Source organism: Cucumis sativus, chromosome 3, assembly GCF_000004075.3.
Source record: "Cucumis sativus cultivar 9930 chromosome 3, Cucumber_9930_V3, whole genome shotgun sequence".
NCBI lineage: Eukaryota > Viridiplantae > Streptophyta > Magnoliopsida > Cucurbitales > Cucurbitaceae > Cucumis > Cucumis sativus.
The window spans coordinates 31,774,999-32,018,488 of NC_026657.2; the positions used below are offsets into that span (position 1 = coordinate 31,774,999).

General features: G+C 32.0%; 32 protein-coding genes and 3 long non-coding RNA genes across 58 annotated transcripts in view; 15 read left to right on the plus strand and 20 right to left on the minus strand.

Moving 5' to 3' along the window:
* Positions 1-495, plus strand: part of LOC116402937 (60S ribosomal protein L21-1) — a 1,000-nt gene extending 505 nt beyond the window's left edge. Inside the window, exon 2 of the mRNA XM_031883443.1 lies at positions 37-495. Coding sequence (XP_031739303.1) covers positions 37-294 — 258 coding nt within the window. The 3' untranslated portion in view covers positions 295-495. The remainder of the gene's footprint in view (positions 1-36) is intronic.
* A 2,248-nt stretch (positions 496-2,743) lies between these two features.
* LOC101220824 lies at positions 2,744-7,795 on the plus strand. The gene is made up of 6 exons (XM_011653774.2): positions 2,744-2,982; positions 3,080-3,130; positions 3,962-4,013; positions 4,085-4,143; positions 4,304-4,349; positions 7,330-7,795. Exons 1-6 carry the CDS (start codon positions 2,857-2,859, stop codon positions 7,452-7,454), a joined length of 459 nt encoding a protein of 152 aa, XP_011652076.1. The 5' UTR covers positions 2,744-2,856; the 3' UTR covers positions 7,455-7,795.
* Positions 7,796-15,860: 8,065 nt separating this feature from the next.
* On the minus strand, positions 15,861-17,091 carry LOC101222540 (zinc finger protein 8). The gene has a single exon (XM_004136680.3). The coding sequence runs from the start codon at positions 16,876-16,878 to the stop codon at positions 16,045-16,047; it is 834 nt and encodes a 277-aa protein (XP_004136728.3). The 5' UTR covers positions 16,879-17,091; the 3' UTR covers positions 15,861-16,044.
* A 24,811-nt stretch (positions 17,092-41,902) lies between these two features.
* LOC101218836 (hypothetical protein) lies at positions 41,903-50,640 on the minus strand. Of its 4 annotated transcripts, none has more exons than XM_011653779.2 (15): positions 50,429-50,640; positions 50,116-50,185; positions 49,489-49,590; positions 48,936-49,045; positions 48,586-48,848; positions 48,236-48,495; positions 46,944-47,097; positions 46,089-46,198; positions 45,888-45,975; positions 44,621-44,950; positions 44,460-44,534; positions 43,593-44,134; positions 43,058-43,166; positions 42,799-42,978; positions 41,903-42,449 (listed from the first exon to the last, which is right to left on the minus strand). In XM_011653779.2, exons 5-15 carry the CDS (start codon positions 48,751-48,753, stop codon positions 42,273-42,275), a joined length of 2,193 nt encoding a protein of 730 aa, XP_011652081.1. In that variant the 5' UTR covers positions 48,754-48,848; positions 48,936-49,045; positions 49,489-49,590; positions 50,116-50,185; positions 50,429-50,640; the 3' UTR covers positions 41,903-42,272. The 4 variants fall into 4 exon arrangements, with proteins under 4 accessions (XP_011652081.1, XP_004136556.1, XP_011652078.1 ...); XM_004136508.3 differs by having other exon boundaries at positions 48,933-49,045; positions 50,429-50,639; XM_011653776.2 differs by having other exon boundaries at positions 48,933-49,045; positions 50,293-50,639.
* A 2,231-nt stretch (positions 50,641-52,871) lies between these two features.
* LOC101219066 (calcium load-activated calcium channel) lies at positions 52,872-53,909 on the minus strand. Its single transcript, XM_004136509.3, has one exon. The coding sequence runs from the start codon at positions 53,777-53,779 to the stop codon at positions 53,204-53,206; it is 576 nt and encodes a 191-aa protein (XP_004136557.1). The 5' UTR covers positions 53,780-53,909; the 3' UTR covers positions 52,872-53,203.
* A 3,014-nt stretch (positions 53,910-56,923) lies between these two features.
* Positions 56,924-58,487, plus strand: LOC101219545. Its single transcript, XM_004136511.3, has 2 exons — positions 56,924-57,585; positions 58,133-58,487. Exons 1-2 carry the CDS (start codon positions 56,979-56,981, stop codon positions 58,336-58,338), a joined length of 813 nt encoding a protein of 270 aa, XP_004136559.1. The 5' UTR covers positions 56,924-56,978; the 3' UTR covers positions 58,339-58,487.
* On the minus strand, positions 58,400-62,139 carry LOC101219305 (probable protein kinase At2g41970). Its single transcript, XM_004136510.3, has 8 exons — positions 61,877-62,139; positions 61,582-61,702; positions 61,146-61,402; positions 60,918-61,044; positions 60,564-60,837; positions 59,991-60,123; positions 59,824-59,910; positions 58,400-58,808 (listed from the first exon to the last, which is right to left on the minus strand). Exons 2-8 carry the CDS (start codon positions 61,667-61,669, stop codon positions 58,674-58,676), a joined length of 1,101 nt encoding a protein of 366 aa, XP_004136558.1. The 5' UTR covers positions 61,670-61,702; positions 61,877-62,139; the 3' UTR covers positions 58,400-58,673.
* A 1,354-nt stretch (positions 62,140-63,493) lies between these two features.
* LOC101219786 (DNA-3-methyladenine glycosylase) lies at positions 63,494-67,213 on the minus strand. 2 transcript variants are annotated; one of them, XM_004136512.3, is made up of 6 exons: positions 66,188-67,191; positions 65,794-65,865; positions 65,145-65,268; positions 64,196-64,266; positions 63,883-63,940; positions 63,494-63,805 (listed from the first exon to the last, which is right to left on the minus strand). In XM_004136512.3, exons 1-6 carry the CDS (start codon positions 66,542-66,544, stop codon positions 63,642-63,644), a joined length of 846 nt encoding a protein of 281 aa, XP_004136560.1. In that variant the 5' UTR covers positions 66,545-67,191; the 3' UTR covers positions 63,494-63,641. The 2 variants fall into 2 exon arrangements, with proteins under 2 accessions (XP_004136560.1, XP_031737514.1); XM_031881654.1 differs by lacking the exon at positions 65,794-65,865 and having other exon boundaries at positions 66,188-67,213.
* Positions 67,214-68,305: 1,092 nt separating this feature from the next.
* LOC101220266 (activator of 90 kDa heat shock protein ATPase homolog 1) lies at positions 68,306-70,388 on the plus strand. The gene is made up of 3 exons (XM_004136514.3): positions 68,306-69,402; positions 69,836-69,915; positions 70,012-70,388. The coding sequence occupies exons 1-3, from the start codon at positions 68,518-68,520 to the stop codon at positions 70,103-70,105; spliced, it is 1,059 nt and encodes a 352-aa protein (XP_004136562.1). The 5' UTR covers positions 68,306-68,517; the 3' UTR covers positions 70,106-70,388.
* A 5,263-nt stretch (positions 70,389-75,651) lies between these two features.
* LOC101220024 (protein trichome birefringence) lies at positions 75,652-78,718 on the plus strand. The gene is made up of 5 exons (XM_004136513.3): positions 75,652-76,767; positions 77,150-77,342; positions 77,434-77,627; positions 77,718-77,876; positions 77,989-78,718. Exons 1-5 carry the CDS (start codon positions 75,815-75,817, stop codon positions 78,329-78,331), a joined length of 1,842 nt encoding a protein of 613 aa, XP_004136561.1. The 5' UTR covers positions 75,652-75,814; the 3' UTR covers positions 78,332-78,718.
* Positions 78,719-84,685: 5,967 nt separating this feature from the next.
* On the minus strand, positions 84,686-87,271 carry LOC101222778 (homeobox-leucine zipper protein HOX11). The gene is made up of 4 exons (XM_004136681.3): positions 86,675-87,271; positions 86,115-86,506; positions 85,455-85,534; positions 84,686-85,320 (listed from the first exon to the last, which is right to left on the minus strand). The coding sequence occupies exons 1-4, from the start codon at positions 87,060-87,062 to the stop codon at positions 85,020-85,022; spliced, it is 1,161 nt and encodes a 386-aa protein (XP_004136729.2). The 5' UTR covers positions 87,063-87,271; the 3' UTR covers positions 84,686-85,019.
* Positions 87,272-101,420: 14,149 nt separating this feature from the next.
* On the minus strand, positions 101,421-104,146 carry LOC101220497. Its single transcript, XM_031883030.1, has 2 exons — positions 103,790-104,146; positions 101,421-103,684 (listed from the first exon to the last, which is right to left on the minus strand). Exon 2 carries the CDS (start codon positions 103,002-103,004, stop codon positions 101,730-101,732), a length of 1,275 nt encoding a protein of 424 aa, XP_031738890.1. The 5' UTR covers positions 103,005-103,684; positions 103,790-104,146; the 3' UTR covers positions 101,421-101,729.
* Positions 104,147-105,219: 1,073 nt separating this feature from the next.
* Positions 105,220-107,393, plus strand: LOC101223014. 2 transcript variants are annotated; one of them, XM_004136682.3, is made up of 4 exons: positions 105,220-105,528; positions 105,708-105,751; positions 106,152-106,225; positions 106,512-107,393. In XM_004136682.3, the coding sequence occupies exons 1-4, from the start codon at positions 105,424-105,426 to the stop codon at positions 107,159-107,161; spliced, it is 873 nt and encodes a 290-aa protein (XP_004136730.1). In that variant the 5' UTR covers positions 105,220-105,423; the 3' UTR covers positions 107,162-107,393. The 2 variants fall into 2 exon arrangements, with proteins under 2 accessions (XP_004136730.1, XP_011652086.1); XM_011653784.2 differs by having other exon boundaries at positions 105,223-105,528; positions 106,515-107,393.
* A 4,760-nt stretch (positions 107,394-112,153) lies between these two features.
* On the plus strand, positions 112,154-113,239 carry LOC101202742. The gene has a single exon (XM_004136683.3). It carries the CDS (start codon positions 112,231-112,233, stop codon positions 112,990-112,992), a length of 762 nt encoding a protein of 253 aa, XP_004136731.1. The 5' UTR covers positions 112,154-112,230; the 3' UTR covers positions 112,993-113,239.
* Positions 113,240-116,483: 3,244 nt separating this feature from the next.
* LOC101202982 (probable L-type lectin-domain containing receptor kinase S.5) lies at positions 116,484-119,002 on the plus strand. Its single transcript, XM_004136684.3, has one exon. The coding sequence runs from the start codon at positions 116,736-116,738 to the stop codon at positions 118,737-118,739; it is 2,004 nt and encodes a 667-aa protein (XP_004136732.3). The 5' UTR covers positions 116,484-116,735; the 3' UTR covers positions 118,740-119,002.
* A 1,538-nt stretch (positions 119,003-120,540) lies between these two features.
* LOC101203216 (probable L-type lectin-domain containing receptor kinase S.5) lies at positions 120,541-122,812 on the plus strand. Its single transcript, XM_004136685.3, has one exon. The coding sequence runs from the start codon at positions 120,634-120,636 to the stop codon at positions 122,608-122,610; it is 1,977 nt and encodes a 658-aa protein (XP_004136733.1). The 5' UTR covers positions 120,541-120,633; the 3' UTR covers positions 122,611-122,812.
* Positions 122,813-123,292: 480 nt separating this feature from the next.
* On the minus strand, positions 123,293-129,277 carry LOC101220736 (metal tolerance protein C2). The gene is made up of 10 exons (XM_004136516.3): positions 128,500-129,277; positions 128,302-128,410; positions 127,556-127,595; positions 126,926-127,002; positions 126,224-126,312; positions 125,426-125,495; positions 125,239-125,277; positions 124,995-125,145; positions 123,875-123,964; positions 123,293-123,736 (listed from the first exon to the last, which is right to left on the minus strand). The coding sequence occupies exons 1-10, from the start codon at positions 128,933-128,935 to the stop codon at positions 123,635-123,637; spliced, it is 1,203 nt and encodes a 400-aa protein (XP_004136564.1). The 5' UTR covers positions 128,936-129,277; the 3' UTR covers positions 123,293-123,634.
* Positions 129,278-130,064: 787 nt separating this feature from the next.
* On the minus strand, positions 130,065-135,773 carry LOC101220971 (nudix hydrolase 23, chloroplastic). 3 transcript variants are annotated; one of them, XM_031882651.1, is made up of 8 exons: positions 135,195-135,773; positions 134,642-134,773; positions 133,931-134,007; positions 133,563-133,698; positions 133,338-133,478; positions 132,193-132,251; positions 131,347-131,411; positions 130,065-130,469 (listed from the first exon to the last, which is right to left on the minus strand). In XM_031882651.1, the coding sequence occupies exons 1-7, from the start codon at positions 135,492-135,494 to the stop codon at positions 131,351-131,353; spliced, it is 906 nt and encodes a 301-aa protein (XP_031738511.1). In that variant the 5' UTR covers positions 135,495-135,773; the 3' UTR covers positions 130,065-130,469; positions 131,347-131,350. The 3 variants fall into 3 exon arrangements, 2 of the variants coding, with proteins under 2 accessions (XP_031738511.1, XP_011652088.1); XM_011653786.2 differs by having other exon boundaries at positions 135,180-135,771; XR_004215272.1 differs by lacking the exon at positions 130,065-130,469 and adding an exon at positions 132,373-132,536 and having other exon boundaries at positions 131,351-131,411; positions 135,180-135,773.
* A 1,514-nt stretch (positions 135,774-137,287) lies between these two features.
* Positions 137,288-142,032, minus strand: LOC101221203. Of its 2 annotated transcripts, XM_004136518.3 has the most exons (6): positions 141,727-142,029; positions 140,308-140,400; positions 139,665-139,791; positions 138,477-138,804; positions 138,260-138,314; positions 137,288-137,707 (listed from the first exon to the last, which is right to left on the minus strand). In XM_004136518.3, the coding sequence occupies exons 1-6, from the start codon at positions 141,850-141,852 to the stop codon at positions 137,633-137,635; spliced, it is 804 nt and encodes a 267-aa protein (XP_004136566.1). In that variant the 5' UTR covers positions 141,853-142,029; the 3' UTR covers positions 137,288-137,632. The 2 variants fall into 2 exon arrangements, with proteins under 2 accessions (XP_004136566.1, XP_031738512.1); XM_031882652.1 differs by lacking the exon at positions 140,308-140,400 and having other exon boundaries at positions 141,727-142,032.
* Positions 142,033-142,939: 907 nt separating this feature from the next.
* On the minus strand, positions 142,940-144,271 carry LOC116402673. The gene is made up of 2 exons (XR_004215164.1): positions 143,814-144,271; positions 142,940-143,722 (listed from the first exon to the last, which is right to left on the minus strand). It is a non-coding gene; the product is annotated as an uncharacterized LOC116402673 (long non-coding RNA).
* Positions 144,272-144,665: 394 nt separating this feature from the next.
* LOC101221679 (actin) lies at positions 144,666-148,715 on the plus strand. 2 transcript variants are annotated; one of them, XM_031882345.1, is made up of 5 exons: positions 144,666-144,889; positions 146,036-146,105; positions 146,235-146,628; positions 147,032-147,645; positions 148,396-148,715. In XM_031882345.1, exons 2-5 carry the CDS (start codon positions 146,046-146,048, stop codon positions 148,459-148,461), a joined length of 1,134 nt encoding a protein of 377 aa, XP_031738205.1. In that variant the 5' UTR covers positions 144,666-144,889; positions 146,036-146,045; the 3' UTR covers positions 148,462-148,715. The 2 variants fall into 2 exon arrangements, with proteins under 2 accessions (XP_031738205.1, XP_004136568.1); XM_004136520.3 differs by lacking the exon at positions 144,666-144,889 and adding an exon at positions 144,927-145,050.
* Positions 148,716-149,758: 1,043 nt separating this feature from the next.
* On the minus strand, positions 149,759-153,396 carry LOC101222146 (probable protein phosphatase 2C 68). The gene is made up of 5 exons (XM_004136522.3): positions 153,224-153,396; positions 152,627-153,026; positions 151,222-151,586; positions 150,430-150,666; positions 149,759-150,339 (listed from the first exon to the last, which is right to left on the minus strand). Exons 2-5 carry the CDS (start codon positions 152,925-152,927, stop codon positions 150,070-150,072), a joined length of 1,173 nt encoding a protein of 390 aa, XP_004136570.2. The 5' UTR covers positions 152,928-153,026; positions 153,224-153,396; the 3' UTR covers positions 149,759-150,069.
* A 2,572-nt stretch (positions 153,397-155,968) lies between these two features.
* Positions 155,969-157,719, minus strand: LOC101222384. Its single transcript, XM_004136523.3, has 2 exons — positions 157,320-157,719; positions 155,969-156,289 (listed from the first exon to the last, which is right to left on the minus strand). The coding sequence occupies exons 1-2, from the start codon at positions 157,641-157,643 to the stop codon at positions 156,200-156,202; spliced, it is 414 nt and encodes a 137-aa protein (XP_004136571.1). The 5' UTR covers positions 157,644-157,719; the 3' UTR covers positions 155,969-156,199.
* A 1,065-nt stretch (positions 157,720-158,784) lies between these two features.
* LOC101221438 (DNA polymerase delta small subunit) lies at positions 158,785-165,603 on the minus strand. Its single transcript, XM_004136519.3, has 14 exons — positions 165,397-165,603; positions 165,000-165,129; positions 164,525-164,631; positions 164,301-164,427; positions 163,668-163,775; positions 162,439-162,554; positions 162,280-162,363; positions 161,237-161,305; positions 161,063-161,134; positions 160,895-160,986; positions 160,676-160,803; positions 160,388-160,489; positions 160,206-160,273; positions 158,785-159,359 (listed from the first exon to the last, which is right to left on the minus strand). The coding sequence occupies exons 1-14, from the start codon at positions 165,451-165,453 to the stop codon at positions 159,303-159,305; spliced, it is 1,317 nt and encodes a 438-aa protein (XP_004136567.1). The 5' UTR covers positions 165,454-165,603; the 3' UTR covers positions 158,785-159,302.
* LOC116402940 lies at positions 161,544-162,272 on the minus strand. The gene is made up of 2 exons (XR_004215639.1): positions 161,731-162,272; positions 161,544-161,668 (listed from the first exon to the last, which is right to left on the minus strand). It is a non-coding gene; the product is annotated as an uncharacterized LOC116402940 (long non-coding RNA).
* A 3,523-nt stretch (positions 165,604-169,126) lies between the features above and the next one.
* On the plus strand, positions 169,127-171,134 carry LOC101203454 (protein MOTHER of FT and TFL1). The gene is made up of 4 exons (XM_004136686.3): positions 169,127-169,615; positions 169,860-169,921; positions 170,115-170,155; positions 170,684-171,134. The coding sequence occupies exons 1-4, from the start codon at positions 169,421-169,423 to the stop codon at positions 170,914-170,916; spliced, it is 531 nt and encodes a 176-aa protein (XP_004136734.1). The 5' UTR covers positions 169,127-169,420; the 3' UTR covers positions 170,917-171,134.
* Positions 171,135-171,630: 496 nt separating this feature from the next.
* Positions 171,631-178,984, plus strand: LOC101221906 (probable plastid-lipid-associated protein 13, chloroplastic). Of its 2 annotated transcripts, none has more exons than XM_011653790.2 (7): positions 171,631-172,044; positions 173,690-173,811; positions 173,899-173,979; positions 174,094-174,190; positions 176,308-176,524; positions 177,640-177,692; positions 178,659-178,984. In XM_011653790.2, the coding sequence occupies exons 1-7, from the start codon at positions 171,799-171,801 to the stop codon at positions 178,752-178,754; spliced, it is 912 nt and encodes a 303-aa protein (XP_011652092.1). In that variant the 5' UTR covers positions 171,631-171,798; the 3' UTR covers positions 178,755-178,984. The 2 variants fall into 2 exon arrangements, with proteins under 2 accessions (XP_011652092.1, XP_011652094.1); XM_011653792.2 differs by lacking the exon at positions 178,659-178,984 and adding an exon at positions 177,987-178,507.
* Positions 178,985-181,784: 2,800 nt separating this feature from the next.
* On the minus strand, positions 181,785-182,696 carry LOC101203704 (VQ motif-containing protein 25). Its single transcript, XM_004136687.2, has one exon. It carries the CDS (start codon positions 182,628-182,630, stop codon positions 182,112-182,114), a length of 519 nt encoding a protein of 172 aa, XP_004136735.2. The 5' UTR covers positions 182,631-182,696; the 3' UTR covers positions 181,785-182,111.
* Positions 182,697-189,960: 7,264 nt separating this feature from the next.
* LOC101222623 (delta(12)-fatty-acid desaturase FAD2) lies at positions 189,961-193,441 on the minus strand. Its single transcript, XM_004136524.3, has 2 exons — positions 193,231-193,441; positions 189,961-191,530 (listed from the first exon to the last, which is right to left on the minus strand). The coding sequence occupies exon 2, from the start codon at positions 191,510-191,512 to the stop codon at positions 190,364-190,366; it is 1,149 nt and encodes a 382-aa protein (XP_004136572.1). The 5' UTR covers positions 191,513-191,530; positions 193,231-193,441; the 3' UTR covers positions 189,961-190,363.
* A 3,989-nt stretch (positions 193,442-197,430) lies between these two features.
* On the plus strand, positions 197,431-198,446 carry LOC116402594 (11 kDa late embryogenesis abundant protein-like). The gene is made up of 2 exons (XM_031882104.1): positions 197,431-197,615; positions 198,053-198,446. The coding sequence occupies exons 1-2, from the start codon at positions 197,508-197,510 to the stop codon at positions 198,254-198,256; spliced, it is 312 nt and encodes a 103-aa protein (XP_031737964.1). The 5' UTR covers positions 197,431-197,507; the 3' UTR covers positions 198,257-198,446.
* Positions 198,447-200,086: 1,640 nt separating this feature from the next.
* Positions 200,087-203,204, minus strand: LOC101222865 (zinc finger CCCH domain-containing protein 14). The gene is made up of 3 exons (XM_004136525.3): positions 202,922-203,204; positions 202,129-202,189; positions 200,087-201,048 (listed from the first exon to the last, which is right to left on the minus strand). The coding sequence occupies exons 1-3, from the start codon at positions 202,992-202,994 to the stop codon at positions 200,292-200,294; spliced, it is 891 nt and encodes a 296-aa protein (XP_004136573.1). The 5' UTR covers positions 202,995-203,204; the 3' UTR covers positions 200,087-200,291.
* A 1,399-nt stretch (positions 203,205-204,603) lies between these two features.
* LOC101203948 (protein PHOTOPERIOD-INDEPENDENT EARLY FLOWERING 1) lies at positions 204,604-219,705 on the minus strand. Of its 5 annotated transcripts, none has more exons than XM_031883244.1 (22): positions 219,382-219,705; positions 219,218-219,286; positions 218,477-218,582; positions 218,172-218,252; positions 217,883-217,990; positions 217,437-217,517; positions 217,238-217,326; positions 216,956-217,092; positions 216,808-216,869; positions 215,780-215,915; positions 215,081-215,146; positions 214,969-215,000; positions 214,713-214,844; positions 213,232-213,270; positions 211,965-212,033; positions 211,752-211,814; positions 208,329-211,653; positions 207,907-207,971; positions 207,666-207,736; positions 206,571-207,348; positions 205,841-206,361; positions 204,604-205,346 (listed from the first exon to the last, which is right to left on the minus strand). In XM_031883244.1, the coding sequence occupies exons 3-22, from the start codon at positions 218,534-218,536 to the stop codon at positions 204,941-204,943; spliced, it is 6,321 nt and encodes a 2,106-aa protein (XP_031739104.1). In that variant the 5' UTR covers positions 218,537-218,582; positions 219,218-219,286; positions 219,382-219,705; the 3' UTR covers positions 204,604-204,940. The 5 variants fall into 5 exon arrangements, with proteins under 5 accessions (XP_031739104.1, XP_011652097.2, XP_011652096.2 ...); XM_011653795.2 differs by having other exon boundaries at positions 214,927-215,000; XM_011653794.2 differs by having other exon boundaries at positions 214,927-215,000; positions 219,218-219,292.
* A 2,429-nt stretch (positions 219,706-222,134) lies between these two features.
* On the plus strand, positions 222,135-224,968 carry LOC105434986. 4 transcript variants are annotated; one of them, XR_004215258.1, is made up of 4 exons: positions 222,135-222,554; positions 223,151-223,514; positions 223,630-224,334; positions 224,596-224,886. It is a non-coding gene; the product is annotated as an uncharacterized LOC105434986 (long non-coding RNA). The 4 variants fall into 4 exon arrangements; XR_969109.2 differs by lacking the exon at positions 223,151-223,514 and having other exon boundaries at positions 222,147-222,554; positions 224,213-224,334; XR_004215256.1 differs by lacking the exon at positions 223,151-223,514 and having other exon boundaries at positions 222,150-222,554; positions 224,239-224,334; positions 224,596-224,968.
* LOC101202829 (protein EMSY-LIKE 1) lies at positions 224,660-229,308 on the minus strand. 7 transcript variants are annotated; one of them, XM_011653797.2, is made up of 11 exons: positions 229,154-229,294; positions 228,875-228,918; positions 227,874-228,073; positions 227,663-227,772; positions 227,438-227,558; positions 227,078-227,302; positions 226,757-226,825; positions 225,785-226,021; positions 225,642-225,710; positions 225,482-225,545; positions 224,660-224,982 (listed from the first exon to the last, which is right to left on the minus strand). In XM_011653797.2, exons 2-11 carry the CDS (start codon positions 228,900-228,902, stop codon positions 224,927-224,929), a joined length of 1,179 nt encoding a protein of 392 aa, XP_011652099.1. In that variant the 5' UTR covers positions 228,903-228,918; positions 229,154-229,294; the 3' UTR covers positions 224,660-224,926. The 7 variants fall into 7 exon arrangements, with proteins under 7 accessions (XP_011652099.1, XP_011652102.1, XP_011652101.1 ...); XM_011653800.2 differs by having other exon boundaries at positions 227,874-228,036; positions 229,154-229,268; XM_011653799.2 differs by lacking the exon at positions 228,875-228,918 and having other exon boundaries at positions 229,154-229,308.
* Positions 229,309-238,197: 8,889 nt separating this feature from the next.
* On the plus strand, positions 238,198-238,984 carry LOC116402823. Its single transcript, XM_031883197.1, has one exon. It carries the CDS (start codon positions 238,213-238,215, stop codon positions 238,762-238,764), a length of 552 nt encoding a protein of 183 aa, XP_031739057.1. The 5' UTR covers positions 238,198-238,212; the 3' UTR covers positions 238,765-238,984.
* The last annotated feature ends 4,506 nt before the right edge of the window (positions 238,985-243,490 follow it).

Genomic DNA, 243,490 nt, shown 5'->3' on the forward strand with positions numbered 1-243,490 from the left:
ATTAAACTTGTGATTTTGGGAATGAATTTTTTGTAGGTCGGGAACAGAATTATTAAGAAAAGAATTCATGTGAGAGTGGAGCACGTGCAGCCTTCTCGATGCACGGAGGAATTTCGCTTGAGGAAGGTGAAGAATGATGAGCTGAAGGCTGAAGCCAAGGCCAAAGGCGCAGTCATCTGCACCAAGAGGCAACCGGAAGGCCCCAAACCAGGGTTCATGGTTGAAGGAGCTCTGATGGAGACTGTGACTCCCATTCCATACGATGTGGTTAATGATCTCAAAGGTGGCTATTAGAATTTTCATCTCTTTGAACTTTTGCCTTGTTTTGTGAGTCTTATTTTTGTTTGATCTTTGCAACTGCTCTAATGGTACAATTTTCTCAGATTATGCTTCTAAATTTTGGAAACAGAACTTATAGAATTGAATTGTTTCTTAGTTTCTAGTTTTCGTCACCCTGTAGTTTTAGTTTATTCAAAGATGTTCTTGTTTCGATTATTTCCATTGAACCCATATTTCTTAAACTAACTAATCTTTCTATTCTTAATCACCATCCAATTTTGATAACAAAAAGAGTTTTTAAAACTAATTTGAGTTTCAAACATTCTTACTTTTTTGATATTACTAATGACAGAATGTTTATCACTGAAATTTATTTGATATGTCAATCAATTGTGTTTTGGTTGCTTATTGTTTGGTTTATGTTCCCAAATATTGTTATCGGTGAATAAAACTACGAGGAGTTCGCTTGAGTATATGATAGTAAACTAATGATTTTTAGTGAAAAAGTGGAGTATTAAGGTTGGTAACTCTCGAACATCCTTTGACCATTATAAAAGTTCATTGTTGTAGATTTTATCCAATTGTAATATGTTACACCATTTATAATTGTATGGAACAGATGTTCTTGATTGATTATATTTGAGAGAACCTTAATATGTATGTGGAATTTTTAATTGTTTTATTTATGTTTTATAAATAAGGTTCATTTCGTAATCAACTATCAAATAATTTGGAATTTTAAAACCTACCCTTTTGAAAGTGTTATTTTATTTTTGTGTCAAATTTAATAACATTTTCGTTATTGAGATAGAGATTTGAATTCTAACTAGTTCTTGTAGTTTTATTTGCCATAAATTGCCGACACATGTGGTGGTGACTGTAATATCACAAAATTCATAACCATTCAGGCCATTGGCATGTAGAAAATTGATTGTCCTGTAAGTTATGTGATTTTTAAATGATGATGTGATTTCTCCATTTAAGTTAGTAGCACAAAAATTTGGGAATTTTCAATCTATAATTATGATCGGCTCGAGTTATTGACTCTCTTTTGAATATGTTGGCTAGTTTCAAAATGATGGAACGGCCTTTGTATGTCTCATATTCCAAAGATCAAACATTTGATATGATAAAATTGGCTAGAAATAGTGAAGGGTTTTTTGATTTTCAAGTGTATTCATTGGAGTTTTGTCATTGTAATATTTAGCTTCGAAAAAACTCAATCAAGTGGTTAAAAAATGTGATTGGACATTTGCGATTTTGCATATGAGAGTTTGAAAGAAAATGTCGGTGCAGACTAATTAGTGATGTATGGTGTGCCTTGGTTTCTACCTAATATGAAGTTTGGAAGTTGGGTGATTAAAATATGATAAAAATATTGTGATGTTGATGAAGATTTAATAATATATCACATAGCTCCTTTTGAAATTCAAGAAGTAAACAAACACGAGACGTGAATTAAAATTAGGATATGCGTTTTTATCAATTTTTTGAAATAATAAATAAAATGCTACTTTTTCCAGCTACTCCATGGTAACATTTAAAAACAATTTTATGTTTTAATTTTCATAATTATGAAAGGCATCAAAGAAATAATTTATTTATCCTTCTTCCATTGTATATTAACCAATTTAGTAGATTTAGATGTAAATTATACATAGGTAGGATGCTGTATGTTTCAAATTCTGAGTCTTTTACTCAATTATTTATTAAGAGCAATACATTAATACATTAACGATGAATTGAAATGATAAATTTAGAAACATTTTTTTTTAAATACAAATTGGATCGAAGACTTAGAACACAGAATTTATTGATCTTCAATCCACATATTGCAATTGAGTTAAGCTCTTCAAAATTTAAAAATCATATATTTTTTAAACCTCTCTTGAGTAATTCACACTAAAAAAAACAAACAAGGAGACTTGGAGGGATTCCAATAGTTTATAACAAACTTTTATACAAATTTGAAGCAAGGGAGACTTGGAGGATTCCGATAGTTTATAACAAACTTTTAATAATATAAAGTTAAGATTTGAATTAAAAATGGCAGTAGACTCGAAAAATCTTAAATAACTTTTGAAGATCTATAAGATTAAAAATGAAGAGTATCGATTTGGTTTTTAAAAATTAAGTTTATAAATACTACTTTTATTCGTAAATTTATTTATTTTATCCAACTCAAATTTAGGTAAGATTGTGTTTTTTTAAAAATTTATTTTTGTTTAAAAATTTTGATTAAGAATATGAGAACTTTTCTAAAAATGTAAAAAGTATACTCTATGATTAATTTTTTCAGAAATAGAAACTAAAATAAAAAGTAATTTATTTTAGAAAAATAAAAACAAATTCTTTGAAAAACAAATATTTTTCTGAGGTCAATGGATCAAAATTTGTGATTAAATCTTTTTTTTAGGTTAAAAACCCTTTGAAAATGAATGGTCAATTATACCCCCGGATCTTCGTCGTCGTTGGGTTTAACTCAATTTCCCGTTTCTCGTCAGAACTGCAAACTGAAGACGGAACCCGCGAATTCGTTGCCGAACAAAGATCTTCAGTGCGAGCTTCAGTCTAGACATGGGTACTAGAGAAGTTTACGAACAGAAGCTAAGAAGAGGCAATCTCTACCATGAACCCACTATGAATCCAGGGCTCGGATCGCCTCGTTGCCCTCGCTGTTTTTCTCTTCTTAAACCCGACCCTGTATTTGTCTCTTCTTCTTCTTCTATTAAGCACCTTCTACTACTTAAGTTTTTTAGTTTTGGGATTCATGTTTGAGTTTTACTGTGTTTTGATTCAGGATAAAAGTGAATGGGCCATCAATCCTGTTCTCCACGGTGTTACTGCTGTGGTGAGTTGCCATCGTTCCGATCTTCGATTTTATTTGCTTTGAGAACACATAATTTAATGGGTGCTTCTAGGTTTTTTGATCGTGTAGAGTTATAATTGAACTCTATGTTGTGTTTGTTTAATTGGTTCGGTCTTGAGTAGTTCATGAACGTTTGTTGATCGATGATTTAGGAGTTTAATTCAATTCAGTTCTTGCTATTAGCAATTGGAGTATTCTATCTAACTCAATTCATGGTTTTCAAGGGACGTAAAAAATTGTAGGAATGAAGTTCGTGGTTTTCTTTTGGAAAAATCTTTATTTGTTCGCTAATTCAATCTGTTTTATTTGGTACTATTTGATAACCCTTTGGTTTTTTATTTTTGATTTTTTGAAAGTTAAGCTTATGCGGTTGTTATCTACTTCTTAGAAGTGTTTTCAAAACCATGACAAGTTTTGAAAACTAAAAAAAAGAGTTGTTTTAGTTGTTGGTAGGCTAAGAATTTAAATGTTTAAATGCGAAAAATGAAAACAATGGAAAGGAAGTTGTAAGAAAACCAGCTTAATTTTCAAAACCCAAAAATCAAATAGTTACAAAACGGGGGCTCAGTTTCAAACTCCAAAGTAGTTTCATGATTTTTTTACTTTTACTTTCGAGTTTATCCCAATGAGGAGTTCCTTGAAATTGCAAGTAATGTATGATTCTGAGGAATTCTTCTTCGGTTTATTCCTTGAGCTGTGAGGTTCTTCTTTTTACAATTTATTACCTTTCAAAATTTAACGTTCGGATGTTTTTGTCATAATTATTTTGGTTTCCATGTCCCTTAATCATTCTTATATTGCCTTGTAAAACAGGCAGGATCCGGCCTTGGTGGGTTACTGAGTGCAGTTCATGCCTATAATACGGGTAATCCTATTAAACTTTCAATAATATTTCTTTTAGTTTACACAATTACTCATCATTTTCTCTGATTACAGGGATCCCACACCTCCAAAGTCATGTGAAGGGACCAAAGTGGCTTCCTTTTGTAATTGGGGTATGCTTTAATTGTGATCTTTCTTTGTTTTGTGCTGATATTAAATTATGCAATCCATTTAGTATTGTTGCAAATGTCAATGGAGTTGCTTACTTGATTCTTCTGAGTATTGTTCCATCTACCATTTATGTGACTTCCACACTTATCTCTTTGTTGACAGGTGCCCGCCCTATTATTGTGCTCAAGTGCTGGAGCTACATTTGGAGGTATGCTAGGAAATAGTTTTTGCTTGTTCTCTGTTTTAAAAAAAGGTTGATGTTATGTTGGTATGTGGTTTTTGTATTTATTTTATAACATAATTTGGATTACTGTATTGAAATACATATACAGATGAAGGGAAGGATTAGAACTAAAACCTGTGTACAAACATGGAAAGATTACCAAAAAATTTTTCAGTGAGCGATTAGCAAATTAATAGGAAAGATCGATAAATCCTTCGAATTAAAGTGGGAAAGAGCTACATTCCTCCATTTTTATCCTGGCTCACATATCTTCTATAAAAGTCTTGTTATTTATCTCATTTTCTATTACTGAATGCTAGTGTCTAAGTTGTTATAGCAGTGAACTTCTTAAATTTTTTTAAAAAGAAAGTAAAATAACAACATGCATCTCCACTTGAAAGCTAGAAGAGAATCTTGGGATTCCATCACTCTAATATTATTGGACCTTGGCTTCATAATGCTTTTCTGGAATGGATTTCCTTCTCTTCTCCTTGCGTCAGAGCTTGCTGATTGACTTTCTGCTCAAAGGTGTCAAGTGTCTTTTATTTAGCTCCCTCTTCATGGAGTTGTACAAAGAATTTTGGCACTGTAGTTTCTCAAGAAAAGTATCTCTTCCTTTTGGAGCTCAGTACGAGAGTGTGAATACCCATGCTATCATGCATTAAGGAACTCTTGCTTGTCCTTTTTTCCTTGTTGTGATGTGTACCTTAGATGGAAAACTTGAAGATTTGAGCTGCACTTTTCTCTGCACTTTTCTCTGCTGCCATTCTCCAACAGATTTTGTGATACTCTCGTACACTGGCCGTCGGCTTCTCTATAGAGCCTTAAAGTTTCTTGGATTTATTTAGGCTTGGACTTCTTTCACCCAGTAGGGTGGGTTTACTGTAAAAGCTTTTGAGGTTGTTTCATGCTTGCATTCTGTCGGAAGTTAGAATTTTGTTTGTTTGTTTGGTTCTATTGAGTTCTTGCATCCCTTGGTCTGTGGCAAAAGGAGTCCAGGATCCTTTTCTTAGTTGAGGACTAAGAAGCTTTCTCAAGACGTGGATAAAACATAAAATGTTTGTGTACATGATGGTCAGTTTCCGAAAAAGTAGGAACTAGACAAATTGGGGATACATATTTCTATAAGAATGTGAATGTATTATTTACTTTGTATAGAAGCTAGGGTTTCATTGAGAAAACGAATGAATATACAAGGTCATAAGGAAAAGAAAAGCCAACAAAAAGAGCCTCAAAGAGGTTCAAAGAACTACAAAAAATGATTAAAATCCTTAAGAATAAAGCCTCGCTGGTAATTTCAAAAGACCTTACCACCGAGGTCCAACCAATATGAAACCCAATCTCTTTCTTTCAACTTGTCCGCCGACCTCTACTCCTAAAAATTCTACTGACTCTACTCTGTCCGAACCCTCAAATAACTTTAAAAAGAAAAATCCCTTCTCCCTAAAAGGGACAAACACAAAATCTCCTATATATTTTTTTTTATGTTTCTGAAATGTTAAAGCCGGGTAGATAAGCTGTCCAAGGATAAAAGCGAAATCTTCTAGCAACAACGTTCCAACTCTACTAATGCTCATCCCAAAGATAAAAAACCAGTCTTGACTCCACCAAGTCATAGAGATATGGAAATTTAATTGTAAATGGTTCAGAGTCTAGCTAAGCCTTTTATGTTCTCATGTAATTTTTTCACAATATCACCTTGGAATATTTAACAAAAAGTTTCTATTTCCTTGTGAAAATAAGTGGCGAATCCAAACAAGCATCCTCACAAAAAATTTTCATCTTTCCATTGCTAAGCTTTAACCATGAATAATAAGATTACATCAAGCCCTTTTAACTTTGCAATATTCCAAGGGCTCTTAGGGCTTCCCTTTTTTTTGTCAGTGACAAACCTCTCATCCTCCTCCAATGTATGCTAGAAAGCATTTTCCTAGAACTTCTCTTTTGTAATAGATGCATTCTACTTTCAACTTCAATTGAATGCCTCCCTACATGTGGTGCTTTGGGATACACATTCTAAATTATTTCACAATGTATGCATATAAAATAATAATAACTATTATTGTTATAAAATTATATTTCCCTCGATTGCTTATTGGACTTCTGTTGGTTTTGGTTTTGGTTTTCAGCTTATGTGCTATCTAGTTTTGGTTTCGTTTTTGGAGCTAGTTTGTTAGGTTTTATGTGTTTCCTTTGGTGTTTTATCCACTTTGTACCTCAATAGTTTTTCATCTCCTATTTTTTCACAACTTATCTGTCCCCTGGAATGTTATGGATTAGTCTCTTTTCATTTTTATCAATGAATAATTATATTTCCTTTTCTCCAAAAAAAAAAAAAGAAAAAGAAAAAAGAAAAATTATATAATATCTCTGTGAACTATTGTCAGCTATCCTTGTATATAATTAAATCTTTATGTATGGTTGTCAATGCTGCATAAACACCTTTTAGGAAGTGGGAGATCTATATCCTTTTCTGGAATATCTAGATATTCTTGCTAGTTGCTTAGGCAGTGTGTATGATTTGGCACTGTGCTCTGTTAGAGTATGACGATTGAAGATATGGCATAATCGAGCCTCCTTTCTATAACAATTTCTTTTTAGTTTTCTATTTTCTAAAGTTATGCATGCTTTCTCAACTGTTCCTTTAGTATCTCTTTCAAATCTCTTGATATCACACATTTGATTTTATTAAAAAAATTCGGAATAAAACAAGCTGTTAATAACGGCTTTTTAAATTTTAAAATTTGGCACAGAGTTAAAAACTATTTCGGACAAGTATATAACGAAAGAAAGAAACACATCAATTATAAACCTAATATTAAAAAGCAGATAAAAAAATGGTAAAAAAAGGGGTTAATTTTAGATATTCATTATTCAAAATTAATTTGCATATCAGCATCCACTAACCATAGGTCTTAGTGTTGCTGAAGGTGAATATAATTGTCTGTTGACATACAATCTGCAGGTTTTGCTCTTCCAAGATTTACTCAACTCACTGTAACATCCTACTATGCCACCTCAAGTGCTTCCCATTATGGAGTTTCACTTCTCACTCGAAGAATTGAAGACAATCACACATCCCGAACTTAGTAAGCAAGCACTCAGTGATTTCACAGGTCGCATAATTTCAAGCAAGGAATCATCTTCTCTTTTCCTATTCTTTTTTTTTTCCTCATGGAAATTTTGGAAAGTCATATTTGGCTGTAGATTTAGTCATTTAGAATGTCTAATTTATTTTTGCTTTTGTGGAGACACCTACCAATGTATGTAAATTGCAGAGTCTCTGTTTCGCAGTATAATATGCAAATAATAACGCTATTACGGTTGTGTGACTTTCAACTAACAAGGAATATTGTTGAGAATTTTGTATAACTTTGCTGATAACAATGAAAACTTCACAGCAGTAATGTGATATTTGTAGTGTAGTAGTTTATTGAAGGCAATCCCTGCCCTTCTTGATGTTTATAGAAAACAAACACTTCCCCCATTAGTTTTTAGGATTTGTACTGAAATAAGCAAGAGTAACTGGTAATTTGGTTAATGGTAATCAATGAATTGCCATAAGGTGGTTTCTCATTTTTGCCCAAAAAAGGTTCTTACATCCAACGTAGGACGTCTGCTCATGCAAGTAGCTATTGAATTGCATCAAGAAGGAACTACATGAAGAATGCCTTAAGATTACATATAAGAACAAGGGACTGCCCAAATTCTTCTCTGATTCTAGATGGAGAATTATGATTGTAATTTTATAAAAGTTTGAATTTCCCCTTTGCTGATTGGCTTTTAGCAACACAAGCTAGCAGGAAAGAAACCTTAGGACTTTTGAAGACAAGTCCCCTCCTTCTGCTTCTTGGTAGTGCTCTATCCACAAAACATGTTTGTGTAATCACAATATTTATTTTATGATCATTCCACTTTCATTTTCTAGGTTTTCGGCAGGGTTCACTCTACTCTGGCCTTTAAGCTATTCTTTTACATATTTGAGTGGAATTATTTCTGGCTTTCTTTTTCAAAAGAAGATTGTAATTTCAGAATTTTACCTGTTGGTTTTAGTACCCTTTGAGCTAGCTTGCCTAGACTCTAGATAAGATAGTGCTATAATTGTTGTTAAACCCGGAACATGATGTTATCTGTCTCTCTTCTAGAATTAAATTCCATTGAGAATCTGCGGTTCAGGATTCAAAGCCTAATCTCCTCTTTCCATATTTGCTGTGAAGGAAGGAAGGGCCTGGCTGGTTGGTTGTCTCCTTTCCAGCAATCGAGGTACCTTAAAATTCACAAAGTGCCACAGTATCCACTCGTAAATTAAGCCATATCTTGTCTTGTATCCCTGGGCAGACAGTTTCCCACTTCACTTTTGGTACATTTTATTTGAGCTAGGGGGGGTCACCAATGGGCACAGCAAGAAAAAGGGGAGGGCTATCTATGCTTTCGAGTACAGCCAGTAAGTGGTGGTGGCAGTGACTCAGATTGGTTTCAATTAGTTTCTTGACTTTGCTTTCTTTCATTTGCAGGGCTCATTTCAATCTTGTCTTTTGGCAATAACTACGAGGTTCTTATACTTGTAGGACAATACATTGATCCATAAGTCATTATTGGTTTGATTGACTAGGTGCACTGAATACCTGAAATTGGATTGAGTATACGAGTGAATGAGTTCACGCTATCTCGTTTGGTAATCATTTGCTTTTAGTTTTTTAGTTTTAAACTTAAGCTCATAATAATTGTGTTCGCTCGTAAGTTTCTGTGTCACTATCTGATACTTTCTATTTGAAAGATAAATTACTTGTCAAAAGTTTAACATGAAGTTCCATCTCAAAATCTATTGACAGTGAGAGGAGCAACCCGATATCTTATAAATATTGTGAAGTCCATCTCTAAATTGGGATCTTCAACATACCTTTTGAAGATACATATGTTGGTTCACCAGATTTTAATTTTTTCTTTTAAGCTGAATGCTTGTTTTTGGTTCAATGAACTTGGATACTGTATTAAATAAGATGAGTTTCATCGTGAAACTAATTGACAATATAAAAAGTAAGTTAACTATATGTTATATGTATTGGAACGTTAATTTTTTTTTATGTGGGATCTTATATCTTAAGATGATACATTTTTGGGTTCACCATTCTTGAATCAAATTCCAAATTTTTTATAATGAAAAGAGTTGTTCATCTAAGATGTAATAATTTTGTTTGTGAACTCAACATTTCTTGGACTTGATCGAAGAGATGAATATCTGGTTGATTAATGAAAGAGTTCATAAGCATCTTAACCAAAAAAAGTTACACAAATTGATAATTTTGAGAGTTAAGAAACAAATGTTCATTCATATTTTTAACACAAAAAAAGAGGAAGTCTTGAGAAGTACTTCTGCTCCATTTCCCTTCCCTTTTTACCCTCTTTTTCAAGAACTGTTTGACCCTCTTTGAGAGGAATAATATTGACTAGCTGAAAGACAAAGAGGATGTACGTTTGTTGTTGAGCGTTTATACATTTTTTCTTTTGACATCATTTATACTTTCTTTTCAGTTCGAAACTCATTCAATTTTTATCCTTTTACTAACTTTGTTTTTTCCGTGAGGTACGTAGATTTGAACTTTTTTGACCATTGGTGAAATGTACATTCAAATATCGTTATATGGTTATGCTATGCTTACCTTATGGCTTACAAATTTTATGTTATGAGTTTAGTATATTGGAAGAGTTCAAATTACATAAGAGCAAGTGTTATACATAGAGCTTATGTGAGAGCAATAATGGTTTTGAAAAATGGCTTACATGTATACTTAGTCCCAAAATTTGTGAATAACCAAAGATGAACATGATCCATTTACCAATAATTTGTGAGGGAATTGGCCCAAGCCCAATTGTAGCCTTAAGCATGGATAGAAAACAATTGGAAATTAGCTAATTTTAGTTCTCTAGAAGTGATTGCCCTTCATCAAATGTTTGGTGAGAGAATTCAAACCTAATAAGACTCTTCTAGTTTTGATTTGATTTATATGTAAAACATTTCAAAAAAATGGTGAATGGTTCATTCTTAACACAACAACGTTGAAGGTGGAGGCATATGCACAATCACTTTTTTATATTTTAATTTTAGTTTAACAAGTACAAGGGAATGAATATTTGGTTATACGATAATCACTTTTAATTCTTAAACTTCTACGAGAATAATATGTTACATGAACTTTAGTTTTTACTTGTACTTTGAAACATGATACAAGAAACTTTGCATGAGGGCTTTTACCGTTCTTCCACTTTGATCCACTCTTCTAGTTCGAAGATACGGTTGGAGATGACATGCTCAAGAGTACTTACATTATGTTGAGTGCACTTTGATGTCCAAGTTAATATATGAAATATTTAAGTCGATTAAGCACATAGAAATTTATTTATCTCGTAAAATGTTATTGATATTAGGTTATTCATAAGACCATTCCTCTAACTTCCTTTTAGAGATATGTGTAACATCAAACTTAACTTTTCGCATTTGTAGATTAATTAACTTCACGTTAAAAAGTCATTGGTTCAAATAAATAGTCTTTTTCGTTATAACCTTGCGATATGCAACTTATGTGTATGGTTTTCATTTAAATTCTACTTTATAAAATTTGCTTTGACATGTTGACATTTTTCACTTATGTCTTTCTTTTATTTTTTTTCATCTTCATCAACATTTTATCATATTTTTAATGATATTTTTGTATATTTATGTCTGCAACGTAGAATTTATTCCCTCACGTTATTTTCGTTTAACAAAAGTCAAATTCAAGATGAATAATAAAGATTAATTGATCATATCTTCTTTATCTTCTGTTTTTCAGTGGAACAGTGAGTAGCAAACATCAACTCGAAATTATTGGATTATTTTTTTTCATTTCATTGATCAAATGAAATGACAGAGTCAGAGGTTTAAGAAAAAAAAAAAAAAAGAGACGAAAGTAAAAAAAAGAAAGAAAAGAAAAGTGAAGTATGGTTTGGTCTGTGCAATATGAAAGTGGAAAAAGGGCTTCATTGAAAGTTATACTGTGCATTTGTTATCACCACAGACACTTGTCCTCAAAAAGTAAGCAATCATCAATGTTTTTGTATATATACATTGCTTTATTCTTATCACTCTCCTTTTCGAGTAATTTCTTCCATTATTACTACTCACCTAAAATTAAATGCACAATTCTTTTTACCACTGGTGAATTTTTTAAGAGTTTAATGATACTGCATTGATAGTTTATGTTTATATACTAACGAGTTTCTTTTTTCAATTTTTCTTAGTTTTTCATTTTTAAAATGTTTGAAAGATAAATTGATATTGATATAAACAAAAAAAAAAAAAAAATTGAAAGTTTAAAGATATTGCTAAACATGTTTGAATAGTAACTATTACCATATTGCTAAGCTAGACTTCAGATTGAATATTTTCATTAGCATTTTGTTATGTTTATTGAAATTAAAATACTGAAAGATATTGTTTACATTTTTTTGAAAATTCATCATCTTTATACACATTTTTTGAGTACTTATTCATAGACATTTAGCTCATGTGCATAATGTAAAATTAAATACCAATATATACGATGATTGCAGTCAATATTTGAAGAAAATTAATGAGTTGATGGACCAATTATTTTTATGATTTTTTTTAAAAGAAATATTTATGTGATTTAAAGTTGCATATCAAATGCACTATGGTGTATGATGATCTCTAGTTTTGGTCCATAGGTAATTAATGTTATTGTCAATATATAGCTTACAAGAAATCTATTAAAGTATTTTTGGTATATAATTGCAAAAAAAAAAAAACCTTCCAATTTAAAATGATAGAAGAAACATCGTAATTAGAAAAAGAACTTGAATAATGTACACCCATGAAGCAACATGACAATGTATCTTAAAAAACAATTACTAATTTTTAGTTGCTCGAATTTCCTTTACCTATATATTGTACTAAAAAATTTATTTATTTGAACGAGTGTTTGTTAAATGCAATTATATAAAATATCTCTTTGAAAATTGTCCAGATATATCAATTATAGTCCTGCATTTTATAATTTATGGAGGTAATTAAATTAAAGTATTATTGCCCCTCCTAAAATGTAGACTAACTTAGATTTTATAAGAAGAGTATGAGCATTATAAATGATTTAATTGAATAGGGTTAGGGTTTGTTTGTTGGGTGGGTTTAATAAGTACAATGGGACACACATTAGGGTTTGATTGATTAAGTTTGTTGAAAAAAATGAAGATATGAGAATTTAAACCATGGCCCTCCATGCTACCTCCAAAGATAAAACTCATGTTTTGGTACATAGTACCATTCTCTCTCTCTCTCTCTCTCTATTTCTTTTAAAAATTGCCTCCTTTTTCCCTACCATCTATAGTTCTCATTTAGATAAGAATCTTCATTTCACCCTTCAGTTTTTTCTAACTCTTCCCCACTTAATCCCACTTCATCAATAATGTTGCATAATTCAACCAACGTAATGTTTGTTTTAATTTGTACCGTCAACTTTAGGTAATTCAATTTTTTCTCCTAAAAGAAAATCTCTATCTTTAACTCAATCGATGTAGTGCTAGCTCGTACTTTCAACTTCAAAACTAGAGGTTCGATCACCTTTCCGTATGTTGTTAGAGGGGAGAGAGAGGGAGAGGGAGAGGGAGAGGGAGAGGGAGGAGAGAAAGAGAGAGAGAGAGCTGAGAGCCTCTTCTCTCTCGACACAAAAGCAGCAGTACAAAAGATGGAAAAACAAAGATGGCAGAACCTAACTACCATACACGTTCACATGTTGTTTCAAAAAGAGACCTCGTAGAGGCCAAATTCAGGACACTCTTTTACCTTTTCCCCCCTCCCTTTTTTCCTTTCTCTTTCATATTCAACCTTGTTTTTGCCATTTTTAAGCCCTTAACTTCTTCCTTCTATTCCTTTTAATTATTTTTTTTTAAAAAAAAACAATCAAGAAATGAAGTAGAAATACTTATCATCATACATGTTTTTTTGTTTATATTTTATAAGAATAAACACATAAATATACCATAGACAGTAAAACAGAATCTTAGACCAAATTATAGCCCACTACATCACTAGATCTCTCTTGAAAAGAAAAAGTAAAGGTAGGCAACGTTTCGAGTCGTATCGTTATAGCTAGATTCGTGTTCGCTACTACTTAAAAAGTCCTTGTTGACAAATAGGTGTGTTTTTAAGAAACATGTACACTTAGAAGTGACCCATGCCAGCTTCTCAATTGTATAGAATCCTTTCCATCATCCAACTTACCATTCAACTTTTTTTTCTTTCTTTTTAAACAATAATATATACTTACGTGCGTGTTTAAAACTACACCTATCTTTTTCGAGCATCGCTCCAACTACACAACATAAGTACTACATTCTTTTTTTTTTTGAAGAAAAAATGAATTTAAACTATAGTTAAACAATTGAGTGAGTTGAAAATAAAAATGTATGCATCTAAATATTTATCGTTTTATAGAACTTGAATTCATTCCTATTCCCTCTACCTCAAAATTTCCAATCTAACATCACAAACCCATATATTCCAATATCTTTGCTAAGCTATCAGCTTGACTATGGTCCCCCCTCTTTAGCAGTCCAAAAACCCCACATGATCTACATATCCAAATGTACCATTCACTTCAAAGCTTATGCCTCTTCTCCCTTCTTCCATTCAAACACATTCATGTAGATTCCTTTCTTTCCTTTTCTTTTCTTTTTTTCTTGCCCCCCCTCCCCTCCCCTCTTCCTTTTTTCTCAGTCCCGACTTCGAAAACTAGTGGCTTTCAGTTGGCCACACTGTTCTCTACAAATGACGCAGTTTGTCAAGTAAGTGGCCCCGTGTTAGGAAATAACATCCATGTGTGCAGGAGCCAATTCATTAATTTTCTTAAGAGCCCACAAACACAAACACAAACACTTTACCTTCTAAACATTTATATTTTACTTACACAACTTTTTTTCTTTGTCACTAAAAGAGTTTGCATTTAGATAAATTAAAACTTAGGTGTTGACCAGCATGATTAGCACATATTATACCAAGTTTATTAGGTTTTCAATGTTCAAGAGAAAAAAACCCAGTGAGATTATTGAAAGAAGTAAGAAAGTTTGTGGACAAGTCAACTTTTGTTATTATTATTGTTTTATTTAATTTTGGAGAGGGACAATGATAATAAGTTTATATCAGGTCTTTGTGGGCTCAAAAGATATTGGATGAAACCTCTCAAATATTAAAGAAATAAAAGAGGGTTGGCCACAATAATTTATTGTTCTATCTGACCTAAGAGAGAGGAAATTAAATTGAAGACACCTACAATCCTTATTTTTTCAACTGTTCAACTTTCACTTTGATTGGGCTACTTCGACATGTACATAGGTTCTTTTTTTTTTTTTTTTAAGACCCAAAATTTTCTTTTTACAATTCTTTTAAATTAGAATTTAAAACTAATTATTTAATGAATTTCCCTATTTTGATATGGTGAAGTTTTCAAGTTTTTTTTATTTGTGTTAGCTCAATTGGATAGTTCAATATATTTGCTTCGGGTTAAAAATGAAAAAAGAAAAAGTTTGAACATTTTTTTTTTTTAATTTTTAAGGTACTACTTTTTTTTGTTTAGGTATAGTTAAATAAATTCAATTACATTTAGTTTGAGGGGAAAAAATAGACCAATGTGCTAAATTAGAATTCACTAGCCATGTGAGGTTTTCGATCCAATTCGTACTACTAACATTTTTCAACTAATAAAAAACAATCTACTTGCTTGAATGTTGGTACGATCCTTCTTTCTTGTAATATTTGGTTGAACTAAAAAAAATATAATGTAGGTGATGCTTTTATTTTCTTTTTCAATTTAAAGTACTTTTTTATTTCTTCCTCAATGTGAGAAAGAGATGTAGAACATGAAGGAAATTAGAGGAAAGGAACCAAAAAAAAAAAAGAAAAAAGAGAGAGAGGCACATTGTACTTTGAATGGCCATGTCTTAATTAATAATTATAATCAAAGTAAGAAGTTATTATTTTTAATAAAAATGATTTATTTAAAACTTTTAATTTAGGAAAATACTCTTTTATAGATCTGTATTGATTTTCTTTTATTTGATTCCCACATAGGAATCCAACAAATTTTCAACAGATTCCAACTCTCTATGCTTAATTTTTATGTAATTAAACTCAAAAGAAACACAAAATTGCTTTAAACCAAAAAACTCATTAAAGAAATTGTATGCTAATTATTACTCTCCAACTTCTTGAGAATTAATGAAGTAGCACATTATATGGCCATAATTTAAAACAAGAACTCCAAGAAACCTCAAACAATTTTATTTTCAAAACAATATTTAATGTCATTTTTTCTTTTTCTTTTTTTGAATTTTTTTTGGTTGGCTGCAATTCAAAGAGAGATCAGAAAGATATGGATAAGAGAAAAATAAATAAATAAATAATAATAAAAAAAACAAAATTTAAATTTTACAAGAAGAGAGAAATTAAGGAAACAAATATTTGATCGATTAGTGTTTTATTAAATCCGTCTCCAGCGGCCGGAATCTTGTCTCTCTCTCTCTCTCTTTTTTTTTTTTTGCAAATGCATATAAAGGAAGATGAAAAAATTTCCATCATCTCTATGGGAAAATTCATGTCAATTTAGAAATTTGTCAATTAATTAAATTATTACAGATGAAGATCCAAACTCACTTGGTCCGCTGTTTTTGCCTCGTAAACAAACCGGCCGGTCTGATGAGACCCGCCGGACCCACCGCCACTAACGGCGGTGCCACCACCACCACCGGCGCCTTTCATCATATCATCTCCGGAAAACAACGGCAACGGGTGTATGGACGAGCGCTCCCGACCGCCAAACGAAGACGGTAAATTACTATTTTGAACGGCCGAGATTCTCCACATCGCCAACGGGCTCCCGTTTATAGGCGTCGCGGTTGCTGCCGACGAATACTGCCCACCAGAGCTACCGTAAAATCTTGTAGCAGCAGCAGCCGCAGCCGTTGCTGCTGGCGAATTTCGATTCCAAGAAGGGTAATTATTAATGTGAGTGGCGCCTAGGCGTTGGTAGTTCATGAGGCCGTAGACATGAGCCGCATCTGAAAAGGGTCCAATTCCATGAACCATAGCGGCTGCATTAGACTGAAGGTGAGCCCTTTTTGCATGTTGGCGCTCTCTTTTGTGAGCATTTTGGTGTCCTCCTAAGGCTTGAGAAGTAGGGAAATTTCTACAACAGTAATGACATTCAAATCTCCGGCTACTTTCTCCACCGTTGTTGTTGTCGTTGTTGTTTTCTTTCGCATCTTCGCATGCAATAATAGTTTCGCCCGATTCGGATTCCTCAATGGAAGAAGCAGAGACGGTAGCAGCGTTTCGACTTCCAAATTCTATCCCGAAAAGCCTAATGCCCTTTTCTTTCGGTGCAGGACGGATGAAGGGAAGTTGAGAGAAAGACTCGACGTTCATGAAATCATGAGTCTCTCGTTCACTGGTACTCTTGTCCATGAAAGTGGAATATGGTGGTGTTGGGGCCGTGGGGTTTTTGAAAAACCTATGCCGCCCACCGAGGAGAGAATTAATAACAATCGGTTAATCACGGCAGAGGAGGAAGAAGAAGAAATTAGAAAAGGAAGAGAATATAGTGATAAAGAATGAAGTTGAGTCTGAGTCGAGTTTTGTAATGGGAGAAGAGGGAAGGTGGGGGAGAAATGTGTGTGGGGTCTATAAAGGGTGTGAGTGTGTATTGGGGGATGACCCATCTGAGAGTGAACCCTGACAAGCCCACAAGTTATGATCACAGAGGCTTTGGCTTCTCAAAGTACCATCTTGGCTTCCTTATTTTTTTTGTTTGATGTGGAAACTTTTTTTTTTCCTTCTCTCTCTCACCCACAACCCTTCTCTCCTCTTATTTACTCTCTTCTTTAATTAGCAAAAAAAAAACTTTACTTGAACTGTCATTTTTTTAGGGTTATACTTTTAGGGTTTCTGACTCACAAGTTTTTTTTTTTTTTTGACCATTCCCAACTTAAGTTTGATATTGGAAATTTGTTTATCTTAGATTTAAGTTTTATTTATTTATTTGTATATTTTTCATGCTTTTTTTTTTTTTAAAAATACACATATATTTAACAAAATTCTAATTCATGATATAATCCTAGTCTTTTTATGATAAAAAATAATTCAAATTTCATTTAATTTGTGACTTTATTTTTTCTAGCTTCAAATGTGAAAAAAAAAGTTTAATTTCAACTTTATTGATCCTATTCTTAGGACTTTTTTTTGGGTAAGAGTTTAAATTCCAACTAGATATTGTTATTGTCTCAAATAAGGTGATCTTTATTTATGTTAACAAATGCATGGTCTCAAAGTGAAATAACTATGTTGTAGTTTACTTATATTATACGTATGATTTTTTATTTTTTATTTGAGTTGAAGGCTCAAATATTTATACACCCAATATAACTTTATGGTAGTAAAAAAAAAATGTAGTCTATATAAGTATGATGGACCCTATGATTTGATCCATTAAATGAGGAAGGGTCAAGAAAACAAATTAATTCTTTTAGCCTAAATATATTAGAAAGATTAATATAATTGAATTATCTACTTTTTTCTTTTTTTTACCCAAAAAGATGATCAGGTGGGTATATCATAATGATTTAAATCCAACAAAATTATTACCATAAAAGGGTGAAAATTATGATCTTACTTTCTTTGGTTAAAAAACAAATCCTATGTTGAAGCTTATGAACCTAAAAGAAGGAGCTTTAATATATATCTTCTGACAATTACTATTTTTGGAGAAGAAATATATATCATATCATAAAAACAAAAACAAAATATTTTGACATCCCATCATTCAAAGCAAATAGAATATTATTTAACAACTATATATTGATTACACTAACTAATTAAGCCTTTAATATAAAAATTAGTTAACCACACCTTGAGAATAATTTAATTAATTAAAATTTTATTCATCTAAATTTTAGATTATCCACTCCACTATACTGAATTAAGAAAAAAAGAAAAACATGGGTACTATTATTTTCAATTTTTACCTTTGAACTTTCAATTTCATCCCACTAGAGATTTTGTTGAATGTTATGATTTGTATACCTTCTATTCTTTGTTGAATGTTACTATTGGTATATCCTTCTATTTAATCTTTACTAATTTATCAACTAATTAATTTTAGCTGGAAAGCAATGTAAAATTCTTCTAATTTTTTTTTTCCAATTATATCATCTTGTAAACCATTGGAATATAGTGTGAGTAATCTATAAATTAACCATTTAAATAGAGCTTTGTAAAAACCCGTGGAATTTAACAAATATTTAGCTCTAATGTTTATTTAATCTTACCGACTGTGTTCGTGACAATTAATACGATTTTAAAAAAAACATTAGAGCTAAATATTTGTTTAAATTGTATAAATTTTTACACAGTGCTATTTAATGGTTAATTATTTGAACATTATTACTCACATTTCCAATGGTTTTACAAATTGATAGAATTGAAATTAGTTCTCAAAATATAATTGCCTCTGCAAGTTAAAAGAAAATCTATCAAAGTTGTGCTAAGATTCAATGACATAATGTAATGTCACCCATAATTAATCAACACTAATTAATTAACTCATTGTCTTTAATTAATTATTTGATAGTGAAAGGCAGCTTCTTATAATTAACATAAAAGCTGGATAATGCTTGTGTGATTAACCACCCAATGTGTCTGATTAAGGAAGATCACCTTAATTAATTTGATCATACTGAACTTGGTAGAAAAATCAACTATTGATTATCTCAATGTAAATTCGAAAATAATAACGATTAATGTTAACAATTTCTATTGGTTTAAGATATTAATTAAGACTTCTTCAAATTGTCTAAATTAAAATTTCTATCTTGTCCGAACCAAAAAAAAAAAAAAAAAAAGAAGAAGATTAAATTAATTGTCTAAATCTTTGTTTAAAAGAGAAAACAACAACACATAAGTGAATAAAAAAAAACTCGTAAGAGGGATGTGTTTGATATTTGTTTATATATTTTTATTCTTAAAAAAAATCATTCATACATCGGTGTGATCCTACCCGCACTAATATATCAAACTCCATCAAAATTTTGCAGTTAAATTTATTGGAACAGAAATTATTAAGTTGGGTGATCATCGAAAAAGTTGTAGATATTTTAATCATTTTTTTAAAAAGAATTCATAAATAATTTCTCTATGTTTTTGGAGTATTCAAGCTAAATTCTAATAATGAGAAAAGTAAATATGTATATATATATATTTTTTCTAAATCAAGAATTTATGAAATAAAGATAATATTTCAAAAGTAATTGAAAAAGACCAATAACTATACCATAAATTAAACAACAGCCTTATTTTCTAAAGAGAAAAAGAAGAACTAAAGTAAAAGAAAGAGTCCATTCAATTGTACGATAACATGAACTCAATTGACACCTATATGTATTTGAGAATAAGAGATCTCAGTTCAAATTGTCCACTCCAAGTTGATATTATTACAATACTTTTTTTAAAATTCAACCAAAATAGGAGTAAAATTAATATTTTTTACAACCTAGTATTTGGGTTAGTTTTGAGTTGCTTTGATATTTTTAAGTAAATGACTAATCATATCCCAAAGTTAAAAGCTAATAATTTAAAATAAACTTAAACACACAAACAAAACAAAAAATTATGGAGGTTTGAACAATACACAAAAGCATATGCTTCATACGTACACTGTATATTAAATCACTAATTAAATTTTAAAAAATGGATGAAATTATGATAAATTTGATTAATTCGTCAAAATTAAAGTAATTTTATGATCATCACATCAAACATTAACTATATTGCTTTATTAATTTCTTTTAGTCCAACAATCATGACAAGATAGTTATAAGTGATCGAACCATAAATTTTTTAAAAATAACAATTAATAAATTATGTCTTATCGACTAAACTATATATACTCGAAGTTAGGTACTAAAATTAATTTGAACTAAGTTTATATGTTTTAATTGTGTAAAAGATTCAAAATAATCATTATCAAACAAAACATAAGGATAAGACAACGACTTTGAACGCGTAGATGTCATTGGTGTACATATACTCACATATATGTATATATATTAATTAGAGATGCATGTAGTGTGTCCATCAGTCACTAGACACATTTAATATGAAAATGTGGTTGTAATTAATTTATTAAGAAAATGTAAAAGGGGCAAGGTGATTGATACTGAAAGAAATGAGCATTATGAAAACATATCTAAGTTTGGTTGGTAATTCCTAAATTTCTTTTTGTGTGTGTGTCTAGAACTGTCTTTTTTTGTGTGTAAAAATATATATAGTTTTTGAAGTTTGAATTCTCTCTCAAGGACCAGCATACTGGTAGTTGGTGTTGGCTCTTTATAGCTTTGTTGGGTGTTTTATATCAGCTTGCACAGATCTGAATAAAAACTGTGGTCCTCTCTCTTCCAAAAACAATATATACTTATAATGCATGTATAAACCCTACACGAATGGCCAAAAAAACCCACATCCCTATCCTTTTTACATATATAATAATTTTATGGACACCCAACGGTTTAATGTGTGACCGTCACAATGTGATTCACTACTCACCTTTCACACTTATCATTCTTCTCTTCTCACTGTGTTGGCTTTTGGTAAAGTGCTACAACAGTGGTTGTAAGGATGAGAACATCCAATTTTCCATCTCTGGGATGATGCGTGGAAAGGTCATGCGGTTGAACTAAACTTACTTAGCAAAACACTTTAACTAAAACCAGTACAAAATTGTTATTCACATTGTTTTTGTCTACCTATATCAAATAATTTAACTTTTAATTTTCTTCTCTCACTCATGAGTCTCTCTCTTGTCATAAACTCTCTCTCTTTCTCTCTCTCTCTCTATGTGAGAGAGGTAACAAAGTACAAGTGATGCAATGTCTCTTTCATCCTTTACTTTGGTTGAGACATTATAATTACCCTTCAAGCTCCCTTTGCTTTCCTTCTCCTACCTTTACATATCTATCTGAATCTTTCTCTCTATCCCATTTTACTGTCAACTTTCTCTCTTCTCTTCTCTTCTCAAAATTTACCGTTTACCGTTAATGGCATTTTCCACTCTTTTTTTATTTTTATTTTTACTTTTATTTTAACTAAGGTTAAGTTTTTTACTCTACGAACTACACAAATTCTCATTCTTTGTTCAAAACCATACTGTGTATTACTTTTTCTTATAGCAAATGAAATCCCTATATATATATATATATAATTTCAATATCTAACTTTACTCTCTTTTAGATAAAGTCTAAGATATACATTAATTCACACTCCTTTAAGATTTTAGTTAGAAATTCGATGAAAATTTTACTCATTTTAAGGGGTGTTCTTGAAAACACATAAAAACTCCTAGAATCAAGTTCAAATTGTAGGATCTCTCTTCTGTTTGTACTATAGATTTGATACATATGTTGACTAGTTAAGTTATGTTGAAATAATAACAAGGCATGCATATTTATTTATATTTAATGTATTTGAGCTAAATCTTCCAATCATATATTTGAAGAGAGTATCTATTTTATTTTAAAAGTATCAAATGAGAAAAAAGAGGGCATCTAAGTTAGAAAAATGAAAAAGACATCCACAATAATATTAATCAAGATGTTATGAGTACTTCTAAAGTACAGATCTAAAATCAATAAATCCATAATCTTCAACTTAAAAAAAGAAAACCCCCCAAAAAGTAAAAAGATTGTAAATATATATATCTATATATATATATATACACACACACACACTTGGAGAGAACAAAAACTTTTGAATTGAAAGGAACATATAATAAGCATCATTTTCAATGACAACAATAAACAAATGTACATTTTAAAAGTTAGCATTTGCCTCTTTATGAAGAGGAAGAACAAATTGAAGAAATGTTTTTTTTTTTGCCCCAAGTGGGAAGAAGAAAGAAAGAAAGCCAAAAATCAATTGTACATAGAGAGTATTTAATTAAAAGTAGAGTTGTAACCTAAAGCAATAGAATATTGAAAGCAACACACACATGAAATGGAAATCCTTTTTGCTTTGGAGGGGGGCTCACACTATACGTTTCAATTTTATTTATTTAATTTTTCCTTTTCACTTCTATATATATATATATATATAGGGAAAATCTTCTTTAGATTTCTACCACTCATATGGATTATTCTTAACCTAATAAAGTTATTATTTAGATTCTTCTTCTTCTTCTTCTTCTTCCCAATAATATTTCTGTATAGAAAAGAAAAAGGAAAGGGAAAAAGAGAAAAAGGGTAATTTGACATTTCTTAAGAGGTGGATTTGAGAGTGTAAAGAGGTGTCAACCTGAATTAGTGTATTTGGTCAGAAATGGCAACTTTAAAGATATTTTTGGGGAGTATTTCTGCAAACCAGTCTGGCTTTGACACTCGTTTTGCAATTATTCTTCCTCAACTGCTTCTTCATAATTCTACCTTTCTTTGCAACCCCAAGACATGTCCTTTTCCCTTCTATCTCTCTTTCTCCCTCTCTCTTATGCATGATTTCTTGGGCCTTAGCTTTCTCATCAATTTATGACAACTTCTTCTTATCTTATACTCCATTATCTTTACTCTTTAAATTAAAACACATATTTATACATATATACCATGGTGATGATTGTTAAATATTATTCCTTACTGTATAATGATAAACAACTTTAATTAGTATATAAACTTCCATGCATAAAACATCCATTACCATGGTAAAGATTAATGATTTATGACTTTCTTACTATACACTTTATTAAAATTAAAAAAATATTAAGATCTATAGTAGGTTTTGGAATGTCTTAAATATGTTATCTAACGTTTCAAATAAACAAATATGGAGTCTCACTTAATTGTTTTCGTTTTTATGTTATATATGATTTTGACTTTAGAATTTAATTAGAAGGGCTATGGAAACTCTCTCCTAACTCTTTTGCAATATGTAATCTCATATTTTCTCTCTAGTTATCTTTCATTTTCGATTTTACAACGATAGGAATGGAGAGAGATGGGGCTAAGGCTGGGGCTGTCTGGTTGGAAAAAGTTGTCATTTGTACCTCATATATGTGTATACCACAATTTTCATTGTTCTTGTGGATTTACTCCTCTACTTGAGGACTGTTTTCTTTTTCTCTCCATATAAATCTACCCTACATGATTCTATAATTTCTTTAGTAAAAGTTGTTCAACAAGAGAAGTCTTATCTGTTCATTTACTCTTTGTTGGGAGACACATTTTTCTAATATATTTTTCACAATGAAGTATAATGTATAAGTATGTTTTCAAAATTTAGAGTGAAAATGTGAATATAATTACACTTGCACATTTCTATTAAACATATATTAAGAACGTAACCATTTTTATTTGTACTAGTTTGCAGTATCTTTGGTTGAAACGCAAACATCATAATTACTTTTCGAAAAGTCTTCCTTTTATCAAACACATATATTATTTCACTTAATTGGAATGTTTTACTAGTCTAATTAACATCTTCTCTTGTTTGTATCTACTTTTAACTTCAAAATTCGTGGTATGATAAGAGTGTTGTATAAATATGTTAATTAAGTGAGCAAGATATTTTGATGCATCCACTAATGTTTATCTTAAAAGAAAAAGATTTTTTTGTTAATTCTCCTTGGGTAGATAGATATTTATGAAAGAGGTGAAGATAGGTTTGTTTATCATATATTTATGAGTGTTTAATTTAGCAATCAAATTATCACAAGAAACTCATTATAGAAAGATGGGCAAAATAGAGATTTTGGCAGTGATATCTCTCACAAAGTGGACCATGGCAACAAGCCAACATGCTCACTCAAAAATCCACATCCCATCTCTCTCCCATGGCTGACCCAAAATAAACACAAAACAAAACAAAGACAAGAAGAGAGAGAGAGAGAGAGAGAGAGAGAGAGAGAGAGATAGGCCATTGATCGATCTTAGCTTTGCAGCCTCTTTCAATCCATGAAACCCCTCTTCTTTGCCATTAAAGTCACACTCACAAGACTATGGGGACCATATTTTTTAATTTTTCTTTCTTTCGATGCAACTGCACCACTTATGTAATTATTATATATCTATTTTCTCCCCTTTCTTAAAGCCTTATCTTTGATGATGATGTGAAGCTCCTAGCTCTCTTTCATTATAAACTTTAATTCATGTGTGCCACCCCGCCTTCTTATGTGACGTTTCCTAGCTAACTACTCTCTCTTCTTTACTTTCTTTTACTATGAGTGTGTGGTCAAAATCTTTGTTATTTGATAACCATTTTCATTCACACATCCTTACTCTTTTTAGCTTAAGTTAACGTTAGGGACAGTGACCTTTCAAATATCTTTAACAAGGTAGGTTGGTTCATACCAAATAATTGTAAATAGTAATTTATTTTTGATCACTTATATACTAGCGGTCTTTCTTTTTACTTAATGTGAAACTTTGGTTGCATTTCCAACAATTAATGTCTAGTTTGAAAGTTTTACTCAATCTGACGTTGTGAATATGTGAACCTAAAATATTTTGCTCTAATATCGTATGAAAGTCACTTATTAACAAACTAAAAAAATTTGAAAATTTTGTAGAAAACCAAATAAGTGAGAAAATCGATATTTTTTAAAGAGTAAATGATGAAGATTAATTATATCATCCATCAATTTTGATGTCCTAAATAAAAAAGGAAATGATCACATATTTACTAAGTTCAAACCTAGAATTTTTTACTATGACTTCTTTGTGTTAACTACCAATCAACCCTAAAACTTAATTAAACTGTTGAAATAACTACATGGTTTTGATAGGATTGAATGCTTTAGTGCTAGATATGATGGCATCCAATCACTAGTTGGATTTTGGCCTAGTTTCCAAGTCCATGGCTGTGTGTGGCATGTGAGTAAGTTCTTTTTTTTTAAAAAAAGAATTTGTGAATTCTATGGTCTTAAGCTATATAATAACCTCATGTATATATAGAGTCAAACCTTCTAGAAAACATATCTCAAATTATAAAATAAAACTTCAATAACTTTCACGAACTTATAAATCAAACATATATAAGCTACATAATGACAAGTTCTTATGACACTCATTATTATTCCTTCAATTACAATTTGTATAACCTGAACTTTAGCTGTCTAGGCTTCCCAAATCTTGGGGACTAAGGTCGTTGTTGCCCGGAAGGTTAATGAATATTTATGACCTAATTAATCTATAGCCGATAAAAGCATGATATGTCCACATAACAAGGGTAGGAAGTTGGTATCTCAACTACTAGATTGACACATCTTTAAGTACACTTATCACATTTCATGTAAAAAAAAACAGTAATGCATATATATTAAAGAGTGATACCAAGAGCTTGAAGGAGTAGAGTTCATCCATCCAACTTTGTTTGGAAAATATCCACAAATTTAAACATTTTACCATTTGATTATGAATTTTAAACCAAAACATCTAATTATTCGTCATATCACACAATACGTAATTTTAATGAGAAATTTAAGCGCCTATCTACTTTTATCTCAAACAACGTATCTAATAATAACCCTTCCTACTTCTCCAAATGAGTATAGTAGGTTGGCATCCCCATCACTATATGTTCCAAAACAAAAAGTTTTGTATTGTTCATCTTTTAACAGTCTAAACTTCACTCTAATAAAAAAACTTAAAACAAAATAAAACAAAATCGTTATCCATTCTACAGAATATCATATTGTATTATACTTTTTATAAAAATCGAGAAACTATAAACTGTAAAAATCAACAAAGAAGGATTTACATGGATCACTAACAGGGGTATATTAGCTATGTTCATGACTAGAAAGATAATCTTTTTTATTAATTAACAAAGAAGAACATCAAATAATACAATTGTTCTAAGTTGCCTCTAGATTAAAGAGTTTATATACAATGTACTCCTCTAAATCTTAGGACCAAATATCGAGACTTGATCCGTACTTAATAATTTGAAATTCCGCCAGAAATAACCATCATGACGGTATATCATATAGGTAGTCACAAGTGTGTCTCTCTTATTGTGCTTCGTTCTTTCTCTCTATTATAGAGAGGCATTTAAGGAGTTATAGGAAAGGGTTTGGATTGATATTGTCTTTTGTGGCACTGGAGAGAAAGGTCACTATCCTCTTGTTCCTTATCTTTCTCTTTGGCAATAAGGCAATGGGCAATGAGGTGGCTTGAGAGTGACTTTGCCTTAGAGAAAAACTCCTGTCCAAAGCCCTACTAATATATCATGACCCCTTTTAATATATATATATATATATGTGTGTGTAATATTAAAATTTGAGCAAATATTATAATATTATTACATATCATTTTCTTCTCTCTTAGCCAACAACATGTGTGTTTCTCTTTGGTGGACCATATAAATGAATAGAGATTTTGATTCATCATAAATTATTATTACACTCTCTCTTCTCTTCCCTCCTCGTCATGTCCCTTTTATTAACCCCTTCTTTTTGATGCGACATTCTCTTATTCTTTGTCTTTCTCTCTTTTCTTTCTTTGTTTTTTTTCTTCCAGCAACCTTTCACACATTCTTATTTAACTAATCTTACGTTATTTCTTTTAAACACACACGCATATATATTATATAAACTTTTATCATTCCATCCTAATGATTTCCTAATCGGCTTGACATGGCTTTTCTAATTATGTTTTTGTTACCTTCTTAATAATATAATAATCAACTTTCTTTTTTAAAAAAAAAAAGCAAATTGGAAATTAAATTACTTGATTTGGGTTTTCAAGTGGATACAACAAAACATGTATACAAACTCATGGCTTTGATTCAACAAAAAACAGTGTTTATAGGTTTAATTAGTTTTTTTAAAACAACATGAAATAATTATTAAAGGAAGCAAATTGTAAAATTGCAAGTTTGTGGCAAAAAAAAAAAAAATTCTTGAAAGCAACAAAATTAAGTGCATTAGAGAGGAGAATTTGAAGTTTGAAAAGAGCTTCTCATAAAGGTCAACCATAGAGTTCAACTTACGGCCCCCATTATAAGTATCTAACATACTATTGGTTGGAAGTGAACAATCATAAAAAAATAAACAAATAAACTTCAAATTTAAAATTTTACCCTCCTAATTAAAACTTTCAATCTAATTTACTTTGTGGTATATTCCATCTATACGGATCAAAAGAAATCTCTTTTAGCGTTGTATTCAATAGATCAAAATATGATGAGAATGCTACGAACGTGTCAATTTAGCGTTAGAGATATACCTTTTTGTTTGATAATTTCACTTTCTTGTATTTTATTAAAAAAATCTTAAATTTTAAACATTATATTCAATGGGTCTTTAGATCTGTATGTTAATATGTTTTTATATGTATATATATCCATCAGATGTATGCTATTAAATGTTTATATGTTTTCATCATTTGTTCCAAATTTTCCCAACCACCTTTGATTGGATTTTTCGAAATTAAAACGTAATTAATTACTCTTTCTTTAAATGTATATTTTTCCTAAAAAGGAAAAAGAAAGAAAGAAAAAACTATCTGCCGTTTTTGTTATATCATTCCTTTTTATCACAGATTTTCAGAAATTCTATCTCCGGAAATTTTGTCTTCTCCTACTTTTATTAATTATGTTCTTAGCATTATATTTTTTATTACATAATTTTAAATGCTTTCTCTTTTGTATTTTTTTTTCTTAAATCTTACTTTTTATTAACCATGGATTTTGTTTTCTTAGGAAAAGAATTCTACAAATATATATCTACTCATTTTTGTTTCACATTAACTTTTTAAAGAAGTTTTTTAATGAAAAATATATGTCTTAACAAGAAAAAATTATACTTAAATGGCTCATCTGAGTGAACTAACATTTTCTTAACTTATGTACTTATAAACTGTGACATAAGAAGTCATCCTTCACTAAATTGATTTAACATAATCTTTAAATTTGTTATCTTGAAAGGAAATAATTCTTAACATTAACCATTCGATGATTATAAATGGTAAATTTATTGAAAATATTTATAAAAATATAGCAAAATTTCATATTTCAAGTTCAAAATTTTATTCTAAAATTTAACTAACTAATATAGTTCATCCCAACAAAAGAAACCCACGAAACAACTAGTAAAATCCAAAAATATACATTTTTTTTTGGGTACTTTTTATACTAAGTACAAATCTCACTAACTAAATGATTGGAAAGTGTTTAAATTTACTCTAGGTTTAAAATTATTTTAAAATATAATATTTATTACTTAGTATGAAAACCACTTTAGAAGTATTAAATTGAACATTCAATTAGTTTGTAACCATTTATATATATATATATATATATATATATATATATAGAAAAATGTTGTTTTGGTAGAATTAAGAAATGGATGGAGAAATGTGTATATATATATACATATGGTAGAATTTGAATAGTAGAAGAAAAAGAAATGTAATAGTTACTACATAAAGTATGTGGACAGAAAATGTAATGGAAAATCTAATTGGTTGTTACCTTAATAGGGAAAAATTGTAATCTTTAGGTTGTGAAATATTTAAGAGAAATAAAAAACATGTCACGTGTGTGGGTGATTCACATATAAAATTTAGTACAAAGTTCATTAAATACTATACTAAAAAATTTAATTAATTTTTATACTTATGGTGACAGGAGAATGGAAATGTTTCATGGTCCTCTTTCCCCTTTTGTAGCCTTCACTGTCTTCTGACCATCCTACTAAATATATACACATATATATATATCAATATCAATATCTAAACCTTCTAATCTTTTTTTCTTAGGTAAAATAAATTTGGTTAATGAGATGTTAAAATTATTAAATTTCAACTAAGTGCTGTATTTTTAGATTTACATTCAATTTTTTATAACAATTATTTTTTATTATCAAATAATTAATTTAGGTTATGCAGAATTAGTTGGAAGTGAAATCAATTTATAAACAAAATATCTAATTAACTTGTTGTAACTTAAACTTAAAATTTATTCAATACTATTTTACTTCTCTTCATCACTACATTGATCTCCAAAAGCAAAGAGTTGACAATAATTATATTTTGAAAGTTACACAAATCACAAACTAAACCTTAGTTATTCCAAGTTAATTTTAATTAAAATTGACGAAAGGAAGAATATCCTTTTTCTCCTAACAAAATATAATAGGTGAAATGCTTTTTTAAAACTTCTAAATAAAAAAATATTTACATTATCTTATTTTATTTTTAAAATAAATATATTTAGAATACATTTTCATTTAGTAAGTGAACAATTAAAATAGATATTTAAATATATTTTAAACAACTTTCACCAACAAAAATATAAAATAATTTTTTTGAATTTTTTTTTATTAAATCAATCCAAACCCCAAATAATTCTATTGTGGTTGTTTTCCAAGAATTTATTTGCATTATTATTTTTAAAACGAGGAAACATTTTTAATAATCTTTAATCATTTGTCCAATTTCAAAATTAAGTTAAAATGAAAGAAAATGTTTATTTAAAAATATTTTCTTATACTATATTTGGTTAATAGTTCCATTTTTTTCATTATTTTTGTTTTAAAATTTTGGTTAGAATTTAAAAAGAATTATTCAAGAAGAGAATTGAGGGGAAAAAGTTATCATATACACATTGCTTTTTTTTTTTTCAGCAGCAATTAATAAACTAAAATTAATTTTTTTTCACAATTAGAATTCCGAAAAGAAAAAAAAAAACTTAAAAAGGTTTAGATGATCTCAAATTTATTGTATTAATTTTTATGTTACCTTTAAAAATCACTATCTATATATATATATATATATAAAAGCTTCAAACATACTTGGATATCTTTTTTAAGATTAGTTGAAAATAAAAAGACTAATATTTAAAAATTAAATTGAACAAGTCAACCGAGCTAAAACTCTGTTTTCACCAAATATATATTTTTTCTCAAGAAAAAGAAAAGAAAATAGGAGTTTATTTTTCTCTATTTAAAAATAGTTTTTCACGCTGATTTATTTGGCAGTGATGTGACTAAAATATGGATAACAAACAATGATGTAAAATGATTCCATATTATTATAAGCATGGTTATTTTTTTCAATAGTAATTCAAGTGGACATGGAAGATTCTTCAAAGTATTGAATAAATTAAATAGTCATAAATTAGGATAAATTTAGTTTAAAAGTAATGTAGTAAAATTGATATATATATATAATAAGAATGTTTTGTTGTTTTGTTTTGTTTAGATATATATATATATATATGTATATATTTGTATTATAAAAGGAAAGAAAAAAGATTAATGAATAGAAATGGGTAGTAGGTTTAGGAAATTGATAGGTTATATATTGGTAGTGAGACATGATTATTATTGTCCAAAAGTATAGTGAAGCAATTTTAGGACCACAAGAACCCATCAGCATCTTTTCAGATGATGCACTAACAATGTGCCTGTGGGGACTTACTCTCTTAATTATCTCACACCATTTGGTCCCTTCTCCATTTTTTCTTTTTCTTTTCTAATACTCTATTTTCTTTCCTCTATTCTTTTAACTTTCAACACCATTTTCTATAAAATTAAAATTTTTAATTCTAATACCAACATTAATCTATTACAATCTATCCAAACTTAGTACTTAACTGTGTTTACATCACTTAACACCTACTTTTCATCCCTTTTAATATATTCTTATATCCAATAAGTATAATTATATATATATTTTTAAAAAAATTAATGGTAGAAATTGAGTACTTCAAATTATATAATTGTTATCCAATTGAGCCTCCAAGAATTTATCTCCATGCGAGAAAGAAATTAAATGTATATATGTGTAAAGTGAGTTCATAAATCTTAATTGATTTCTCAAAACTATGTTATTGGAAAAGTTAAATATCTCAAACTATATATATATATTTTTTTTTGTTCCTTTTCAATAATGAATGGTTGAAGTTTCTAGGTTCTCAATGATGACAATGATTAATTTTATTTTTATATGGTTTCATTCAATCTATATTATTAAAGAAAAAAAGCATTACAAAGCAGCACGTTCCACCAAAATTCTCTATCTATCGCAACCATCTATTTTTTCACTTTTAGTTTCAAATATGATAACTAATTAAGTGAATTTTATTTTTTAACATATACATCTTGCTATTTGTATAGAGTTAGATGTTCAATTTTAATAAATCATTACAATATGTATAGTAACCAATAAGCGTAGACTTAATCTAATATCACATACTACTCGCATGCATGCACTATATAAAATCGAAACTAGATAAATCCTCTGAAAGCAATTAACAAAATATTATTCTACACATATTTTAATTAAACAAAATATAAATGCTCTTTTATCTATCTTCAAGAATGTATTTTCTTTCTAAAACAAATTAGAATGTTCCTTAAAATAGTTTTAAAATATATTTTAATCATTATTTTTTAAATTAAATAAAAGTAATTTTAAAAAAATACGTTTGGTTCATAAGTCAATTAAAATATGGTTGGAATTTGAGATTTTCAAAACTTTTTTCCTATATTTTGAATTTTAAAAACAACTCTGCTAGTAATAAAAAAAAAAAATCAAAAGTCAAATAGTTACTTTACTATAATTACTTTCCTCAATTTTAGTTTTTTAAAAAATTAGCTTAAATTCATATAAAAGTAAGAGAATTGAAAATTACTTTACTATAATTACTTTCCTCAATTTAATCATTAGGCTAAAAATATTAAAATTTAAAAACTACTCTAAGAGTATGACTATATTTTTTTTTAATTTATAAGTTTATATCAAACTTTGATATTATTTAAAATTAAAATTTCAATTAATTAAAGAAAGAGTAAACAATAACTCTTAATGAAGTAGTAAAATAAAATTATAGAAAAAACAAAAGAAAATCATTGATAGAATAAAAACATTATGTTCTCCATCCAAAAGATACATCACAATCAATGGTTTGGAATGATCAAGATGTGTGGGAATTATTAACAACTCAAATTTGGATGTTGAAATGTTTACAACTTTAATTTAATTTATCAGCCACATCTATTGAGATTTTTATATTTTTCAAAATATGGTTGGAATGATCAACCAAAGTCATTTTCGAATCTAATATAAGAATCAATATGAACAGTGACTAATCATTAATACATGAAACATGATATAAATGAAATTATTTACATAGCTAAATTACAAATTCATTTTTCTTTTGTTTCTTCTGAGTTTTTTTTCTAATAATATATAATCTCCACGTTATCAAAACCCTCTTTTTAGATTTTAGAATCTCTTTCTTGTAGATTATCATTTAATATTACATGTGTTCAATAAATTTTTATATATGGTTGGAAAATTACTTTTCTTTTTTATTCTAACATTTTAGATCTCGGTTTTATTTGGTGCATTTAATTTCTATATCTTGGGTTTGATTTTTTTATTTCAGTTTGGTGCTTTAATATACTTTTAGTCTATCCATTAATTTTAAATAAACTATCAATGAACTTAATCCCTAACAAATTATGAAAAACGGTGAAACATTCTTTATTTAGTTAAAAAAAAATTTAATTAGTCTTTTTAAAAAATCAGAAAATGTATATAACAAAACAAACAAAAATGAATACGTTGAAGTGTGTCACAATAAGCATAATTCAATCGATAAAGTGGTTCCACTCGTGCTATCAATTTCAAAGTAAGAGATTCAATTTTTTCCACTTCACATGTTGGCAGAAAAAATGATCAAGCTGAATTATTGTTTATAAGCTTAATCATCGACAACCATTTAATTTTGAAAAACTAAACTTATGAAGTTTCTTTTTTTATATATATATTTTCTAATATTACTTTTAAAATATGTGGAGAGGATCCAAAGACATCACAATTTTCATAGTTTACCCTCAAAATATCAGTTAAATTTTAGATCAAAGTCCATGTTAAATTTGATAATTCATATTAGTTTAGGAAACAACAAAAATTGTTCTACATTTTATTTAAAAGAAAAATTGATTAAAATTACAACATTTTCTTAGATTAGAAAAACAAAAAAACATTGAAATTAAAGTATTTTTTTAATTAATATGAAAATACATCATTACTAAAAACAGCTCAATCCTAAAAACTCCTAAAGAAAACAGAATGACTCAAAATATGAATGAAAATTTAATCCGTACCTCTTGAGAAAAGGATGAGACTAATATTAGGGACTCACTGTCTATTTAACTTATCACAATTGACATGAGTATATTTGCCTATAAAGTATAATAGTTAAAATTGTCAAACTAACTCATAATAATGTATTATTTTTCTGAATGTCGACCCATTGGTAATCTTTCTTTCTTCTTTGAAGCTAGTGTAAGCTAGTGCAAAGATAGTTCATTATTCTAATAATCAGATCTAACCTATCCTTTATCATTTACAGTACAGTCTCTACTTCTTCCGATCCGATACGGTCTCGCTCAATTAATCTTCGCCTTACTTGAAAAGCGTGATAACAAGGTTCGCTTTCAAAGAGATAGACTTGGATTACTTGCTCAGTTCCTCAATCAAATTTCTCATTTGACTTCTTCTCCGTCCTACGTCCGCAGTCTGGAGTCCGCAGTCCGCAGTGCCAAAGAAAGGTCCAGGTGATTTATCCGTAGGACCATCCATATGGAAGGAAGGAGTCCGGAGTCCGGAGTCCGCAGGATTTATCCGTAGGACCATCAAAGAAAGGTCCAAGGTCCGGAGTCCGCAGTTATCTGAGTAAATATAGTAGAACTTTTAATTTAATTCGGATTATATATTTTGAAAATTATTTAAACACTTATCATTTTTTTATAGGACAATGAGGTTGCACATGTATCATCCATTCCCTTTGTATAACATTGAAAACTTGTCACCTATTTTTAAATTAACTTACGAATTAGTTTTACCCTAATATATATGTCTATCTAATCAATATGAGATTTTGGTCGCATCTTCAACAATATTCAACATCACAAACTCGTGTTACACTAAAATTACAAACATACCATATGAACCTATTTTTATAAAAACAAATAAGTAATTAATGTATAAGGTATATGATGCAAATATTGAATTATTGTACGACCAAAATACTCATGATTGTGACTCATTATTCTTTTAACATGAAAATTGCAATAATGTGACACATTATTGAATATTATAAAAAATTGTTTATGATCCACGCAAGTGTTGTTTGAACGAGATAAAAATAGTCAACCGTAATTGTTAGTAAGTAAAAGATAATTTAGGAAGAATTAGGGGTGTGTAAATTCATGCAAAAGTGTGGTTGTGTGTTGATGACATACAATGTATAATAATGAAAAGGTTGAAAAAGGAAAAGAGAGAAGCAGAGAATCATTCACACAAATCCATGTCCTTTTTATATATTTGGACAGTAAAGTGAGAGCTGAGACGAAGAGCCAATATTTTTATGTGAATTTGGTAGTTGTTAAGTTTGCAATAACCCTTCACATGAATAATAATGTTCCCTCCATTTACTTCATTTGCTGCAATATTTGGTCCACATCTTTAAATAAAGATGTTGACTTGACAACTCTATTTTATTTTAATTTTTTATTTTCTTTACTTTTAAATTATAATCTTCTTTCTTTTTTTTTTTTACTCGAGTCGGTTTGTTTTTCATAAGTTTTTCTTGAAATTTCACACAAATATTTAATATCCGTTTCATTTCACTTTTTAATATTCGATGTAATTATCAGCAAAAAAAAAATCAAAACTATATTACAATTGAGTTCTGTTTGAATATTGAAATATAATATAAGAAGGTCTTCGTGATGATCGGGGCACCCCAAATCAATTACACCTTTTTTATAAAAAATAATCAATACAACCGGTATTATTAACTACTAATATTCTAATTAATATATATTTCTTTAATTGCCTTTAGTAATTAAATTAATGTTTAATATAAAATATTCTTTTATTTTAAGCGATTAAATAATTAACTAATATATCAATGTATCGCAAGAATACTAAACTTATTATATAATCTCTCATTTTGATCTACCTCCTATATAGGTATGTAATGTACGTATGTACGTAGAAATGTACGTATGTACATACATACATATACATGTGTATAACTTTAAAAGTAAGCATTATTGAAGTTTATTTAAAACTAACGTTGTGAAGTACGATTGAGTTGATTATTTTAACCAACTCAATCCAGCTCAAGTTGATAGATGAAACCATAGAGAAAAACATTTTCTATCGCACGAATAAGCAAAAAAAAAGAAGAAAAAGAGCATAAAATTAAAAGAAAAAAAAAAAACTAGGAACACAAAAAATTATTCACATGAAAAAACTCCAAATTGAAGAAAAAACAAACTAAATCTATGTGAAAAAATATTATAAAAAGACTATTTAAAAGCATCATATCGCTCACACAACCGAGTTAATATATCAAACTTAAAATGTTTCAAATTAAAATAATTTAAAATAGATGAAATAAACGTGCTTGGAGTTCATGAACAACAAACTAGAAAACACGAATGAGTCAACTTCTTTTAAAGTGTTTGAAGTTCTTCTTCGATAATTTTCTTAAATTTTCAAAGGTGAGATAACCACTCTTTTCATATTTAACCGAAACTCAACAAAACACCAACAAAGGAAAGTTTAGAAACTTGAATCCCATGTCTTGTTTCAAGGAGAAGAGTACGATCATGTAAATTAGTGTTGAGTTAAAACATGCAACTGAACCAAAGCATCTAGTACATTTATATATTTAAGATGAGATTTTTACCGAGAGGGGAAATACTATTTTTGAGAGATACTTTGAAGAGGGAATATAACGTGAAGAAAGAAGATACTCCTAATTTGTATTATATAACAAATGGCCAGTGAAAGAGTACTTGAAGTAGTTGAGATATTTATAGTTTCAATAAATTAGAAAAGCTTATAACAAAAAGTATCATACACTCACTTATGTTATAAATTTATGAATGAGTTCTTTTAATCATAAACTAAAAAGAGCATATTTGTTACTTAATGCATGAATTGATTGATTTGATTATAGAATCACTTTTAAAGAAAGAGAGAGAAAAATAATTGTTTCAAGAAAAAACTTTCTTTACATAAAAAATAAAAAATTAGGACAAATTTAGCAATTATATTAAATAGAAAAAAAATAACATTAAAATATACTACTTAAACCATATTAAAAAAATATATATTAAATAGAAAAAAATAACATTAAAATTCCGTCCCAACGTTTTTTCAACCATGTTGTTTGTAATTAATAATATAATAAAATGTGTCAGAATAACTTAGTTCAACCGACACGTTTTTATATACTTTTGAATTCGATTCATCATTTTGGCTTTTGTAGTTTCAATTTTGGTTCGTTTTGATCTTTGAACTTGAATAAAAAATACACATTATTGTCCTATGAAAATAAAATGCAAAAATGATTATTTTTAAAAGTACAAAATAAAATAAAGATAGAGTGAACCTAGAGAAAAGTATAGAGATCAAAATAAACAAAAATAGATAATGAGAACGAAAATAATATTTAAAACCGTACCATAAAACTCACTTACTTTCTCTCTATATTTGATGATAGGGTGCAGTAAATTTTCAACCTTATATTAAAAGAAGAAGAAGATAGTTATGGAAGTTGGGTATTTACTTTGAATTTAAATTCCTTGGCAGAGAAAACATGAGCCCTCTTTTTGACATTTCTTACAAGTTGATCTGAGTTTCTCTGTGGTACTTCACTGATCATAGCCCTAAAGACAGAGAGATTAAAAAAAAGAGTTTGCTTTTTATGGATTAAATTGATGAACTTCTAAGCCTTACACTCTGCCATTCTACCATTCTAAAAGTGGTCCTAAACTAAAACTCCAACAGTACTTATTAATGTCTTCTTTTTCTTTTTTTAAATCTATGGATCTTTTTAGCACTGCTCAATTCCTCCGAACACAGCTTGAGAGGGGAAAAAATTGTACTTGGGAGACTTTTTCTTTGTGTACTGTATAGGGCCCTCTTTTGAGGTGATGCAAAGGAAATCAAAAGAGCTTTGGAAACCCATAAAAAGATGAGCACAAACATATACATAAACAATCTAATGAAAATATTATATATTATATCTACCAAAGTACAACTGCCTTAACTAGTAATGTTTGTTCAAAACCAACTCAAAATTACAAAACTTTTCTTGCTAAAACAGTAGTGACCAACTTTTACTTTTTTTTTTTTTCCATTTGTAGGTTTTGGATTTCTCATTTTACTTCTCTTTGGTTTGGTTTCTTTTTTTAGAAATTTTAGGATACTTCATATATATATATGTTAGAGCAATGGAAGAAGAAAACGTAAGTTTTGATCGGATAGATCGAATGGTTTGTTAAGAATATGCTTTTTGTGTTTGAGTTTTGAATGCATTTCATTATTATTTTGGGTTTAAGACGAGTGATGAAGATGCTACAAATGTGTTAATTTAGTTGAGATATCTCAATGCATTATTTCTCCTATTCCGTCTCCATTAGTATCTTTTATTTTGATCCAAAATTTGGGTACGAAATATTTTAAATGTGTGGTTTCTAAATATTCTCGAGATTTAAAAGATTCCCAATAGATATGAGCTGTTGGGGTAGTTTAACTCCTGGGTACTTTTAATGAGGTACGTTTATCTTTTTCTTTTCTTTTTTTTTAATATCGTCTTTTGTTTTATAATTTTTTTAAAAAATGAGAAGGTATCAGTGGAGTCTTATATACGTTTTCTAGTCCCACTTAATTAAATTGTTTTTCCTATTTTTCACTTCAATAGATATATACATTGTAGAAATGTAAAACTTTCCCCTATTAATTACTCGAGGATGTTATTATGATTTAGATTGACTTAGATTGACGGTAGAAAAACACTCTTTTATTTTCTTTTCTTATTAGTCAAACGATCTTAACATCATGGTATTTTGATTGTATTACTTAGAGCGTTTTTTTTAAGCATATTGGTTAATCTTGTATTGTGTGAAGAACGGTTGCTTATGTTTCTTCTGCTGTGTGTGTTACATTGCTCACACTTGAAGAGATTACTTTACTGATCATCTGACGATCTTGTGAGACAGTTTATGTTTGACAAGTTGAACGATGTTGTATGAGAAGAGAAGTTCAGTGGTTAGGAGGAGGCTACAACACTATAGTGTTGGAGTGAATAATTTCTGATTCTATTAATTAAGGAGAGCCAATCAAGCAAATCAACTATTTAGAGAGTAGCATAAGTGATTAGTCTAATCTTGTTGTCTAAATTAGATCAACTTGTAATCCTTTCATATACTCTTAGTGAACGTTCATCTTATTCGGGCATAGCCCCTAGACGTAAATGTTGTCCACCGAACTAGGTTACCGAGTCGTCGTCTCTTGTGTTATTTCTCCTTTATCTTTGCTACTACTTGGATTTACTTCGTTGATTAGCCGGTCATAACTTTTGAACCCAATGTTGTATATCTCTAGTTCATACATGTTGTTTTCTTAGAAGATATATAAATGTCTAAACTAATGTACATGAATTGTTTAAAAGAAAAATATAAACTTGTGATCATTAGAGATCTATTGATCAATCTAAAGAGAGAACCCCCATTGGAAAAGTTTAAACAAAATTCATCCAAATATACACAGCCCCACACAACAATAACTATTAGGCTGCAACTCTTCTGAACTCTACACAGAAACTAAATTTAATTTAATTAGATTAAAAGCTAAAAGCTAGAACAAATTATTCAAGATAATTTTTTTTTTTAAAAAGTGGGGGAAATATATAAATTAAATGTGTGTATTATTAGTGAGAAAAAACTTGAAAGTGGGAACTGGGAGGTGGAGAGATGTAAGGGAGTTTATGGGTATAAGATTTATTGAGAAATTAAAAGCAAATCAGAAGCTCTCTTCTATGGATTCTACAATTATTGAATCTCTGATTCCTTTTACACATTTTTGTGAACCAATCATTTATTGATGAAAACCCTTTCTTTTATTCTTCTTTTTCTTTTCTTTTCTTTTTGGAAAATGACATCTGTCTCTCTTTGCTTTATTTCTCTTATGTGTTTGTGTATAGTTATAGTTATAGTGATTGGTCAACTAACTATTATTATATATTCTTCTTCTTCAATTGTGCATGTAACTTAGGAGAGATTTTCCTATAATTTATTAAAAGAAGATTGGATGAAGTCTCTACATCCAATCAAAGTAATATCTCATATATATATATATACTTACATTGTTCATCTAGTTGAAACTCTTATATCAAAGTAATTTATCTCAATCATAAATTTGTATGACTTTTGTTGTTCAAGCATCATTCTACTATGAAATTTTTTTAATTATGATACATCTTTTAGTTTTCTCTCATTTGGAAGGTTAATTAAAAGTTGGTAAAACCTTAACTTAGGGTTAGGGTTAGGGTAATGAATGGAATGATATATTAAATTGCAATAATAATTCTTAATTAAATGATTGATAGCAATTGCAACCATATTCTTCTGCTATGTTGAAAGGGTATATAATTCATATTACCAAATTTGAAAGGTACACCACAATATGTATAACCTAATTTTTATAATTAATTATATGAACATGTTGGGTTCAATTTATTTATCATTTTTGTTTTGGCATTTTGAAGTTATTACTTCCCTGAACATACTGCCTACTACCCCTTCATTGTAATGAGTGAGAGGAAGAAAAAATAAAAGAAAACCTTTTAGAATGGTCCCTTGCAATACACTTTAGAGACCCCATTGATCCCTCTTTGTCTCGTCTTTCTGAATTTCTTTTTTATCTAAGAATTTTCAAACGGATTATCCCTCTTAATTTTGAGATAGAACTCTGCATATCATATTCGTCTAAGATAGACATTCAGTTCAAAAACTAGAAATTGAGATTTGATTCGAAAAACGATGGATTTAGAAAAGCACAATCTTGAAGTGGTAGATATAAAGGACTTACACTCTAAAACACTCTTTGAAGCAATAGGACACGCCATGACATTCAACAAGAAAATATGCATTGCTTCCAAACTTGGTTCACAATATATTAGATATAAACACAAGGTTCTATCTCAAAACCAATTAGTAGCGACAAGAGTAACTTTGATAAAAATTTTGAGATCTCTTCGTTATCTTTCCAATTTAAGATCCTCAACACGTATATTTGTCACTTCAAGAATATGGTTTTTTTGGGTACTTTAGGGTCTCTTCGTTATCTTTATAATATGAGATCCTTAATATGTATCTTCAAGAATATATTAAGGTATAACACTTTCGGTATATACCACTTTTAAACTAAATATATATTCATTTGAAGTACTTTATGAACTTCGATATCGTATTGAAAAAAAATGTGGAGTTTTATCTCAAAGTTAATTAGTTTTTAATGATGAAGCTCTATGTTTATCTAATAACGATACACTAGAGAGATAGAGCCAACTACAAACTTAACTAAGTCGAAAACTTTATATGATTGAAAACATTTAGTTTGATGTTTCTTTAGAAGATGTTTAATTCTTTATGCTGTGGTCCGATAGCTGACCATGAGAAAGAATACAACACATTTTCATTACTTGGGAAATGAATGCTGTGGGGTTTGTTCTTTGGCAATTTGGCATCATTTGAAACATCCTCTCTTTTCCACCTTTCATTATCCTAAGCGATTTTTCATTGAGTTGATAGTTATTATAGTAATGAAACACCCGTTTAATTAATTAATGACCCTAAGTCAAACTTTGGGGTAAATTTTAATTATTGACCTAAGATTTAAGTTTTTATTTTAACAGTTGTTATTTGAAATTTGTTTCGAAAATACTATTTGATATTCTTTATTTTGTTCAATTAAAATGACAATTGAGGCAATGACTGAAAAGCATACATGATATCATTTCCAACATCATTATATTGACAATAGACACAAAAATGGTTTGAAGTTTATCCAAAGGAAGAATAGAATGTTAGACGTAAAGTTAATGTTTTCAAATGCCGTTCTTAATTCAAGTGAGCATCTTCATCACTACATCACTCCATGTTAAATTTTCTATGTAAAGGATTTCAATTTCAAAACAAAAGAACCTATGAAATGTAGGGTTTTAAGAAAATTAATTGTATAGTTGTAACATTTTTTTTTATAAATTAGCTAAGTTTATAGGATGGTCCATTTGGAATTAATAAATAGACCAAGTAACTTTATTCATAAATAATGTTCGCTTTGCACTTATTGGAGTTTTTTTTCGTTTTTTTTACTCAGTGGTCCATCAATAGCCACTTGAAATCAGTACATACTTTTTCAAAAAAGTTTGAGTTTGCTATTTGTGGTTCATAAATATTGTAGGCTCAAGAAAGCGGAACTTGAATTAGTAATGCTCAATAAAGTTTCTTTTTTCCACAAATTGACCCATAACTCAATTTTACCTTTTATCTTTTCTTTGTAATTACTTTAACATTCTCTAGTTAAAAAGTAGAATTTATAGTGGAAAGTCTCTAGAATCACCTACTATGACAATAAACAAGTTGTAGCTCAAGTGATGGTGTTGATTTAGCATCTACCTGATTTGTTGATCCTTTGAATGAACAAGTTATTTCATTTCTCACATGAGAAGATTCAGAATTATTTCAGTAAATCAATAATCAATTTGTGGTATCCAAATATTTGCTAGAGTGAAGTGTAGCTTATTTATCTTCTTCCCCTTTTCTTTTTCTAGGGAGGGGATGCCATTTAATATCTGTATAGTCTCCTTTTGCACCACCTTCACTACTTCACCTATTTTCTTCTCTTGTTTCTAGGGAGGGTGTGGCCATCTATATCTCAGGATCATGTTGATAGAAACATCAGACATTTCTATCTTAAAAAGGCCAAGCAATGAACTTGATTTTGGAAATCTCAAGCAGAAGCACAAGAGTTCATTTCAGTGAGAATCTGATGGTACCTAATGTAATCTGAGGTATGTTTTATTCCAGGAGTTAAATCTGACAGGAATCTCAAAACTGCTGACAAAAGTTGTGGATCGTTGGTTGCAAAAGCAGCTTGAAGAAACAAGGCCGGCCGGACTGTGTCAACCTACATCATGTTTTTGGAAAGTCATTCTCAGTTTTGTGAATCAGAAAGGTTACTATTAAATGAAACACAACAGAGATTCAGAGACGTTCAAAATATATGAATCAAATCGACAACACAGCAAGAAAATTTTTCCAAATTCAATATATTTGGGAAAGGTGAGGAGCAATAATTAAAATATTATCCACTGATATTCTTCTTAATCATGAAAGGTTAAAATATCATTTCAATTAATACTTGAACTTTTTCACTTTCAAAATAAGTTGTATATCTTCTTTTAACCCCAAAAAAAATTCGTTCAAGAAGTGAAGCCCTTGACATGGATATTCATACGAGATATCAAAAAAATTACCTTAAACTTCCTTGTGTAGCGCAATGCTTCGAGGTAATATCCATCTTGCACGAGCAGCGACACATAATCATGATGTAGAGAAAGCTGCCGGAGCATATCCAGTCCCAGTTTCCTTGTGGGGAAATTATGGCGACCAGACTCCAATAATTGCAAGGCAACCTCTTTTGAAGGTTCTAGAATCTGTCAGAAGAGAAAAGACGTGCATTCATTTGTGTCACTCTCACACTTCTGAGAAGACCTTGTAAGAAAAGATTAATACCTTTTGGTGCACGAATAATCCAATTTCTGTGTATCGTTCATTGCGAGCTAATATTTGGACTGTCAAGACATAGATGTTTGGGTTTACTTTGATCTTTTCCATATTAACCCTACAAAAAAAAACGGAAAAGGAGGGAAATACCAAATGAACATACAGAAAAATGTACAAACTACGCTTATGGTTATGGTTGATGCCAGGCCATTAAACCAATATGCAACTTCGAAAACTTAAATCAACAGCCATTTATTATAAAATTGTACGGCAGTAGATTAAATTTCTTGAAACCCTATACTTGGAACTTATCCATAGTTTTTATTTCTCTATCACATCAAGTATCAACAAGAAGTAAATCACATAATGATCAAGCCGCTAGCATTGTATAAAAGAGAGTATAGAATGATGATTGTGAAATCATAACCATTTCACGTTGAACACATGGGTAAAGAATTGGCATGCTGCAATCAGAACAAGACCCTGTTTGGCTGTTTCTACTAGAGAATTCAAAACACTTTGAAATTGAAAGAATATCGAATACCTGCGGAGGAACTCGATAATTATAGCCAGCAAGTAAGAAGGGTCTCCAACTATCTCTTCCTCGATGGGAGCAAACACAAAGCTGTACATCTCATCTGGTGAGATAGATGGTGACGAAATCATAGATCCCTCATCAGAGACATCGTCATTCAACCGAATACATCCGGGGCCAAGATGTTGATACTGTGAAGATGATGCCTGAGCTTCAACTATAGACTGATGGTTGCCTGGAACTGTATTTAGTTGTTTAATGTCAGCATTCTCCTCAGAATCTGAAGATGGAAATATTGAAGTTCTGTGAAGGGCTTCACTTTCCACTCCAGCAGCTGAATCACGGTTATTAGAACCAGGTACAGGGCCAGAGCCACTATCTTGAGGCACAACCGACTGCGATCTGTCGGTTTTTGATTCCTTGTTATTAGGACCTACTTTGGTCGTGCGAATATATGATGAGATTAGAACTTCTATAGCCTTAGCAACACTAGCCACTGGCCTGTGCTCCAGAATTGTAGTTCTCGTCAAGGTCAAGCACAACTGTTTAGCCTGAACATCAGCAGGAATTATTTAATATCAAGGAAAGAAATACTTTTGACATTCGCCCAAAAAATAACTTGGGAACCACAACATAATTATAGCCAATACACCTACGAAACCTATGTTAAAGGCAAAAACAGTAAAGGGAAGGCAGTATCAGCTCAGGGGATGGGTGGTTAAAATGGTTTGTGTTAGTCTTGTCCCTAAGTGGTAGTTGGTTAGTTATGAATATAAGTATTTAATAACCAAAAAAGAAGCACAGACACTGACACTACATGAATTCTTGTATTTGAAGCACAAATCCTCGTACCAATCAGTGAAACTAAAGCTCTACCTTGCTAACTTCTAATTTACGTCGCTGCAAGAATTCTAGAAGTGATGGCACTTCAGAGCTACTTGAAGCAATTGCCTGCCATTAAAAAAGAACTTAAGATCCTAAAATTTTGCATGATAAGAAAGAAAAAAATATTAATATCAAATTACAACAATAATAACCTCCAAGTCTATATGTATCTTCCATACTAATTTGTTGACATGATCACAAATCAGGTCTGGGACAAGAAACTTCCAACCATCCCCGTAAACAATTGCTTCATCAGGTACTGCATCATCTTCTAAAGTAGCATTATCTTGCTTACTACTTCGGACATCAATATTGGGTCCAGGAAAACCTCTCGACAACAAAGGAAGTGGAGCAGATATGGGTGCCCTTGAATCAGTAAAAATATCATAAAGAATAACTACTTTTGCATCGACTTGATGAACAAGCAACACGTTGTCAACCACGCTCACAGCAATCGAGCTCGAGTAGATTGGCAAAGAACCCTGCAGAAAACAATGACTGCAAAGTAAGCATAACATCCCTCTAGTCTATATTTGATGTCAAAGAGTTAACTTAGAAATCTAGAACAGATACAAAGCCTGATTAATGTATGCAGCACCCTCAGCAAAGTTTGATCCCCTATGAACCATAACACGAAGAGAAATAGAATTTAATTGAAACCTGACTAACGATATAATCGGACTTTTGACAGACAACTGCATGGTAAAGCTTATTGATGGAGCAATCCATGCATAACCCATTCAACAAGGGTGTATTAACTTTTCTCCGGTTAGGAATGAAATAAAAATATGAATGAGATTTTGGTTTTAAATCCTGCTGTTTATTCTTACTCACTTCTTAACAATTTCATTCTACATTAATTGCAAATGTAGAACAATAAATATTAGAAAACTTCATTGACAATATGATAAAACATGAAATACAATTTAAGCAACCAAAGAAATAATTATCCAGATAGAAAAGTACAAGATTAGGCGCTTGTTTCATAGCTATCTTTAGCATAGAAATTACGTTCTATACCAGACAAAAGCCATTTCATTTATGAACTTTTTTCACTACAAGATCCCACAAGGAGTTACTTGGGAATAACATCCCAAAGAAGGGTAGAGTATGAGAACAGACGTGAATACCACCTACTGAGACCACCTCCTAAATTTTGAGGAACCACAGTAACTCCACCACATAACCTATCACCATTGGCCCATTACAATGACACTTGTAATGATCTTGTCAAATTAAAATTTGCAAAAAGAAATCTCCATGCTAATGTATAAACGTTCTTTTCTTATTTGGAATAAACTCGAGTGAGAGAAGTAGGAACCAACAATTTAGCCCATTTTAAATCTCAACATATTCAAAAGAAACACACAAAAAACAAACAGACCCTATCTACATGGATAATTTTTTCGAAACATATACCTGCTGCACAACTGCATCACGATAGAACCTGTAAGTATGAAGTAGCATTGCAAGTCTATCCACTTGCAAGCAATATATTCTTCCATAGCTGACAGAGGTTAAGAAAATATACATATATGAGCTTTCTTTTGATTAGAAACAATAACAAATTGCTCAAAGGATGTAGAAAAAGAAAATGGGCAAACTGACAGAAAACCCTACACAGTGATAATAAAGACGTCCTCTATAGCTAGGACAGGCTTGCTGTTAGCATCAGATTTTGCCATCGTCATTTCAAACTTTGGCAAGCGAACAATCCCTGCTGCTGAAAGCTAAACATGAAAAAAAAATAGCTTCCAAATGAGACAGCTAATATATAATCATGGGATAATTGGAAATCTAACATAATTTAGATCATATAAGAACAAAACAGTTAATTTGGTTAGGTTGTTTTGAGGCAGCCAGTTGCATCTTCTTGAAAGTTTTTAGTTTAAATTTAGTTCTTTATGAGAGGAATTTCTTCGAATATGGTTTTGTTTATCTTGATCTCATCTATTTGGAATTTGTTTTGTAGCTTTTGTTGTAGAGGTAGAGCGAATTTTCTCTTTTCTCTTGCTCTTAGTAAAATACTCTTGTACTTTGCTCTTTTATAAATAATTGTCTCCGTTTAAAAAGAACAAAAACATGCATATATAAATTGTTACATTTAATTTAATCAATATGTAAGTTAATAAGTGAAAAGCGATTACATTAATTATAAACTAGGACACTCTTTATTGATTGAAATTCATCTATGCCATAATAAATTAGTGACAGTAATCGATTAAATTTTACCATTTTCTTCGTGAAATTGGAGGAAAATGCTTCAGAAAAATATATTTATACTAAAATTGTGGGCATACTGATAACAATAGTATGTAGTGCTATTTATCATAATGTCCCAGAAGTAGAAACCGTATTTTAACGGTTTTTGCCAAGCAATGTTGCCAGGAACGCAGAAAAATTAAAGTAAACTGTATATAAATAAATTGCGGAAGTTCAAATAAACTCAGCACGTCATGGTAGTAAAACTTGTACCTGAAATCCATGAAAAGTTTTGCACTGCAGTCCAGAAGCCATAAGCACCAATCGACTTTCATGCGTGTAGGCATAACAGCTCACATTCAGTTTCTTTGATTCCACCAAATGTAAGGACTTTGAATCAGAACTATAAGCAAACAAGTCCAGCCCACTGCAAGAAAACTTCACCTTAGCCAAATATAAATATATAAATGCACAAAACCATACACTATAGGCGAACCATGTGGAACTATTTCTTTCAAGAGTTTGATCTTGAGTTAGCTTGCCATAGTGATGGTTGGTAGATGATAGAGGAGTCCCCCACCCCAATCCACCTTTCAAAGAGAAAGACCACTTTCTATAAAACTTCACCTTAGCCAAATATAAATATATAAATGCACAAAACCATACACTATAGCAAACCATGTGGAACTATTTCTTTCAAGAGTTTGATCTTGAGTTAGCTTGCTATAGTGATGGTTGGTAGATGATAGAGGAGTCCCCCACCCCAATCCACCTTTCAAAGAGAAAGACCACTTTCTATGGTTTACAGGGCATGTGCTTTATTGAAGAATATTTGGGGTAGAAGTTTGTTAGAGTGAAGAGAAATTCTGATGATCTGTGGTCTTTGGTGAGGTTCTATGTTTCTCTTGAGCTTCAATTTTGGAGACTTTTTGTTATTATTCTCTGTTTACTATCTAACTTAATTGGAAACTATTTCATAGAGAGGTTGTGTGGTCTTGGTTTTTTGCATGTCCTTATATTCTTTCATTTTTTCCCTCAATGGCTTAATGAAAGCAGTTGTTTCTATATAGATAAATTATAATATTTGTGGACTTCAAAAAAACTATGGGCATCCAACCTTTAACATCGAAAATTAGATCAGACAAATTCCTTCAGGCCCAAATTGTATGCCATATTTAGTTCAAACACCAATATTTATTTACAAGGAACATCTAGATTGAATAGAAAAGGGGTAAAATAGAAGTGATTGACGATAGAGATTCAACAAAAACCTCAAAAATTGAAGAGATTACATAACTGGGTCACCATTAGCCATGACTTAAAATATGGATAAAAGTCTTTGATGGGAAAACCAAAGAGAACAATCAAATTATATTTTCTCCCACACCACTCCTATCCCATTGTCTGTTCCTCCAAAAACAGATTGATCTATACATTTTCAAAACCTCCCACACAATCACAAAGATAAAGTTTGTCAGAAAGACATTAGGTTTCCCCAGCAAATTACGAATGGAAATGGTTCCTATTCATTCATAAATTTGAAAGGCCTTGTATTATGCTCTTACCTGGTCTTCACAAATACAATATTGCATAAGGGACAATCCGTCCAAAAAAATCCCAGAATGCTCTCCGACTCTTGTCTACATTTCTGACTAAAAGTTTGACCTGTTTCTCTAATCAAAAACTGTATTTCATGACTTGATCTTTGTATTGCAATAATCTTCAAGTCTAAAGAATATCGAACAGATAAGATGGGCCCTTCTGTAATTGTATCAGAGGTATAAGCCACAGCAGGATTAAAGGGAACAGTTTTCCATGAGAAGATCTATTCAAAAGACAAAAGAAACACCATCAAAACAGGTTCTCCAATATGCACTTTAAATACAACTGCATAAAGCAGCTCAAGATCTATTACCTGATCCAAAATTGGGCAGATCAATAACTTATTTCCATCATCAAAAAATAATCCCCTTGATCCAGGAATTCTACATCGTAATGGTGGATATTGTATATAAACATGGGAGAGAGCACTGGATTTGCTTAGACCAGCACCAGGTTGTAATCTTGATGGTCTTCCAGACATTTTATCAAGTCACCTCTTAACCTCAGAGAAATGTTTCTGAAAATGGAACCAAGCAATTTATGCAATCCAAGTTAAGCTTGTTCACTCAAACCTCACTGCAAAAAGGAAAAAAAGTGAATGACATTAGGAAAGCAGAAGACACCTAAAGTTCATGTAGATTTTTACAAGACAGTTAATACCACATTCGCTTCAATGTCGTGAATGTAGAAATTTTCTTCTACTGCTCCAAGCTTTACAACTGATATTGATAGTTTCTTCAATAAAGCAATGATGCTTATTATTTCCCCCGAAGCTATCCAACAACCATTTGATTAGTTGAGAGCAAATATTTAAATGAGATAAAGCCAAGTATCATTTTTAAGCAGTTTTTTTTAGGTTTTCGTTTTTAAAAATTAAGCTCGTTAAAATTTAGTATAACAGTTTTTTTCTTCTTAATTTTGTTTTTCACTTGTATATTAAAACTTTAGCAATCTTGACCAAATTTTTCCTAGTTTTAGATTTGGCCATGATCTCAAAAAGACAAAATTTTGAAAGTAGATTGGGAAACAAATAAAATGAATAAATAAATAAATAAGCACAAATTTTAGAAAACAGAAAACAGAAAACCAAAATCAAAATCATTGTTAATCGGACTCTACAGTTATTTGTTTCCTCATATATGTTTCTATTTTCTCCTTTAAAAAACATCATTTCCTCAAATATCTTAAAAAAGAAATTGTAGTTATCGATAGATACCGTATTTTGCATGCAAGACTTTAGTGCAATAAATTCTTTCAAACACATATCACGTTCAACTTTTGGAACCTTCGCCGCAACACAACCTCCATATTGTTTTGCCTACACAAACAATTGATTGATTGATTGATTTTAAAAATTATACTCTAGACACACACACACACACACACACACACACATGTATATAAATGGTTGTTGAAAACCAACCACGATGAATATATATACATATAATGAGGAGGTTTGATCGATCCTAGTGAGGTTTGAAGTGTCTCTTTGAGATTCAGCTGTAAAAGAGATTTGTGACTATTTTTTTCAGTATAACTAGTCATTGAAGCACCCTTTCTCAAGCTGTTTAACTTATTTTATTTTTTGTATGGCCTTCTTTCTCTCATTTTCTTTCATGTTTCTCAATGAACGTGTAGTTTCTTATTGATAAAAAAAATTGATGCAACTACAAAAGTATGTGCCTAAAGAACTTCACCCGATCCTCAACCAAGGTTATGATTCTAACAAAAAAAAAGACAATCCAATGACCATATCTCATTGAATTTATAGAATTGCACTTAAAAGAAGAACACATTCCAGTATTCCAGTATCCATGTTTCACTTTCAATCACATTCACATACCTGAGACGCACAAGAAACTAAAACACGCTTGAGCAAGGAAGCTGTTGCTCTATCCTTCCGGTCCATAGCACTGCGAAAATTCATGTACAACATACATAGAAAGCAATCACTTATAATCAATAAAGCTTCGTATCACAGAATAACAAACCAGAATTCCACTAAGTGATAACAACCCACATTTCAAATTGTGCCCTAGAATCTCACTCCTCAAGATTTCCGACTTCTTGGGGATGTATTTTAGAAATTGATGGGAGAATTGACCCCAGTTTTTATAAAAATAAGAAAACGATGGAAAAAAAACCATGTGATTTACCAAATCAGGCAGCACCCATAAGAAAGAAATCGCAGATAAGCTCGCGATTATGTGAGAAGATATTGATAGATGGATGAAGAGAGAGTATGAGTGTGAAATTATAGTTGAGAGAGACGGAGAAAGATGAAGTTTTTCTTATGGATTTACTTCAGGCGGCAGCATTCTTCTGAGTTCGGAGACAGATGGCGCCGGCGGGTTCCGCGATTTAATAGTTGTTTTTGGGTAACTCTTACGAAACCTTATTCTAATTATTTTTTACTACCTCTCGTTCAAATCTTAAACTAATAATTATCCACTCAAACTAATATTAATTACTCTAAACTATTACAATTGAACGATTTATATCTTCAACTTTTATAAATATATAAATTAAATTTTTTGTTATATTTTATTTAAATATAATTACCAAGTTGAAGGTTTAAATTAATGTATATATAAAAATTTAACATTAAAATGAATACAAATATTAGTTTAGAGTTTAAATTGATATAATCCCTAAATTTAAAGGTAATAAATTGATATCTAACTATTAACATTTAATAGATTTTTTAAATATGTAGATTTATAAAATAATTTAGGGTCGAATTTGAGTTTGACTTAGTCGACTTCACGGGTACAATATAGTTAATTTTATGTGTACTATGAATTTGTCACAATCAGGCGAAAAATTGGAATAGCGATCACCTCAATAACGGTATCCAACCTTTCAACACCAAAGCTTGAGTCTTAACACATATTGGAAACAAACGTGACTTACTATATTCATACAGAATTGCCTTGACCACTTTTAGAATATGTGTCATGTATAAAAGGATTAACAAAAATCATGTCAACAAATTAGCAAGTTGATTGTTAAATCATATTTTCACTCGTCAACTAAAAAAATTTAGAACTGGTTTTAAAAATTAGACCATAGACTAAATTGTCATTTTATTTTCAGCAACATATAAAGTGTATTTTTTTCTTTATTGTACTTAACGAGTTAAACACAGGGTGGCATCATGGATTTAAATTCACATATAATATTTTAGTATAATCGAAGCTTCCACCTTTAAAATAATAAGAAGCAAGCTCACTTTGACCACAACATATGAAATCAAATGTTAGCATAATTGGTTTCAATATATTCAATTTGTTTTAGTAATCAATTTATTGGCGTACTTTACTGGAACCATAAATTATGGTTATCGAAAAGAAAAACTTATTTGTAGTACAGTATGATTATTAGATCAAGATTAATTCCTGTAACATTAATATGATGCAACAAAAAAAGTAGAAAAAGACAGCAAACAATTGGATTATAAAGTAGACACTATGAAATGAGGTTGATAAGCATCAAAGTGAATCTATGGCAATCTGCTACCATTTTCTAACTTTGCTAAAAAACTGCTTTCAAAATAGGTCTCTACTCCTTTTACATTTAGTTTGTTTCTAGTAGGTTATTTATACAAATGGTCCATTTCTTATAACTAAAATATTTGTGACTCAACTATAAGCTTGTGATAACGTTTTAAGTGCAAAATAAGCACAACCAATCATACATTTCAAAACGTATTTAAGGGAAAAAAGAAAGTGGTAATTTCAAGACCCCTCTTCCAAACAAAACCTATGATTCTTGATTCTAGTGATCTGTAGTACTCGTGAATTACAATCAGAGCATATCAACCACACATAACTCAATCAGCTAAGAGATTATATAGTTAACCATAAAAGTCAGAAATTCAGATCTCAAGTCCACATGTCAATAAACTAAACAGAAAAAAGGGAATCCCTGTTGAACAATCCAAAGACCATATTTTGATCAATGCTCAACCATATCTACTGTACTAAGTTACTTTTTTAGTTCAACAGTGAGGAGATTCAGCCTTTTCATGCATATATCTTAGCCAGTTAAATATGTTCAAATTAGTGATTGTCTGTCATGCTAAGCAAAGTCAGCATTATCATCCATGAATTTTTAAAAAAAAACATATTTTGATTAACCCTTCGAAACTTAATCAATCAAATGCACTTAGAAGTTAGAAGTAGAACAGTTATAGTGCACTACTCACCATTCTCAAATTTTTCTAAGTTCAACAACATGTGAGATGAAAAGATTAGAACCACTAACTTCTTGGTTGAGGGCATATGACTCGTCTGTCATTAGTTCACAACAGTAACTACTATAGTTGGCACTACATAATAACACATTGAAACACTCGACATTTCTTACGAGAATAACGAACAATGCAAGAATAATGTTCTATGGGCGTTCAAGAGGAGGAATTACATGCTAAGTTAAGAAACCTAACACCAACCTAGTTTATGGAATAGAAAAATGTTTAGTAAGATAAGAATCTGAAGCAGAAAAATAATTGCCATAACATACCAAACAAGCAGTGAAGTGAAGGCTTCACTTGGACTAGCTCAAAACATTTTGATCAACAGCCAGCAGAACTCACAGTTCAATTTCACAACCATAACCAATGCAATAGAATCATTGAACATAATCAAAGTTTTCAAAGATCAAAAGCTTATATTGATCCCAAAAAAGATAGTATTATTTCCAAATCTAATCAAGAATGCAAGTAGAGATTAGAACCAGAATGACCCTCTCAATTTTGTGGAACCCATAGCTATACTAAGTCCGATGAACTCACTATAAAATGAACATATAGAACCCTAATAAAAGTAAGCCTAATCAGCCCAAACCAAGTTTTCATCAGTACGAAAAATTCATTCATAATGAAGGTGGGGGGGAAAGGGAGTATTAATTTGATCCAAGCCTGACCTAAATCAGTTCGTCTTAGGATCTGGCATCGGGAACAACCCAGCTCCGGCGCCTCTTGGCGGAGAGAATCCCAAGAACTTCTGCAGATTGGTCCTAATGCTGATAGAACAGAGGAAGTACAAGAACGCCATAGCACAATCGGTAGGATCGTCACCCTGTAACCCTCGGTGACTCATCTTCATCACAAGCCCAAAAGGCTTAAACGGCAATTTGGCAACAACCTTGCCTTCGAAGAGCGAATTGAGCAATCCAAAGACGACGAACAGAACAAGGGCAACAACGGCGCCGGATTTAAACTTGAAGAGCGAGAGATCACGGCTGGATTCCTTGAGACTGGTCTCGATGCGATCGATCTTCTTGGTTTTGGATTTCTTGACAGTGATTTTGGAGCTGTCAGTCTTCATGGTCTCGAGCTTTTTGGCGGCCTTGTCGATGGAGGATCGAAGGGTTTTGTAGGAGTTGGTGCGGTAGATTAGAACCCATGAGATGGCTTCGCAGATGACCGCGGTGCAGACGGAGATTCCGACGACGGAGAGACTGTCGGAGTATCGGAAGGAGGAGAAGAGGGGGATTGTGGCCATCGCCGGAATCGGAAGAGAAAATGGGTTAATCCGAGGGAAAGTGGGAGAATTTTTGTGGAGTTGGATTTGGATCTAAGTGATGTGTTTTCAAATAATAATACAAAAATATATATAAACATATATATATTTCAACTTTCATCAATTATTATCAAATTGTTGTGTAAAACAACCAAAATTACTATCAAAATTTGATAGTTCCTCGATTCTTGAAATTGGAAAAGATAAAGTTTCCAGTTCTGAGGGTGGTAAAAAAAAACTTGATAATCCAACAAAAACCGGATAACTATACTTTTTAAACTGAACAACACGAATTTAGAACAACATTTTGGTCATGTATAGTATATACTCATATTAGCAACATATTGGTGATGCATAAGTTGCTTTTACATAATTATAGTTTAGAAGTACATAAGTTTATTTTATGCATTTAAGGTGTACTAGCATTATAGTTACAAAAATAGATTGTTCGTTCATAGTCGCTACCCTAAAATGGATATCCAAAACATTCCCACTATACTAGTTGTCTTCACATCCACCCATAATAAGTTAGTACTGCTATTGGATGCACTAATGAATGACAATAAGCGGGTGACTCATACACTTTCATACTTATGTATGATACATGTCTCCGACTTCGATTGTCGTCAAAGTACCAGAATGGACAGACGAACTTTTTCCATTCTATGTCACTTACTGAGGACGATTGCTGGTCTGACATCGACCGAAATCGTGGATGTCGAGGAAATGGAGAGACTGTTTCCCGTCACTTTAATCTCGTATTGTTGGCTGTGTTGCAATTGCATACGATGAGTCGCAACCAGTGACTAACACATGAACTGATTCACGATGGAGTTGCTTCGAGGTCCGCATATTACTATATTCTGTTACTTATCAATCACCAAGTCGAACTACTTAACTGCACGATATTTCATTATGTAGGACTGCCTTAGGGCATTGGATGGCGCGTACATCAAGGTGAACGTGTCGCAAACCGATAGGCCTAGGTATAGAACACATAAGGGAAGAAGTTGCCACAAGGTATAGAACACATAAGGAAGAAGTTGCCACAAGGTATAGAACACATAAGGAAGAAGTTGCCACAAACGTCCTCGGTGTGTGTGATACGAAAGGCGACTTCGTCTTCGTATTGGATGGCTGGGATGGGTCCGCAACAGATTCGTGCATTCTTCGAGATGTTATTGCACAACCAAATGGATTGCATGTTCCTCAGGGTAATCAAACATATACTCACACATTCATAACAGGTTATTACTATCTATGCGGGATATCCCAATGCAGATGGATTTCTAGCTCCCTATAGAGGACAAAGATACCACTTGCAAGAGTGGCAAGGAGCGGGAAATGTCTCTGCCACCGCGAAAGAGTATTTCATGTTGTACTTCAACATGAAACATTCTGTCGCTATAAATGTTATTGAACGAGCGTTCAGTTTGTTGAAGGGTCGATGGGCAATCCTTCGAGACAAGTCCTACTATCCCGTGCAAATTCAATGTCGAACAATTCTAGCACATCAACCGCGAGATGAAGAATGTCGATTTTGTTGACGAGGGAGACTCCACGTACGCGACGATTGGAGGTGATGACATTCAATTAAATGGACGCAGTGGAGGGATGAAATGTTTAATCAATGGCAGTTGCAAAACGAATAGACTATGTGTGTCGATTTAGTATTCCTGCATTTGCATTTAGTTAGTATTGGGTGGATGGAAGTCGGACAATGGCACATTCAGACCTGGGTATCTGGCACAACTTCTACAAATGATGGCGTTGAAACCTGGGTATCTGGCACAACTTCTACGAATGATGGTTGAAACCTGGGTATCTGGCACAACTTCTACGAATGATGGCGTTGAAGTTGCCGGGATGCAATGTCCATGCGAAGTCATTGACCGCAGTTTAAAGACGTTGAAGCATACCAAGCAATCACAGAAATGCTGCCCGTCATAAAGTGCATCGTTGTTGCTAAATAAGCCTTTCCCATATTACGACGAGTTGGCGTATGTATTCGAGATCGAAAAGATCTGGCTACGTTAAATAAGCCTTTCCCATATTAGGACGAGTGCATCGTTGTTGCTAAATAAGCCTTTCCCATATTACGACGAGTTGGCGTATGTATTCGAGATCGAAAAGATCTGGCTACGTTAAATAAGCCTTTCCCATATTAGGACGAGTTGGCGTATGTATTCGAGAAAAGATCGTGCAACGGGAGCCCATGCGGAGACCTTTGCCGACATCGAACATTCCTCCTAGGTTTGAGGAATTTGCACAAGTGGATCTCAATGATATGGAAATTCTTTCCATGTCCAGCCATATGTTTAACATGTCCCCTGTCCAGCCATATGTTTAACATGTCCCCCGACGACATCATACAACCAGGTCGAGGAAGCGATAGTAGGACGACGCGATAGTAGGACGACTTCGAGCGGACTTCGGAAACAACTGATGTCATGGCTCTTCAAACTGACTAGGTGAGGCTCATTACAGAGTGGTCGGGGTTGGCACTGGAGGATGAAAAATTGACCAACCATCTTCACTATCTACTTTTGCGATGTTAGTCGGCAATTGGATCTTATGGAGCTGAACGATACCTTCTTGACAGAGAAAGTCGTGGGCAACGACGTTCCGATGAGGAAGGTTGAGCCAAAGAGAGACATAGCAAGCTAGGCCAAAACCTCCAGTCCCCCTAAATATTGTGTGGTAGATGTCGAGTTTTTTGGCCACATTGGTAGTCCAACCAAGAAAGATATCGAAGATGATACAGAGTGGGAGACGACCATGATAGCAAGCTGTGAGAGCTTAAATGACTTCTTTGAAAGAGGATTTGATTTTGAGAGAGGAAGAAGCTTGAAAAAGGCAAAAGATGAGGTGATAAGGAACGATATAGTTTTCAAAAGCCGGTGAGAGGCCATGGGATGAGCTTGAGAAAGGGATTTCAAGAAAACGAATTAAAGAATGGAAAAGGAAGGGAAAATGGAATACACAAGGGAGGGATGAGAGAAAAATGAAATATTTTTGGAAAGTGGGAAAACAGAGGGAGAAAGGATTGATGAATTGATTTTTAGGGTTTTTTTAACTTGGGGGTAGTATAGACTTTTTCCAATTAATTTGTTCTTTTTTAAAATCCATCTCAAAACTCTTTACATCCTTTGAAATTATCCTATTTTTTGATAATTTTCCAATGAATTCTCTCTTCTTACATTCTTCTCTTGTTCCATCAGTTACTTGCAAACCTCGGTCGTTTCCTCTCAGGAGGCCTATACGTATATGTGCCCTACGTGGTTCTCATCATAATACTCGGATATTTGCTCCTTTGATATCCTTTCCAGCCTTACATATTAGTAACTCAATTGCCTGTTCTTCAACTCCTTCAAATGAAGGTGTAGTATCTGTAGTCAATTTTGAAGATTTAGTTGAGAAGGACTTTTCGTTTCTCGATTCAGATGATTTTAGTTCCATAGAAGAGCATGGTCAAAAAATTAGACGGATTATTTCTGCTGGAGAGATTGTAGAAAGTTCTCAGGTTATGGTTTCCATTTCTTCAGAAGGATTTGTTGATCAGTTGTTTCAATTAGCTCCCTCCCGAAGTTTGCTTGTTGTTCATGACTCTATTCTAACGTTAGCTTGTATTAAAGAAAAATATGACAAAGTTAAGTGTTGGCAAGGAGAAGTTATATATGTTCCAGAAAAATGGGGACCTTTCGATGCTGTATTTCTCTATTATCTTCCCGCCATGCCATTCGAACTTGACGCAATTTTTGGAGCACTTTCAGAACGTTGTGTTGCAGGTAAATTTCTTGTTTCGTTCTGTTAATTTTTAAGTTTTTGTTGATTACATTGGCTACCCCAATTGCTGAGTATATTGCCAATTTATTCTAAGTTCTTCTACAGTTTGGTCTTTGAAGGGGAAAGTTGCCTAAGTTTCAATCACCTTCGACTTTAGTTTTCCTTGGCGTATTGAACTGTATTAGATTTAATGTAGTTCAATATACACTGAGAATTATGGGCATGTGTGCGGGAATTATAGGAACAATTTATTTTGTAGCGATGTTTACACTTCTTTTTGGCAAATAACCACATATAATTGTTTAGTGTACATTACTTCTTACCATCTTTGTTAAATCTCTGTATCATATGTTATGACTTTAGCAAATTGGTACTTGCGTTGCCTTCTAGACATAGAATCAGTACTTCGTTGCTCAATGGGCGTATTGCGATATAATCTATGTAATTTTTGTTAGGAACTAAAATCATATGGAAATGAAGTTCTTGCTTGTTTTATACAGTCATCATACCACAACCATAAGATAATCTATTTCATTTGTTGCCTAATAGGTGCAAGACTAGTTATTAGCCATCCTAACGGAAGGAAAGCATTAGAGCAAGAACAACAACAGTTCCCAGATGTCGTAGTTTCAGATTTACCTGATAGGATGACTTTGCAAAAAGCGGCTGCAGATCACTCGTTTGACTTGACTGAATTTATAGATGAGCATGGATTTTATCTAGCAATTTTAAAGTTCAACAAGGACATAAGTTAAGTCTTAATATTTCAATAAATTTTAGCAGTTCATGTCTAATTCTTGCTGCAAACTTTGGTGATTTGGATAAACAAAATTTTGCCATTTTTATCATTTATAATTGGTACAATACATACTATTTTATGAAATCCTGAAGCAGGTCAAGTTCCTATGTTGGGTTTAGGTGAAAAATGATAATAACTAAATGAGCAAGATTTGGGCATCTTGACATTTTCTTTCCAACGATGCTTTTAACTGAAGAATAATGGAATAAGATTACAAATTACAGAAGAGATGACTGTGCACGTGCTACGGTTGTGCCTTGAACCTGTATGTTAATCAAAATGTGAATATTCTCATGGGTGTGGTTGAGATTCAGGTCCTGGTGGTTTCGAGGAATTGAGAAGTGGCTGGAGAGCCTTAACCACAATGGTCATGTTTGGCCTGAAGTCAGCCTCGTACTGAACACATAAGGCTGCAACTGCTGCCAACTGTGAGAGATTCACATTAAATAATATTGGAACAAGAATCTAACTTGAAACAACTCTACAAAGATGAAAACTAATATGGTATGTAAACTTCGTCCAAGTCTGTCGTTTTTACACAATTCTCTTAGTTCAGGTTAGCTAGTTTTGTGTGATTAGAGGATAACTAGAGTCATTTCATTCCAATTCTGATTACTGAAGGTAATGTATGGGGGGGAATGTTTATGACCTTCCTACCTCAGGCTGATAGATGATTATTGTGATTTCTTAAGACTAAATTACTAATTACTTGTGTTCTCATAACAATAACACAAAACCACTTGATTTCGCCCTAAAAAATAATAATGATAAATATTTTTAAAAAATACCACTAAAGGGTATAGAGCCAAATAACAGTAACACTTGTTTCTAAGCAAGAATCAAAGTTCATGATGCTAAAGTACAAAAGCATTATTAAAAACACATTTTAAGGCAAGGTTGAAACGTCTCAATTCCACTTTGAAATCTGCAGATCTACCCTTTAACCACTTGTAAACTTTCATTTAATTGGTCTAACACAAGGAGGCAGGGTCCAAATCATAGTTGAGGTTTTCTACTATTTGCTAAAAGGTTGTTTATTTGTACTTCAGTGAAATTGAAAATTCATCATTGTAGCAGAATATTTCACCAATCATTCCAATTCTGAGGGATTCGAACTGGAATGTATGGGAGTGTTTATGACCTCCCGACCTTGTTTTCTAGTAAAGAAAAATGATCCCCAAGAAAGGGAAAAAAAAACTATTTGAAACCTTTTGCCTACATAGTTTATTAAATGACAAAAAGTACCTCACGAGCTACTTTTTAAATTTTTTAGGTGCAATAGAGGGTAAGAGATTAAAATGTTAGCAACACATTCCATACATGGGTTGAACTTTGCTCACCATGGCATCACACATCCGTTTGTAAACCATGCCTTACTATTTGGTTTAATTATAAATACATTTTCTTTGATTTCGAAATGAATGTGATTACGTAGTAGTACCTTTGCTATTGCCTTTGGCGGGTAATCGTTGTTTAGCTTGGGATCTACACACTGTTTCACCTTGTCTTCACTTAATCTTGGTGTTGCCTGCAGAATAATAGGAATGGCTAATTAAGTCTGCGGATTAGACTGCAGGAACTTAGAAAAATGCAGTAAGGGAAACTTACCCAAGTAACAAGACTCTGTTGTCCTTTAGGCATTGTGTGATCTACTGGCTTTCGTCCTGTCAAAAGTTCGAGAAGAACTACACCGAAACTATACACGTCACTCTTTTGAGTAATCTGTCCTGTCATAGCATACCTAAAAAGCGGAACAGTGAACATAGGCAGCATACCAAGATATATGCTAAGAAGTTATAAGTTGATATCTTGTTTGTCTTTGAATTAGGATCACTCCACTCTAGTCTTAAATCCTCAAGACATCCGTTTAAGTCAAAACCCATTCCATTTTGGTCTCCTATTTCAAAATTTCAATGGTAGTCACCAAACTTTTACAAAATAATCGTTTTAGTTTTTGGAGTAAGTGTATTAACGTGCTGACCTTAATATTTTAGCTAGCTAAATTTGCTAAGGACCAAAGTATGATTACTTTTTTATAGTTTGAAAGTCAAAATGAGACGTACTTAAACTTTTGGGAACAAAAATGGAATTTAAACGCGAGTTTTGTAGCCACTTTGGGCTTGAATTCATTTTCAAGACCAAGAAAATATAGAAGTAGGTAAGACACACAAAAGGGCTTACTCTGGAGCATGGTATCCAAACGTTCCTAAGACCCTAGTTGAATGAAGTCGTGCTGCTGTGTCAGATGACTGATTAGTCAGGTTGAAATCAGCGATCTTTGCTAGGAAGTCGTCAAAGAGAAGGACATTGCTCGACCTGATATCGCGATGAACTATTGAAGGCTGAACCTTCTCATGTAAATATTCAAGGCCTTTTGCTGCACCATAAGCAATTTTAACTCTCTGATTCCAAGCAAGAACTGGACCAGGCTCAGCCCCTTGTACTCCTTTTCTTCCTGCACCAGAAAATGATCAAAACAACAAAAAAATTGGCAACAAAAACAAGAAACACTCAAACTTAGCCTGACGTACGTACCATGTAGTATATCGTGCAAAGAACCCATTTTGGCAAACTGATATACCAAAATCCGATTATTTGCCTCCAGACAATACCCAATTAACTCCAAAAAGTTCTCTTGCTTAAGTCTAGAAACAGAGGATAGCTGCAACACCATGAGAAACACAGAAACACAATTCTATTAGAATGAAGAATACTGACGTCTTCGTCTTTATCACCAACACTCAGACTTATTCAATAACAAACCTGAGCGGCAAAATCAGTGTCAGGCTCTGGTGAAGAACTAGTATCTAGTTTCTTGATTGCAGCAGCCTGACCGCTCTTTAACGTTGCGTAATAAACCCGGCCATAAGAACCTTCACCAATAAAAGATTTCGTACCAAAATTACCCGTCAACCTATTTAACTCATCCAGTGGAATGACTGGAGTTTCAATAGGCAAAACTTGCTGGGGAGCTCCACTTCTGACAACATTGGAAGTCCTGGGCTCTCCTCTCTCGCTGCCTACAACACACAAATTCACAATCCGTGATCTCAACAAAAGAAATCCCACATTTGAATTCACAAACCAACCATTCCAATATGTCTAACAACAAAATTCCTCAAGCATTATTTCAACAAACAACTAACGTACAAGAATAAAACCAAACAAATTTAGAAGAAAGTAGGGAAGAAGCATTTACCACCGTATGTATTTCCCCTAGGTGGGGCTGTATATTGACTTGAAGGCGCACCAAAATTTTCCTCCTCCACACCTCCACAGCAAAACATCGCTTCTCGTCAACTCGTAGTAGCCTCAAAAACCTACAAATGAAAGGAACCCCATCAAATAGGAAAACAGGGGAAACGAAATCTAAAATGGGTATCATAGAAATCAAACATATAAGCATGGATTTGAAAACCCATCTGAGTTTTGTGGAGACCCATGTGGGTATGAGGAAGATGATAGAAATGAAAGAAGAAGAAGAGAGAACTGACCTGGGATTGTGAATAAAAAATGGAAAGTTAGGGACAGCAAGCAGAAAGAGATTGAAAGGGAATGGAGGTGGAAGGAGGGAGGAGGAGGAAGGAGGAAGGAGGAGGGAGTGAGGAGACTCCCTGTGCGAAGGGAATGATGGGATTGGTTCCTGAAATGGCGATGAGAGGGGAAGCTACATTTCGTTCTATTTAGCGGGAAATTCGGGTGGCGATTTCTTTAACCGCTAAAACCAAACCTCCTTCATACTGCCTCCCACGTCGCACGTTCTTCCTACTTATATCCCTCCTCTCTTCTCTTTCTTTTTTACTCCCTTCCCTTTTTTCTATTTACAAATTCCTCTCATCATTTTAAACTTCAAATTTAGTCCATAATCTCACCATTCTTTATTTATTTTATCATTAAAATATAATCATTCTTAATCATTTTTCAGACCACAATTATTAAAAATAGCAAAACTCTTAAAAACATATTTACAAAATATACCAAAATATCATATTCTATCAATGTCTATTAAATACATCCGTAGACTACGTTGATAGAAGTCTATTGATTATAAATATGAAATTTTGTTATATTTTGTAAATATTTTAGTTTATTACATTATATTTAAAAATATATTTTTTTAAATATAGCATTTACTAAATATAGCAAAATTTTATATTTTATCAGACAAATTGAAATGATAAGTTTATCTGTGTCTTACGTTAATATAACTTTATAAATATTTGTATCACTTTTGTTATTTAACATGGTTCTCATTTCTTAAATCTAACTTTTTTTCATAATATAGGAACAATTTTGAAATTTTATCATATAAATATAATTATGAGAAACTTTTTAAAATATTTATAGATATTTAAATATCACGGTTCTATCATATTTTGATTTTTTTTTTTAATAAATGTTTTAGTATACAATTTTTCATATTATAGAAATCATTGAAAAATTAGCCACAATTTTTTTAGCATAGAGCTGTAAGTATTTGAGGTTAGAATTTTTGTTTTATTTTTAGTATTTCAAAAGTTTATTCTATTTTGGTGTTTGCCAAATTTTAAAATTTGCCCATTTCATGTATTTTTAAATTTTGTTTCTTTCTCTTAATTGTCTCAGTTTAATCTGTTTGTTTCCTATTTTTTTCAAAATTAATTATTGAAATATTATTAAAATTTAAAAACAAAAACACACCTCTCATAGTTACATTTGTAGCCTTCAAAAACAATGAACAAATTGGAGTGTCAAATTAAGAAAAACAAAGAAACAAAGGTCACCTTTGTTGAGAAATCAATGTTAAACTATGTAACAATAATAATAAATAGAATGTTAGAAACAACAACTCAATCCCTATACTTAACTAAACGTTTCATTTCATTTTAATCCCTACGCTTTATTTATTGATAATTAGACGTTATCATTTAATCAAAAATAACTTTGAAATAATAAATGTAAGATTTCTCGAAAACACAAAAGTAAAATTAGATAACTTAAGATTCCATCTTAAAATGTTCCTAAGATGGTGTTTCTTTTGAATTAATCATTCTTCTATCAAATTCCAATTTTTTTTAATCCATCCCGTACTCATTTCAACTTTGTGGTTAAAAAGGAATTGAGAATGAGAATAGTTCCAAGCACAACAAATCCATTAAAAGATTTGAGTTTTTTTTTCTGTTTACATTGTACTAATATACAACATTTACAACCTTCTCAAATCCAATTTCAGTGATACAAAATAGTTCCAAGCACAACAAATCGCTTCATCTCCTCCCATCAGGATGCCCTGAGAGTGTTCTTGGGAGCACTTATCCATGGAGTTCCTGCAATGGCAAACCTCCATAAAGCATTAACATGCTCTGGTAAGGCATACTCGATACCAACACGAGGACCTACAAGTATGCTCTCTGGCTTGGGAGCGTCAAGGAGTTCCAAACCACCTGAAACACATTCATGCATAAATCTCGGCCGAGTTCTTTAATAGGCTTACAGGTAGAAGTAGTACAATGAAGGTTACCGGGAGTGTAAAATGGATGGTTAGACCACTCTGTTGATAATCCAAGCGCTTGGCCAACCTTTGAAAAAAGTAACACATGAGTCTGGTAAATAGTGATTTCAAGTCTAAAATAACTTTGACTACACAGCCATATCAATCAGTTTCAACCACAATAGATTCTTTTTCTTTTTTTTTTTTCAATATTTCACTGCCAAGAAGAGAAACAAACAAAATCTTATATGAAATCTACAATAATATGATACCCCTTGGAATTTTTAAGATTGATCAGAGTTAGATTTCTAGAAGCAAGGTTTAGTAGAGATCATATCGTTACCTTCCCGGGACCAGTAAGAAGAACAGGCTTGTCTGTGATCAGACCTCTCCGCTTCTGAATCGTCTCCAACCCTGTTAATTGTCTACATTATTCTAACAATGCAAATATGAAAGCCTAAAGTGAGGAGTTTCTTCCTTCAGAGAATTGCAATGAATATGACCATCCAGTTGAATCTCAATCAAGATCAATGCATTCACAAATAGAAAGAAATGGCCAAGACATTAAAACAAGTCTTTGTCATTTGAGTAAGATTATTTGGTAACTAAGCATCAAGAAAGCCACGAACACTATGCATTAACATATAAAATAGTGAACGTTAAGATTTCCAATTTGTCAAGTACAATTACAAAACCTGCAATTATAAAACTAAAAAATATATCCAAGAGAAGATCTTAGGCCACATTTGATGACTATTTTTTGTTGTTTTAGACTTTAAATTTAAGTTTATATATACTACTTCCACCTATGAATTCCTTTGTTTTGTTGTCGAAGATTTAGGAATATTTACAAAACCCAAACCTTCTGAGAACTAAAAAACAAAAGAAAAAAGCAACTTGTTTTTAGAGTTTGGCTATGACAAAACAATAGGCCTCCAGACCACCAGGGAAAACATCCAGTAGAGGTTCAACTCATGGGTCAGTTTGTGTAATCTTGAATTAAGAAACTGACCTCTATTTGATAGGTGGTTTAGTTTATTCCAAGCTCCGATTTTCTAATCTCACAGGTTCCATAGAGCCCACTTGATAGAAAATCACTACTAAACTTACTTTTGTACAAATTTTACAAAATGATAAATCCACAACCTAAAGATAAAAGATAAATTACACGGGTTTGTATAAACTATTCTTTAATACAATTCAAACACAAATTATACAAATCTAGGCATTAAAAAACTATGTCAAAGATAAGCTCAGAAGAATTAAGGTACAGTCAAGGCAAGAAAGTTTACCACTGACAGGAGCACAAGCTCTGACTAACACAGCAGCACCAAGTCCAACCTCATCCGCAACAACATTCAGCATCATATGGAGACCATAGCAAAGATAAATATACGCATGCCCCCCAGGTCCAAACTACAAAGTCCATACAACTTGTTAATGAAAGCATCTACAATAATTGGATTTAGATATCCATCATTCTTCAGTTTCCCATGTCTGATATTTTTAATTTGTTAATTTTTATTATTAACTTTCTATCTTTTAACCGGTCTATCCACCCTCCTATCAAATAAGAAGTGGAATAGACCTCTTTCAGATCCTATTGTCTTGATATCAAGGTCATTTTATTGTAGAGAACTTCAGAGAGTCCTAGAGAAGAGACCTCTTTCAGATCTTATTGTCTCTCTCCATCACTTTCCCTGGAAACTAGAAGTTTTTCAGAGCTGTTGTATTTTTGGAGTGGAGTGTCGTATAACTCAAGGCAGTGGAGCACATCTTCTCTATGGACATCGTTTATTAGCATGTCTCAATCCATAAATGAGTTCTAATCTCGTATTTTGTTATTGTTTTGATTTATGATGAATTTTGTGGGTATATTTTAGAAATGTAGTTTCATTTCCAACATCCCATCAGCGATCAGTTGAGTTAAAAAGTACTTACAACTGGAGCTGTTCTTGCTGTGACACCAAACCGACCATGACAAGCAGAATCATTTGGTCTGTAAGCTTCTACCTGTCAAAATCCTTTTGTTTAATGGTCGAATCTCAGAAAGCCATTAACTACCTTTTTCACAAATCCAAAATATCATCGCAATATCACCATAAAAAAACCCAACTCCCACTTCTAAATTGTAGAAACATAGACGTTAATGACTTGGTATTCAAACAGACAAACAAACAACCAGATTGTGGGCATTTCTCTCATTGACTTGACATGCAAACAAACGAACAAACAAACATAACCCCATTCACAATAAGCTCGTTACAGCCAAAATTAAACGAAAAATCGATACGCCCAGAAGTTACAAATACAAGAAAGAACGAGCAACGAGTACCTCGGTAATCCGAAGAACGACATCGTCTCTCCTGATGAGCTTTCCAAGCAAGCGTGGGGCGAGGTCCAAAGCATCAACGAGGAAGAACTCTTTGGGGAGGATGGTGAATCCATCGGAAGAGGAAGAGGATGATAATTGAGCGATTTGGGTTGGTGGGTCGGTCGCGGGCTTGGATTTGGGGCAATACCTTGTTTTTTTCTTCTTCTTCCTCGCTTGAGGTTCACTGCGGAGATCGGTTGAAGAAATGGGGTTTTTGGGGTTGGCAAGTTTCTTGAATCGATGAGTTCTGATCATTCCGTAGGAGAAGGAGGAAGCGAAAATATGAAATGGGGATTGAGGAATGAAGAGAAAGAGCATGTGGAGCTGGTCAGAACTGGAACCATTCGCCAAAACTCTGACCTTGCGCGGCGTTTACTTTCTCGAACTGTCAATGGGGTTGTACGTGGGTCCAACGATACCAATTTGGGAAAAAAAATTGGAATGTATCATATTGTCGTCCTCTACTTACTCTCTCCTCGCTCTTTGTTCTCTCGTCGACAACATCCAATCTCCTTTCGTCTCTGCAATGCTTACATATCAACTTTCTCCATCTTTTCTCTGGTTTTCTCACTTTTCAATGATCCCACGCACTTGACATTTAATTTCTCAAGATCGTAGAAGAACTGAAAATGACTCGTCTTGGGCCACGCCCGGTCCCCTTACCTCGTAAAGCATGGGAAGACCTTCCACTCGGCCCAACTTTGTGATAGCTTGACTCAACCGAAGAGAAATAGCAGCTTCCAGGCGGTCAAGACTTCCGAAAGAAATTCCAGCCCCTATGTAGACCCTTGTTTTTCTTCCACTCCTTCGATCAGTGATCGTATTCAAGGCGGATGTCAACGGGATGGGGTATCTCTCCTCTCTCTGATTTTGGGTATCGCTTCCGAAATACCGGGATTCTCCCATTTGGACGACCCCTACTACAATGTTTAGCAAATGGAGAATGACCCATGCAAACGAGGAAACGAAAATCAAAAGGTACCCTTGTATAAATTGGCTAACAAAGGACGTAAGCATGTGGATGAATTTCTTATTTGAAGTGGGAGAAAAACTAATTTGTAATTTGGGTACTTTCACATCCTTGTGTGTGTGAGTGCCATATCATTTTTTTTCTTTAATCAAATTTGGTGCATGTGAGTTACAACATTGCTCTTGCTTCTTTGGTTTGAGGTTTTCTTTTTGTATAAAGATAGGGTTTTTAATTGACATTCTGGTATTCTTTTCTAAAATTTGTGGTTTTTAATTGTCTGATATTTGTGCGTCCGAGTTAGAATATCACTATCACTCCTTTGGTTCGAGGTTTTTTTAGCTTCTCGTTTCCTATTAAATAAAAGAAATGCAAGATTATCAATAGTCAATAGTATGAATTGAATGGAAAGATGTACAATAATAAAAGTGAGTGGAGAGCCCAACACAATTGCACGATCAAATTCTTTAGATAAACTTCAATGCAAAAGTACATGATAAAAAAATAAATAAGTAAACAAATCATCTTGAGTGGGTCTAATAGCAAAGAGGAAGACATTGTAGAACAAAGTAGTCTGAATTTAGGTTGAGGTAATTCTAAATAATTAGTTTCAAATATAGAAAAGTAGTCTATAAATTCATTACAAATATTGGTCTACCACTGATAAGACTTTGTAATTTTTGTAAAATGGGGTGAAAAACTTCATTATTATTCCTATAAATATCACTTATTACAATTACCTTAAAACTTATTTTGTTATTTTTAAAATCACTTTCAAACATCTTTTTAATTTTTTATTATCACAATCAATTTGGATGATTTGAGAATTACATCTATCTAAACTCCTCGGAAGTAAATCTTGAATTAATCTCAAATGATTAAACTTGGCAACAATTTAGCCGAACCAACATAGAAAAAAGAATATAAAATTGAGGGTTACCAACTTTTACTATTTTATTCTCAAACTTTATAATTAAAACTGAAAGAATATTTCCAAAGTAAAGTGAGTAATTAGCTTAAATGGTACATGAAAGGACCAAATTGTTATTTTATAAAAAGTTAGGGACCAACAAATTTGTTGAAGTGAATTAATAATTTGTAGTGAATAAAACCCTATTGTTTTGGTCCGAGCGACGATGTGCCGCCATAGTTCTAGAGACTTCGACGCCGAGAACCTTCCGGACTCCACAATTTCTTTTTCCCTTTCCCTTTTATTCCTTCTTCTTCCATTTCTCCATTTCTCCATTTCCCAATCTTCTGGATCTCTCAACATTCTCTCCATTCCATTTTTCCCACCTAATTTTCCTTCTCTCAACCTCCGGTGATGGCCAAGTTCGGCGAGGGTGACAAGCGGTGGATCGTCGAAGAACGTCCCGACGGCACCAATGTTCACAACTGGCACTGGGCTGAGACCGATTGCCTCGAATGGTCTCGTAATTTCCTCTCTAAGCTTCTCTCTAATCTCCCTCTTCTTGACGGCGAGGGCGGCCTGTTCATCAAGACCAAGAAGGTCGACAAGGTTGATGGTGAGGCCTATGTTAATATTCGGAAGGGGAAGATAATTCCTGGTTATGAACTTAGTGTTACTCTCTCTTGGGAAGGAGAGGCTAAGGATTCCGCCGGCGAAGCTCTGCAGAAGGTTGATGGGCTGGTTGAGATTCCGTATATTTCTGATGAGAATGCCGATGAGGATCCTGAGGTTAGGGTTTCTGTTAAGGATGAAGGGCCGTTTGGGAAGAGAATGAAGGATGCTATGTTGGCTAAAGGGAAGCCGATTGTGTTGGAGAAGGTGAGGTTGTATGTGCAGAGTATGGCGAAGGGTGGGCCTGCTAAAGATGATTTGGAGGCTAAAAAGGTGGAGCCGAAGAGTAATCAATCGGCTCCTGCTGCGGCGCCGGCTGCGGCAACTGCTCCTGCGGCATCAAAGCCAGCAGTGGTTGCAGAGAAGAAGAAAGTTAAGAAAGGGTTCAAGACAATAACTCTGACTGAGAAGTTTAGTTGTAGGGCTAACATCCTGTTTGAAATTCTCATGGATGACAATAGATGGAAAGGATTCACTCAGAGCAATGCTAAGATAAGCAAGGAAGTCGGTGGAGAGATCAGTATATTTGATGGGTCTGTCACCGGGAAGAACTTGGAGTTGGAAGAGGGGAAGTTGATTGTGCAACAATGGAGATTTGGAAGCTGGCCTGATGGCATTCATTCCACGGTGAACTTTTAATTTTGTTCTATTCTTTACTTATCTCCTTCCCATTGCTCTGATATGTAGCATACCTTAGGCAACATTTACCGATAAATTTTGATGCTCTTTCCATTCGAAGGACTGATTAGTTGGACTGTAACAGTATGTGGATACAACCTATAATCATTTCATTTCTATAACTCGACTCTCCTAGGCTTGGAAACTGTCACAATCTTACTTAGTAAAATGTAGTTTGTCAGGGATTGAACCAAATCTTTGAAATTGTTGTAGTGAAATTTTATTACTAATGAAACCATATCAGTAACGATGTCTACAATTCGGTGGTAGTTTGTGCCAGTATGGATTCGTTTAATAAGTTCTGGTGATTGATCCTTCACATCACATCATCGAATAGCCGAATGAGTGATCAAGGTAAATTGATTGTGAAAATATTGTACAGGTGAAATTGACATTCGATGAGCCTGAGCCTGGGGTAACCATTGTGAAGTTGGTGCATACCGACGTGCCTGAGGAGGACAGGTTGGTGTTTCTGATCATTGTGCTGATGGTTGATATCTGTTTACCACTGTGAAGTTGGTGTTTTCTGATCATATCTCATCTTTTGGTTTGAATTAGATATGGGAACGCAACTGTGGTGGAGAACACGGAGAGAGGCTGGCGGGATCTTATATTCCACAAGATCAGAGCAGTTTTTGGCTTTGGAATATGATTGGGTACTTACTGTCTTACAAATAGAGTCCAGTCCTTTGGCTTCTGAAGAAGCTTCTCATTTGCATATCATGTTCATGAGTGATAATGATTTGAAATTCTTCAATTTACATTATCAGATGATGTAGTTCTCGTAGTGTATTGTCTTCCATCCATATTTGAGAATCAAAATTCATTGTTGGATTATGAGCTTTTGACATATAATGAGATACGATTGTCACCCTTTTTTTATCACATTCTGTCTTGTTATCTGTAACTCATGAACCATATGTTAGTCTCATCCACTCTCTTTTAGCCAAACGACTACATTTCTCTCTTGTTAATAGCTTTAGTCGATATATGGTTAATACTAGAAGCGTTTGTTTTTCCTTGAAGCTTCAAAGTAGAGACCCAAGTCTACTAAGAAGAGGTCTTAGGCCTCACATGATAGGTTTATATATTAAACATGCAAAACCCTCACGGATGGAGGATGTTTCGTCTCTTGTTAGAATCCATCTTTTATATATGTAAAAGCGTTTTGGTTCTTATTTTACACCGTACTTGAAGATAGACTATTTTTATAGGTTGTACAACTGTATCTTTGATTTCTTAGGAGGTTCTATGTAGGTTCTCTCGTATGAGCATCACTTATTTTTCCTATTTCTCCGACAGAGGACGAGTTATTTTAAGTCGTATATAATGTTTGTATTCGGAACAACTGCATAATTATGTCCTCCAAGAAATGAATCAATTTTTGTCAGAACACAAGCTTTCGTGCTTCATCCATACATTTTCACGGAACAAAGCTTTGTTAAAGCTTTTGTTTTTGCTACCTCCATTCTAGATCATTGAGACCCATTACTTTGTTCCATGATTTAGAGCGAGGGAAATGGACAAATTTACTTGGTGTAGTATTTGAAATTGCTCTAATTTATGTTTTTAGTCAATTGAATCAAATTCAGGTTTTATGTAGCATTTTTGAAATTATCTTCATGCTTTTTAGTGTGATTTGGACTATGAGAAGAAAATTTTATCTCAATAATTTCAAAATTGCGTAGAAAATGTCCTTGACATTATTCTAAATGGTGATTATGAATATTGTTACAATTTAGTGTGATCCAAACTTTATATAGCTAAAGTTCATTGATAATATTCCTAGAAGATGAAAATGGTTTCGTCCTATGCGTTTTATTGTAACATCCAAATAGTCGAGTTGTTGGATCCAAAGTCAATTTGGTTTCAAGTCCCTTCAAATTCAAGGGAAGTGCATCCAAACTTTTCATATATGGACTTCACATGAATCCATGTTTCATAGATAACTATCAAGTATATAACACTATATTTGAATCTTAAAGCTATTCAAATATATATTTGTTAACTTAAATAATTAATTATATTTATACCTCTCTTAACCATTTTATGATCAATTTATCCAAGCTGCCGCCGGGGAAGAACTCTAAACAAGTAAAACATCCCTTTTCTTGTAACACCATCCTATTAGTTTTACGATATTTTTGTGATGGAAACCACCAATTATTGCAATTTCTGTAATGAATTCTTGTTTCCCTTGACCTGAATCCTCTCAGATTCTCTTCGCGGTGGCCTTCATGTTTTTCAAATTTCCTCTGTGAAAAACAGTTCCAAATTTGCCTTTCCCCAAACTGTTCTTCGGGTTGAAACTATCCGTTACTTTCTTTAGTTCTTTGAATCCCATCTTTGGAACTCGTGGGGCTATGGAGAAATCTTGAAGCTCATATTCTATAACATCGTCAGATGCTTCTTCCGAATCCTTTTTACGTTTCTTCCACGACCCAAAAGCGGAAGAGTTCAACCCCAAATAACAGAGCAAGTCCACCGATTACGCCAGCCGTATCATACACCTGTCGACGATGGTTATCGGATTCATTGTCGTCGTTGTTGTCGACGTCTCTCCCGTTGAATTGCCATGATTTTATCCAATTCAGCTGTGTATTTAAATCGAATTTCGAAGCGGAGAGGCCAACATAACCCTCTTCGAGAAGAAAAGAGAGATTCAGGGGATGAAAAATCACTCCGTTTTTCAACTGGTCTTCTAATCTGGACGATAAAGAAATGAACACCGGAACATCTTTGCCAACGTAAACATCCGCAGTAGCCGAGAGCGAAAGATTAAGTCCGAATTCCGAGCATGGCTTCTGCAAAAGAGAGTAAACTCCATTCAGATCCGACCCGACATGGTTTCCATCAAAATCCTCCTGAGTTCGATACTCCCTTCATCTGCATCATCCCCTCTCACAGCCAGCCTTTGAAATGAAATACTCATTCCCATTGATTGGCGAAAGAAATTTAAATTCATTATTGGAATTGGGCTTAGTTTGGTCCATTTTGAAGCTTTCTGCAGAGGCCCATTAAGTTTCTCTTCATTTGTGTATGATTTTACGATTTTATTTACACTTTCATTTTGCATTTTGTTGGTGCCAAGGAACAATCTTTGCACATATTCAATATAAGTTTTTAAAAACACATCTTTAATCTGATTTTATAATAACACACCTATTTGCTCTCCACCTGAAAAGGTATCTTACAACATTTTAAATTAGAAAAATAACATTTAAAATTCACATTTTATTTATTTTTTAAAATTATTTTTTTAAGATTATCTAAAAGATTTTTTTAAGTCACGACTCAAAACTAAAACGTCATATTTTGAATATTTAAAATTAAGTGAGTCTAAACCTAGAGACTAAAAATGTTTAAACTTATATAAACGTAAATATTTATCAAAACTTAGAGATTCTTTAGGTGTATCAATGGCGAGATATGTGATACTTTATTTAGGTATGTTTGAAATAACTAGCTTGAAAAATAAATATCTATCACGAAAAATCTATAAATATACTTCTTCAAAATTGTCATAATCTCTATCCAATATACAATACTGGGAAAGTTTTTATCTTCATGTGATGTTATTGGTGTCATATATCATTTAAAAGCTATAAACTGTTTTTTCTTTAAAAAAGTTGTCAATTTTACTTCTCAAACTTTATTCTTTTCTTGATTTATATAACGATAAAAAAAAAAAAAAAACCAGAACAAGAAAATAAAAGATCATTTAAATTTAATTAAAACTACAAATACATATTTAATTTTGTCATTTCTCCATAATCTACAAAGAGTCATTGCATCTAAATAAGTCTTAAATGTGTTTGAAAGGTAGGTTTTAGCTACTTTTGAAAAGTCTAAATTAATTCATAAGAAACTATTTCAGCTACAAGTTTTAAGAGTAGTTTGATTTTTCTTTTATACATATCAGCATTTTGAATCATTTAAATTTTATTTTATTCCTTCTTTACTTCTTTTCTTTTTTCCTCTTTCATTTGACATGATTTTTCATTCAATAAGTACTTTCTTTCATTGAATCACACATTTTTCAAATTATATGTAATTAATATGGTTAGGAAAATAATTTTTGTAGGACAAAATAGTAAAAAATCATAATAAAAACAATTTTTTAAAATTTAAATAAATGAATTAAAATCATTGAATTCATGCCTTGCTTATTTAAAATAATCCCACCTAAATCCTAACGTGTATATATATATAAAACACCGACTAAAGAGAGAAATATATATATATATAAGAACAATAAATGCGAGGAATCCAATAATAGTATGTATTTTTGTGGGAAACGCGTAAACTGCTTTTCCCCTAATTTCCATCGCCTCTGTACGGATCTTCTTTTTTCTTTTTCTTTTTCTTTGTCTCCACCCACCCTCTTAACCTCAATCTTATAATCATCCCTCAAATTTATCGACCATATTTTAAAAAAATTCTCACTAAATAGGCAATTTAAAACCCAAATATATGCATCAAAGTTTGAATTAATAACTACATGCATATCTGGACTCTTCTTCCTCCGATATTCCCAATTCCAAAGACAAGAAATCCGACTCTTCTTCCTGTAACCTACTGTCACGCAGCATCGTGTGACCGTCCAATCCTAACACGTCAACATGCTTGGACTTAGACGGCAAAGCGACCGCGATGGATCAAGTCAATCTCAACCCTCAATTACCCAGAAGCACAACAGTCAAATCCAGTACGTACGCGTGGACATCATACATAATACGTACGGAGCGAAATTAGATGACTAACTTTTAATTAATTAATTAATGATTGAGCTTAAAGAAAGGAAAGGAAAAGAAAAGAAAAGAAAAGAAAGAAAGTTAAGCAAGTAAGTAAAAGAGTAATAAATGAAATGTGATTTTAGTTATTTAATGTGTCCCTAAACGGGCATCCGTTAAGAAACGGGAAAAGTACATGGATTTCCATTTCGGATTCTCTTCAAATTCCAAGGGCTTTTTTGAAATTTTAGTCATTAATTACGCTTTCCGCCACTCCCTTACTTTCTCCCTTTATAATATATACACATATGGAATTTCTTTTTAATTTCCACCAAAGTTTTGAGTAATTTTACACATTTTGCCACTTCTCTCTCTAATAAATATTTTTGTTTTTTTCTTTCGAATATTTCCAGCTGGATTTATAAAAGTCATTAATATGTCCCTTCCATTTAATCTTACATATATATATACACACACACACACCCCCAAACGAATACAGACTTTATTTCATTTGATGTATGCTTATTTATACCCAAAAAGAAAAATTAAATTAAATACAATTTAAGATAATATAAGATAAGAGAGAGAGAGAGAGAGAGAGAGAGAGGTCTTGATTAGTTTCTTGTTAGGCTTTTCACTTAATCCGAATTTAATCATTATGTATTTGACTAAACTATATATTTTTATTTAAGTTTTTATCCAAGTTAATGCTATTAAAGACAAATAAATTTTGAAGATGGGTTCATACCTTATAATTTATTAATCTAAGTGGTCCCACAGCTCATAATACTTTCAAATATATTGAAATTCAAATTAAGGCTTTAACTTTCTTTAAAAATAATAAAAGAAAACAAAGAAAAATGAAGGCAAGAAAGCTACATTTTATCCGTATTAAAATTGAATCCACTTCAATTAAGTTAAAGACTCTATTACGTTTAAGAAACAAATATATTCGAAAACTATTCTAATTTTTGGTTCTCAAAATTTAAGGAAGGTTTCTAATAATTGGAAAAAGTATGCTATATAAAGGAAGTATACTAAAGTTGATATTGAGATATTTGTAATGTAATGAGTAATTGATATTTGAAAGATGGTTAACCGAAATTGGCGGTGGGGGAATACGTAGAATTATGGGATAATTTAGGGGTTGGTTTTAGTTTTAGAATTAAATATATTTTTCCTTTCAAAGAAAAGTCTTAAGAGAAGGACACGTGTCTTTGCAGATTTCGTGTACAACAAGACTGGATCACTTCACAAATATTCCTCAACGGTGTAACCAATTTGACGGTAGTGGCAAATGTAGTAATTTAACACCATATTATGGGGGAAATGTTAACAAATATATTTATTTAAGTGAAAATAATAATAATAATAACAATAATGAATTAATTGAATTAATTGAATATTGAGGAATTTCCCTTTCTCAAATCCGTATGAAACAAACGTCCTCCTCCACTCGATAGACTCAAAAGACTGTTTTTTCAATCGCAGATTTTCACTCTCTCACTCTACAACCCACTTCGTCATCATCCTCTCTCTCTCTCTCTCTAAATACACACTTATTTGGTGGTGGTGGTGTGGTGGTGTTGGTGGTGGTGGTTCTGTTTCTGTTTCCTCTCTGATCCGCCATGGCTGAAGTTACCAAGTACCAGCCCATCAATGGCGGAAATCTGGTATCAGATGTCAAGAGTCTTTTCTCCATTCTCAAAACCAAGAGAACTATGGCTTTTGCTTATGGCTTTATGTTTGCTTTCGTTGTTTTCACTGCTTTTTTGGCTTTTAACCCTTCTTCTTCTTCATTTTCTCCCTACTTCTCTAATATTTTCACTGGGAGTAACTTCGTTGGCTCTAATTCTTCTAATGGGGGTTCTGGATCTCAATACCCTTCTTTTATTTCTTACTTTTTTCCCAATAGTTCGCTTCAGCAGAGTAGTTCAGTGATCCCTCCACCGGTGCCGGAGTTTAGTTCGTCTAGATCTAGTAATGTCACGACTCAGCCCCAGCCCCAGCCGCCAACTGTTGAGAAAGAGCCGCCGCGTGTGAAGAACCGTACGGAAGAATCGGTACCGGAAAACAAACCAACGGCCGGAAATCAGACACGGGATTCTGATGTTTCGCCTCCGATTGAAACTCAACCGCCGGTGGAAACTTTGAAGAATGATACTCAAACTACACCGGTTACTGAAGTTACGCGCTCGAATCAAACTGAATCGCGAAATGCTCCTCCGGTGGTGGATGATCAGGTTAAGAGTTCGGGGATGAAACCGATGCCGTTGAATAATGGAAGTTCTAGGGCAGTGGAGAAAAATGTACCGACGAATTTCACGGCTCCGTTGGCGAGTAAGCAAAAGGGTGAGACGAATTCAGATTCCGGTGAATCGGTGAACCAGAAGGATTGGGTTGAGTCTTTGAAGAATTGTGATTTTTTCGATGGAGAGTGGGTACTGGATGATTCTTATCCACTCTATAAACCTGGTTCTTGTTTGCTAATTGACGAACAGTTCAATTGCCATTTGAATGGCAGGCCTGATAAGAATTATGAGAAATTTAGATGGAAGCCCAAGAAATGCGATCTTCCAAGGTATGATCAGAAATTTTTGCATGATCTATTGATGGATGGAAATTTTCTGACTTAATTTGGTTTTTTTCATTTCAAGTTTTGCGTAACTTTTACTGAATTGTAGAATTGTGCTACCTGCAATTTCTTGCCCCTTTTTCTCTTTTGACCTTTCTCTTTTTCGTCAAAAGTCGAAAAAGGAAAATAAAAAGGCTAAACTTGTTCTGAATTTGATGAATTGGTAGTAACTCACCTGAATTGTAGGCTTTTAGATTTTGTTCTTTAAGCCAATTCTTCCAACCAATTTAATCAATCAGAATTGCGTTAAAAGATTGTTTGCCGTTCATTGTTAAGTGGCCAATAGTACTCTCTTGAACTAATGTTCTGTTTCCTATTCCCTCATTAGGTTGGATGGAGGTCGAATGTTGGATCTTCTGAAAGGGAAAAGATTAGTTTTTGTGGGTGATTCGCTGAATCGAAACATGTGGGAATCGCTTGTTTGTATACTAAGAAACTCTGTTAAAGATCAACGTAATGTGTTTGAAGCTCATGGAAAACAGGTTTTTAGAGGGGAAGCAGCTTACTCTTTCATATTCAAGGTTGGTTTTGCGTTCTACTTGTTCCTTCATAGGCTTGTTCTGTGTGAATGTTAATGATTTGATGGTTTCTTTTATGTCTTCGGTTTGATAGGACTATAACTTCACCGTAGAGTTCTTTGTGTCTCCTTTCCTAGTCCGAGAATGGGAGATGCCAGACAAGAATGGTAAAAAGAAAGAAACTCTGCGTCTCGATTTGGTTGGGAAGTCGTCTGATCAGTATAAAGAAGCTGATGTAATCGTCTTCAACACTGGTCACTGGTGGACTCATGAAAAAACTTCATTAGGGTGAGTTTTGACTTGTGACTGTGTTTATGCATGATAGCCATTTGATGTGTGACGATGTTTGACGAGTTTTGCTATGTCGAATGAATGCAGGAAAGACTATTACCAAGAAGGGAGTCATGTTTATGAAGAATTGAATGTTCTTGAGGCGTTCCGAAAGGCTATAACGACATGGGCGAGATGGGTAGATAAGAACATAAATCCAATGAAGTCCATTGTTTTCTTTAGGGGATACTCTGCATCCCATTTCAGGTAAAAGAAACAAGCAAAAAAACAAGAGACTGAATTAGAATCTACTTGCACATATTTAAACAACCAAACTTTTAGCTCATTGCTGAATGATAAATCAATTGATGTTTAACAGCGGAGGACAATGGAACTCCGGTGGGCAATGTGATAGCGAGAATCAACCAATCAAGAATGAGACATACCTAAGACACTACCCACCAAAGATGGTTGTTTTAGAGAAGATATTGAAAGGAATGAAAACTCATGTCACGTATCTAAACATAACGAAGATGACAGATTTTCGAAAGGACGGGCACCCTTCGATCTACCGGAAACAAAAGCTAACAGAAGAAGAGAGGAAATCGCCATTGAGATTCCAGGACTGCAGCCATTGGTGTCTTCCTGGTGTCCCTGATGCTTGGAATGAGATTTTATATGCAGAACTGTTAATGAAGCAACAACAGCAAAAGAGAACATAGAGAGGTACAAAGAAAAAGAAAGTACATATTTATTTGGTTGAATTCATATGAAGATTTAGAAGATTAGTATTTTTTTTCTTTTTCTTTTTCTTTTTCGGAATCGTATAGAGTAGATCAAACAAAACAAAGATGAATTCAAAGAATTGATATGAGTATTTTTTTCTTCTACAATAATTTATGAGAGTAGGAAATAGAAAGAAGTTTGTGTTCTTGATCTTAAGAAGATCTTGTTTGTGCTGTGAAGAAATTATGTTCATATAAGATATAGTAGAGGGAAGAAGGATATTATAAGAGACTATGAATATCTTCTATGGTGGTTACCAATTGTAAATTTTTAAATTTATCTCTTTTTTTTTGTTGAAATAATATATTATTCCCTTATTATAAGTAGTTGTTCTTGTGAGCTATGATGGGTGTTAATTAATAATAGTAAACTAGATCCCAGGGACCGATAAATAAATGTTAAAAATAGAATTTAGGGACTGAAAGAAAAGGGGTTTATTTTAAACATTTTGTCCCTTATGGAGTTGAACATGAGTCTCAAGTCTTTATTACTAATTATGAAACAGTCTTAAATCCTAAGTGTGACATTGTCAGTCATATTCCAAATTAGTATGACAATGACTAAGAACTACATGTGAAGATTAATTTAAATAATTAACTATAATGGTTATCTTAATTATCATTTTGACCTTTCCTTACAACTGGGCCCTTCTCTCAAGCAATATAAGTCCATAATTCATAAATATATTTATTATTTTTCTTTTCAGAGATAACAATTATTTTGTCTATATTTGGAGAATACAGCCTAGAAAAGGAATGGCCTTATCATTTGCAAATTTAAATGAACTACAATTCAATTGCTATTATGTCTATCTATTGTCTATGATCATATGTTAGTAATTAATTTGCTAATCACTCTCTTCATCTATATGTAACTAATGAACTTGTGTTTTGTTGGAAATATATAACGTAGAATGGTGAGAAATTAAAGTAGTCTCTAATAGGAAGTAAAAAGATGTAAACTAAAAGAATAAGTTGAACTACTCAAACAGAAAGGTTAAAGGATGGTTAGTTGAAGCATATGAAAATAGGGGGGGTTGATGTATTAATGAATGAGAAAAAGAAGGGTGGGGTTAGGGTTAAGAATGGAGGGGAGGCATTAAAGGAATTAAAAATGGTGAGTGGGAAAGTGGTTATGTTGAATGCAATGAAAGAAAAAGGATATAAAGTAATGGAGCAATAATGAATGGTATACGATAATTGCCTAGAAAAATGTGTATCTAAACATCGTTACATTTTGTTGTAATTTGAAGAGGACGCCGCTGTCGGCGACCCCTTTTATAATTTTGGACACATAACACATCACAGATCACACACATTTCTTTTCCCCTTATGCCTCTCTCCCTCTCTCACACCTGTTTTCTCTTTTATTTTATTTTTTTGTCGGTGATTGCACCTTTAATTATTCCTATCTTATTATTAAATTTATTCATATTCATCCATCACTCCCATTTTACCTTCTACTTTAACATTGGATTCAATTGACTTAAATTACAAATTTCATAAGAAATTTTTTGCAATTAAGGAAAAATTCACAATCACATAAAGAAAAAAGAGGAAGAAGAAAGAAGTCAGTCTTTTTTTTTTTTTTTTTTTGGAGAAGAAGAAAAGTTAGTCAATATTAAAATTAATGTATAAGACATATTAAGATTTGACAAAATTATTTATGAAATTGATATAAACTAATTAAGGACAAAGTAGTAGCTTTACAATTTTCTTGATCATGTGGCTTTTATGGACTTTTCCTTTTATGTTCACACTTTTATATTTTTATTATAATAAAAAAATATAATAATGAGTTTGTTCATGAACTTATTGAGATGTGATTGTTTGTTGTCCCATTGGCTTTTCAAACTACCATCAGTTGTTTAATGAAAAGTTGGAAACTTTTTAATATAGCAAAATAAACAAAAATATTTATAAAAAAATATCAATACTTAATCATCCATACAACTTTCTTATTTACAATAATCTATCTTTTAATGTCACATTTGTAGATAAATAATAAATAAACAAATAGCGTTTCATGTAATACCTACGCGGATAGATTATAAAATATAATCTAATGTATAGAAAGATTGAACTAAATCTTAGAGAGGAGACCAACCTATGAGATGATTCAAATAATATAAATTATAACATTCTTTCTCAATCTTACCATCCTAATCATAAGGATTTTAAAACAAATGAAAACTTGTAATTACTTTTTTTTTTTTTAAATTATTCCTCTAGAAGTTAAGGATGATGTGTTGTATGAATTGATGTGAGTTAATTGATACCAATAATAATGTTAAATACTCATGTTAACATTTATGACCAATAATGCTAATGCACATAGTATTATAAAATTTTAAATTCAATACACATATTTAACCTTTTATTATCTTTTAAAATAGTACTAAATGAGATAGGTATGTTTGTATGTATAATGCAATCAATTTATTTGTATCAGTATAAAAAATTGATATACGATTTTGAATAAATTTTAAAAATAATGTTTTCTTTAAAAAGAATTCTAAAAAATAGGGTTCACATAGACACTATTGTGTTAATGTTGGTTTTTTAAAAAATAATATTATTGCAAAACAAAAATAATGAAGTTTATAAATTAGAAATAAAATAAAAATAAGAACGGTAAGTTGATCCTTATTCTATAATTTTAATTTGCAATTTGCAATTTAAATTAGATGAAAATATTTTGTTTGAGAATGCAAATTTAAATTAGGTGAATGTATATATATTTAAAAATATATATATAAATTTTTTTATCCACAACTGTCTTAGTTTAGAAAGACTTAGAGATTGACCAATGTGCTTCAACAATAACTCAAACTCATAATCGACTAAATTATCATTGGAAAAAGAGGCCAAATAAATTCATATAATCACATCAATATACTCTAATAGGTTTGGAAATTTTTCTGCTTGCCGTGGCCGTGGGTGTTGTGTTTAATAATATCTAGAAAATTAGATGTTTTCAGGATACAATTTTTTTAATCAATTTTCAATTAATACATATTTTAAAACACTAAATACAATTATGTTTTTTTTTTTATTATTATTATTGAATTCTTTATTTTCAAAATTGAAAAAAACTAAAAGAGTTTTATTCTTTTTAGAAGCTTCCAAAACAATTTTAATCTAAGATTAAAAGTGCATTTTCTCCAAACTAATATTGAAAACATTCTCCAAATTTAGAATGGAAGATGGGCCATTGGAATGAAGTACTATTGGAGTTGGGCCTTCCCTTATCTTAATGGGCTTTTCAACTACTATAGCCCATTCAACAAATAAGGCTATATTGAGTTTAATTTCTCAGTTCTTTTTTTCTTAACCTTTTTAAGTTTTAAAACATATTTAATGAAAAATATTAAATTAGTTATCAATCTCAAAATTATATGTATATTAATAATACCATATTCGTATTAAGTATATTTTATAATTTTTTCCTTTGGTGAATTTTAGCTGATTAATTTTGTATTTTTGCTTAACTTTCGCAATGAGTTTGATGAAAAATAAAATTATGAACTGTTAATTATCTAAGGTAATTTTTTTAAAATCTAGTGATTAACTTCACATTTCAAACTCACTTAGGGTAATTTGACATTTATCAAATCACCTTAAGATGTATTGCATCCAAACAAACTTATCTTAAAATCATTGTTAATAAAATATAAACCATTTTTTTTATTAACAAATATGCCAATAACCTTTTTTTTCTTAAATTATATATTTTTTTAAACAAATCTTATATTTGGAGATTAAATTTTGAAATTTCACATAGCGTCTTAAGTTTAATGTTTTAAAATAAGAACCCAAATATTTATCTTTAGCAAAAGGCCTAAATAATCCCCATGAACCCTAGCTAATGTTACCATATAGTTTAATTCTCGAGAATGCTCACAATATCAAAATTAAAAATTCACACTTTGTTAAGATCATATATACTTTAATAACAATAAATCAAAAGAAAACCAAATTAAATATTTTATACTTGAATTTAGATACTATAAATTCAACTATATGACAACATTTTAAATATGATTCAAAGAGTCATCCATCCCAACTCATTAATACTATATGATGTTAGGAAGAACTCGAAAGGATAAAAAAGAAAAGTAATAATAACTCTACTAGAAAATGAGAGATAGTATTCAAACTCTTGATTTAAGCCACTGGATTTTTTACATGAAACTTTAGGTAGATAAAATCTAGTATATTATAATGGAAATAATAATAATAACACAACTATAGTTGACTTTTTTTTTTCCTTTTCATCTTTTTTTCCTAATGGATTGAAACAAATTGAGAGGTTTGTATAAAGTGTTAGGAGAAAGGGCATGAGTTGACATGATTGTATAGAATGGTTTATAAGAACTCATAATCAAATCAAAGTTCTCAACTTAAAAAAAAGGTGATCATCTTTTATCCACTAATTCCATCTTCCCACTTATTAGTACATATCATGACTGCCCAAATTCTAATAACATTTATGGAGGAATATTGTTAGGCAAATTTCCAATTCAATTTAGATTATGTGTGAAAGTGAATGGTTTAAAAGTGAATTAAGTAGGGAGAGGTATAAAAGTAGGTAAAGAATCTCATTTAGACAAATTTTTTTTTTAATCTTAATTAACTTATAATCTAGTTTTCATCTTGATAAAACAAAAAGTTTTGACCATGTGGCCCGCAAAGTCAAGTAGTGATAGGAAAGCTTATTAAAGGAAAGAATGGTTGATAAATGTGTATTTTATAGAAAAGTTATAGCAAAAGAAAATTGATGAAAATCATATGAACACAAAAGAAAATCAATGGAAGCTATATCTATCTATATATATATATATATATCCAGATAATCATATAAAGGGTTTTTGACTTTGAAGTAGTAGTTAGATGGTTAGTGATATATATTTGATAATATGATCTTATTGGATTTGTAATGAATCATTTTCATTATATTATATAATATGTAATCCAATATTGACTTGGTTAATAATTTTCAAAGTGGAATGATTGAAGGAGGAAAAAAGTCAATACTTAGGAGTCAACCCAATAGATCACAAAGGTCACACCAAATTCAACCAATGTCACTATGAACTTTTTCTTTTTTTTTTTTTGATCTAACTAATTAGATTATATTATTGGTTTATCTTTGATCTTAATTTAAAATTTAGGCAGGTTGTTAACCATTTGAATTTTTTAAAAATTAAGTGTGTCCATATTATTTCCTTGATTTGTTGGTTTATATATTGTAGTGATCTTGATTTTAAGAGTACTTTTTCAAAATATGTTTTGAAAATTATAAAAAGTAGCTTTTTGTTTTTTCAAAATATGGTTAAACATACCTATGTACGACTTATGCAACACATAATCGAAACTTTTTTTTTTAGCTTTGATCCATCTATCATTGTTTTAAATATAATAGTAGTTTTCTAAAATATTTGTTATATATCTTATAACATACTTACTAATTTTTGCATTAAGTACTTGTTTTCTATTTCCAAAAATGAGAAAATATGGAAATTATTATAATATCAAACACCTTGGGTTCTAAGAAAACAAATATATAAATCTAAATGAAAATCAAAGAAGGTCTTAATTTTTGTGTCCTTTTGATTGCTTCATCTTCAAGTTATTTTCACCCCAAAGATGTAAATGATGGGGGTAGTGATCATACGTTGTTGCAGGCCATCAATGGAAAGGCCTTGAGATTGGGTTTGAAAATTCGGGTTAGGGTTTTATTTATTATGTCCATTGGCAGCCATGGCTATTAGCTGCACCTCTATTGCTTGGCTTGCAAGATCTCCTTGTTTCTCAATCATCAAATTCTTAATCATAATTATTATTATTATCACTAATCTCCAAGCATTACTAGATCCTCCCACATGATCATTAACATTAATCATATTCCAAATATTTAAGCTTATCCCATCCAACTCATTTTACCCATGTGTTTTCATAAATATTTTTCATTTTTCGAGCTACGTGCCATTCAATAATAAAATTAGACCACTAATGACAGATCAATGCTATTATTAATCTTTTAATTTCTATAGGTTGAAAATAAATCTAATCGCCAACATTAGCACGAAAAGGTTCTTAATCTAATCAGTAAAAATCAACAATATTGTAATTAAACAATTGTTGACCTAAATATAACTTAAATTTGGTTAGTTAAAACATATATAAGCTTAACAATTTGAAATCTCCCCAGCACCAGAAGTTTAATGGATCAATTATATAGGATTGGACTAAATAATAAGAAAGGCAATTAAAAGAAATAAAATTTCCTTTCATTTGATCTTGTTTTCTTTTTAAAGAACTAAACAAAAGAAAAAACAAGAATACATCATAAATATATAATCTCTCCCTATACTCTTTTAAATTACTTTGTAGTATATCCCAAAAGAAAAAACCTAAAAATAACCATGCATGCAAGAGCAAAAGAACTGATAAAAGAACAACTAGGGAGAGATCCATATATATCTCAAAGCTACAGACGACCAAAAAAAAAAAGAAAAAATCCCCACAAAGCTCCAACCCCATCAAAAGGAAAAATATGTACAAAAATTATCTCATAGCAGCTAGAACTTTTTTGTATTTCATGATGTGATCAATAGTATGCTCATGAAGCAGCCTGATGCAAGTGAGGAAATGGCAAGATCTTGGGTTTGTTAGCGAGACAAAGAGCGGAGGACGGGGCGGGGGTGGTGGGTGCGGGGGTGGTGGTGGTGGTGGTAGCGACACGCTCACACGAGGGGCACATGGTGAGGGTAGTGGCTGGAAGTTGCATATAAAAAGGCTGAGAAGTTTTTAAAGCTCTTAATTCTTGAAGTTCTTTTTGTAATCTTCTGTTCTCTTCTGTCAATGTCTCACAGCATCTTCTTAAATACTCACAATCTACTTCTGTCTGCTTCAACTTCGTCCTAAACAAAAACACATACACATACAATTAAATACACAGATAAATTACATCTCTATTCTTTTCTCTTTTTTGGTTTTGTTTATTAATTACGATAAGATAATAAAAAACAAAAAGAAATTTATTAGATTTATGTACCTTGCTCTTCTGTTTTGAAACCATACTTCCACTTGCCTAGGTCGGAGGTTTAGCTGCTTTGCTAGTGCTAGCTTCTGCTTCTGAAAATTAATTTAAAGAATTAAAATTATATTATTCAGCCATACCCAAAAATTTAAAATTTATATGTTTTTTTTTTCTTTCCATTTATATATAAACACTCAGTACAAAATATATGAATATTTTATTTCATAGACTTTATATCATTCTTAAAACCACCACCGCCAATTAAGACTATTTTGTTTTTTTGGCTTTTTTTAGAGACAAAGTAATCTTATAAATATTACTAAAAAATCATGTTAAATTTTGATTTTTTTTTTTAGAATTTGACAAAAGAATTCAAATATGAAATCATAATTGAGAAACTAAGAAAAAGAATGAAATAGAAAAATAGAAAACTGAAAACAAAATGAGTATTAACCAAAACCTAGTGAGAAAGGAATCATAAGCTGAAGGGAAATTAGATGTTAACACAAAATAATCCGAACTGATTAAGAAATAAAATTGAATTAGTTTTTGATTCTGAAGTCTGTTTTTGAGACAAGTGAAAAAGTAAAATAAAGAAATTAGGAGGAAGAGACGATGGAATATGGGTTTAAGGTATGGTTTGGATTAAGTTTTGTGGAAGTGTTTTAGACTTACAGGATTAAGAGTGGTGTGTTCTTTGAAGCTTTCTTCAAGAAAAGCGGATTGTAGTTTAGAAAGTCGAAGCTTTTTACGAGCAGCAGCAGAAGCAGAAGCATTGTTATCTTCATCATCACTCATTATTCTTGAACAACCTCCTCCTCCTCCTCCTCTTTCTGTTTCCATTTCCATATGATCCCATGATCTCTTCCTTCTAATCCCTCCTCCTCCTCCTCCTCCTCCTCCTCCAAATTCCATTTCAAAACATGACACCGTACTGTTCGGAGACGACAACGCCGCCACTGCCACCGCCGCCACCCTATCTTCTCTCTCCTCCACCACCACCCTCTTCACATCCACTGTCTCTACCCTTTCTCCTCCCTCTGAACTCCCCCCCACTTCCCCCATCACTACAAAATAACATTCATATATCCTCAATTCATCAAAATGATCTAAAACTTAGATATTTATTTGAATTTAGGAAAGAAAAATAAAATGATCCAGTTCCCAAGTTGTAATTTTTACCAACACCCAAAAAATAAATAAACAAAGAATAATAAATAAAGGAATTTACATACAGTGATGAGAAAGCCATGGAAAAGGAAGGAGGGGAGAAGAAGAAGAAGAAGAACGTGGAACAGGAGCCAAGGGAAGAAGATCAAGCTGAACCGGTGGATCCAAACCGGAAGTTGAACCAGCAAGAACGACCGTTTTCCGATCATCATCATCATCCTCATCATCTTGTTCTTCATCTTCTTCATCATCTTGAACCGAAGCAGAAGCAGAAGCAGAAGCAGAATGACGTCCGATTAAACCAACACAAAACCCCAAAGCCATAAGAGAGGAAGAAGAATTAGAAGAAGAAGAAATTGGTTTAGACAGAAAATTAGAAAATGGCTTCTTCTTATTATTACTATTGGAATTGGAAGATGGATGATCACCAAGGCTCAAACCCAACTCCACCATTATTAATCCTAGAAACCAACTTCACAGAAGAATCTCTCTCTTTTCTTTTCAAGATTGAAGAAGAAAAGGGGTTTTAGAGGAAATTAGAAAGGGGGAAGGTCCCCTTTTTAAATACCAAACACAAAAACAAAAAAGAAAGAAAGAAAGAAAGAAGAAAAGAATTGAATTTAAAAATAGAGTGAGATTGACCGACAAAAGCAGATTGACAAGTGCACGTGAAAATATTTAATTATACAACGGTTCATACACGAGACTTTAGACACACTACCAAATTACAATATAACAAAAAATCTATAGTCTCAAGTGGGGTATTAAAACATATATATAGCTGACATTCTTGAACCTTTATCTTTTCTATTCAATATCATCTTCTCTCACTCTTCTTCATTATCTTTTTAATCATTTTTCACATTACTTTCCTCCTATACATAACTCTTGTATTTCAAACTCTAAGCTTCAATGTTACATTGTTTTTCACTTATTAAAAACTTAATTTAGAGTTCCTTTACATCTAACTAAATCAATTTTAACCATTTTTAAATCACTCTTAAATACGTGTTACTAAATTTAGATGTGTTTATCTTTTTTAATTAGTGTTTCTTATTAGTTTAATCACTAAAAGGTTGTGATCTAGAGTTTAGATGAACTAAATAATTGTTACCTTTACATAACTTTAGGACTACAAAATGTTTTCTCAACTACTTTTCTCTTGCTTCAAATTGATTTTGAACGTTGATGTGCATGATCAAATTTGAACTTGAATTGGATTTTCTTTAATACAAATGATAAATCAAAATTATACTACATAATGTTTATATAATTTTATATATTTAGCCATTTGAACTAATTGACTCATATACAGCACCATGCAAAATATATATATATTAATAATGGACTAAATTGATTTCTCAAAGATATATAAATGTAAATGAAAAAAAAAAAAAAGGTTTTTCTTTTTCTTTTCCTTAAATTATTCATTCCTATCTCGTGGTCCACAAAAATAATTTATCAAAAAGCAATTATTTTTAGTTAGGCTCGCTTGGTTCCCAAGCTATTAAATTTATATTATGATATTATTCTATGTGAAGAAATCAATGTATAGGATTTTTTAAAAACATTACTAACATTATTATTTCATCATTTATTTCAAGCCGTTATTCAGTTTAATGGATTAAAATTTTGAAAAAAAATAGTTAAAACCAACCAACCCCTCAATCATATTTATTAACTTATAAACTCATTTTATTATTTTATAACTATCGAATATGAAAGTTATATTAGTAAAATGAACCATGTTCCCACAAAGTTGTCACAAAAATCAACAAATAATTGAAAACTATATTTTATCACATATCTATATATCTCACTCTGACATTAATTACTTAAATTATTAGTTAACCCCATAAACAAATTCAATATATATAGATATAGATATAGATATTTTTAAAAAATATTAAAGTGATTTAATAAAACATCATGAGAATGTATTTATGAGAGTCAGAAACAGGCCTTGACAGAAACATAACCATCTTTGACTTGGAACATTTTTCAATGGAAATGATTAACTAATTGATATATAATTTCTCTTTTTTTAGGAAAAAAAGCAATCAAATTAAAATTAATTATTCCTAATAATATTTGATTATTAAAACGGTGTTAATAATTTTGATTAATTGAGTTTCTCTCACCAACCCAACCCAGCCACCCAAAATCATTACATAAATATTTATTTTATTGTTTTATTTCACATCCAACGGCTGCGATTTTCTCTTGTTTATTTATTGCTTATTTTCACATATCAAACTCATTATGACGTCGAGAAAAATCCCATTAATTGCTCCCTTACCAAACACACCATATATTATAAATTTATCTTATTATTATTATTATTATTATTATTTGGGGACTATTTAATTAAATGGCTTATGTAATATGAAAAAGTTGTCGTTTTCATTATTCACCGATGACATTTTAAAACATCTATTTAATAATTTTGATGTTTTAGAATTCTCCAGTTTCCAAGAAAATACATAGACATAGGATTATATTATTGAGTTTTTTTTCTCTTCTTTATTAAAGGAGATCTAACAATTATTTGCTTGTATCATTAATATATCACATCAATTTTTGATGTGGTTAATATTTATTGGATCAATTTGTAGAGCTTATCTACCAAAATAAAATATTTTATTTATCACGACTTACCATTTCAATAAGCTTGGTTAATTATTGAAATATTATTAACAAATTTTATTGAATAGAATTGAATAATTTTGAGCTATTATATTCATAGATCACCAAAATGGAAACGTAAATATACGAGTTCCTTTAAATAATTTTCTTTTTCATCTTTCTTACAAACTAAGTTTTAAAACATTATTTATTTTTCGTATTAATCTTTTGTTTTATTTTTTCAATAAAACTTATAGATCTATCTCTATTTATCAAATTAATGTTAACATTATCACATTATTCACGTCACAATTTTATAAGATTTTCTAGAAAATGAATCCCATGTCATAATTATTGATTCTTCATCTATATAGTTTATAATTTTATTGAATTAATATAATTAATTGAACCAATTCTATATGTTAAATTTGTTCACCTAATTGAAATTTAAAATGAAAAAAGAAAAGAAGAAGTATTGATAGGGTGGCTTTAAAAGCAGGCTTTTGAAGACATCAGCTTCCAGATGTTGGGGTTAGAGTGGGCATATAAAAAAAGAAAAAAAGAATAAAGTGTTGGAAAAAATAGTTTTTCCTTTTTGAAAATGATTTTTTTTTTTAAAAAAATGATTTTAGGGAGAAGAATTCCAAATTAAAAATAAAAAGGAAAATAGAGAAAGAAAGAAAGAAAGAAAAGATTAGCACGAGATTTGACCAAATAATAAGATGTTTGACTTGGGGTAGACAAGGCGACCATGTCTTTACATTCTCCAACCAAACTGTTTTTTCCTTTTCTAATTAATATTATCATTTATAATACTTCTTTTTTAATTTCTCACAAGGCTATAATTGTCTTTCTACTTAACCAATTCCATCTTTTTCAGTATAGTGTACCCTTCCCCTTCCCCTTCCCCACTACCCCCCAATTTCTACTTCCCCAATCGCCACTCTCCTCTCTCTCTCTCTCTCTCTCTATATATATATATATATATATTCAAATTATTGCTTTCTCTCCCCCTCAATTATTATTTATTCTTCCCTTTTCAAGTTTAATAATTCTCATAGTTATCATCATCCTCAAAAATCTCAAACCATACCCATTATCATTTACCTCATTAAATTATGGTTTTGAGTATTTTTTTTCAATAAAACTTGTATACTTTTTAAAAAAGTGTTATTATTCGATAAAATTCAAATATAATGTATGAGGTTAGTAAATGATGATATGATATGAACAAGGTAGATGGTTTCTTGATTAAGAACAAACAAAGGAGGAGTAGATTGAGTTAATAGAAAGTGTTAATGGTTGATAAAAAGGTTGAATAGGTAAAGAATGAGAGTGATTAAGGGTATGAATAGAGGAAGGGAATGTAGTAGTAGATGAGAGTGAAATGAAGGAGAGAAGAGGAGGGGGATTAGGTGGGTAAATAATGAAAAGAGAGAGAGAGTGGATCCAGGGGATATGAGGAGGACAGATATGTCATGCTTTTGGGATCATTGCAATTATTGAACTCATGCACCCTTTCATCATAACCATAAATATACAATCTTTTTCTAATTAATGAATTAAAATATGATATAATATAATAAAAATGAAGGATGTTTGAATTATTGGGTAGGTCCTTCTCCCACAAAATTTGTAGGATAGAGTGTCCTAAGTCCCAACTAATGGAAGTTAAGGGCACCTCACAATCCCTAATCAAACCTTTCCACAAAATTAAATCAATCATAACCTTACGCCTTTCCCCATCCCCATCCCCAACTACTCCTCTTTCCCTTTCTTTTTTTCCTTTTTCTTATCTATCCTCATTTTTTTTTACCAAAATATATAATTACATCCATAAATATCATTTTTCTTCTTTACTTATAATTTTTTTTAGTGAATTTCTTTCCACTATTTAAACATATATTCTTTTTATAGAAACATATACTCTTTTTACAGAGTTATCTTTAAATATAAACAAAAATTCACTAAAATATTATATTTTATAGGTTTGTAAATCTTTTCAATATTTTTATCATTTAAACTAAATTCTTTTAGAAAATAAAAAATTATTAATTAATTTCAACGTTAGCGTATAAATTTTATGTCTCATTGAACGGTACGGATCCTTTTAAATTATATTTAGAATGAAATATATTTTAAAATTTTCATTAAATTATTTCATTTATTGCATTCTATTCGTCAAAAAAGATGTTCGAAACTAAAATCCAACGTGATATATTAAACAAAGAGGAAAAAAACATTAGGATAAAAACAATTACATAACTATCATCTAGAATGAGAAAATCAAAACTTTAGGTTAGAGATGGATGGCCAAATTAAACCTAAGTAAATTCCAATATACACATATTTATTAATGGTTGGTCAATTCAACATAGAAAGCATTTATTCTTCCTTTTTTTTTTCTTTCAAGTTACTAAGTCATGTTTGGTGGCTTTTATTTCCATTTATACCAAAAAATAAAAAGCAGCCTATCATTTTCTTAAGAAAGTCAAGCCCTAAAATACCTTAATTATATATTTGTACTGGGAATTTAAAGAGGAAATTAAAAAAGAACCCCAGAAAAAAGGAATTTGCCATTATTTTTCATTGGCTTGATGACTTCAATGGTGGCTTTTCTCCTTTTTTCAAGCCCATCTTTTGGAAATGTCAATATAAATTATAATTTCAAACTAATCTTTTAGGATAAGATTACAATAAAAAAAAAAAAAATCATTAGACTAGGAATTTATTTATTTTAGAATAACAAACCTTGTTTACTAATAATTGATTATATGTAAAGATCGTCACTAATGTGGTTTAATAATTGAAATTTGGCTAAAATTTGAAACTGCTTCCCCAAAATTGGAAAATCAAGGAAACAAAATATTTGTTGAACAGCCTCCTCTTTTGTACAACTGAATATATATATATATATATATATATATATATTATGTATGTATTTGGAATAAGGGTGTTACATAAATTCAATGGTTAAAATTTGACCAAAAGAACAATCAATTATGGTTAATTAAAATGTTTAGAAGTTGATTTAAATCTCAAATAGTCATTCATGTATACAATATCTGTAACACTCTTATTACTTGGTAGATGTATACCATATATATATATATATATATAATATGAAATATGAATTGAATATAATAGACTAAAGTTATAGAGAAAATGGAGGAGAGAAAGTATGGTTAATTAGTAGAGAAAGGGGTAATTGTGAGTTATAATGATTAAGAAAAGTGAAGGAAATATAATGAGATGGAAGAAGTGGAAGGAATTGAGGAGTTATAGAAGGTGATTATTATTTAAGGGAAATTAATAATGATGGAGCCAGATGGTTAAAACTAGTTTAGGGTTAGGGTTAGGGTTAGATGGGGAGGAGGGCGGAGGGCGGAGGGCGGAGGAGTCAAAAATAAGAAAGTAAAGTAGTAATGGTTGATAGAAACATTAAATTGAGAAATGAAATCACGTGAGGAAGCAATGATGAAACGAAGGGATTTGTGTTTCTGAACAAAAACTGACAACACAAAAACAAAAAACAGAAAGAACATACAACACGACGACGTAGAACCTCCATCATCATTCATCATTCATCATTCATTATCCATTTCTTCATTATATTATATCAACCCTAAGCTTTTATTTTCTTAATTCTTTCATTTCTGCTATAAAACTACTTTCCAAAATACATACAACGTCCTTCTGCCCTTTTTTCTTTCAAACAATAAGTTAAAAAGGTGGTGAAATTATAACATACAGCTTAACCGGGCAAATATAAAATCTTCTATACATAATGTTTAAGTTAACCTACGTCAATTCATCATGCACTTTTGTATATTATTCTTTTAATTTTTTTGATTGGTTTCTAATTGTTTTTTAGTATACTTATGAAGCTATTGGGTGAATAATATGTTTTTATTTTTATTTTTTTCAATTTATTTCTTTATATAAAAACATCTAAAATTTTGAATCATTGTGTATAATTTATTTTTTTTTTGTTAACTCCATAAATAGAATTCTATAGGACAAGTTCATAAATAACCATACCAACCATTTTGTCTCATTACGCAAACTACTTATAATTTTAAAATTATGTACTTTTGTTTTTAAATTTCTTATCATTTTTATTCATTAATAAAATGAAAATAAAACAATTAACTTAATTTTAGGAGAGAAAAAAAAAAAACTCAAGTAGTAAACATAATTATAGTTATTCTGAAATTTAGATGTGTGAACCTCTCCTTCTATGTTGAATTAAAATAATAATAGTAATAATAACAATAATTAAATAAATGTATATATGATGTAAAAAACAATAATATGATAAAAACATTTATTATGAATGCAACATGAGGCAAAAGGGAGTGGGAAGTTTTCCATTTATAAGAGAAAAGAAAGGAAAATGTGACAATGATGATCATCATTTTATGGAGCATTTATAAGAAAGCTATGAAATAAATTGGAGTGGTAAAAATGGGATCCTATATTTATTGTAATCAATAATGGGCATAATGAATGACACAGATCATCATGGTTGCTATAATGCTAAAAATTACTCAATAATGGATTAGAGCATTATATATATATATATGTATACATCATCATTTCTTTTAATCATATAATATATTTATAATATATGATGTCAACACGACACAATCTTATCTAAAAATATAATTTTGTCCAATTCCTATAAAGTTAAAAAGATGGGACGATAGTTAACTAAGTTTATATAAATTGTTGAAGTATTTCATGAATTCAAGTTCTAAATTATGACATTTCACTAATACAGTTGTTTGATTATAATTTTTTTGGAATAAAAGATTAATTAATAACTAAATTAAACCGAATATTTTCCTACTTATTTATTGATTATGGAGTGGTATTAAAAACATGATTTTCACAACCATATAAAGGATTTTAATTAAAGTGGTCTTAAAACAACTTGTTATCGTTATTATTATTATTATTATTATTATTATTAAATAGAAATTAATAATGAATTTGTTCTCTATTAAACTATATTTAATTATGTTTGACTCTAAGAATGAAGGTGGTAGATTTAGATGTTTAATGAGATAATTAAGTAATGAATGAGGTGATAATAACAAAAGGGGAATAATGTTATGAATGATAATTTAAAGTTGGGTGGGTGTTTTTGAGAAAAACAAGGGTTTGACCTTAAAAGATACATTGGGAAGAACAGAGAGAAAGGAAGCCACTGACTCATGTTTCCAAGTTAATCAATTGAATGTATGTTTATTGAATACATATATGTATTGATTCCTAAATTTTGTATATAGTTTATACCAATAAATATATTTGGATACACCATTTTTCTATAAAGTGTATAAGTACCTCAAAATTTTCTTATTAACACAGAGGACATTATGATATGATTGATAATTTTTGGGTTAAAATTATTTTCTTTTATCCTTTTTAATTTGGGTCAGCATCTTACCCACTGCACTTCAAATTGTGTAATAATTTTTGCTCCATTTTTTTCATCCTTTTGATGCTATTTGTCATTGCCACCCTCCACTACACTTCTCTCACCTACCTTTCATCTTTACTTCTATCCATTCTTTTCTCTCTTTTTTCTCTAAAGTGAATAGTTATAGAGAATTTTTGACTCACTTTTTGATGGTTTATCAACATTTGAACCTTTGAATATTTGTGTAATTTGTATTTGAATTATAAGTGTCAGGATTATATAATATATACATATAGGGTTTTAGATGTCAAAAGTGATCTTGTCCTAAAAACATTTAGGGTTTCACAAGTTCAATATAGGGAACATCTAGCCTAGCTTAACTTAATTTTTTAGCTCCAAGTTATACCAAGTAGTCTATCTCATGAATGCTACACACACTCTTCATCAGTTTATAGCTAGGGTTTTGATTAATGGGGGCTATTTGACAAATCATAATGAGATGCATGAGAATAAAAGACTTGAAGAGAATATAATTGCAGGTCTAGATTAATTATCATTTAAATTTTTAAGCAAGAGTTCTATATGAGTTTGGAATTATATATGCTCGATAAATATACTGAGAAATTTACGAAACTAATTCTCATCTAATTAACTCATATCTAATAACTCATGTTTGTATATGAAAGCATTAAAAAATAACTTGCACAAACAAGAAAATTGGAATTTCATAATCTCGAATAATAAGGTATTATTGTATGTCTGAATTGAACGTGGTTAATACAATACACACAATTATAATCACAAATACCTAACAGTGATGAGAGCAAATTTAAATTTGTGTCTTAATGGAGAGCCACTCTTGGATCGGTTTATTTAATCAATGAATGATATATAAAATAGATTAAACTTGAATATATAGGGGTGGCGTGGAGCAATAATGATAAAAGGGAGGTCTAAAAAGGAAATTAATTAAGCTAATTAGATTACAAAAACAGTGCCCTAAACATAGGCCGAAAAGCAAAGACCACTTTGTAGAAAAAGTGAATGATTGTCCTTGATTACAATTTTTTTGTTAATTTAGACCCCAAAAAAAGAAAAGAAAAGAGGAAAGGAAGAAGGAATTTAGAGGAGAAAAAAAAGGAAAAATGTAGGAATTGTAAAAGACAAAAAAGCATGCAACTGAGGAAATGGAAGGATCTTTGTCCCCTCTTAACCTATCAGTATCATTTCTATTCACTTCTCCATGTTTTCTTATAATATTTATCATCTTAATAATAATAATAACAATCATATACATTATTGTTATCATTATATATAAATATATATATATTCTCATATATCATAATTGAATTTCATCTCCATTTTTCATACTTATGTTTCCACACTTTGAGACACTGCCTCCTTATTTTATTCTATACCCCATATATATATTATCTCTTTTCCATCCTCTCTCTTTTCCTCCATTCTTTTTGTAACCAAATCTTTTGTTTTTACACTTGTAATGTTCCCTTAATCATCAATTCCTCACATGCTACTAATTGCTACATGTGCTAATGATTCAATCTCCACTTTGTCCTTTACATACTTTTTTATAAAAAGAAAACTTAAGAAATACATGAGAAACATACGATGAAGCTACAAAAAGAGCAGATATATGTTAACAGTAGAAGGGTTGTGATTTATAAAAGACTTTGATATAAGAAAGACCAAAGACCAGTCAGGTTTTGAACACAAACCGATTAAAATCGATTTTCTAGGGTTTTGCGATGACTGTGTTGTTGGAGATAGTGATGATACATGTTAGATGTATAAGGTAAAAAGATAATATGATGAAGGCAAGAGAGCTTTTTTTTTTGAAGGAAGAAGTACAAAAAGTAGAAGAGAAGCATGTGAAATGGAATTAGAAAATATGGGAGGAAGAGGGGGGGTTTTAGATGTTATAAACAAAAAAAAAGAAAGAAAAAAATGATGATTGCTATATAGTTAATTTCCATTGACAAGAGGTTACTTTTCTCTCTTTATTCAAAGCCCATGTTTCTAGGGGTTTCCTTTTAAGAAAACATTTGAAAGTTTCTTCCAACAGCAAACAAAATGGGAAAATTTTCAAAACCCTAGAAAAAAGAAGGCATGAAAAGAAAGAGCAGTTGGTAGACCCAAGAAGAAGAAGGAATAAGAAGAGAAGAAAGAAAAATAAAAGATGAATGGTTAGTTGTTGTGTGTAAGAGAGATCAGTACTATTTTGTAGTTTTCTTTTTAGTGGGAATTAGAGAGGTTTGGATATTGACCAACCAATCGGCTATGCATTCTTTGGGGCCCTACCCTTAGCTTAGTTTAATCTAAATACGTTTTCAAATAATACGTGTCTACTCTTTAATCTTTTTAATTCTTTAGTTTTAAGATTATAAGTTCTTAAAATAAATTTAAAATATCTAAGCAGTATTTTCTTATATTAAAATTTTCAATTAGAAATTAATTTTATAAAATTACTACGAACTCTATTTCAATTTTTTTTTTAATTCAATATAACATATAATCATATAAAATGATAATAATAAAAAATTTCAAACACCAAAATGGTACATTTTGAAAACTTAAGTTTATCAATTCTAAAAAGTTTTGCAACTAAGTATATACATGTTTTCAATACTTAGGAATTAAACTTTAAATATACATGTTTTCAAAACTTAGGAAGCAAATTGGTAGATATAATTTTAGAGGTTTATAAATAGATATATTTTGAAAATGGTGTAAATTGGTAATAAAGACTTAGGAAAGTTTGTTTAAATTAATACAATTAATTGTTCGTGATTTTAATTGATACAAGAAAGTAAAATTTATAGTTTTTCCTAATATTTCATAATTATGACTAGAATTTAATTATCATTCCATTCAACTCAATATTCTCACTCAATACTTTTTTAGTTGTCTCTTATTATTTAATTTTGTAGCTATAAATATATGAGAATGGATTTGGGTACATAATTACGTGGATTGATTGTGAAGGTGTTGGGGTTGGAATTTGTATGGTTTATTTTGTTAATTCTTTTAAACCTTTTTCTAAAAAATATTTAGTGGGGTATATATATATATATCCATTAGGTTTATAAGGATTCACGTGTTTAAAATTTTGATTTTAAAAATACTGTTTGCACGAGATTTTCGGAGAAATTTGATTCGTGGAGTTGAACTTGAGTTGATATTGTATTTTTATTGATTTAATGGGATGTGATTCGGTTTCTAAAATTTGATCATCTGATTTTCTTTCGATTGGATGCTGATATGAGGGAAGCGAAGCACACGATATTCTTGGAATTGGAGTATGAGAAGAAAAACTTGTATCTTCAAAGGAGTTTCAATCTTTAAAGGTGATTGACTTCAGTAGTTAGCTCTTGGGAGAATTCACTTCAGACCTTCTTGAGTAAAAAATTTCTAACTTTTACAAATTGAACTCCTCTATAAAATAGAGTTCTCTGGTGAGATTTATGAGCTTGAACCTAGTTGGTCCATGAACCAGATTCATGGGCTCAATCACGTGGATTTTGGTCATATTTATCATTTGGACTCAATTAAACTTATTTTTTTCTCAATTAAACGCGCAAATAAATAATATTTGATTGAACCAAAATATTTCATCGTTAATTTAGTAAAAGATGTGGCAATTTGTGATTAGTCTAAAAAATTTCTATTCAAATAACACTTCTAAACTTCTAAACTTCTAAAACGTAGATAACAAAACATGCAAACCAATTAATTGAGGTCGATATATTTATCGGTTAAAAAACAAAATCTCAAACGGTTACTAAGAGGAGCTTTGATTGTTTGTTAATTTGTTCTTTTTTTTCTTTTTTGAAAACTAAGCTCTACAAATAAACAATACTTTTGTTGTCATCTTCAAAATCAAACCCAAATTTTTTTTTTTTAAAAAAAAAAACTTGTGTTTTACTCTTAAAAATTGGTAAAATTAATTTAGATGTGAATATTGAAAGCATGAATAATAAGTTCTAAACAAACCAAGTATAATTTTTCATTTTTTTTTAAAAAAAACTCAATAATTTAGTTGAAATTTCTACTAAATTCACTACCAAAAGTTTAGAGGAAAAGAAAAAAAAAGAAAGAAAATTGAAGTTGAAGTACAAAATAAAAATGAGTATTTATGTTTAAAAGTATAAAAAGAAAGACACAATGAATATGAAATCTATTATTATTATCATTATTATCATTATTATTATTTGAGACTAAATAATGAAAGAACACATAATTATTTTAGGGAGTATGAGTATGTGGAAGATGGCTTAATATATACTCTCCATATATAATGTTTTTTCATTCATCATATCAATAATTGATTCCTTTGTCCAATATATCTTTTTTATCAAACTATATGTTTTTTCTTTAATCATTGATTTCCTCATGACAAATAATACTAACATAAACACCCTTCATCATTCTCTTATTGACTTATCATATCATTCTCATCCTTCCCATCTTCATTTCTCTTCCAATTATTTAGAAATCCTATATTGTTTTTCTTTTTTCCACTACTTTATATTCTTAGTCCTAAATCTAACATAATTGCTATCACATACAAAAATATTGAGTTGCAAATCGACAGTATTTTGTTAAGCTGAATATATTTTAGAATCCTCGAAAATGTCTACGTCATATGATTTCAATGTGTCACGATTAAAATTAGGTATGGATGTTTTCATACAATGTGGGAGTTTATTCTTTATGATAGTTTTTGGAAGAAAAAAAAAGTTGGGTAATTTAATTTAAAATTAGTTTAAGATCACTTCAATTTAACATTTAATTGAATATCAAACCAAGTTATTAATAAAATCTATTCACGTGGTGAGCAAGAAAGACTTAAATGTTAGAAATATAATTTTGCTTATAATTTATTAAGCTTAAATTAGAAATCTGAATAGATTTGGACAATCTCGTAGTATTAAATGCTTATAGATATCTATACAGTTTTTGAAAGGAATATAACTCAATTGGAGAGTGTTTCGACCTTGAAAGTTAGAACATATTGTAGTATAATGGATTTAACATTTATTTATACATTTTCTCAGAATGTGAAATTGGTTTAGGGAAAAAAAATAAAGGATTTAGGTTGAGGAAGACTGTAATAGAAAAAGAGTTGAAAAAGGAGGTAATGAGAAGAAAATTCACAAATTCAAAATGTGAACAGAAACTACTATTATTCAAAAACAAAGGTTTTTGTGTAGAGACATATAACAATTGCAAGTCTTTCACTAAAAAAAGACAAGGAATAGCTTTACATCAGCTGATGCAACATTGCACACAACTATTCCTTCATTAAGAGAGTAAAATGTTTTTGGTTTTCTACTCACCTGAATATTCAAAGGATATAACAACAGCAGCATCAGAAAGAGAAACATCCATCATTTCATTTTGATGCAATCAATAACCTCCACTTGATTTATTATCATGATTCATTATGTTTGCAGTATTAAAAAAGATGAGGGAGGGAAACTCAAGCTCTACATAGTTAATATTAGTGTTAATCATGACTTTTTTAGCTTTGAAACAATGAAGATGCTTAAACCTTACTCAATGGGTTGACAAATGGAAATGGGATAGAAATTACGATAGTCATTGATTATAATGAAAAGCATGGGTATTATAATGGAGATATAAATGGCAATTTGAGGATGAAAAAGATTAGGTGTGTGAGATTAGTTAAGCTGTGTGTACGTTGACGGGAATGTTTTATGTTTTATGGTACAAAAGGAAAAAGCATGGAGCCAAACAGGAAAATTGGGCAGAATCCATGAGAATAAAAGTAAATGATCATGATGACCTCTCCTAAAGTCAGCAGGCACCATAGTAGAATAGAACTATATGTGTTTCTTGATGTGAAAAGCGTGAAGAAAGATGTTCTAATCATTGCATTATTTGTCTCAGTGATCTAATAATAATCAACAAACTATTTTTGAACTTCAGGCTTTTACTCCACAAGGTATTGTGATTTTCATATAGTAGCAGTGTGTGCAGTGGAAGACGATCAAGGTATCCGTAACCTTCAAGGTTTTGAACTGATTTTCATGTATAAAAATAGTTGAAGGAGATGAAAGAGAAAGCTGATGTTAAGCAGATATGAATAGAACAGAGAAATTGGTACAAAGTTTCATGAAAGCTTTACTGTTCTTTGTCTTCAAGTGATGGATTGCCTAATTAGCTTTTAGATTATACTGAAAGAACCAGCAGATGAGGCAAGGAAATCAAATAAGATAAATGGAGAATAAATCAAGGCCAAAAGGTGAAAGATCTGCCGGCTGATATGTTTGCTTTTATCATTATTGTAATGATCAGTTCAAATAACTAAGTCAAAATACAGTAACTTAAACTAACAAGAATTTCAAACTATTTCAAATTTAATTGATTTGAGGATAGTCAAATCCCATGTCTGTTTAATGGACAATAATAAAAGAGAAGCAGAAAAAGCTCAAACTGTGGAAGAACTTATGAATGCACTCTCATTATGCTGAGCTAATCTGAACAGAAAAATTAAAAAGGTACATGAAATCCTGCTTTAAGATCACTAAAGAGAAACAATTATAGTATTGACCATTTTTATACTTCCTGAATGTGAATATGGTCAATGATAAACACATTTTGTACGGGAAAGTATAAAAAAGACGCGGTTAAGGGGTACACAGGTCAAGAAGAAGACATATGGATTTGTAAGAAAACGTTGAACGAAGGTTTTGATGCATAAAAGGTTACAAAAGAGGGAGAAAAAAAGGGAATTAATCTACTTGATTTACTTATTTGCTTCTCAATATGTTCAAGAAGTATGCCAACATTTCAATTCACGTACAATAAGCAGTAAAATGAAGATCGTTGAATATGGACCATGTAATAGTCCATCATCGAAGCAAGAGTTAAAATTCTTTTTGCTGAGTGAAAAAGTAAATAGAAGATCCAAGTAGCACTTACATAGGTGTTGAAATATTATAGCCCTGATTCATTTATCGATCTTAGGACCCAGATAATAGAGGTCTTTTCAAGCTAATCTTAGGACCCAGATAATAGAGGTCTTTTCAAGCTAATCTTCTCCGTCTGGGTGCTCGAGAGTTTCCACTGTCTACATCCGAAACTTGTAAAGCATCATTTCTCCTTCTGGAGGATGATGTTGAAATGGAAACCATGGAATCAATTTCTACAGCAGTGTCCATTTGACTCTCAGAATTGATGACAGCAGCAATACTAGAGAAAGAATCTCTATCCTCAACAGGTGGAGGAGGCTGCTCTTGGCTTCTAGGGATGAGCGGATCAGTATACAAAAAACCATCTGGTAGCCTATCAGCAGAATTAAACGCAGAAGTAAGAGAAGAAACTCGCGTTCGGTGTAGTAATGATCGAAGCACTGGGAGAGATTGAAGACGTGTTTCCCCTGCCTCAATGCTAGACACATCAGTGTGTGCTAAATCTCCTACATCATCATGAGGCAATGAAATTCGTTCTCTACGAATACCCCTGGATGTTAAAATCCTATTCAACAATGTTGGAGATCTACCAAATGTTTCATTTGAGCTATCTGGCTCTGGTGGTTGGTCTAGATCACGATTAAAATCGAATCTGTTTCCTAATCGCCGAATCATATCCTCCACTGGGAAACTAAATGGAGTCCTCTGGATGGTTTGCCTCAAACTTTCAACCTTTCGAGCATGGGGCCTTGGAGGAATCTTAAGTGTAGCATCCTCCTCTGTCACAGGTGTATTGCTGCCACGCCCATAAATTGGAGTCACGTTTTTTGTAGTAACCTCTCCTTTACATACAGGACATTCCTTGGCATCTGAATGTAGATGTAACCATCGATAAAGGCATGGCCAGCAGTATAGATGACCGCAACAAGTTACAACAGGGTCTCTAGACAAATCCAGACATATATTGCAATCAAAGAAACTCCCATCAGAGTCACTGCCCTTTTCAACATCACTCTTATTCTCTGTTTTTCCATCTTCCAAAGCTTCATTGTTAATTTCACAAGTTTTCCCTGTCTCATTTTTCCTTTCCTCAGCAGTAATACTACCCTCACCAGGTTGTAATGGCTGTAATGAATTCCCATTGCCTGAATTCACTATGATTTCACTCAATTCCATAGTGATATTCTGAGTCTCAGGAGGGATTTGGACTTGACGCCTTCTCCACCGTTGTCTCGTCCTAAACCTGATAGTTTCCCCAAATCTATGAACGGATTCCTCAGTCAAATCAGCCAAATTGACATCTTCATTTGGAACCGAATTTGAAAGCGGCTCTGGAATAGGACCCAGATTCAAGTCAAGGTTCATTGCATCAAAGATTTCATCACCCATTACAAATTTATCAAGAAAACGAAAAAAAGGAAAAAGAAAACCCCCAAATTTAACCCGAAACTTAGCGGCCTCAGGTTAGAAGAAACCCCAATGCCACCATAAAATTCAAATAGCCTCAAAGCACGAGAGATCAACTCTGTCCCAGATGAACAAGCCCAGAAAGACCAATCCACCCTTTTCCAACAGCAAATCCCTCACAACACATCCTTTAATTCATCAAAGGCTAAAAAGCACTGCCAGAGAAGAATCCGTAGAGAAAACCCCAATTCTCTCAAACCAAATAAACCCAGTCGAAAAACAATAAACCCTCGATTGATTTCGCTATACGGTCAGTGACAAAAATTCACGAAATTTCATCAAGCTTAGCCTTAACCCCATCAATCCCAGTTCATCAAACGATAAAAGAAAACCAGTTTTTTCCTTTTTTCTTTTAATATATATATATAGATATATATATATATATATATATAATCCCAATTCTAAACTGGGAAAGACAATTAGGGTTTATGGCAACAGCACCCAAACAACAAAATTCTCAAACCGATTCTGAAAAAGAATTAAGAAAACTGAACACCTGACTCAAGACGACTGCTCTTGATTCCATATCATTCAAATAAACCCCAAATTGTGTACCACTCAAAGCCAGGTGCGTTGAAGCAGATTCAGCATCGATCAGCGATCTGGTCCACAAAGAAGCAAAGAAAATTATAAAAAAGAAGTGAGAGAGAGAAAAAGAAAATGGAGATTATATTGGAAATAGAAATAGAAAGGAACAAAAATCATACGACGATGATGAAACGATGGATGGGATGAATTGAAAAATGAGGATTAAAGGGATCGAGCGGCTGAGATACGAAGAAGAAGATGTATGTGGCGGCGTCGGATTGGCAGCACTAACTTAAATTTCTTCCTCCTCTTCTTCTTCTTTCTTGTTGTTGAGTGAACAGTGAATTGAGTGATGAATGGTACAAACTACAACGAAAGAGATTTAAAAACACTTCTTTCTTTTGGCAATTCTTTTTACGTATCTTTCAGGATTGGATTTTTAGCAAAACTAACCTTATGTTTCTAAATTTATGCTAACATCTTCATCACACCTTCTTTCTTTCTTTCTTTCTTTCTTTTCATTCTTCCAACCCTAAATTATTATTATTTTCTTAATTCTGGATTTGTTTTCATTTTGTTCCATAAATATTCTATATTAGTTTCTGAACTATCATACACCTCTCTTAGCACAAATATATACTTTTACTAATTAGAATTTACCATTTTTTACATATGATATTGTTTTTTTTTTTAAAAAAAAATTCCAAATTCCACACCACCCAAGTCAGCAGCATGTTCGTAAAAAAAAAAAAAAGGAATAATGACTATAAACTAAAATACTAAATTCATTAAGAGGTTTTTTTCCCCCTAGAAAAATAGTTATTAACAAACGAAAAGAAGAACATTAAAATTGAATATGGGCTTTGAGTGATCCATTGTCGTAGCACATCTATATGGGCCAGGCTGGGCTTTGAGTGATCCATAGGTCGCACCACATTTATTTTAGGTAATTATACCTAATACTAATTTTTATAAATATAACAAAGTTTATGGATAATATTTATAAGATTATCAATAATGATGGACTGTTATTAGTAAAAATGAAGTTTACCAAAGGAAAGGAGAGGGAGTGAGTGAATAAGAGATAAAGGAGTGGATGGAGGATTGTGAGTTTAGAAAAGAAAAGAAAGGAATGAAGGAGTGGTGTTTTATCCAGCAGTCAAAAACTGAGAGAGAAGAACACACAACAAAATCACTGACAACACAAACAATCTGATTCTGACCCATAAAAGTTATTCAACCAATTACTCCAATTCTAAAATTTAACTAAATTCTCTGTTTCTTCCAATTTTGATTTTTTTTTTCTTTTCTAAAATTAATTCCTACTCCTTTAGCTATGTTTTAAACCCCATTCCAACTATTTTTTCATCATTTCACTCATATTTATTTTCATTAGATGGAGATTTATATATTTTTCATCCACCTCAAGAATTCGAACTTTTGCTTATAATTGTGGAGTGAGGGAGAAAATAGAGAAAAAAAGAAAAGGAAAAGAGATGAGTGGGTCCCCATCAAATGGGAGCGTAGGCCTCGTCTTAATTAAATAAATATAAAAAGAAAAGGAAACGATAAAACTACCCACTTGCATCACCCTCTCCTCTCCCTCCGTACTCTCCACTCTGCTCCTCCGATTCCCCATTCCCCCTTTACCTGCTACCTTCTCTTCCGGTTTCCCCCCCCGGTGCAACTCACAATTAAAACCATACACACACACACACACACTCCCTCACAAAAATCCCATTCCCCAAATTCTCCCCCAAGATAAGACCATCCCCCTCTAGTTACTTCTTCCTTTCCGATCACTTCCCCCGATATGCGAATCAGAAAACGCCAGCTCCCATTACCCACCTTCTCTTCTCTCTCAGATCCCCCGGTGCAACTCCCTCTCCCCTCCTCCGATCCTCCCATTAATCCCTTGGTTAGTATATTCATTTCCATCTACCTCCGATTTCTCTCTTCTCTTTTTCTTTTTCTTCAATTGCACCCCACGATTTCTTTACACTACTAACACACCGCCCACCCTCTTCTCAATTTTTTTTACATCTATCACTCATCATTCATTCATGGGGGTTATTCTCCCATTTTTCTCTACTGTAGGACAATAATCAGAAGCAGAAGCTGCTCCAACAATATGATTCCAGGTACCCATTAACTCAAATCTCCCCCCCCTCCCTATTTCTTTCTTCCTCCAACAATTAGTAAAAAAGTTTTCTTTTTTCTTTTTTCTTTTTTATTGGTATCCAATCAGAATAGAGGGGAAAAGAAAGGGGGGCAAGTGGAAATACTGTTGGGATATTTTTTTTTATATACATATATTTCATTAGTCTATTGTGCGCTCATGGGCTCTGCATGTTCTTCTTCACTATAAATGGTCCACACCCTCCCCTTTCCTCTGATCACTTACCAGTAATTAATTGTACACTTTACATATTCTTTTTGTTTTCCTTACGATTAATTGTTTTTTTTTTTTTTTTTTTTTGCATTACATGAGTACCTCAGCTATGGGTTGTGATCACTTTTTCTTTTCTCTTTGGTTTTTAGGGAAACTATTTTGATTGGTGCAGAAACAATTAATAATGCCCTTCTTCCACATTCTTCCTCTTCTTCCTCTCAAGGTTAATACCTTTCTTGTCCCTTTTAATTTAACTTACTCTTTCGCTATTTGGCTACCTACTGCACTGCACCCATTTTTCATTTTTCATTTATATTATATTCTCATTTATTCAATTATACTTTTTCTGTTGTGAGATTTTGTATGTTTAATTCATATGGAAGGTCTTGTTTTGGGCTCTTTTTCTTTTTGAACTTTGTGATTGATGGTGGGAATTATATTCTTGTTTAATTTGTTTATATATATATGTGTGTGTGTTCTTGTATTAGTTGTGCTTATGTTTGATGTAGTAGGTGGTGGGAGATGGTGCGAGAAGGAGAAGGCGTTTCCATTAAAGAAGAGAAGAGGGAGCTTTGAGAGGTCAAGTGACGAGGATAATGACGATCACAGCAAAGATAGTGATCATCAAGTTGCCACCAAGCTGCAGGATGAGAAGAAGATGATGAAGACGAAGATGAACAAGAAATGTACATTGTCACAGAAGCAATCTAAAGTGGGTCTAGACGCTGTTGTCGGGAAAAAGAGGTCAAGAGGTGGTGCGTTAATGGAGGGATCTCGGTGTAGTCGTGTCAATGGACGAGGATGGCGATGCTGCCAACAAACTCTTGTTGGTTATTCTCTCTGTGAACATCACTTGGGTAAAGGTCGTCTTCGTAGCATGAACAACGTTCGCAACCGCTCGTTGGTTGCTGCTACACCCAAGAACATCGTCGTTGTTGAGAAAGACGAGAAGAAGCCATCTCCATCTCCACCTCCATCTCCATTCCCATCATCACCACCACCTCCTTCATCATTCTCGTTGACTAGTAAGAAGAGAATGAAACTGGGTGTGGTGAAAGCAAGGTCAATGAGTAGCTTGCTCGGCCAACCCGAAGCCATGGCCGTGGCAACACCGCTGTCTCCGCCATCCACGTTGCATGATGACAACATTGACAAGTAAACTACTACATCTGTTACATAGATAACAGCTTCCTGATCTTTCCCTAAATTTTCAGTTTCTGTTCTTTCGATGGTATTTGGAAAAGTTTCTATTTAGATTGTTTTTTTTGTAAAGAGTGTTAATAGGAAAAGTTGATATTATATATCATAATTGTATTGTTTTATGTATTTGGACAATTGAACATATATATTATATATATTAATGTGTATACTACGTTTGTTTATATAGCAAATACTATGTGTGTGGATGAAGAAAATCAATTAAATTAAGCAATATTAGAAAGAGCAAAACATCCCATTTTTCTTTTTCGTTTAGAAGAATTTTCATATATATGATTAGATACGATATTATACACATGAATTAATAATGTTGATATGATATGATATGATATGTTTGTTAATAGGAAGATTAAGATGGTTAATGGAAAATTTTGTTTGTTTGTTGAGAGTTGAGAGGAATAATAATGGGATTCCGTTTTGGAGAGGAAATTGATAATTCCCAAATTTCCAAAAAAGAAAAAAAAGAATAGAGGGGTTAGTTTTAATTAATACGTCTTTCGTTTTTCCTAAATGCAAAAACCTAATCCTTGCGTGTGCTACAATGCAATATTGGAAGTGGATGTGATGAAAAGAAGAATACGTCTCAAAATTAGAAACAAAAATTAGTAAAACTGAAAAGATAGTTTGTATTTTTTAATTGTTTTCTTTTTATGATATTCACCTTTTTATGCGATTTTTTAAATAATATATATACACTATAACTTATATAATTCAACATGTTAAAAATATAAAGTTAACTTTTCTTTTTTATACAACGAATTATTTGTCCATAATATATCAAGTAAATGAAGAAGATATTCAGTCTCTCTTATATAATTAAATGAAAACAATTTGGTAGTATATTGACTTAATTTATTGTTTTTTTTTAAAAAAATATTTTTCAAATTTTTATCATTTACAATCGTTTTATGGTTAAAAATGAGGATGAGAGAGTAGGTGGAAAAGTCCAAGAATCAAAATAGGGGCTTCAATCATTATCCAAATTGAATGATGGGAATTGTTTTACACAATACCTTTTTTTCAAGGAAAAGAAAAAAAAATTAGATATTTTGTTAGAATGAAAGAAGGTTGATGAGAAATATTATATTAGAAGCTTTAATTATTATTATTATTATTATTATTTAGTTAAACTTAATGAAAATGGTCATAAATCCATGTCGGGGGGTAGTAGGGCTTTGAATTTGCCCTATAAACTTCATATCTTTCGAATACCTAATTAACCATACCATATTAGTTTAATATCATGTTTTTAATTAAGACATTAGGTTTCAGATTCTTCCTTTTTAATTTGCACATGCTTATGAAATTTATTTTCATTGAAAAATGACCAAATTGTGGGTCATTTGAAATTAAATTCACATTCATATGGGAGTAGGTTAATATATTGGAAATTATTCCTAAAAATTCAAACTTCAATGCAAAATCATTATATTCTATTTACACACCTACCAGGGGCAATGTATTAATTATAATATAGTCGACTATTTAATAAAATATGATTTGATGTTCAAGATGGATGAAGGTGAAAAAGTGATTACATAACACAGTACATAAAATGAAATGACATGTTGAACAACAAATAATAGAATTGTGAGGTTAAAGAAGGTTGACCCGAGTTCATGTTGTGCTTGGCTCAAGATGTGACCAAGGTGAAGCCAATAGAAAGATGTCTCTCTTGCATGCCGTATTCCGATAATTCTAGTTTAGTTCAAAAACAATATTCCTAGACAGTTCTACTTCTATGAATACAATGCATTATAGTATTATAAAAGATAGTTGCATACTCCATTCTCAAATTCTTAACTTGCCACCCTTATTTACTTTCTAACTTAAAAGTATCAAAGCTTGTATGAAAACCTTCTAAAAGCATGTCACGCTCTTCTTCTTTGATATCAACCTGTGGCTTGTTGTTGCAACCCTCTTTTCCCTTTTTCCCCCTCCTACTCCATTACTTTATTTACTTCACAAGTGAAAAAAGAAAGGGTAAAAATGTTCGTAAAAAGTTATAATTAATTTAGATCCGGCCCTACGAATTGAATTGGTCCAAAATTTAAATGTACGTATAATACGTATATTCTCTCCCCATATTAAACTTTATATTATATATATGTATACACTTTATATTCCATTAAGAAAAAGGGATAAACAAAAATGAGAAAAGGAAAAGGGGGTTTTGTTTTAGAGAGAATAAAGAAGGAAGAAACAACAAGTGGTGGTGGGAATGCGAGTCTTGTAAACGACACTCTAAAATGTCACACTCTCTCGTGGTAGGACCCTCCGATTAAACCCCCACCCCCTCCTCATTAACAACCCTAATTAATTATCTATAACACTACATATAATTCAACTTACATTACGTTAATTTTCCTCTCATTTTATTATAACTTTCTATATATTCTTGTGTATTGTTATAAATCAATCAATAATTATATATATAAAAAAATCATTTTTACTTAATTTAATTAATTAACTTATAACTCTCAACCTAACCTAAGTGAGAAGTGTGGAGTAAAAGCCAAGAAAATTATTTGTCCTATATATATATATATATTGTTTAACACTGTTCCTCCAGGAATCACTTTTTTTTTCCTCCCTAACTCCACCTAATTTAACCCTTAATTCCTACTCTAAATTTGCCATTAATTAAGATTATTATATTTTCTAAAAACGAAGTATGAGATGTTATTTTTATGAGATACAAATACTGTAGGCTCTCAACATTTTTTACATATATAATGATGATTTGTTGGAGTGTGATAGAGACAACTTACCTTCAACTATATTCTTTTAGTTGTTACTTAACTTTTTCAAAAAATAATCTCAAAATAACTTGAATCATCTAATATTTGATGCTAGTATGCATTGAGTTTGTTGCTCGATCAACCACGTCAAATTAGATTTCTAGGGGATGTGTGCTTGTGGAGGTTCAGGGAAAACATATAACACTTTGAACGATAAGGTTAGAAATAAAATGGTATTTGATATATGTGTTTTGAAAATTCTCTCTAGTAAAAGAATTTTTTTTTTATTTGTGAAAATAATTAATACATGATTAGTGAACTCTTTATAGTTTTACCGTTTCATGTTTTCTTTATTTGCCGATTTCGTAACAATTTATATATATATAAATAAATAAAAGATGAACAAATTTTTTTCTCCATAGAAACATTTTTTTAAGAAAAGATTAAATTTAAGAAATAAAACTAATCATCTAATAAAAAAATAAATTGGAGACTATTATTAATATTTGTAAATATTTTGAAAAGTTTTTTTGGTTTAAAACTAATTAATTTTTTTTCACAAGGGAAGGTGAGGAGGTTTAAAATCCAAATGTTAATTATAAATTGGTTTAGTGAAATTGAAAGGGTCCAAATGTGAGCTCTCCTCCACTAATTTTGACCCAACTTTTCCATTTATTCAATTTCATCAATGACTTTAATATTCCCAATGTGTGTATTATTTTTTTATATGGTTTACTTTTAACACTTTTGTCATTCCATCATCAACATTTTATTTAATTTAGTATATCCATTTTTCAACCCTATGCTTTTTCATTTTTCTACTATATATTTATATGATCTAGGAGACTTGGTAAGACATTCAATTTTAACTCCTACAAAAAATCTATTTTGGAGTTCACGAAATTAAATCTTACAAATATTTTATATTTCAATTTGGTCTGACGTTTAAAATTATTTTCGTTTTTTAATTTTTATAGATATATCAATATTTTTATATTTTTATGAGTTTGATATCGATAGAAGATGTGAATTGATATTTTTATTGTATTTTTTTAAAAAAATATTGAATCACAAAAAATAAACATAAAAATGATACTCATATAAATATAACCCTAATCAACAAGCATGTTTACTTATTCGAAAATAATAAATTAAATTTATTTTTTAACTTTTTAAAATACCTTTTTAGAAATATCCATCAAAATATATAGAATTTTTTTTTGTAAAATCAAGACCTTGATATATTCATCAACATTGTTATTTTAAACCTTGGTTAAAACATAAAAGTCTACAAAATTTCACAAAGTTACAAAATAAAATTTTCTCTTTAAAACATACTGAAATAGTAATTAACCTAACAAAAAAAATGTCACACTATTAAATTTATCACTCAGTTAATAGTGATCCATTGCATTTTTTATTTAACAATTGACTGTAAATTAATTACAAAAATGATTATAGAAATTAGTTGTATTTGTAATATATCATTATGTGTTAATAGTCAAATAAATTTAAGACTTAAGACTATGATTTTAACTTAAATTTTAAGTTTTTTTTTATTATTTTGGTAATGATTAGAAAGTTGGTGTAACTTTTGAATAAATAAGAGTATTTTTTGATTTTTTTAATCTTACAAGGGTATTTATGAAACTTTTTCAATAGTTTCGAGATATTTTTGAAACAAAACTTTAATTGTTTCTATCCAAAACTTATAACGGCAAGAGTATTATTGAATCCGTTTGTAGAAGTGCTTTAAAAAACATTTTTCAAAATTTTGGAAGTTTGAAAGTATTTCTTACACAAACTACAAACCAATATATATAAAATTTTGGGTTATTTAACCTAAATTTAATATAAAATATTAATAATTGAAATAATATATTTCTTTACAAGTTATAGTTAGTTGATTGAATTTTGTTTACAAACTAAAAGTGTATGGTGAACTCAAAATGAATATTCATATCATCACGAACTTAGTTTAGTTGATTAAGATATATATATATATCCTTCGTCTACACGTTTCATCAGTATTTACTTTACTTTGATAGTCTAAACTTAAAAATAAAATTGTAAAGAAGTTAATCAAGCAATTTCCAAGAACCTTCCTGTAAGTTATTAAACCCCCTCTACAAGAAATATATACATATAAATATATATAGACATGTTCAATCCCTTCATCACTTGCATTTTGGACCCAGTCCATATTTCAATAACTCACAATATTAACTCCAAATTCAAACACAAAGAAGCAACACCAAAACAGAAAAAAATGGATGAATACAAACATTTCAGCCATCTCCATGACTTGAAACTTTACCAAATCCAAGAAGATCAAACCAACCAACAATTCCGCTGCTCCGGTTGCTATTCACTTTGCCATGGCCTCGTTTACGGTTGTCAGAGCTGCGAGTTCTTCCTACATGAGGCTTGCGCCACCGCACCCCGCTCACTCCAACACCCATCCCACCCTTCTCACCACCTCACTCTCCTCCCTTCTCCGACTTACCCCGATGGCTCCTTCCTCTGCAACGCCTGCGGTGCCACTGGCTCCTCCTTTTGCTTCTCCTGCATCCCCTGCGACATAGACCTTCATGTCGATTGTGGCCTCTTACCCCAACAACTCGACCTCGAATCTCATCGTCATACTCTCTCTTTACTCTTTTCTCCTCCCTCTAGTATATGTAACTTGTGTCGCCGCGCAATCGACTCTAGATATTGGAGTTACAGTTGCTCCACTTGTAACTTTGACATACATACTTACTGCGCCACGACCCCGACTGCACCCCCGGTTGGAGGCATGCGAAATGATCGACACCTGCAGTTTCCAGCAGTTGACCAGGAGGATTACGACAGTGTTTCTCCTGTAGACCGGTATGGTGGAGCGACAACGGTGAATCCGCGAGATGGGGTGGTGGTGGATCCATTTCTGCAGGCACAGGCAGAGCTACACGAGCTTCAAATGCAAATGCAGATTGTGAATGAGATGGCCAAGATGATGGCGTCTGTTAACTTGAGCTCTCTTGCACCATGAATAATATACACAAACACATGATTTTTATATATGTATTGATCATTTGAGTATATATATATATATATATATATATTTATATATGCGTTATTGGATTTTAATTAATAAGCTGAAATATTAATCACTATTTTTAAGTTGTGGGTATGTTTGGATTAAGAGAAAATTTCAAATTTGAACTCCATAAAACTTCGTTAGATCTTATTGAAAACTGTATAATTTTGTGATTGCATAAAGTTGGTTTGTTTATGGATATGCAAATTTTGTTCATAGAGTTTGAACATAAGTTTATTCCAAGACGTCATTAACTTTTTGTTTACATGAAAATAAATTTATATATTTTACTTCTATCAAAATTTAGGAATATGTAATGAATAAATGAAAAATATCAGTAGGGTTTTACAGATAAACTAGAAACCTTGAAACTAAAAGAAGATAGTTTTGATTGAAAATGGTGTAGCATAGCATTTGGTTGGTCTACTTTATGGTATATTTTTAGAGGATTATCAGATATTGAATTATTTAGAGTCACTTAGGAGGCTAATTAAATTAATTAAGCTTAAAGAGAGACTAAAATCAAATATATATATTATCGTAATTATCTAACCCCACTTGTTAACATGTTATTAACTATATAAAGCCCAAAACATAATGTCTTTCTCAATTGGGCTGTTTGTTTCTCTTCATAATAATTTCGTCTCATTTGTATAATACTCTCTTAAAATCTTTTCATTTACAACCTTTTTTTGGCAAATCTTTCTTGCCTTTTGTTGTCTTCCATTTTACAAAAAATATATTACAATTTTTAATTAATTACTATTCAACTATTATTATTGTTGTTATATTATTATTATTGCTGCTGCTGTGGTTAATTACTATTTAACATGCATTATACTAAAAGCCACCAATTAACCAAATGTTTATATTTCTAACCATAATGAAAACATAAAATAGATTTGAAACTAGAACTTCCTTCTAGAAAAGATGATCTCAACTAGGGGATGAATGTTCTTTTATTTGATCATTTTGACTTGATCTCCAAACTTGCTTCATACACGTGTAATCAATTGAAGAAATAGCTCGATTAAAATCTTGACTTCCACATTTGATAAACTAAAAAAATGTAAAAATTCTTTGATTAAGAGATTAGATGTTTGAATTTTTCACTTAAAACTAAACAATCAAACTAAACCAACGAACCTCTCTTTTTATTTATTTAAATAGTGGTGTGATGAATTTCTTTTATACAAAATTATATATATTAAAGTTGATTTGATCTTCCATTATTAAAAAATAATGAAGGATATGATATGATATGATGTTGAAACGTTTGTAAATTAAAATTGATATCTTGGGAATTACACAAAAACATGTAGTTTAGTGGTTGAAATGTTCAATTAGCACATCCAAATTGGTGTTTAATTATCATGGTCAATTATGATGATGTGGTAACAAATTAGATTCAAAATATAATATAAAGTCCTACTCATACTGCTTCATGTAAGATAAACCCTAATGAATGAACTTGACAATTTTTGAAGAAGGATATATTTTTTAGAAAAAAGAAATCAAATATGACCCAACACCTTGTGGAATAAAATTTTGTTGTGCTTCCTTTTCTCTCAACTTGGAATAAAATAGTTGTAAGAAATTGATTGAAAAATGCACATTTGGACATTTATACATCCATCCACGTTAAACAAATCCATGCCTTTGAATGAAAACAAAATTGAGTAAAATTTCATATTTAAAATTTTTAGTTGCATTTGATTAGTTATGTTTTCAAACTAATATCCAATTTCATTGAAGACACACAAAAGTTCTTAATTAATTTTGAAATACAACTCTACTATACTTTTATGGAATATATATAGAGATTAATTTCAAATATGTGGTAATTTGTTGTTTTAATTAATTGAAATTTTTTATGTGAATTAAAATCCAATTCGGGTTGTTTATCTTTATGGAATCAAATTCATTAGGTGTTTCTATTACTTCAACTATGTTGATTTCTATGAAATTTCCTATTTTGTTCATTTTTGTATAATTAATTGGAATTTTTCTACATGAAACAAAAAAATTCCCTATCACAATAACATTTATTTAGGATAAGGATGTTTTATTATTCCTATCCTTATAATTTCTAATTAGGATAAGTTACTCCTAGTCCTTAGACTATAGAGGTAGATATGAAAATTATATACCAAACTTTTTTCTTTTTGGTTATTGAAAATACTGTAATTTTATATGTTGGAAGCACCGAATGCCCCAATTAATTTTTGCCTAAATTGAGTTGAATTGTAAAAGAAAAGTTGTGCCAATTTGAGAGGTTAATGTTAATTATATCCAATAATTACAATTCAATAGTATATCTTAATGCATTGCCAACATTACACACAAAATTCTTGGCGTCTATTAAAATTTTAATTAAAAATATACATCATGTCAATTTCTTGAGATAAGCATGGATATGATATATATAATGTAAAACTCCAATATATAATTGTCAAAGGAAAAGACTTTAATATAAAAACCATATGTTTCCAAAAAGACCAAGCTTGGCTGCAGATTATTACATATTTATTAATGAATTTCTACAAATAATTTTCCACATATATTCATTGTCTTTGAAGAAATGCCCTAAAGAAAGACTTTCCTAAGACCTTAGAAACAGCAATAATGGGTAGAAAATATATAATTAGAGAAAATAATAGATTTGATAACATCAATGAGTTTATATTTAAAGGCAAATTAAGATGACAGCCACTAAAGATTGATTGATTTATAATTTAAATCATTTTAGATTTGTTAATTTCTAACTTTGTTTAAACATGTCATGTGTAGATTATGATTTTCAAATTTATTTGTAAATAATTAATTATATTGGCCGGACAAAGTAATTTGTGTCAATTTCATTTTATACATATATTCATACACTTTGGTATTTTTTATTTCTTTTGAAAATTAAGCATGTAAACGTCTTTTTTTTCTTTTTCATCTCTAAATTTATTATATTGTTATTCGTTTTTACTCATTTTAGTTAAAAAAAATACTTAGGAAAAAATTGAATACTAAGCTCCATTTTTGGTTTTAGATTATTTTTAAACAAAAATTAAGTTAACTTAATTTTCAAAATTAAGCAAAAAAAAAGAAATGGTTAACCAACAAAAGCTATAAACTTAATTTTGTTTTCTTTCTTAATTATACTTTTGAATTGTTTGTTTTCAAAACTTTTACTTAATTCTCTTAAAATACTCTCAAAGGTAATAATAAAACAAATCTGGGAAGAAATAAAGTAATTTTTATTCACTGAAAAGTAACTAAACATTCCAAATAGGAACATAAATTAAAAGAATGTTAAAACCAACGGTAGAAGTAGAAGTAACACAATCCAAGCAAAGCATAACCAAATTGAACAAAAACTGTGTTTAACAAGAAGAACACTCAAAGCTAAGCCACAAACACCCAAGAGATCAACCATTTTACTTGTTTAAAAAAATTCTACTTTTACATTTGTAAACTTGTTAAAATTTACATAGGTACGTAGGTACATACATCAATGACATCAGGATGGAATTTTGTGTGAAGTTTTTTCCACAATTTGGAATAGACAATGAAAATATTATCAAATCTCCTCAAACATCACCACTCAAATTCTTCCCTTTCTTTGACTTTTCAATTAAAAACCCAATGGATTCTCCCTGAAAACCCCTCTAATTGTTTCAAACTCACACTAAAAACCAAGACCCATGATTTCTTCTTCACCAATGATCAGTTTCCTCTTCCTGGCCACCCTCGCTGCCTTCTTCGGCGGCACCGTCGTCCCCATACGATGTCTGCAGTTCGACTTCCCACTTTTCACCGACGTAAGCCAGAAGGAGCTTATTCTTCATAACAATGCTCGAATCTTTTTGAACGCTACTCAAGTCACGCCGGACGTCAGAGGAGATTCGATCACCAATAAATCCGGCAGGGCTGTTTACAAAGACCCATTTCTGATAAGACACGGAGGAAAGATTGCAAGTTTCAATACTACGTTCGAACTCAACATCAAGGCACAGACTCAACCTGGCGGCGAGGGATTGGCTTTCATTCTCGCTGCTAATCATTCCGTTCCAGGGGATAGCTACGGTCAGTGGCTGGGGATTGTTAATGCTACCACAAATGGAACTCCAGAGGCCGGAATTATAGCGGTTGAGTTCGACACCAGTAAAAGTTATCCGGAAGATATCGATAGCAATCATGTGGGTTTGGATTTAAACAGCATTTATTCGATTGAACAAACGCCCATGTCGGAATTTGGTGTAGTTATTTCATCTGGAATGTCATTTTTCTCCATGATTCAATTCGACGGTTTCAATATCTCTGTTTTTGTTTCCACGTCCAACAAAACAGAGGATCTCTTGAAAAACCGTGTCATTTTTCAGCCATTAAATCTCTCAATTCTTCCAGATGAAGTTTATGTTGGATTCTCAGCTTCCACAGGCAATTTCACGGAGTTAAACTGTGTGAAATCATGGCAATTCAATGGAACAGATATCGGTGATCACAAAAAAAAAATCCGTCTCTGGATTTGGCTAACAGTCGCCGGAATTGGAGCTCTGCTAATCATTGGGGCTATTGTTGCAATCATCTTCCATATCTGTACAAGAGACAGAAGAATGAATCATCAAGAAGAATCATACGAAGGCCTAGAACATCAGCTTCAAGATTTCTCCATAACCCCACAAGCTAAAAAATTTGAATTCAAAGAACTGAAGAAAGCCACAAACAATTTCGACCCAAAGAACAGGCTTGGAAAAGGCGGATTCGGAACAGTTTACAAAGGAAATTTAATGAACAGGGAAGTAGCAGTGAAGAGAGTTTCAGAAGATTCACGTCAAGGGAAACAAGAATTCATAGCAGAAGTAGCAACAATTGGCAGTCTTCATCACAAAAACCTTGTGAAATTATTAGGATGGTCTTATGAAAAAAGAGATCTTCTTCTTGTTTATGAGTTCATGCCAAATGGTAGCTTAGACAAGCTAATCTTCAACAACAAAATGAATGGAACTCAAGTCAATCCAAATTGGGAAATAAGACACAACATAATCTGTGGAGTAGCTGAAGCATTAGACTACCTACACAACGGTTGTGAAAAAACAGTTCTACATAGAGATGTGAAGTCCTCAAACATAATGTTGGATTCAAAATTCGTAGCGAAGTTAGGCGATTTCGGGTTAGCTAGAACGATGCAGCGAACTGAACAAACCCATCATTCGACAAAGGAGATAGCAGGGACACCGGGGTATATGGCACCAGAAATCTTCCTGACAAGTAGAGCAACAGCAGAAACTGATGTATACGCATATGGGGTATTGGTATTGGAGGTAATATGTGGGAGAAAGCCAGGGAATCCATTGGATTTAGGGAATTATGAAGGGAGTATAGCACATTGGGTATGGGAGTTTCATAAAGATGAGAGGCTTGTTGAAGCTGTTGATGAGAGTATTGAAGGGCAATTTGTGAAGGAAGAGATTGAATATTTGCTTATATTGGGATTGAGTTGCTGCCATCCAAATCCACTTGCAAGGCCAAGCATGAGGACTGTTTTGGCAGTGCTTAAAGGAGAAGCAAATCCACCAATCTTGCCTAATGAAAGACCTTCATTTGTTTGGCCTCCAATGCCACCATCATTCAAAGAAGATACTTCTGATAGCTCTCTTAAAGATAGTACTCACCTTGTTCCATTCACAGAACTTACTGGAAGATGAAGTGGAAGCTATGTTTTTGTTTGTTTTTTCTTTCCATGAAATGGAGTAATGTATTTTTTATTTATTTATAGATTGTAAAAGGATAAAGTGTATCTCATTAATGTTTGTTTATTGGTAGACAGTGTTTAGATTTAACAGGTTATGTTATGTATGGGAGAAATGCTCATTTCTCTTGAAATGTTTTTGGTACATAGACAATGTAGCAATAATATTATGTTTGGATTTGCACATTATTAATGGGATTACGTAGATATTATGTAATACACCAAAGTCTTCCAACGGGTGTGATCATGATACATGAATTGTAACATATCATGTTGCTTCTTGTCACATGGCCGGGTGTAATTCTCAAGATATTTGTGCAAACAAAAAAACTCTCAAAGTTGTTTAGAAGTAATATTTTGACAGTTTTGGAAAATTTTCTCTACCACCCACAAGAGATTACTCACGGTAGTATTTGCATTTGAAGATACAGATAACTCTCTTAGTCTTAAAATTAGCCAACACAAAACATGATGAAAGATGTTTTTCCACCGATAGAGTGATATATTTTTTGTTTATTGGTAGAACAATACTTTGTTGCATTTCAAGATACATTTTCGATTTTTTAAAAAAAATATAAAAAGAATTAAGTTGAAAGATGTTCGTCTCTTATATCTAATGAGAAGTTTTTGACTGATTTTTTAGTTCAAATTCAAACTAGAAGCTTTTAGCTAAGAATATCGTCAAATTAATCTTTTACCCTAAAAGGAATTCAATAATGAGTCTAATGCCAATTTTAATACTTAAGGTCATGAATTATACCATGACAAATAACCAATAACTTTTTAAATTCTACTTCTTGTTGATACTTAGCTTTCAAACGTTACATGTTTACTTATTGGAATTATATGGCTTAATCTTTTGTTTGTGTATTTGCCATCATTTTTAAATCAATTAATGTAATCTGAAAAAGAATTTAAAATATTTATTGAAAAAACCATATGTAAAAATGTAAAGCTAAAATTCTAAGAACGTGCAATGTTTGATAACATGGAATATAATGAATTTGTATGGATTTTATTTCCAAATTCATATTTAGATAGAGCATTTTGCATTTGATTTGTGAATAAAGATTGTATTTTTATCTATAATTTTAGTTTTTGTGGTGACTTTACCATCATTATATTTTATTGAAAACTATATTGTTAAGTACGGACAAAATATTGAGCTGTCAAACATTTAAGAAACTTATACTATATAGTATAAATTATATTCAATTCTTTCAAATCTTCGAAAAGTTTTGGAAATAAACAATAGGATGGGTGTTTCTATGAATTTTCTCTTTCATTTTTTCTACATCAAATAAAAGTCATATGAAAATGATCACCAGAGTAGGATAGATAGATACTATTTTGAGAAATTGTTATGAATAAATCAACTCAAGTTTCTAATATATTATTTCATTTTATTTAGGCGTATTTTCAAATATAGTAAAATTTAATACTATATCGATCATAGATATAGATAATATTTTATAATTATTTTAACAATTATGTGATTTATAATTATTTTTGTATTAGATACTTGGAAAATAAATAACAATATTAAATTGATTTTGAGTGTTTAGGGTTGTATTTAATAGATGTTAATGATTTGAAGGACACAGAAGTATAAAATAAACTCTACCACTTAGGAGAAATTTCTCCACAATTTTATAAATAATACAAAAGTTATGCATTGATTATAGTTCTTAACGTAGCCTTCAATTTTATAAAAAGGTGGAGACATGGAAAGTTTTATCGTAAGCTAAAGAAAACAACAAAACTTCTTTTTCTGTTCTTAGAATTAGAAAGGGGAAGTTTCAATGGAGTCTCTGTGAAACGCCATTGTTTTCTCTCAAGAGCCAAAGACGATGAGATGTTGTAAAGCAATAATTAGGATTCTCCTGTTCTTTGCCACCTTCTTCAGATGCACCATCAACCCCACACTTTGCTTCGATTTTGACTTCCCATTCTTCGATGACGATAGTGATACTGAGCTCATTCTGAGTAACAATGTTCGCATCTTCGACCGCGCACTTCGAGTGACGCCAGACATAGGAGGAGCTTCGGTCTCCAATGAATATGGAAGGGCTGTTTACAAAAGGCCATTCAAGCTGAAAAACAATGGTAAAGTCAATTCTTTTGCCACCAGCTTCGAGTTTGACGTCAGCCCACAAACGTTGCCTGAGGGTGGTGAAGGGCTGGCGTTCATACTCACTGCGGAACCTTCTCCTCCTGCCAGCAGCTATGGACAGTGGCTGGGGATTGTCAACGCCTCAACTAATGGAACGTCGAATGCGAAAATAGTGGCTATCGAATTTGACACAAGGAAGAACTTCCCACAAGACATTGATAGCAACCACGTGGGCTTAAACGTAAACAGTGTCTACTCCATTGCTCAACAGCCATTACTGGGGTTTGGCGTTAATCTTTCATCCGCCAACTTTCTTTATGGGACTATCGTATTTGATGGGAACAACGTTTCTATCTATGTTACCACGTCCATCTTCAAAGAGGACCAACTAAAAAATCTCGTCATTTTTCAACCCTTGGACCTCTCCATCCTCCCAGACGACATTTTCGTGGGCTTCTCAGCTTCAACAGGCAATTATACGCAGTTGAATGGTGTGAAATCGTGGAAGTTCTTCAGCGAAGATTCTCGCCAAGGAAAAGAAACTCCAGCCTGGGTTTGGCTCATAGTAGCCGGAGTCGGATGTGGGGTTGCCCTTGCCTTCTTTGTCTGGGTGCAGAGACCTCGAGTGAATCATTTGGAGGAGCCATACGGATCAGACATAGAACATCAGCTTCAACTTTTATCCATAGCCCCACGAGCCAAAAAGTTTGAATTCAGAGAACTCCAGAAGATAACAGACAATTTTGATCCTAAGAACATGCTTGGAAAAGGTGGTTTTGGAACCGTTTACAAAGGAAACTTGCTGGATAAAGAGGTAGCAATCAAGAGAATCTCAAAGGATTCACGTCAAGGGAAGCAAGAGTTCATTGCAGAAGTGGCTACTATTGGTAGCCTACATCACAAAAACCTCGTAAAGCTAACCGGATGGTGCTATGAGGAAAGAGATCTTCTGCTCATATACGAGTACATGCCTAATGGCAGCTTGGACAAGTTGATATTTGGCTACAGTGAGATGAATGGAATGGATCCTGCACCAAACTGGGAAACTAGACGAAACATAATCTATGGGGTGGCAGAGGCTTTGAATTATCTTCACAATGAATGTGAGAAAACAGTCCTCCATCGAGATATAAAGGCATCCAATGTGATGTTAGACTCAAAATTTGAAGCCAAGTTGGGAGATTTCGGATTGGCTCGAACAATATGTCGAACCGAACAGACCCATCACTCAACAAGAGCGATAGCAGGAACACCAGGATACATGGCTCCAGAGATTTTGCTAACTAGTAGAGCTACGAGAGAAACAGACGTATATTCCTTTGGAGTTCTTATTCTCGAAGTTATATGCGGAAGAAGGCCTGGGAATCCATCTGAGCTTGGTGGCTACAACGGCAGTCTCGCGCACTGGGCATGGGAGTTTCACAGGGAAGGGAAAATTGTTGAAGTTGTGGATGAGAGAATTGAAGGACAATTCGTTAAGGAAGAAATAGAGTTTCCATTAATTCTGGGGATAGCTTGTTGTCAACCTAACCCCATCCAAAGGCCCACCATGAAAATTGCTTTGCAGGTGCTCAAAGGGGAAGCAAACCCACCAATTTTACCAAATGAGTGGCCTTCATTTGTGTGGCCTCCCATACCCCCATCATTCAAAGGAGACGCAAACAACTTACCGGAAGAAGCCCCGCTTACTCTAACAGAACTTACTGGAAGATGATATTCTAATGAAAGGTTTTGTTCCTCTTCATGCCCTGACTGTTCTCTCCCTCTTGTCGCCCTTTCAAGGATTGGGAGTGCTAGTGTTAGATCCCACATAATACTTTTCTCTGTAGCATTCGACTCTTCTAATCCATCCCCACCTATATAGTTTAGGGGTAGAAAGTTAATGGAGATAAGATCGAGAGGCTTCAAAACTGAAAGTGGGTTGCCTAGAAATTCTACAGTCTAGCCTGCAAATGAGGTGATAGAGGACTCTTCCTTTATTTCCTTGAAGTTCATCCAAGAAAATAGAAATGACATAAGAAGTAATCACCTGACGTGTGATGATTCTCCAATATAAGTGGTATAAATAAACTCCTCAATATAGCTATGGATGTCACTCTTCCATTGAAACCTTGGGAAAGTATCAAGTTATTAACAACTTCAGACAAAAACCCCCTGGATAAAATTGACTGGTGAGATCTCTAAACTTGTCTTCAAGTTTGGATGAAATGCATCCCACGTTCAACTTAAAGTACTCTTCTAGTATCTTCTGTGCGTAGATGCATATTACGTTTACAACAAAAGGTATACATAGTTCTCTTTCTGACAAATTAGTAACATTCATTATCCCACTAGATGGCACGGATTGAAATGAGCATAAATCCATGGACTACCAAACTAAAGAATGCAAGAACTAAGATTATAAAGTAACAAAATAATTAATCATAATCCTTAAACCAATTTTCACAATCCTCAACATCACTACAATTAACTATCTATTTCTAAAGCTACAGTAACTTTACATTAGAACAATGAAGTCCATATAAGAATGGCGCAAGATTTGGGAAGAGAAGAGAAAGAAATTTAAAATTAAGACATTTATCAACTATCATCAACTGCTGAGGAATATGTTTGAGATAATTGGTATATATCATAAACCTAATGAGGATCCGTTCAAAAAATTGATGGTGTGAGTAACCTAAAGTCATCACCACCATTAATAAAGGGGTGAATGAGGAGAAATATGAAGCAGCAGCAACTCAAGCATCTTCAGTTTGCACTGTTAAGTCCTGTATGCCCAATTCGTGATACATGTCATGCGCAAATTCAAGTGCCTGGCGACTGTCCGTTCCTTTCTTTGTCTGATCTCATCAACATGAGAACATAAAAATCAGATGTACACGAAGGAACTACTAGGCAACATCACAACATGACAAAAAGGATTATTAACTGTGGCATATACATAATAATGTTAGAAATGATAGAAAGCTTAACCCTACCGTTAAAGAGAGAGAGCCAATAACTTGACCAGGTACTAATTCCCAAAATCGCGCTTGAGTGATTTCTACTATGTCTTCACGTGATGTAATCTGACCAAACATAGAAATATGAACATTCTTCCACTGTAGAGTAGATTACAAGTGATAACAAATATAGTACATTTCATAATTTCATTTGACCCATGAGTTAAAGTATGGCTAAAAATTGACACCAAACATTTTGTTCAAAAAATCAATTATGCTTATTCATTCAGATTCTTAGATTTTGTTCATTGAAAATCAAGTAATATTTTTACTTAATATGTGAGCACATGGAAAGCGTGTATTCTCCCTTTTTATTTCCTAATACAGATTTGGGTATCCCCTTAAACGTAATATTTGACCAAATGCATTTTTCTAGGAGAATTAAACGTGCAGTCTTCATTTCTTTTAAGTATGTGTTACCATTCCCGTTTTAATGAGATGGTTGCAAACAAACCATGCGGTTTGTCTATTTTGCAAATCATACCTATGTTTTGAAAATGATAGCTGCAAATGCATTCTAGTTTAGTTTAAATAAGTATTATCTTAAGAGAAGTGAGTAGAAACTTCAATTAAAAAAGCAATGCAAATGCGTTCTAGTTCAAGATACAATGAAACATAACGGCCAAGTACAACCAAGAGGAGAATATAAAACTCTAATCGATCTCAAACAAAAATCCAAATGGCAGCTAATTTTGAAAGGCTCAAAGAAGAAACTTTAATTTAAAAAGCAATGCCTGTGCTTTTATAGGAAAACGTAGTATAAGTATTTCTGTTAAGAGAACCACCATGGGTTTATTATCCAAGTCCTAGACTCCCAGTGACAATAAGAGTGTAAAATTGGCGTTTAAATATAGTAAGCAATTGAATTTTGAGCAACAAAAAGAACCCTTGGTTATCTAAAAACAGAAAACAACCCAACTCTCAAATGGTCACTTAATTTTTTAAGTTTAGAGACGTAAGTTTAAGAAGAAAAAAGTTATGGAATTCACTTTTTGAAGAAAAAAATATAAAAAAGATATCAAAATAAGTCCTCATGGTTCAGATTATTTCATAACTTCCCTTGTGCATGATATATAATGCATGTTTATGCACAAACCTGTCTCCAACACTTGCTTAATGCCGAAGTTGGAATGCTAGGCGGTGCCATTTGAAGTAAAACACCACTGGTTGCTTTAAAGAGAGGCATGACGATCATAAAGACTGTAATTGAAACCAGTCCTAAGCATAAAACTTCAGCATTTTGTACCCTGAAAAGGAGGATAAGTAAGTCCCAAGTGAGTTTGAGTTGAAGCAGACAACTACGAAAAAAGGGTCAGTTCATTTGTGCACTGGTAGTTTACCCAAGAGACAAAAACCAGGACGCCAGTATCAGACCTGCACTGAGAACCATTGACAAAAATGTGTTAAAGATACATGACACCAAAAGAATATTTATATTCCCAAAGAAAGCATATTCACATGCGGTTACAAAAAGAGCCAGCATGCATGTAGAAATGAAAGAAAAACGGGGAGAAGAATATATTTTACCTGCGGATAGAATCTGCGAGAACATGCAAGCAAATTGAATGGTAGTTCATATCTTCAGCTTTTCTGTAGACTAAAACCAACGATCTAGGGATGAGACAATCATCATAGTCACAAAGGAAATACTAAGGGCACCACTGAATGCAACATGGTAATCTACTACATTAGTGTCACTCCAATTATCCAAATAAAACACATTAGAACTAGTAATAAAATTTCCACTGATAAATGCATAATTCAGAATCTAAAGATGTCTTCTCATAACTCAAGGGCACAGTTGTACAACTGATAGAACAAGTTTTATTCAAGTGAATTTAAAGATGGAACTGAAACTTTTTCTTTTCTTTTTTAATTTTAGAACTACATAGACATAAACCTCAAAGTATAAATTATGATGATTGTACTATGTATATTTAACCTTCACAATTAGGTTTTAATATTTGCTCTTGAAAATGAGGCAATATGTTAATGTAGAGCTGTATTACAAGTATGAGATTCTGAAAATACAATCATACGTTCACACTTGAATAAATATTTCTTTTACGAAGACCTAATTAAATATTATAGATACATATAAATTAACACAGGCAGAAAAACTGGATGAAACAACCTAATAGGCTGTAGTTACTTGTTACATAAAACATCCTACGCATAGTCACTGAAAGATCCTTAATGTAACACACACAATCCTGAATTGAATATAACAATAAACAATTCTTATCCATGAAATTTAAGAATCAATGGAGTTAGGCGAAAAGTAATGAAACGATCAGATGATGTAACCTAAAACAGGGGACTCACCAAGATTAATGCGGGCATAGTTCCTGAAGAACCAAACACCAATAAGATTGACCAATAAATTTGTTACGGCCGAGACAATTAAGTAGTGCCTGAAAGGTGAAAATAGTTGTTAGATATGCATAAATACTATGTCATCGATACAAAATAAAAGCACAAGAACTCATTCATTATGTCCACCTTAAAAATAATTTTAATTAAAAGTTTGATTGGTTTCACATATAAAAGTGATTCTACATATGTCAATTTTCCATAAAATGATGGAATAATTATCGAAGTGGGTTTTTTTTATGTCCTGGTATTCTTTCTTTCTAGTAAGAAATCATGCTTTCATTGAAAAAAATGAAATGTATGCTTCCATAGAAGTGTTCAATGTTAGTATTGTGACCATGTCCCATAGTACAATCTATCACCATATCTGTCTGTCCGATGGACATGAATCCTGCCAGCTAAAAATTACTATCAGAAGAAAAAATTAAAAAATTTGCATAATGAAAACACCTAACCATCAAGGTTAATTAGTTTATGGTACACATAGGGAAACTAGGAACCTAAACCATAAAAAGATGTGATAAGCGGTTAGAGCCTGAAAACAGAAAAATATATTACTGACAGGAGATTCAGTGTGGAAAAACTAGTAGATTGCATTAGTAAAAACCAACAGTTATATTACATCTCCAAAACAATGTTTTGGGAACTACTTACTTGTGTTCAGATTCATCTTGTATAAAAGCATGAAGTGCTTCCACGGCTAACGAGAATGACAGAAACAGCAGAAATAGCTGTCTACACATGTAACGGAGTAGTAAATGTCCAGGTAGCAAAAAGGAATAATAAATAGAACTTTAGTTCCAAAGCTAAATGAAATAAAAATTTCACGTACATGATTTGTAAGAAATGTATTGACAAATCAAATCACTTCAAGAGATTAAGAAAATTAGAAAAATCAGAAGATCAGCAAGAAGCAACTATGACTATGAAAGGAAATTATCATCCAGAACTGAAGTTCAAAGTGAAACATCATTCTGCTCCAAGAGGTTTATATCCATTTAAAAAACCAGGTTCTTGCTTCTTCTCCACTGAGATATCTGGTTATGAATAATTGAAAAGCAAAGTAACACTTTTTATAAGCTTATAAGTAAGCAAAGAATTTTTTTGTTCTTTTTTGAAAACCGAAGAAATACTTCTTACTTAATTACAAATACATAAACTTGAGAGATCAAAAGAACATGGACCAACGAGTCGTCAGTCAAAAAAGGATAGCATCAATACATCAAACGGAAGAGTTCTGGGGACAGTAAATACGCATAAACATGCAAAATTTTGATTACTTACGGCATTAGTAAATGCAGCCAAAACCTCTAGTCTCTTGTACCTGGTAAGAAAAATCACTACAATCAATCATTTATATCAATCAAATAAAATTTGGCAAACTGAAAAAGATATTTTTGATATCCAAAGCAACACAAATTTGCAAAGTTCATTGATATTTGTTCAAATCATGGCACTATTCATGTTTCAACTAATTCATATGTACACAATTTTGTCCTTGATGATTCGATTACAATATTACATCCTATATGTGTAAGAAATGATTATATAAATTTAAAATCAGTATTTTCTAATGAGATGGGCAGTTAATAGTATAGTTGCGTCATGGGTTCATCTTTCACAACAATCCATAAAAGTTAGTCACGTTAGTGAGGGGAGTAAGTAGAGTGAATAGGCTTTCAATACTCTGACATGGTATGTGATGAATAAGCAACTCTTTGAATTAAAACATAGATGATTCTAACTCAACTAATAATAAATCTTACTATTCAGAGGACTTGATTAAAAATGTTTGACACGTGAATGATAAAACAGAAATTTACAAAAGATAAGGGAGAGAGAAACTGAAAGAAAAAAAAACACGCGCGCACAAACACATATATGTAATAAAAAGCACAGAACTCAAAAATGCCAAGAAACTACTCTCAATAGAGAGTAAAATTTGATGAAATCATTGTCAACTAATTAAGTTAAATTAAGAACTTCATATAGTTCATCTGGTTTCATAGGAATGAGCAAATAAACCTTACCCGTAGGTGTAAACATGATTGGGCTTACTCCGAGAGGCGGAAATCGCAAACAATGAAAATGTTAGAAGGCCACAGCCAAAAGTCAAATGAAATGCATCAGAAACCAGACCTGAAGTCATACAAAAACGAACAAAATAAATTCTTCGCATACAAACAATAAAATTTGACATAAAGAAAGAAAGACAGTGACATCCATACCAATACGGCCAGTAAGGAGACCAATAGCTAACTCGGCAGTCGAATACAGAACATTAAGCGAAATCATCAAAAACAGCCTCTTCATATACCGATTCCCAGATCTCACATTCTCCAAAATCGAAAAAGCAAGTGACAAAACCGATAATTTATCACCTGAATTATCCTTTACACTAAAGAATTTGTTACTTTCAGAAGCAAAGTATCCCCCAGGCGGAATGTTTATGCTCGACATATTCCGCGAAAGCAAAGGCTTTGCGGAATCGTCGGAGTTGATAGAAAAAGGAGTATGGGGGGGCAGGTCTTGCCATTGCTTAGAGGAAGCTTGACGGGAGAAAGCAAACCTCCGATCATTGGCGCCAAATCCGGTATCTGGATTCCAAGAATTCTGGGAATCGTTGGATGAAGTATGGTGATTGAAGGATCCGGGTGTGTCCATATTTTAGGAGGGGAGGTGGATTGACGTTGTCCCCTGCATAAAAGTTGGAAGTAATGAAAAGGAAGCCCTGAAAATAGTAGAAACCGGGAAATTTGAAGACGGAAACTTGGGGATTGAAATGTAAAAGATCTGGAAGAGAATAGAGAAAAAGGAATTGGGTATTGGGTATTGGAAATTGGATTGGAATGATGAAGAAGTTAAAATGAAACGAAAAACAGAAATTAGTTGGAAGCAAAGAGACAGTGGCGATGGCTGAAGACTTGGTAGCAAACCAAGAAGAAGTTTGATTTGGATAAATGGAACGTTTTGCACGGCGCCTTCCTTTTCTCTTTTTCTTTCTTTTCTTTTCCTTCCAATTTTTGTTTTTAATAGAAAACATAACATATAAGAATTTCAAATATATTAATACCTTATTGAACGTATACAAAAATTAATACTTCTTTATATGCAAAATTATTATAAGGAAAAAAAAGAAAACTTACTTTAAATGGAAAAATTATTAAAAAAATCCATCAATATTGATATCTACTGGTTGATACACAAATCCAGAAAATAAAAATGTGAGCTCTTGTTTAGATTTAGAGCAAAATTTTGCCCAACATTTTTTAAGTTTTTGATAAAGATTACTAACATTTGCCTAAACTAGTTGAACTGTTTTTTTGTGAATGTGAAGTTTACTGTAATTTGAACAAATTAATACACTTTTCCAAAATGTAATTCATTTTTATCTTTTATACTTAAATGAGTTGTCCTTTTTTTTTTCTTTGATTGTACTACATTTGACCAATTCCAACCAAGAAACAGCAAATTAACTAATAAATGTTAACGGAAATAAATGTAATAAATCCATAACAAATTTTAATTTGAATAAATGAATGCATAATAACATTGATCATTGGATAAATTTGTCAAAAACTTACCAATTTTAACTAAAAAAGAAAAAAAAAATCAATTTGAGAGTTCTCTCCCTCTTAAGCTCCATTGAATTTTAATTTATAAAATGACATTAGTACACTATTTTTATAGTCCAATAAGGAGAGTAGAGTTTTGAACATTTCTATGACATTGAAATAGAAATACTGTTTATTGATATTTTTCTTATTGATCATATGTTGGATAATAAGGGCAATGAAACTAACATGAACATAACTTGGTGGTGTTGAGAAGGTCCAAAGATTGCCCAAGCTATAGTCTCGTAGACATCCTGTGCTATCCTTGAAAGCCAATGAGATAATTCATATTTTTTGTTGTCTTTTCAACAAATTGACAATAAAACAAGAGTAGATGATAAACAATGCAAAAAATTGCACAAGCTCAGGGATTGTAATCAAATATTCAGATCAATATTTCTCTTTATCACATTACACAAGTCAAGGTTGAATTGTTATTAACTTTAAATTGCAGACGTCTTGTCTCCACTTGAACGTAAGTGATCCACATTTCTACTCGTTGTCTTCTCAAGTTTGAAAAGAATCAGATGGGATGGGACCTAGTTACCCCCAAAAGCTCGAGTCTCACCCTTTGAACTCCTTAGCTGCATAATGGAAAGAAAAACAGTTTAGAAAGAAGTGGAGGCATATCAAGGAAATTTAGCTTTCTTCGGTTGCATCTGTCAGGTCGGATTGGATTGATAAAAGCAGTGAAGACCGAAGACCGACTAACTAAATTCAGAAACTTTGTTTTAAATCATTGGAGAGTGGAGGAATCCCAAGTCTTCTAAATGAACAGAAAGGGAAACAATGCAAACAGAAGTTGAAACATAAGTAGAGTTTGTTAAGAAAATGATTGTAAATACAGTAAGTTGAAGAAATTTAAGACTAATCTTGGGGAAAGGCCAAACCACTGGGAGTGCTTGAGAACTTATATTTACAATGGCAATTCTAACATGATTTTCCGATTAGGAGTCAGGGATAGCATGAAAACTGGATAACTGTCCGGTCAAATTGAGTCACATTCCTTTTTCCTTTGCTAAGAACACATTTTTTCTTTTATGGCTTTTGTCAGCGTTTGTGCTTGAAAGATACAATAGAACTTTTAAAGAGATTGAGGACTCTTGTGTTGAGGTATGGTTCCTTGTCGTGTTTCATGTCTTTCTTTGGACTTAGATCTTCCTTCTAGGTTTTATTTGGCTAGATTGGAGCTCCTTCTGCCGGGCAATATCCCTGTATTCTTCCATTTCTTCTCGGTAAAAGTATGGTTTCTTATTTGGCTAGATTGAGGGTTCTTATTGATAAACTCTCGTCATGGCCTTATCAAGGTCAAAGGATTTAAGGAACAATTAGAAGAACCTTGAACCTCAGTTCAAACGATCGATTTTGAACTAACAAATCAAAAGGGAAAGAAGAAAGGCAAATTAATCCTGCATTTTTCTTTTCTATAGTATACTTATATGTTTATGCAATAGTAAATACCTTGTCACAATCTTAGATGATAGTCAAGAGTATAAGCATGAATATCTGAGGCACCTGTACCAGGCCTGAGAAAAACCATCAACAAAGATAATTAAATGCCAAGAACATGCATTTCAATAAAACGACACTTCGAGAGTGAGAGAACATCCAATGAATTAAACTGCATCAAGGCCTTTGGCAGAATATATTGGCTAATAGGTAAGAGTAAGAAGGTTTCCAGAAATCTATTTGAACTCCTAATTGTCATTTTCCTTCCCAATTGATATTAATAATTTAGGTCTACACATACAAAGAACATACATAAACAATTAAATATATCATAATAGGCTTTTGGGTTTGTTAGTGAATTACAGTAAAGACTCATTTACTACTTGATCGGTCAAAACTAGTTCCTCCATGCATGCATAAAATGTGAATAATACCAAAGATTCATTTTCTTCATTTTTCTTGTTCTTTCTTCCCTCTGACATGATGGAAGATTTAACATTTTTTGTAGATGTACAAGGAGGAAATGACAGAAACGTAACCTTTTTTTATGTTTTTATGAGAGAGAGACAGGAGGAAGTCACGGCACAACAAGGGATGACAGGTAGGTCGAGAAAATCCGAATTTATATACAATGAAGAAATAGGTAAATTGGATTAAATTCTAAGAAATCCCTATCACACACATCCTTCCCTCCATGACTTGATTAAACTGAAACTTTATAAATCAAACTTAGATATGTATCAGATTAGTATAAAATATATCCAGAATAAATACAGAGTTTGACTTCCTATATCAGAAAAGAACTCTGATTCACATTCTGAAACATGCATTTTATCGAATATGTGAATTTTAGAGTACCTTTTATTGATGGTCCCATAGTGGAATGTGGCTCTTCCTGCCTTGACATCCTCAACATACTGCAATCAGAAGTACAAGATACGGTTGCTTCAAGCGTTAAAGTATTTGGTACAAAAGTTAAGGCAACTCAGTAACCACTCAAGATGTCAGGTTGTTGACAAATTGGTGTTTATTATTTACATTGTCCTTTTGGCATGAAACTTGGGCCTCGCTTCAACAAATGTTTAGGTTTTCTGGGGAATACACCTTTTTATGATAATAAGGTTCAAAATGTGCTGGGTCATCCTTGTAGGAGTAAAGCATAGAAACTAAGGGTTAATGTATCGACTCTATGGAGTATTTGGCTGGAGAGAAATAGAAGAACATTTAATATTAGGCAAACAATTGGTGTGAGGTGTATGAATAAGCAAAATTCTATGCATCTCATGACAGAGTGTTGAATAATGAACAAAAATTGACCAAGGTATAGCTTTATGTTTTACATAATACTTTATCTCGCATTCTTTTAAATTGGAGCCTGTTTCTGCATTTTGTTCTCCTAGATTTTGCTAGCTTTTTCGGCTTCTTTTGGCCTGTCCTTTCCCTTTTGAATTGCCTGCTTGCATTCTTTACGTTCTCTCTTCATCAAATAAAGGGGGGGGGGGGGGGGGGCGGGAAAAGAAAGAAAGAAGGAAGGAAGGAAGGAAAAAAGTTTTACATAATACTTGCTCTTAGTTCCAACTCCTAGACTTTATTTGTAATTTCTCACAGTTTCAGTTTTTCAAAAAATAGGATTCTACCTTTTCTTTTTCGAAAAGGTAAAAACAAGAAATTAGCTGCCTTGACAATACTTAGTTCCTAGTTTCTCGTCTAATTTTGATTTCTTAGTCTCTATTTCTTGTTACTAACTTACTAGTTTCCCTAAACATCGGTGAAATTGTTATTCTAAACAATTTTTTTTCTTATATATTGGAAAGCAAATATCAATAAAAAAAAATATATGTATTTCATTTTCATTAATTAAATTTCAAGTCAATCTTGTCTATTTAACAATTTTAAAATTTAGATAAGAAGAACTACGTTAAAAAAACTCGAACCATGAACTTTCAACATATGGGTCTCTAGTGTACAAAATTCAAATGCACTGAAGTTCAAAAGACAAATACCAGTCTTAAGGTAACCAGCATGGATGAAAATGCAAGAGAATCAAAAGGTATATCGTCGAGAGGAAAAAGGCGGCATTCAAGGGATTCAGGACCAGGAGAGAAATAGGGTTTCTTCAACTTTCCCATGAAAATTATGTACGTCTGCAAAAAGAAACATGAATTGTGTCATATATTAAGTATATTGGACACCAAAATATGATTAAAGAAAATAAGTTTCTTTCTTACTTGGCCAATTAGAGGGATGTCTAACTGAGCAAAAGGGGATGTAACTTCCACTTCTGCATTTGCTTCTTCCAAGGTTTCCCTAATTGCACCATCAGCTGCTGACTCCCCAATTTCCAAGTAACCAGCTGGAAGAGTCCTATTGAACAACTAGATCTCAAATACAATTATAAAAGTTGTCAAAGAAGGAAGGATTCATTAAGTGTCAAAAAGTTATTTGCTGCAGAATGAAGGACGTTTTTTTTTTTTTTTTTTTGCTTTCAGAACACCAGAATCTAACTTTTGGTTTCCATCACAAAATTGAACAGTTTTTGCAAAAGGGTGGTTTTCCTTTTCCCTTTCTTATCTTTAAGCGTCATCTACATACATACCAAAGGCCGTAAGAAGGCTCGATCTTCCTCCTGCAAAGTAAAACCTTGTTGTCGTGATGAATCAAACAACCCACCACCTGCAAATATCAAATCCAGAAAACAGGTAAAGAATTGCCTTTATCCATGTGGGGGAATAAACTAATGACCAAGAAAATATAGCAAAGTCCACAATGCACTTTCCAGATAAGAAATGGTTATAGGTTGCATGTAAAAACTCTTGAATGCTAGCATAATATCTAGCTCTAATACAAATTCACAAGGGAAAAAATCAATGCAGAACATAAAGTAAAATCAGAAAGTGCAAATTATAACAATATAGAGCAAAGTATATTTCCAAATGTCAATATATTCTTACAAGAAAACTATTACCAAATAGAAAACTACGATATATGCATAAACATTCGGATCTTGCTTACAAGTAAACTACTGCTAAATAACAGATTATAGTAAAGCAAACCTGATTCAACTCTCAACAGTTATCTTTCTCACTGAATCGAATCTTATTCTTAAACTCACTTTCAGTAATTACATTGCTTATTTGGTACTCCAAAAAAATGCCTTACTGACAAATTTTAAAAGTGCCCTAGCAAACTACACAAATTCACTCCATCCTAATCTTGAAGCATAGTTAGTTGTGAGCAATAGAAAATCCAATGTTTATATGGCAACTGCGCAGAGTGATCAAAGATCATACAAATTCAAGAGTATTACCATCTTCGGATTTTGATACGTTATCTTCCCACAAACTGTGCAAATAGCTCTCAATTTCTCCTCTCCCTCAGGTATTCCATGCTTTGTTTGACCTCCACACCACTGACAGAACCGTATATTACGAATTTTTTCCTGCATAAGAGACTTCATTTATTTCATATAGCCCAGCCAGTACAATGAATAAAAAATTTAAAGCCAATAAAATTAAATGAAATGCACACAAATCCCCATAAGTAAGAAATATTTCGTTAATCAAACAAAAACCTTTTAAGCTTCATTTATCATCATTGTCTAGTTCTTTAATAAATAATAGCAAGCCATCTTGTTGGCTATGTGTTTCTAACATTATGAAGAGGAATAATATAATAAGGCAACATTCCACTTTCCCCCAAAATACAGAAGTAATAATCACAATCAACCCAAATGAAAGAAAACAGGCAACATAAGTGAAATTGATTCTGATCAATCAAAAGAATGACACACAAGATCAATCAAAAAAAAAAAAAATTAAAAACATTTAACAAAAAGAATGACTCACAGAAGAGTGAGTTACAGTTGAAGATGCTGGCGGAGGAGATTCTGACATAGACAAGGGAGACGAGGAAGAGCCTTCTTGATTTGCCTCAGAACATGTAGACCCACAAAATGCTTTGAAAGAGCCAGTTCGAGGAGCCAAGAACAGGGAAGCGGTGCTAGAACATGACAGTCTTGAAGAAGAACAAGATAATGAAGACGACGCTGACAACCGTTTAGAAGAGACGAAGGTAAGACCGAATCCAACAATGCTATTGGGTTTCAGAAGATTTGAAACAAACCCAGATGAGCAACCGAAGAGATGAACAGACTTTAGCATTATCTATCTACAATTTCTTTGAATCCGTAGGGAATTTGAAGGCGTAGCGCGTAGTCGAACCAACGAAAAGCAACATCCAATGAGGAGTTTGTAAATCATGTCATCTCTTTCCTTCCATTTTTCCAATTGGGGCGTGCCAGCAATCAAAACACAGCAGCAACAAAGGTTAAACCCAAATTACAAATATCGCGCTGAATTTGAGTTCTGAAAATTTGGGTGAATGTTCTTCGGATTCGACTCAAATTCTCAATCGGTGACGTCCTTATCCTTTGAATATTGGATTACGGAAAATTAGGCGAAAAGTTTTTCATTTTATTTATATGTTAAACAGTAATTACCGTTAGTTTAAAATAACGGAATTAGGAAAAAGTTTGGGCGGGGGATAACACCTTCATGAAATTAATACTCTTTCTATTTACATCCATTTTGATTGCAAACTTTTAAAAATGTTTATCTTAGTTTATCAACTTTTCTAAAAATTACTTAAAATGACGAGAATTCTTGTTAACTTATTTTATAAATTTTTTGTTTCCATGCATAAACACAATGAATACATTTATCAACCAAAATTCCAAACTAATTTTGTTCTTTTTTTTTCTCCAAAGCCAAAACCTCTCCTATCCCTTACTTATCTCTCTCACTCTTTACTATTTTTTTTTCAAATTGAAATCTTGATTGGTAGAGTGAAAAAATAGAACATATCTAACCTATTGGTGTTAACATTCATGATGAATCACGAAATATTACAAATTTGAGGCACTAAAAAATTTGTAGAATGTTAATGCATCAAAAGCTCATAAACAAATGTCTCTAATTATGAATTAAAATTATTGACTTTTTAGAATTGATTACATTATTTTGCATCAAGTCATTTACGTATAGAAACCACGACATCATTTCGTTAAAGAGTTAATGAAATCCCAACTAGAAGAACCAAAATATATTTTTTTCATACAGTTTAGAAACTAAAATATACCCTTTAAAAAATTTAAAAACCAAAATAAAATAAAATGATTGGTAAATTTAATTCAAACATGAAATTTAAAATACTAAATAAGTGTCGTTTTCATTCATACAATTTCAGAAAAAATTAAGTGTTATTAAAAAAATAAGTTTGATCGATGCCTAATTAACTATTGATGAATTTTGCCAAAATTCATAAGTTCTATCGACGACAAAAGAAAGAAACTCCATTGTTATTTTTCTCTAAAATTTATCAATTTCATGAGTTTATAGAGTTGATTGCAAACACTTATCTAAATTGGGATGTAAGTTGATGAAAATGAAAGTTTAGAATGAAAATGGGTTATAAGGGATAAGTTTATGCATAAAAATAAATTGTAACTCTTTTCTTTGGTGCACCACCCATCATTTTCTCTTTCTAAAACTATGCTTAATAATTCAATTTTAATTGCATTCATTGGTAAATATTGACTTTAATAATTCAAAAGTTTAACTCATTCCTTACATGGGTTATACGACTACTATGACTACTATGAATTCAACGATAAATTTAGCTTGTTGATAATCGACATACTCTTCCATCTTAAAAATTAGAAACTTCAACCTCACATTTTCCCAACGTATCTTTAAGAAAAAAATAAAGCAAGCAAGAAAAAAGAAGCAGTAGCCAATTGGTAAAGCTCAAATTTAACTATACCTCTGGACTAAAAGATTAGAGATTATCGAGACACAATACCCAGTAAATCTCTGAAAAAGCTCTATTAGCAAGATCTTTTTTTTCACTTCATCGACCAAAAAATTATCAACCACCACTGAAGAGTCAAAGAAGAGATAGCTAATCACTACATGTGTATTTTTTTCAAAATGTTCTTATTCCAGAGTCTCAAACATGTTAAGTAGTTCATTATAGTTAAAAACAACAGTAAATTATACAACTTTCCTACTATAATTATTGATACCGTATAAAAACGGACACAGTAGTACATGCTTGCCAGACAAATAGTCAGCATTAAATAATAAACAAAACTTCAGATATGACAGTTCCATTATCATATCAAAATAAGTGTTGAGATCAAGATATGAAAGAAAAAGCTTACTATGTGTGTGACAGCATCTTTAATGATCTGCAATACGTTGGAATTTGGATGAAGATGAAGGTTAGGAAGATGCTATTCTTAATTTACCGCTAACTTGTTGCACAATGATTTGTATGCCACACTGCAAACTTTGAACTTCTCCTCCGCCATCACCTGCATTTGAGTTATCAATCAGTATTGCAGCATACAGATACTGAAAGATTGATATGTCTATCCTATTGATATTGGGGGTTCATGGTGGTGCTACCCCCTATTATGCAGAGATACGGATATGACAGAGAGACACGTCAGTTTATGAAAATACAGGACACATATAACAGGGAGACGGTTATTAAAATGTCATTTTTATACATCTAAAAAAAATTCTAAATTAATAAGTTTATGCATTTATATCACCTATAAAAAGAAGTTTAAAGTATTTTGCACTCAAAATTTATTACTTTTGTCCTATAATTTTTTGTATCTCTTTTTTCTATAAATGTTTTTTGTATATATATTTGTATAATTTTTAGTATCTGTTTAGTACTTAACAAGGATTCACAACATATCTAGCATGGGCCTATATTTGACTTTATACAACTAGAATGTAAAGTATAACTATCGTGCTAAGGAGTGTTTGAAGTTTGTCCAACAAGTGTCTAAGTGTCCAAATTTTGGCTTGTAGCTAACATTGAAACGCTAGCTCAATGCTCCTTAGACTACTACCTTGGAGGAACCTTGGTGACGATCTGGATGCCATTTCATTGCACATGCTCGATACCTAAAATGGAAGAAGAAAGTTCAAAAGATTGAAAAAAAGTACAGAAATTGAAAGAAGATTCAAGAGAGAGCCTTTCAGCATCGCTGATTCTCTATCAAAGACAAGATAGAATGTTCTACACTTGAGTGATGCAAAGTCAAAGTGATCAGAATGAAAGCTCACGCATTTTTAACATCTTCAAGTTTGAGTGGACCAGACGCTTGTAGTCCAAGAGCAAGCCTATGCGACACCAAATTAGCCTCTGAATTCTCGTATTCATTAGAAGAGTCATAATCTTCATCAACCCTATGTTGCCAGCTCCAAGATCTCCCATAGGTATTTGAGTTATGTTGCCATGTCCAAGATCTCCTATAGTTATTAGAGTTATTTGTTGAGCTCTTCCATTGAGGATTCTCTTCATTAATAAAAGACCAGTAATAAGACCGATTCCCACCAAATGCAGATTTGAAGACAGTCTCAACATCAGGATCATCTTCAGTAAACTCAAAACCTGATGAGGAAGAATTAGAACAAAAATTCAGAGATAACTAGCTGAGTGAGAGTTCTATTTTCTTAGAACAAATGAAAGTAACTTTTCATTTTCTAATCACAGATTTTGTGAATAGAAGATTTTTTTTATTCTTTATATATTCTTTTACAGATTTGTGAACAGTGATTTTAATTTTATTTTTTGAAATATTAGTGATTCTAATTTCCCACATGCTGAACTTTACAGAATCCATTTGATCCTAATTCTTAAAAATAAAGACGATCACGGGAGCAATAACATTAAGACTTTGTTTGGTAGCCATTTGTTTTTTGGTTTTTGGCTTGTTTGAAGAAGATTATAAACATGACATAAGTCTCTTTGTTTTGTTATCCATTTGTTTTGTTATACACAATCCTCCCATGTTTTAAAAAACTAAAGTCATCTTTCTAAATAATTTGCCAAACAAGCTAGACATCTCAATCTAACACCATTAAGGAATAAGACCAGCAGTCAACATGATTTTTAAAATGTTAGAGAGATCCAAAATGGATATGCTGCCATCACCAATGTAATCAAAGAAATGGCTCATCTCTCCAAAAAATAAGTCATGGCTTAGAACTTTGAAAGAAAAATATCTTTTAGAAATCATTGCAAATGAAACTAAGTGTTGCAATACATGTCATACCAGTCCTTTTACTTGCAAACCATTATGAGTACAACTCCGCAGCTTCTAGATTGTAAAAACAAATAGACGGTTTAAATGATATTTTATTTATTTATTTATTCCTCTTTTTTCTTTTTTACATTAAAACAAAAAATAGTGAGTGCCAATATACATTAGTATTGTGGACTGGAGGATGTGTAATAAAGAGGTTACTTACTTCTGCTTGAACACCGTGGTTTCTGGTTGGTCCTGTCTCTTTTAGAGCCCCTAAATGAGTGACTTTTAAACCATGAAGTGCCGCTACTCGAGGAAGGACCATTAGCCTCAACCTCATCCCGCCAACTCTGAAATTCCGAAAGCAACAAGAATGATGCAAAAATCCTTTTGAAAGTAAAACCATATTTAATACTATTCAGGTCAAAACTAAAATGTTTTGAATTTTTATGAGCAGGATATCCAGGATCATCAGTCAGATGTTAATTGTTAGTTAACATGTCCCACCAAAAGCATAGAAATGACCTTGTGTGAAGCAGTGACTAAAGCTAAAAAAAAAATTGGACTGTGACTGAGAAGACTTGTCCAAATGAACAAGGTTACTGAAATGGCTTTAAAAAGGTGATGAAAACTCTAATTTCTACCTTTATTCTAGCATCATAAAAAAGGAACAACTCCATCTTTGAGATTTTAACAAGAGAACAGTAGAAACTCCTCACAATGCAAAGATGAAACTTCAAGTCATAGAGTTTTATCAAAGAACCCTATCTCCTATGAGCTATATGGGTATTGAAAGCTGATTTCAATGAAGAAGCGGGATAATGGAAAAGTATTCAGTAGCGAAGTAACAGGGCAACTAATGCAACCTGAAAGAGGAATTCTGCATAGGCACTGACATTGCGCAGCAATGATTGTTTTGTATTAATCCTTCTAAAACTCTTCGTATAGTGGTTGCATCTCTGTAGAAAAGTGTATGAATATTAGTACAAAACATAATGCAAGAGATTCATTATAGGGAGTGTTCATTTTGAGCAACTAGTTAGTATCCAGATTACTATGTAACAACAATAAGTTCAAAAGAATTAAAGAAAAAATTGGTCCGCAGTCTCTTTATCGATGACACTTCTTATCTTGAGTCTCAGAAAACACACCGCTAATTCTCATAATGTCTGGCTCTCAAACATATCAGGTTGCAGCCTACCATCTAAAATTCGAGATAAGACTTCCATAACAAAATAATCATAAGTTTTAAAGTATTAGAATACAGGAGACATTGTTATTCAAATTCTACTATATCAAACAGAATTGCCAAAAAGCAACCCTATACGTGACCACATTCAGAAAATTCAACAAGGAAAAGGAAGTTAAGTTGTTCGCTTCACATCATCTAATGTGCCTATGGAATAGTAATCCTGCAAATGATTTGAAAAAACAGAGAAGGGATCCATGATTTGAAAAGGCGTTTGATGATCAGGGAGTTCCACCTCCATCCGACCTTTCAAAGAGAGACCGTTTTTTGTGGTTCACAAGGGTGTGTGTTTTATTGTGGGATATTTGGGGGGAGAAGAACAATAGAGTGTTTTGAGGTGTGGATAAGGGACCCTTGTGAAGTTTGTTCCTTGGGAGGTTCCATGCTTCTCTATGGGCTACGATTTTGAAGACTTTTTGAAATTATTCTCTAAGCAATGTTTTACTTAGTTGGAAAGCTTTTCTCTAGTGGAGTTTATTCTTGCGGGCTTGGATTTTTTTGTACTAAGAAAAAATCAAGTACTTCCGTACTCGCAGCCAAATCATCCATTCACAGTCACAGCTACTGCAAACTTACCAATTTCATGACTAATAACTAATAAATCCTTATATTCAACTTGTTCATAAGTTGTTCATTAGCTAGAATGGACAGATGGTGATTGAATGCTACAGGGAGCTGGAAGCCAAATTGTAGTATAGCTGATTTGTTAAGTGATCCCACTTTTTAAAAGATTGTATTGCTCAAAGATTCAGAAATGGTTCCATCAAACACATTCTTGCCGCCACTGAAAACCTGCCCAGCTGTACTCACTAAATTCTCCCTCCAAAACAGAAAATTCAAACTGAATACACAAAATCTATAATTTGATATGAGAAAGCCCAAAATACACTAATTTAAACGATGCAACATACCATTCCTTTTATAAAAAAAAAATCCAAGAAAGAAGGATTATGGTCTCATCCACGCTATTGTTATACATATAAAGCAAGCACCATAAGACCAAACGAGATGAACAATTGCATGAGAAGAAACTCACAGAATCCCAATAACTTCGTCTTTTGCGGTCGAGGACAGACGTAGAATGAAAAAAAGCAGTTTTCAAGATAAAACAATCTGCGTGGGGATTGAGGAGTGCCGTTTTGATGCCGCCACCGTTCATCATCTGGAAACAGAAGGATTAAGGCCCCAAAAACGGAAGCTCCGGTGGGTAATAAGTAATAAGTTAAATGGAACTCTTTTGCTCCTGGAGACAGTGAATGAAAGCGGCCATGGATCGGGGTCGGTTCGAGCTCAGAGATAGAAGCACTAGACTTGACCTCATAATGAACCTTTGTTTTATTTTATTAACCTTACACAAATTATACAAATTCCTCCCAACCAACACAAATAATAAAATTGTTCAAAGTGCTTATATTACAAAAAAAATTATAAAAAAATACCAAATTTGATAAAAATATTTATAATATATAACAATATTTCAAATTCTATTTATAATAAACATCCATAATTACCTATATATTTATGTTGCATTAATTCACATTAATAAAAGTCGATAATTGATAAAATCTAAAATTTTGTTATAGCTTGTAAATATTTTATTTTATTTTACTATTTCTAGAAATGTATCTTCAAAATATAATAAAATTTTAGATTTTATTAATGTAAGTAATAGAAATTTTAAAATATGAAATTTTATTAATATATCTTTGTGTATTTGAATACAATCATTTGTACGTGATAATAATGAATAGCCTTCAATTAAATGGATGTGATAATAATAAATAGCCTTCAATTCAAATCTATTTTATTTGACGAGTGTTTGAAATTATTAGCATAAATTGGAGGGCCATGAGTTCTGAAAATTTATTCGCCCTTACCATGAAGGAAACTCGTGGATAAAAGCATTGTTTGGTTTTGAAGGAAGGCATCAACAAAACTTTGTAATTGATTCAAATATCTTTTTAAAATTTTGAAATATTTACTTACAAAATGGTTGAAAAAAATAGTTAAGCAAACTTTTCAAGAACAAATTATTGAAAAAACAAGAATGTTAGACCTTAGTATTCTGTAAATCTCTACTTTTTTATTTTGTGCTTAATGAATTCGGAAATATAAATATAAATACGCATGATAAGTTTATTGATTTAATAGAATAGCATCAAAAGTTTGACATGTTTAATAACTTATTGAATTGAACCTTCATGCATAACTTCACCACTCATATCTTTTTACAATATTTCATACTAACATTGGAAATAAGAAACAAAATATATAACCTGTAATTTTATGGCAAAACAAATAGAAAGGAAATCTAAATTCATCAAAGTCGAGAATAATACAACAAAGCTCAATCACATCAAAGCAAGAAAAAGAGATGTCACAAAAACTCCACTCAATTCTCACTTACAATAGTCACGCAGGTCAAACGGTGGGTCGTACTATGCTCAGAAGCAGCAAAATCCCAAATCTATTTAACAGAACAAGACAACTTAAACAATTTCATATTTGAAGTAAAATAGTGTTATTTGGCTCAGTATAGTTAGATTTGATACGTATGAAAGAGGGCAAACCACAAGATAAATATTCAAATAAAGCACTCAAGCCATGACACATCATCAAAGCTTCAAAAAACTTAATCGGCACTTGTGACAAACTTTCTTGCAACCAGCAAGGATAAGGCTACCCGAAGAATCTCAAATCACCTAACTAATGTCACCCACCACCTCATGATCCATTAAGGAAGCATATGAATTGAGCTTCCACACCTTGGTGGCGGCGGCACCTATGAAACCACACTTTCCTGTAGTTCCCTCCCAAAGTCTGGAACCACCACAGCATGAACACTCATAAACTCCTCCAAATGTGCACGTACACAATTCGCTAGAGAAGCACAGTCAAGAGGAGAGCCCTTGACCATCAACAGATTCATGTTATTCCACACTTCCCACAAAAGAATAGCAATGGGCCTCCCGATCTGACCCTTTCAGCACCCCATCGACCCTTTTCAATAGTCCATCGAGCTCCCATAGTTTCTGAAATTCGACAAAAAGGAATGTAAGGAAGGGACAATGGAAAGCTTAACACTCTTGCAAATTTGCAACCTCAAAACACATGACTCACAACCTCAATTGTCTTCCACACCAACAACTGAACTCTATGGGGCAGCTTCAGCTAAGATATTTGAGCCCAACTCACACTGAGCTTTCTTACATAAAACAGCTAAGTCATAAGCACCCAAACCTTTTTAATTACTTTCAAGGCATGTGCACGTTTACACTAAATAGCCCATTTCCTTTTTAACACATTTCCAAACCACAATTTTTCTTTGCTATTTTCGGCTCCTACTTGATTTCAAAAAAAAAAAAAAAACCCATTTTAAAAATTTATTGCAACAATAATAAAAATGCAACCAAATTTATTAAACAAACATTTAAAAATAAAAAAAAAAAGTTAAAGATCAACATTTTTTAGTAGGGCCATTTTTTAAGGAAAATAAATAAATAAAGACAGCTTCACTTTCTTAGCAATAACAAGTTGTCCTACGGTTTTCAGCTTATTTTAGAAGCTTTTGGTTTATTATTATTAATTATTAATGTTAAGAAATATATATACTTTTTCTTTTAATTATACAAAAATATAATCATTTGTAATTTTATTAATAAATTGTTCGATCTGTGAATTTATATTCGAAAAAAGAGTTAGTGTCTATATTTATATAAAGTATATATAGAATTGGAGTTTTAATTTATGAATTCTTATATGTGAGATTAGCAATCTTGGAGGAAGAACCATAAATTTAATTTGTTTAGATACATTTACATTATTCTATCTAAATTTAGAACAAATCATAAATATTTAGTAATGTGTATTTAAAATGGAAAAATTGTTGATGAAATAAAAACAATTAGAAACATTGGAGGTGAAATGTGTAATATTTAAATACATATTAAAAAGAATAAAATAAAATGCAGAATTTAGTAATGGGAAGAATTAATAGGAAATGTAATAATAATGAAGAAATTGAATTCCGAATATAACCCTGGTCAACGAGAGGAAAGGATCGTCCGATGTGAAGGGCATAACGGTCCAGGAGAAGGCGATGACCGAAAAGTTAGACAGCTAGATCCAACGAGAATGTGACGCGTGCAAAGAGACCGTAGATCAGAGATTCCCAATAGACGGTCACGATTTGCGGAAAGGTAATGATGTGGGTTGATTTGCTTTTTCGTATTCCTTTTTAAAAACAAGAAAGGGAGGGACGGGGGCGGGTAGTTTCTTTCTTTTTCTTTCCTTTGTTCTCCATTGCCATTGCCACCACCTTCGCAGTTTCAAGAACACGAACGATTTCTTGATTTCTAAGGTATTATCAATCATTCCTAATTTCTTACATTTTTTTTTTATTTTTGTTTTGATTTTCTACGAGGAGGATGTTCTGAATAACCAAGACGGTAAGCAACTGTTTTTGATCTTGTTTTCACGTCGATTTGCGTTGATGATATGATCGTTCCTGTTTTTGTTTCTGCTTTTTGTTTGGATTGGATTTTCTTTTCGTTATTTGGAAATGCCGATGGATTCTGTGATTAATATCAGCTCAGAAATCATGATCGAGTAAAAAATTTTAGGTGATTCATTTATTGTACGTTGAATCGTGTTGATCTTATCAGTTTTTGGTTTCGACTTGTGTTAGATTGATTTTTTCTTTGTTATTTTGGAAATGTCGATGGTTGTGTGATTAATATCAGTTTAACATTGATTATCGATAACTTTTGTTTGTCGTGATTCATTTATTGAACAAAGTGCGTCGATCATGTCACTTTTTTATTTTTTGCATTGTGTTTGGATTGGAAATTTGATTGTTATTTTGGAAATTCTGGTGCATTATGCTTTAGCGATTCATTAATATCAGCTCAGGAATGATGATCGAGCAATTTTTTTGGGGTGATTTGTTTACTGTATGTTGAATTGTGCTGATCATGTCCTTTAATTTGTGTTGTGTTTAGATTTGAGTTTTTGTTATTTGGAAAATGCTGCTGGATTATGTGATTAATATGAGCTCACGAATGAGGATTGAACAAAATTTCTCCGATGATTCGTTCTAGTTTATATTTCTGTTGGTATATTTCTCCCTTGTAAGGATGAGTAGAATTAGATCGGATGTTGAAAATGTGCAGCCTAAATGGGCTAAATTGCTTAGTTTTGGTGTTCTGTTAACATGTCACAATATGTTATATTTTTTACGTGTAAGAATTCTAGAATTCTTTACTTTTCGTATCGGGGGATTGATCTGAATAGGATCAGTAATTTTAATCTGAATGTCGGCAATAATTTGTTGTTTTTTGCTGCAGACAATTCACGATGGCAGATTCCGAGGATATTCAGCCTCTCGTTTGTGATAATGGAACAGGGATGGTCAAGGTATTGATTCGACATCCATGAACATCACGTTACAGTTACAACTTTTTGGGTTTTTTTATTATGTAATCTCCTTTCTTATTAACATTACAATTTATATTTTGCAACAATTGCTGACGCTACTATCTGTAGGCTGGATTTGCTGGAGACGATGCACCAAGGGCTGTATTCCCTAGCATTGTTGGTCGTCCCAGACACACCGGTGTTATGGTTGGTATGGGCCAAAAGGATGCCTATGTTGGTGATGAAGCTCAATCGAAGAGAGGTATATTGACTTTAAAATATCCCATTGAGCATGGTATCGTTAGCAATTGGGATGATATGGAGAAAATTTGGCATCACACTTTCTACAACGAGCTTCGAGTTGCTCCAGAAGAGCATCCAGTTCTGCTCACCGAAGCACCATTGAATCCCAAGGCGAATAGAGAGAAAATGACCCAAATAATGTTTGAGACTTTCAACACTCCCGCTATGTATGTTGCTATCCAGGCCGTCCTTTCCCTTTATGCCAGTGGTCGCACAACCGGTAAACGATTTATTACCTTTCTCCTAATGTTTTGTATCTTTTCGTTGTTATTAAGGAGATGGATAGAACTAAAGATGTTTATACAGAAACAACCTTGTATAGTTTTTTGACTCAGTTTACCTTAACATGATCATACCCAACTTTTCATAATGAATAACTCCTTTAGGCCCCTCCCTTCACACTCACAAACACAAGCAAACTTTATCAGATTAAGTTTTATTGTCCAAGGAGCTGTTCAATTGATGTAAAAGGTTCCTCTCCTCTATCAAAGTACATGTATTTTTTATATATTCTATAGGGTTAGGTTAGAAATTGTGTTGGTTGATATGTTTTATTTTTATTTTCTTTGTGCCTTGCTTTTAGTGTTCATGTATGTATATTATGGGTTGTTTTGAACTTGTAGGGATCGTTTTGGATTCTGGTGATGGTGTCAGCCACACAGTTCCAATCTACGAAGGGTATGCTCTCCCACATGCCATCCTCCGTCTAGATTTGGCTGGCCGTGATCTCACAGATGCTCTAATGAAAATATTGACTGAACGTGGCTACTCATTCACCACCACCGCCGAGCGTGAAATTGTGAGAGACATGAAGGAGAAACTAGCTTACATAGCCCTGGATTACGAGCAAGAGCTAGAGACATCAAAAACCAGCTCTTCAGTGGAGAAGAGCTATGAACTACCAGATGGACAGGTGATCACCATCGGTGCTGAAAGATTCCGATGCCCTGAAGTTCTCTTCCAGCCATCCATGATAGGAATGGAAGCAGCTGGTATTCATGAAACCACATACAACTCTATCATGAAGTGTGATGTCGATATTAGAAAGGATCTCTATGGCAACATTGTCCTCAGTGGTGGTTCCACCATGTTCCCTGGCATTGCTGACAGGATGAGCAAGGAGATCACTGCATTAGCTCCAAGTAGCATGAAGATCAAAGTGGTAGCACCACCTGAAAGAAAGTACAGCGTCTGGATTGGTGGCTCCATTTTAGCTTCCCTCAGCACTTTCCAACAGGTATACACATCATTTCTATATAGATCAAATTCTATTCATCATATCATCTACTCCGAAACTCAACGTTATAATTGCTCTTATTATATAGCATGTGGTTAATCAAAGTTAAAATGTGTATTTTAAAGAAGAATATGGATATAGAAACCGGACCTTAACATAGACACGATGGCAAGTCATCAAACCCTAAATTCTTACACGAGGAAAATTAAAGTAAACAACTCTACGGTTTTATATGCTTAAGAAAAAAAGATTGATGTATTTTGTTTTCACACTATTATTTTTGTGGTAAATTACTACTTATACTCATTCATTATGCCGAACAAGTAATCAAGGCATGTGCTTAATATAAGCCTTCTTCTTCACTTTGTACCACCGGTACCATCTAACACATATTTATTGGACTAATAAATGTTTAATTACTATTTAGATTATTTAAACATCTAACACGTTATACAAACTGAAGTGTCAAACTCTTCTAAGACGACGTGTGTTTTAATCTAACAAAAGTAATTAACCTACGAATGTGTTTGATAAGCATTGTACACTTTGCACAATTAGTACCTAAAACATATTTTGATTGAACTAATAAATGTGTAACAACTATTGGATTGCCTAAGTATCCGACACGTTATCCCAACTGAAGTATCAACCTTGTTAGTCGTGTGTTTCAATCCTAGTGTCCACGTCTAATTAATAATAATAGATGAAGATAATTGAGTGATTTACAAAATCTTGTGTGATTCAATACAGATGTGGATTGCTAAGGCAGAATATGATGAATCTGGGCCATCAATTGTCCACAGGAAATGCTTCTGATTTATTTGAAGCAAAAAGGTGGAAAGGGAACTTATACTATACGAACACATGACAAAGCTTTCCTCTCTCAAGTGGTTTTGCTTATTTTTACCTTTCTTTTCTTTTCTTTTCTTTTTGTTCACCATTCTTTGTTCTCATGGTTATTTCGTTGTGCTTTTTTCTATTCTTCTTCCTTCTTTGTTTTGCTGCTGGAACATTGAACATGAAAGCAACCCAATACCATTCAAGGTTCGATTTTTTCTTTCTTCTTTTTACCGTTGCCTTTTCTTGTAGAGATCAAATCACTGATTTGGACTTTTTTTTATATATATAAAAAAAGGAATTAATCATGACAGACGAATTTTGTAAGTCAATGAAAGTTTTTAATTCTTGAAAAGAACCAAAACATTATAAATTTGATGATCATCATGCCCACTTATCAATTATCAATCAGATTAGCTTAATTAATTTTTTTAAAAGAAATTAAGTGCTTTGACATTTTGATTGATTATGATATAATGCTTTATTTATATCAATTTGGCTCGAAATTGAGAATTGTTTAACTAATTAAATCATTATACATTTGTCATAAAGTTTAGGAAGGAAAAAAACCGAACCCACTATTTAATTTTATATTACAATTTGTGTAGGTGCCTTTTTCTTATTTCCTCCATTCTTTCTCTCTCTTCATCACCTTTTCCCCTTCCCTATTTATTCTATTGATAAAAAAAAATCTTACATTAGCGTTTTTGGAGAAAATAGAGATGTTGATGTTGATTTATTAAGTTGTTTATCAATTGACATAGTAATCAAAAGATTGTATTCTAATCTTCTATTCTTATTGTACTAAAATTTAACTTATTTAACATAAATTTTAAATGTTGATCTAACAGATAATAATACATTACTCCCACTTCCATTTGTACTGAAATAAAAAATAAATAGTTCAATATCAATAAATGTTTAATACTTTTTAATATAGAATGTGACTTTCGTTCGTGAGACTTCTAACTAATTTTAGTAAAAGAACAAATTGATGTAAGCATAAATTAAAATAACTTTAGACATTGTTTTAAACGTAATATGTATTTTTTTTTTTTTTTTTTTGAGAGAGAATTGTAATGTGGATAATTAAATTAATTAATTATGTTGTATTTTCACTGTTTTCATTATATGAAAATAAGTAGAGGAAGGAGATAAGAATATGTTGAGTTTTAAGAAGGTCCTGCAAACAAAGAAAAATATTATCAAAGATTGAGAAAGATGGCACATTTTAAACTCAAATGTATTTAATCCATTATCATCAACAAAGCAGAAATCCCAAATCCCAAAGCCAATAAGATTTATTCCAACTTCTGAAGCGAAACAGCTCCATATTCAAATCAAAATGAATTCCCAGCTTTTGTTATAAGAGAGTTATGACCATAAGATGAGCGAATCAGAAAGCAAAGACAAAGAACCTCAAACTTTCTGCATAAAAGGAATTTGAGCAAAAAGAACACAAAAAAAGCTGATAAAATCAACCAAATGTTTCAAAAAAAGTCCCAAATCCAAATGCAATTAACAGCTGCTACTATATATGAGTGTTCTAACAATCAGATTCATCCTATCAAGTTAAACCTTTTAACTTCAGCCAACAGACCTTCCATTCTCGTCGATACCTCGAAGAACATTGAAATTTGATGGGCCAACGGTGTTGGTAAACCCACGAACGGATAACTCTGGTACACGTGCTTTCTTCCCTTGCAACTCATGGTCCAGAAATATGACAACAACCGTGATATCATCGTGAAAGAACCGTCGTATGCCCTTTTCGAGCTTCTTCAGATCATCGTATCTCATTTCCCTCTTCCTTGCAGCCTCGGTTAGTGCTGTTTTAACAAGTCTTTTTGCAATTCCCTGAATTCGTCAAAAAGGGTGGAGTGATCAGATCAATGCTATTAGCATATACATACAGAAGAAACTTAAGTGGTTGAGAATGTAACGCACTGCTCTTGGGTTATTATACACAATCTCGACTGCTTGTTGATTCGTTAGATGCTCCCAGAGGCCATCAGATGCAAATATGAGAAATTTGTCACTAGGTTGTAGAACTTTCGTACTTAACGATGGTTCTGCAGTAAGAACAGGCCGTCGAAGAGGCTCTGCAAGGTGGAATCGTGGAAAGGATGGATCGAGAGAAAACTCTGGCTTTTTTAAATATGCATCACCTATTGATCTGGAAACCTGATACACTCAAACGAAGCAGATCAATGAATGTAAATGCAATATGGAATCGAATCAAATTTCAAACAGCAGTTCACACAATGATTGAAAACAAAATTAAGGATACAAACACAGGAATGGGCACGCCATAAACTACTTTCCATCAAAATGTATGCAAAGAAACATTTCGGTACAGAAATTACATTCGTGCATGCTAATCAGTTCAAAGAAACTGAAAGAGGAAGTCAAACAGAAGTAACAAAAACAATAAAGGGGGGAAGGATTTCTCCCCCTTTAGATTTTTCTTTTTACTCCTTTATAACTATATTCCTTTTGACTCCTTTCACTTTTAGCAACTAAATTATAATTTGGTTGGGGAGGCGTGCTTCGGTGTATTTACTGCATGTTCTCACTATTATGATATTTTAAAATGTAAATCAAAATCTTTTCAAACTATTTTACATGATCAACAATATACTCTGCTACATAGTCTGTGAGAGAAGTCAAAACAGATAAGTTCAGACCACATAAAAAAATTTGTATCGGTTATATTAAACACATTTGGCAATGCCATACCTGAATTATGCCTTTAATACGCCAAACTCCATGCTTCATAACAACAATGTGTGAGTCATCAGGATGCAAGGACCTGAGTTCTTGTCTAACCTCCTCGATACTTGCATTGTGATCCCTTGTCAACTGCTCTGCAACTATCTTATTAGATTTACCTAAAGAACCAATAACAGCCCGGGAATCACCGACGTTACCGACGAATAATGTACCTCTCCAGATAACTCCCACCAGACAACAAGATCCCATAGCTGCAATTGTTGGTTTTATTCCCCATGACCGTCGAACAAGAGTAAGAAACCCTTCCTCAGTTGCACAAACTGCACTTCGAAGAATATCTTCAGTTATGTTTCCATTTTCTTGAGCAAGCCCTACGTTCCAAAGAATGACACCCAGCTATTATTAGCACACAATATTGTTGCTGTTAGCAGTTGGGATTGAGGGGGGAAAAAGTTGTACAAGCATTTAAAAAACAATAGAATGAAAATAGAATACAATTTCAAGCATGGGAATAATAAACGGCCATTTCTTACTATTTTGATATTCTTTTACTCATTTATCATAGTTTATAAAACAATTTCTTCGATATATACATCTTTTATGAGGTTTTCAAAGTTCCAACACATATTAAATTTGGAAAATTTGTTGCAACATGCTTTTGTCTTTTACTATACTATTCAAAATAATGATATCCCTCGGCTTGAACAAGATCTCATCAAACAAAAACAATACCACACCATTCAATCATTAGGCTACCTTATTCCTTGCATACTACAATGCATTCTCTCACTGCTCTTATTTTTCCACCTCTTTTTACACACTTTTGAGTGTTCCTCATCTCTCCACACCTCCCTCCTCTTCCTATAAAATCTATCTTTGTGTACTGTCTGAAAAAAGATTCTACCAGTTTTAGAGATCAAACAACACTTTTGAGTGTCAAGGTCATAGACATAGTCTCACATCAATTAGAAATGAGAACGGTTTACAGTACGAAACTTTTTCAATAGAATCCGTAACCCATAATTAAAGCAAAAGTTATCATGCCAGTGTAGAGATATGAGAGACAGAATAGTTTCGAGTTCGAACAACGAGTTGACCAAATAACCCACCCAAAACATACACCAAAAAAAGTAAAAAAAAGGTGGAACACAACAGATTTCAGAAAGTCAATCTCTAATGGAACAGGAATTCAAACACGAGTCCAAGGCAAGAACAAGAACATGTCACAAACAGTAGATTTCAGAGTCAAACACAAGAATCCAAGAAAGTTGAGAAAAAGTCTCAGAGGATCAACAAGAAGAAGAAGATCAACCACGAATGAACACACAAAAGCAAAGTCATCAAAACTCAAAAGCGTTCACAAAATGCGGAGAAAAGAAAACAAATGAGGCAACCCTTGTTGAAGACTCACTCATTAGATTCCTGAAAAGATGATCACAGATAAAGCGAGAAGCATCAGGGCCACCATGGCCATCATAAACGCCGACGAAAGTGGCATCAGGGCCAGTCTCAACCTGACTATTATCCTCAATTACCTCATTAGCCTGAACCACAGCAAAAGAAAATTCCCCATAAGAATGTTTTTCAAGCTCTCTGCTCCACAATAAAGGATCCTCTAAAGAACAATCTTCATCATCATCCTTGTTCATACGGGCATACCGCCTCACTGGTTTCCAACAAGCCGACGCCATCCTTGCCAGCCACGAAAACATCCCTCATTTCCCTCTGCAACAAAGCCCCAATAACCCACTTTTCTCAAATAGAGATCAATTGAACAAAAATGAATCGAACTGAAGAGACCCCACCCCCACCTGCAAGAATTGAAGAGAAAAGTGAAAAGAAATCACAAAATGGGGGAAAACCCAGATAAGAAAATTGGGGTCTGAAGTAGGAGAAAGAGTAAAAAGAGTCGGAGAAATTGAAAGAATGGTTGAAGAAAGAATCAAAAGGGAAGAGGAACAGTAACAAAGAAACAGAATCAATTAAAATGAGTAATTGAGAAAAATACCAAAGAGAAGAGATAAATTGTAATTGAACAGTGATTTTCTGTATGTTGTTGAGAGAGAGAAAGAGAGAGAGAGAGAGAAGATTGTCTCGTTTCTAGAGAGATAGAGAAGAAAACAGAGAGACAATGAAGAAGAGAGAAGAAGAAGTTTTCCTCACTGAGCAGCCTCTGTATCACAAAAGAAAAAGGGGAAAGTTGACGAAAGCGCGTGTAAGCGAGTGACGACAAAATAAGTTTTTTCTTTTTTTCCTTTCTTTTCTTCAAAACTTTTTTTCCTCTTCAATTTTTTAACTAATTTTTATTTTATTTTATTTAAGTGCTTTTTTTCTTTTTCCCTTTAATTTCTTTCCCTCATATATTATCTTTAAAATATATTTCTCAGTTTTTCAAATATTTGAATAAATAAGTAAATATAGAGATTTAAATTCTAAAATTCATTGCATTATATTCCATTCTTAATTTATATATATATATATATATATATATATATATATATATATATATATATATATATATATATATATATATATATATATATATATAACCTATAACAGAGGGTGAATTTGAGCCACATAAATTAGTTCTCTCAATTAAAGATTGTGGACATTAAGTGACAATTTTTTTAAAGAAAAAACGAAAAGAAAATTGTCAACTTGAACCAAACATAAAAGGGTGAAATAGTAATTACATTTTAAAATTTGATCGAAATTCCAAAATAAAAAAGAGTGTAATTCACCATATAAAAATAGCTAAAACGAAGTTAAATATATATAAAATGTTTTAAGAGGATTGGACTCTCATAATCTATAATTAAATTTTAAGAAGTGAAATGAGATTGGAATAATTGTATTTTTGGTTGAAATTACAAAATCCGCCACTGAAAGCACTTCTCAGCGGCCAGTCGTGGAGTTTGACACTTTGACCATTCGGAATCACCGCTTTCATTCTTTTTTAAAACCAATAAATTAAAAAAATTTGATTATTAGGTACCCAAAGGCCAAATATAATAAGTGACATTAAATAACATTATCCTTCATATTAACTACATTAAAAATCTTAATACACACATATATATATATATATTTTAATCTTTATATGCATGTCATTTTCTAATTTATTAATTCAATTCTTTTTAATCTTCCTCATCCTCCTTACTCAATTCATCCAAGTGTCACAATTTTCTAATTTCTATCCCACATTTAATTTCTCTAAATTATCAAATATTGTAATGGTAGTTGAACATTTAAGACAACGGTTATAGCATCATATGAAAGTCTGTCAACAACAAAAACAATAAAGTCAATAAATTAGTCATTTATTTGCTAGCTCATGAGGTGATTAGAAAATATGTTGATATTTCAAGGTTTGTGGAATAATGGAAAATAGATCAACTTCTAACTTCATAAGATTGATCGTATAAGTTTTGTATCGTTGCTCGACTAGATTATGAGAAGAGTTTAGGGTTTTTTTATTTGGATGGGTGGATGTAGTTGTTGGGTTGAATTTAGTAGAGAAGAAAAAAAGGGTGGGGGAGAGGTGGGAAAAGAAAGGCACACATGGTACTTGTGAATTGTGAATTGTGAAGAAAAATACCAAAGTTGTTTTCTTTTCTTTCTCTTTTGCTTTTATGGGTTTGGGATCACAAGCATTGTTATATTTTAACTCACTGCTTCATTTCCCCTTTACCTACACTTATCTATCTTCTCTCTTTTCTCAAACCTAATCCATATCCTCTCCCTCTCCCTCTCTCTTTCTCTCTCTCTCTCTCTCAACCTAAAAGATTATATAAGACTTTTTCCGTGCGGATGATCCAAAATTAATTGGATTCGATGAAATTTGCCTCATCTTTTAATGTCGAAGTTTTCTTTTTTGGTTACGTCATCGTATAAGTGAAATTAGATCATTTCGTAGGTTTAGATTATCGCTCATTTTGCTCATTTGGTTTTAAGTTATTGATATTTTGGGTTTGAGTTTTTTTTATATATCTTTATGTATTTCTTCTATTTTCTCTTGGCTTGACTAGTTGCTTTGTATTAGGTAGCAAGAGATAGAGTTGAGGGTCCAACATGCGCCGATGAAAAGATTGTTGTGAGAATTTTAGTTATTAAAATTTGGGTCAAATAATCGATTATCTTCATGGAAGTTTATACGTATGTGAAATTATTATTTGGAGAATACGTTTCATATTATCAAAGAAAATGTGAAAATATACTTTGTATTCTTATATCCATAGTTCTACTAATATCGATTTTGAATTTACATGGATTGTGCTAGATTCTTCCTTATAATAGTGTATATTTAAGAAGCAAATTATGTAGGTCATTAGTCAATGAAAATTAATTAAACGTGAGAAAGATGTTTTGTAAAATTAAAGTTCAAATTTTGGACATATTAATTCTAAAATGGCCCAAGTAATATAATTTAATTTTAGATAAATAAAGCAGTTTGATATTCACATTAATTTAACCAAAACATTTTGTCAAAGAAAAGAAAAATTAGTTTTGAACCAAAAACGTTTAGAACACCAAACCACAATTACAATCCAAAATCCAAAAAAATGTGTATTAATTCCCTCTTCCTTAACATTCCTCATAAGAGAGATCATATGATGCATGAATATAATTATAGTTACCAAGAAAACTTTCTATACTCTAAACAAATTACAACCAATGTGTAATCTCACCTCAAGTCTATTTGATTTTATCCAAATCTTATATGCATTATATAGATAGATAGATAGATGATTGTGAGAGAATCTGGAAAAACAATAGATTGATTCATGGAAATAAGAGGTTAATTGAACAAGTAGGGGGTTACATTACATGTGTGTTATGGATTTGTATAGAAGATTAAACATATAATTTATTTTTTCCATGAAGATTAAACAAAATAATCAGAGCTTCCTAAACAGAAAAGATTAGAAACAAATATAATTAAGTAGATAAGGAGAGAAAAATGGAGAAAAAGAAGAGAAATTAATTAGACAATGTCACTTATCAAACGTCTATGAGTGTTGTAATGTTTCTCTAACAAAACCTTTGATGCTCCTTCCACTGTTCTTCGCCATGTCTACATCATACAATACCAAACTAAATCATTCAACTATCAAATTAACTAAGTGCTACTCAATGTTTTAAGGTAAGATCATGGAAAATTAATCAACATAAGCACAAACTATACTATATCATATTCAGTATAGCTTATATTATTATAAATGAATTTGTTAGTTGAGAGAGTTTTAGAAGAAAAACAAATGGGTTGAAAACACTTTTTTTTTTTTTGTTAATACGAATATAATGATTTGAAATTTGGAAATGATATTTAAAATGGAAATGGGTGGGAATTAAAGTTGAGTGAAAGGGTATAGTAGAGAGGTCATGGTTATGGAAACTTAGGGGAAAGAAATAACATTAATGAAAGTGACAATAATGCCACCTGGTAGGGGGAAATCATCACCATATACATTGCTATACAATTTTATAATTATAGTAATTATGTTTAAATATTACCTAACTCGAATACTTTTATTTTTTTTTCTTTTTCATTTTGATTATAAAAAATGAGACTATATTTGAATAATGTTTATAATTATTCAATACAGAACCAATCCTTTTTATTTTCAATTAGATACAAAATGATGAATTGTGACAAATGTTTGTTATGGCATATTATGTTAAACACAATGGAAACCCCATCCATGAAACCCCCCAACTAGCTTTTGTTTTGAATAAAAGAAAAGAAAAAGGACCTATAATTCAATAAGGTCATCAAACTAATAATCACTCAAACACAATAAAATTTTCTTTTTCAAATATAATAAAATTTAAATTACAAATTCATCCCTTAAATCGTACACTTTAAAAAGAATGAATATATGGTTAAACTTTTTAATCATTGTGTTTAATTAATTTTTAATAGTGTAAAATATCTTTGATTTTTCTCTTTATAATAGCTAACTTAATTGGGTAAATTCATCACAAAATTAACAATCTAATAAACACTGAATTCTTATGAAACAGTGCACATTGAATAGTTCAAACAAACAAGGAGAGGAAGTGTGTGTGTATAAATATATATGTATATGTATATATGGAATTACCTTTTGAATGGCTCCAAGAATAGATTTGTTTCTAAAATCTCTAATCCTCAGCTGCTGAGACCTTCCATTTCCAATCCCAACTTTCTTCAACACAACCGACTTTCTCCCCACAGGCGAAATCAGCCATTTCCGCTCCACCACTCCGCCAGTACCGGAGGGGCTATCACAGTACTCCTCGTTATTAACCCTCTTCCGCCGCCTCTTAACCACCGTCAACAACCTTCTTCCACCACCGGACTCCGACCCCACCTCAGCAAATTTCCTCAAAAGCTCATCGGAGGATTTTCTGGGAACGTGCTGGACATTGCCTATTGAAGAATCCATAGATCTAGAGAGAGAGAGAGAGAGAGAAATAATTGGGAAAATGTTGAGTGAGAAATTGGGGAAAGGTTGGATTTAGAAATAATGAAGAAGGAAATTAAACCGTTGGTGTTAATGAATGATGATTTTGAATAAAGTATTCAAATGTAGCCGTTGGGAGAAACAGAGCAATAAGAAAGGGAAAAAAACAGAGAGGAGTGGGGGAGAGAGGGATTTGTTTGATCCGAAGAAGACAATCCGACGTGTCGTTTTCCTTTTTATTATTTATTTTATTTTCTGAAATTCCCATGTTATCGCTGACACCGATCCGATTCCGTTCTTTGACTGACGGCGACGTAACTAACGGATCCGGTCTACGTCTTCTTCTTTCTTCTCCGGGTCGGGTTTAGGATTTTCATTTTATTGGTTTCAATATTTTTTATTTCTATATTTTCAGTTTTTACTTGCTTCAGTTCATACTCTCTTTAAATGTTTTGCTTTAGTTTTTAATACTTTCGTTAATTTTAATTCCATTTCTTTTGAGTTTTTATTCATTAAATTCCTTCGCTCTTATTTTTAATCAAAATTATCACGTTTTAAAATTTCAATCAACTAAAATTGAAAGATAAAAGTTAACTAAAATGGAACAAATATTATTTATTATTATATTATACATTTATTGGGGTTCTGGGAACCTAATTTTGCATATATTGGTCGTGTATATACTTTCAATATGTTGTGTTCTTTTAGTAAATCTTAAGTTGAGTTTTTCAAAAGTTAATCTTTATCGTTCTTCGGTGAACTAATAACAAAAAGTATATTATGTTGTTTTGTAAATTAATAATATCTTGTGATTTAGCTAAAATGATCGAAGTATAATATTTCAATTATTTTTATATTAATTTTTAATATCTTTATATTTCTTAAATGGATATTTAGTATCAAAATTATTGTAAGATAATTATTTTAGAGTGTTTTATATTTTAAATTGAAAAGAAATTTGTCTAAAAATTGGTCAGAGTTAAACAAAAAGAAATTGTTAGAAAGAAACCCTGATTAAATTAAACTTTGTTGATGTAGAGAATATATATAACAAAAATAAAAGAACATAAAAATTTCTAAATTTAGTTAAGAAAGCAAATTTTCTGGGAACGTGAAATGAGGATGAAAGAATACAGTGAAAAGTGATTTTATATATATTAACAAATAATTAGATCTACCAAACAACTTAAATTTTCTCCAAAAATAACACAAGCACCAACCAAAACTCATAACACAAAACTAATCTATATATTAGCGGTTGAAAAAGCATATGCTTCTATGGCACATACAAATTTCAAGCCAACACTACAAATTTCTACACTGTTGAGGCTGGACCTACAAGAAACAGAGCCAATTAATATGTTTGGACTTTGGAGTTTGGAGGATAACTATTCAGTTCTTTTGATTTAACTCTTCCTCTCCAAGCTGATTCTCCCTAGAAGATGTGATCTATTGTTTGGGAAAATGGAGATCATTCTGCATTTCACTCCAAACCCTTTTCACACCATAAACAAACATCTAAAATTTTCATTAAAGGCCTCATCTGCTCCACTTTCATAGAAGCAGGTACTTTTAGATGATAATCACTTTCCTGGAAAATCAGATTCTCGATATCCTTTCACGATTCATTCATCATAATGTTCAGCTGAATTCAGTCCCAAGACTCAGAGTGTGGCATTCAAGGTTTCTCAAGTTGAGCTGTAAAGGAAGGAAAGGAAGACTATTATCTTCGGAATGAAACCGTATTGCTGCAGAGGATAAAACGACCCAAGAAATAATACAAAAAAAGAAAGAAGAAAATCCATAGCCTTTGCCCTTTCTCAAATTTAATGAAGTCCCTATAGAAATGAAGATGTAGATGATTTGATTGGATGAACATTAAAAAGTTCAACAAACAAATTGGGGCCAGAGTTTGTTGAGCACAGCAACTTCTTGCCACCACCATGTCTTCAATGAGATTAATGCTTGCGTATCAACCTCATAATAATTTCAGAAAAAAAGTATGTGAAAATAATTATTTTGGAAAAAAAAAATCTCCATTTTAGCTAAAGTTTCTGGAACCAAAATTAATTCGACAGTCTCATTCTTCCTAATGTTGATTTTTTAAGAGGCTTATATTAGATGCCATGCATTTTGTATTTTACTGATAAGTGATAACCATTGAGAAAGGTATAATGATTCTCTTTATAAACAACATACTTTCATTTTTTACAGTTGACAGAACTTTGATCTAGGACAACCGGACAAGAAATTAACCCAAACTGAAAAACCAAACCAAAAAGAACCAAAAATATTGGGTTATGGGTAAAGGACGGAAGGTAATGACTAGGGAGATGCTGACATAAATATCACTGTTGGTAATTCTCTTTATAACCAGCCAACATGATTTTAACCTTTGATCTAGTCCAGCAAAGTTGCATGTCAACAGTAACAAGTAGGGAGCTACGTGACAGTATAAATAATGGGTAAAGCTGAATTGAAGTAAAAAGAAATTGCTGTTGCAGCAACAATATTAAAAGGTGAATTGAAGTAAAAGCAAATTACCATTACAGCAATCCCCGTCTCACAAAATCTTGGAATCGCAATGAGTCTTACCATCTGCCCTTCAGCTCCTGCATTTTCAAAAAGCATATACATGAAAATATATAACCTCGTTCATTTATTATTTAGGAGAAGGAAATGAGCAATTATGATAACTGATATAAAGGGTTTATGTGAAAATATACCCTTCATTAAACGAGTATCAAATTTTTCCTGATTCCCAATAAAATAAACATGAGGACAGCTCTCGATCAGGAAAGGATCTCGGTCAGTGAATGGGTAACAACCTGTAAGTTGAATAATATAAAAAATACATTGGGAAGTTTTATATAGTTTTTTAATGATTTTGTTTAATGAAATACTATAGCTAAATCTGGATAATCTCGTGTGATGCAGCCTTTGAGTTGAAAAGGGATTGTTTCAATGGCATATCCACCAAGGAAAAAAAACTCAAACAAGAACGTGACTTGTACCAAGAGTATTTGGAGCAGTTGGTGCTAGATGTCTCCATCTCAAAGTCCTCTCCATAAATTCAAGTTTATCTTTAGCCTCTGAGTACTTCTCGAGATCATCTACATTCTGACCTGATGTTCCAAGAAACCTGAAACCAAAGGATTACCGGTTGATCTGTGGTTCACTCAAGTTCACACTAAACAGTCAATTGCCCAATGAGGCTGACATTATTGACTTGCCTGAAATTATCAAGCTCAAAACAATGAGGATTAGTGCAAGATCTAAAAGTGTTATAAGCTGATGATCCAGGAAAAAGGCATCTGTGCAAAGGCTGCAAAGAAAATGACATTATTGACAAATCAAAACCAAGAATGAAAAGTGGGAGTTCTCGGCTGTAAAGAAAAGACCTGCTGAGGCAAGGAAAAATTGGCTGGGTCACTGGATCCCGGCATGATGTCCACAGGTAAACCTGCAGCAAGCTGACAAACGGGATAGTGGATTTACAATCAGGTATTAGGAATAAAGAAGAAACCAAAATAAAATTGATGAAAGGTTGGACTAAGAACCAACTGGATAAGAACCTGATTCAATAGGATATCGAGCTCTTTAAGCGGTTCTGTCAGCTTTGTTTGGTCCTTTGCAGACAAATGCTGCCCAAAATACATCATGCATGCATCAACAAAAGACCTACAATCACTGACATCACTAGAGTTTGCAGAAAAAATAATTGAATACTGGGAGAGTTCAAAATTTTCCCTTAACCCTTTTTTGATGGAAGAAACTACTTCTCATTGATGTAATGAAAATGATTAAAAGTTTAGGAGATACAAAATCTCACAAGAAGAGAAACAAAAGATAGGAACAACAAATATAACCAAATAGAGATAATTTTTTTTTTTTTTAATATCCATGAGTGTCCGGACCAGCTTACTTGCACCTCAACAAATCTCACTGGACAACCCGCCTGACCCACCAAATAGAGATAAACTTTGAAACAACTTTGACAAACAAACCTTCTTCAGCTACTGAAATCAAAGACTCCTACAAAACTACCAAAGAAACTTGAAAAACAAACCTTCTTCAGCTACTGAAATCAAAGACTCCTACAAAACTACCAAAGAAACTTGAAAAACAGCCACCCACCAACAAAAGACCAACAAAGAGCAAACTGAAATTCTTCAACGATGCAATTTTTGTGATTTTCCTCTCAAAAGTAGAAAACTACATGATTTATGCGATTTAGTTCTACCACTGACTGCCCTTCACAATACTCCTAAGAAAATATCGGATACACAAACATGTTTCAGGGTCATGCTGCCATTTGATTAGTCGTCCCAAAACTCATTAATGGCATCATGTAATCAATTTCTTCACATAAATAATTAACTAGTGCTGTTAAATAAGACCCCTAGTAAGTTAATCAGGATAAACCATAAAAGGATTGTTCTGTCCAAGGCTTCTTATAGTAGTTCAAGAAGACTGGCCTTCAATTATTTCACTCACACATGATAACAAAGTAACTACCACATTCGTTAAAGAAATTAAACTGATCTTGGTAAATTGGCAACATATTTAAATATATTGAAACAGGGTAGACAGGTTACATAGTTGGTGAAATCTCTACCTGCCCATTTAAAATTCCTCGAGGAATTTCAACTGAGTTCCCACAAATGACAACGTGAACTATTTGAGCCGCAATCCCTTGTTCCTGTTCAGTTAATGGTTCTAAAATTTTAGCAACCGACAAACATTTAGAGAAGTAAACTATAAGGATGAAGCAAACCTTCTCATCCCCTAAATGTCCTGTTATATGATCAACAAGGAGCTGAAACTGTAGAGGATTAGAGATGCTACTCCCAATACTTAGGCCCGACACAAAAATCACGTACTTATCTTCACCTGCATGCATTTGAATCTTAAGAAACATTGTAACAAAGCATTTTTGCCCCTCATGTACCACCATAATCATTAAGAAAGGACCCTGACGAGTGCCATAGTTTTCTTTGGAGGATTATCGATATTCAAACCATCTTCCACTCCGAGGAGACCTTAGTGGAACTAATCAAGTGGTAGCCATCATCCATCTCAGGTCCTTCCCCCAAGGCAGTAAAGCAGTTTAGGTTCACAGTCTAGTAATTTTTTTAAGATAAAGAAGAAAAAAACCTTACCATTTATCACATAATGGAAAAGCCCCCAACGCTTAAGGCCTTAGTACTTCACAACACTAACCATTCTAAAGTACCCCCCCCCCCCCCCCCCCCCCCCCCCAAAGCTTGCAATAGTCTTCTAGGGTTAAGCGCAAGGCGAAAAGAAAATATGGACTTTTTTATAGGCGCATTATGTATAAAACCACTACAATAAGAAGAGAAAACATGGTTGAAGTGAAGTATGAAAAAATAGACCACTAAGCACAAGAAATTTTGCATTTAGGCTTTAGTAAATTTGATTGTTTTAGTTAATAAAGAAGGAAAAACCCTAATTTTTTTTAAATAATAAAAAAGCCCCTTGAGCCTTGAGTCTAAGCGCATGCTGGGAGGCTTTTTAAAATACCCCACCACTTACCCGATTCTAAGAACTTTCTCCAAAAACTTCTAAAAAATAATAGTCTTCAAGTTACCATGGAGGAAAGCAAGAAGTAGCTCTCCTAATTAAGAAATAACCAAATTATCTGTAGGAGCAACTAATATCAGAGAAAAAGCCAGTGGCCTTAAGGATCAATTATGTTAATGAAAATATCGTTGAGTGAAAGAATTGCCCTTATCTATACATCCTCAAGGTTTCAAAATACTAACATTCTCAAAAAGCTCTACCAATAAACTACTAAATAACAGAATAACGAATCCTCAACTATTTAAGAAGCAATAAACTAATATGCCATCAACCGATAACATTAAACTATAACACAAACGCGTGTTAACCCTCTCACTGCAATATAACTGAATCCATTTCATTCCTGGCCAAATTTTAAACGATTGAAACACTAAATAAGAAAAAAAGGTAATCACATCCTACTTGATATGAGTGGCCGCTCTATCTGAGGTGGCAAGTCAGCTTCTAGGATATCCAAAACCAAAAAGTCACCAACGGAAGTTTCCTTTCCATGCAATGCAAGGACAATCCCTGGCACCAATATTAGGCAATACATTAAAGTGCTCCCATAAAAAGAAAAAAAATGTTTATACAGCAGTGTGCGCTTATAATTTATTGGTTAAAAAAAAAAAAGCCCAAAATTACAATCTGCAGGCATGACATATGGCGACTGGTGGTAACTTTCCGGCTGCAATTAATTCAACTTTGAACAATTCATAAAGAACAATTAGAAATCAAAGTTCAAGAATAACTTGGTGCATCCTGCATCAACGTGCTCAAAAAGTTGAAAACTTTATGCAATTCTTCAAAAGAAGAGAGAGAGAGATCATTTTGCATACAGCAGAATATGCTTTTAAACGCACAATATGGGAAGAGAGCCAATACATTAGCAGCAACAACAAATACAACATGGATAAACTATTACAAAACTAGAAGAGAGGTTAAAGGATGAACACGTGCAACATGTAGATCACAATTTTAAGCAATTACTGGGGGGATTCAATAGCAAAGAAAAAGGAACCATAGTTCTATTCAATTTCACTCTGTGATACAGACCTGTAACATACACAGAAGGTAAAAGCACATCCCCAGAAAGCTTTACTCTCCCACTTTCATCTTCCAATACAAGATGATCATCTGGATGCATAAAGTTGTGTGGCTTAACAAGTGGGATGGCAGATCTCTGTATATTCCATTTAAATGTCTCAATCCAATCCCAAAACACCAAAATCAGAGATAAGCATGCAGATGGTAGAAGATATATGTGTTTGATGTATTACCTCCTTTGAATACTCGTCCAAAATGGTAGGTTTAAGTTTCATGTGCTTGTAGACGGTTCCAACAATGACACATTCCTTGCCTTCCTCCAACCCCAATACGGTGCTAACTGCAGGACATTGTTTTGAAGACAAATTTTCACCAAACCCATAAAACACATTCCTCGTGAAGTTGCTTCTAAGTTCTACCCTAAATTATGATTAAAAGCACAATGCTTAAACCGTTGCACTAACAAGATGAAAAACTAAAAAAAAAGTTGCTCAAAGTAAGGATTGGTCCAAATCCATCCTAAATTGAGTTCAACCACGTCAATAGAAACACTAAGTTTTAGTACGGGTTAAGACACTAAAACTCACCAAAAGGGGAAAAACAAAAAAATTAAAGAACCCTAAAGCCAGAATCATAGTGTGCCCCATGCATCGCATAGCATACTTCCACCCAAACGTCTCATGGTATCAAATAGAATAAGAGAAATACCAGGTAAATGAGGTTTCCAGTTAGAGACAAGTGAATGGAGTATCGTTCTCATCAAGTGAAGTCTAGCAAAGTAAATGTGACTGTATTGCTGGCCCTTGTATGTCTCCTTCTGAATCTTGTACTGCTCATCCTACATCAAACAAACAAAAATTTAGCCCCCCCCCACCCCATAAAAAAAACAACATCAACAACACTAAATACGCAAATAACGGGGGAGATCGTTCCCAATTCCGGAAAATCATCATCGACCTCCGTTTGCTAAGAAAATGAAACGACCAAATGGCGAGGAAAACTCCTCAAGTTGTTTCCAAAGTAGCCGTGCTGGAGGAAAAGGGAAAAAAAGGCGGGAAAGCCAAAAATTTAGAAGGAAGTGAACGGCGAAGTAAGAAATAGGTACCGATAATTCATAGGTACACTGCTTGCGGTGGACATTCGTCAGTGAGTCGATTTCCATGACGATGGAGAGAATGAAGAGATAAATTTCGGCCTTTCCAACCCCAAATTAGAGAGCCCAATATGAACTTCTTCTTCTATTGCAAATTGGCACAAATTTCAGCGGGAAATTGCCAGAAGTAAGCTTTTATTTGTTTTGGGGATATAGACTTTAGGATGAGTTTCCTTTAAATTAAAATTAAAAAAAAAAATCAAACTTCAAGACCTTAATCTCAAATTAGATATATAAACTTAGGTAGAGTGCTCATTTCCAAGTTTTAAAAGAGTTGTTAGCAATTCATGTTTCTTATTTCACACCTCTCAAATTTCAAATTATATTATTTAAAAATCAACTATATATTGTTTTATATAATTTAAGTTGTGTCTACCTATGTTTAAAGAGAGTGTTTTAGACTATATATTACAAATGAGAATATCTAACTTCAAATAATCAATTTTTGCATGAATATAAAAAGTTTAAATGACTTACCGATGACACGTGCATGTTCAAATTTTAGTGTAAATGTAGGGTATGAGATGGGAGGAATAAAATACGAAGGAAACATATTCGAAGATCATTTTTTACTTGTAATATTATTTTGCGTGGAGTAACAATTGGGTGCAATTTGGTATGCACATCTTTTACAAAAAGAATGGTTGCAATTCAAGTTGCATCATTGTATTGTTTGTTACGTGTTTTGTTGGGTTCTTTTGCTTTGTTAATCTTTAAGACCGTTCTTATCATCTTTTATAATATATTTCTGTAAATTGACGTGATAATTTTAGATATTCCTGAATTTTTTTTATTACATTTAATATTCGTAAAACAATAAATTAGAATTTGTTATTGTAATTGGACCAATGTGAGATTTTAGTAGATTATAATGAATATGCACCAAAACAGTTTTATTTCCTTTAACAAGGTTCAATAAACAATAGCTTTAATAGAATGTCATGCATGCATGGCTCTACATTTTCATTATATATACAAAATTAGCCTTCAATCACTATGGTTCAATTACTTTTTGTTTTCATACAATATATATAACATTGGAATATAATTGAAAAAAGTTCAATGCTTAATTAACTAGACTACGTGTAAATTAAATCTCGTATATTTATTTAATTCAATATTTTAAAAGGTCAAATGAGAAGTTAATCATATAAGAAATTTATATCTAATAGTGAGTACATCCTAATTCAAACTACACTCAAATTAAAAAAAAAAAAAACAACATAATCTTATATTATATAATGAAAAATATATAATCTCATATTATATAATGAGTCACATAATAAGACTTATAAGATATGAGTGTCATCTTGTATATAGAGAAACAAATCAGCACTTTATGAGTATTGAGTAAGTTATATGTACGATGGAACAGGAAAGAAGATTGTCCCATACTCGGGACCCTGACCACCTATTGGAATTCAACGCCACATCCTATTGTTGTTCAAGCAAAAGGGACCTATTGGTATGATTGATCAGCAAATAAGTCGTGCCAATTTCAACACTCGCCTCTTTGCAAAGCATTTCAATCTAGACTTGCGAGTTGCTACCTATTTCAACTCTCAAAAGTAAAAAATGACGCACAAATATTTATTTGTCAAATAATTGTATGAGCTTGCAAATGATATAAAAGTTGAAAATCAAGCTCCTCCACTTGAGTTAAGTAATGACCGTTGTGATTTGAAGTTTTTTATTCCTATTGAAACAGGTACATTGGAGATTGCCATGTACATTGCATTTGAACCCAAGAATAATCAAGGTAAAAATAAGAAGTTTGAATGTGTTATAATTCAATATATGAAAGCAGTCGAGTTAATAATATAAATGCTCTAATTAATTACAATGAATGAATTAGACAAATCAATATAACATTGACCGTCAGGTGTATAATGTAACTTATATATTTCAGGCATATTTGATAATATTTAATAAGTTATATAGTTCACCGAAACAATAAATATCGACTATACAAAACTAAAATATCGACTATACAAATCAATATAAGATTGCTCTCCAAGATTCACACAACCCCCAAACTTAGATGTATACTCACAAGTTGGATGGCTCACATCCTACGCTACTTTTTTTTCACAATAAATAATATAATGGTGCATATGTGGTAACAAAGTTTTATTATCACCGTCAACAAACTTTGGAAACTCGTTTGTATCTATGTATATATATACTCACTTACTAAACATAAAACTTTCCATGTGAGATACAACCACATCCTTTCTTCCAACACACCTCTTTCTTTTGCTATACGGGTATTAAGTCCAATTCAATACAACGCGTGGTGATTAAAATTGCAACTTCTAGTATGTTAGAAATACCAAATAATTGAATAAAAATCATTACAAAATTAGACTAAAACATGAATTTAACGGGAGTTTTTTTAAGGAATTATGAGAGGGTAATAGAAAAATAGCATGTACTCTAAATTAAATCAAAGATCGATTAAATCTAGATTAACTCTTTTCTTTTTTAATCTTTAATTTTTAAAATTACCATTTAGATATCTATATTTCATCGTTGGTTTAAATGAACAAATCAAATTTTGCAAAATAAACCACCTTTAAAAAAATATATTTTTTATATTTTAAAATGTGGCTAAAAATTCAACCATTATACTAAAAATAATATGCAAATTGTTGTAAAAAAGGAAGATACAAAATAAACCTAATTTTAAAAAATGAAATTGTTATTGTCGAACCAAATATATTATTTGAAAAATGCTTAAATTTGATTTTTGTGATTAAACCATAATTATAGCTTTTAAACCACAAGGTTAACTTTTGGTTTGGATGGATGAAATAAAAAAATGGGGAAGAAAATGAACAAAAGAAAGAAAGAAAGAAAAAGGAAAGAAGAAAGAAGAATCTTTGGAAATGAGAGACGAACCAATATATTGTGGCAATGTGTTGGGGGTAAGCGTGCATGAGAAGCCAGAATCGGCGCGGCACCAGCGAGAGTTACTGCGAGTCAAACAAAAATAACAACAACAAAACAACCATTTTTTGTCTTTCCTTTAACAATCTCTGCACCTTCTATATAACCCAACAAATTAAAACCCCCCATCATTTCCTCATTTTAATTCTCATTTCTTTATATCAAAATTCAAATCACATACCAAAAGTTTGAATAAACCATCACACAACAAATGTTATACATTACCTTATTTCGTTCAAAGTCCAAAGAATTTGACTATCCGATTGAGATAAAATTCTCTTCGATCATAGATTTATTTTCCGATTCATTGTCTTAATTTTCTTCTCTCTTTCGTGGCTAGCTCATTCCGACCATGTATACACCATAGATTTCTTTAAAGAAAAAGGTTTGCAAAGTAGTTCAAAATGTATGCTACTACAGTTTTTTCAAGAACAATTATGGAGGTTGCAACTATATCCTTATATCTCACTAAATTGTCAAATCACAACTACTTATTATAAATATGAAATTAAAATAAAATGATTGAAAATAAAATATCTTTTAAGGTAAAGTTAAAAACAAAATGGTATTTTTAATCCATTTATTTATGTATTTGTATTTGCGTGTGAGATGAAGGTGAAATGTATATGTGCATAAATGTATAATGTATGTGACTGTATGGAGAAGAAAAAGAAAGACAGTCACAGTAGGGCACTCTCGTTGAAATTTATTCTGTAACTGACGAAGTAGATGGTTGGCACATGGCAAAAGAAAACAAAAGGATGGTGGTTCAAGCTCTAGGCCAGCCCCACACGTGTACAATTCTGCTTGTGTGTACTTTACGTGAGCCTGTGCATGTCTCATGCCCCTTCACAAAATTTCATCACCCTTTTTCATTGCCATAGCTCATTTCTACATCTATATATAAACCCCACTCTCAAACTTCACTTAAACTCACCCATCCAAGCACAGAATACAAGTAACAATAACCCCTTTTTTAACTTTTTAACTTTTCTATTTCTATTCTCTCTCGATTTTCTCTCTTTCCATGGCTGCCTCTGTTGATCCTTTGGTGGTGGGGCGGGTGATCGGCGACGTTGTCGACATGTTCGTCCCGACTGCTACCATGTCGGTCTACTTCAACTCCAAGCATGTCACTAATGGCTGTGACATTAAGCCTTCTCTTGCAGTTAACCCTCCTAGACTTGTTATTTCTGGACATCCTTGCGATCTTTACACTCTGGTAATTTTCACTCGCTTTTTATTTTCATTGTTTATGATTATGCATGTATGAAGAAATTATTGGAAGAGACTGCATGCCCGACGGTTTTACACCATTGGATGACATGGAGATTTGGCTGCTGTCTAAGATCATGGCAGCTTCAATGAATTAATAATTTCTCTTGCATGCGTGAGTTTTAATTAATATATCGTGTTTGGATTCTTAACGAATTAAGGTCAATTTTGATTCTTTTGTGACTCTCTAGGTGATGACGGACCCGGATGCACCGAGTCCCAGTGAACCCCATATGAGAGAATGGGTGCATTGGTTAGATTTTCTTACATGGACCATCCTTGTTTATATATTATTTTGTATGGAGTAACAAATGGGTGCAATTTGGTATGCACATCTTTTACGAAATGAATGGTTGTAATTCAAGTTGCACCCTTGTATTGTTTGTTACGTTTGTTTTGCTTATTTGTAAGATCATCATTTATAATATATTCGTGAATATTGACAGGATAATTGTAGATATTCCTGGAGGTGCAAATTTGACCCAAGGTAATTTTATGTGTTTTTTGTTACATATAATGTTAAAAGAATAAATTAGAATTTGTTATTGTAATCGGACGGATTTGAGTAGATTATAATGAATATGCACCAAAACAGTTTTATTTCCTTTAATAAGGTTCAATCAACAGTACCTTCACTAGAATGACATGCATGTGTGACTCTACATTTTTATTATATATACAAAATTAGCCTTCAATCATCACTATGGTTCAATTACTTTTTGTTTTCCTACGATATATATATAAGATTGAAAAGATAATTGAAAAAGTTAAATGGTCTAATTTACATCTAAATTAAATCTCATATACTTTATTTAATTCAATATTTTAAAAAATCACACGAGAAGTTAATCATATAAAAAGTTTTTATCGGATACTGAATACGTAATTCAAACTACACCTAATTTTTTAAAAAAAAAACAACATAATCTCATCTTATAAGATACGAGTCATCTTGTATAGAGAAACAAAACAGTACTTTATAAATATTGAGTAGGTTATATATACAATGGAACAGGAAAGGAGATTGTGCCGTACTCAGGACCTCGACCACCTATTGGAATTCATCGCTACATCCTATTATTGTTCAAGCAAAAGGGACCTATTGGTATGATTGATCAACCAGCAAGCCGTGCCAATTTCAACACTCGCCTCTTTGCAAGGCATTTCAATCTAGACTTGCCAGTTGCTGCTACCTATTTCAACTCTCAAAAGGAGCCTGCTACCAAAAAATACGCTCTTGCAGCATGAAATATATAATAAATATGCAAAGACCCACCACCAACTTATATAATCTCATATATATATATAATAATAATGTTAGTCTTATAAATTAAAGAATAAGAAATTAGCTTGGAAGAGATCAGGAAAATTGGTATATAGTATTGCCAATATATGGAAGAGCCTTACGACGATCTTAAATACATATCCCTCTCTTCTCTTCGGTTTGTGTTTTTAATTAGTTTGCTGTGTTGGTGGTAATAATAATGTGTGTATTTTATGTTTTCTAATGATAAAAATGAATGTAAAAGTAAATATATATGTTTTCATACATATATATATATTATATATATATATATATAAACTTGGGGAAATAAAAAATCCCTATAATTCCATGTTTATGTTTTATAAAATTTTGTTCATGGGATTTTTAACATATGGTGGAAAATGTGACTAGTGTCACATGGGGTTTGTATATACTAAAGTTTATGAATATATGTTAAGATTAAGATTTTTACAATCTTAATAAAATTAATGAATTATTTTTAATCACTATATATTTTTGGGCTAAGGTATTTACTAAACATCTTTATGTTATGTGATGTATCAACTAAAGAAGGCATCATCATAAAGAAATTTTACAATGTGGCACTCAACTTTACCTATATTTTGCGTATGAAATTGAAGTGCAAACTAAAAAGCTTCAAACCTTTTTTAGCCTTGAAAAAAATCCTATTTTGTACTTAAATGAAAAAAATAAAGTACGGACACATGTTCGTAATTCGTTGGTTGAGAAGAAAACTCTTCGGTACGGAAGAAATTCTTCGGATCTCTCCCATCCGACTCTGAAACCGCCTTCTTCACAATTTCCAGCTCTCAAACTGCTCTTGAAGCTCAAACCATCCGTCTCCAATGGCGTCTCCACACGCTTCTATCTCTTCACTTTCTTCAATTCGCTCCCCTCGTTCACCGCCGCTTTCTTCCAACGCCGTACCTTCCTTTCTTCTCCACTCCAGATTCCCGTCCGGTGGCCGTTGCCGGAGACTTCTCTGCAGACGGCTCTGTAGGGCTATGGTTCAGCAGGCCGCTCAAGGAGCTCCAGCAATTTACGCTAAGGAGATGGAGAGACTCTCTGCTAAAGAATCGCTGCTTTTGGCTGTGAGTATCAATGTTTGATTTGAGTTTCTTAATTGTTTTATTGTATTGTTGATTTGTTCCACTTCAACGACCGTCGTGTTAGTAGAGCATAGCATGACCGGGAATTATGTTTGTGTGTCAGTGATTTTAGTATTCTGATGTTGGTGTTCCTTTATTCCGTTAAGTATACATTTCGTTGTTGAACATTGACAACGTGGTTGATTTTATGGCGTCTTTTTTGTCGTTGAGACGCTGCCTTGTGTCAATTTGGAACTTACGTAGTATAGTATGTAAGTAAAATTGTTTGACGATTTAATCATACAAATGGCTCCGAAATCTATTTGTGGTGGCTTGCCTCCAAGAGTTTTTAATATCGGGTCAAGATAAAAAAGAGAGAAACACTTGTAACCTAGATTTTGCAAGAAAAGGAAATACGAGGCTGAGCCAATAAATTCAAGGGATATGCATTTCAATGAGAATATGGATAATCCTACATACACTAAGACCAGCCATTATTAAGAATCGTTTATTTCATATAGGGATATGGATATGCACTCCGAGAGAAGAGGTAGAAGATGATCCCCCAAGTCCCAGTACACTCACTTTATGGACAACGAAATTTACTTTTACATTTATTGCTCTCTATTATATACATATGCATGTTGAGTATTATTTTTTTAATCTTCAACTGGCTAAGAATTGTTTCTAACAGAAAATAGTTAGTCATTTTAACTAACGGGAACTAAAAGAGCGAAGTGTAACATTTCTGAACGAGATTGCTTGAAGAAATGCATCATCTCCTTGCAAATTTCATTATTCTTCAGTTATTTCTCATGGAGGTTTAAATTTGTTCAATAGAATGTGCATCCACACGCTTCTCTGTAATTTGAGATATTTTAATGTATAGATTGAAGAAGAAGAAGTTGAGTGAATTGAGAGATAATTCCGATCTCTTAATCACCTTTAACACTATTAGGAATGAAGATAGTATTTGTCTTAGTTGCCAACTGCTGCTCTTTTTGTAACCACCTTTTAGTGTCGGGGGTTTTCCCTTATTTCTTTTTATCAATGAAAAGTTTGTTTCTTGTAAGAAAAAAAGGAACCAAGATAGTATGGGATGTCTTTGTCCCACTGACCAATGTGGTAGTTAAATGGCTTGGTCCTCGTACACCAAACAATTGGCTTTTGAAGTGTGGTGTTTTTCTTTCACTCTTAGTTGAAATTCATTTTAATTTTACCGCGTACGGAATTTATGCTTGTTGCTCTGATTCAGCACATGTCCTCCCCTTCGCATTTGTTGACCTTTTTTCCTTTGCTTGGAGAATTTTGCTGTATTATGGAGAGGAGAATTTCGTATTTGGAATCCTTGTCCATCAAATTTTTTTTTTCAATTATCTTGTACGTCTCATTTACAACCCCCCCTTGTGCTTCTCTTTCAGTATTCCTTTTATCATTTTATTTTTCCTCTATGAAAGTATGGAAAAAAAATGAAAAAAGAGTCATATCGATCGTGACTTGTGAATTTATGGTTGCTCTTTGCTATCGGTGATATGTATCTTTGCATTCATGTTTGTACGTATAAAGTCATAAGTTATTGCTTGTGTAGTTGTGTATGTCATTTTCACAATATTAAGTTTTTGTTCCTAATGTAGATCAATTGTTTCAGTTCAAAGATTCTGGAGGATTTGAGGCTTTAGTTACTGGAAAAACAACGGATATGCAGAGAATTGATGTGAATGAGAGGATAACTGGTCTCGAGCGTCTAAATCCAACTCCTCGACCAACGACGTAGGTTTCTTTTAGATTTCTTCTCTCTCTTTTTCAATTAGTTTCTATGGCAATGGGTGTTCTTACTTGTCTGTTTCAGCTGCTCAGGTCCCCTTTTCTAGAAGGTAGATGGAACTTTGAATGGTTTGGATCTGGAAGCCCAGGACTTGCTGCTACGATATTATTTCAGTAAGTCTACGTTTCTGTAATAATGTACTTGTTTTTCCCCATAACTGCATTGTCAGGTAAAACTGTTGCTGGAATTTCACGTGCCATGATAGCTGATAATCTTTATTCTTGTAGGAGATTTCCATCAACTCTGGCTACTTTGTCAAAACTGGATGCATTTATCAAAGATGGAACTGCTAGGATCACTGCTAATGTTAAGCTATTAAATTCGGTAATCCGTTCTGCCTCTAACTATATTTTAAATTATTAGCTTTCTATTCACTGGCATGAATCATTACATGAGCCATTTTGTTTATCAAGAAAAGTAGAAATTCTTTCTGGCCATTTAGTTTCTTAGCCTCGTATATGTTATCAGATGCTGTGTTGGGAGAAATTACGTAAATGCTTTTTCTGTTGAAACAATATGGTTTGCTCTACGAACTATATAAGATAGATGTGGTACATTCCTCGTCTTGTAATGTAGTAATCTCCAGCAAGAGTTAGGATGAAATAAGCTTTTAAAGTCATATTGGAGACTTGGAGTTATTGAATTTGGTTGATTCGTGGTGATATGCTTGAAGTGGAAACATAGTCAATCAATTGTGTTCTATGATTGTTGAAATATTAAATTCTGCCAAGATTTATTGTTTTGAATGCTGTGAAACTTTAGCACATGCATTTGCAACCTAGGTTGGTAAACTCATGATATATGTATATATTTGTGTGTTAGCATGTACAGTGGTACAAATAAAATTGTGTCAAATAAAAAGAATAGAAAAGACGAGACATTCTCCCAAACATAATATTATTTCAAATGATTAACTGTAACCTCTGGAGTTTACAGAAAATTACTTCAACTGACAATAATAATTTATTTAGAACAACCACTGAAAGGTATTGTGTAGAAATAAGAAAAATAACCCCATATTGAATTTGGAGAAGACACCAAATTTCACAGATCCTTAAGATACGAATCCGTCTCGCTGAAGGTTCCATTGCCTCTATTAGGTAACTAATTCTGAAGAATACTTGTGGAGCTTTTGAGCCCCCAAAATTCTAGATTTCTTTCTAAATGAGTGCCCATAGGAAATCCGAAAGTTTTTAGGGAACCACTTTTGGTTTAGAGAGTGATTTTGTTCAGCAAGTACAACCAAAGCCCCTTGGTAGAAGAGATAGGACTAAGGGATTATAATCCTTCACATTCTTCTTGTACAAAGAGCACCGATTACGGAAACATGAACATAAGAGTTTCATTTTTTAATTCATCACAGGCGTCATGACGTTTGAGAGGAACCATTATATTTTGGAAAGAATTTGATGAGAAAAAACCAATATTTTCTGCATGTGTGTCTTACAAAAGGTGCTCTTGTTTGTGGCCTTTCTTCTCTTCTGGTTAATACTATGAATACTAAATGTCTTTCTATCAATCGAGAGAGGTACAAAATAGTACAATGCAAAAGACTTCACTGGGGTTCTGTTAGGTATCTAACTTTCCTTACACAATTCAACAAACAGGGGACAATGACTCCCTGTACAACATATTTACTGGAGAAAGTTCCCAAATGCAAGTCCACGATGATAGTACGAAGTAAATGCCAAACACAACTAAGGACATAGATAAAAGGAAAATAAAGAACCCCACGGCCATTCGGGAGAGCCGTTTCTCCCCTTCAGCGATTTTACTCACTCCCAAAAACATTCCCTCCTTTCCTCTGACCTGCAAAACCCTACATAACACCCCTCACAGAGTTGGTCCCCCTTGCGTACGTACAGTTGCAGCTGCAACTCTAACCAATTGTCTCTTGCTGATTTACCTTCTTACTCTCCTTGAATACACATTCTAAATTGGAGGTCACATAATAAACTTGGGTGGAACTTGAATGTGTTTAGAAATATGCATGAACTAGGAGAGCTTGAATCTCTTTGGTAGTATGCCCAAATGGGGATTTTCTAGAAAATAAGCATAAATTTGAGGTTCCAGCAGCTTTTCTACATTCAATGACTAAAACAGAGGTTGAAGATAGCATTTGTGTTCTTGTGGTTAACCTCTCCTCTCTCTCGACCGGCCTCGATGGAGTGGAAGTGGAACTACACCAACCGCTACCTTGGTGTTGATCGGAGATATATTTCTCCATTGAAAAGGTCAAATTGGAAGTAAGAGCAGATGCAGCCAAGCAGGCTTGTGGACGTGACAGCTTATATTCCTTCACCCTTCAATGGAGTTCCATAGTCTGGCTTATGGATTGTTTTAAAAGTTGCAACTACCCGTATTAGTTTTTTTGCCACCGAATTCTGTTTTGTTTTTGGAGATTAATGGCCTACGAATTGAGGTTTTACTGGTAACTGCAGATTGAAAGTAAAGTTATTTTGTCCACCAAGTTATCAGTGGAAGGACCCTTAAGACTGAAAGAGGAATATATTGAAGGGATAATTGAAACACCTTCTGTTAGTGAACAAGCAGTACCAGAACAGCTAAAAAGCGCATTTGGTCAGGTAGTCAACACAGTGCAGCAACTTCCAGTTCCTATCAAAGATGTCATTGCCGGAGGGCTAAGAGTTCCTCTAGGTACTGTACCTTTTCTCATTTTTTAATTTTTTTTAAAATTATTACTATTATTATTTTTTAAGTTTTTAATTTTTATCAATTTATTTAAATTAAAAAATTTGAAATCTATTATAGTTACTCTTTTTTCCAACCGTGATTGAACTTGTGGCTAGATGAACATTTGAGGAATTCTGCTTGCATTCACGGTTCACCATTAAACCTATATTGATTTTCCTTTTGTTGATCTTCCTTCTCTAATTGTACCTCAGTTTTTTACCTGCCTGTCGATGCACATCCTGGGGAATACAGATCCTATTTCCTTTAAGGGGCCGTCTGTTTTTTGGAATTGTAGATAACTGGAATCTCAGATGTCCGAAATTATAGATATACAGAATTATATCCAACATCTTTAAATTACCACGTTTGTTTTGTAGGAATACTTTTGTAGATATTTAGGAATATTTTGATTCCTGTGTTTGTTTATTAGGATTTCTACTCGGGAATGTCTTAAATTTACATAATGTTCAAGGATAGAAACAAATATTTTTGGTTTGAATAAATATTTTATCAAGCAACTGTATTCATGAAAATGACTATCTGATAAGAAAAAAGTTAAAAAGATTCATTCATATAAAAGATGAAGTTCATCGTTGAAAAGAAAGGCGAAGGAGATGAGAACCTTCTCAGCATAAGCCCTGGACTTAAGAGAATGTTCTTTAATCGACATTGATTCTTAAAGTAGAATAGCTATATGATAATCCATGTAAAAGCATTTTGGTTCCGGCCATTGATGTTATAGTTTGATACTTAGGACTTTGCTTAATAAGTGTGAAGTGATTTCATGGTATTGGATGCTTGTTATCTGCGTACTACAGTGCCATGGCCATCAATCATGGATCTTTGCTTAGGGATGGCTCATTTGTCAAATGATGCATTCAAAAGTATTATGTATGTTAAGTTTTATGTTTTGATAGTGTCACGTCTGATCGTGTGTCGTCTCACATTTTTTGCAAATGCCCCCTTCCAGCTTGTGCTGTATACAGAAGAAATAATCTTAAAAGCAAAACAAATACGAGACCTGTTATTTCTGATTTGTTACAACTTCATGTTAAAGCTCTTTACTGTTATGCATGCAGCTGGATCTTATCAGAGGCTCATGATGATTTCTTATCTTGATGAGGAAATTCTAGTAAGTACTTTTCTATTTGGATCAGATCTTTCCATCATTTATTTGGTATGCTGGATCTAGAGGAAGAATAGAAGTCTTATTCATGTCAATAAATCAACTTAAAAGTTATGCAAGCTTTAGAAGGAAAGAAACACCACACATTTGGTTGTCTCAACATAATACTGCAAGAAGCACAAGTCCCCCGAAACAGAAAGGACTAAAAATCATTGCATATGTTGCAAATTTTAACTGTCCTCCAATCACAAAGAACATCGAGAATGATTCTGAACTTGAATAAGGGTTCCTTCTTTGCAGCCTCTCCGGTATTAAGGCTCTCTAAGCATGCTGACCAAACGAAGACTTAAAAGTTAAACCTGTCTTGGTCAAGTTTAAAACAACACAACTGAGGATTCAAATTCTTACCCGCATCGGCCAATTCATGAAATAGAGACCTCACCGTGGGGCAGCGCTTAATCCAACAACCAAAAGTTTATCTGTCTACACCTTTATCTTTAACAGAACAAACTATTTCTTGCAACAACTTCAGCTCATTTCCTTTACTTCCTGCTATTTTCTTCTAGTTTTGATACACAAACAGATTACCTCTGTATCCCACATCTCACAGATTGGTTTGACCTTATCCACCACCACATATTGTAATGCATTGAAACTTGACTTTACCCACTCATCCCAGAATTTGGTCATCATCCCATACCCAACCTTTATTCTATAAAATTTTAGTACCAAATCTTTTAATTCTACACTTCCTCATCTTTTCCCTCTCACAAATGGTTCCACATTTTCCTTTACATCAATATTGTCAACCAATGCCAAAATGAGCTTGACATTTCTCCTTCAAGGTCGGTGGTCTTGAATATTGTTCAACCACTGAAATCCAAAATAGACTGTTAAAATATCGAAATATGAAATTGCATTTGAGATTTAAAAGAATATGAACAATCTGCAAATGGTTTTGGATTGGTACAGATTATTAGAGATGCTTCTGGGGTGCCTGAAGTTCTTACAAGGCTGGATTCTCCTCCATCTCCCTTGGAGCCAAACACAACAGACTATGAAAGCTAGTGTAATCTTTTCTCAATGCAATTCCATTATAATAAATTCAATTTCTCCCTCTTAGATTCTTTTGCCTTTTCATTCCATACACACTACCACTTATATAAATGCCATAGCAATTGATAAATTCTTAAAGTAATTTCTTCTATAAAACTAATCCAAAAGGTTAAAAGAATCCATCCATGAAACTTAAGAAGTGAATTGAAAAAAAAAATGTGGAGATTGTAGTTGGTGTGTTCTCTCCCTGTCTCCATTCTGGTGAAACTTTTCTGGCCTGCAGCCTCGGCCAGCTGCTAGGATAAAAGAATCCATTCATGAAACTTAAGGAGTGAATTGTTTTGTTTTTAAGTTCAACGTGACATTTGGTATGAGTGGATTTGTTTGAACATCGTCCCGGACATCATACCTTCTGGTTGCGAGGATATACCATACCCAATTAAGTTAATACTGTTTATTTTATTTTATTTTTTATATTCTTACTGACTATGGAGATATCATCCCTCCAAAATCTCTCTTATTTGCTAACAAGAGCTTAGTTTAATGAAAGAACTTTGAGATTTGTGGTTCAAATCCTTTTACCCCCAACTTATAGTATGGTGGTATTTGCAATTATATCATCAAACTTTCAATTGGAAGAATTGAGTCTTTAAGCTTGTACAAATGTTAAAATTGTACCTTTAAATTTAGATGTTGATCAAAATTTATTATTTAAGAGTCTAGATAGACCATTGCCATTGGTTTTTCTTTTTCTGGAGATGGAGAAATTAAGCTTATAGTACACCTATAAATTTTTTCTTTTTCATTAATTATTAATTATTGGTCTCATGAAACCCATACAAATTCTTTCACTATTTTTTTTTTTTTTAGTTCAATAATTATGGGGTAGAAGGATAATAACTATCCAACTTTCAGACTACGATCAATACTTATAATTTATTTATTGAGTTAAATTTGAAATGACACATAAATGATATACTCTCTTACATAATATTATCTTAATTGTTTTCATTTGGTAACTCTTTTATGGTTAGTGATCACTCCAATCTAAAAATTAATATCATTAAGCAAAACATACTATTTATTTATTCATTATAGTAACCATCACGTCATGGGTAATAATACACAAGAACGATTGAGATGTTTCTTATTTTTGTTTATTCTTTGTTTCTTTGTTTCCTTTTTTAATTTTTGTTTGTTTTTCGTTGGCCGGCTTCCTTCATTAACCGGCGGCAAATAAATCTGCATTATTTTTAACTAAAATAAAGGAAAAAAATCAACCAATTTCTTGATTGTAGATTGATAATATAAATTTATATCAATTAAGTTAAAATTTGATGTTGTAGCTGATTAATTTAATTTACTAACATTATACAAAATATTTACTAACATTGTGTTGTTGTAGCTGATTAATTTAATTTGCTATTTTTAAAAATGTCCATTCATTTTAATAAATTTAATATTTAATATATCTGTAATTAACATCATGCACTCTTTCTCATAAAATTAAATTTCAGTTAATACATATCACATTTTAAAAGTTTGAAGTTTTTTATTTTCTTAAATGAATTTCAAAATTCAATTGTGAAAATTGAATCTTTTCAAAGAGATCTTATGATAAAAACTCACATCAAACTTTATCTATATTTTATATAAATGATTTAGAAAATCATTTTAGTCCCTCTCTCTCTCTATTTATATAAAATAAGGTTTTTATGTTTAAACTTTGGATAAGAAACTACTTTACTTTCGAAATTGGATTGTTAATTAATCTTAAATTTAGATGTTTGATCAACTTGAACGACTTGTTTAAACATACTTGACCTTTTACACATTTTTATACTTCGAACATGTCATTTCTATATCGTGATAAGTTTTTATTAAAATCACTTTTTAACATTTAACTATTCGTCACAAACACGTTAACTTAACAAAATTTTCATACCGTTTTATTTTGTTAGTGATGCCAACTATAGGAATCAAATATAAGAATAAACAAAAGCTAGAGGGACGCTCAAAGAAAAAAATAATTCGATATAATGTTCAAAGTGTAACCCGCAAGTTTATAATTTAATTTAACTAATTGATATTATATCTAAATCTTATCTCTCTCATAACTCATGCCTCTTTATTATATCCTTATTTTTATATATTTTTGTTATTTTTATTGTTTAATTAGTACCTTTATATATTTATATTAAATTTATTTTTTAAAAAATAAAGGAAATAAAAGGGGATGTTTGAATGTATATAATAAATTGATTTAAAATCCTTTAATAGTTGCATATATAATTTACTAGTGGGAGACGACTTCGAATCTAAAACAAATTATATATTAATAATACATGCAATTCTTGCAAGAAAAGGAATTAATTGATTAAGAATTAATTTGGATGAACACGTTCTTCCTTCATTACCCAACCGATTTATTTGTTTAATTACTTAATTATTTAATTATTATTGTTTTTCTTTGATAATGAGACACATCGAAAAAGATATTAGCAACTGCCCCATCCATTGGGGATTAAATTAATGAAATTCTGACTTAATTTCCACTTTATATTTCGATATCTTTTTTTATTTTCCTGAAAAATTTAAAATCGAAATTTCCTTTTTTTGTGATTTGTTTTTTTGTTAACTGACCATTTTCTTAAAAATAAATTACACCAATTTCTTATCTCTTTCTAATAGGATTTTGGTGCAATGTAATAAAAACAAGGGACGGTTTTTTTATCGGATATAAATTTTAAGGATACTTTCAACCATTTTACCTATTTACAATAATTTTCTTGAAAACAACTCATTTATATTACTATGTATACTATAATTTTCTAATGATTTGGCAAAATTTTAGTTTTTTCCTAAAAAAATTATTACATAAACAAAAACAGTATACATACGTATACACACACACAAAATAGGGTATTTTTTTACACATTATCAAATAACATTATAACAATGTTAATTTTGATGCCCTTTTGTGCCATTAATTTGTTTATTTCAAGCTTTTTTTCTACACATTCAATTAATGTCTAGAGGAAGTGAAATCAATAAAGAAGAAATTCAGAGATCATTAAGGGACCAAAATGAAAAAGGGAAAAGGGGAATTAATAATGAGTTAAACAAGCCTAGACTAAAAATTGTGAAAAAAGAAAAAATAAAGTATATATTTTCCCACATAAACAAACCATTTAATACAAAAAAAAAAAAGGAACAAATTATTTAAATGATTAAAGGGGGAAAAAAAAAAACCCAAATGGTAATTAGTTACGGTAATTATAATAATTAACCACAGAAAATTGGAGACTAATTAGTAAGAAATCAAAAAAGGGTAAAAAGAAGAAGAAGAAGAAGAAGAAGAAGAAGAAATTAAGCAAATTGAGTCTCTTCAAAACCATGCATTATTTGATGAGCCGAAGGAATCAACGGGAATTCACCCAATTCTTGGATAAACCCTTCAAATCCGACGACGTCGTTCCACATCCCAACCACGTCCTCTAACATCTCTTCTTCTTCTTCGTCTTCTTCTTCTTCTTCGTCTTCTTCTTGATACTCGTCTTCCTTCTTCACCATTCTTCTCCGGCACCCCACGCCGCTGACTATCTCCGTCTTCCGATTATCGAACGCAGCCGCAGGCGGAATTTCAGGGGGAAGAATCTTGCCGTCCTCCGTTGCTTCTGGCTTTCCGGTGAGCCTCTGAACGAGCTCTCTGAAATTGGCGACGTCGGTTTTAATGATCTCCGGTGCGAAGATGTGAATGATGCGAATTTTGGGCTTGGGCTTGGAAATGGGGTGGGAAGCTGAGTGAAGAGCCATGGAGGAGGGGCGAGCGGAGGTGGGCAAGAGATGAGGGCGTTGGCGTTGCTTCTTGATCAGAATGGCTTCCATTAGCTTATAATTAAAGAGAAAAAGAGAGTAAGAGAGAAAAGGGATTTTAGTTGGAGAGAAATGAAGAGAGATGGAGAGGGTATTTATAGAGAGGATTATTGTCAGTTGGAGTGAAGGATTGGATGAATCCTTCTCTCACTAAACCAACTTAATATTATTCTATCTCAAACTATTTTACCTACTAACATTATTTACACCTCAATTAATTACTATTCTATTCATTTAAACTTCATAACTTTTTATCAATCACATTTTACAAATAATAACTAAGTTTATATCTAACACCAATCTCCATCGTTCCAAATTTCAATCCACCACATTTCACCGCCATCCTTCTTCATTGATACGTTACATTCAAAATCAAAATTTGTTCTTACAAACCAACATACCTTCTTTCAACTAATATTATTATTGTTGTATTTTCAACTATCGTTTAAATTTTAGTTTTCAACTTTAAAACTCTTCCCCAAACTCCTCTCCGTTGATTAATTCTTCACTTTTTCATTTTTCGTCACTACAAAAATAAAAATCAACTCCAACAAAGGTATTAAAGGGTGACTTTGATGGTGTAATGAGCCATCAAGAGTTACCCTCAACTTCCAACAAAGGTATTAAAGGCGTTGAGAGTTACCCTAGTTTTTTAGGGTTTAATTTTAAAAAGTAACTCCTAATGGTAGTATTGCACAAACCTACGAGAGTTACCGATGAACTTCAGACAATATTAAAGAAGGCATCGGGAGTTTGTGCTTTACTTTTGATGTTAATTTATGTCATCTGTAAGAAGATAGAAGATACTTCTCTCCCAATAAACTTTTTTTGACATCGGAAAATGAGTTTTCTCTACCGTAAATGTTGATATTTATCCAATTATTTTAAAAGAATTTTTTTCTTTTAACGAACCTAGAGAGACTAAAAGCTAAACAAAAAAAAGTATGGAAGTTAAAGATTTATACATTCTTCCAAATGGTGAATGAAAAGCAAGGTTTGTACAACATATGATTATGCAACAAACACATTCTTGTAACTGAGAAAATAGTATTATATATGTCGGGATCATAGTGGAAAATTGTGTTACTGTCTTATCAATGACAATCAATGTTGCCTTTGTTACTTTAATTTGTTCATTCTCCTCTTTTTATTCAATACATAATTATATATATATATGTGTATTGGAATCTATAATTATGTGTATTGGAATCTATTTGTTGATTCAAAACTTAAAATTCTAATTTCTTTTTCTCTAGTTCTTCAACTATTTCTCGACTTTTTTTGGGTCGAAGTTTTCTCGTGATTCTATACCTAATTAGAGGTAAACCCTCGACAATATAGGTTTAATGATATCTTCACACACGCACAGCCATCGTCCGTCTGATCAAACAAATGAGAAATAAAATAATAATCATAATAATTTTTTAAATTAAATATTCATTTATTTATTGAGAAATGATTTTGATTTTCTTTTTAAAGTTCCCGACGGATTTATTGTCATCTTTAATCTAATATGCTTGTAGTTTGGACAGAGTCATGAAACGTCTTGAAAAACATGCTCCACAACTCAACCATTAACGTTTTCTATTTTGCAGGTTACATTCGTTGTTCCTATTTTATGCTTAATTCATGTTTCAACATTGTTGTTCTGCAAATCCAGCATTGTTCATCGAAGTTCTTGTTTTCGTGTATTTGTTCCAAAATATTTTGAAATTTTACTACATTTCTAAATATTTTCCATAGCGTTTATCATATGAAAATAATTTTCCTTAAAAAAATAGACTAATTGTGCGATTTAATAATTTCAACAAGTTTGTTTTCCCATATATATCAACATCATTGAAAGTATCAACACTTTTCTTGATACTTGAAAGTTGGAATTAAAATACGTAATCACAAATTGATCCATAACTATGATATTATCATATTATACATTGAAAGAAAGTCGTGTAAGGCAAGGGGCACTTTTTTTTTTTTTGTCAAGGGGCAAAACTTTATAACATATCAATAAGTCTTCATTAATATGTTAATAACATAAAGTCCTTTTTTCTAATTCATCTAATTATCATCAATGATAAGATCACAACTCACCCGTACGACTACGGATTATAGAAAGCAAAGTCTTATTGATTTCTTTTTTTTTTTTTATAGAGTTTGTTCATTTGGACTATGTTTTATCTTTCCTAATCAACACTTTGTGATTCAAATACCAATTTTGGAGAATGTTTTCATATTATTTTCAGTGCATTTCTATTTTAATTAAAATAATAAATACAAATAATATCTTGATTCTTAAACTTTTTAATTTTTTTCCATTTTTCCCATGCAGTGCTCTATTTTATTCTTGGTACTCCAAGCAGTCGCAACATTATATTAACGAATTCGAATATACAATAATCATTTATTAAAAATACAAGAATACTTAAAACAAACCTTTTAAAGAAAAAGAAGACAAATTAAAAAGTAGCACCCAAACGAAAAATATAAAAATTATAAGAACTAAAATTGCACCAAATACAAAAACTTATAACTCAAAATCAGATTAAACTCTCATATTAATTGAATTAAAAGTTTTATTTTCATGTTTTTTTTATAGAGAAGGAGAAGGAGAAGAAGAAGAGACAATATAAATTAGACAGGAAAGTGCTTCAAATATTAGTAAACATTTCCTATAATTACCATGTATGGAGCCTTAAATAAACAAGTTTAGGGGTTGGTTTAAGTAACAAAATTATGTTATGTAAAATACATAGTTGGTAGTAGTAGTTCATTATGTAATTTAAAATTACCATTATTTATTTAATCATAGAGGTTAGTGATATTCCACTCCTCTCTCTCTCTATATATATATGACATATGTTATGTTTTCATATGTTAGGGGGGAAATAATTAACAATAATAATCCGAGTAGTTTATATATATATATATTATTTGTGATAAGAAAAAAACAATTAAAGAAACGTTATTAATTATTATTACTATGATTTTGATTAAATTAGTTTGATTATTTATAAAATGAATCCGCGTAAAGAAGTTGGTAAGGAAGAGATATATGTATGTATGTATGTATGTATGAAGAAAAATGGAGAAAATGTGAGTTGGGCTCCATAAACCAAACTACAAAACAAATCTCTACATATGGAAATAATATATTCCTTCATATCTCCTCACTCTCTATATTCCTACAAATGTTCACAACATTTCAAAACCTTCCTTTTCTAGTTAACCACAACTCAACCATCCATACATACCTACACCTTTATTAATATTTTGAAATTTGTCTCAATTAAATTCTTAAATTTTTTGAATCCATATTTTAGGAATATATATATATATATTTATATTCAGTCTCTATAAAACTCATAAATATAAATAAATAAATAAGGCACATACTTCTATGTTTATTCTCATGATTAAAAAAAAAACTCATTGCTAATCGACTTTAAAAATCTAATCTTGGTTTAGGATTTATTATTATTACTTTTTAACATAAAGTTTAAAGTTTAGGTATAATGCATTTTAAGTATAGAAAACTATATGAAAAGATAATTATATGAAAGTTATTTAAAAATAAGAATATGTTTAATTTTTTAAAATTAATTTAACAAAATGATAGTTGACTTGATTCTTTTTTTCGAAAAATGGAACGTTAGATCTCCATCTTCTAATATTGTACTAGAAAAATGATTTAAATTATTGTGAAGTAAGATAGTTGTGATTATTATCTAAAATAAATGGGTTTTTTTTTTAAATACGAGTAGATTCCATGGAGACAAAAAAAAAAGAAAATTAATAACGAGGAGAGAATAGTGTTGAAGCAAATGGCAAAGGAATTTTCATTTATGAATAAGTGAGAATCACATTTTATAATTATGACAACTCTTACAATGATTTTTTGAATAAAGGGAGAGATGTGGACTTAATTGATTTTTAATATTAATAAAGAAATGATAAAGAGGTATGTAGTTTAAATTTTTATATTTTATTAAACACTACAATAAATTTGTTTTAGTTTTACCCTTATAATTGTAAATGTAGTATGATATATATTAAATTATTAAAAAAAGAATATTTGGAGAGGATGTTTTTATGACCAACAAAAGAAATTTAATCCATCATTTTCTTTTCTGCTTTATTATTCAAACTTTAAACCTCAATATATAATTATGAATGAGCATAATATTAAAATGAATAAAAAAACATATATATATATATATTTTTTATAATAATAATAATAATAAAGAAGCCCTCAAATTTACAGCTGTAGTGATTTGAGAGCCGGCAGAGAAAGTGAGAGAGAGGGTCGTCCGTGTGAGTAAGTTGAAACCGTCGGATCCGCACGTGAAAGTGACGGTGAGGATCAGAGATGACGTGGGGGTCTGACACGTCATGAGAGAGAGAGAGAGAGCACACGAGTCCCGTGCGGATGTGGGCCGGAGGCTGAGTCCGAATCGTAACGGCCAATGAGCCCAAAACGTGGGTGTCCCCTCGCCGGAAACCAAACCTGACGTCTGCCTCCTTACCTACTCTCTGCTCTCCATTTACGCCATTTGTTCTTCTTCTTCTTCTTCTTCTTCTTTCTTCCAAGTCTTGAGAGTAATGACAAAATTAAAGAATTAAGGTTTACTTTGATAATTATTATTTCATTTTTAGTATCTTACTAATAGGCTTAGTTTCACCATTATTTGAGAAAGCTTTTGGAATTCAAATTAAGTAAATGTGAACTCTCAATGGAATTCAAATGAAAACAAAGAACTACCCCCCAAACTTGGAACAATTCTATCATCTCCAAAATGAACACCCATTTTTGTTGTGTTTCCCCACATGCTCATCCACTATGCTATTTTTCTCAATATATATTCTCTTCAAATTAATTAATTCATTACATGCTTCAAGTTCAAACATCTCATCTCTCATCTCTCATCTCTCTAACAATTGGGTGCACAAGTTGGGGCTTAAAATTTCATAGTTGAGAAAAAAAACAAAGTTGACTTAAATTTGACAACGATGTTGTGTGCTTTCATATTTTTGTATAATCAAACACAGAATCTATTTAATTCTCCTAAACAAAACAATCAAGACTTTAACTACAAATGCTATTTTACCAATGTAATATATCTTGAAGAAATAATTCTTTTCAAATTAAAGCATTTTAACTCCATTCTGGTTTAAATTAATCAACATTTACTCATGTTAAATCAATTAATTATTAGCCCATTACTCCAAAAACTTACATCAATTTGTAATTACTATTATTGATATTTTTCTAAACATAAAAGGTATACCTACTTTTGTTTTTTGTTTTTTTTTTTGTCTTTAAACTCTAAATTAATAATATGGAATTTCCAAATCAAATCCAGATAGGATAGTTTGTTTGACCAAAGTTTTAATAATCATTTTCTAATGTGATTTAACATATGATTTAGGGTTAACACACACACACAAAAGTTGATATATATATATATATATATATAAAGAAAGACTATTGACATTTCAAGTCAATATCTTTATGATTAAACCACCCACAACACCAACAAAAAAAATTAAATTTATTAATCAATGAAAATGGCTGCAATTTTGTGTTTCTATTGGTGTAATTGGAAAACCTAAGATAAAGTAATTAAAGTAATCAATTCATTAATTATTTAATATAGATTGATCCTCATCTCATTTGGTCCATTCCCCCCTTTTTATTATTATACTTTTCACCACTATAGGATATTTTATATAAAATATAAACATAGAGTAATAATTTAATGGTTAATTTTGTGAAGAGTGTAATTTAAGAGATGGACTATTTGTTGTGTAATTGACTATATGTTTGAATATTGTGAGAACAAAAAAAAAAAAAAAAAAAAATACAAGATAACAAAAAAGTATTTTATATATTTGCACCATACCCACCTAATTTATTTCTAATTATTTGGAGAATAATTTTTTTTTCAACGTTTGAAACTTCAATAATAAAAATAACATTCAAATGGTACAAATTAATTAATTTATGTTAGATTTGTTGTGGTAATTAAAAATTATTTTGGTATTAGTCAATAAATAAATTGTTGGAAAATAAGGAAAAGTATGGAGTAATAATAGTGTGAACATCTTACATCATAGTGTAATTAGATACTCTAATCTCTAAGGTCAACATAAGTTTTTTTCTTAAAAAAATATTCTTATCTTTAACTTTCTTTATTTGTTATCTATATTTTATAAAAAACGAGTAGTTTTTACTTTTCAACAAGTAATGTTTTTATTTTTTGAATTTAACTAATAATTCAACAATTTTATTTAGAAAGGGTAATGCAAAAAAGTGATTATCAAATGAGGTTAAAAAATATACAATATTTCTTCTTATGGTACTTAATGAGCGGAGTTTATGCAACGTTAATTATAATGATTGCTAAAATGGTAACCGTTTATCTTAATCTACATATAGTTGGAACAAGTTTTAAAAATTACATTGTTTGCAGATATGCATTTTCAGCTATATTTGAAACAATTGGGCTTGAAAAAGATATTTGTTGGCCCATTTACTACCACAATTTCCCTTCTATTAAATGGACTTATTATGAAGCCTTCTAAGCTATTTTTGAGAACTCAATTTTCAAATTCAAGCTAATTGATTTTTAACAAATTACAAATTATTTCAAAGTTGAAGAACTAGATCTAAATTTGTCAAAAATTAAATCTAAGACTATCATCTAAGCGAGAAATATCACTATATACTTCAAAAATTGAAGTCTCTGTTTTGAAATTTTACAATATAAATTCCACATATAGAAACACTTAAATTTTTGGGGTTTTTTAAAAAATAGAAAAAAGCCTATTATTTTTAGTTTTTAAATTTTACATTTAGTTTTTGAAAATTATTAGTATTATTATATTTATAAACTGTCTCTAGTTTACCTAATTTTATTTTTATATTTTTTTTCCCAAAATTATAAAATAACTCGTTTCAAACAACTTCAGTTTCTATGCCAATACTTAAGTTAATGACAAAACTTGATTTAAATTGATGAAACATTTGAAAGTTGAGTATTTTATTTTCGATAAATCACAAAACTCATGTATTTGATTTAAATCGGGAAGTGACTGGAAAAGAAAAAAAACCAACGGCCAAGAAGACAAGAGAGTGATTGGTGGAAAAGAAATTCAGTCTTTTTCCAAAGCATTTGTGTGGTCCATTAATATTAGATCACTCCAATCTTTCCAAACCAATCATTCAATGAAAGGAAAAACAATGGTTCACTTATTTTATTATCCTTTTCCAACCTCATGTTTCCATTCCACATTTAAAATGATAAATGATATGTCATCTAATCAATAAATGGATAAAGAACGGTGAGGCCAAGTCTAGCAATGTTTTTCCATACATGAAAATATATTACACATGGACATCCTAATCTATCCATAACATAGACGCAATCTGAAGAAAAGTCAATTCGCATGCATTAACATTTAATCATCATTAAGCATCTGCATACCTTACGAGTATCTTGTAATCTAGACCCGAACCAACAAAGTAAAACCAACCAAGAAACTTGACTGACTTAACAAAAGAGTTGGCATTTTGGTAGGAATTAAACTTACCCATAACAGAAACTAAGGTTCATATAACAAAGAAGAAAAACAAACAGCTCTCCTAGAGTAGTAGTAGTAGCAGAACCAAGATGCTTAAAAGTTTACCCCACTTTTAAGTAGACAAAGGCACTTTTCTCTCTCACACTGCTTCTTCCACAAGCAAATTACAACTTGTTTTTATACCAATAAACGCCTTTCTTCTCACCTTCATCAGGCTCCACGTAAATGCACTCTTTTGCTTCTCTCCACATTGCCTTCACAACCGGGGTCCCATCAAAGTGATAGTATTGGCCCAAAATTGGCTTGATTGCCTTGGTTGCTTCCATGGCATGGTAATGTGGCATTGTGGACACCAAATGATGAGCCACATGAGTGTCCGTAATGTTGTGGAAGACCTTGTTCAAGATGCCGTAGTCTCTGTCTACGGTTGCCAAGGCACCTCTTAGCCAGTCCCATTCGGAGGAATCGTAATGTGGCAGTGCTGTGTGAGTGTGTTGAAGGTATGTGATTAGGACGAGGAATCCATTTACGATCAGAAGTGGAACTCCGTAAACACAAACCACCCAAGCCAATCCTTTGGCTAGAACAAGGCGGTAGAGCCCATAGGTGACAGTTAGCAGCCCAGCGTCCGAAATGAATATCTGTAACCGCTCACGGTCAGTGTAGATGGGACCGTATGGGTCATAGTGGCAGGCAAAACGGTCGTAGGGACGGCCAGAGACGTTGAAGGCCAAGTAAAGAGGCCAGCCTAGGACCAGTTGGATGGTGAGGGTGAGGACACGGCCTACAGGGTTGTTGATGTATGTGGAGTACCATTTCATGTCGGATTTCTGTTTAGGGACAAAGACTTCATCTCGTTCAAGAGATCCGGTGTTGGAATGGTGTCGACGGTGGCTGTATTTCCAAGAGAAGTAGGGGACCATGAGAAACGAGTGGAGGATAAGGCCAACGGTGTCATCCAGCCACTGGTAATCACTGAAGGCGTGGTGGCCACACTCGTGGGCAATGACCCAAACGCCAGTAAGGACGCAGCCTTGGGCAGCCCAGTACAAAGCCCAGGCTGGATAAAATAAGAGGCTAGGAAGATTTTGGAAATATGTGGTTGCAATGTAATAGAAGATAGAGGCTAAGGTTAGGTCATAAACGACATAGGAGAAAGAACGAAGGACTGAACGTTGAAAGCAATGAGGTGGAATAGCTTTCTTGAGCTCACCAAGTGTGAATGGGGGTTTTGTGGACGGTACTCGCTTCAAGTGGTCAGAATCTGTCTTCTTGAGAGATGAAGGAGAGGACATTCGACCTCCAGCACCCATTTTTTCAAGGATATTGACCTGGAACAAAAAAAAAAAAAACAAATCAAACAAAGGGTTTAACGTTTTAGACTTCAAAATATCTAGATCAAACAGTACCACATTAATTGCTTTAACAGATTTATAAACATAGAAATTAAATGCAAACCTAATAATTCAATGTACGCCGACCAGGAGATTAAAGGGAAAAACTTAATTAAAAGGGCCAAAAGACAAGGGGCGGAAGTACAAAACAAAATTAACTTGCCAAGACACTTAGCCGCCTCTTGAGGCGGAAAGAGAAATGATAAAACAGACAGGCAACATCAACGACGAAATATTTTTAGTAATTTAAAAGAGCAAGTGAAATCCTTCCGTTTGCATCATAATGGACGGCTAGGGATTTTACAAACTATTTGACCCTACCAAACATTTGAAATTTATCACGAAACTTAATTTAATTGATACTGAGGTTGAGAAAGACCAATTCCACCTCTCTGATGATGCCGGAAGGGAACGGAATATTCTATTTCTATCACATCTACACAAACGAAAAAAAATTGACCACTGCTCCAGTTTCAAGGAGAAGCTCAAAATACATTTATTTCCATATTTCTAGCTACCCATTATTTTTTAAGTTTTCTAGGAAACATCAGGACTGATGGAGATCTTTTAAATAAAATAAAGATTTCACTAAAAATATGTTTTTTTTTTAAATCGTTTCTGTTAAGATTTAATCCACATTATTTATTAAAACAATTTAAGTTCACCAAATCACAGTTAAAAAATAATTTTAAAAAGTATTCAGCAGAAAAGGCTGCTCGAGTTTACTCAGCACACTGTAGGACGGAAGATTTTTCTTCTTCCTTCTTTTCCTCCCTATAACAAAATATACACCAATGATACAGAAGCTAAAACCGAATTGGCGCCCATCCTAATTGACTTGGAACAAAGACCGGGAAACCCCAAATACACCTTTGAATCACATGGAAAAAGCTTTTAGTAAAAGGGAAATAACCATTCCAACAACCACCATTAAAAAATAATAAAGGAACACTTAAACTTTATTAAGAATAAGAAAATGCATTAATATCACAAACGACAAAAAACAATTTGGTGAAAAAAACAATTCCTTTTGGCATAGTTTCAAGGATCTCTAATCGAGTAGAAAAATACATCCACAGTTTCTTCTTATGAAAAATAGCATTTCGGAAGTTGAAAACGAGATATCGCCAATCAATAAACCTGTAAAAAGAGGAAAAACAAAACGAACTCCCAATTTTCCAAGAAATCAACAAATCTTCAACAACACAAACTCAAATATGCTATAGTGAAGCCATTTCAGCAAGAGTCAAACCCAGACATACAGATCGAATCCATGCGATATCAAAGAGGAAACCAACAAGCTAATAGACAAACACGAACTCTCATCAGTCATAAATCTCAGCATTCCTTAACATCACTGTTTACAAACTCTGAAAGAACCTAAAATCCAATGATTTAATGAATATAGACAAAGTAATCTCTGCTTAAAACGAAATCAAAAGCATGCAACACATTAATGAGCACTAATTCAAATCTTATCATAGATCTACACATTACAACAAACGTTAATGGGAAAATAAAACAGAAAAACAACATAAAGTCAATCACATTGAGTGAGAGAACAAAAGAAGAGAACGAGCATGATGGCGAAGAAAGAGAAAAGCGGAAACAGAATAGGAAGGGATAGAGAAGGATACCTGAAAGAGAAGAAGAGGACCGAAGTTTGAGAGAGCCTCGTACTCTCCGCTCTTTCAATCTCTCTCTTTCTCTCTCTCTCGAGAGCAATGGCCGCCGCCTTCAGATCGCCGGCAACAAAGCCTTATTTTTCTCTCTCTCTCTCTCTCTCTCTCTCTCTCTCTTGTGTGAATATTTTTCCTTTATTTGGAGGCACTTCTAGGAATATGAGCGACTTTGTATATAAGCACGAACGGCACTTGTGGCTGTGGGCCCGGTCATACTGCACTTCTACTTACGTGTCATTCTCTTATTCGTTCCTTATCTTGCGTTGGCAATTTCATCCCTGCCATTGCCTGTAAACTGAAATTATACCAATCTCCACCGTCCAATTGGGAAGTTTGATGTTTTGACGGTGTAGATCCTATCTGGGGGATCGAAAATATCTCACGGACTGAAATTTTACGCCATGTGAATTTCTTTTTTATTATTTTCTCTTTTTTCTTTTCAATCTAAACAATTAATTTTGAAATCTTTCGTATTTGTGGTTTGGGGGATTCTTACGAAAATAGGAATGCGTGGTTTAGGTGAATTTTCCTTTTTCGTTCTTCCGAAAAAAGTTTCTAATATGAATCAACATTTGTAACGGGAATAGATAGATGAAAATTCAATTCGGAATTATTATTTTGTATTAAACTATATAGGAAAATGATTAGTGGCAGGTTACACTTATTTGTGGGCGTTCTTCCCATTTAGCCGCGCATTGGATGCCTAGAGTGTCCTTCTCGTCGGTCTTCCCTTCGTCTCTTTTTGGGCTCTTTTACTTCCTCTTGGGAAGATCCTGGGTATTGTTTTGAGGGGTCTCCTCTGCTTTTTCTTAGGGAAGTGTTTGTTCTTTGTGAGCTATTTTGTTTCTCTTTCCACATAGTACGGTTTCATTGAATGTTGGTAATTAGGGTTGAGATGGGTGCTAACTTTTCTTTCAATTTATAAGTTGTACTATTGACTCACTGGCAAAGTTTAAGAAATTGAAATTTTCGGTTATAAATTATTATTTCTTCACTGTTATGGATAATTTTGGATGGAGAGTTTACAGGCTAGAACCAAGAAAGTGCAGGACCAACGGAAGAACATGCAAGGAAAAGAGAAGAATTGGGCTGAAAGGGCCAATATAACTATCTCGACTAACCATAATCTAAGGTATCAAAGCACTACACCATTATTATTTTATTGTTCTATAATTATGTTCTCTTCTAAGCTACAAAAGTACTATAGGGGGGAGACATCCTACAACAGAAGTACGTACTGTGTTTGATTAATGATGGCCTTGAAAACTAAAACGCCTATGAACCTAACTAGTACTTCCAAATAATAATAATATTGAACTTCTATTAATTATTATTTAAGTGTTACCAATGTCGATTAATGCCTAAAATAATTAACATACTTATGAGCACAAATAAAAAGTTGTTTGAATGTTCAAATATACTAAACTTTTTCTTTTAATTTACAATGTAGTGACTGACTTAATTCCAATTTTTATTGAATTTTTCAGTTCAACTATGATAGAAAATCAAACGAGTTATTTTAAATTAGTAATAGATATTTTATATCTATTAAATTACTATTTTTTTAGTGAAAATAATGGTGGAGGATTCAAATATTGAGTTTATTTGATTTTTTTAACACATACTAATGTTAGTTGAACTAAGCTCTTTTTAATACTAAAGTAGATTTACATTGAAATTTTTTATTAAATTTTTTTTTTAGATCATTCATATAAAACTAGTACAATAAATTAATTAAACACAAAAATCAAATGTCACTGTTATTGTCAAATTTTTTATAAAAAAACACACTTGACCATATATGACAACAATGATAAAAGTTACCGGATGTGTAAAACAAAACAAAAAATTGATCTATTATGAAAGTAAGAATAGTAAAATTGAGAAGAGGCCAGAAATTCAAGTTACCTCGTTATAGAGCCTTAATAAGTATATTCTATTTATAGAGAGAGTTGATCTAGGTTATTAGGTAAGAGTTTCATAGTCACCATATACTAAAATAACTTATTAAAAATGAGTATGTTTGGTTTCACATTCTTTGGTTGGAGTCGAACGAAGCGAACATCTTCGTTAGCCCATATTCCAAGCATGAGACGATCTCCTAAACAGATGCTCTTGTAAAGCATGTCCTATTGGGTGTTTGCTAAGGCTCAAGTCAATCCTTTTGCATAGGCTATTTATTTGGTCTCTAAGCTCAACTTTCAATGTTATGTATTTCTTTTCACACCACACTATATACTTGACCATATAATATAAAAACTTTCGTTCTTTTATTGTCAATTCCCCATGTATGTCTCTCTCTTGTAGGAAGCCTTTCAACATAAAACACTGTTTACGATGCTCCCTCTTGTTTATCCAAAACCTTTCAACTTGAAATGAAAATTGAAACTTGGATATATGACCGTATCGTTTTAGGGTTGCTATCGTACACAGTTTCTAGTCTTAACTCGATAGTTTTCATGTTAAAATTAATGCACAAAACAAGTTCTTGGAGTATTTTGATGATAACTATTATAAGTACTATCATTTTTGTTTCCTTTTTAACAATTAAAAAAATGATGAAAATCTATCATCTTAGACAATCACGATTAAATCTATTTTATTTTAGGATGATTAAGTATCACTATATATTTATATTATAATAAAAGAAAGTGAAATTTTCCGGACTATTGAAACATAAAAAATAGTCTTAAAAGATAGATTATATCTACGACTGTAAATTTCAAATTAGATCGAAATCATTAAATTAGATGATATTTCATATAGAAATCTAACATTTATGTGAAAACTAAATTTGTTATTTCTTCGATTTGAATGAGTTTCTTTTGAATTTTGGTCAAGTTAACTAACTAAACTAACGTTGAGCTCCATTAAGTTAAGTTGATTGCCCGAAGGTGACTAAAATCTTATATATTATTGATTTGAAAAAAGAATAATCATGCATATGCAAATATATATATAAGTGAGTATAACTATCTTATTTGGTTAACATTTTAGTTTGAAATAAAACCAAAGTCCAAATATCACAAACGGAACCACTAAAATAGTAATTTGATTTCGTAACAAATATCTAAAAATAGAATGGCATGTCAAAAGTGCAATGGTTGCACACAATTACAACTAAGTATATATTACATAACATATTACAACTTAGTATTATACATAACAAATGTCTTTCTAATTCTAAGCATATACGAAATGTGCGTTATGGTGAATAATGTCCATTCAAGTTTTTTACTACATTTGTTTTTCTTTTTCATCTTTTAGTTGATGTGACTCTAAATATTGATATTGGTTGGATTAAAATGACAGTATTTAACACAAATGAGTTGTTTATTTTCTTCTTTAACAAAAGGGAAAATGTTGAAGTGGCTAAACAACAAGGGGTTTATAATTTCTATACCATTAATTCATAATTTCGTCTTCATATCTACCTTCCTTCTACCAATGTTCATCTAATATATTTAATGGATGTTGGCAGGTTGCATTTACAATATTACTTGGAGACGTGAAATTAAGTATTGAGTAAAGTCTTATGAGTGTCTAATCCTAAATTTTCGAATAATTAAATGATTAAACTGAATTTTAATAGATTTTCTATCTATCTACTCTAAATCAATACGAAATACAAATTCAATGTACGCCATTTTATCTCATACACTTAATCATCAGCTACTTAATTAGAAAATGGTCCTACTAAGTATGATATAGTTTCGTTAAACATTGCTCGTTAATAAAAAAATTATCCATACAAACTATAATTAGAAATTTGAATCTATACTTCTAACTACTTTTCAAAATAATTATATCAAACAAAGTATAAACATAATAATAAATTAAACGCAAATGAACTTAGAATTTAGAAACAGTAACAGAAGCAATGTATAAAAACGTAGTGATTCCATATAACAATATTCGATGTAGACGAGGCTTGGAAATAGTACGTGTAGGAGGCCATGGAGCTTTTCCTGCTTCGGATTGCCACACATCTCTCAAAGTCGCCACGTCATATCAAAATAAGATGACAAAGCTGGATTCTCCATCTCTCGCCACGCTCCCTCCACGTGGCGTCTTCATTAAGACACGTGTCCCAAGATAACGTCGTCTTCATGTCTATTTAATGGTCGTCACCGTTAATCCCGTTTCTACAAGAGGCGCTTTGGAAATACTTTAGAGAAAAAGAAATTCGAAATTATTGAAAGAAAAGAAGAACAAAAAAAAAAAAAGTAAAAATGCAATCGGGAAGAAACGCGGCGGAGGCGATGAAGGAATCGGCTGCCAACGTGGGAGCCTCTGCCAAAGCTGGCATGGAAAAAACCAAAGCCACCGCTCAAGAAAAGGTTTTGAGTTTTTTTTCTTGAAGAAAAAACTTTTTTCTTTTATTTATTAACTTGCAAGTTGCACACGTGTTTGGTCGATTTGGTCGGTTTCTTTATTTATTAATTTTTTTATTGACATTTCTTTTTATTTATTTAAACTTCTAATATTTTTGGGAACTCTAGTATTTAGGGAGAACTAGAGAGGTGAAGTTATCAAAGTTGAGATTAAAAAAAATCAATGAATTAATTAATTGAATAAGGAAGTAATAATTGTAATCTTTTTGAGGACATTGACGAGAAAGGAAGGGTGGCCGGTGTTGTACAAAGGCTTTTTTTTAATAAAAACACGTGGCACGTGGTAAAATAAATATAATAATATAGAATGAATAATCACGTAAATAAATTTAAATAGAAAAGAATTGTAATGTGAATTACATTTCCACGCGTGCAAATGCCAGGTGGACAAAATGCGGGCCCACGATCCATTTGAGAAAGACATGGCGAGAGAAAGGAAAGACGAGAGGATTCAGGAGGCTGAGCTGGACAAGCAGCAGGCACGTGTAGAACACGCAGCAGAGAGACAGACCGGTACAGGACCCGGGACCCGTACCGGTTTGGGAACCGGTACCCACACCTACGACCCGACCGTGGGGGGCCGCTAAGGGGCGTGGCCAGTTATATCTGGTGTGGTCAACCGGTTTATATGAATATGGCTTGCTTGCTTTGCTATGCTTTGTTTTTTCTTTCTAAAAAAAAGAATTTTAATAATCGATATAGTTGTTGATTATGAACACTGTGTATGTATTTTATGAAATAAAATTATAGTTAAAATATAGTTGCTTGTTTTTGGTATCACTTAATGGTCGGAAAAATTAATTCTGATTTTCGTGTATCGAGTTTAGATTTTTTAAAAAATGTAATGGTTCAAATGAAACATGTAAGAGCAAAAATCAAATATAAATTGGAAATTTGGCCTAACATTTAATAGAATACAAATATAAAGTAGTAATGAAGTTTTTAGACTCTTTAAAAACAAGAAAATTGATTAAATGTAGGCTCCATATAATTTGATTTATATCCTTATGGTCGGTGGTACGAACTACTAGTTCTAAAATGTGGATCAAATTACAGCCATCAAACTTGAGACACGTAGTGTAAAAAGGAACAAAAGTAGTGGTTACGAAGGGGCTACGTCTTTGAATAAGGTGTTTATAGCTATAATATTCTGTGTGGGATTTGTGAACTTTTAGATTGTGTTCAATTTATTATGTTATATACACAAATACAAATTCAACAATATGTGTTTTCTATTACCTAATATTGTATCTTGATTTTGAATTTCAACTTCTAAAATCCATAATTATTATATTAGGGAAGATAAAAGACAAATTTTTTTTGTTATATTTTCAACTTCTAAAATCCATAATTAATATTTCATCTTTTAGTTTTAATTTCTGATGCGATTCATTGTTATTATTACTTTTTCACATGTTGGATTTGGAAATAATTTTAAAATATTATTTTGAGAAAATTCCTCGTAGATCAAATCTCTACGAACTGAAATTTAAGGCTTATTAAGTTTAAAAACGTGTAAGCTAAAAACATGTAAGTAGAAGAAAACAACGTAAATGTGAACAATGTATACATTAAAATTTTCTTTTCTACTATTATAGAATTAAATTTGAAATTTAAAATCATAAGCAATACTAAAATGTCATCGATTTAAAAGTATCAGAAACACTATCAATCTTAGAGCTTGGGAAAGATAAGCAGAATTAGTATCTGTATGTTGTCAAAGATATTGGAACACCGACATTCATACATGTATGTTGTCAAAGATATTTGAAAAGATAAGCATAATTAATATATGTGTTGTCAAATATGGTTGAGAAGATAATCTATATGTTTGAAACATATTTGAAAAGATAAGCAGAGACATTTGAAAAGATAAGCAAAAGGAAAAAGCAGATCTCTATTTAAAAGGAAAAAGTAAGATCTCTATTTAAAGGCCAATTGAGAAACTGAGGTTTACAAAATAAAAAGGTAAGATCTCTATTTATAAAGAATTATTTATGATTTTAATGTACATCAATTTTAATATGCAACCGGGTTTTAATATATAAACATTAATAAGTATATCGTTAACAGTTATTTTGGTAGCAAATTTCAATTAATTATGATCAAAATTATAGTTGATAGAATAAGTTTGTGGTTGGGTATATTTGAAATTGATTAAAAGTTGAGAGGGTAAAATTGATCTAAAATGTTTCTCTTTTTTTTTCAAGATTGTTAGCTTTTTCTAATATATAGTATTAGAATAAAATGTGTTTTTAAAGGGTAAAGAATTGATGGGAAGGCATATTTTGAGTTGCCAATATTGAACTCCCCTTTTACCAAATGGCTTATATTAAAAAATGAAAATAGGTCCAAAATGTCTAAATGGAAGCATGCAAGTAAAATAGGGTATAGGGAGAATGAGAATGAAACGAATATTGGATAGGAATGGGGTCTTCAAAACTGTAATTTTGACTTTCTCTTAACCATAATAAAAACTGTCAATTTCCACTGAGTTGCATTGCCCTGTTCATCCATAATTCAAGATAGATACCTTTATCTAATACAAATAACTGAACCAAAGGCTTACGCTACAACACTAAATTTGGGGGTAAAAAGAGAAAATAAGAAAAACGGATTTCTTCACACGCCAGATTTGCGCAATTCGGCGGCACCGTGTGCAAAATGACATCTCTCTCCAAACGTGCAAGATCCTTTTGCAAAATTATCACAAAGTTTTGTTTTAAAATTGTTACCTGCGGGACCAGCCGTACCGCCTGTTGCTCCAGTAGCCGATTTTGGAGGTCCTGCCATCGAAACTGTCACGATAAGCTCCTGCACCATTGCGCTTGCTTCCTTAATCTGGTCGAACGATCCCTCGAGTTCAATATTCCTGAGGTTGGGATCTGATTCATGGTCCCTAATGGAAAGTTTGGCTCCTGTTCGACGACAAATCTGCTTGGAATTAATGCCACCCTTCCCTATAATGGCTCCAGCCAGGGAAGCATCTACACTAATTTTTGCCGTGGAAGAGGCACCAAAGCTGGCTGCAAGGCCTGGTGGACCTGCATCCATCCTACTGGCTAAACGGTTTGGAATATGTCCCATGGACCGAGGATCGTCGTGAGATGGAGCTGAAGGCTTTCCAAGTTCCCATTCTGCGTGAGCAAAATGGCACTTGTCGCCAAATTTGCAGCCTTCAGCAGAGTTATACTTGTTGCACATACGACTTTTAACAGCCTGGGTGGCTGAGCCATTGGACATTGGAGGAGGGGGTGCCCCCATATTTCTAGGTGCTGGAGGAGCAGGTGGTAGGTTCATCATTTGCGCAACCGCGTTATAACCGCCCGGGACATAATGCAGGAAATGACATGCTTCACCAAATGGGCAGCCAGTAGTGCTGAAAACAAAATAGAAACAATCAGTCTACCGATATTCTCCACATATGTAAGACGAACTCATTTCATATGCATGACAAATTGAAAGCTTTTGACATCAATTGCACAAAAAGATGAATATCAGACACACTTCCATTGTTTAGATTCAGATTTAAAATAATTATGCTCGGTATTTTGCAAAAGAAACAAAAATGATATTCAAAATCATAAGCAACGGAAAATAAATGTTGATATTTTATTATTCCTCCACTCATTGGTGAAAGATAGCATAAATAGGGAGAAAAATAAAACATATAATGGAGATCCTGAAATTGCAGCAGCTTGATTCAGTGAAAAATAACTCAAAAGACAGTTATAAAACATGTCGAGTAAATCCTATTCAGGTAAGGCTGTAATGGAGGTGCTAATTCACAACCTTATGAGCAGCAGAAAAGAATTTGCAAACAGAGATTCTGAAATATCAAAAGTAGGGTTCACCAAGAATAATTTAGATAAGAGAGAAGAATATTCATTATATATCTCACAGAGTCTGTAAAAAATGGTTCCAATAAATTTGAGAAGATTCATACACAAACAAGTACATTAAAGCACTTTCAGAATGTACAGTTCAAAGGCATCCTCTGTAAAGTGCCAATAAGGACAGTGTTTGAGTAATTAACGAGCACTACCCATAAATAACACTTGACACAAAAAAAATCACGTAAAAAGAAACCCTGCGAACCAAGTATTTGTGACATCTATTAACAAGACATAGACTTGCCAGAAAGATTTTAGAGAAAAATCGTAATGATCAGTATAAGCTGGAGAAAATATCACCACTTCCCAGTTCAATTTTCCTTTTCACAGGAATAAGTATCACTGTTGATCTCCATAGAAGTTACACTCTAAATAGTGGTTAAGTCTTTTATACTTAAAGAGATATTTATATAGTTAGACAATAAATAGATTTTACACGTATGCAATTTGTCTCTTTCATGAGCAAAATTATAGAGATTCAGAAAATTAGATTCTTACAATAATTTATAAAGATTCAGAAAAGGATAAGTTTCTATGTATTTATTTAGATGAGTGAAGATTTGAACCTGTAAAATTTGGTGCATGGCTTCGATTTGCTTGCTACACCAGTTGATAAGTACTCCATGTCTGTTACAAAAAATTTATTATTGTTTTCTTAGTCAATTTTCCTAGAGTTTAATGTAATTACTCTAAAATGCCTGAGAGTTTATGAACTGCTAACCAACAAATAACTTAAGATTTAATATGCCCGTATAAGATTTTAATGTCTCTGTATGTATATTCAGGTGGTCTCAATTAGGTGGGGTGGCTTTCACAGTTATAGTACCTCCTGCAGTTAACAAATTTATGGGAAAACCAACAATTTATGCACCTAAATGTTTGAAATTGTTCAAAAAGTCATATTATGATCAATTATCAATCAATACTCATTAGTTTCTTTAACAAATTATCCTATTTGTTAGAACAGTATCTTTGACCTTTCACAAAGTTTTTTATTCTTTAGCTGGCATCACAAAATAGTTTAAACCCTTTATAGCTTCTTAAATCTTTCCCACGTAGGAAGTTCACAAGCAAAGTTTCAGCAAACTCAAACCCACAAATCTGTAATTCTAAATCCGAATTCAGAAACCGCACCCCCCCCCCCCCCCCCAAAAAAAAAAAAAACCCCACCACCAAAAATAACAAAAGTAAACGAAATAGAATGACCGCCATCGATTGCTTAACATTGAACTACGAACCTATAGTTGATACAAAAATCTGGACAGAAACAGGACAAAGTAATACATACAGTAGAGCTCAAGAAGTTTAAAAAAGTAGTGAAATTGAGAAGTAAAAGAAGGAAGGGAAGGAGGAAGAAACCTTGCTTATTTTTCTTCAAGCCGCCATTAGCCTTTAATCCAACCTCGGCCCTTCCTCTCTTGCGCGTATCCATTGGTAATAAACCCAGATCGAGATCCACAACAAACTAAAGAACTCGAAAAGAATACGTCTAAAACGATAAGATTAAAAATTCTAAATGCTACAAAAAAAAAAAAAAAAAAAAAAAAAGAATGAATCGAAAACCCTAACTCCAACCCTAAAAGAGAGGGAAGGGTTTTGCAAATATGAAAGTGAGTGAAAGGATGAGAACTCTTTCGGTGGGAAAAAATAGACAGCAAAGTTGATATTGAAATTTATCGTTTTACTTTTTTATTTAAGGAAATCAGTGATTACGTAAATGATTAAAAGGTAAATATATTGGTTTAAGGCTTATTATTATTATTATTATTATTATTATTATTATTTAATTTTCCTTATTTTTCACTTTTATATTTAATTGCTATATTTGTTTTTAGAAAATATATTCTATTTTTGTGGACCGTTTTTCCATTTTTTTTCATTTTCTTTTTAAAATATATTATATTTCATTTAATTACATTGTAATCCTAATTTTTTAATTATATTTCATGTAACCTAATTTGAGAAGGAGATGAGCACGAATTCTATTCCTATGATCTAGTCTTTTCTGTCTCGACTATTCTTTGCTTTTTTTCTTTCAGGACGAAGATCATAATAAAGATGTAAGAATAATCTTACAATCCAAACTACCCGACCCATATTATATGAGTTGAGTTAGATTGAAAATTTTGGTTTTTTTCGAGTTTGGTTGGGTCTCGAGTTGGAGGTTGAAAAATTCAGTTAACCTAATCCGACCCAATCTAAACTGAATTAATAATATATATATTATATTATATTATATTATTTTTATTAAAGTCTTCTCATTTTTAAGGTACAGTTTAAACTTTACACCTTAAAATGTTTTTTTTCTATTCAAATTGATTGATTATTTTGATAGGTTGGATTTTGTTTTAAATTGATTCATGATCTTTCACCATTTTGGTCCTAGAAATGAACTTGTGAGCTTTTGCATGCTTAAATAAGCACAAATTGAAGCAGAGGCTAAGAAAAGTAAAGTGTTGTGCAAGTAGGAAGTGCATAGTATATTTATACTTACATAGCTCAAGTTTTAAAAGCTTTTGCTTGTATCTAACATTTCTTTATTTATCAAAGATTTCATTTATCTAAAATATTTTGTTAATTCAGAAATATTTACCGATGTTTAAAACTTTTAACCCATGCATGTTTGAAACTTTAAATTTATGAATACATACAACAATTTTAGGAATGAAAAAAAGAAAAAACAATACAACTCGACAACTGAATCCATAAAATATAGATGGGTAATCGGGATTACACCCAGTATGCTGATGGCACTAAGACAAATCTGGCCTATTCTCTGTTTTCTTCTTCCTCAAGGATGAAGGATATTCAACTAAGACAAACTCACTTTTTACCTTTTTAAATTTATTACTAGTGCATAGGTTTGAATTTAAAATTTATTAGACAAAGATCTAAATAATTATGAAAGGGGGAAGTTCGATAACTCATTTCAAGAGTGGAATCGAAATCTACACTTTCTAAATAAAGAAATTGACCGTTAATTTATTTTATAACAGATACCCATTTTAAAACTTTTTATTCAATCACTAATTGTTAAAAAATAATTGAAATGCTTGAACTCATTGAAGCATGTTCAAATTAGAATTGCAAGATATATGATCGAATGTTGTTAGCTTTTCAAATATTCCATTTAAATGATTTAAAGATTGAAAGGCAAATGACAAAAAAAACAAAACAAGAAGAAGAAAAGAGAGACAAAAATTGGGTAACATCATGTGCAGTTTTTCCATCCTCCAGAACACCTGCTGCTTCAATTCTCCAACAAGAAGACTGCGCCCAACTAACGGACATTACTGGCAAAATCCCTCAATGAAATTCCCAGAAAGAAATAGATCAGATTCATGCTGGCAGTATGGCAATTTGAAGGATGGAACTTGATCAAATTTCTTCGGGTATGTCGAGACCTGAAATCAATCCTGGGATATAATCATGAGGAATCATCTCTCGACTCCCTGGCTCTTCATGTGGGAATGGATACTCATCCATGCCAAATGGAAATGAATAATCTGTAAGAATTGGTGAACTGAGGGAATATAAGTTATGGTTATCTTCCTGGACAAGTGATGGCATCTGATGGTCGGCAATCGGGTGGTGGGAGCTTTCTCCATGGTCCGGTCCCATCTTCCTATGCTTAGATTTTGCAGATTTAGAAGAGTCGGCGACTCCCAGCTTATGCTTTCCCAGTGACTGTGACTTTGAAACAGAGCGAGACTTGAGATCGATTATTGGAAAAACAGAGGAAGCCCATCCGTGGAAATCTTCTTTGCAAGCTCTTGCAGCATCCCTGAGTCATTGAAAACACAAATATTCTTCGTCAGGAATTTCAAAGACATTCACAAGCTTTGTTTTTTAGATTGTTTCAATATCAGATTTCATTGACAATCCATCCCACCGTGTCATCTCTTGATTCTTTTCGTCTTATTAGGGTTCAATCCATAACAGAAAAATCTTGTCCAAGGTGGAGAGAAAAATGAAACCAAGATAATGCTACCTAAAGATTATACTTGACATGCTATCAATTTTTTTGTTCAAAAACAGGAAAGTATGTGAATAATCCAGTATAAAGCTGGACTTTTCCAGTTGAAGATCAAGTTATGAGCACATTCTAGCCAGAAACATGAGTTGGAGTTAAACTTGAAAAAACATAGAAATAGGGGAGACATCAACCAATCTCTGAACTCAAGGTAATACGATACCCAAAGGAGGAATCAGGAGATATACACGTCATAATTTCGCAGTTTAAGATGCTGAAAGAGTGGGATAAAAAAATGATCATACCTGAAACGTGTCTCTGCAACTTTTGTTCGCTTTCGAGCGCCAGAAGATTCACATGTATCCAGGTTGACCAAGGGCAAGTAAACTGAATCAGATACTATCAAGTCAACCGAAGATGGAAATGGCACGTTAAGATCATTCTCTCCCTGGAACTCAAGTGTTAACTCCAACTGCTCTGTAGTGACTGATGCTCGTTCCCCATGGTAGGATTGGGGCTTCTTATCATCCATCCTTGTAGAACAAACATCATTAAGTGCAGCAGCTAGTAACTTGAAGTTGTGTCCTGTGTTGCCAAATTTCAACTTACCTGTTGTTTCCCTCCCAAAATACCGAGTAATGTGGTTACCGGTTGAAAAATACCTTGCACCAGAATAGAAACCATTCCAAGAAAGTGAAGAATCTAAACGGTTGCCACGTATTCTAGCCTTCCACACAGTTGAGAGCAGCGCAGTGAAGTGCTTCTGAAGTAAGTACTCTCTATCAGGCTGCTCAGCAGCTAAATCTAACAGTACTCGAATATTTTCCTGAAATAAAAGAAAGCGGTGACTGAGAATTCTTCTATCACGAGTATCAAAAAGCTCAGAGCGCGCACACATATTCTTAAGAAATTTGACACCCAACTGTAACACAAAACAATATTCCCAAGAGTAAGTCCGCTACATACATAAATTTGATGAACCAAGAGATGAGAACAAATAAATAGCTTGCACAACTTTAACTAACAAATAAATACCTCCGTGATTTTGAGAAGAGCTTTCCCAGAGCTAGCATTTGTGATCTTCTCACTATTTGGATTATCTGGAGCAGATATAACATACCTTTGTACGAGTTCCCTATACCTTTCGCAGCAATGAACAGGATGACGGTATCTGCCTCTATAAAACCCACCAGCAGTCATACTGTATAAAGTTGAACTAATCATGCTCCAGTGTGTACCATATTCATGTACCATAGCACACAGTATTGCATCCTCTTGTGGCAACCAAAAGTCAGGGGAAGGAACACAATCCCTTGACCAAATATTCCCCTTTTTAAGTTTCTCTGGTTTTATTGTCAAAACACGCTTAACTGGCATGGAAGTAATAGATATTTTCCCTCCCATTCTATTACGGCCAACTACTTTATGTTCAAGATCAACACCGTTCTCCCGTGGTTTTACTTCCATGGCTTCATCATATTGCACACCTGACACATTAGGATGATCTTGTGGGAAAGTATCCACAATATTTTTCTTCAATTTTTTAGATTTCTTCTTCAGGGACTTGCCTGACTCGCTGTCCAGACTAAGCTCAGCCTTTTTACGTTTTTTCTGTAAGCTTGACTGTGCTGATAAAGATTCAAGAACATCTTCACTGCATATATCTTCATCGTCTGTAGACAAGAATTCCACTGATGCTTCTTTTTTCACTGCTTTTAGCTCGGAAGAAAGAGAGGCCTTCTTCAGAGATTTGAACTTGGCTTTCTTTGATTTCTTTTTAGCCTTTGGTTTTAATTCACTATGTGTTTCATTCCTGCAAGGAAAATAGGAGTTGAACCGATTAAAGAACTCTCAATTTAAGAAACAAAATGCACAAACCATGACATACAAGATCCACATTGACAAGGCTATTGATTCCCAAACTCTGGTCCTTGTGACCATATCTCACTGTAAGATTTTGTTGTTCCATAGTCATGTTTATCAGCATGGAAAAGTATTGAGTGTATAGTTAAAATATTTGTAAAAGATTAAATTTACCATAACTAATAAACAAGAATTTTTGTATTTACTGATTATTTAACATGATATAAGAGCAAAAGTTTCTAATAAGAAATCAAAAAATTGTTTTACCTTGTAGGATCACAATTTTCAGCCTCCTCTGCTTCTTTCCGCTTGGCTTCAAATTCCAAATCCTCCATCAACTGAATAATAAAAGTTTAGAATAAAGGAAGTAAGTACATAAGATGAAACTCTACTTAAATTTTTTCTTTTGGGTTAGAAAAATAAATTGATTCATTGACACGATGAAATCATACAAAAAGATGGGGAAAAGTTATCCCCTCATTTGGAGAGCAGAATATTTGCTCCAAACCTGATTTTGTGCCAAGGCCTCAACTTGCTGTCTATATGCTTCAGTTGCAAATTCAGCATCCCAGCCTGTTGAACACAGATAGAGCATTAATCATTTTTAAAAGAAACCAAAAGTAATCACAAATGTACATGAGATATAAAGTCAATTTTAAATCGTGCACAAACAATATGTACTCAAATATAAAAAGTTTTTATAATAGAAGGATGGATAGGTGTCTCATATTTTCTACTAGTCTATAAGTAAAATGCATACTAAATATTCTTTTCTGAAAAGAAAATTTTTGCAATTAAAGTGAATCACAATTATATTCTCCAAATTGTTTCGAATGGAAGCCAAAACACGGTGACCAGAAAAAATATTTAAGACTGAAAATATAGCAAAATTACTGTTATCATCACAAGACAACATAACAATGCACATACTTTCATATACAAGAGGTTCCTCGTCTTCATCAATCTCAGCTTCCATCTCCTCTTTATACTTCTCAAGACGATCCAGTTCCCATTCTGTTTCTTCAAACTGGACATCAGACTCCACAGCCGCTTTGTCATGTACAGGGTCCCACAGTTCCAGAAAACGTATTGCATACCGATCAATTGGACGTAGTCGGTCATCAATGGACGAGATGGTTTGTCCAGTTGCAGCAGCTCCAGCCGCCATTTGCTTGACATCCGCCAGCATGTCAACATCATCTTCTTTGCTAGCTACAATTACAGCTCTCTCTTCATTAAGATCATTAGCTCCGTGTATTATTGCCTCATTATCTTTGTTGGATATAATCATGCCATTAACTTGATCCCCACCTTCATCAAGCTTCATTTCATCATCATTCATAAACTCATCATCTTCCATCCTCCCAATCACTTCTTCTGTAAATTCCTGATTATCCACAGCTTCTTCTTCTTCAACTTTCTTCAAAGCCATATAATCAGCTTCATCTTCTACAATCTTTAAAGCAGCCTCCACGTCTGCATTAGATACAGAAACCTCATTCGCATTGGTGCACTGATTCTTTTCTTTTTGCATATTTTTAATGGCAAGAGACCTGTGACCGGAGAACAACTCCATGGGATCAAGCTTCTGGAAAAATTCAGTGTTATAACTACCACTTTGGATGACAAGATTATCAAGAGCACGCTTCTGATTTGCCTTCTTTAAAATATTCTCTTCAATGGTGCTTTCACTAATCAGACGATATATATGAACTTCCCTTGTCTGTCCTATGCGGTGACAGCGATCTTGAGCTTGTTGATCCATAGCAGGGTTCCAATCACTGTCGTAAAAGATAACAGTGTCTGCACCAACAAGATTGATACCTACACCCCCACTGCGAGTCGATAAAATGAAAAGAAAAATTTTAGGGTTGGTGTTAAATCGTTGCATTAATGTCTGTCTCTCTTCAGGCTGAGTGGATCCATCCAGACGCATGTAAGTGTAACCATACAGATTGATGAATGCCTCCAAGATATCAAGCATTTTTGTCATTTGAGTGAATATTAATGCTCGGTGACCTTCAGATTTTAGTTTCCTAAGTAGAATAGCAAGTTCCTGCAATTTGCCGCAGTCAAATTGTATTAGCCTTCTGTCTGGGAAATACACTTGTCTTCGAATAATTGCAGACCGGATTGGAGTTAAAAGGGGAAACAGGAATCGGGAGCAGTTTTGCTCATAAGATGGATCCAGAAACACATCAGAACAGCTTCTACTATACCAGCACAGAGGTGCTGGGGCCCTTGCTGCTGGAATTGCAAAGGTGAAGCTTTCAACTAAGCCCATCATCATCTGGAAACGTTCTACTGGTGAAAGGACAATGTCAGCAATTTTTGAGGAATAACAATAAGACGAGGGATCCGACTTCTCATGGCATATGTCATAAACCGGATGCCTAATTGTCACCAACTCCCTAAGGGATGTGGAATAAATTGGCTTTTTGTCACATCTCAAGGAATTCCACCATGCCATAGCTTCAGCTCGTTCCATTGCCTGCCTTACTCTTTCCTCCATAATTGCATTTTGGATGTCTGCAAAAATACTTGATCCATGCAATCTCTTCCGATATCTAAATCCAGATCCAATTTCCTCGGATTTATTCACACTGGTAGAACCCTTAATTAAACTTGATGGAGTAGCAATAGCTCTCACTTCATCTACCTCCCATGAAGTCATGCTAAAGTCTAGATGAGTGAATAAAAATCCTAAACCCTTAAGGTCAACTCTAGAAAACAGGCCAGGTGATAACGCAGAACATACAGATGAACTCAACTGCATGACTATACCCGCCATATCAAAAGAACTGATGATTGGACGACCCTCAAACAAATCAGGATGATTACAAACTTTTCTAAGTTGCATAATAACATTAATCATACTAAAGAAATTGCCACTGGCAAGAGTAGCTTGTGTTTCTGAACTAGCAATATAGTCCTCATATAATTGACGTTGCCTTCTTGACAATCTACAGTTTATGACATGCTCATATTTCTTTGGCAGCTGCTTCTCTACATCTCTTTTCAGTCGACGAAGTATAAAGGGGCGCAGAACATTGTGCAGACGATCAAGAACTTCCTTATTCACTTTTTCTTGCCCCTCTACCATTCCAGAAATTGGATTGCAAAACCAATCCTTGAATTCCTGATGAGATTGAAAAATATGGGGCATCAAAAAGTGCATCAAGGACCAAAGCTCCATCAGATCATTTTGAAGGGGGGTACCAGTTAATAAAATTCGTCGTTTGGAATTGAAGTTCAAGAGAGTTTGCCATCTTTGTGACTTCCAGTTTTTAATTAGATGAGCTTCATCTAGTATTAGATACTTCCACTTTTTGCGTTTGAAAACTTTAGAATCTTGGATAACCAACCTGTAAGTGGTTATGCATACATGAAATGAGTTTGGTTTCATCCACCCTTGCCTCTTAACCTTTCGCTCTTTTGCGCTTCCAAAGTAAGTTAAAATTTTAAAAGCAGGACACCATTTGAGAAACTCAGTCTCCCAATTAAGCATGACACTCGTTGGGACCACGATAAGATGGGGGCCCCATATTCCCTTTTCACAAGCAAGATGAGCAAGCAAAGCAATGGTCATGATTGTCTTCCCAAGCCCCATCTCATCAGCAAGAATCCCATTTAGTCTTTTCTCATACATTGTCACAAGCCAATCCAAGCCAATATGCTGATATTCACGCAAGGAGTGCTTAAGAAGGAAAGGGAATTTTGTTCGCACTTTAGTTGTGGAGAATGTGTTCCCAGTTGGTTGTGCAGATCTTGCTGCAGCTGCAGCATCGAAAATTCTGTCCTCACTCTCCGTTTCTCCAGAATTTTCGAAGGATCCTTTCCTTTCAGGAGGTGAGCTTGCAGAGTGACATTTATTGGGGTCAATATTATCGTCCACACAGAAATCAAGGCGCACTGGCTCAATTCCTTCATGAGATGGAGAATCCAGGCAAGGGGATTTTGAACGCACTGTAGTTGTGGGAAATGTGTTCCCAGACGGTTGTACAGATCTTTCTGCAGCTGCAGCATCAAAAATTCCATCCTCACTTTCCCTTCCTTCAAAATTTTCTAAGGATCCTTTCCCCTCTGGAGGTGAACTTGCAGACGAATGAGATTTACCAGGGTCAACATTTTTGTGCACAGAGACATCAAGGCCCGTTGGCTCAATTTCTTCATGAGATGGAGAATTCGTAAGGTCGTCTGAACAAGCAGAAGTATCTTCAGTGTCATAATCTGAATCATAGTCGTTGTAGTGATCCTGCAGATAAGATTGAAATTACAACAGACACATGTTCCGCCGTTACCCCCACCAGAAAGTAAGAAATACTATAAAAACAATTAAACTAAAAAACCTACCTTTCCATACCTTGCAAGCAGTTCTTCTATAGGTATTTCACTCTCATTCTGTAGCATTAAAATCTGCAGACACACACAAATAAAAAGTAATAAAAATAAAGAAATAAAGAACTGCTAAGAGAAGATAAGAGACAAAAGAAATTGGAACCATAATAGCATCTCATTGAATGAAAAACTCTCAAATCTCTCCAGAAAACATAAGTTGCTCATTACCTCATCCTTGCCATTATTTGATTCCACTTTGTCCAATTTCTCCTCCTCAGATAAAGTCGTTTCATCATCCTAGATACAGATCAAGTGAAGCAAAAATTTGTTAGAATTTTGCATCAATCAAGAATGATACCACAACCACTTGGTTGGCATCACCAGTACCCTAAACATCTTGAAATTTAAAAAAGATGTCCTTCCATTTCCAAGTGTACAAGATGTTAGACCAGTGACATCGTACCACATGCAATGCTATACAAAAGCTAAAATCTATATCTTAAGAACTTTTTTTAACGCGGAGTATAAGTTTGTCAAAGATTATAAATGTGGTTCCACTTTCCAAATTCCAAATGAATCCAATGTCTAGTTGCAACTTTCCTAATCTGCAAATTGCCCCTTTTTATGTAAGAAACTGAGAAATATATTGTTGCAATTTGACTCATCCTCATATGCCTTGAGCCATAGCTTAAACAGGTAAAATTGGTTTCTTAACTTTTTTTTAATAGAAATAACCATTGAGAAAGAATGAAATATTACGAGGGTATTAATAAAAATAAATAAATAAACCCTAAACCTCAAGAAGCTCCAGCTAAGAATAATGCTTCAAAGATAATAGTTACATAAAGTCTTTGAAATTGAAGCCCAAAGAAAAACATGAAACTTCGCCAAAGATTAGAGATCACTCGGGGTTTTTTAACCCCTAAACAATAAGCACTCTATTATTTCTATCCCCAAAATATTCTATAGCAGCTTAAAGATGGTTGAGTTCAGTTAGCACCGGACCAATATGCTTAACTGAACAAAGCCTACTAAGTGTGGGTTGGTTCAGTTCAATATGATTCATTGGTTAGTTTAACGTTCACCTAATGATCCAAAGGAAATCTTGGTAGAAAAGTCTCCATAACCATTACTCTGAAAGGACAGGCTTCTTAATACTTGTTTCCAAACCACCACACTTGATCCCCATGCAAACAAGACTAAAGTTGGCCTCTAACCAACCAAATGACCATCAACTATTTCCCACTTAAATAAAATGAATTAATTGAAGGGCGAATAAAATCAGAAAGAACTTCAAGCAGAACTCTTATCAGACACCAAATTAATCCTTCAACAAACGTAAGGTAAGGTTGCATGATGCAACAGCGTTTTGTGCATTTATTAGTCATGCAAGAGAGGCATCATTTTTAAATGAAGAAACAAAAACTAAAGATAGCACGGCAGAAGGCAAACTTTAACACTGTTAGATCAAGTTATTTGAATCCATATATCGTACCTTATCTTCTCCACCAGTAAAATCATAGTCACCATCTTCCTGCATAGAGACAACAGTGCAAAAATAATTATACTAACCAACTTTCCATGAGCCCATCAACACCAATACAAACCCATTCACGAGTTAGTATACACAGGAAAGAGAACATATTCGCAAAAAATTAATAGGTAGTGCAGTATATCTTTCTCCTTTATTTCTATAACGAATAAGCAAATTTTCATTGAGTAAAAATGAAAGAATACAAGGGCTAGAAAAAATAAAAAGAAATGGAAGAGGCCTGAAAGTAACACCTCTTTTCTTTCTTATTAATAACAACAATTTTTATGGAGCAAAATAACGGAATACGAGGGTTTACAAAAAAACAAGTTCACAAAAAAGTGAAGCTAACTGGAGGAACGGGCTCCAGATATACAAGGCCTCTAAATAAAGCAAGATAAAGGTATGAGCATAATTACAAAAAAAAACCTTTGAAGCTAATTAAGCTCCTTCCCTCTAGCCTCTAGTAAGGCATGCAAAAAGTAAATGGTTTTATCAAGTTCAAAACTATACCTTCTGCCAATCCACAATCTAAGCATCAAAAAACAATAAATTTTGATCTCAAACAGTCAACAGTTAATAGATTTATTGAACCACCAATTCACCCAAAAGCTTAACCTGGTGGTTGAAGACAAATTTAAATATATATCACCAACACTCCCCCTCACTTGTGAGCTTGAAATATTTGGAAGGCCCAACAAGTGAAAATCAATCAATTTTACCTCCCTTGTGGACTTGAAATATTTGAAAAACCCAACAAGTGGAAATCAATTTTAATTGGGGAGGAAACGACAATGTAGGGGCTTGAACACGGGACTTCCCTAGACCACTGCTCTAATACCATATTGAAAGCAATAAACACGAAGCCAAGGCTTGCGTGGAAACCCGAGAACCGGGAGAAAAACCACGATGTTTTTAGTTTTATTATTTTTCTGATGAAATCAATCCAATAGGTACAAAGAAAGAGAATAAATAGAATACAATGAGGAGTTAAAAAAGGAAAAGATTAGGAAATAAAGAAAATCTTCCAAAATACTTTTCAAAAATACTCCAGGGGCCAAGCCCACTAATTCTAACAAGATTAATTATATTAAAAAAGAGCCCTCATTGAACCAGACCAAAACATGCTACAATTGAAGCCTGGAATTTGCACATATGGCCTACAATACAATAGCTGCACGCTGAAGTTTTGCAAGCTCCATACTTACAGCAACCATATCTTAACAATAACATGAGCATCAACCTTCTTATTCTTTTAGAAGAGAGATTTCAAAGAGAACATAAAAGAACCAAATGAGCCAAAACAATCAACTAACAAAAAAAGAAGATAGAACTCAGACTGAACCCATCATTTAAATAACAGATGCAGCATATGCATAACAAGAAAGAATCTACTTTTATTTTCTAAAAAAGAAAAGAAAAAGTAAGAAAAACAATAGTCTTACACGTTCTTCAGTAAAATCATAAAATACATCGTCCTTGGGAAAAGCCACGGGTAGCGTGGACAAATTTTTTGTTTCACGAGTCTCTCTCTTTGTATGGTTTTCTATATTTGACGATTCCCCATTGCTTTCGTTCTGAAATGATGGAATACATATTAGCATGAATGATTTAAATTATCCTGAGTTTGAACACAAATCAGATACACATACAACTTACACAACGACGACCAGTGAAAGTAAGTGAGCCAATTTCATGAACCTTACGTGATGTAGAACACTCATTCCATTTTCCTGGAGCATATATCTCAACAACTCAGTTTAACATATTCCACAAATTAACATGAATGACATTAGTGGTATCTTGTCCTTACCATGATCTTCTACTTCTGTCTCTTCCGCTCCTCCAGTACTTGTTTCAGGGCTAACTTCTAAATCATCTGCATCATAGACATTTTTTTAGCTGATAATTTCCACAAACCAGACTATTTAAGTTGGCCAGTTTTACAATGTCTACCACTCACTAACTTACATATAAGGAGGGTAAATTAATAACAACGGTGAATTAAGAAATGACAGCATACACTCATAGATAAAGAATCCTAAAGAAACAATCAGCCAAGGATATCAATTTATAAAGCCCTTGTGACCTTGATTACTAAAAAGGTAAGAAGGCACAGGAGTGTATGAGACTTCGTATAGACCCATAATTCGTTCTTGATGAAAGAAACAGTGGCGTTAAATATGCAAGGGGTCTAAGAAGAAATGGGAACCAGAGGAACCTCCGAAACTGTTTTCTTTTGTTTTTATCTTTTTCACTCCTTTGTTATTATTCTTGCATTCTTATCTTTTTCACTCCTCTGTATCCCTGGAACATTTGCTCTTTTACATTATAATTATATTAATGAGAGTTTTTTTTCCTTTTTGTTATAAATAATAATAATACAAATTACCTGCCCAGGAATCTGCAAAAACAAATCAGCCCCAAACTTATTTACCCACTAATCAGAAACCAACCTGGCCTGTCAAATGCATGATTAAAAGTAAGAAAATGATAATGGTTGACCATGCACCTTTCTCTCCACTATATCTTTTAAGAAGCTCTTCAAGAGGAAGATCCACTTCATTTTGCAAAGCTTCCAATTCTTCTTGCCTTTCTTCTTTAGTTATTAAAGCTTCATCTTCATCTATGGTCTGCTCATTATCTTCCTAAAACATTTGTGACAAACCATATTACTTGTAAGGAAATTGAGATTGAAATTACCAAAAAACACAAGAGTCCACAGTATGTAAAGCAATAAGAAAAAAGCAAGAGGTGCCAAAAACTATATGACATCAAAGATTACTATTGAGACCTCCAACAGATCTCCAAGCAAGAATACTACAACGTAGAATGAAGTATCAAGAAATATGATCTGAACAAATTGAAATTTAGCATCTAAAACACTGAAAGGCAGGAGCTAAATATAAAATTTATGGTGGAGCTAGGAATGAATTTAGTAGTGTTAGGTCAAAAATTTTAAGAACTGAGGGGCAAAATTATGCCCCACCCAATTGGTGGTCAAGAAATCTCATATGGATTTTGAACCAAAGTAAGACAACCATTGGTGAAAGTTGAAGACATTTATATTGATGAAACACATTGGCCCTGGATCCAAATCCAACTGCCATCACAAGGTTTAGGTTACAACAACCATATCTTTCTTCTTTGTTTTTTACTGAGAGTAACCAAATCAACTACACCTCAATTAATCCCATACAATAACTGTTCGGCCCTTTAACATCTGTCTTATAAGAATCTTATCCCTAACAGATGATCACTACAAAGTTTGAACATACATCTCAAAAGTTTTTTACTTTTTTATCCTAATGCCTACCCCATAACAATTGGGCCAAGTGATTCAAGATCCACATTTTATAATTGTTCAGTCGAATCATTGGATGTCCCCCCCCCCAAAAAAAAAGAAGAAAAAACTAGGAAAAGAAGGAAAGTGGGAAGAAGCAAACCGCCAAAGTTTATGTGTCAATTAAAAATAGTTGCATCTGACAACAAATTTACTATTAAATATTTATAAAGTAGAGAAAGGAACAATGGACATACAGATTCATCTTCAGAGTGTACATCGAATTCTTCATCAAAGTCCACAGAATCTGACTCGTGTTCTGTGAAATATATTCTCAATTGTTTCAACTTAAAAACTATAACATTTTCAAAGTAATCACATAGAATATCACAATATTCAGCATACCAACATTTAACTCTGTAGGTTCAACAGCCTTGCTTTCATCAATCTCTTGGACGTGAGCATTGTGTGGCTCATTTGTAGAATTCACCTGCGATGGTTTATAAGTTTCCACAAGATTTTCTGCCAGCATTGTCGAGTACCTAAAGTGGCAACATGATATTTCACCGCATTAGGTTGTAATGTACAGGGTTAAGGATTAAAAAGATATTGTACATAATGCATTCAAAATCATCTCCTCCCCCCAACATCAAGAGCCAAGCCTATCAGTCAAATCAAATCAGGCACCTTTCTGTTTGCCCTAGAAGAAACTCGAGATGTTTGTCAAGAGCCTTTTTCTTTTTCTCGTCAAGCTCAGTTCGATGTTTGTAAAGCACCTGAAATTAGAACTTCATCATTTCCAGTTTTGAAGAAAATCAAAAACTTATCATCTCATCCAAAGGAAACCATGGGCTTTGAGAAAATAGTATTTAATCAATGAACTTGCCAGCTTTTCTATTTTCATCCAAAACTTCTTTACATCCTTTGAGATATTGAGAGCAAGTTTTCTCAATCGTTGCTCCTCCTCCTGTTCAAAATGGACAATAGTACATTCAGAATTATGATCCTATGAATAACATTAACACCAGGGACTCTTTAAAAGTAGTGTTCAAACATAATTTTCTGTTTTTAGAAATAAAAAGCAAATAATTCCTAGTAAAGAAATCTTGTCTGGATATTGATCGCAATGGACAAAAATAACAAATAATTTTAAACAATTATTTAATTTCAAAAGTAATACAAAACGGTTTCAAAATATTAGAAAACGGCTTTTTAAAAATAAAATTAAGAGATACATCCAAGCAACTTCTAGATTTTTTGGTTCGTTCCCAGGTCACTGTTGTTTTGTTTGAAAACCAACAAGAATATTTCTAATTAGAGAGTATTTGGAACCTTCAACTTCCTTTCTTCCCTTGTAGCTTGATCTACCATGCCTTTGCTAGCTCTTAGAGCAACCCTTTTTGCCTGAGCTAATTTCCATTTCCGCTCAGACTCAAAGTCCTGCAAATAATCAATTTACTTGTATGAATGAAATAATAGAAAATTTATCCAAAAAATTCAACTTTGAATCACCAGACATCCTTATATAGAAAATTCGAAAGTGATGGAGTGAAATGCATGTAGTTTAAATCATTCAAACCAAAGAGGAACTCAATTTTAAATTGACGGCTTGGTCATTCACCTTTGATAGCCAGACCATCTCTTCTAAAACATGATCCCAATGTGTTTTAGGTCGATTGGGTTCTTTTGAAGCTTCAAGTGCCTGAAATACCAAATAACCATCATAATATCAGGAGTAGACAAAAAAATCACAAGAATTGATTGAGATCCTTGGAGAAATCCCAATGTGTGTAAGCGTGAATATCCATGTTAGCATGTGAAAAGAGTAGTTAGATAGATTGATGGATGGATTGAGGGAAAAAGATGCAACCCAAGCAGCTTCCATAAGTAATCTAAAATTCTCTGTTCCCCAGAGAGGTATAATACCTTTTGGCGCTTAGCTCTTGACTCATGATCAAGTTTAGACCTGGGGCCTTTAGATGTCATGGCTTTTTCTGTATTTATAATATGCTGGCTACACAATTGAAGAACCCTGCAATTTACATGACAATCATGTGAATATCAATTCAAAACTGGCTGAAATTATTTATTTTAGCTAAACAGATGAAAATATTTAGTTTCGATTGCTTAGCAAAACAATCCATCCAATAAAAAAAAACCTCAGAACATTAAACAGATATATACACATTTCAATAATTTTTTTCTTGAAGAAAAGAAAACCCTAATGCTGAACAATGCATTGGTTATAATTCGACCCATTAAGGCAGTTTCCAAAATCACATGGTAGGAATCTTAAATATTGCTTGAACCTCGGCCTCAATATTGTTGACTCATCAATTCTTCTCGTGCATTTTAATGAGAAGTTGCGACATGCTCTGATATCACTCCATGTATAGATGACTACAAAACTTAGCATGCTTCATATAGGGAATCAACCAAAACAGTTCCAAACCTAACGATTTTCTCTGCACCTATCTATCCGCCATAGTGGATAACTATAAAACTATAAGTACGTTTCTTTTTTAAAACCCACTTCATATTATCCCAAGAGATCAGAAAATAAAAATAAAAAAAACAGCCAAACTAAGTTTTTCAGCTCATGTTAAAGAATCTTTTTTTTTTTTCTCCACGTTCAAACCAAAAAGAAAAAGTACCAGAATCGCTTACGTTCATTTCTTTGCTCGACTCCGACTATTTCTTCGCAACCAAACAACGCCTCGACCATGTCGGTACAACCTGCTTCTTCACAAAGGAAGTCCTAAATGTCTGAAATTAGAAACGAAAATGAGACACAAAGAACAAGAAAATGCAAGCTCATGTCGAAGTAGGACCTAGAAGCGGTCGTTTTCGAGGGGAGGTGTAGGGTTGTAGAAGAAGGGAATCAGCGTAACGAAGATCCGAGGAACGTGACTTCGAGATCCAAGTGAGTGAGCTGTCTGTCTCCGAAGTCCAGGGGTTCTTCCTCGTTCGGCGACTCCAGTTAAATCGCCTCCGCCGGCGGCGACGGTGGTAGTTATGGATAAAACCCTCGATCTACGGTCAGTGATCTAACGAAATATAATCCGACGGCAGGAAAGTGAGAGGAAGAGGCGATGAGAGATTGAATTCGGAATTCTGAATTTTTTTTTGTTTTCTTCTCTACATAAACCATTAATTTTTAACCCCAAACAAAAATTAATAATAATAAATACCGACCTACGCTTTTACGCATACGATTTTCTCTCTTTCAAATACATCTGTCTATAAAATTATCTCAAGAGGGAAAAATACATGTAGAAGCTTATAATTTCAAAATTAATTATATATAGAAATAGGATTTTTTTTATCACTTGTTACAAAAAAGTAATAATGATAACTTTATTAATGTTGGAGTTTTGTGAATATTGAAGGGACGTCTTTGTAATATTGAAGAGTATAAATACAGTATTTACGATATTATTATGAGAACTATTAGTTTTAACTTTGTTTGATGTATAACAAAGTCTACGTGTCCATGAATAATATGAGTCAAGAGAGTATATGCTAATATGACATGTGTTTATCTATGAGATAGTCTTTGCTCTTATAAGGACTTAAGATTTATGAATTAGAGACTTGAAAAAACACATTGTCAACCTCTTTGTTTTTCGTTACTTAAGTGCATTGGGTTTTCACATATTTGATCGAACATCTTGTTGTATTCCATCAAATAGAAGATTCTAAATAAAGTCTCAATGCAACAAGAAAACTATGTCAAATTGTGAGAAATAATTATCATTTAACTTTATTTTGTCGTTTCTCGTACATGTAGGACATCAAATAAACGTTGGCATAATTAAAGACTAAACACTATGAAACTCAAAATAATATAGACTATCATCCAAGAAAAGTTTGAGAATTTTTTGATCGAATTAATATATTTTTTTATAAATATGAAAATTGATATAATTCTTAGGGTGTGTTTTGGAGGAAAAGTTGGGTTATGGAAAGTTGGTGTTATGATAATATGTGTTTGAGAAATAAGTCACGAGGTGATTATAATAAAATGTGTTTGGGAGAGGGTTATCTATGAAGAGTTATGGGATGGTTATAATAAAATGTGTTTCGGAAAAAGTTGTGTAGTTAGTGTTATGAAATTTATTTTTCTATACATTTTTTAAAAATCCTATTATAAATCCAACACAAATTTCGTATATTTAACTTACTAAATTATATATTTTCGTAAAATAATTTTAAGTAATTTATTTAAATCCAATGTCTATTTCCAACTTTTTTTTTTAAGTAATTGATGTGTGCAAAGAATTTTGTATTCTATATCAAATACACAAATTTCGTATAATTATTTTTTTGAAATATCATATTTTCGTAGAACATTTTTCAACCATTTTTTAAATATGATGTCAATTTTTAACTTTTTGATGTAATTGTTACGTGCAAATAAATTATTATATTTTAAAAAAATCATATTCTAACTCAAGTATACAGATTTTGTATATTTATTTTACTAAATCGTTATAGTTTTCGCAAAACAATTTGCGTTTGATTTCTTTAAATACTATATGAAATTTTTTAACATTTTTTAAGTAATCATTACTATTGAATAATATATTGTTTTTCATTTTAAAGATAAAACAATCTCACTTTTATCTAAACATTTTTTTCTCTTTTTAAATAACTAAAAAATTATTAAAAAATTACAATGAATCAATAAAAGATATAAAAATAAGGAAGAAGAAGAGAAAATTTGGTAATGGTTTGGTAAAAAATTTAGATTTAAAATTTTAAATAAATCTTAAATAAAATTCCACCATTAAATTGATTTTTTAAAAGAAGAGTCTTATAATTTAAATACTTAAATATATATATATATATATATATATATATATATATATATATATATATATATATATATATATATATATATGTATATATATTTGTTATATATGTTTTAGGTTATTCAACGATTCAAAAGTTATTAAATTTTCTGATTTGATTTTGTTTTGATTTTTTTGTTTTTCATAAATTTAATAAAAATTAAATTATTTAATTTAAATTTATCAAAAATATTTTAAATAAAATACTTAAAAGGTGAAAACCAATCAAAGAAGAAAGATAAATAAAAGACACGAAATAATAAAATTAAAAAAGTAAATGTGAGACTAAATGTGTAAACTAATCATAATCAGTATTTAATTTAAATTAATTTCATAAATAAAATAAATTAAAATTAATATTCTTTTAAGATTATTAATTAATTTTTAAAAAAGACCTTCCATAGATAAAAGAGTAAATTATTTTATAAAAATGAAATTATAAAATTATGAGAATTGAAAATGTATGATTAGAGAGAATTAAAAAGTTAGGTTTAGAGGGAAATGAGAAAGAAGAGGGTTATGTAGTCCTTCTCGAAACAAGGGTTTGATTACCATAATCCTAACCTAATAATGATAGCACTAAGAGATCGGGTTTAAATTAATACAGCTGAGGTACGTTGGTATTTATGGAAAGTATTTTTAAAAATCGGAACGAATTAACTTTACCTTGGTAAATCATAAATTTAAAAAAATCAAAACGACATGTCGACCAACCCTCAAGGATCGGTTCCAAATAAAAACATCGGCATTTTCTTCCCCAATCTTAGCGTCAGCTGGACTTCAATGTCCATCTCCTCTCTCTCTCTCCTCTTTCTGACATCGATTAACCTTTCATCCTGATTTTCTGTTTAATTAGGATGATGGGAATTGAATCAAGTAACGCACAATTTCAGTTTCCAACCATGTTTTTTCGCCTTCGGTCTTCAAGCGTTTTCATGCCGTCGCTCCATCGGTTATTATCAATCGCTTCGCTACCGACCCATTTTCCAGCTGCCGCGATCCACACCAGAGGCGTGGCGGCAAGATCATCCGGCTAGCTTCTCATTGGTCGCTCTGGTTTTTAACCAAGATTAGACGATGACTCTTCACAGAAGTTTCTCCTGGAACAATTTTGCGCCACTAGCATTTTTGTTTGGTAGATTCGTTTGCAGGTTTGTTTCACCTTTTCCGCATCTGTTATTATGTGGGTATTTGTTTGTTTAGCAATTTCGATTTTCCCCTTTCAACTTGACTTTAGTGGCGTTTGACTTGATGGGTTAGCTCGAAGTGGTATCTCCTGTGTTTTCTATGCATTTTTGTTGCGTTTTCTAGTGACAGCTCCGATCGGCGGTAATCGTTTTCTTTTGGTACTCTAGCTTTTGGATTTTTATGGTTTCTGTTTTGACATGAACTTGATTTCCTTGAGTTTATTTGAATTGACTGAGATCATCTTCAATCTGTCAAAACTTTATAATACATGCATTTGGGGGGGGGGGGGGGGGGGGGGGGGGGGGAAGATGGAGGTGCTTGACAATCGATTATTGGCTGTAGACCATGTGTTTTTTTTTCTGGTCGAAGTTGACCATCCACCACTTTTTTTTTAGATTGGTTGAAAGACAACGAAATAGAATAATTTATGCAGCTCTTTTGTTGTAATGGCAATTCTCTAAGTATTGCTGTCTATTGACTCGTAGTTGATGACTGCAAGATTATCCACATCTACCGGATTTTCCTTAGATAATAGTGATTCTTTTGGGAAAATTTCCAGATTGGAGTGTGATACTTGCTCATCGCATTAATGGAAAACTAAACGACCGAAATGATAATGGAGGGGTCCTTAAGTGAAGGTGGAGGAGGGTTTCTTTCTATTGGTATATTAATACACAATGTTTCTTATCTTTGTTTTATGAAACACTTCGAGGCTTAGTTGATTAGAGTTGGGAATCTCACCCCGTATCTGATAACAATAGAGGTATAGTTTTCTAAGAATCTGAATTCCTTTATAGTTTTATCTGTTGGTTTCAACCCTATGGGTTGCAGTTGAGTTCTTCGTGTAGGCCTAGTCATACTGAGATTTTTTATCCATCAAAGGAATCCACTGAAGTGTTGTTCAGAAGATGATCTCCTCGATGGTAGGGACAACCTTTCTTGGTATCTATATTTACATTTCAACTGGAAACTAGGTCTTTGTTGTGTTTGGATTATTGGAGTAAAGATCTGATAGCTTGTGTTTTTCATGTTCTCCAGCCAAAGTCTAAGTTAGAAGACTGCTAAAGACAACTACATGATGCTTAAAATTTTGAGCTTTAACAGGCAGCTGGTTAGGAGCTGTTTTCCTTGCCAGTTTTCTATTTCTAAGGACAAAAACTAATGAACGCATATTTGGTCCACTAGTTTCTAAAGCTGTATTCTCTTCTCCTGTTCCTTTAGTCTGTGAACCTCTCACAGATGGCTTCGTTTTCTACAAGAATTGAAGCTCTTCTTCCCACATGAAGCATGAGCATGTGCAAGTAGTTGCAAACAGGCAAATCGTCTCCATAATAGTTCATAGTAGTTTCGAAAGCAATGACATAAATTGTTCTGAAAATGATCTCTTCAATATGTTCAAAATTCTGTCCGCCAAAACCTGATCCTGATATAGTTGTTACTCACTTGAATTTCCATTTTAGCTGCATTTAACAGTAACAAGCACAACACTTGAATTTCCATTTTAGCTGCATTTAACAGTAACAAGCACAACACTTGAATTTCCATTTTAGCTGCATTTAACAGTAACAAGCACAACAATTCCAGTTTATTGATATTGCGTGAATATGTATTTATGTCAAAGGGATAAGTTGCTATTCTCCCATTCAGATTCGATTTAGGGGAGGGAGGATGCCGTTGATCAATTAGCAGCTGATTGACATAAGATAAGAGATGGCATGATCTGAATCCTCAATATGCTGGCAGGTTATTTCTTAACTTGCATGCAATTCTAAATCATCAGAAGTGTTTCCTGAGTTGGAAGATACAATATTCTTGTTTGATTTGCTTTACATAACATATATCAATCAAAGCTCTTGGAAATAAGACGTTCCCAATTTGAATTTGATCTAGAAAACATGCCATCGCTTTGCTTGTATATAAAGACAACTCAAATTATTTCCCTTACCCCCATTCCTTTACCAATGTCAAATTATTTTATTGATTTATTTTTACTTCGGCTTGCAGTTTATACGTGCAACTTGATGGTGAAAGAGGACTGGGAAGAATTCAGAGCAATGTAGCTGGGAGATGAAGTTAAGCCATGATGCAATTATAAGCTACAGAATGCTAAATTTTCACAACGTTGTTTACTATCCCTTCTAGAGCCACAGATATTTATAAGAAAAGGCAATCCCTCCCCCTCCCCCTCCCTGGCAGAGAACCATAAAAGAAGCAGAAAAAACAAAAGAATTTGATCCACTACCATAGAATAATTTTGGATACAACTCAATAATTGTAGACATTTCCATTTTCAGACTTGGCACTGGCACTTGCACTTGCACTGGCACTTGGTAGCTCAAGTATTGTTGTTTTTGTCAACTAATTGGTCATTCACATTCGGCTGCGCCCCTTCTGTTATGCATTAAAAGAAGATAGTTAGATACAAATATCCACTTCGCTAGTTCAACAATTGATAAACGAATCCCAACACAGTATCGTCAAATTTAGTGAAATCACCCCTTTTACAGATTCGATACAATAATGCACATGAAAGAACAGATAAAAATGTGAAATGAATTAAAAGAAGATAGCTTCAGTTCCTGCCGTGCTTTCTCTGGAAGCTAATTTCGTGAAAGCAACTGCCGTGTTTAAAATCAGGAGTTTCGTTTATCTCTATTCATTGTCGACATAACATGTAGAATTTGAAATCAATACATGATGAAAGAGAAATTCCAGCTTTAATTCTGTGAAATGTACACGGGCATTAACAAATTTTTAACATGCTAACCAAAACCCATTCCAGGTTTTTCATACAAACACTTTTAAGTGATTATTTCTAACAAAAGTGGAAGATATGAGATGTACAACAGAATGAAGAGATGCTACTATCAAGTACACATATATTCATTACCACTTTCACCATCAGATGCATAAGTTAGTCTAGAAATTGCATCAACAAGTGCCTGCTCGTGATCCTGCACGTTGAATATGAAACGGGATTTACCTTGTAGTGGAAAGGAAAGATGGAACAGAGAAAAATGAAATTGGAATAACATTGATATGGACCATACTTTAAGCATTTTCTTTGCCTTTTCGAGCTCCGCAGGGTCAGGATTACTTGTATTGAAAACTTTCTCTACCTGTTGTTGGAAATCACCAAATGGATCACTGTTTGAAATTTTATCCAATCTGTTTCCAATATATATAAACTTACCTCCTGTACCAATGCCTCTGTATTAAGTAATTCTATATCGTCCAGCCCTTTCTTTCCAACACCATTTTGTGATGGAGAAACTTCCTTTCTGGAGTGGCTCTTTGAGTGTCCTCTCCCTCTACCACCACCACCACCCAAGCTTTGCGATCTTCTATAGACACGGCTTTGCCCTCCATGCCCTCCTCGATGAGTCATTCCTGGATCCTCGCTATCCCATCGAATATCCTCAGGCGGGATCTGCAGGTATACCAGGTAGCAGAAAAATTAGTCACTGCACAAAATTGGACTTTACAACCCAACCACACCAAAATGTAACATATTCCATCAAGCAAGCTTTATCCGAACACCGTAACATCCTAAGCATAACATATTTCTTGAAAATCACATTTTGGGAAGAAGAGAATTCTAATATTTTTCTTCACAGGTTATACATATAAACTGTAAAGGCCAACCTTCCAACCTAAAAATAAGATCAAACGATGAAGGGTAGGTTGGAGCAATTCTAACTAAATTTATTTTTTTGGTCTCAAGTAAACAAACTAAACTTTGATAAGAGAGACCTACTAGTACTTTGAGTAGCAAGAGGAGCCGGTAAACCAAACTGGGGTTCACCAAAATTACACTTTGGTTCAACATTTATGCACTTTTACATATGAATGGAAGTAGCATAACTCGAGGAATTAAGGTATGTGAAGCCTAAGATTTAGTAATATGTTCATCATTCATAAAACCAAAATCCACTTTTGAAAATTAACACTTTCTAAAAAACTACATAAAATAGCTTTTATTTTCTAAAGAATGTACCGAATCTCGTTTACTCTTGTGCATTTTCCTAAAAGTGGTCAACATTTATCATATTCCGTAATTCACTCCTTGGAACTTAAAAACCACAGTTCAAGAAACAAATAAAATCTCACAAGGGATGCAGAGAAATACTTTGGCACAAAAATAGAAAGCAAAACTAAAACATACCTCTTTAATATCAACCCATTCCCACGTCTCTCTTGCTGTATTTATATCATAAACCAAAGCATGCTGGCCCTGAAAAAAATTACGGTATGAAGCAAAGAAAATAACCAACAGTCAGCACACAAGAAAATATTATCCCAAAGAGCCAATCGGCAGCTGCTACCATAGGCATTTGTGCATTTGAAAACTAACCAGATAATTATAAAATTCGAGATGAGGCAAAGTAATAATGTGAATTTGAAACATCCAAACATACATGTTAAAAAACAAACAAAAATAAGTTCAAAACAACACTTGAGGCAATTTTTTGAGACTCAGACGTACCTTAACAGGATCATAATCTTTTATGACAGCCTCATAAAAGCTGTTGTCCTCAGGCCATCTGGTCCACACTTTCCTTCCAATTAAAGTGTCATATGGTGGAGCTTCAGCAGATTCATTTGCCAGAAGGGTACCAGAACACTGATTATTTAACTGTCTGCTTCCAGCAGGAACGGAAGAAGAGTACTGCATCGGTTTCATAGATGAAAAACCAGGTAGTGGTGCATTCTAATAAGAAAAAATGAAGAGAGCTAAAATAAGCAGAAAATTTTATTTATGTGTTGCTGCAAAAAAAGGGGGAAGAGCCCTGTGATTCAACAAAAAACATGGTTTAGGATCCAGGATCAACATGCGAAAGCCTACCAGTTGACTTGTTTTCTGCTTCTTGCGCGATGCAGAAACAGTTGGACTGGGTACAACATCATGCATCGGCTGGGACGAACTGCGTCTTGCATTTAGGTGCCCACCTGCCTGTCTCCATTCCCTTGTACCATCTCAAAACATAACACAAATAAATTTCAAATGGAAATACGTACATCTCCTCAATGAATTAATTCTAAAATTCAATTGCTTTGGGAACATTCTAACCTAATCTCACGGATGATATCATCGGAATTAACCCTGGCAAGCAACTCTCTGTGTTCATCATCTGATACTCTCAATTCTTTCCTGAGCTCTGTTATTAAGCTTTCCTTGTCCTGCCAAACGTTGAGTATAAACCTCAGTGAATCCAAACTTAAAATAAATGGTAGATGTAGATAAAATATATATTAGGAGAATTTGAGAAAGATGGACACACCCAGGTAATGGCATCTGCTTGGGCTTTAAATGCACGCAGTACGGAGCAGTAAGCTTCTTGTTCGAGATGATGAATCTGGGCCTCCATGTCATGCACTCTAGAATATGGGAAAGAACTCAAAGCAGGCATCCCCTTTCCAGAAACACGACCTCCTCTAGAAACTCTGTTATGACGTGATGGTGGAAGATCATCATCAGTACCTGCAGTTATTTCATATGCAGGATACATGATTTTAAAGGATATTACACCTAGAATAACTCATGATTTCCCCAATAACATGGTGATATTCTGATAGCATCCTCCGGGTTCCTTTAAACTGGCTATAACAACAATATCCCTATCTATCCTGTATGCTTTATGCTAGGAACAATTCAATCGAAACAGGATATTGAGAGAACTCATAATCCAGAAAAATCTGAATCTCCATAGTCCTAAATTGAATAACTCCTCTGCTTGAGGGTTCAACTTTTCGTTTTTGTTCAGGTTCATACCTGCCTCATTATGTCCTTGAGAAATCGGAACCAAAGAGAAAATTCCTTAGCTTGTCAATCAAGCGACAAAGGCCACACACCGTGATCAAGCACAATAGTCTAAAATCTCCCTTCTTCTCGCATGGAAATTTTCGCGAAGAATTACAAAAATTAAAACCTAAATAACGGAAAAGATAAACCCAGTACTTCAAGAAAAAAACAACCAAAAAAAAAAAAAAAAAAGGAAAAAACTCAATTAAACCTTCATTCCATGGACGCCCCAAGTGACGAAACCCCAATTTCCGTTAATACACCAAAACGAAAAAAAAAAAAAAAAAAAAACGAAAACCTATTTCGAAGCCCTCGTCGAAGTAACCACCAAATCAATCACTTCTACTGAACAGAACAATGAAAGAACACCCAATTGCAGATATAAAAGGCCGAACACGCTCAAAGAAGAAAAAGGCCCCAAATTGCATTCGAAAGAACTACACATTCCCATAGAACAAAATCCAAATCATTCCAACTTACCGCTACTGTCGGAGGCTTCATAGTTCATGATCAATGACAAGAACCTGAAAGAATGGAAATAAACGAGCGGGGAAAGAGTTTGAAAGAGATTATGGACGAAGAAGAAGCTGGAGAAGTGGATTAAACGCAAGAAAAAGGCGGGATCTTGAACAAGGGGTGAATGGGTTGAAACGGGGAAGTAGAAGAGTAAAGAATAAAAAATAAAATAAAAAAGGTGGGAAAAAGGGTAAAACAAGAAATCAATGAAAAGAGAGTTTTGAGGAAGAAGTGAATGCTCACTGATTATGTGCAGAAGAGAGGTGTGTTGTTGTTCTTCGTTCGTTTCGTCCCCAATGAATATGAAAACCGCAGCACCAAAAATAACGCTAAACGCCCAACAGCTCACAATAATCCCCAACACTACAACTACTAAAACAATTCTATTTTCTATAATTCTAAATTCTATTTTTTACTTTTCTCTCTCTCTCTCTCTATTTATATAAGAAAGACTTATAGCTAAATTTCAAAATTACATAACTCTACTTTTCAAACAAAAATTCATAACTTAAAATTTATTTTGTATTCAACTTATTTTTTTTATATGTGGTTTTAGTTACTTTCCATCATCTAAAATAATCCAATATCCTATGTATTAAATATATTGTAAAGTATTAAAAACTTTAAATACCAATTTTGATTCTGTATATTTGAAAAATATACTTTAGGAAGACCTTCAAACACCTAATATGATTAAAACTTTGATTCTTTAATTAGCTAATTTTTGAAGATGTTATTGCACTTTACTATATTTAATTTCGTGCCAAATGTTTTGTCATCTTATATTCTGATCCAACAGCTTTTTTCAGTCTAAAAAACATATTTTCTTCGTTTGGTGTAGATCTTCAACGTCGCTTTCTTTTATGGCATTCACGGAGTTTTCATTCTATTGAATACTAGTTGTGATTGGTTCGAGTTATGGGTAGATGATTCATGTTGCTTTGTTATCCCCTCCCCACATCTTTGGTGTACATACCCTTTTCATTGGTGTCCACCTCTAGTTAGGTGTTGGAAGTTGAACATAGATGTCGATGGTTCTTCAAAAAAAGAAAAAATAATGAAGAAAAAATTGTCGTTTAATTTGAACTATTGAGATCGTAGAATTGTGATTATGAGCTATTGTAAGTCGTTCATTCCTAAGAAGTAAAGCATGTGTCTGCTAGAAATCGAAGTTGTAGTGATCGGACTCTAATTCTCTATTAATGGTGGAGGCAGACCTCAAACACATTTGAAGTTAATAAGGTCCACATACATTTGCCACACCCCTCACAAAACTAATCTAACATTATTTTGAAAGTGTTATTATCAAAACTGGTAGAGAGTAATTGATGTTGAATTTTTGGATGCTTTTGGTTTTTTCTAACTTTCAAAACAAAGAAAAACAAAACATTTTAATGTGAAATAAAAGTTGTGTCTCCTGACATCAATTATATATATTTAGTATAAGATTCCAAATATCCCATTTGAAGTCAAAAGATATTCGGTGATTTTGGTATATATTTTTCCATTCACACATTAAGATAAACACAAGCCCTAAAAAACTAATTTTACATAAACAATTATATATTATAAACTTTGTAAGTGTATGTATAGTGGGAAAAAAGGTAGACAAAGTGAAGCTTTAAACAACCTTTTTGGCCTTTAGTTTCCTTTGCATCTATATCTCATCATTTGTTTTATTTTTCTCAACACAAAATCTATACTGCTTACCCGAATATATTCATGAAGTATCCAAGATAAATAAACGGATCATACAATATGTGATAGATTTTTTTGGTATTATAACGGAAATAACATTTGTTAGTGAATTCCACGTAATTTTCAATAAATTTACCGTTTATTACTATTACATTACATTGTACATGTAAATTAAACAACAACAAACACAATAAAACAAAACTCGCTTTTCACATTACCATTAATTTAAAACATATACTTTGACGATGCATTTGGAGATATAAATATTTCTATATTCCATTCTGATGGCGCACACACATTAAAGAAGAGGAAAAAGGCATCAATACATTTTTGAAAAACAATTTGGTAAAAGGTAAAAAAAGAAGAGAGATATAGGACAAAGAAAGGCATAGAAGAAGAATAAAAAGAAAAATGATATATATATATATATATATATTTATAATGTATCTTTGGAAATAACAAAGCAATGGGAAAGAACATGTAATGGCAATGGCAATGGCACGTTGTTTGATTTGAATTTCACGTGGTGAGTCACATGAGATATCTATTTTGTACATTTTTATTTATATTGTTTTTGGTAATTTAGTACTTAATTTAATTTAATTTGATGCAAAGCTCAATGTAAATTAATTGAGTCAGAAAGGCATGCAGAGTATTAGTCAATTAATTCAGCAATCACATGCTCCTAATCATGTTTCTTAATTACTTTATTTATATACACACAGTCACACATTAGCTAGACAAAGATCTTCTCCATTTTCTTCATTCTTAATTTTTTTTTATCTCTCTTCAACGTAACTACTTTTTTCTTTTCCTTTTCTAAATTAATGTATCCAATGCATAACGATAATTAGCTCTCTTAAAATAGCTAAACAACCGTTAAATCATAAGCACTTTCAATTTAGCTCTTCAAACTTGAAGAGAAAAAGAAAAAGAAAAAAACAATTAATTAAAAACTCAAAACACCCATAAATGATTTGATTGATACTTTACTTTGAAGGGATTTATATATACATATAGCTAGAAAGATGGGTTTTTTTTTAAAGGCACAATTAAGAGATTGTGGGTATGTGTGTTGAAGATCAGAAGAGAGAATAGAATGAGAAACAATCAATCAAAAGCTGATGTAAATAATAATTACCTGATCTAAGAATAATAATATAACAATTAATATTCCTCTTTATCATAACATGAAAGAGAGAGGACAAAAGAGGGCAGGCAGAGGCTATAAAATTAATATAAACCCATCTACTCTAAACTCCATACTTTTTCACTCAAAGTTAGTAGAGATATGAAGAAGATCAAACTTGGTGGTTTAAACTCCTCCAAATCTTTCTGTTCCCTTTTCCTACTTATAATTTCGATCCAAATCCTCACCATTTCCTCCTCTTGTTCTTGCCATCAACTTCAAATTGCCAACACCATCTTAGCAACAATGGATCAAACCAGAAGCTTTCCTAGAAGACTTTTATTGGTTTCTTCAACAACTTTGAAGATGAAGAATAATAACAACAACTCCAACAATCAAGATCAGCCCAAGAAAGCTGTGGAACAAAGCTTCAAGAAAGTCCCCCCAAGTGGAGCTAATCCCATTCAAAATAAGTAGTTCATATTTCTGTTTTTGGAGAATTTGAAAGCGCATATGAAACTTTCGATCTCAAGAAAAGAAAGTGGTTAGCTTAACTTTTGAAGTACGACGACTCTTGTTAGAAGGAAGCATCAGTTAACACAACACCGGGTTAGGTTAGATTTTTTTCTCACTTGTTTGAACTTGAATTTTCGATTTAGAAAAAAAATGAATGAGTTGTCTTTTAAACTTTTACAGCTAGGGTTACTTTAGTTGGAAGAAAGTTGTTAGTTAAAAGTTTAGTATATTTTTTCCTTGTTTTTCTAGGAATCTATTTTGTTTTTGCTTGTACATAAATTATAAGTTTGAGGAATTTATCGAGGAAGGTAATGAGGTTTTATTTGGATTAAAGCTTAATTGGGTTTAGATCTTACCCTAGTTTGTTCTTTAATTAGTTCATTTGATTCATATTACTTGATGGGATTTAGGGTTTTTGTTCACTGGATATACTTTTGAGAAAGAGAGTTATTGGAATGGAAATTTAAGGTGAGAAAGTAATTAAATGGGGAAGAAATAGAATGATAATTTGATTTTGTAGTTTCAAATTAATTAGAAAAAGGAATTTTTTAGAAGTATTTTTCATAAATTGGTACTAATTAATATTTTGAATTGATTATTTCAACCAGTTGGGAATAGGCTTTTGAAATCAGTGATTCAGTGTCCTTAATTTCAAGCTAAAAATAAGGTAATTAACAATGAGTAGTCAAGTTAAAATAGAAGAGAGAGAGAGAAGAATCCATGGGGGAAATTACATTCAAAACTAATTAGTTTGGGCGTAATTTAAACTTCGTTATTTAAACCATAAAACTAATTAATATTTTGAATTGGAAGGTTTACTTTAAAAAAAAATAGCAAAATTATTTTTAAATTGTTACAATAACAAAATAAAAAGATATGGAAAAAAACGAAACTCCTAAATGCCCTTACTCATTTGAGAAAAATTCAAATACCTTGTAATTAAATAACATATCTCAAATACAATCAAATCGTATGAAAATATAATTTTTCCTAAAAACATGAAATTATACATATTGCCATTTAAAAAAAGATTATAAATTAGTTGAAATTTTTTCATACTAAATATAGTTTGCAAATATAGTGTATTTGTGACTATGTGATATTCCACTTCCTTTTTTGTATCGTGAAAATATACTTTATTTGTAAAAAAAAAAATTGTACTACAAGCAGGGCTAAAAACGAGTAAAAAATTTTGTAAAAAAACCCGTTTTTACCAAAATTCTTAATATTTTTTTTTTTTTTTGTTATTTTTGTGTGTGTGATTCAAAATTTTGTCATTTATCTCTAAAACGGTAACCGTTATCATGTTTAGTAAGAGAGATAGACGAGAGATCCCAGGCCCATTGGGCCATACACATTGCTAGAGAGAGAGCCCAACTGCAGAACCCAATAAGTGAGAGTCCCAACTCAACTTACCATGGTTAGCATTGACAAAATTTATGTACGGATGCGGAGTATCTTCTATTATCGTCACATGAATGGATAGAGTCGAGCCTCTAATCTCGGAGCTGATATCATAAGTATGGCTAGTTGAGTTACACTGATATTGGCTATATTAAAAGAGATATTATTATAAGAAGAAGATTTTTCATTTCGTTTTCATAGTTTAGTCTCTAATATACAATCATTTAATTCAAATAAAACGTAACCCATCAAGTGTTAAGGTGTACACTTATATAATTTAATTAATTAAGAGATATCTTCGAACCGAAAGGTCATATATTTAAAATTATTCTTAATTAAGTTATACTCACTTTTATCTTTTTAATTTTTATTTATTTACATCTTAAATTGTGTAAATATCTAAATTGTTGTCACCTAAAAAGTGTATAACTATAGGTAAGAAGTAGATGGATGTTGTAAAAAAATAATTATAATATATTGAACCCTATCCAACATATTTGAAGATTTCAATCCTTTATTTTACCAAACATAAAGTGATTAAGTGTCTCATTTCAATTGATCATTTTAACATTATGAACTTTGTCTTTATTTTTCTTCTTCTTCTTAATCTATCCTTTGTCCACAATAGTCAAATAAAAATCATCTTGTAGTTAATCCAAGTTTACAAGAAACTTTAATTTGTATACATATGTATATTACTTGGAGGCCAAGGCTAATTTCAAAATCTATCATTTTACAACACCTTATGAGCTTGGTTAAATTTTGGATAATATATTAATTGAATTTGAGTGTTTAATTAAACAAATAAAATCTGTTTAGATTTGATTAGATTGAGTAATTCATATATATATACAGAGGCATGTTCACATTCTAATTAACATATTTTTTATACTAAAACCACATATTAATAATATGATCTGACTATATAAAAAAAACACATTAGGATAAAATATCTACCGATTCAAATGAGACTATAAATTAAGTTTTGAAAAAAAACAAAATATGTGACAACTCTAAAAGAACAATGTTGGATCTAATGTTATAACAAGACATTTAACAAAGTAAAAGGAGTAAAGAAACAATAATACAAGATACTTGAAAAATCAATTTGATTTCCATACTACATTTGATTGAGAAAATATATTTATTATTAGAGTATGAATGAACTACAAGTATGCAACTTATCTTTCAATAGACCTATCTTGAGATGCTACTATAAAATCACTCTAGACGATCACTTAAGCTCCTCCTAAATAGTTTATACTTAATCGATACGGCCGTTGCAAAAGTTAGGTTTTCCATGAATCGGTTAACTCCAGCAATATAACTGATTTGGCTCCCCTAAGTACTATATTCCAACTTCTCAATGAATGTTATTAAACAATATGTCAGAAGCTAACATTCATCATGAGCACCAATAACGATCTTTTTTCACGGTACAGAAACTTCTTCCATGAACACACAGAACATTCGGCCAATATCATACACTTCGTAGGTTAATACATTTTACTTTTATTGCACCCCAGAAGAAAAACACACAACCATTCAAAAGAAGGAAAGACAATCATCGGATCATAAACACCATCAACCACAATAACCAAAACAAAAAATAAAAGTTTTAACAAGATAATAAAAATAACATTTTAATTTACTGTAAACACTGAAAACATTAACAAAATAATATATTCTAAAGGTATAAATTAAATTCAAATAAATAATTAGAAATATTACAAATGAAATGAATCAATTTACTCCAAATGAAGAAATCAAATTCGACATACACATAATCAATCCCAAGATTTCAAACTTATAAAAAATCATATTTAAAAGATAAAAACTTATATCCAATAAGAGTATATTTAGAAGACAAAAAATGAATTGTTAAATCAATTCCATAAGAATCGAAAGAAGAGAGAGAGAGAGAAGATGTTCCATGTTTAGAAGACAAAAAAGAAATACCAAGACTTTCTCACCAATTTAATTTTGTTTTTGCGCAACTCCGGTAAGCCGTGGCGCCAGCAGTGGTCGTCGGTCGTCACCATGACCCTAAATTGCTAAAACCCCCCATCCTTCTTCTCTATATTTACCCAATTGCCACTGTTTAAATTAAGCATTTGCGTGTCAAAGCATCGACGAAAATAAAATAAATAATACACAAAAAGTAAAAGCTTAGGGATAAGTGTTGGGAATATTTTTTAAAAATTGCCCATCTAACTTAATTAACTCTCCATCCCCCAAAAAGCCTAGAAAAAGATTTGTCATATCATCATCTAATTCTATACGATCCATAAATCAAGGTTAGGTATTCGTAGCTAGATCGTTGTTACGAGTCAAATGTTCAACTTTTTACTTTTTTTTTTCTTTTCTTTCTAATTTATTATATGTTATTAAGAATTGTAAGATTGCATATTTTTAAAAGAGATAAAAATATACTATATTCTAAATTTCAAATTAAATGCTAAAAAGACTACTGTTTTATTATTAATATTTTTTAATAACTTCCGTGATTGATTGTTTAAAATTGTGTTTGTGTTTTTCATCTCCAAAGTGATTTTTTACAAACACAAGCAAAACTTTTGAAATAAAAATAAGTTTTAAATACTGTAGTTTTTCAAAGATCAACACATATTTTGAAAGGTGGCAAGAGTGTATATTTTATATATATAAAAAAATGGAGAATTGTCTTTTTGTTCTTTTGGGTATGGAGAATAGATGCGCATATAGGTGTGAGAGTTTTAAAAATGATACCTTCTTAATAGCTTAGTTATTAAGATTTGGTAGGTGTGTTTTATGAGTTATCAAGAGTAGGTTTTTTTTATTTAAAAAAATAATTTAAATAAATATATAACAATTTAAAAAAGTTTTTAAAAACTTAGGACCAAATATATAAAATTTAAAAACTCAAGAATCAAACCTAACTCTTCATAATAATAATTGTGTGACTAAAAGAAATAACATTTTAAAAACATAAGAATCAATATACTAATTATTAAAAAAAAAACAATAATTAAAAAAGTCACAAATGAGAGTAATGTTTATAATCTATAGTGTGTCTTCTACTTTTCTTTTTTTTTTTGCACATGAAAATTTTATTTACTATTCTTTTAATTAAGCCAAACGAGTTTGTGGAATTAGTTGCATTAATTATAGAAATGGATAAATGTTATAGGCATATAATTGATTATGGAAAAACTCAACAATATCTAAAAGATAAGCATCAATCATTGAATTTCATGCGTATAAAAAAAACATATACAAATAAATAAATAAGGGTTTTTGAAAACTTTTAAATAAAAAAGAAATCTTATTAATTAAAGCCATCGTACAAAAAATGAGTAAAATCGTATCTCTTTGAGATGAATATAATACATATATGTATATAGTATAATAGTACAACAAATATATGATAATTTATCTTATCTTCCCTATAAAAGGGAATAATTTATTGTTTAAATCTAAAAGTTGAATAATATTTAACAACAACAACATTAAATATTTAGATTCTTTTCCCCCATTTCACTCATGTCTCTAATTAACAATGCCTCTTTCTCTCATTTTCCTATATATTCCTACGTTAAATATATACAGAATTAGCAATAAATGAAGAGAGAGATAGAAAGAGTAACACAACCAAATAAAAACTTTGTTTTAAAAAATACCCTAATCGATCCATAATTAATGTTACCGCCTAAATATTTTCAAACTTAGGACCCTTTGGGGAAAATGTTAACATATTAAAATAACCATACCATAGGTAACAATTTTATATCTATGATCCCCATAAGTGAAGCCTGGATTTAAGGTTAATGATTGTGGTCCAAATATTGCCATATTAATTTTCATTTTGAAAAAAAAAAAAAAAAGTAACGAATACATGTTTAAATCTCCATACTCGAAATTTGTTGTACTAAAAAAGTATTCTAATATAAACCAGACATCGTTCAAAAATTTTGTTTATGTTTCATCTATAGAATTTACAATATTACACATTTAATTCTACTTGTAATGAAAATGAGTGAAACTTAATAAAAATTAGGATTATTTCAATCGATAAGTTTAATCCTTCGAAGTTTCAAGTTTGTCTAAAAGACCCGCCAATTTTAAAATGTATTTAAGAGATAAAAAAAAGTTTAAAAAGTCTTTGAACTTTAACGATGTGTCATGTTTACATAATAATCAAACTATAGATCAAATCTACATTATATTGATTTTTATATTTAGTAAATTTATAAAAAAATTAAAATATAAAAATATGTTTCAAAACGATCTTTCAAGTACACACAAAATTTAAATTCATACACATTTTAAATTTAGAACTAGATCTACTATACACAAAATTGAAAATTCATATTCTTACACAATCGTGTAATAAACGTGTAATATAAGCGTTAAATTAATAAATTTTATTTATTTTTTAAAAAAACACCAACTTCTCCACCACCTTTATCCAAAAAGAGTCACATGGCATCAACTTTAAATAGTCCAAAAGGCAAAGGGCAAAAATGTCAAAGAAACGTCTTTATAAACAACTAAAAGGTAACCTTATTGCAAAAATATGAAAATCGAAATGAAAATGAGTTCCTATACTTCTTCTTCTTCTTCTTCCCTCCAAGTTTTGCCTTCACCTTCATCTTCAACCTTAAGATTAGCCATCAAATTCAAAGCCCTTTTGCAGACTCTCATTCTCTCTTTAGCTAGAGCGATCTCTCGAGCCAAAACAACGGCATTTCAATCAGCCAATACAGCTTTAAAAAGGAACAAGAAAAAGCTTTTGTATGGCTCCTTTAGACTTCACTACAATTGGTGTTCTGTTTCTTCTAATAAATATTCTCACGTGACTCCTGCGGTTCTCACTTGCGACCACGGTATCGGCGGTGGCGGAGGCGGAGGCGATCAACTTGGTGGGTATTTGCAATGGCTTGAGGAGAGAGATGTTAATAAAAAGAGTAATCATAATAGTAATGTTGAAGATGATCATGAAGATCAGAGTGTTAATGAGATTGATAAATTGGCTGAGATTTTTATTGCAAGATGTCATGAGAAATTCAAGCTTGAAAAACAAGAATCTTATAGGAGATTTCAAGACATGATGGCAAGAAGCTTTTGAGGGTTTTTTGTTTTTATTTCCATCTCTTTGATTGTTATCTGAAAAAAAAAAGGGATCGAATTGTAGAGGATGATATGAAACTAAAATCGTCATATAATCTCTTTCAATTTTTGTTTCATTTTCTTTTAGTCTTGTAAATTAGAATAAACATGACAATTCGAAATAACATGTCAATTATAGTTAGAATTAAAAAGATATTAGTTTTACAATTTTTGCCATGTAATTTACTTGTTTTATTCTTATGTGTATAATGTGTCGTAAATGTGATTAGAATAATGATATCTTAACTCAAAAATACTTTAGAATAATAAATATTTTGGTTATGAAAATTAATTGTCATGTCATTTTTTTAAATTTAAAATTGAAATAAATATGAAAAGAAAAAAATTGTCAAATACATTCACATTTGTTAAACTAATTCATCCAAATTTCCATCTTCAATCTCATCTCATCTCACCGATAAAAAAGAATGGAGAAATTGTTACGAAAACTAATTAATTGCTATAGTTTTTCTTTTTATAAGAGCAATAAACGAGGAATAATGTGAACATACGACCATAGTTTTATATTTAATCACATGTGAGTTTAGAGATTTTGACTACGATATTATATCTTAACTAACTAAATTATATATGTTTAGTATTTTTAATAATGGAGAATTATATTATGTTTGATGATTTTTTTTATTACTTAAAAAATAATTTCTTCTGTGCATCCTTCTTCTAACATTAATTTTTTTTAAAAAATAAATACTTGAATAAAGTATCCATAATTCGTACTTTTTGTTAATGATTTTTAGAAATAAGAAGAAGAAACTAAAAAAAAATTCCAATTTTTTGTAAATAAATTTAGAAATATTTTATAAAGGAAAATTAAAAGAAACTATACTTAAATACATCCTCTATATTAAAACATAAAAAAAAAAAAAATCAAAATCAAATGAGAATATATATTACCAAACATGAGTTTGTGTATATAAATTATATATTTTAATGATATATTATTTTCTTAGTTATTATTATGAACATTTAAAATAGTTGACTGAATCTACTAATTAGAATCGTTAAGATACCCTTTTTATTTAATTATATATTTCTAGGAGACTTTTTTTTAATAGATAAAATTTGAAATAATTTAACTATAATTGTCTGTTTTAAAAATAAATTAGAAATTAAACCCATGTTGTTTTTAATAATTTTATAAAATTAATAATGACTTTCATGTTTAAGAAAATGTACCATAATAGATGCAATGTCTATCTGTTTTTGATTCCTTGGTATCAAGATGGTTGGCCAAGCCCCTCTCCCATTTTCCTTAACATTCAATTACAAGAGTTAGTCATAAATATAATGAGAGCCTTTCCCTATAGTTTATTTGTTAAAAAATCTATTCTGGTGTCACAGTCGAATATGAATATCGAGGAAATATAATATTATAAATAAAAGAAATTAAAGAAAATAAATTCTCTCTCGTAACTTCAATTTATTTGAAATTTTAATCACGTGTGTCAAGACCTTTATTTATAGACAAGTGTCATATTCAGACACATGAACAATAAATGGAGTTGAACTAAGAGTTTAATCTTATTTATCAAAAAAGAAAAATGAATAGTAGAGAAAATTACGTATTAATTTTGAGATATATATGTTAATATGGTTTAAGAAAATTGAATATTTTAGATCACACATCATCTCATTTGTTATGATCTTGATAATTGTAAAGTGGTTAAGGATTTTGTGTGTGTGTTTTAGATTGGGTTAATATTTCAAAAAGTAAGGGGTTTGGTAATATATTAATTAAACAAAAAAGTTATTTAATTATTTTTTGTTTTTTCCTCGACAAGTATCATTTTCACATATGTTGTCAAATAAGAAAAACCATGTCATCAAAATCTCGGTTCGAAATTGGGTATATTTACGAGACTAAATATAGTCAAGGTGACTGAAAGAGATATAAAATCAGTACTAAAATGAGATTGTGAAATTACAAATCGAATCCAAAACTCTCGTATAAACACATTTCAACCTGCAAACAAACTCGACAACCACTAAAAGTGGATTTGAAGTATATGCACGATCGAAATACAAAATCGACTTTATAGTGTCACTCTTATACATATTCAATCAGGATATGATCTACTTGAGAAATTTTCACAAAATAAATAAGAAAGAGTACGACCATAAGTCAACAACAAATGTCAAAAAAGGAAAAAAAGGAGTGGCCTACCTGCCTTGCAGATTGCCAACCACAAAAGGAAAAAACTAATAAGAAGGAAAAAAGAAATAGAAGAAGTCGATGTGTTGATGATTTTGTTATTAAATTGATCCAAAAGAGTGCAAGTTGGTTAATCATAATTAAATTATATAATAATCTTTGGAATATGTAGATTTCTTGCTTCAAAAAACTTATGGTTTAAATAATTAGCCAATTTGACTTGGCCACATGGCCAATTCATATGATATCTAAATTTGTTCTTTTCTATGAAGCCTAACATGGTATAGACAAAACAATGGATATATTACATTTATTTCAAGAAGCAAAACTAAACCCAATTTGGCCTTCTCTCAATTGCCAATTATTTTGTTTTTTCTTCTACAAATTCTACTTTTTATTCTATTCAAAAGGAGAGAAAATTAGTTCTTTACTTTTTCCATTAGAATAGATTAAAATATTTCAGATTTTTTAAAAAAATATATGTGTCAACACTACAAACATGTTATAGAATATAATTTTAAACAAAAGGTTGGATAATAAATTATATTAATCGATTGTAATTTGTTATGAATTATACGTTGAACTTGGGTTGTTGTTCCATCTTTGATACTTGATTAATTATCTATGTTGAATGTGTAGACTTTGTTTAAGAGAGTTTTCTAATTGTTAAGATCTCGGGTGTAAAATTATATTTAAACTTTTCAAATGGAAAAAATTAAAATTTCTCTATCCATTGAGTTGTCACGTGGATTTCGAAAGTTTGAACTTGGTTAATCCTTCGACCTAACTATTGGACTTATTAATTGAACTTTGGGTCTCGTTAAGTTTTTGACTAAAATTAAGTTTTTTTTGGCTTAATTGAACGTTAGCCTATATATTAACATAAGATTGAACAAATTATTTAATTTGATCAAACGACCACGATAAAAACATGTGACATTATAAACAAATTTCAATATTTTAGAACACAGTCAACTTTTAATTAATAGTAAATTTAATCATTTTAAAAATTATACATAATAAATTTTAAAAATGATGTAATAATTTGTGATTGTTCAACTTTTCATCACATTTGATCATTTATCTATGATGTCGTACCGAAGTGGTAATGATATATTTCAATACGTCAATATCATGATTCAGTTAATGATAAACACATCATATAGTCATAATTCAAAGTACATTGACATAATTGAATAAAACTCGTTTTTATCTTAAAATCAATATAGTTACTTTTTGATGAAAAGCAAATATGAAATGTTGATGAATCATACACAATAAATTGATGAAGGAGCACATGATTTCATTTTCCCTTACCTAATCAAAAGCTCACACTTTCTTCTTCTCTCTTCTTCCTTTTTTCCGTATCTAAATCTTCTTCCGATCAAAAAAGCCATAACCACTCTCAAATTTCTTATGTCACTTTCCAGCTTGTGTTGATCCAAATGAAAGGCCATATCATTGAAAGTTAACTAAAGGCTTAAAGCTGGCTTTTCTTTCCGTTGTTCATCTACATGAGAAAAAAAGGAGAATGCTCTGAAGGTGTTTGAAGAAAGTTCTGAATGAAAGATTCTGTTTTATTTTATATATAACTCCACCGCCAGTGATTATAGGACCTCAATTTTAGGATCACTTAATGGCTTTTTATGATCTTCACAATATTGTCTTTGTTTCTTTTTGTTTGTTTGTTATAAGATTGGAGGATTTTCTCTTTCTTTAGGGTGAAGATTTAGGTGTGTTTTGACCTCTTGTTAGAAGGACAATATCGAAGATTGTATTTGTCACTAAATTAGGTTAGTGTCGAACAAATTATCAAATTAATATTTTTTTTTTTTTGTTAAAGGGTTTTATAATTAGAGTTGACGAGAGCATACGAATGATCACTGATATTGAAAAAAATAAGAAAATAGAAACATGTAGCGAACACTTGAGAATTTTAAACAAAATGACATATGAATGAACCAACTTTATATAAATCGAAGTAAAAGTGATTCCAAATACCACATTATAGAAAAAAATTAAAACAAAATCGTTAAAGACTATATCTATACCTATAAAGTGCATGTTCTTTTTCTTCTTTTAAATGTAAGTCCTTGTTAAACATGTTTAGTATTTGATGCAACTATTTACTTAAACTATTTAAAAATTCCTATGAGCGATTATTGTTAAAAAAAAATGACCAGTTCTTCTAGCAACCAAATGTTTTAGTATTGGATAGTCGTCTAGTAAGTTAGTTGAAGTTGTATGGTGCAATCTATCTCGAATGATAAGAGAATAAAGCAAAAATATCCTTGAAAATAACAAAAAAAAAAAAAGAAAAGAAAAATAGTTGATTTTTAAATATAGCAAAATGAATAAAAATATAACAAGATTTTTCTTGCTAAGAAGACTCGTAGGAGTTACATAAAATACAACAAAATTTAAGCCAAAATCAACTCAAAACATCAAATTTTACCAAATGTGAAAATAAAAATTTCTTCTCATTTTCAAAAGTTTAGTGTATGTAATAGTT

Excerpts from the sequence above, each read along its gene's own strand:
- LOC101222623 (XM_004136524.3), bottom strand. The coding sequence starts at position 191,512 with ATGGGTGCTGGAGGTCGAATGTCCTCTCCTTCATCTCTCAAGAAGACA.
- LOC116402594 (XM_031882104.1), top strand. The coding sequence starts at position 197,508 with ATGCAATCGGGAAGAAACGCGGCGGAGGCGATGAAGGAATCGGCTGCC. Across the intron at positions 197,616-198,052 it reads AAGCCACCGCTCAAGAAAAG|GTGGACAAAATGCGGGCCCA; the intron begins GTTTTGAGTTTT and ends TGCAAATGCCAG.
- LOC101218836 (XM_011653779.2), bottom strand. The coding sequence starts at position 48,753 with ATGTCTGGAAGACCATCAAGATTACAACCTGGTGCTGGTCTAAGCAAA. Across the intron at positions 46,199-46,943 it reads AAACTTTTCATGGATTTCAG|CTTTCAGCAGCAGGGATTGT; the intron begins GTACAAGTTTTA and ends TTTCATGTTTAG. Across the intron at positions 45,976-46,088 it reads GACGTCTTTATTATCACTGT|CTATGGAAGAATATATTGCT; the intron begins GTAGGGTTTTCT and ends AACCTCTGTCAG.
- LOC101223014 (XM_004136682.3), top strand. The coding sequence starts at position 105,424 with ATGCGAATCAGAAAACGCCAGCTCCCATTACCCACCTTCTCTTCTCTC. Across the intron at positions 105,529-105,707 it reads ATCCTCCCATTAATCCCTTG|GACAATAATCAGAAGCAGAA; the intron begins GTTAGTATATTC and ends TCTCTACTGTAG. Across the intron at positions 105,752-106,151 it reads CTCCAACAATATGATTCCAG|GGAAACTATTTTGATTGGTG; the intron begins GTACCCATTAAC and ends TTTGGTTTTTAG.
- LOC101222865 (XM_004136525.3), bottom strand. The coding sequence starts at position 202,994 with ATGGATACGCGCAAGAGAGGAAGGGCCGAGGTTGGATTAAAGGCTAAT. Across the intron at positions 202,190-202,921 it reads CTTGAAGAAAAATAAGCAAG|ACATGGAGTACTTATCAACT; the intron begins GTTTCTTCCTCC and ends TTTTTGTAACAG. Across the intron at positions 201,049-202,128 it reads CCATGCACCAAATTTTACAG|CACTACTGGCTGCCCATTTG; the intron begins GTTCAAATCTTC and ends TTTTGTTTTCAG.
- LOC101203948 (XM_011653795.2), bottom strand. The coding sequence starts at position 218,536 with ATGACATCTAAAGGCCCCAGGTCTAAACTTGATCATGAGTCAAGAGCT. Across the intron at positions 215,916-216,807 it reads TACACTCTGAAGATGAATCT|GAAGATAATGAGCAGACCAT; the intron begins GTATGTCCATTG and ends CAAATGTTTTAG. Across the intron at positions 207,737-207,906 it reads AGGCCTTGGCACAAAATCAG|TTGATGGAGGATTTGGAATT; the intron begins GTTTGGAGCAAA and ends TTTATTATTCAG.
- LOC101219066 (XM_004136509.3), bottom strand. The coding sequence starts at position 53,779 with ATGGCCACAATCCCCCTCTTCTCCTCCTTCCGATACTCCGACAGTCTC.
- LOC101220736 (XM_004136516.3), bottom strand. The coding sequence starts at position 128,935 with ATGGACACACCCGGATCCTTCAATCACCATACTTCATCCAACGATTCC. Across the intron at positions 128,411-128,499 it reads TCTCCTTACTGGCCGTATTG|GTCTGGTTTCTGATGCATTT; the intron begins GTATGGATGTCA and ends GTATGACTTCAG. Across the intron at positions 125,496-126,223 it reads CTATGCCCGCATTAATCTTG|TCTACAGAAAAGCTGAAGAT; the intron begins GTGAGTCCCCTG and ends CGTTGGTTTTAG.
- LOC101202982 (XM_004136684.3), top strand. The coding sequence starts at position 116,736 with ATGATTTCTTCTTCACCAATGATCAGTTTCCTCTTCCTGGCCACCCTC.
- LOC101220824 (XM_011653774.2), top strand. The coding sequence starts at position 2,857 with ATGGGTACTAGAGAAGTTTACGAACAGAAGCTAAGAAGAGGCAATCTC. Across the intron at positions 2,983-3,079 it reads CTCTTCTTAAACCCGACCCT|GATAAAAGTGAATGGGCCAT; the intron begins GTATTTGTCTCT and ends GTTTTGATTCAG. Across the intron at positions 4,350-7,329 it reads TGCTGGAGCTACATTTGGAG|GTTTTGCTCTTCCAAGATTT; the intron begins GTATGCTAGGAA and ends TACAATCTGCAG.
- LOC101222146 (XM_004136522.3), bottom strand. The coding sequence starts at position 152,927 with ATGTTTTCGTGGCTGGCAAGGATGGCGTCGGCTTGTTGGAAACCAGTG. Across the intron at positions 151,587-152,626 it reads TCTTTTCAGGAATCTAATGA|GGCTTGCTCAAGAAAATGGA; the intron begins GTGAGTCTTCAA and ends TTTGGAACGTAG. Across the intron at positions 150,667-151,221 it reads GTATTAAAGGCATAATTCAG|GTTTCCAGATCAATAGGTGA; the intron begins GTATGGCATTGC and ends TGAGTGTATCAG.
- LOC101220497 (XM_031883030.1), bottom strand. The coding sequence starts at position 103,004 with ATGGGTGATGAAATCTTTGATGCAATGAACCTTGACTTGAATCTGGGT.
- LOC101221438 (XM_004136519.3), bottom strand. The coding sequence starts at position 165,453 with ATGGAAATCGACTCACTGACGAATGTCCACCGCAAGCAGTGTACCTAT. Across the intron at positions 162,364-162,438 it reads GACATTTAGGGGATGAGAAG|GAACAAGGGATTGCGGCTCA; the intron begins GTTTGCTTCATC and ends TTAACTGAACAG. Across the intron at positions 161,135-161,236 it reads TCGATATCCTATTGAATCAG|CTTGCTGCAGGTTTACCTGT; the intron begins GTTCTTATCCAG and ends CCCGTTTGTCAG.
- LOC101220024 (XM_004136513.3), top strand. The coding sequence starts at position 75,815 with ATGGCTGAAGTTACCAAGTACCAGCCCATCAATGGCGGAAATCTGGTA. Across the intron at positions 77,343-77,433 it reads CTTACTCTTTCATATTCAAG|GACTATAACTTCACCGTAGA; the intron begins GTTGGTTTTGCG and ends TCGGTTTGATAG. Across the intron at positions 77,877-77,988 it reads TACTCTGCATCCCATTTCAG|CGGAGGACAATGGAACTCCG; the intron begins GTAAAAGAAACA and ends GATGTTTAACAG.
- LOC116402823 (XM_031883197.1), top strand. The coding sequence starts at position 238,213 with ATGAAAATCGAAATGAAAATGAGTTCCTATACTTCTTCTTCTTCTTCT.
- LOC101222778 (XM_004136681.3), bottom strand. The coding sequence starts at position 87,062 with ATGGTGGAGTTGGGTTTGAGCCTTGGTGATCATCCATCTTCCAATTCC. Across the intron at positions 86,507-86,674 it reads TCCATGGCTTTCTCATCACT|TGATGGGGGAAGTGGGGGGG; the intron begins GTATGTAAATTC and ends GTTATTTTGTAG. Across the intron at positions 85,535-86,114 it reads AACACACCACTCTTAATCCT|AAGCAGAAGCTAGCACTAGC; the intron begins GTAAGTCTAAAA and ends ATTAATTTTCAG.
- LOC101220266 (XM_004136514.3), top strand. The coding sequence starts at position 68,518 with ATGGCCAAGTTCGGCGAGGGTGACAAGCGGTGGATCGTCGAAGAACGT. Across the intron at positions 69,403-69,835 it reads CTGATGGCATTCATTCCACG|GTGAAATTGACATTCGATGA; the intron begins GTGAACTTTTAA and ends AATATTGTACAG. Across the intron at positions 69,916-70,011 it reads GACGTGCCTGAGGAGGACAG|ATATGGGAACGCAACTGTGG; the intron begins GTTGGTGTTTCT and ends GGTTTGAATTAG.
- LOC101219545 (XM_004136511.3), top strand. The coding sequence starts at position 56,979 with ATGAATTCTCTCTTCTTACATTCTTCTCTTGTTCCATCAGTTACTTGC. Across the intron at positions 57,586-58,132 it reads TTCAGAACGTTGTGTTGCAG|GTGCAAGACTAGTTATTAGC; the intron begins GTAAATTTCTTG and ends GTTGCCTAATAG.
- LOC101202829 (XM_011653797.2), bottom strand. The coding sequence starts at position 228,902 with ATGAACTATGAAGCCTCCGACAGTAGCG. Across the intron at positions 227,773-227,873 it reads AAGCAGATGCCATTACCTGG|GACAAGGAAAGCTTAATAAC; the intron begins GTGTGTCCATCT and ends AACGTTTGGCAG. Across the intron at positions 227,559-227,662 it reads GATATCATCCGTGAGATTAG|GGAATGGAGACAGGCAGGTG; the intron begins GTTAGAATGTTC and ends AGATGGTACAAG.
- LOC101221679 (XM_031882345.1), top strand. The coding sequence starts at position 146,046 with ATGGCAGATTCCGAGGATATTCAGCCTCTCGTTTGTGATAATGGAACA. Across the intron at positions 146,629-147,031 it reads TGCCAGTGGTCGCACAACCG|GGATCGTTTTGGATTCTGGT; the intron begins GTAAACGATTTA and ends TTGAACTTGTAG. Across the intron at positions 147,646-148,395 it reads CCCTCAGCACTTTCCAACAG|ATGTGGATTGCTAAGGCAGA; the intron begins GTATACACATCA and ends GATTCAATACAG.
- LOC101203704 (XM_004136687.2), bottom strand. The coding sequence starts at position 182,630 with ATGGAAGCCATTCTGATCAAGAAGCAACGCCAACGCCCTCATCTCTTG.
- LOC101219786 (XM_004136512.3), bottom strand. The coding sequence starts at position 66,544 with ATGCTCTTTCTCTTCATTCCTCAATCCCCATTTCATATTTTCGCTTCC. Across the intron at positions 65,866-66,187 it reads TCGTTCTTCGGATTACCGAG|GTAGAAGCTTACAGACCAAA; the intron begins GTACTCGTTGCT and ends GGATTTTGACAG. Across the intron at positions 63,806-63,882 it reads CCATCCATTTTACACTCCCG|GTGGTTTGGAACTCCTTGAC; the intron begins GTAACCTTCATT and ends AATGTGTTTCAG.
- LOC101220971 (XM_011653786.2), bottom strand. The coding sequence starts at position 135,494 with ATGCTAAAGTCTGTTCATCTCTTCGGTTGCTCATCTGGGTTTGTTTCA. Across the intron at positions 134,774-135,179 it reads CAACTGTAACTCACTCTTCT|GAAAAAATTCGTAATATACG; the intron begins GTGAGTCATTCT and ends TCTCTTATGCAG. Across the intron at positions 134,008-134,641 it reads CGTATCAAAATCCGAAGATG|GTGGTGGGTTGTTTGATTCA; the intron begins GTAATACTCTTG and ends TGATATTTGCAG.
- LOC101203454 (XM_004136686.3), top strand. The coding sequence starts at position 169,421 with ATGGCTGCCTCTGTTGATCCTTTGGTGGTGGGGCGGGTGATCGGCGAC. Across the intron at positions 169,616-169,859 it reads CTTGCGATCTTTACACTCTG|GTGATGACGGACCCGGATGC; the intron begins GTAATTTTCACT and ends GTGACTCTCTAG. Across the intron at positions 170,156-170,683 it reads AGGTGCAAATTTGACCCAAG|GAAAGGAGATTGTGCCGTAC; the intron begins GTAATTTTATGT and ends ACAATGGAACAG.
- LOC101221203 (XM_004136518.3), bottom strand. The coding sequence starts at position 141,852 with ATGATGAACGGTGGCGGCATCAAAACGGCACTCCTCAATCCCCACGCA. Across the intron at positions 140,401-141,726 it reads GACGAAGTTATTGGGATTCT|AGATGCAACCACTATACGAA; the intron begins GTGAGTTTCTTC and ends ACTTTTCTACAG. Across the intron at positions 137,708-138,259 it reads GTCACCAAGGTTCCTCCAAG|GTGATGGCGGAGGAGAAGTT; the intron begins GTAGTAGTCTAA and ends ACTCAAATGCAG.
- LOC101219305 (XM_004136510.3), bottom strand. The coding sequence starts at position 61,669 with ATGTTTTGCTGTGGAGGTGTGGAGGAGGAAAATTTTGGTGCGCCTTCA. Across the intron at positions 61,403-61,581 it reads TAGGGGAAATACATACGGTG|GCAGCGAGAGAGGAGAGCCC; the intron begins GTAAATGCTTCT and ends TGTGTGTTGTAG. Across the intron at positions 61,045-61,145 it reads ACACTGATTTTGCCGCTCAG|CTATCCTCTGTTTCTAGACT; the intron begins GTTTGTTATTGA and ends ATGGTGTTGCAG.
- LOC101221906 (XM_011653790.2), top strand. The coding sequence starts at position 171,799 with ATGGCGTCTCCACACGCTTCTATCTCTTCACTTTCTTCAATTCGCTCC. Across the intron at positions 173,980-174,093 it reads GCTGCTACGATATTATTTCA|GAGATTTCCATCAACTCTGG; the intron begins GTAAGTCTACGT and ends TTATTCTTGTAG. Across the intron at positions 176,525-177,639 it reads AGGGCTAAGAGTTCCTCTAG|CTGGATCTTATCAGAGGCTC; the intron begins GTACTGTACCTT and ends TTATGCATGCAG.
- LOC101202742 (XM_004136683.3), top strand. The coding sequence starts at position 112,231 with ATGGATGAATACAAACATTTCAGCCATCTCCATGACTTGAAACTTTAC.
- LOC101222540 (XM_004136680.3), bottom strand. The coding sequence starts at position 16,878 with ATGGACAAGAGTACCAGTGAACGAGAGACTCATGATTTCATGAACGTC.
- LOC101203216 (XM_004136685.3), top strand. The coding sequence starts at position 120,634 with ATGAGATGTTGTAAAGCAATAATTAGGATTCTCCTGTTCTTTGCCACC.
- LOC101222384 (XM_004136523.3), bottom strand. The coding sequence starts at position 157,643 with ATGGATTCTTCAATAGGCAATGTCCAGCACGTTCCCAGAAAATCCTCC. Across the intron at positions 156,290-157,319 it reads TTCTTGGAGCCATTCAAAAG|ACATGGCGAAGAACAGTGGA; the intron begins GTAATTCCATAT and ends TGTATGATGTAG.